The 288,358-nt window shown below is 35.0% G+C and overlaps 6 protein-coding genes across 16 annotated transcripts in view; 4 read left to right on the top strand and 2 right to left on the bottom strand.

Annotated features, from left to right (window-relative positions):
- Window positions 1-86,720, bottom strand: part of agap3 (ArfGAP with GTPase domain, ankyrin repeat and PH domain 3) — a 142,483-nt gene extending 55,763 nt beyond the window's left edge. Inside the window, exons 1-9 of one of the 4 annotated variants that reach the window (XM_026258327.1) lie at window positions 85,863-86,720; window positions 18,398-18,456; window positions 16,243-16,330; window positions 10,333-10,418; window positions 7,403-7,544; window positions 6,923-7,057; window positions 4,788-4,915; window positions 4,028-4,183; window positions 1-1,779 (exon numbers count right to left, since the gene is read on the bottom strand). The exon at window positions 1-1,779 is cut by the window's left edge and continues 431 nt beyond it. In XM_026258327.1, the coding sequence (XP_026114112.1) occupies window positions 1,717-1,779; window positions 4,028-4,183; window positions 4,788-4,915; window positions 6,923-7,057; window positions 7,403-7,544; window positions 10,333-10,418; window positions 16,243-16,330; window positions 18,398-18,456; window positions 85,863-86,229 (1,224 nt within the window). In that variant the 5' untranslated portion in view covers window positions 86,230-86,720 and the 3' untranslated portion in view covers window positions 1-1,716. Of the gene's footprint in view, window positions 1,780-4,027; window positions 4,184-4,787; window positions 4,916-6,922; window positions 7,058-7,402; window positions 7,545-10,332; window positions 10,419-16,242; window positions 16,331-18,397; window positions 18,457-22,691; window positions 24,930-26,752; window positions 27,504-85,862 lie in introns of those variants that run through there. The other 3 variants (XM_026258325.1, XM_026258326.1, XM_026258324.1) reach the window with 3 other exon arrangements.
- A 4,687-nt stretch (window positions 86,721-91,407) lies between these two features.
- On the top strand, window positions 91,408-110,445 carry rb1cc1 (RB1-inducible coiled-coil 1). Its single transcript, XM_026258584.1, has 23 exons — window positions 91,408-91,749; window positions 92,806-92,937; window positions 94,003-94,129; window positions 94,370-94,540; window positions 94,772-94,974; window positions 95,601-96,039; window positions 97,227-97,397; window positions 98,826-99,010; window positions 99,156-99,342; window positions 99,521-99,602; window positions 99,685-99,749; window positions 99,859-99,962; window positions 100,103-100,229; window positions 100,538-102,474; window positions 104,789-104,966; window positions 105,391-105,499; window positions 105,657-105,939; window positions 107,290-107,341; window positions 107,456-107,503; window positions 108,504-108,562; window positions 108,643-108,770; window positions 109,021-109,091; window positions 109,488-110,445. Exons 2-23 carry the CDS (start codon window positions 92,867-92,869, stop codon window positions 109,563-109,565), a joined length of 4,875 nt encoding a protein of 1,624 aa, XP_026114369.1. The 5' UTR covers window positions 91,408-91,749; window positions 92,806-92,866; the 3' UTR covers window positions 109,566-110,445.
- A 23,914-nt stretch (window positions 110,446-134,359) lies between these two features.
- LOC113092826 (suppression of tumorigenicity 18 protein-like) lies at window positions 134,360-182,955 on the top strand. 4 transcript variants are annotated; one of them, XM_026258585.1, is made up of 22 exons: window positions 134,360-134,818; window positions 148,157-148,260; window positions 150,589-150,631; window positions 153,796-153,826; window positions 156,474-156,655; window positions 161,973-162,641; window positions 165,294-165,428; window positions 166,610-166,700; window positions 167,984-168,076; window positions 168,518-168,717; window positions 169,428-169,624; window positions 172,777-173,022; window positions 174,479-174,591; window positions 174,749-174,811; window positions 174,952-175,020; window positions 175,726-175,788; window positions 176,174-176,254; window positions 179,161-179,382; window positions 180,308-180,396; window positions 180,549-180,652; window positions 180,736-180,879; window positions 181,894-182,955. In XM_026258585.1, exons 3-22 carry the CDS (start codon window positions 150,589-150,591, stop codon window positions 182,032-182,034), a joined length of 2,976 nt encoding a protein of 991 aa, XP_026114370.1. In that variant the 5' UTR covers window positions 134,360-134,818; window positions 148,157-148,260; the 3' UTR covers window positions 182,035-182,955. The 4 variants fall into 4 exon arrangements, with proteins under 4 accessions (XP_026114370.1, XP_026114372.1, XP_026114373.1 ...); XM_026258586.1 differs by lacking the exon at window positions 134,360-134,818 and adding an exon at window positions 139,112-139,201; XM_026258587.1 differs by lacking the exon at window positions 148,157-148,260.
- Window positions 182,956-186,860: 3,905 nt separating this feature from the next.
- On the top strand, window positions 186,861-201,739 carry LOC113092832 (protein-L-isoaspartate O-methyltransferase domain-containing protein 1-like). 2 transcript variants are annotated; one of them, XM_026258601.1, is made up of 7 exons: window positions 186,863-187,098; window positions 193,265-193,365; window positions 193,441-193,760; window positions 194,759-194,861; window positions 196,656-196,827; window positions 198,144-198,267; window positions 199,408-201,739. In XM_026258601.1, exons 3-7 carry the CDS (start codon window positions 193,454-193,456, stop codon window positions 199,773-199,775), a joined length of 1,074 nt encoding a protein of 357 aa, XP_026114386.1. In that variant the 5' UTR covers window positions 186,863-187,098; window positions 193,265-193,365; window positions 193,441-193,453; the 3' UTR covers window positions 199,776-201,739. The 2 variants fall into 2 exon arrangements, with proteins under 2 accessions (XP_026114385.1, XP_026114386.1); XM_026258600.1 differs by having other exon boundaries at window positions 186,861-187,098; window positions 193,265-193,760.
- A 1,315-nt stretch (window positions 201,740-203,054) lies between these two features.
- sntg1 (syntrophin, gamma 1) lies at window positions 203,055-249,674 on the bottom strand. 4 transcript variants are annotated; one of them, XM_026258596.1, is made up of 19 exons: window positions 249,338-249,674; window positions 235,342-235,498; window positions 228,296-228,345; window positions 224,523-224,657; window positions 219,899-219,955; window positions 219,754-219,811; window positions 219,620-219,663; window positions 218,741-218,782; window positions 218,383-218,518; window positions 218,194-218,276; window positions 217,131-217,261; window positions 216,571-216,700; window positions 213,877-213,915; window positions 213,337-213,453; window positions 210,031-210,102; window positions 209,053-209,205; window positions 206,812-206,904; window positions 204,514-204,624; window positions 203,055-204,198 (listed from the first exon to the last, which is right to left on the bottom strand). In XM_026258596.1, the coding sequence occupies exons 3-19, from the start codon at window positions 228,320-228,322 to the stop codon at window positions 204,016-204,018; spliced, it is 1,611 nt and encodes a 536-aa protein (XP_026114381.1). In that variant the 5' UTR covers window positions 228,323-228,345; window positions 235,342-235,498; window positions 249,338-249,674; the 3' UTR covers window positions 203,055-204,015. The 4 variants fall into 4 exon arrangements, with proteins under 4 accessions (XP_026114381.1, XP_026114384.1, XP_026114382.1 ...); XM_026258599.1 differs by having other exon boundaries at window positions 218,416-218,518; XM_026258597.1 differs by having other exon boundaries at window positions 235,342-235,495.
- Window positions 249,675-253,789: 4,115 nt separating this feature from the next.
- Window positions 253,790-256,341, top strand: LOC113092836 (zinc finger protein SNAI2-like). The gene is made up of 3 exons (XM_026258605.1): window positions 253,790-254,004; window positions 254,632-255,138; window positions 255,273-256,341. Exons 1-3 carry the CDS (start codon window positions 253,926-253,928, stop codon window positions 255,452-255,454), a joined length of 768 nt encoding a protein of 255 aa, XP_026114390.1. The 5' UTR covers window positions 253,790-253,925; the 3' UTR covers window positions 255,455-256,341.
- Window positions 256,342-288,358: the final 32,017 nt, after the last annotated feature.

The raw sequence follows: 288,358 nt of genomic DNA, 5'->3' as shown, positions 1-288,358 counted from the left end.
TAATGCAGCTTTATATACAAATGTGAGAAAGGTTAGCAGAGGGGAAACAAGAAGAATTAATACAGTGCATTTTTTCCGACAGCTTCCGCCTGTTGAATCATGGGATAAACATATCAGACGAAAAAAAAAAAAAAGATTCAGAATTAGGGTTAGATTCACAAACATTTGAAACAAAGCAAAGGTTAGGGAATTCATTTAGACATCATTTCAGCTCTGGGTTTCAAGACGTCCTTTGGTTTCCAGCGGCTGGAAATGGCATTAGGGAAAGAATAAACGTTAAACATTGAATTCTCTCATTCAAAACGACCCACAATGCAACATGAATGAGCATTCACACCCCACAGACAACATTATGGTCTCATACGAATCAACATGTGGCGCTCATTCGCAAATGGAGAGAAAGAGAGAAAGTTTCACGATCGACTCAAATAAACTAGGCTAATGTGTATTTTTCAACAGTTTTATTTTTTTTTTCGTTTGGATATATACAGACACCATACAAATCAAGTCACAGGTTTACGTGGAAATAGTCAACAGGCAGAGCCACACATTGCAGTTCCCACAAGAGAGAGTTTGACTAAAGAGGCGCTGTTTCATATATCTCATATATGTATAGAATATACTTTCTTTAGAATACCATTGGAAATCAAATTCAATACAAGATATACGGCAGTCTATATTTGTCCATTATTGAATGATATAAAAAAAAAATTAAACAGTGTACAACGCATGGAAAATTTCAGCTCGGCACATCGTCATGAACTTAAAAAAAAATGAAAAAGCAAAAACAATCAAACAAAATAATGGCTCTGGGTCACAAATAGATACTACATTCATACAAGTCGGTGCATTTCTGTCACGCTTCTCTACGTCTATGAAGGCCTTCATATTGTTCAGACTTCACACCGAGCGAAGAAACCGCATCCGGGCGTCACGGCGGCACCTGCATCAACTAAACGCACAGCTTTATAAATGCATCACAACGCAATGTGACGTCTCAGGGCGTCATGTGACATCATGTTAGTTTCACAGTTGAATGGTGGTCAGCATATCGGCCGGCACCAACAAGTAAGCTATGTCATCCGGAAACCGGATTCACATCTTTATATTGTTGAGGGATCCGTCGCTATGCCGACCGTGCAGCATCAGGACCTCGACTAGCATCACATTCCAGTATGACGTGGTTCACAAAGCCGTGGTCTTGTTAATAAAGATGACACGGGAGACGCCGGATGCGGTTTTGCGTCGTTCGGTGTGAAGTGTGACCAGCTAGACTAACCCATCAGACACAGAACTCAAAGGAAAGACAGGCAAAATAAATAGGAAAAACAATATCTTGGCAAAGTGGTCGGAATAACCGCAAAAAGTTCTGTCCGTTTGAGTTACAAAGCATCCTTTCGATTAAATTTTGGGGACGTTGTTGATGGCTATTGTCCGGGTTTGTTCAGTGCACGATGAACATTTAGCAATAAAAGGACTGATTATGATTCAGTTCAGTGAAACGCAAGTTCGAAATCTCTCTTTATTCTGTCCAACCAAATGTCCTTTAAACTCAACCATGGCTGCCAAGGGGCAAGTGTCCAAGAAAGCCATGGTGATACCCACGATGCAATGCGGGCTATTAGGGGGAATAAAGCAGCGATTGTTTTGCTCGTCCTCACTGAGGACCCCCTCCCATAATGCACTGCGGTCGTACCAACACCATCAAGGGCTCGTCTAATTGAGGAGAAGCTGGAAAGCCCTTTTAGTTGAAGAAAGGTTGGAAACAGAAGAACAAATCTGGAAATATCGACAAAAACAGTTTGGTCACGGGGAGCATGGACAGAAAGATTGTAGAGGGGGTTGGGGAAGCAATGGATCGCAAAAAATGCGTAGACATCTATATTGGAGATGATGGCGGATGGAGTATGATTATTGGCTTTTTACAGGGCAAAAAAGTGATGATGTGTCGAGAAAAAATTAAATAAAATAAACAGATGCCACATTAGACCAATGACAAAAATATCTGAATGGTCGTTTTAGGTATCATGGAAGCACTGTGCTTAGTTTCCTGTCCTCTGCTGACATCTAGTGGCAAAGACACACACTTATGAAATGATATTAATGTGAGAATGTTATGAGGTGACAGGAAATATTACTAAATCGGCAAACTGTTCTTTTATATTATTCAATAATAACATGAGCTTTAGTCTTTACATTTTTAAAAAGTAACTATTTTTTTTAAATAATATCTTTCACAAAATATTGAATTATGGCTTTCTTCAAAATGTAAATATGATTTTTTTTTATTTAGTATGGGACAAAATTATTTGTTATATCCTACATTTTTCATCCAGTCTTACTTTAATTTATTGAACTGGTATTTATATATCTGAATATATATATATGTGCGTGTGTGTGTGTGTGTGTGTGTGTGTGTGTGTGTGTGTGTGTGTGTGTGTGTATATATATATATATATATATATATATATATATATATATATATATATATATATATATATATATATATATATATATATATATATATATGAATATGTACACACACACACAAGCATATATATATATTTATATATATTTCTTTGTAGGTGACTGTCCAAATTATATTCTTCACTCTACTAGGTAACAAGTTTACTCTTTCACTATGACTAAAAAGTCTGATTATAAGGCCACTCTTGACTTGGAACCAAAAATATAATATCTAACATAAATTATATGTATATGACTTCGAAAAAAGCTGCCGAAAACTCTAGTGGTCAGCTAGCAAACACAAAATAAAGGCTTTCCTCATTTTTTGCATGCTATTTCTGAAAATTTAGCTCGGAGTGGCTGTCACGATCCAATTGCCAATGAGATGACTGGTTGGAGATGTCGTTTGTAAGGGGACATTTAGTAGCCGATCCGGATCTCCCGGCCATCTTCTGTACGTCGTTGAGAGGCTGCGTGGCCCCTCCTTCCTTGGACTGGCTCCTCCCACTCTCCCGCCCCGCCCTCACCCCTGTTCCCGCCCACACCGTGAGTCCGGCTCCTCAGAAGGTCATGAGTTGAAACTCCCGCTCGCTCTGCCACTCGGACACCCAGACGGGGTAGGTGGCGTGCTTCGGCTCCGTTATGCGCACCGGCAGAGCGTCGTGTCTCGCGTGGATGGGGTTAGACACGACCTAGCAGGGAGGGAGGGAGAAAGAGGACAGGGGAAGCTAGCACAAGAGCAGCCAATCACCGTGCGCGATCCTTCTGATTGGAGGAGAGATTGGGGGATGGGAATGGGGGCAAATTCAATTGGTTTGGGGGGAGGGGGGTTGGTGATTGGCTGAATGGACAATGGTGGATCTTGACTGGTTAGATTGCAGATGGTGGTGTTGCTAGTACAGTGTGTGTGTGGCTCTGCCTCTCTCTCTCTGTCTGGCTCCAGCGGAAAGACACGCTAGGTGAATGTCTGTTAAAGAAGAGAAGGGGGCGGGGCTTGCAAGGGAATTCTACTGATTGACACAGTGAAATTAGGAAGGGCACAGGGAAAACATCAGTATCGGGGAGGGCAGGTATTCAAATCCAGAGAAGATAAAAAGCTAAGTTCCCTTGGTGTAAAGCTTTTAGATTTACAGTGTATAAAGGACGAGGCAAATCAAAATAAGGGTAAATCCAAGTGTCTTTCCTTTTCCTAAACATCTGTCATTTTAATGCTTGCCTCTCTGCATACTGAAATATGTAGCTATAAAAAGCATGTGGTCATGCGCTTCAGTGGTAGCAGAGGCAGGAGGGATTCGGTTACACTCAGCTCCATACCTCCCTCTTGTGGTCAGAGATGGCATTACGCTCTCTGGCTTTGCCCTCCACTGCCCTGGGTTTGAGGGGAAGGGGGTGATGAGACCTAAGGGCAGACCCACTCACTGCAGACCTAGAAACAGCTTCTCTCTAGCTCACTGGCCATTAGAAAGCAACAGGGGCTGCTGGGAGATCTGCAGTCAGGGGAAGTCCAGCACTCTCAGTAGTGGGAGTGCGTGGTGCTCTGCATTAGCTGCCTCATACTTACTGTGAAGATGTTGGAGCGCCGTTTGGACTGCTTGCGGATGGGCGTGGGAGTGTTGGAGGCGGCCACCGTCTCGATGCGCATCTCCCTCTGGCTTATGCTGGGGGTGGAGGGAACAGAGGAGGAGTAATCGTTGAATGCACCTCCTCCATTAGCAGCCTGAAACAGACAGAGAGGGAATGGGGATGGATGGATGGATGGATAGATAGATAGACAGATGGATAGATAGATGAAAGCAATTAAGAAAAGGAAAGGAACAAAAGAGATATAGTAATATTATCAGCATGAATTTTGGGAATTTGATGGGCAGCACATTTTATACAGTTTATTATAGTTCATTAAGGCCTCTTCTTCCATCCCAATTCTCAAACTTGTACTATGCATAGAAATATGGTGATAGGAAAGCACTTTCGAGTCTTCAGTAAGACATCATAAAAATGCATTTTGATACCACGTTTGGCTTTGTTGCATACTTAGTACCCCGGGTAAACCATTTATTGCATTAAACATCATTGCTTCTAGAATTATTGTCACTGTTGTAAAACTATAATAAACATTTCTGTATTTAATTTATTTGTGATGGCAGATTTTTTCAAAGTTTTGGTGGGAAAAATTGTTACCATTTTACATGAAATGAAATATGTGCCTTCTGAATAACAACAAGCCAGTTCTTTTCTCTGTGATTCAGCTTGCAGTTGGCATGCTAGCTGCTTCAGGCCAGGTTTTGAATGAATGAGGCTGATCCTAGACGCCCCAGACTCACCTGATTGATGTGTACAGAGGGGATGGACGCGGCTGGGACGGACGAGTGGCTGGGAGAGTTGGGCAGAGATTTACACGGACCAATCGAAAGCTGCTGTTTTTTCCTCAGTGCCACCACTTTCTGAGCAACTGCAATCACACATCATAAATATCACAACTGTGCAATCCATGCATTAAAAAGATTAGCTGTAAATACATTCATAATGTTACAAAAGGTTTCAGTTTCAAACAAATACTCTACTTTTGAACTTTCTATTTTCTTAAAAGAACAGTGAATTGGTTTCAATATAATAATAAAAAAACTACATCACAAGAATAAAAATGACATTTTAAAATATATTCAAAGATAAGATTTCACAATTTTACTGTATTTGAAGACTCTTGACTTGAACAATAGTGTAAAGTATGCAAGTATGTGTATATTAGTTTGACATGAAAACATAACATTTAAGATATAATTTTTTTAATATATTTTAAAATACATATTTTGTCATAAAAAAGTAATGAAAGGTAAAAATAAATGCAATTTAACATGTTTTGCACAGCCTGTCTAGACACTAGCTGTTTTAGTCCTGCATATAACCAACTACAGTATGCATATGGGAACTTATTTATGACTACAAGCAGAAATACGACTACAAAGTCTCACCGTCTCCAGATAACAAGCGCATCTCTGTCTTTTAATTATTTCAAATGCAGCCAGAGGAGGCAACTACACGCAGGAGAAAACGGCAATCGTCAACACCCCGGCAATAAAGGCAGGGACGAGAGGAATCAGTCCTGACCACTACGATATTATTCAGTGCGGAGGAAACTGCAACACTGCGGAGCAATAAAGCTGCTGGAATTATCGCAGCCCCTGCATCCGCGGGAGGAGGTCTCACATGGATATATAGAGCAGCGATGCCAGATTACTGTACGGCTGCTGGATGAATTCTTATGTAATATGTATTTCTAGGTGCTGTGAAACCACTCTACCTCGGCTAGAGGGACACAAAAGAGATGTGTGGGCAGATTTCTGCAGCTTACGCTGGATACATTAATGCCACATGACGACAGTGGGCGGAAGAGAGCGCTATCAGTGAACTAAAGAGTGCCACTGATATTCCAGCTGGTTTTCAGGATTGTTCATAAATGCACTAACCACTACAGACGTAAAAACACGCTCTTTGTTAGACGAGGAGATAAAAGCAGGATCCAGAGCAAAGACAGAACAATGCATGATGATGCATTCAGCATGTCTCACAACCAATCCTTTAAATGTGCTGATATGATAAAAGTGATATTGACCACTACTGTTGATTTATGATGATGCCAACTATTTTGTCTGATAAACAGCATGAAATTAATGTTTTAGCTGATTTGTAATTATTGCTTTAACCTTTGCTTTTTGACATAATAAAACAATCATTAGACTACAACAATAAAACATAACATGCTAGTAGTTATTATAATAGTCACAGTAATAAAAATAATAATAATGCATTATATAATAACATTGATACTAATAATTCATTAAAAAAATGTAGTCTGTCTAAATAAAAATAATAACAATATTAAATATCTAATTTATACCAAAAATAATGATGAATAATAATTATTATTACTATTGTTGTTGTTTCTCATTATGTTTATACAGTTTAAATGAAAATTCATTTATTTAAAAAACAACTATTATTATTATTATTATTATTATGGTTGTTGTTGTTGTTGTTATGTTCTTACAGTGTGTAAATGGAAATTGTTATTTTTATTTATTGAAAAAAATATTCAAACTGGACTTCTGGATAATTGGTTAAAAGTATTTTTAGATAATTCCACTGGCTTGGATAAATGTTTTATTTTATTAACCCCCACGGAGCCATGTGGAGCACTTTTTATGATGGATGGATGCACTTTTTTGGGCTTCAAAATCTCGACCACCATTCACTGCCATTATAACGCTTTCAAGAGGCAGGACATTTTTTTATATAACTGACTGTATTCGTCTGAAAGAAGAAAGTCATATACACCTAGGATGGGGTAATGAACTATCCCTTTAACTGCAAACCAGGTTAGCAAACTCACACCTGAGGATAAATACTTGAACTCTTAATACAGCGTTTAGAGACATTGTTATCACATCAGGCATCTCACCATCTTGAAAGACTCTCTCCACGTTAAGACCATAGGTGGAGCAGGTTTCATAATACGTGGAGCGTTTCAGGTCATTGGACAGCTTCCTAGCCCGGGCGTCATCTATCACTCTTGGGTTGGCAGCGCTGATGGCATCTAGAAATCATATAATGGGATAAGACACGGCATATTCATTTTTGGGTGTACTGTTTCTTTAAACTAGCTCTTCGGCACACATAATGACAGTAAAGCATCTACATGTTCATAATTGTTAATTATGCAATTCATCAAAGAGCAATTTGCATACAAGTACTGGGTGAATGTGTAAGAAAGAGTCTTTTTATCCTTCCAAGACAAATGTACCATCCCGTCACCGTTAGAAGATGACTAAGTGTGAGACTTCCATGGCGGATTTAATGAAAACAAGTGCACATCGTGTTTTACGTGTCCTGTGTTCTACAGTAGAAGAATAATGGAGTCGGTGATGGTGTTGTGACTCACCCTGCGTCCCCACGAGCACCATGGGAACCTCTGCTGTGTTCCTGTAGCTGGAGAGACGCAGGAAGTAGTTATAAACTGTCTGGAAGCTGATCTCATCCTCCAAGCTGAAGACGAACACCACCGCGTCCACCCAGGCAGCAAACTGAAACACGTCAACAAAACCTTCTCAATCCAACCATCTCGAAATAACTTCTTTTGACTGAGCCATCAGATTTTGCTTATTCTTTCCACATGAAAATATATTATAATGCATTGCAGTGATATTTTGAATCAGCATTTTTTTACTCTCCATTTTCATATTTATAGTCATTTTGTTTTGCGTTTTGTGTATTTAGTAATATGTTAAGAAAATTTGTGATCAGTAGGTTTTATATTTTGACAGAAATTAATAATTGTATTCAACAGGCTTGAATAAAAAAAAAAAAAAATCACATTTCTTATTATAATTTAGAATTATATATATATATATATAATTATATTATACACACACATATATAAAAGAAACATCTTTCATAAAAAACGTGTGTGTGTATTTTATTTATTTAATGTAATTATGCATGTATTTATATACATTTTTGTTATTTTATAACATCAAATTAAACCAAACTAAAGAAATTCTCCATTGGAAATTAGTAGAAATATAAAACATATACATTTTATTTTATTTTCATGTTTAAGTAGCAAATGATTTTGCTTTTTTTCAGTTTTAGTTATCTAAAAGCCTCTATCCATCCATCCATCCATCCATCCATCCGAACAGCTACAGAGTAATTTAAAGCAAACTTAGTTGTTTACTGAAGCCCATGTGTGAGTTATTCCTCTATTTGTTTTTGATTATCTGTAGGAGAATAATTCTAATCATGGATAAATTACACGACCAGTAACTGGAATTGTTTCGAAGCCCTGAGACGCACTCATTGACGTCTGCTTTAAATTTGAAGGGCCACATTACAAATTCTTGTGGTAATTTGCATTCTAATCAATTACACATTACCATAAAACCAGCTAAACGGAACACAGACTAACAGAGAATAATTATCGCCACTATTCCACCAGGAGCTACACTGGCAGAAGAGTTTCACTTCAAATCCTCGTTCCCCGCTCGGCACAGCTGAAAGCTGCCATGAGAACCATCAGACTATAATTACACTGAGCCGCAGCAAAATGTGGAAACAGGGCCATCCTGAAATGGGCCCCACGGGGTAAGTACAGCGGCTCATCTCGACGCGGTCTCACGTCCCGCTCTCTGCTGGGGGAATGAGGACTGGGTGACACATTTGTGGAATATTTTAGTAGCTATTAGGACCGTTCTCTGCTTTTCTCAACTTTTGAAAAATCTTAGTTTCTCTGATATCATCAATTATTGTAACGCGGTGTCAGCATGCAGCCCCTGGAGCTGCAAATTGAACAAGATAATTAATGTGTTTGGTGTAATGCTAGTACTTAACATGGCAATATGTAAAAAAAAAAAAATATCCACAAAAGCAACAGTTAGATGTCCTTACATGACCAGAAAATGTCCTTAAAAAAAAAAAGTGCTTTCTTCAGGGGAGAACAACAGGAGATATTTTCAAAAATGTTCACGATGCTCTTTTCCATACAGTGAAAGCAAACAACGACCATTAAGTATGTTAATTTCCATATTTTTTAAATTAGTTTACCTGTGCAGTCATTTAAACACACTACGTTAATCTATAAAAACACTAATAATTGAATAACACTGCTACAAGTTATTTTTAGCAAATCAAAAAATATTTTGTCATGCATATATTAATTTTGAACATACGAAATGATTTATTTTTAAACTTACTTAACAAATATTGCAATTCAATGCGGATTTGCATATTTATTGGTTATCTGCCATAATGTGAACTGTTATCAGTTCATTGTATTTTATAAATCTTAATGACAATATTTATGATGCTTTTCCATCCTTTTCTGGACCTCAATAACCATTGGTCCATATATATCTTGTTGTACAGTTTTCTATGGAACAGAGCAGCATAAACATTCTTCATAACATCTCCTTTTGTGTTCCACATAAGAAATAAAGTCATTCCATTTTGAAAACACACGAGAAATGAGGACAGAATAATAATAATTGTTTCTATAACTTAGATTTTAATCACATTTTTCAATAAAGCTTCATAATTAAAGGAACAACTAGACGTTTCTTGAAGCATGGTTTACAAAATTTAAAACTGCTTAAACTGTTTTCGTTATTTGAAATAAAGCTTAAAAAAATAACAATACAAAAATTAATCTTGTCTTGGCAACTAGCCAAAATAAGTAAGATGAAGCTGAAGTACTAAAATTACTAAAACTGAAATAAAAATGGCTAAATTGAAGCTAAATAAAAACAGTTAAATAAAAATTACAATAGCGCACAATAAAATTATTAAAATAAGTGAATAAAAATAAAAATAAATGTCGCTATCAAAATATGAAAAAATACTATAATAGCATATAAATAATGCTAAAATAATTTTTTGTATAAATGAAATACTCTAATAGTTTTTATTCCGATTTTGGCACAGTAAAAAATTTTTATATACATTTTTTTGTTTTCATTTTAATATTAATTACATTTTAAAGTAATGTTGTGTGTTTTTGTGAGTTTCAGTAATTTTTTAATGACTATACAGTTTTTATTTCAGGTTTAGTTTGAGTTATTTTAGTACATCAAGTTAAACTAAATTAAAATGAGAAATATTGTCTTGGCATTTAGCTGAAATAAAAAAGTATATATGAATAATATATATATATGAATAATATATATATATATATATATATATATATATATATATATATATATATATATATATATATATATATATATATTTATTTCAATAATGTTTATTTCAAGTAAAAATAGTTTTTATGCTTTTAATTTTAGTTTTGGTTAACTACAATAACTAAATAAGGCTTACCTGCAGTTCTGGTGGGCCGCCTTCATCCCTGATCAGCAAGAGATAACTCTGTCCATCCACCACAATCTCCTTTTTAAACCTCCCTCCTGCAAGAACAAAAAAATTACATTACTTATACTGTTTCTACAGCATGGTCCTCTCTGAAGCTCATTTACCAGCAGGCAGTGTGCCGCTGACGTCAATGCCATCAATATTAAGGGACTGAAGATACACCCCTGAGGTACTCCCTCCAGCTCCATCAATCTGAACGCACAAACATTTCTAAATTTCAGCTTACGCATACCTTGTGGCAATTGTGGAGTGTTGGACAAGGGACAGAGAAAGAGAAGAAAGAGCCAATGAGTTAGTGTGCGTGTAAATGAGTGTTTGGGATGAATGTATTGAACATGACTAATGATTAAACCCATCAGAGTGCCGCCCATCGCTCCTGCTTCATTATACAGCACATGGAAACATGCGAATCTCTGTTAACACACAGTTGAGAAACTGATAAAAAAGAAATATCAGCCAACAAATGAAATTAGTTATTTCGACACCAGCAGTGAGGTGAGTGTCTGAGACTTTGATTTTTCACCCTTCATTTATTCCCTTCTCAACAGATGTTATTTTGTCTTTTTTCTCATTCCTCAAAGCCGCTGGCACTTGAAGCTGATGGAACTCTGATGCCACTGAGATTCCCTCAAATTAAATTGCACTTTTTTATAGTGAGAAAGTTTGTGGAGCCGAATGAAACTTGCCTTATGGTAATCTTTAGGAGAACAAAAGAGGAAGGATGAGATCTTCACAGATTATGACAGGTTAAAAAGACAAGGAAATAGAAAATATGAATAGCCTGGAGAGAAAAGGGCTCAATTTGGTTGAACTTCACCTGAGAGTGTTAGGAATTGAAATAAAAAGCCATTGAAAGGCACAGAATGTTACAGCGGCTTGGTACAGAAGATATTTAACAATGTTAGCTAACAGAATTATAATATCATTAAAAAAATTAAATTACACAAAATAGAAATATAAAAAAATTAACAATATTTAAATGAATAAATTATTTGTCAAAGAAATAAACCATTTTAAACAAAAATATGAGCATATAATAAATTACATGTTATATTGAAACAATCACAAATGACTAGAATTAGCTTAATTTCTATTTAAATAAATTAATTCAAAATTATTAATTCTTAGCTAATTAATTAAAAATATATATAATAAATGATTAATTAAATAATAAAAAAACTATTAATATGTTACATGAAAATTAAATACATAATTGTAATAATTTAAAAACAAGTTTTTTAATGTAAGAATAGTGATGAAAAATAGATTAATAAATAATATTAGCGTGTGTTTATATATGTATGAAGATGTATGTATGAATGAATATATATATATATATATATATATATATATATATATATATATATATATATATATATATATATATATATATATATATATTCCTAAATATATATTTATTTCAAATCTAAATAATTATTAATAACTATATTTTAATAATTAAACCATTATTAAAGCAATAAACCACAAAACAAATTGAATTGCTGTGATTATGTGAACAATGTTCATGAGGGAACTATATTATGCAAAATGTAATGAACCTTACTTGACTTTCAATTTCCAGTGTGATGAATAAACATGAAGTGATTCGACTGACTATTTTACAACATGTTTTGATCCATTATTTGATCTGACTGTCAAAAATTGAGGACAAAAGGTATTACACAAAATCGAAATTAAAAATGCAGAGCAATTAGAGCTGGACACCCTTGACATGCAACGTGATGAGAAAACGTGACAATGAAGCATAATGCATACTATTTCACTCTAAAGCAGTCAGCATTCAGTTCAGTTCATTAAGCACATGACCTTCTTTTACTTTAACGATTTTCTCCTGGGAAATGCATGATGGTGCTTGGTCACTCCTGAGCACCTTTTATTGGGAAACAATAATGATTGAATGCTTGTTGCACAGTGTATGACTGGAAGCCACATAACAAATCCTTCCTTCAAGTTCAGTGACCTCTGAGTAAACTGGCATTAAGAGGTTCACCGAGGGCTCTGAAGTACAGCCTGACGGAGTGCTGAGGGATGTTAATAATAGCAAAGCGAAACATAACATGACCCTGTAGAGATTTCAGCCAGCGACCTCATATCAAATGAGAGATGTTGTCTATAAAGCCATTACGCCAAGCACACTACACTTCTAATTACTCCACCTGCGTCCCGAGTTATTTTTACTCCATCAATGCTTCCCTTGAGACTAAAAGCAAAATAAAACGTGTAAAGATTCAGCACAGTTTTTGCTCTAACGTGACAAAGTGAACATAATGTTCATATTGGCCAATATGAATAGACCTGTAAGCACAATAAATATGCAAAATAGCTTTGTGTGATATTAACTTAAACAACAGTAAAAAAAAAACAAAGTTGGATCAGAACATTTGTGCATCTCAGAGAAACATTGTGACGTTTCATTCTCAAATGAATCTGTTTTCGAATGAATCATTTGAGCCAATGATTCAATAGTCCATTCATAAAGACTACTCATGAAGTCACTGGCTTTGTTTTTTAAATGAATCAACCATTTGAATAAATCATTTGAATGAATGATTCAATGATTCACTAATTAAGACAGGCACTCGGCAACACCTACTGGTGGTTTAAGTGTCATATTTATTCATTTATGACGGGCCTAAACCAGTCAAGGTACCAGAAAAAAAAATAAAACACATTAAGCAAAATAATGTTTAATTATCATTATCGGAAAAAAACATTCAACATCATTTTTTGTTAATATTGCACACTCTGAATGCAAAAATAAATTATTTAAAAAAATGCAAGGGATGCTTGTATGCAAAACAGACTGCAACTGTCTGAAAATCACTTTTACTTCTCCCCAAAGTCCACAATTTGAGAAATCAAACTCTATCAACTCTAAAATATGTGCAATAATTCTTGAATCAAGAAGCACCAGTGAAAAACAGTTGTTAATTGAAAAGAGCTGAGTATAACTGCGTTTCCCTAGCGCATTCACTGAAGCTTTTAAAGTAGGAGATAATTGCACTGGAGCCAGAAAGGCCATGTCTGAACATGTCAAGAGAGGACAGAACAAAAATCCCTCCAGCAAAGATTCCTGCTCATTCAGACTTTTGACAGAAAGAGGTGCAAAATAGATGCTTTTCATCTCTCAGCTTTTGCTGCAAAGGCTAAAAAGAAAATGACAAAAAGAAATCGAGCCTGACTGTCACCAGCAGAGGTGTGCGAGGCTTTTTTTTTTCCAACTTTGAAATTCAGTCCTGGTTTGGATCTTCAGGAATCTGTCGTTATGATCCTAATCTCTAATTTAGATTTCAGAGGGGCATAAACATTTCATCTCTCCGCCGTCACTCAAAAGTAAACGCTGAGGATTGATGACACGCTAGTCTAGGCTGCCTGACCCTCTGTTGCCATGGCAACACCGGAGCAATCGAAGAGGCGGTGCATCGGCATGGAAACTCAGAGCATCGTCTGTGCAGGAGCCAATGACAGAGAACAAATTAAGATGAAGAGAAATTACAGTCAATTTCAGTCAAGCTTTGCTTAATAAACCCGGGAACATCTACCATTTAAATGTCTTAAAGGTTTTAAAATAATAAAAATAGCTTTAATGTTCCTGTGGCTCAAGTGGTAGAGCACTATGTTTGCAGCGCAAGGTTGTGGGTTCGATTCCCAGGGAACACATAAGGTAAAAAATGTATAGCCTGAATGCACGATAAGAGCGTTTGCTAAATGCATTAATTTATTTATTTTAATTGAAAAGAAATGAATACTTTTATTTGCAAGGATGCATTAATTTCTATCAAAAGTAACAGGAAACGTATTTCAAAATATATATATTTTAAATATTATGCAAAATATTAATCAAAAACATCCCGAAAAAAAGAAAATAAAAATTCAAGCAACACAACTGTTTTTTCACTGATAATAACAATAATAAAAAATGTTTCTTGAGCAGCAAATCAAAATGATTTCTGAAGGATCATGTGACACTGAAGACTGGAGAGTTATGATGCTGAAAATTCAGCTTTGCATCACAGGAATAAATTACATTTTAAAAATAGAACAGTTGCAATTGTGAATATTGTAATACTATTGAAAAAATTTACTTTTTACTGTATTTTTGTTCCAATAAATGCTGCATTGCTGAGCACAAGTGACTTCTTTTAAAAATATTAACACATTTTAGCAACCCCAAGCTTTCAAACGGTGGTGTATCTTTTGTAAAACCATAGTTTTATCACCAGATACCACATCATTGTATTTTTTTAAAGACATGTTAGAGCACAAGCTTTATTAGAAAACATGATTGCCATTCATTTTTAATAATATATAAATAGTCAATAAAAATATCACATGGAAGAGCTTCTGTTCTGCCTTGGTGTGCTTCATAACAACATCAATGTACGGTTCCTGAATATCTATGATATTTTAGTTTAGCTTCTGAGGATCTCAAAGCGAATCCCTGATTTTCATTTTTCTCACTTCATTAGAAATGCATATTATTCCACACCGGTGCCACAGTCCGGTCAGAGAGAGTCAGCGAATCTGACTGAATGAGACTGAACTGTAAAAACAAGTCCTAACAGGCTCCTGAGCGTCTGCTTCCTTCAAGAGAAACTCAGTGTGCATACAGGCATCCAACCAAACCCACTGGGCCAGGATACTCAACATTTTACTTCATTTTATGGAATGTGCCTCTTCTTCACCACGCTCAATTTTCAACCCAAGTTTAAAAATAAAAAGCTTTTTTTACATTTACAGCAAACATCTCATTTACAATAGCATGGATGCTAAAAACTTTGGCTAAAGAACTCAATTCATTCTGCAATACAAAAATTTACATTATAAGAGCTAAAATAAAATCTAAATCATCCCTTTAGAAGTGGAACTACTCGTTATGCATTAATTCTTGCAAACTGTCTTCACATAAAATGAACACAAATTTGAGTTATCCTTTCAACACTTAAATGTACTGTCTTGATATGATGATTAAACTGGACATAAGTTACTCAGAAAAGGTTGTAAGTGATGTTATCATACTAGACACATGTTAAGACATTTTATGTTTGCTCTACGGTGATACTTTCAAAACAAGTTTTTTTACAACCGATTCGAAGATAATCTTGCCTCAGAGACTTATTGTGTATTACAACACAAAGTGAGGAACGCCTCACTAAATTATGTACAGAATACTTCTTTAAATAAACATGCTACGATTTAAAGGTCTGTGACATTTTTAAGTGTGTTTGAATTCAGTCCTTTATATGCTCACCAAAGGCTTATTTGATCCAAAATATAGTGAAGACAGCAATATTGTGAAATATTACAATTTCAAAGAACTGATTGTTTTATTAAATATATTCTCAAATGTAATTTATTCCTGTGATCATTCCTTCAGTGTCACACGACCCTTCAGAAATCATTCTTATATGCTGATTTGCTGCTTAAGAAACATTTCTTATTATGATCGATGTTGTTTTGCTGCTTCATATTTTTGGGAAACCCATTTTTTCAGGATTCTTTATATCAACAGGAAGTTCAAAAGTACAGCATTTATTTGAAACGGGAATTTTCTGAAACCTTATAAATATCTTTACTGTCACTTCTGATCAGTTTAATCCTTGCAGAATAAAAGCAGTATTTTATTTCAATAAATTAAAATAAAAAACTCACTGACCCAAAACTTTTAAACAGTAGACTATTAATGCAATTAAAAACTAAGGTCTAAAATGTTACTTTTAACCTCAGTGTCAACCTAAAACCATTGCAGGGCGCCATTGTTCATATAGAAATAAATAAAGCACACAAAAGACCATGTGAGAGTCTGCTCCGTGACAAACATGCTGCTCACTCACTCACCCTCGGGCGACTCCTCCTGGACATATGTTCCTGTCAGATACCTGTGAACTAATGCTGACTTCCCACTGGACAGGTTTCCCACGATGCCCTGCATGCAGAAACAGACATGTGTCAGGCCGGAACCGAGCAGACAGTGACAGTGTTTGGGTGCATAAAGCAAACAGAAGAGAAAACAAATGACTGGAAGACAATCAATGGGATTCATTTCAGGATATTAAAGAACTAATAAAACTTAAAGGTGCTCTAGCTGTTTTTGTGAACATTTGCCTCCAAGACAATAATCACTTTCATCCACTATTCACTACCAACAGATGGAGAACATCCGTTGTGCATCCAGGATTTCCTTCTGTCAAGCTTTCAGGAGTTTCCTCACACCTGACGCAACTGTTCTGTCTGTCAGTCCACGGGACGCCGGCTGTTCCCCAGACAGCTTTAGAAACATGATGAGCACAGATTCACCCGTCTTTCCTCAAACACTGGAGGAACGACTAGATGAGCGCCGATAAAGACAGATGAAGTTTCTTTTCTCTCTTTGAAGTAACAGTCACTTTCTCCTGCACTGTGAATGTTAGTTTATTTGTTATTATTATGTGTTATTATTATGCTTTCAGCTAACAAGACAAACGGCTCTGATGAACACATTTTCAATATTAAAATTCCTTTTCACAGAATTCCAAAAATGTCCCCAAAATTAATCATAGTAAATGTGAAATTAAAGTCATTCTAACCAACATTCAAAACTAACATTTAAATCATAAGGTATTATTAATAATAGCTAAAAGTCTCAATAGCAAAAAAATCTCTTATGCAACATATTTGTAAAGCATTTTATAATGATTGATGAATTAAAAATGGCTGTAATAATTTATTATATGTAATAAATAATATAATATAGAATAAAAAATAATATTATACGATTTAATTATTTTTATTATTATTATTATTATTATAATAATAGCAGATAAAAATATTTTAATATGCTAACAGAATGTTTACCCTAATATATTCTGATATACACAAGACCAATTAAATTAAATTAAATAAAAAAGTTAACATCCATTAAAAAAATGGCAACTTTGATATTTGATATTGATATTTGATAACAATATAATTCCAATAATTCAATCAATTTAATACACATATGTATACAATTAATAAACAATTATTACAAATATAATAATAATAAAAATGTAAAAAAAATATATAATTATTGAATAATTATATACTACTCATTATTATTGTAATAGCAAATAATAAGATTTTTTTATATTTAAATTACTTACAATTTTTACATTGATGGAAAAAAAAGTGAATAAAAAATCTAAATACAATATAAATACTATATATACACACACAAATATATACACAACCACACACACACACACACACATATATGAAATGGCAATAATTGAATCAAAATATAAATGCATTAAATAAATGCTAAAATCAGCCATTGACAATGTACATCGTGCATCACTAGGACCAGCTTGAGCTTCATAAGGGCACCGAATATTGCTTTCGTCATGGAAATGGAAAAACTCTGGCCTTTCTTTTCCCAAAACACCAAACATCCTCCTCCGTCATCATTTTAACAGCGTTCGGGTTCATCGGAGGGTGGTGTGTACTGTTAACAAGGTTCAAACAGTAACCATCTTCCTCAATAATAAAAGCCCAGACGAGCAGTTGGTTACTCAAGCGGCCGCCACAAAGAGGACGACAGACAATACTGGATGTGAAGGCTTCATGAGCATAGTTTCATCGCGTTGCCTCATAATAAGATGTGTTTTTTAAATTGGATAATTATGATTCTGGAGCTGGATTATTCTTCCATGAAGCTGATACTGATACTACTAAAACTATGATCTGCATAATTGTATGCATATTCTTGTACTACTAAATGATCCTTTTACAGTGTAAAAAAATGAATATAGCATAAATGGAGTTATTCTAGTCACATTTTGACAGTGATATTCTGTATGAAGCATCAGTGAACTTTGGTGGTTATTCTGAGGAAACGTCAGCAGAATAACTGAAAGAGTGACACGAGCAGACGTATCGTTACAGAGAGAGACTGACATCTCACTGCTTGCTGAACATATTCAGGCATAAAGTTAAGAGATAAAATGACAAGACAAAAGATGGGAAGATCACTCACCACTTTGAGCTCTGGTACTGATCGACTTAATGTCCATTCCTGACTGTTAACGAATGAATCTGAAACGAAACAGACAGAAAACTTAGTACGTGATGATGTCATTCACTGACACTACATGTTATTGCTTATACACATATGTGACCCTGGAGCACGAAACCAGTCTGACGTCTCCGGGGTATATTTGTAGCAATAGCCCCAAAAAAAAAACCATTGTATGCATCAAAATTATCCATTTTTCTTTTATGCCAAAAATCATTAGAATTCTTAGTAAAGATCATGTTCCATCAAGATATTTGGTACATTTCCATTGATATTTAAACTTTATTTTTGATTAGTAATATGCATTGCTAAGAAATTTCATTTGGACAATTTAAAGGTGATTTTCTCAATATTTTGATTTTTTTTTTGCTCTCTCAGATTCCAGACTTTCAAATAGTTGCATCTCAGCCAAATATTGTCAGATCCTAATAAAACATCCATTAATTCAGATGATGTCTAAATCACAATTTCAAAAGATTGACACTTAAGACTGGTTTTGTGATCCAGGGTCACGTATAACAATCTATACGGCCATCAACAAGGAATATAATTACAGAAATAATTAACAATAATCAAAAAATCATGAAAAAACAGATTCATGTAAAAAAAAAAAACATTTTTTCTTAAGAAAAATAAAATATTTTATATTTTAGTCCTCAAAGTTTTTATCACATTTTCTTGGTTAAGTAAACATTACTGTTACCAGAAAAAGAAATGGAAAAAATAATCTAATATTGTTTCATTAACAATGTAACTAATATTCTATTTTTAAAGCCAAGTATGAAACTCATCATATTAGTGTTTTTAATTCTTCTTTAAAAACAAATAAAAAAAGCAATTTGTAAAAATAAAACAATTTATTTTAAATGCTGCTATTAAACAAATATTAATTATTGAAATAAGCCTATTTATTTCTCAACCTTATATATATTTATATATATATATATATATATATATATATATATATATATATATATATATATATATATATATATATATATATATATATATATATATATTTCTTTTATAAGTTTCTTTTATAAGTGTCCCTCCTTATCTTCATAACAGACAGCCTTCAAAAACAGCACCAACTGTAAATGAAAATGATGTCTTCCCCTCATGCATAAGATCACAGGCTTAATTGTTACTAATAACCATGTTCGTCATGTTGGCTACATGGACTCACATGACAGTGAAAACACAAACCTCTCTGGCCCAGCTAAATCCTGCCCATGTCCATGCCACACACACTATCTGTCGTGCAGCGATTACTTCATCACAGCGGCACGTGGGCAGCCTTGTTTAAAGCACCATACACGTCTGTGGCACTGCATTGTTTGGTTAATTTTTCACTCCGCTGCTCTTGTCCAATCTAATCAGAATGACTATTCAAAGCGTCAGGGAAGAGAAGCTAAAACCCCTCTGTGGATTGAAGGAGATGAAAAACTAAACTGCAAGCAAATATTTCCATGCATAGCAAACTAGAGACTCATTCAGTTCTCGTGTGATGGTGAGAACATGGTGTGCTAAGTGTAAAGCACAGCAAGTCAAGAGGTGTTTTCTCCGTCCTTCATTTAAACTTGATGTCTCACCCTCTCTTCGCACTCAACAAAAAACTGCTGAAGTGACTCAGATGAGATTCTACCTGCTACGCTCAGCAACATGCCCTGATGAAACCAGGCGTTTTCAACCTCCATACTCACCCTCTCACACGGATCCATGGAAAAGTGGACGTTCGCCAACAGGCAAACACATCTGACAACCACACCTCGCAATCCCACCATATTGCCATTCTTTTCCCAAAGATGTTTCAAGTCAAAACAAATCAAAGTAATTCGACTTCAGATGTCGGCTAACAACTGGCTACACATGATCTAAACTCGACTCCGGTATCAAGTAAACACTGTGGTATTTTGGAGCGCCAGATGTAAATGTCACTGAAATGAAACCCTATTGCGGTAAAAAGCGCTGTTGCACTTCAGTTTGATGGGTTTTCTTGTGTAGGGTGATCTGCAAACAAAGCGCTTTTCGGGTCACATGGGAGCTGATGCAAACTTTATTGTTATCAAACTGAAGAAAATATGACTCAGAGTTTTAAGAGAGGGCAAGGCCGTCGCAGATCGCATGGGAGAGCGTTTAGAAATAGTGCTGAGTGCAAGTTCAGCTGGAGACTTTTAGAGATGCATGGAAATCAATAGGCATTTTAAAGCCTCCTTTGAAAAATGCAGAGCATTTTGGTTAAATTAATGGTTAGGATGCATGTCTCAAGGTGTTTATGTTCTTTTGCACTCTTAAACCAGAAAGGAAATCCTCTGTGCCTGTACAACAAGCTTTCAAGTTTTCTTTGATGTTTTTTTCTAGCTTTGCACCCTTTGATGTGCCCTCACACCATTTCATACCCTACCATTGAAACTCACCAAGGCCGGCAAGTCATCCGAATTCCATCTGAGCAGACCTGTAAGCAGAGCCTGGCACTTTGTACGCAGGTGAGGGAAGAAGGTAAAGCCTTCCGGGCTTAAAGTACAAAGAACTCACAGTTACAGAAAACAGTCAATATCCAGGAACGACCTGCTTGTCAAACTACCAGGGCATGTAGCGACAGGTACGTGCAATCCGCAGACATCAGCTTTGGTCCAAAATGCTCTCAAATTCAGCAAACACACCTACATTCAGGCTGTCAGTCAACTTTCGTCATCCGGGGAGCTTGGAGAGGATAGTTTCCTTAGTAACTAGTGAAAATAAACTCAAGCAGATGCCAAGGGTGTAAACCTCCCTTTATTTAAAATTTCCATTTGACGAATGACTAATTGTACTGCCTAAAACAAGCCCTGTAAGTCATTTGTGGGAGTTTGTTGTGCTAAAGCGAGCTTTCCGAGATATGCTTGAGTAGGTAATGTAAGTAGATTGTTACGATCAGCGCCAGTGATTGGGTGATGGACGATTTCTAGTTGGATCACTTTAAAGTGGCAGTGTCACTGCTTCCGCCCAAATACTGTTTATTAAAATAAAACATAACATGAAATATAGCACAGAAAAAATAATAATTAAGAAAAATCATTCATTTTAACATTCTGGTCAAACTTGTGCTGAAATGTGTTCTTCCACAACATAATAATTGCTCAAAACATCTCAAGGTGTGCTGCCAATAACATCATCTTGTACCCTGAAACATGTCCTCCTCACTCAAACATAAGGACAGCTCCATTTCAATAGCAGATGTGCTAGCGTCTCTCCGCTGACATTTCAGTCATCTTGTGTTTGCAGACGTTTCATTCAAATTACATATTGCAACCCGGCATCTTCAACAGCTAAAGATTTCGCAATGCGTTTGCAAGTGAGACTTCACTACTTAAAGACAAAACATCATAAAAACAAATTTGCATTAATCTTATGCAATGTGGTACACATACTTATTACAAATATTTACATCTAAAAAAAGGACCCAGGCAAAACTAATAAATTTTCTATCATCAAAATTAATGATTACAAGGCATTTGAGGTGATTTAAGGTTGAGCGCTATGTATACATCTTGTCTCACTCTACGTAACTTAATCCCTTTTTAAAATCACAGCGTAAAGCTCTGAAACTGCACTATTTGTCTTCACTACCTCTGAGACGACGCAGAAGCTGCAGGCAAAAGATTGAACAGACAAGGAACAAAAACATGTTTAAAATATCATGAGGTTGTTGTCTGCATGCCAGGTTATGATTTAATCTTTAGAGATGTGGAAGCGAAAACAAATCCCAACTCCAATCCCATGGGAACAGGATTGTTGCGTACAGTACGGTCCAAAAGGAAAAGAATTCCAAATTAGAAGCTTCTGACAGTAAAACAGAGTCATTCAATTATTCCCTCTCTTTATCTGTCTACCATCCATCCTTGACTCACTCCTGGAGTCTATTTGATTACCTTGAAAGCGTTAATGATTAAACAAGATTTGATGGATGCTTTTTTGATTCCTAATTCAATTGCAGTGCAGACTTACGCTAGAAGAAAACTCCTCTTGGAGCCAATTAACAGCTCAAGCACACACACACTCCAACAGAGCCAAAGCACTCAGAGTGAATAATGCATTTAACCTCTTATTATGCCTGTCGGTGCTGCCCAAGCCAGACCTTCAATATCATTTTAATATTTAATCAATTTGCCCTGCTCTCCAAGGCTACATCCTGGCACTCTTCAGACAAAAAGCAGCACCTTTTCCTCCGTCAGACTGGGATGTGGAATGAATTTATGCATTTTACACAACTTACCTTGACCTTTGCAGAAACCAATGCCAGCTAGAGTCTCTATAGCAACAGAATCTGGCTTTTTATTTCTTGCAGGGGGGTGGCTGCCAACTGCTTGGCTTTCAGTGCACAGCTCAGATTTGTTGCCGGACAATGGGTCTTTCCTCTTAAAACGACTAGTAATTAGCTGCCAAAAACTAGTCTCAGGTTGCAAATGTTTGGTGGGCTTTGTTAGTTTGGCAGGATTGAGAGGGACCTCCAAGATGGCCACTCTGCCCCGAGTTTGGTACTGAATGTACTGTGTGGCCCCTCGATCCTCATCTTTCTCATGAGCTGGCGCTAACATCTTGCCACTAAGATAGGAAAATGGGCGAGTGGTTTGCATAGATTGTTCTCCGATACTTGAAGTGCGTCTCCATTCAGTCCGATTCTCTTGCTCGGGATGATTACGATTCCGCCTCATCCTTAGACTCAAGCTCCTTCGGAGGGATCCGAATGTTGTCTTCGGTTCTTCTGTCTTCTTGGGTTCCTTTAGCCTTGTTGAAGTTTGTTTCGCCACCACTTCCTTAGCAGTTGCCTGTCGACCAAACCATCTCCATCGGAAGCCCGGACGAGGCAAACTACCAGTGAAAGTGGAAGCATCGTTTGCGAGCTTATCCCGGCATCCAATACGCTCTTTGTTAAGCTCCAGAACAGTCATGCTAACAGGCCGCGGTTTGTTCTTGCTTTTTAAAGTCCGACTTATTGGCGGTTCTTCTAGTGGAAGAGGAAACAAGCTGACAGAAGGTGGCATGTCTGGTTTTAGACCGTCTATCGCACGCAGCTCGGCACGTCTTGTCCTACACCGCTGGACCACATCTGGGCAACCTTGGTTATTTAGGATCGTGGTAGGCAGGAGATTGCTGTTTGAGTGGGTAACTGTCAACAAACAATCATTGAGAGGTTTTGTAGAGCTGTCTTGGTGGTTGATCGCGGTGTTTTGGTGTGTCCTGTTATCGTCTGGGAAGACGTACATGCTCACGGCTCTTCTGCTGCCCAGGAGGCGAAGCCCATGTGCAGGCCTTCGCAAGACCGCCACATGAGGTTCTGTTGCATTTTCCAGAAAAACAGCATTACAATTTAGTTCCTTAATGGGAATGTGGCAAACATCAGCACCGAGTTCTCTGGTCCATGATTTATCTTCCCTAGCCAAGTCAAAGTCTTCCGCAGACGTTTGTTTCAAACAGCTGTCCTGGAGTAAAGGAGGTAACTGGTCTGTCCTCATTCCTAGTACCTCCCCTTTCCTCCACCCCCCATTCCCCGTGCTGCTCAGGTAAAGCCACCTGTTGGGCTTTCCAACTGCACTCCTCCTCTGCCCCGGGCTTTCTCGACGTTCCTCCCTCTGATCCGCCTCTTGTCTTTCGTCACCCTCCTCCTCCTCCTCTCCCACGATGTTTTTTACAACTACTAGCTCAGCCTCTCCTCTTCTCTCAGCCCCTCCTGAAGGCGTCATAGTCTGTACCTCCTTCTGGAGTCCCATTCTGGAAAACTTTTTTCACCAACAGATTTTCACCAACTTTGTCTTGGTGAAGCAATGTGATTCTACCTTTAAAATTCACATTTAATATCATGGACACACTTCCACAAGCTTGGTCTCTGCAACTTCAGCACTCTCTCTCTCTCTAACACAGTCGCTCTCGTAATCTTTCACCTCCAGGCCACATTCCAAAAGCAAGCAAAATCCCTCACCTTTGACTTGTGAGAGATGGAGACCGAGTTGAGGAGAAAAAAAAACTTCAAACAAGCCCCAGCATGACCTCACTTTTACCTTGCAGGGGATTATGGGGGGAATTATGCACTCATTGGCATGATGAATGCACCCACAGATTAAGTCGTCTTTGGTCTTCTCCTACTGTCAAAAACAGGTCGGTGCAACCCTGCAGTCAGCAGTGTAGGAAAATTCCTTAATGTTCCGGTTCTTGGCATGAGAGAGAGGGGTCTGTTTGAACTTCAAGCTGTTCCCATATGTCCCAAGTATAGCAGCAAAACAAGGAGCAGAATCTTTTGTCTCCTTAAAGCGAAGCCATTGCCGAGGCACCTGTAGAGAAATCCTTGTGGGAGTTACTGCTGTGACTGAAGATTAAAACGGAGGGTGCCTGATGCTTGAAGCGGCGAGTATCTTCTGCACGGTTACCAACATTTGCACCATCCTAAAAAAGCATCCAAATTAAAGGGCATTTTGTAGAGCTTCCCTTTCCCAGAGCCTGCCTCGGTCATTCTCTCTTTGGCTCCCTTGTTCCTACCCTCCCATCCAAAACTGCCCTCCCTCGCAACTGCATTTCCTCATCCAAATGAACATGACAGAAATTGGCAAACAAAACTGGGAAGCTCATTTCATGAAGGCAGGATGAAATGCCAAACAATTCCCCAGTTTTCTCATGCAAGTTTTGCATATGCTAAAAGAACTGCATGTAAAATGTTTTCAGTTCACTTATGGAGCGGAGTCTTTAAGTGTTATAGGAAAGAAAGTTAATGTGCAATGAAAATGAAATGATTTCCCTAGAGTCAGTGGAACTAAATGTGCATGCAGAAGTTGTCTCCACTATGAAAATACATACAGAAGAATTCAAAGCCTCTACCCAATATCCAATAGTTTAGCTTTGCTATTAGGATGGCTTGCTAAGATTCAGTACAACATGAATATCTGTTCCAAATATGGAGAATCTGACTGACCTATAAGCCATCTGGATTCGGAAAACAAGGGAGCATATTTTGGGCTTGTAAAGAGCACCCACAAGTGGTTCCAATGAAAAATACCCCACCAGTCCAGTACTACTAGAGTGCCATAGAGAAAAACTATTAATCTTAGACTCACTTGACAGCGTTTAAACAAAGATTCCTGCAGTGTAACTGAATCTGTGAGAGGAAGTATGTCAGTTGGTCTTACAGCTGCCATCTGACAGACAAAAATACAAAATCAAAGGCAGCAATTTTGTCTGAGAACAGTTTATTTATTACTTAATTCATAAAACATCAGCCAAAACTTCAAATCAAACAGATTTGTAAAAAGATGCTAAACAATACAGCAGCACTCCTTCCATTTTCCTTCTTTTTTTGCTCTTTAGAGCTACTTCCCCACTTTTCTTTCCTTTTCTTACTGTCTTTCCTTTCGTCAGTTTCTTTCTTTTCCTCCATTCTTTCTATGTTTCTTTCTCTTGTTCTCTCCTTCTTTTCCTATTTTCAACTTTCCCCTTCATTTTATCATTTCTTTTTTATCTTTCTTTTCCATTTTTATCTTCCGGCGTACAGATGAAATGAGTTTGAGAAGACCAGTCAACAGATCAAGACGATCTGTGCTCTGATCTCCATCCTATGAATTAAAATTTTCTATTTATATTTCTATAAGAAGTCTTTTCGGAAAGAAGTTTCTTGGCCATAGACCACAGGCATCTTGAGCTTACACCCACTCAGATTAAGATCTTTGATCAATTTCCAATTTGTATAAACTAATAAATTCAATTACTTGGACATATTTGAGAACATAATGGCTAACGGTTTCACTTTAAATTCATATTCAGCCTACCAAACATATCCATTTCTAGATTTAGCTCCTAGAAGATCTTATTAAAACCTCATCCAAAATGATACCTCTTGCTATAATTATTTAAAACACAACGCAACAGCCGAAACATCACACGTATGTCCCTGACGACTCCCTATTCATTCACTACAAAAATAACTCATGTAAATAACTTTTTCATACCTGAAATGCCTTCACTTTTACAGCACTTCAAATACATCTAACATCAAAGCAACAAGTTCAAACGTCTACAAAGTTCAATATTAATACTATTTTCCCAAAAAGACTCCAGTAAACAGATGACACAAAGACATGGATATTTGGTATTTACAATTTTTCCTTAAAATAAAAAAAAAATCTGAACAGTTCAGGTTTTTAATGACCCAATGACAGCATTAGAGCAAACACTACAAAAGCCAAAAAAAAAAAAAAAATGGAGCATGAATCAGTACCTGTGTTGATCAGACAGCAACTAACACCTGTACACATGAAACGGATTACTTTCCTTTGAAGAAGGATTTATTACCTGTGTCTACCGCGTAAGAATTCGTCACCCCCATAACCTCCACTGAGATCAAACAGTCCTCTTCGTCCCACTGCTGATGGTCGGGTCTCGGCCGTCTTTTCCCTCCAAAACACATCATGATGACGACTTCCCCAAACTACAGGAATATCCACTGACATTATCAGGCCAAGACCAAACTAAAAACCCAAGTTCAGGGTCCGAATCATCTTCTATTTAAGCGTGCTCTTTAAGTGAGATGGCAAAATCCTAGCACTGCTTTTGACAGACTGACTAACGTCATGCTCAGTCCGGGTGAGGAGGAGGAGGTGGCAGACAGGAAACATGTCCACCCTCTGTAATCCCTCATGAGAAGGAGGAGGTAACCACGGCCTCCCTTGCTCACCTGAACCTGGAGTAGGATTAGTTTAATCCTTACCCAACAGGAAGTCATTGGTGCATTCTCCATCCCTCCATTCTGATGCGAACACACAAACAGAGAATTGTGATCATGTTCGACTCCGTTTTGGAGTAAAGCACGGCTCGCCCTTTCAAAACTAGCTGAACTCATCAAGGTATCTGTGCAATGCTCTGACGCAAGACGCGCCACTGATATTTCAAGTCCAACCACAACAAGGCCGTCTGTGATAAAACATTCCTTTTGTCTTAAAAGTCGGATTGAGCAAACATCATAAATGCAAAAATCTCGAGTGTGACAAAAACATCAGTCAAATCTCCACTTCATGAAAACATTACAGAGATGCACAGGGTTGCTCAAAAAAAAAAAACTATACAAACATAATTGGAATAATGGAATGCATTTAATTAACGAGGTCCCATAGAAATGAGAGCACATAAAGATCATATCGACTCAACATCTCATTACGTTTTCATTAAAAACCACCGCGCCATCGGCAGTACCGTCTGCGAGGCTAAATGGATACAAATACTGATGGATGACAGAAAACACACATTTTGCCCTTGCGAGGTGGTGAAGCGAACACAGAGCATTAGATATGCCTTTCATTTATACCGATTTAATTATGCAGACCATCAGAAAGTGGGTTTCCGAATGGTTTTTTTTCACCCTCGGGGTGCACCTTTATTACTGAGAACCCTTTGGAAATTGGCCTGCCAGTCTAATTAAAACAGAAAAACTGATTACGGTCACACAATTAGGCCCTCTTCCCTTTTTCCTTTTAACACTTTTAATGCTGCAAGAAAGTGACACAAGCTGCATGCCAATCTCTCTTGTCTTTCTTACGAAGACACTCCGGAAAAACAGTAATGTTGTGAAATATTATTACAATTTAAATACACTGTAAAATCTAATTTTATTCATGTGATCAAAGCTGATTTGAATTTTATTTTTTGGCACCACTGCACAATATTTTTCAGGATTCTTTGATGAATAGAAAGTTCAAAATAGCAGAATAGATTTAAGATGATACTAATTTCTTTCAACAAAAATAAATAAATAAATGCACGAATAAATACAAAAATGAAACCCTAAAACTTTAAATGATATGGTGTAAAAATTTGCAGTTAAATATTATGCATTATTAATATTTTGCTGGGAAAAGGAAAGACCAATTCAATCAATTTCAGAAAAAAATATTACCACCAAAAGTATGAAAAATATGTTTAGCTAAATCACCAGGCCTTAAAGCATGCCAGCATCTCTAATTAGCTTTTCAGTGTGCAACTACTAGTCCAAAAATAATGTGACTATTTGCTAATATGCTTTTCTTGCAACCTGCATATATTCTGTTGCGTATATTAAGCCAATATAAATCGCAAACAGATTCTAAATCATTAAGACTAATCATAAATGCAACATTACCTTCTAGCAACTTGTGTCCATAGACATACGCACCAGCAGGGGGCAGTCTGTCTTCTCTCACAGAGGAATGCTGAACCTATTAGTTCAGTTCATAAATCAAGTCTAGCATCATTAAATCTAGATTTTGTCCGTATAATATGTGCTTCCACATAGCTGCCAACATCTTTCACCCAATTATATGCTTCTAATATTGAATATTGACATTGCTCCTTGACACACAACAACAAATCGTTCTGTAATTATAAGGAATTAACATTTTTCAAGCTGCACTGCAGTCCAGGTCAAAAGCTGGGGGTCCCGGTGAGAACGTGATCATGTGGAGGGAACGCACGGGAGGTGCAGTACAGTGATGTTACGTAAGGTAAGACGCTCACCGAGTGGAGAATGAATCAAAGAAAGAGTGCAGGATCCGCCGGGATGCAGATAGACAATTGATGCTGACTGAAGTTTAATGAGGGTTCGTAATGAGTTGTGAACGCCTTTATACTCACATAAAGTGAAGAGCCAGAGATATACAGTATGTAGGGTTTATAATGCTTTTGTCTACACATAAACACCTCCTAAACACTTCAGTTTCTAACTACAGCTGCATTATGTTGTGCTTTGTTTTTGCCATGATGCATCAGTCAGTCATAGAAAAAGTTGCACTGATTTTCACTTGATCCTTATCTTACTGTAAATTATTTATCAAAGAACATTGTTAAAAATATTTTTAAAATAGTATAATAAAATGTCAAATCAATATTAATTTTCTCCTTTTTGATTATTTTAGTGTTGTTACTGTTAACTTAAGTTAAAATAAAGCTTAAATCTAAATATTAGATAAATCTTGGAATTGGAAATGTTAATACTTATACATTATATAACACTACATAAAATAAATTTAAATGGAATACCGACATCACTAAAAGTATGACAATGAATTAGCAAGTAATTGAAGTACTAAAATGACTGAAAAATTTGGTATATAAAAACTGAAAATAAAACAAAATAGATGGAACTTAAAAATGTTGCCTTAACAACTCATTGAAATAAAATAATTTAAGTTAGTATAGTAAATGACATGAAAATAAAATGAAATAAAATAACTGCTGCCTTGGGTTTATGTTGACTTTAAGTGTGTCATTTCTGTGCCAGATGAGCAAAACAACATTATCTTTCTAGATCAGTTCCCCAAGACCTCTCGCCCATTCTGCCTTTCATCATCCATTTGCCAGCCAAACAGGAAGTCCCGCCCACGAACCCACCTCATTGGCTGAGCCAGAAGTTAAGGCCACGCTGGACATCTCAAAACCAACAGAGCACAAATATAGCTTTAGGAAGTCCACTTTAAAATGGCTTACTTAAAGTTTTCTCTGCACTTAACTGGGATAAAAGCAAGGATTTTAACAAAGAATTACACACTTCACCTCTGACAGCAGCTTCCTGAAAAAGCCGGCAAATCTGCTTTCCCGGTCTCTTCCTGGTCTGGTGGGGGTAGGGGGGGTGGGCTGGGTTCAGACACCAGATTTAGCCCCACTACTGTCAGCCTGCTATTTGGGCCGCGCTGATGACTAGGTGTTAAACGGGTGACTAAAGCACTGGAAACGATCTTAATGGAATGGAATGACTCAGCGGAGGAATGAACTCGCACACACACAAACACGACCACGTCACGTCACGATAACCTTCCTCCTCTTCTGTATCAAGAGGCCACATTAAACCCTGTTTCACTGTGATCTCTATATTATGTCAAAGCTGAAGTGTCATCTTTACAGTCTTAAATATGTTCATAATATGCAGGGATGAGCAGAAGTAGGCTGATTTCCAGTGCCACACATCCATACCGGTTCAAGCACTGTTTGGAAATCCTGTTTGAACACAGTCATTATATTTGCAATTAACTTGGTGACGCTAATGCCACAGAAATTACAGCTTTATGTGGGTTTGTATTACATAACACATGCCTCCTCAAATCTATCCTGATCGTGTCCAATGTCAGAGAACAAAGAGCATAAAAACAGAGAAATAAACACATTAACACTTTTAATTTGTTTAAATATGTTTTTTTTATGTGCACCAGTTCACTAATGCATTCAAACAATTATAAAAATTATGAAATTGAATATATTTTAATAACTGCCTATCTGGTAATGATTTCTTGCTAATGTTTGTTAACTACTTAGAGCAATTAAAAACTAAAGTAATTAGAGTAATTAAAAACACTAACAAAAAATTGTGTATTCAGTTATGAATATGAAAATACATTAAGTTTTGTAACTATAAAGTGATTTGTTGCACATTATATAATCATGTTTAATATTAGAATCTGATAGTTGCAATACATTTTGTTATCTTAATCTTTTAATATTATATTATAGAATATAATTAGAGATTATTTAAATGATTTGTTATAAATATATCAAAATATACTACATGAATGCACTTATTACATGATAATTGCAATGTTTACGTTATCATGAGTATTATTTTTGAGATCATTACATTTGCAAAATATCATTCTAGTTCATTCGAAGTCATAAGACTTTCGTTATGTCGAGATAACGAGAAAATTAAGTCATTATAATGAGAAAACAACTGTTTATGTAAAGATAACGAGAAAATTAAGTCATTATAACGATAAAACGACTATGTTTATGTCAAAATAATGAGAAAATTAAGTCGTTATAACGAGAAAACGACTATGGTTATGTCGAGATAACGAGAAAATTAAGTTGTTATAACCAGAAAACGACTATGTTTATGTCGAGATAACGAGAAAATTAAGTCATTATAATGAGAAAACGAATGTTTATGTCGAGATAACGAGAAAATTAAGTCGTTATAACAAGAAACGACTATGTTTATGTCGAGATGAAGAGAAAATGAAGTCATTATAATGAGAAAATGACTGTTTATGTTGAGATAACGAGAAAATGAAGTCATTATAACGAGAAAATGACTATGTTTATGTTGAGAACGAGAAAATGAAGTCATTATAATGAGAAAACTACTGTTTATGTCGAGATAACGAGAAAATTAAGTCGTTATAACGAGAAAACGACTATGGTTATGTCGAGATAACGAGAAAATTAAGTCGTTATAACCAGAAAACGACTATGTTTATGTCGAGATAACGAGAAAATGAAGTCATTATAATGAGAAAACGAATGTTTATGTCGAGATAACGAGAAAATTAAGTCGTTATAACAAGAAAACGACTGTTTAAATTGAGATAACGAGAAAATGAAGTCATTATAACGAGAAAATGACTATGTTTATGTCGAGATAACGAGAAAATTAAGTCTTTATAACAAGAAAATGACTATGTTTATGTAGAGATAACAAGAAAATTTAGTCGTTATAACGAGAAAACAAGAAGGAAAAAAATTATAATGCATGGCCGCTTAGAACTTCCGTAAATCAGATCAGATGGTAATACCACTGTATTTTATATAAATCACAATAAAAAATTACATACATAGCATAAACCATGACAAAAAAAGAAAGGTGGATTCCACAATGATGGTAATATCATGTTATTTTCTGAAGTACCTCGGTACTATTCAAGTATCATGATATAATGATTATCACAGTCATATCATGGTACTTGAATGCTACTGTCAGGTACTTCAAAGAATGATGCAGCTGTATTATCATGATGTCATCATAGCAGTGGTATATGTTGATGATAATTCCACAGTACTTTTTCTAAGCCTATAGTTTGACCATTTTGTGCTCTTATAATTGTTAAAATGACACTACATTGTGCAAATCATACACACAGACACAAAAGCATCCCAGCTGAACTCTTCCTTCAAGCCATAACTGCTCCTCCCCGCCTCCATCACCATGACAACATGCATCAAAATGCCTAGCCGTTTCCATGGGACCAAAAAGAGAGTGCTCCGGAATTTTAAGGACCTTCAGTCATTTCCCTGAATGAATAAGAGCTAGTCAAATCTTTATACGTAACAAGGTTGACAATAACCTTCAGCATGAGAATGATGACATCACATTTAGTTAAGCCACTGACAAACTGGGTCAAAGTTAGTTAAAGAATGTTTCTCATCTCCTCAACTGAACACAAACTCATATATTACAGGAGAGATGAACGAATGATGAAAAGTGGACAGTACTTTGATTGACAGCTGCAACAACCAATCACAACGCCAGCTATTAGAAGGCTAGAAATGACAAACCTACACAAATACCAACAATATCAAAGAAGTAAAATGGTGCCTAAAAATTATAAAAATTATTATTAATGCTGCCTTAAAATGATTATTGTTATAAAACTGTAGGAATACCAATACTCCTACCAGTTATTATTTTTAACTAAAACACTATTGTTAATTAAAAACCTTATTTGTCAACTGAAATAAACCTGAAATAAAATGTAAATATCAGATAACTCAATTAAAATTAGAAACAAACTGAAATAAATGTAAGACAAACGGTAAAATATAACTACAAGTGACATAAAAAAGTTTTATTTAAAATTAAGAAAAACAACAAAAGCACACAGCATAATTACTAACACAAATTAAAATAAAACTTTTAGAAATGTTGAACAAAAAAATAAAACCATAAGGTGAAATAAAAATAAATGAAACCAAAATAGTTATATATAGTTATAAAGGTAACAACAAAAGAACATAGCATAATTACTATATTTAATACAAAGAAAAAGAAAAAGTTATAATTAAAAAAAAGAAAAGAAAAAAAAACAATTACTAGAAATTAAACAAAAACAAAATGTCAAATAAAAAAAGCACAATATAGTTACTAGAAATTAAACAATTTTAAGAATTTAAAACAAATAAGACAAAATCACAATATAATTACTAGAAATGAAAGAAAATGTAAAACAAAAGTTAATTAAATGTTTAGTAAAATGAAAAATTAATGTAGTATTTACTGATAAATACTATAAGTCTATTTTAACTCACAAAAATCAGCAAATTAGAATGATTTCTGAAGGATCATGTGACACTGAAGACTGGAGATACAATGATGAAAATTCAGCTGCGCATCACAGAAATAAATTACATTTGAAAGTATATTTAAATAGAAAATAGTTTTTTCAAATTGTAATAATTTTTCACAATATTGCTGTTTAACTGTATTTTTTATTAAATTAATGCAGCCTTTTTGAGCAGATGAAACTTCTTTAAAAATATTTTTCAATTATACTACACACGCACACACAGAGGCAGGCGTTCTCTGTACGTTCAGAGAGAGAGCCACAGAAGAAGACAGACTGTGATGTTGCAGTAGTAGAGAAGCACTCGAGAGCGCGTGGGTGTCGAGCTTTTTAAAATGCAGCTGCTCCATCCAACTTGCACACGTCACAATTCCTCTACTGCAGAGAAAATCATAGGTTTGAGCGTATCTGTGGGACGCAGGGTACAGAGAGAGAGAGATATATTACAGGCGCATCTCTCTCTCTCTCTCTGTCTCTCTCTCTCTCACTCATTTACTCTCCTAAAACCAGCTTGTGGATTCACCTCACGTTTGTGTAAAAAAAGAGACCGTATGAACACAGATTATTAAATGTCATTTTTCAGTAAGCGTAACGTGTCGGAACAAACCGTAACCTTCAACGGAGGACCACCAGGCACTCCAGCGAACAACAAAATCCCAAAAGAGGGTCAAAGCAGTTTGGAAAGATGTTTTCCTGACAGATCACTATCAGAGGAGGAGGAGTTCACCCCAATAACCAGGGGTGTACAGATCCATATGCTGTTATTTATATATTATAAATTTTATATACACAATAAAAATAATAATAAATCCAATATATATATATATATATATATATATATATATATATACATACATACATACATACACACACACACACACACACACACACACACTATTTATATAATATCTATTAATTCAAGTCAGATAAGTGTTAGCTAAATGACTAAATGTAATGTAAATGTAACTCATAATATTTATTATAAAAAACATTAATATTAGTTAATATTACTACGACATTAAGTATGTTATTATGATTAATATTTACTCTGAGAAAAATAAATATTAAGCAGCAGACATAATAATATTATTAATATTATTACAATGCAATAATACCACATTTTTAATTGATTATAAAATATTGTTAATTAATAATACTATTATTATCAAAACACTACAAATAGTAAAAATTATACAATTTATAAATAAGTCAAAAAAAATGGTAATCTTGTTTTTGAAACAATATGAGGATGAGTTAATGACAGAATTGTCTTTTTTTTTTCGTGAACTTTCCCTTTAGGTGGGTTGAGAGATACTCAGAGAGAGAGAGAGAGAGAGGAACTCTGGGAGTCCAGCCAGAGGCTCAGGGAGGAGAGGGTGAGATGAGGAGCATCAGCAGGCGAGCGTGGGCTCACAGATCACTCCTCGATGCTCTTCAGATGCTCCAGAACCAGCCCTCACAAACAAACACAGCCAGAAATCACTGCCCTACATCCACACATCACACGCCTCAAATCAAGAGCTCCCTCTTCAAATGACAAGTGCACAGCTTTTTGGAAATGTCATGAATGTCGCTCGCTGTACTCTGATGGCACTCCATGGTGTTGATTACGTGTCTCAGAAACATCCACCAGGCTCATATTTGTATTTAACACGACGTTTATTCCTTATTTTATTTTGAATGTAATAAAACACTTCATAGTCTTAAAAACTGTCTTATGTTCTTTCCTACAGAAAGCGACTATAGAGAAGCTCGCAAAAATAGCCCTGTAATCGGGAAGCAGCAAGAGTGTAATACTGCCTTTTCTCCCGAATCCTCTTCTTCCCACACACATTAACACACAATCAAAATGGGAAGCTCATTGTGGGCCTTAAGGCAGCTCTCGTGTGCAACAGTGTAGCTGGATTCGACCCGCAGCGCTAATTTTACCACTAGCTGCTGTGTAGCAGGCCTGGATGTTTCTGAATAAAGGTTTAGCAAGCCCCACTTTGGGTCATTGAGTGTTTTTACATATAAAGTGATGGTGATTACTCTGCATTTAAATCAAATATACACAGTGTCACTTCATACTTAACTTTGCATCAAAATGTCCTTTCAACAATTGAAAATTATGCATAAACATAACCACATCATGTTTAGCCCTGTGAATTGTGTCACAGTTAAACAAATCGACCTCTCGTGGTGAAATTATTCTGAAACGTGAAACAAGATAACAAAAAAAGGCCAGATTTTATGAAGCAAAGCGGCTTTGAGGTTGTGATTCAGAAGTTAACGCACATGCTACAGACTCATTTAGAAGAAACAAAAATTTAACCATTCCTGTAAAATAATAGAAATATAAAACGAATAAAAATAAAAAAATAAAATGCAAAAAAATAAAAAAATAAAAAAATAAACGTTTAAAATGTTTTTTTTTTAAATAAATAAATATTATATATATATATATATATATATATATATTTTTTTTTTTTTTTTTTTTTTTTTATTAAATCAAATAAAATAGGTCCATCAGGTAAACTGTACTTGCAATTCTTTCCGAAAACAAGGGGAACAGGGCTAGACAAATGTTTAGTTATCATCTCTGAGTTCACAGATGACCTCCGCAGGCATCACCGATCCATGAAAGAAAAACACCAGAGATGATCTCGCAGTGAATCACATTTCCCAAAGGAGCCAAGCACACCACTGCTAATGATATTATGAATCAGACTGACATTACAGAGTAAACCCCGCATCTGTCTGCGCTCAACAACTATTCTCTTACCCACCATTTCAAAGTTTCCAGAGACATTCAAAACTAATTGCATAATTCTTACAAAAGTTTTCTTGAAAGACAAAAACAGAAAGGAAAAAAAGGATTATCCTTCAATGATGTGTGATAAACTGCACAGCAAAGGTCAACACCAATAAAATCAAAGCCAATAATACAGCACAGTATATCCAGAAACAAGAACATTTTAGCAATAGACACATTTTATATCATTTATACTGGCCATGTTTAAAGAGCCACTTATGTTTGTTGAGGAATATTTCATATAAATAATACTTAAAGCTCTTAAGTTAACAACAAAACACACAACAGAAAGGCCTATGCATTATTCAAACATTTGCACCTTATTACTGTAACAGCTCAGAATGACGATGAGAGAGAATGAACAGGGAAAAATAAACTAAAATTGGAAAAAAGTATGGGGAAAAGACCTTTCCTTACAGCCTTATAACACTATAAGCCTTAAATCTCCTACAGAGATGGCTAATCGAGGCTTTCTATTAAATGGTATGACCTTAAATCAGTGAAAGAAGTTGAATTCTCTGGGCTTCGCTTAGGTCGGACTAGCGCAGACGTTCAGAGCAGATCAACAGGTCACATACAAAGGCAACAGATCATTTACCCTTTGCTGGGAGTTTGATTGACAAGCGATCTGACCAATCACGACGCAGAATCCGCTGTTTTGTCTGACAAACAAACCACACAGGAGAGTAGATTTATGTAGATCTGCACAATTAAAGCACCACAGTATTATCATCTGATACGCTCACAGTGCACGGCTCTCAAAAACATTCACACGTTTGATAGAATTGAAGAATTTGAGGCCAGTATTTGATTCTGCGGTGATGAAGCACCATCCAGGCTGGATCTGTGTAATCTGCAGGATGCTGCGGTGTCGTGATGCAGCTGACGAATACACACCGCTGCGTTTCTAATGTGTCATCGCTCAGCTGTATCCTTCCGTCTGATCCAAACATCTCTCACTGAGGACATGACTACCAATTCATTTCCTCTTCACCTCTACAGCCGTCACAGACGCAGGACGAGACCAAACAGCCAGGAACCTTAAAAACAGCCTCATTAAACTCAAATCTTAAGATGCGTCCAACCAGAGACACAGTTCAACTCTCAAAAGAGAGAGAAAGGAAGGAAGGAACGAAGAACAGAAGATTGACTGAATGAATGAAAGCAAAGAAGAACAAACAAACAAATAGGAATTTTTAAATTAAACCATCACAACATGGCTTACTGAAATTATCAAATCACAAAGTACTATAATTTTACACTTGATGCATACTTAATTTAATATTTTAGAGTATAATATTATAGATATATTATAATAATATATCTATAATAATAATAATGATCATCATCATCGTTAAAATTATTTATTCTTGTTGTATTACATAAGAATTAATATATTATAGCCTATATAATATTTGGCTAAATTGAGCAGCCCTAAAAATTTTAAGCTTTTTTAAGAAATATAATTAAACCCCCCCAAAAAAACCAAATAAATAATATATATATATATATATATATATATATATATATATATATATATATATATATATATAAACAATACATTTTTCCCCTATACATTGTGCGGCCCTACAAATGACTGGAAGGAAAGAAGGAATGATTAACCAAGAAATGAAAGCAAGAAACGACAAAATGCAAAGGAAGAACAAAGGAAGAAGAGAAAGGATGGAGAGAAGGCAAAAAAGAAAAACTGAAGAGAAGAAAGCAAATCAACGACTAAATTAAAGCTAGAACGTACAGAAAGAATAATGAAATACACAAATAAAGGAAGAAAGGAAATATGAAAGGTTAAAGGAAAAATGACCAAGAAAGAAATTCAACAAACTGAGGGAAGGAAGGAAGGAAGGATAGAAGGAGAGAGCTTTGGAAGGAAGGAAATCTGAAAGGATGAAGAAAAACTAAATCAAACAAGAAAGGAGAAACAAACTAAAGGAATGAGGAGCAAAATGAAAAACTGAAAAAAAGAGATAAACCAAACAAGCAAGAACAAACAAACTGATGGAAGGAAGATCCAAAGAAAAAAAGTGTGGAAAAAAGCAAGAGATAAAGCAAACATTGAAGAAACAACAAAAGAAAGCAAGATCAAAGAAACTGAAGAAAGAAAAGAAAGAAAGCTCCTCCTCTTTCTGCTGCATCACACATGTATTAATAAAGCACCGCGACTCAAACATCCGAACGAGCCTCTTGTGCTCGTTACATTACATCAAACTGCTCAGAATGAAGTTTGATCGCGCGTGTTTCCTCGCAGCACTTCACAGGAGGATTCCAGGGAACACACGAGTACTTCATGTCTTTCTAAAATCTCAAACTTTTTAATGTAAAAGATCAAATATCAAATATCCAGGGACGAACCACGTTCAGGGAGCGACTAGCTTCGGTGGCTCAGTTCCCAACACTCCCTCGACTACTTGTCAACAAAAAAACATCTGCTACGCTATTTAAACGGGCCAAAACGAGGACAAGGACAGAATCCAAACACAGAACGAGGCCAACAGCATGAAAACACGTCTATAGACATTCCCGAACATGTCAGAGCTATCCCATAGTGCTTTTCTCCACATGACCGGACTATATTTGGCCAACAGTGGCCAGTGGGAGAAAGACAGGTGTGACAGCAGACACATAGTGACTCACGGCCGTCTTCAGCCCGCTGCGGCTAATGTGCTGTGCTAATGGGAGCAAGACGACAAACACTCAGACGAGAGGCCAGACTTAATAAAACAGAACCTGGAGAGAGTCCTTGACAATTTAATTACAGGCAAAATACATTAAAAAAGCTGCATTAGGTGCTGCTTCTGTGCCACTTCTGCTATGCAAAAATTGATTTTGTTGAAACTAATTTCTTTTGGTTGGTAATTGTCTTGTTATTTGAATTTATCAATTAAATGCAAGAATTAGAAATAAACGATCATGCATATATGGAATAAGGGTAGAAAATGCCCTTAAAAAGTTTAAAATGCCTTTGTAAATCAATTTAAGGTGGCAAAAATCGGCCCATCACTGCTGCCAACCATTGGACAAAATATTAAGTTATTTGGATGTAAAAAGTATTGTAGTGTTTTCAAAGCCTCCACCTGTTGGGGACGAGCAGAAAGTGGCCGGTCTGATGGGTTAGCATGGGTTTAATTGATGCGCTGCTGCTGCAGAAGGAAGCAGGTGTTGTTTTAATGATGAGGGCATCTTCCGGCCAGCGCTCTGCTTTATTTCGCCCATCTGCATTCTCTGCTCATTCTCTTTTTCAGAGCTTCGTGAGACATACCAATGAGTCAAGCTCTGTGCAGCTGTCAAAGCTAACCCTCCAAGAGAGAGAAAGACAGAGAAAGATACAGAGAAAGAGAAACAAACAAAGAGAGAGGTGGGTGGAGTCACAAGAAATCACTGGAAAAAGAGGGCCAGCTGAACAGCCATAGGAGAAACGACAAGTCCATCCCTCCATCCATGTAAATCGGAGTTTTCCTTGTAAACAGTGATTGTGACAAGTGTTTAAGTGTTAAGTGCTGCAGCATGTAGCTCCGCCCACCATGAAATATCACTGGTCCAAAATTGGCCCTCCATGTAACTGTACATCAAATATCTTCTGATTGGCTGTGATTGTGTCATGCAAATGTGGACACACTAAGAATGCTGATTCCACACCTCTATTTAGATCCTGACAGTTTTATGGCGATTCAAAATTAGCACTACAGTTAATGCTACGCTAATGCAATCAACAGAACACAAAATAAACCTAAAACTCAATTTAGCGTGCAGCGTCAGCGTCAGCTCAGAGGGCTCTGCACTGTCTGTGACCAGGATGCACACGTATCCAGAGGTAGACTGCATCAGGGATCCACAAACGTCTTCATCATAAGCTAATAACATGTTGCAGTTTGAGTCTGAATGGGGGTAATCAAACTCTGCTTATCAGGGGGTATAATGGCAGCTAGAGCTGGTGTTTGTCAGCTAATGCACCGGTTGTCCAAAGCCTAAGACGCTCAGCAGATAATGGCAGGCCATGGTGCTTATAGATGTCAGTGGAAGACATTTCCCTCCTACACTCCACCGTCAGAGGTCATTCAGAAGAACTGAATAAAGCACTGACTCAGTAAAGGGATCGGAGGTGGTTCCTGTAAAAAGTTCAAATCAGGAAGAATCACTAATTCATATGATGCCAAGAGTAATGCTGTTAACTGCTAGGAAAAAAAAGCTAGATCAGCTAGATGGAGAATTATGGAGAAAACCTTTGGATTATTAATGCCTACATTCTGCATTTTTTTCACGTTTAAAAATATACTATTTTAATAAATGCAAAAAAAAAAACAAATTATGCAAAATACTTTTTGCTTTAATGCAACGTTTTTGGATTACTTTACATTAAAATGTATTCTTTCAATAAATGAAAAAAACAGTAAAAAGTAAACAAAAACTTTTTGCATTACACAAAACAATTTTTATTCGTGCATTATTTTACATTCAAAATGTATTTTATTAAGTTAAAAAGTACAGCAAAAACTGCATTATGCTTATGTTTTACATTTTTTTAAAATGTATATAAGTATTTTATCATTTGCAAAATACAGTAAATACAGTGTTGCATTATTCTGCATTTAAAATGTATTTGAAAAAGTGGGAAAATAGAATTAAATGGTGCAAAATATTTATTAAATTATGCTAAATGCTATTTTTTGCACGGTTTACATTTAAAATGTATTCTTAAAAAAAAAAAAAAATGTATTGTAAAAAAAAAAAGAAGTGAAATGTCTTGCAAAAGATGCAAGAGATGTTTCATGACCCAACAAGAAATATTATGGCAAGAACATTATTTGTTCTTATTTCACTTGACATGGGTGCTAAAAAAAGAAATGTTTGGGCCCGGTTAATAGCACAATATAGAATACTGACACTAGATGTAATAAATAAATAAATAAAAAATGAAGAAAAAAGCTTGAAAAGTTTTATACAGTGCACTGATTTTTTTATTTTTATTTTTTTTATACAGTGCACTGTAAAGTATAAAAGTTTTCAAACGTTCCTCTCCATTTTCCTATCTAATGAAATATTTTAAAAACATTGCTACATTTCCATACGCATTTGTTTCATTAAATTGTTAAATAAATTCCATAATGAAATTTGACTTTCAATATGTAACACTCTCTGCATATCTAAAACGGGTGTATTGTAAATCTGCTGTTGAGTGCACATGAAGTGAAATCAGGGCTGAATGACTTCAATCATAATGATGAAATGAGTTTGCTTGTAATTCATTCAACAATACCGTCACTGACACATATTAAATAAGAAAGGATTAAATTGGCAACTTGTTTTCACAGGTTCTTATTTGCATACTAATTTCGTAATGTAGAAACTGGGCTCAAATGGTGCCATAGATAATCTGATTATGTAAATTAAGTTTGGTATAAAGATAGAAAGTTTTTATTGAACAGCCCAGTTCTAATGATACCTGGAGTGAGACGCAGGCATATTAGTGTCATGATATGCTTACAAATCGATTTCCTGACCATGAGGTGTTCATGCCACTGTATTATGAAATAAAACTATTAAAAGCATGTACATTTACATTTGTATGGCATTCAGGCCATACAAATTTTTTTTCTTTCGTTTTTCTTTTTTTATCAGCATGTTTGGTTTGTTGTTCATCCATTTCCTTTACTTTCTGAGAGCTGAAGGGTGCACACACACACACACACACACACACACACACACAAACTCCTGTTTCAATCTCGGAAAACATGCACATTCAAAACAGCCCAATCCTCACATACAGGACATTAAAATAACTACAACATTTGCTATATTCCTTACAGGGGACACCGGTCTCAAAGCTCAGTGCCATGACTTCCCCACAACCTTTCCACTTGTTTGTGAGTACAGAATTAAAAAGAAATTAATTCATAAAATAAAATACAGACTAAATTCACTATTGAAATATTGAGATTCATTTGTGGATCGATTTGATTGATCCACTGAAAAGAATCAACTCAAATGAATAGGTTTTCTATTTGCTATGATGGTTTATTGGTCTTAGCTTGCCACTAAGGTACGTGGGCTATGTTAACATGACAGCGGTGTAGTCAAAAGTGGAAAAGTTTTTCCCTTGTGTTTTTAAAAAGTTTAATGTATACACAACAACGTTTTCAAACACATATCCACGAAAACGGCCAAAAACGCTGCATTACGTACGCCAGGCCAATAGTTGGCGCTGTCACCTTGTTAGTAAACAGTGCCTGTAGAGAAATGACGATTATATGTCATATATGAAGAGTCTGTTGTTGGTTGTAATATTGGTGAAGTAAATCCACACTTTGCTGAAGAAGCATCAGCAAACTCTTAAGCAGCAACAACAGTAACATACTCCGCCATTGTTGAGTACGTTTGTTCGCACTTGCCTTTAAAATGGACACATACTGCGCATGTCTACATACCTAACATGTGCTATGCATGCGCATGATGTCATCGTTTTCAAAGATTACCATTTTGGGTGTTTACACGGAAACGTTAATGGTAGCATTTTAAGAAACTTGCACTTTGAAACCCGTTTTCGAAAAAATAAGTGCTTTAAATCCCCAAAATGCCGTTTTAGTGTAAATGAACAGGCAAAACATGTAAAAAGTTTCCAGTTTTTGGTTTTCGGTCATTTAAAAGGCCCCTCATGCTGGTCTAGTTTGCACATTTTTGAGAGGTTTTAAATCAGATTAACGCCAGTTTTATCAGTTTAGGAGACCAAATAAACCAGGTATACACCAGCTTGACTATTCTGGGAAACCAACTAAACCATGTAAATCCACACTTGACCAAGTTTAAACCAGCTAAAACCACCTTAAGCTGGAATAAGATGTTCTTTTTCAGCAGGGATATGATTCGAGAAGGTTATGACAGTCCTATCGAGGTAATTATTATCCCTTTATATAATCTTTCCTCCCTATTATTAGGCTAAATCGCCTCGTCACCTTCACTTTTGTACCACATTACAACCTCAGCCTCCATCACGTTTCTCAGAAATTGGCTACGATCAGATAAGCCCCCCATCTCCTCCTCACACTGTCATACCTTATCGGTCTATAAATAGAGGCAGGTAAAGCAAGACCTCATTAATTCAATCACCAGGCGCTGGGACTACCCGCACACTTCTCTGAAGGCGGAAAGTCACGAGTCTGGCACAAGCACCATTCCTCACAACCAACCTCCACGATGCACCAGCTAAATTTAAACAATCACACACACCGGGAGTCTCCACGCCACCGAACCCGCGAGAAAGAAGTCAATGGCCATTGTTTAGCATCCAATAAGGTGCATGAAACATTTAAATACAATCCGTTTCAGTGCAAGCTGGTCTAAAAGGTCATTTGTTATTGACATTCATAGAGCTTTTTTATTTTACTGCTTGGGTCGTCAACATCAAAATGTATTTATTTGGAGTAAAAATGAACCCGCAAGTGATTCAAGATGCCGAGGTGATAAGTGAGAAACATGCCTGCACAACAAATTGCCCTTTGATGGCTGAGATGGAGAGATTTGAGAAATAAAACAATGATCCCACAGCCTCGCTAGATAAAATGAGAACATGATTGTATGAGCTTCGCATGTGTATGTTTAGTCTGTGTTTGAGCCGCACTTTGGCAGCGAATGCGGAGGATGCTGGGCTAAATCCTAACATAAGCTCTACCTACGTACAACACATCGGCCGCTCAACAGAAGAGATCCTCTATTTCAGCCACATTATACAGAGCTAATCTGTGTTAACACACCTGTATTGTCCAAAATAACTCACTAGTAATGTGTTAAAACTGACAAATGGAGATTTAAAACAACAAAAACAACAACAACTAGATAACTAAAATTTACAATGTGCCTTACCATGCAAATTCAACCACCAAAATATTAGGGTGTTAATATGGTTGCCAGGGTAGTTGAACACAGTTGCCAAGACGTTTGGAGTGGTACTATCTATGCTACAAGTGAATTTAAACAATTCAACACTCAATATAAACCAGTAAATATCCAATATAGCAAATGCAGATAAATAATAGAAAAATAATAATAAATAAAATTGATTATAAAACTAAAATAATTATATTAATATCAGTAACAACAATACAACAAATAATAATATTATATTTAATACGATACAGATTAAAAATAAAGTAATCAAATATAATTAAAATAAAGAAAATTTTATATAAACAATAAATAAATAAATACATTCAAACATGGCTCATTGCAATTAAAAATAATAAAAATAATGTTAAAAAGTTAAATAAAATTATATAATATAAAAATAATAGTATTTAAATTAAATTATTTAACATTTTAACTATTGATTTAACACTATAAATAAATCCAAAATTGGCAAGTGAGAAAAAAAAAAGAAATAATACAGTATTATTAAAGCTTTAAATAAAAAAATAAATCCACCAATACAAATTAAAAAATCATATGAATACAAAATACAAATGGAATTCAAGTAAACACATAAATAAGTAAATAATAATAGAATATAAAATATTTGCAGTAGTAATAGTGATGCATGCCTTAGTAACTTCAATCAATTGAATGGGGCTCTTATGGAATACATGGAGAAACTGAAGAGCTAACATTCACTGAGAATCAAGCATGCAGTCTAGAATTTTAATACTCCATCTTTAATTTTAAGTCCCCTGAGTAATGGTACATAATAATTGAGCAATAATGCATAATAATGGCATAATAATTATGCAAATAACGGTACAGATCTGAGGGTTTGAAGGCCAGAAAAACACAATGTACTACATTTTCACAGAAATTATCAGTATCTTGACTGGGTATTGTTAGGAGTAAACAGTAATAATGGATTCTGCCCGAAATTCTGACCCATAGGAGCTGATAGACCTCGGCAGCGCTGTACAAATTTCCCCTGGAACCTTTACAAATTAAGACAAACCTTAGAAAGACAGATGTTTCCCTGAGGAAAGACGGTAAGCGTGCCTCCGTTCCCGCAGGAGCCGTTGTTACTGTCGAGAGCTGGAACACATCCTCCCGCCGAGTCGAGGTTTAAAAATATGACTATGTAATATAGCATATCTCAAAATTATGATTTAGCCAAGGTGAAGAATTCTCCGGAATATAGAATCCGTAATCTTCAGTTTGCAGGAATTCAGTTTGAAGCCTCCAGACAGAAAAACACTTCAGCTGAAAATTGAGTCCTTAATAAAATTAAACCTCTCTAAAGTTCAGAAGGTGGTACAATAAAGCGGAATATGATGAATGTGCTCTTTTTTTGTGAACATGCATCTTCTGTTGGTTGCGGTTTTATAAAGCATGTGCATTTTCTTCACTGTAATATTGCACTTACTTTCATTTAAACCACCGAACATAAACCCAGCTAATTTTTGCATGTGCAAGCATCACATTTTCCTCTAAAACCTGGTTTGTATTGACAGCACATTAATTCATTTACAGTGGATTTCTGTATAAGGATGTGTTAGCTTATAATGACATGCATTTACATATTAAATTGCACAATGGCCTGACATATTTTGACTCAAATCCGCTAAAAGCTCCTTCTGCATGGTGCGTTTTCACTCACCGAGGAACAAGTTTTGTGTTTGCAATGAAAGCATTTTATCTTATTCTCTGGCATTAAATTAGCTGATTTTCTCTTGAATCCCTGTGCAGACATCACACGGTTTACAAAAGAAGATTAGATTTGACTGATCATGTGAACAAGCAGCAGATCCTCGTCACAACCCCAGCTTCAAACAACTTTTATTTTGAGATATTGATTCTGTTGTTTGCAGCCACTAACATATGGCAGTCTTCAAACTGCAAGGTTTGTTCTGCTCACGATTCGATGAAAATGACGTTTCTGTGAATTAAATTGTCCCCAAAATAAGATCTTGACGCACAAGCTCAAAGTTGTCACAAAAAATATAATTCATTTTAATAATACAGTGAACAAACTAAATGAATAAGCGCTTTCTTTATTTCTTTGGTCATTGATTTTTCACCAACAAGCACTGACCACAAACCGCAAACACCTCGTCAGAGTGCATTACTACAGCATCAGAGGTTTTTTGTTTTGCCTGTGGGTGTGTGCTTGTGTGTGTGTGTGTGTGTGTGTGGCATTGTGTTATGTAATCACAACAGCGTGGAGGATGCCCTGCCAACCTAAATGGCTCCTGATATTTAACAACTCATGCAGAAAGTTTGGGGAAGTTTAACTAGCGATTTTGTGATTCTTACTAGGGTAAGCATCACCATTATTGCTCATTCTTCAGATCTGGCACCAGCACTAAGTATTAAGCTTTAACTTTTGTACTACAGATGAGAAAGATACCTAAAAATTAGCTGCTTTGTTGCTGCTTCCAAGCAATCAGACTAGAATATGTTTGGCTAGCAGATGATACATTTACACTGAAGTTGGGATTTAGAGACTTGAATGTAATGAGCTGGTAAGCAACATGATCAAATTCTCTGCAAATTCCTTAGTAAACAGATTGATACCACAATGGTTATTGACTGATAGCTTTCTGTCTATTAAAAACATGCAAGTCGCAAATTGTATACTATTATTTACATGGATACATAAATTTGGATGGATGGATGGATGGATGGATGGATGGATGGATGGATGGATGGATGGATGGATGGATGGATGGATGGATGGATGGATGGATGGATGGATGGATGGATGGATGGATGGATGGATGGATGGATGGATGGATGGATGGATGGATGGATGGATGGATGGATGGATGGATGGATGGATGGATGGATGGATGGATGGATGGATGGATGGATGGATGGATGGATGGATGGATGGATGGATGGATGGATGGATGGATGGATGGATGGATGGATGGATGGATGGATGGATGGATGGATGGATGGATGGATGGATGGATGGATGGATGGATGGATGGATGGATGGATGGATGGATGGATGGATGGATGGATTTATCCATTAGATTACATTCCACTTCTTATCGCCCCTCATATTGGTACAGAAAACTAATCAGGTATTAACTAATCAGATTTTTCCTTTATTTCCACAGAGTGATTGGTCATCACACTCATCTAGTTCCTTGCACTTGAGACAAACATCCAACCCGTGCAGCTCTTGGACTATTAGTACAGTGATCGTAGAAGGGTGTCCTCAAAGACGCTTCTGTTGCTCACTCACACCGTAACAAAACACAAAGACCATGCAATGTGTCCTCACCACACAAAAACCTCCACTTTTCTCCAACTCCATTTGTTGCGTGACATCTCATACTTGACAGATGGGGAGGAGTTTAAGAGTTGCTCGTAAAACAAAGCGGACATTTGTTGACAACAGCAGCTCGAACGCCCAGACAAAGCTCGCTGGATTACTCTATGGCCCTTGGACTCAAGAAACACTGGAAAACGCGGCTTGAAAGGCTCAGTCAGGGTTTTTTAAAGGGGAAAATAGGACGACTTTGATTCAGAAGTGGATTAGATCCATTACTCTAATGGATATTCAAACCTCTATACTTTATAAAACAGCAAGGAAGCACATACCTGTATTTTACAGATATTAGAACCCAAAGCAGCTAAATTCAAAGTGAAGTAGTTTGTCTCGGTCTGTCACTCAGGCTAAGCTTGTGGCAAATAAATCTTAGGGTTGTTTCTGCGATTAAGAGGACTAGTGAACTTATTTTCACAGTCTGTCTTGATGCTCTGTCCAATATCTTTATAATCCGAGACTAGGCTTAATCCATCTCTGACAACCCGGCTCCTCAATCGCCCTAAATCATTACTGATGTGTGGAGGAGGAGTCCAGAACACCTTGTAGAATTTGAGTCCTAATGCAGTCCTGCATCCACCCAATCCAAAAACTAAACCTTAAAATAAGAGGTCAACCAACATTCCAATTATGCCCACTTTTACTCCATACAGCACAGAAGAAGATACTGAGCTCAGAGTTCAAGCTGCCCCTTCCTATAAAACAAAAAAGTAACAAATATAACCTATATATTCCAAATTAGGGCTGAGTAATATAGCTAAAAAATTTATCAACGACATAATGATTCATATTGTTCAATGTCAATAATTATTGAAATTTTTTATAGCCTTTATTAAAACAAAATGCAAAAATGTTTAACCACTGTGTTTTTAATTCAATTCATGTTTTTTTTTTCAATCAAACACAAATGTAAACAAATATCTCCTTTCTTATGTGTTATATGCAGATTTAATACGTATGTTTTACGGAAATTTTGGGCTTGTCTGCCGGGTCCACAGGAGGGCGCAATTAGCGAAACAATGCAGCGTATTCAATTGTCAATGCAATGAAATAACGTTCCATAAAAGAAAAAAAAAACATGCATAACTTCTAAATTTATAAATATATATAATATATATATATATAAAATATAATTTTGTAAATTGCATTAACAATTATGAAGAAAAACTGCATCCTGCATTTAATAAAACAAGAACCAAATCGCAGATCACACAGATTTCATTTGAAATCATATGAGACTCGGAAAAGGAATAAAACTCCACATAATCTTGACTTGTTTTCTAAACGCTTAAACTGTTTTAACTTTGCATGACTTTCTATACATCTCTTGTTTGAAACGAGAGCAGCAGTCGTATTTGACAGTCCAAAAAAAATGCACTGAATATACGTTTTGTGTGATCGGTTTCGGTTTTAACCTAATAAAGATCTTCTAAGCATTGAAATGCTATATCTCTTTAATATTTTGAAGAAATAACGCAGCAACAGAGCGTCTCGTGGGCTCGACAAACAAAATATTAAAATGCATCAACGTAACTTACATCACTGCATCTTGCACACTACTGATGATGCTCCCTGACGCACACCTTACATTCAACTGTATATATATTTTTGTAATTTTAAGTTCTACTAATATAATGTTTTTTACTTGCAATCTCTTCATCATAGTCAGGCACAGCTCTAATGTTTGTGTTAGTGTGTGCTGTCTGCGTCACCCATAGCACATGCCTATATCATTTTTTCTATCGTTATCAATGAAGGAGTACGGTCCATAAATATTGATACCATTTTATTGCCCAGGCCTATTCCAAATCTTCAAAAACAATAATAGAATATCTTTGTATGAAGAACGGGCTAAAACTTTTGTTATTATTCAATAAAAGCATGCCTTATGGTACACTCCTTTCCTTGATTTTTACTTTCATTGTATGGAAAACAGTAGAATGGATATCCTGGACAGTTTCCTTTTTTGGTTGGAAAAATAGAGGTAAGTTAATGACAATTTTAATTTTGAGTCCATTATTCATCTAAATTAAAAAAAATGTAAGGTTCTACTAACAAAATAGTCAATAACAAAAATTATTCATTCATTTAATAAGTATACTGATTATATGATAAAAAAAGTATGCTTTCAAGGTAGTTTGAAACATTAAGACTAGTGATAGCAGACGCTTATTGACCTTGTCATGGCCATGCTGGAAAAGAGGATAATCCTAATGACTTCACAGAATACGAGCTAGAATACCAAAGAGAGGCCATTTACATGGAGAAAATTCACAGGAATCACATCTGTTATGCATGAAAAATGCATCCACCTAGAAAAGTAGTCCCACTTCTATACAGAAGTCTTTTATACAGCTCAAATAACACATTTAAAAAAAGAAATAATACAAATGCTTTAAGAAACATATAAGCTGCATATTTCTGCTTTTAAACCCTTTTCAATTTCACTGTAAGTTAAAAAACTCCCTAAAAACCTAAAATATGAGTCTAAGGTAATTATTCCAGTGGAAAATCGACATTATGCCACAGATGCTGCCAAGTGGCAACCGAGTTTAACTCGTACTGAACCTGAAGCATTCATTTAAAGTAAGTGATGGCCGAGGATCTAAGCATTTGGTTTTAATCGAACAGCCTTGGCATGAGTTACAGAAGCAGAAATCTTTATGCATCAGGTGCTGTTTTTTTTCCAGTACACTTTGCCAGCGTCCTGCTCTTTTTTTTTGGAAGAACAAGCATGCAACAACTTGTCACTGGGATCCTACTGGACTTTGAACCCTGTCACAAGCTGTCGCTGCAGCGAGTGAATGTGTGCATGTGAGAGAGAGAGAGAGAGAGAGAGAGAGAGAGAGAGTTTAAATGCGGGCATGCTTCTATGCGCCTGCCTCCTGCCCACTCACTCCCTCTTCTCTTGTTCTGCAGCAGGCAGACTGTTGCCTTGGAAACACAACGTGCCCCTGTCTGTTGAAAGTGAAAAAAAATGCTGCTTAATTTATTTATTTGTCTAATTTATTTTCCTCTTTTCTTTCCGAGGGACGAGCGTACGCTCCTCTCTCATCAGGAGGGAGATGCTGAAATGACTTCAGATGTGACAAGATTAGAACACTACTGATTTGTTTGTTTTTCTCTTCGCATTTTGCAAATCCAACAACGGAAGCTCATTTTCAAGATCTGCACAGCATCATGGCTGACTGTATGAAAACAAAAATCTATAACGAACCTCATATAATAAAAGAGCAACAATGCCAAAAACATAAGAAATATGAAACGACGAAACAAATATGTGCAAACTGTAACGAAGCAGAGATCAGTTAGTTCCGCGCTGACGCTGAGATCGTTCGCCAGCTTTAGTGTTTTCGACTCGTACTGATGATCCTGATGTCACGTGTCTTTACGGGACCTTTACGGGTTGTGTGTGAACACGCATATATTCCAGGTAATAACTGGCAGTGTGAAAGTGCAAAATCCAGCGACCCGGGAACAATTCCCGGGACACTTTTCCCGTGTATCTTCTGGAATGGCACTGTGAAAGGGGCTTAAGTGGTTTTAAGGATGTTGCTACACTGCTACAAATGTGTAATTGATGATTGCTATGGTTCTGCTAGGCTGTAAGTTGTTCTAGGGTGTTATGCAATTCGTAGCCTCTAGGGTGTTGCTAGACTGTCAGTAGGGTGTTCTGGGGTTTTATGCAATCTTAGGTGGTCTCTAGGGTGTTGCTAGCATGATTCCTGATGTTTTAGGTGGACACTAGGTCATTGCAAGAGGCTGTTTGTTGCTGGGGCATTGTTAAACGTTTTCTAGGTTGTTTAAAGTGCAGTTGAGAGAGTGTCCCTTCTGGTTGCAAGGATGTTGCCCACTCTCTCTGTTTCTATGGTCGTGACTCGATCGATCATCTCCCTAGAGCACTGCACAGGAAGTCTGCTGTTCCCAGGAGAAACTATTTTAACATTGAAAATATTACACATGGTTTTAAAGCTGTCAGAAGTAAACTCACTCTACACTTTAAAAACACACATTTCTTGTTTTAAGCACAATAACAAAGAAAGATGGAACCCCATCGCTCATTCAAGTTGCATACTGGTTACATAAAACAGACGGTGTAGTATTCAACCTCACACACAGTGAAGCAACAGACACATGGATATATCACACATGCTCGTTTTGCATATGAGGGCCGTTTTCTCCCTTCTGTTAATTTGTCGTTGTCCCGTTCCAACGGTAACGCTCGCACAACAGGGAGAAACGCCTACAGACTCATTCATACTGTATAGCCAGAGAGAGAGAGAGAGGGAGCGAGTGAGTGAGTGAGTGAGTGAGGGAGAGAGGGAGAGAGTGAGTGAGTGAGTGAGGGAGAGAGGGAGAGAGGGAGCGAGTGAGTGAGTGAGGGAGAGAGGGAGAGAGGGAGAGAGTAAGTGAGTGAGTGAGGGAGAGAGGGAGAGAGTGAGGGAGAGAGGGAGTGAGTGAGTGAGTGAGTGAGTGAGGGAGAGAGTAAGTGAGTGAGTGAGGGAGAGAGTGAGTGAGTGAGTGAGGGAGAGAGTGAGTGAGTGAGTGAGTGAGGGAGAGAGGGAGAGAGTGAGTGAGTGAGTGAGTGAGGGAGAGAGGGAGTGAGTGAGGGAGAGAGGGAGTGAGTGAGTGAGGGAGAGAGGGAGAGAGTGAGTGAGTGAGTGAGGGAGAGAGTGAGTGAGTGAGTGAGGGAGAGAGGGAGAGAGTGAGTGAGTGAGTGAGGGAGAGAGTGAGTGAGTGAGGGAGAGAGGGAGTGAGTGAGTGAGTGAGTGAGTGAGGGAGAGAGTGAGTGAGTGAGGGAGAAAGGGAGTGAGTGAGTGAGTGAGTGAAGGAGAAAGGGAGAGAGGGAGAGAGAGAGAGAGAGAGAGAGAGGTGGAAACTGCACTGCAAAAGTCCCTTATGTAGCACAAACACCTAGCATTTACAAACTTCCAGTTTACAGACAGTCAACGAATGAAAACACAGATTTCACTTCTGGATCAGCTTCGGAAAGAGGGAAATTAATGAAGAACGTCATATAGATTGGATTTTTGAAAAATTTATATTTTTCACATCAATCCACTTCAAGGCAATCAGATTAATTGAGAGTCCTTATGTAAATGGACTAGCAGAAATTGAAAAGCCATTATGAATTATCTACAAGATATAATGGAAGGTAGAAGCTATACACTGATTAGGCAAGCTTAATAAAGTGACTTATTTATTATATAAAATATATTTTTTATATATACTGTATACAGAATTATTTTTATTTTTATAAATGTGTAATTTTATCTAATATAATAAACAAATTTAATAAGAAGAATATATCTAATAAATGTACATATAAATAATTTAATTTCATTAATTGATATATTTATATAATATATAATTTACTTTAATATACACAATCTTTTTATTTATATATATATATATATATATTTATTTCAATCTAATATAATATAGTAATTTAATAATACTATTTTTTTTCTTTTGGGTTGCACGCCTCAATAGCACTTAAAGGGATGGCTCACACAAAAATTTATTCAGTCATTAATTACTCTCCCTCTTGTCGTTCCAAACCCTTAACCCTTGTCGAAACCATACCTAATCTTTCAGAACACTATATTTTTGGTTGAACTGTTCCTTTAAGCATACAGGCATACATTCATCAGCTCCCACAAAGACTTTACACACACCTACATAGAGAAAAACAAATATAAGATACCCAGAATCCCAGCAAGCCTCTCACGGTGTGAATCCTAATAAAAGATCTTTCGAACGGGTTCAACACACAGATTATTGTAGATCATGATACTCAACATGTCAGCATGTGGTCGGAATAGAGTTACGAGTGTTTACATGACAGCTGAACATCTAAGGATGATCAAACCAGCGGTGAAGTGGGTCAGTGGGGAGCATTTGAACACACTCACAGATAATAAATATCAATACACACACACACACACACATTTCTCACCACAGGGATTTTATCTGATCCAATGTACACATACACCCGAAGATAACATTCCCTCTACACTCCAGGAGGTCTGAAACAGCACCTCCAGGTATTTTCAGACAAACACACACTCACGAACACATACACGTGCGCAAACATATGCATATAACTGACATTACAATCCTTCTTCGCACCACTAGAGCTGCAAATGCACCTTTAGCCGTTTCTTAACAAGCACATGCATGCATTAAAATGCACACACAAAAGGAGGAGTGTTTTGGGCTTCGTGCCGCTCATTAGAAAGAGAGGCAGCAGGTACATGACACGTTCCCATTAAATCTACCTCACTACCTCACTGAGCACATAAGACCGTGTAAATGTGCAAGCTTTACCAGCTAACCAGACACAAACAAAACAACCAAATTCACACCAAACCTGACATTTTTTGACAACGTGTTTTTGCAAACACTTTTAAACTTAAGGCTTGAGGCTAGCTCAATTTTCTAAGCTAAAAATGATGAAAACCTACTTGGTTTTTAGGCTTTTACACCATGTTGATTAACTTTAAGGTCATCCACACTACCATTCAAACGTCTGTGGTCAGTAAGACAAAAAAATAAAAATGTTTTAGAGGATTGTGTGACTCTGAAAACTGGAATAATGATGCTGAAAATTCATCTTTGCATCACAGGTATAAATCACAATTTACAAAATAGTCAAATAGAAAACAGTTTTTTCACATTATAATAATATTTCACATTTTTATAATTTTTACTGTATTTTACTGTAATATATCTGTCTTGGGGAACATAAGAGACTTCTTTCAAAAACATTAAAAAATCCGACCCAAAAGATTTGAAGAGTATTGATTCTGATCACCTCCTAAATGTTCATAAAATTTTTTTGCAAACTCGCATGTTCAATTTCCACCAGATAAAATCATATTGAAAATATTGAGGACTCATCCTACACTACAAAAATTTTCAACCAATCAAACGTTCTCTAAAATAAAATGTCCTTCCCCAATACCACCTGCAACCAATTACAAAATAATCCTATTTAAAAATAAATAAATACATACAATTAATGGATGATTCATTCTGACCAATAAAATGTACTTATTTCATCATTCCATTTTGCAAAAATTAAGGAATAATGTTAGAATAGGAAATATTTCATCATAGAACTGAAAACTACTTTCATGAGGTTTTTCAATTCTCCACCAATCTTTTACGGTTAATGTCTAAATCTGATAAAAAAATAAAATAAAAAAAACGTTAAAGAAACCCACCAGCATCAGTAATTTTCTCGGCTACGAAACACTATGTTAAGGGGAGGCGGGGGGAAGATTTGGCCCCGCCTACTGTGAATTCTCATTGGTCAGTTCTCCTGCTGTGAAAGTGTTATTTTTTATGTTTACAAATTACTGCACTGATTCAAAATAGAGGACATTAGAGTGAGCAGATTAAACTACTCGATTGATTCCATAGCACATGCCGTTAAAGCTCAGCTTGCTAAAAACATCCTGTTATGTGAGTCTTAATACACACTTAATACAGTGGTTTCTTTCCCATCACTCTTTTAAGCTTTAAAATGTTCTGAATGTCCAAGACTATGTCTCTCTCAATTAGTTTGACCCCCCATACTGACAAGCCAGGCTCCGAGTGCATCCCCTTGAACTGGCACGGCTCCCAGTTCACGCGTCTAAATTCAGCGACTGGTATCCTCTCCAGATGGCAGAGGAACGTGTGAAGAGGATTTTGTTGAAGGAAAGCAGGACAAGCCCCCTCTTTGCATCCGGCCAGCTCAATCCAACCTTCCCCTGTAAACAGGTAGGAGATCTGCACGCCGGCTGCCCGAGCAGGATGTGGGCGCGCGAGGCGACCGATGTCATGGCTTTACAGACCACTTGGGTCACATTCAAGAGACTCTGGCTCCTACCGTGTGAAAGCTGAATGAAAAGGCAAGAGAGAATGACATTTGGGATGAATATGAGTCGGAAACTGAAGCTGCAATCTGCCATTGACGCCGCTAGCAGGCTACAAGCAGAAAGGCGGCAAGAAAACACTTCAGCTTATTCCTTGAGGGACATTTCAGCAATTAAAGATTTTAAATGACCCGTCATATTTGCTCACTTGCTACTTGTGAAAATGTATATTTCTTCCATTTTATTGTTCTGTTATTTATTCTTATCATTTAACCAAGTTTTTTTTGGAAGATTTTGGGTTAGGAAATGCTTGGCATGTTACTAACAGTCAACTTGAATAACACCACCAATATCAATATTCTCAGTTTACCAAGAAGTGCTCACCAAGGCTGCTTTTATTTGATCAAAAATACAGTAAAAACAATTATATTGTAAAATATTTTTACAATTTTAAATAACTATTTTCTATATGAATATATTTTAAAATGTAATTTATTCCTGTGATCCAAAGCTGAATTTCCAGCATCATTACTCCAGTCTTCAGTTTCACATGATCCTTCAGAATTCATTCTAATATCTGCTGTTCAAGAAACGTTTCTTATTAACAATTTTCAAAGCATTGCTGCTTTGATGAATGGAAGGTTCAAAAGATCATAATTTATTTGAAATAGAAATTCATTACATTATAAAACACTTTTGATCAATTAAATGCATCCTTCCATTTCTTAAAGAAAAAAAATCTAAGATGTTTAGGATTGCACTCAAACAACTAGAGTAACAACTAGTAATACTTACATGTAGGCTACATACACGTGTCCCACAACATGTCTTTTTCACTCTATTCTGCTGAGAAAATCAGAGGTACAGAAATGTCGAATGTAACTCGCGTGGAAAGAGTTGCGTCAGCTCCAAGGTCTGGCGGACCTTCAAGAGATGCTCCAGCCAACCCATGCTACACGTCTCAGCCCTGCCAAGAGCTCGGAGAAACCACAGGCAACGGCTTCCTTCTGCCAGAGTTTGTCAAACAGGCTGCAGTCAACTCCTGGTTACAACAACTCGCTTTTAAATTCAACACTGAATCAAAATGGAAAATGTTAGCCGATAGCCAAATACATATTTAGGCATTATTTCAGCAAACTCATATTCATTTCTCGCTCGATTCTGGTATGCAATGCCAACTTTTCAATTTCATCCAACCAATTAAATAAATGTTGGGCAAAATAACACAGTCTTGATGAATATTCTGTTTTACTTAGAACTATGAAACGTTATGCAAGTAAAATGGGTTGAAAAGATTGCATCATGCTAACATTAATGCTATAAGTTAGGGTTAAATAGGACGACATGGACTTACAGCACTTGGATTAAAAAAAAATGCATGGAAACTGCCTGCTTCAAAGCAATTAAAAGGTAAGTTCGCCCAAAAATTTATATTAACCCATAAATTACTTACCCTCAAGTCATCCTGGGTGTATATGACTTTTATCTTTCAGACGAATCCAGTCGGAGTTATATTAAAAACTGTCTTTGATCTTTCAAACGGTTTAATGCCACTCAGTGGGTGTTGCATGCATCAGTCCAAAAGAAGTTAATGAAAAAGTCATCCATTAAAAAAAAGAAAAATATCCATATTCAAAACTTAATAATTACTTTTAATGTAGCTTGCACCAACAGTTGTAAATGGAAGAAGTTCCGGGGGAATGGCGTATGTGGTCAGCATGAGCTGGTGAATCTCATGAAAACCAATTTTTGTTAACAGGAGCAAAGGAAGCAACGTTTCCTTACTTTAGCAAAGGAAAACCAGTCTGCTCTTATATCGAAATCCTCTGACATTCTTCTTTACAAATCGTCGTTTGGTTTCGATCACTCCCCAATGCGCTTCCACGTTCATCACTTCGTAGCGGCGTATAGAGGGTGAGTAATTGAAGGCCTAATTTTTACCATTTAAGTTAAATATATAATTAAATGAAATTAATTCAATTTACATAGCACCGGAACGCACTGCAATCTAAAAATAATTCCTGCAGTCTTAAAAGTTAAAGGAACATTCTAGGTTCCAGTTAAGCTCTATCCAACAGGATTTGTGGAAAAATATAATTTGTATTTTATTGAAAATAAAATAAAATTTAATTAAATTAAAGAGGGAGATTTACTGTGATTGTACTGTGATGGTACTTAAATGGTATCAGATGGCAATACACACACACACACACACACAGTTTGTTTTTGAGAAAAGTGGGGACATCCCAAAGGCGTAATGGTTTTTATTCTGTACAAACTGTATATTCTACGGCCCTACACCAACCCTACATCTAACCCTAACCCTCACAGGAAACTTTCTGCATTTTTAATTTCTCAAAAAACCTCATTCTGTATGATTTATAAGCGTTTTGAAAAATGGGGACATGGGTTATGTCTTCATAAGTCACCCTCTCCTTGTAATACCCGTGTCATACCCATGTCATTATACAGAGTTGTGTCCTGATATATCACAAGAGCACACACACACACAGAGCCCTAAGGCAGAGCCATAAAGTAACAGACAGTTTGATATATTCTCATTGGCGTCTATGGTAATGTATGCTAATGTGACTTGCATGATTGGCCGCTGTGGTAACATATGCAGGTCTGAAGTAATTTACACCCTTCAGTCATACGTAACACATTACAACCGCAGTGAAGAGAGTACGAGCTGCTTTACAAAGACATGAAAAACGGATTCTGTCTGGGTATAGTAGATAACTCCGTTTTTCCAAACTAACAAGCTGAAATGGCTGAATCTGCAGACAGATGCAAACACCGAAAAAGGATGAAAGTCGGAAACTAGAGCCATTAGAGCCGAAATGGCTAACTACCTGAAATGATGTGCACACAGTCAGAACTGAAAAAGGAAAACTGGATTAAAGACAGCTCCTACGACAGATGACTGTAGGCTGAAATTACACTTAACCATTACAATGCTTTGATGGGTAAAAAAACATTCATTTCTTCTACCTGAACTGAACAGAAAATAGGACCTGAACATATCAGAAGGTATTTGAAGGGAAGATGAAAGGCTGTTTCAGAAAGGTTTACATCTTACAGTGAAACAGACAGTCTAGCTCTTGAGTGACACAGCAGAGTCTGGGTTCTAGAAGATTCAGCGTGGCATTATAAACGCTATGAAATATTCATACCTGTAATATCAATCATATTAACTGACAGCACTCTGGAAAGAAGAGCTGGCCAACAAATCATTTGTAAGGGAATTTTTAAACCTTAGCCTAAGATTGATGATCTACTAATCCTTTTCTAATAAATAAATAAATGTATGTGTGTATGTGTGTGTGTGTGTGTGTGTGTATGTGGTCTGAAACCAGCATGCTACTTTGTGCAAACACTTGTAAACTGCTTTAAGCATCTGTATCTTTCAACTTATTGCTTAAAAGCAGCATGAGTTCACCAAATATCAATGTAACACTTCCATTGTTTCATGTTCACAATAAGAATCTTGACAACAGCCTCACAGTAAACTATCAAATCTGAGCAGGTGTTGAACACACGTGAGCCTGATCTGGAGCAGATTGCATCGCACTCACCCGTGAGAATTCACAAACACACCAAACTCACAGATGTAAAGCCTGCAGGTGACACTCGGGGCGAGAGACCTCACACACACACACTCATATAGGTGGAAAATCACAGCATCTGAACCTCAGGTATGGCAATCCCACTTCAATTGTGTGCATAAAATGCATAATTGCATGTGAAATAATGCTATTTATAGTCACTGTGTGTGTATTTCTTAGTGTCTGTAAACAGCCATGACTGTGTTTGTGTACATGTATGTGTGTGTGTGTGTGTGTGTGTACGTGACCGAGATACCCAGAGTGTAATTGATGCACCAGCTCGAAGTGTCAGGTTAGATGACACCTCCTGTACCTCCCTCCTCTTTCCAGAAGCACACACACACACACACACACACTAACAAGCCAACATAATTACATGCCTGACTCCTAAAGATAAGGGAGAGAGTGATGCGACTGATTGCTGGGAAAGAGGGAGGGGAGAACGAGAAATAGAGAAATGAAAACATCTGGCTAGATGATGCACCAATCAGTTCAAGATCACAAAGACGACCCCTTCAGAATTCAAATCTTACTTTGATTGAATACTCATCCTGTTGCTTCATTAAATACTACTATTATATATGACACTGATGCACTCACACAGCTTACTGTATCATTATATATTATGCATACTACAGTGTGTATGGATTCTCATGAAAACCCATCAGGATCATGTCCGGGTCATATTACTGCCCAAAATCTGAAGAAATAAATGAGAAATTATATTTTTTATTAGAAAAAAAAAATTCTTTATTCTTTTATTTTTTTCATTTCAGTTCATTTTGTGAGCATAAAAAAAAAAAAAAAAGAATAATAATAATGTGCTCCAAAACTCTACTTAATATAATGCAGGAATTTGTCCATGTCAAATTAATCAGAAAAAAATCCCCAAAATCAGAAAAAAAAGAGAAATTCTATTTTGTATTGGGCAAATATATATATATTTTTTAATACATTCTTTTTTTTCTTGTTTTGTTTATTTAATGATATAACTTTTATGACAAATAAGAAAAATCTTTCCCAATATACTTCTTAATATAAAGCATTAAAATCAGGATCTTGTCAAGGTCATATTACTCAAACATATTAGGGCAAAACAATTATCTTTCTTTCTCTTTCTTTAATTTTGTCACATTATATTTTATGTCTATTAAGAACATTTGCCCCTAACTGAATTCTCCTTACTGAAATGGATTAAAATCTCATTATTACAACATTAAAAATTAAGAAAAATACATTATTTAAATATGTATTTGTTTTACTGGTTTTAAATCATGAGATTTTAATGAAAAAAATGCATGGAATTTTATTGTAATACTGTTTAAAAAATCCTTTATTAAAGTAATGAGAATGAGCTTGGAGAATGAGTCATGGTTTGATTCCCAGGGAATGTGTGAACAGATTAAATATGTGACTTCAGATAAAAACATCTAACAAATGCATAAATGTGAATGTAATACATCAATTTTTTCTTTTGATAGTGAGGTACAATGTGACCTGGGCATGTTTTCATGAAATTGTTATTTATGAAAACATGTCCATGTATTTGCAAATGAACGCTGCCCAATACACACACCTGAGGCACTCCGTTCTCCGAATTTTCCATTCGGAGAACCACTAACATAAATAATCCACTTCATAATTTAAATATGATTCATCTGCTGGCTGGGTTTCATTTTTAAATGTTTAAACAGCGCTGCGGCTTAAAATGAGCTTTGACTCTATTTTCTATGCAGTTTACAATAGGTAAAGCCAATATGAACATACATAAATATATAAATCCCATACACTTAAACTATTATTTTGTTATACTTCAAACAAGAGTTCCACCATTTATAATTATAAAGATACCACAGAGCTGTAATGACGCCGTTAAAAAAAGAAAAATCATTTCAGAAAGGAAAACATTTGTGAAGTATTTTTTAAATCTCATTTGTCACACCATTTGGATGGTGAATCTGTATTTCAATAAGGCTGTGACATGACAGCAGCGTAGTCACAAAATTACACTCAAGAGCTTTCAATAAATCAAAATGCCTTTTTATACCTTTAAAATGCATGGAGTGGTAAGTGCACGCCACATATCTTTTTGACTAAAATGCAATCATTTCCATCTCGTTCGGCTAAACGATGCCACTCTGAACCAGCAATATAAAGAAATTTGAAAAGTGGTGTTTAGTGATTTACACTGTATTTAAAACAGCAGTGGAAGTAAACAGTGTGCCTGTTAATCAAAGAGAAATGTCTTACCTGAAAATCAGTCATCAGGAGTTATTTCAACATGGAAGCACAGGACAAAAAAAGAAAAAAGAGATTTAGTCAAAATATGGCATCCGATTTCTTTAAACACTTCTTTATCTGTCGAACTTCTAAAGAGCAACAAAACAAGACAGCAAATGAAACAACTAAACTGAAAGGACAAATGTATTGTATATTTGAAATTTACTTACTTATTTTATTATTCCTTCCAATTTTATTTTTCTCATTTGCTCTCTATTATTGTCGGTCTTTAGAAGTTTGACCAAAAAAGTTTATGTCTACTGTAATCCACAAATATCTAATACACTTTTTTTTTTTTATTTGTGAAACATTATAAAGACCTATGATAATAGACAGCAAATGAGATATTAAAATACAATTTAAAATATCTAAATTAATTCATTTTACTAAATTAAATACTGTTCCACTTAATACATAAATATAATGTAAATACAGCTAGCTAAAGAAAGTGATATATAAAGTGTGTGCGCGTGCGTATGTATATATATATATATATGTGTGTGTGTGTGTGTGTGTGTGTGTGTGTGTGTGTGTGTGCGTGAAGAGACAACTGTGTGTGTCTGAACACACTGTGCTTCAACTAGCTGCTAATGCAGCATGGACAATCAGCCTTAAGTTCTGCACTGGACAAATCATATTCATGTCATTTTTCATATGTTATTATAATTACAAGGCTAATTTTCTCAATATCTCACACCTCAATGCATATTCAGAGGTTGTGTAACAACAGGCTGTGAGGCAGGTTCACCTCTGACGTCCACCTCTTATGTGGTTTATTCTAGTTTCATCCACATTTCTCACCAGAAAACAACCTTTCGAGCCTCAGACTTAATCATACACTAAAAACATGTCAAAACAGATTGTTGAAACAAGTCTCTTTAACACAACAGACACTGGAAAGCATTGATAAGTAGCTCAGTGTTGTGAAGTAAAGGTCACTGAGTTAAACACTACAATACTAACAAAAAAACTGAAAAAAAAAAAACAGATGTCTGGATGAAAACCTGGATCATAAAAGGCTTTACTACAAATATACAGCATTACAGATTTTACACCCAAACTGCCTCTATTAATACAGCAGAAGTCAAATAAGCAATCAGCTGAAAGATCATGTGACGCTGAAGACTGGAGTAAAGATGATGAAAATTCAGCTTTGACCCAGGAATAAATAGTTAAAAATAAATAAATAAATAGTTAAAAATAAATAAATAGTTAAAAATAAATAAATAAATAAATAAATAAATAAATAAATAATAAATAAATAAATATATATTACAGTTGAAAACCGTCATTTTAAATTGTAACATTTCACAATATTACAGTTTTACTATATTTTTTATCAAATAAATGCATTAAAAAACTTCATTTTACATATGTATGTGTGTGATTTATATTATTACCATCAGAAATTCTAAATTTATTATGAAAGTATTTGAATCTATTGTCAGCTAAGGTTATTTTATTATTTCTATTATTATTATTATTATACGGTTTTACACTTTTTACTCTAATAGTGGACAAAAAATATATATTTATAATAATAATAATAATAATAATAATAATAATAATAAGCAAAAATTATCACAATATTTTAATAATAATTTAATAATAATTTGACTTTAATTCACTGAGAACAATTATACAAAACAAATATTTTCCAGATATATATATGACTTTAAATTCACTGACAATATGCCGTGCTGCCATATTTTTCTTACATACAAACATAAAAATCTATCAGTCTATCTCTTGCATTAACTGTGATGACATCAAATCTCAGTAACCTCAAGGGGGGCGACAGAGCTCAAATGTGGTATTAAACCAGATGTGTTTGGCTATTCAGCTAGCTATCGAATAAACATATTCATATTATCTGCCATCCTCTGCTAAATGCGTTTCAAACATCATGACCTCAGAGAAAACGGACTAACTAGACTGGCCTTGCCATCATCCGTGGCAGGATATGATAAACAGCTCATTAAAGAGAGTCAGAAATATTTCTCATGGTTTACAAACTGCAGAGTTTGAGCCTCGTAGCTCACGTGCCTCGCAGCACATTTAGACAAGAAACACAACACGTACGAGGTCACGAAAGCACACACACACACACACAAACGCTCCCACACAGCGGTCTTCAGTGAAGGATGAGGTGTCACGCTTTGAGAAAAGCACTATTCTGATCTTCCTCATTCTCTCCAACTGAAGTTTATCCCATCAGTCCTTTTTCTCCGTTACATAACAGCACCTCTTCCGCCCACCTCTCCGCTGCAGCTCTCAATGGAAGGCACACCAACACAGATTCACATTATAACGTGCTGGAAGATATGGACACATGCACATGGCACACTAAACCCCATACACACGGAAACGCTCTGGAATCCTTCCCCTCTCTCTGTGATGCATCCTTCCTCTTCCTCTATCCATCCTTCATCGTTTCAATGAGATTCCTGACCTTTCAGCTGAGGTGTTGCACATGAGCCCAGGACAATAAAACACCATACGTCAAAACTGAATTATTGCAGGGCAGGAGCAAACAGATACGGTCGGACTAACCGGGCTTTCCATCTGCAACGGTCCACAACTGGATGACCAGGTGCGAAACACAGACACATCGAAATAAGATTTATTTTTAAAAGAAACACATTTAACCTTTATCTGTCACTACATTTTTATTGTTAGTAAAGGTTACGTGCAACAAAAGCAACCAAACAGGTTTTCACTTTTTTTGACATTTTTTACTATCTCTCTGACCTTTAGAGCCAAACTAACATTTGCTAACGTATCTTTATGATTTTTAGTATGTAAAAGACTTTTATTACCAAATAAAAGCATAGTGGAGAAAAAAAAAATGCGGACAGCTATACATTTACCTTTTAAAAGGATTTATTTACGGCAAAACAATTTCATTTTATAAATAAATGTTACTATTTTAAATAAACTTTTAATGCAAAATGTGTATAAAATATTAATATATTTTATTAAACTATAATTATATGAGCATATAATATTAATATAATAAAAATAAAGAAATGTTTTAGAATCATTGAGATTTTTTATTATTTTCATAAATATTTAATGTATATATTTTTTCATAAATTTTTCACAAAGAAAATAGAATATTTTTAACTTATTGTCATTATTTTAATAACAATTAAGCATATTTTTCTAATTATACAAAATATATATTCCACTTTTTTACTTTAAAGTAACAAGAGATTTGTGAATGAGAAAAATGTAACAAGCACATTTTCCTAAATTCGAATTATTTTGACAGTATTTTTAACATATTATAGCACAAAAATTAAACAAAGATTTATTAATATCAGCATAAAATAAATGCAACAAACAGTGCCATGATGTGCATTTAAATTATATATTTTTTTTAATTAATAAAGAGATTTTTGCATTATATAAAAAAAATTTAAATAAAGTTTAAAATTTCAAATAGTCGTAAAAACCCACTTTAATTTCCTTAAGCAAAATATTAAAAGTATCTATTTTTAATATTAAACAAACAATATTTTTTTAGCATATATTGTTATTATTTTGACAATTAAGCACATTTTCCTAAATTCAATTTATTTTTACTGTATTATAGTAAAATATATTACTGTGAAAAATGATTGAAATCAGTTTAAAATAACTCTTATCTAACATGAAAGTGATTTGTATTTTTAGATTTATGTTAATAAAAAATTAAGAAGTAAAAAGTAATAACATATTATAAATATATATTTTTCCCCTTTAATTGATGACGTACCACACAGCAAGCTTTTAATCAGAGTTAGGACGGTCCATTGGCTGTACTGTAAGCATACTGAATGCTCTCCTGAGCTCAATCTGACCCTCTGTTGCTCTGAAACACTGTCTCTCCCACAAGAGCTCTCTGGAGGAGTGTCTGAAGAGACAACGCCGACGTTAGCGCTGTCGATTCTTCTCGTTTCCACTCGCCCACATCCACCCACCCACGCATTCACTAACACACGCGTTCGCTCTCACTCTTTTGTGCCAGCAAGCTCTCCCCCATTTACAACTGGCCCACTTCCACATCACAGCATTGTGATAAAGAAGGTACGAGTAGCACCCGTGCTCTGTGGGACAAGCTATAGATATCACTGCTTCACCCTGACACCTAAATGAGAGCCCTGGGTCTTCAGCAGAATAAGTGTGATCTGGACAGTGTTTCCGGTGTGCAAAAATAGCCGAACTTCAGATATTCTAGTCATTTGATGATAACATTAAAAGACTCAAAGGAATCCTAGAGGCTGGTAAAACAATAATTGTTTTGCTTTTTATGCCTCATGAGCAGATGTAAATTAAAGACAAGCATTCAATGGAAGTAATGTTAATGCACTAAGTAACAGAATATGAATTCTTAAAATGTGCACATTTTATATAACCTCCATTAAAGCAAATATCTGGAGCTCTTATGAATGCATCAAATCTGCAGTCTTACCCTGAACTCTGCCATTTCCCTTGTTTTCAGTTGCATTTTAATCTACCACATTAAAAGTATTGTAATATAAGAGATTGAAAAACTCTTCATACATAACGTAAAATAAAAAGATTATGCTGGCTTACTACTACTACTACTACTACTACTAATAATAATAATAATAGTAAAAATAAAATAAATAAAATAAAATTAATCTGTAGTTGATTATCATTCACCTTTTTTACATTTTCTGGGGAAAAATGTGGGTGGTGGTTGTTTATAAACAATAAAACAAAAGATTATTTAAAAAAATAAACAAAACATTAAATGGTTTATACAAAATAAAACAATAAGTTAATAAAACAAAATAAAATGGTGGTTGTTTACAAACAAAACAAAAGATTATACAAATAAAATGAAATAGCTACGATTGTTTATACACAATAAAACAAAAGAAAATGCTAAAAATAAAATAAAAAAAACGAAATAAAACAAAATGGTTGTTTATACACAATAAAACAAAAGAAAATGCTAAAATAAAATAAAAAACTAAATAAATAAAATAAAACAAAATGGTTGTTTATACACAATAAAACAAAAGATTATGCAAATAAAATAAAATAAAATAGAATAACTTGTTGCTTACTAGTCCAGGCATTACAAAGGGCCCACATTCAAGTTTAAATCTAGAGTTCACCAGTTTTATCCTCGGCCAGGTGGAAATAGTAAGTGATTAAATGTTAAAAATAAGTTATAATGCACCTCTCCTCAACAAGCCAGAAGATTTTGAAGTTTAATGCTATGGTTTAAATGTCTGTTCAAATCATTATTAGCAGCCATCGGCCATTAAGCTTTAGAGGTGAAGGCAATGCCCTCCATTTTCACAGTCTTTCTTTTCTAACAGGTAAGTGCTTTTGAGTTTTTTTTTTTACAGTGAGCGGATGAGAAAAGGAAGTGCATAACGCGTTTGAAAAGCTCAAGGCTGGCGGTGCTGAATGTAGCATTTCTCCTGCCAGCTTCCCGCATTGCTGAAGCAGCGTCCATTCATTCCTACTGCTACTAGTGAAAAACATCACCGCAGACGCAGGAAGACTCATCAGAGAGAGAGACACACACAGAATGCTGACACAAGGGAAGCTGCATTTCATTTTCCCCTCTGTTTTGTGAAAGATGACAGACAGATATTCCAGTCCGCACATTTGAAAATATGAAACCGTTCGTTTATAAGCTTTAAATGCATTCGATGTACTGATTACAGAACGTCTTTTGACAAGGATACTTGATGACGGCTCTTGATTTTATATCACGGTTTCATTTGCCACAGTTTGAAGAGCCCATAAAATCCAAACTAGAGATTTGTGGTTTCAGCTTCATGTATTTTGAGGTAAATCGACAATCTGTGGTGGCCCAGAGAGCCCAAAGCAGCGACCCCCTGGATATTTTAACAGAACATTTGACCCACTGAGATACTCTTGACCCTTTACAATCTGCCTTTCCACAGAACATTGTCTCTGTTGTTAGCTTAAGGCGAGAGCTTTCTTTTTGTTTTGTTTTCAGCACCACACAACTCTTTTAATGTATTCTTTTACGTTCACAGAATTACATCTTTAATTAATCACCATAAAGAATGGAATATATTTCACTGCCTAGTATAAGATACTAATTATACAATATTTGCTGATTATAAAGTCCATTGTGATACCGTAATGAACACCAATTGGACAGCGACCAATATTTACAGTCCCTCCAACATAAATTATCACGGGACTCAAATAATCCATGCAACTACTGAATAATTTCTAAAGATGCTTCCATTCAAAATTATTGCATTGTGGGTGCCAAAAGTATCGCTAAATGATTGCTACTGGGTAAAAATAAAATTAACAAATTTCAAAAATGTAAATATTCATAAAATATTCATTAAAAAAAGTCCTAACTACCTTTCTAATCTTTTTGTATTCTATCCATTTTCTTTTTATTATACAATTATAAAAAAGACATCTTACATTAGCTTGCTCTATTCTTTTTCTATTCTATTTGTTTTCTTTTTGTGTATTATATTATTTTAAAGCCCTTGCTACGTGTACTGCATTTAAGCTAACCGAGACTTGATATAGCATTTATATATCATTGCTCTTTTATTGTTTTTGATTGCTTCTGTGGTCCTCAATTTGAATAAAGGTGTCTGCTAAATGACTAAATGTAAATGTAAATAAATAATATATAAATAAAATGGGTTGATGGGTAGTTAAGTATCAATAAATGGTTGCTGATACATGATATTGGTCTCTATCCATGCCATGGGTCACTCATTCAACATTATTCCCATGATTTCGCCATCATTCATGTCTGTTGCATGAATATCACATGATAAGAACACAATCATTAGCAATAAGACTAGAGATGCCTGCTTCTGCAAACACTGCTAATTGCAAACATTCCTCACGGAGAAAAAAAAAAATCTGCCTGACTGGCTAATGATTATATCATCCGGCTGGGAAAACCAACTCATCTAATTAGTCCACACTCAACTAGATCAAATGCTGATTGATAAAGCGCTCTAAAGCCGTAAATGATAGAAAAGCAGAGACGGATGACAGCCGCGTGCCTCGCTCTGCCTCCAAACGCCATGTACATCACCAATGCAGCTCTCTAATGACCTTCTTGTTACAATGTCTCCATAGTAACCGCTTCCTTAAACAGGGTACCATCAGAAACTTCATTCATATTTATGACCGCAAACATGCCACTTCGCTCATATTTCGCACGTAACCTCCAGGATACATTTTTTGCGAGTTTGAAAACTGCTCCCCCTTTTCTAGGAGTTGTTGATTTGTGTTTGCCTCTCAGTGTGTTTTTGTGTTTGCTGATGATGTTGTTGTTTTGCCAGCAGGTATTCTTATGTAACGTGTTATTCTGCATTTTCAGTGCTAGAGGAAAACCAAAAGCAACCAACCTCTCAGTTTTTCATTATGAGATTCTCAGAGACAATTTGTAACAGGTTTTCAAGGCAACATTAAATCTCTTGGCTTTTTTTATCAATGCGAAACATGAAGAACCAGCAAAAAAAAAAAAATTAAAACGCTCTGCTTTTTAATATAATGAGGCTGGTGGACTGTACTGGACTACTAAACGAATCTTTCAGTAATGACTGAACGTCCTGACAAACTGAAAAGAATACAAGTGATGGAGAGGCGGTGCTTTAATTCACAGGATCCTTACTGCAGTGTTCAGTGTTCGCTCCCTTCACACTCAACAGGGGTTACCACTCCACTTCACAACATTAGTTCATTCGGAAGACTTTGCAATGTCATAAAATGCAGAAAACACAGAAATAAAAATAATAATAATAGAAGTAATAACATAAATACTTTTGTATAATACATTTTTCATTTATATTAATGTATATAATGTGTATTAAATTGAGTTTATAAAATTAAATTCAAATATTACTTAAATATTAAATATTATTGATATTTCATTAGTTTATTAATTACATTTTAAAGGGTTTTAAAACAACTAAATATAAATATATATATATATATATATATATATATATATATATATATATATATATATATATATATATATATATATATATATATATATATATATATATATATATATATCAATTTAATATAATTTTACTAGCCTTCAAACCACTAAGTTTTACCCATTAGTTTTTAATCAATTAAAATATAACTTAAAACTTTTTCTTTAATATATTTTCATAAGCGTTTCATTTATACATAAAAATGCATTATGCTGAGTGACGACTGGACATTATTTCACCCGTATTTTTACATTTTAGTTTCATAAATGCATTTAATATGCTTTTTGTGTATATAAGATCACTTTTGTAAAGTTAGTTTGATGCACCAAACACAAAAATGGCACATCTTGTCTTTGAACCAAATACATATTTTCAGTTATATAAATGTATGTGTATTAAGCTCAAACAAAATACAAATAATTAAAATGTAATATAATTACTGTAAATATAATTAGGCATTCATTTTGCGTAAATAAATGCACACATAATTTAACAAAATAAAAACACAGAACCTTCTATCAGGCTATTCTTTACATACATACATACACACACTCACACACACACACACATATATATGCATACATACTTATTAACATATATTTTTACATATACATGCACACATACCAGCCCCTCTATCAACTGGAGCATGGCAGGTATTGAGAATTGTGGGGACACAGGAAATAGAGAGGCAAACAAGATCATCCAGCAATTCCCTCAAGAGCAGATCTGGTCCCCTGATCTCAGTCCAGCCTCCCAAAGCTAAATTCTAACAAAGACTAAGCATGAAATGACCTCAAATCAGCACTGATCTGCATTTGCTACTCTCAAAAGAGCGCTCACCCAAAGTGATGAGCAGAGCCGCTTTCCTGGAAAAGAGGATTGTAGAAACCTAAAAATACACATCAGCTGTGGGACAAGAAAGAGACCCCAGTCAGCTCTGTGACAACGCATGGGAAGGTCAGGAATTTCATATTCACAGGAAAGAGCAGATGTGTTGAATCATGGGATTACTGAGATATCTGCACCAGTTGTAGAGAACAACACATGGATGCTAGTGCAGAATTAATAAATTGACCAAAAACATCTCTGAATGCACAATTTATTGGGACTAGATAGATCAGAGCATTATGTCAATGAATGTTATGATTTTTATCATAACATTTAAAATTAAATAAGTGTGGATTTAAAGTTTGACTTATTTAGAAGGCATACAACTAGATTACAACAGATTTTTCTTGAAGAGCATTTTCCTAAAGGTGCCATAGAATGAAAACAATCACAAACAAGGTTTTTGAACACAGGTGCATGGCTGCAGTGTGTGAAAACAACCAGCATATAATGGTAAAAAAAATCCACCCGCTCATGTTTTTATAATCCCAATAAATTATAATCAGTCTCTGCAAATGAGCAGTTCAAGATTTCTCCTTATTATGACATCATACTCCGCCTATTTGTTACACTCTCTGCCCTATTAGCATATACACAGCACTGAGTGAGAAGCAGCAGTCAACCATTACTGTTTTCTTGCTGTAGCTGCTGGAGATACAATATCTGCGCCAAAGGAGCATTACAAAGTGTTGTGTTTCGGGATGCACCAACAAACATAGGAGACTCCATAGACTGCTGAGGACACGTGGTTAAATTTAATTTTCTGAGAACAAACCCCCCCAGAAAAGTAATATATGTTTGTGTTAATCATTTTACACGACATTGCCTCACAAACAAGAATCAGTGAAGCGCTGTAGTTGTGCAAAGGTTGATTCTAAAAGAGGGATCGATACCAGCGCTTCATGCACGAACGTCCAGGCTCCAGACAAAGTCAGCAACACGCGTCAAATTTTGAATTCCAAAACAGCTTCTTGGCACTCTGTAAGGCTAATGTTACTAAAGCTACCATCTTTCATATGCTATCAGAATGATCGCATAAAGGAATGTGGTAATTAAAAATTGCTTTTGGAAGCAATGTGAAGTCAGTAACACCAACTGTGGCCTAATGGTTAGAGACTTGGACTAGTTACCCAAAGGTCGCCGGTTTGAGTCTTGGTGCTGGCAGGAGTTGTAAGTGGAGGGAGTGAATGAACAATGCTCTCTTCCACCCTAAATACTCATGGCTGAAGTGCCCTTGAGCAAGGCACTGAACCCCCAGTTGCTCCCCGGGCACTGGATCTATAGCTGCCCACTGCTCCGGTTGTGTGTTCACGTAGTGTTCACTTCTCAATGCTGTGTGAACATGGATGGGTTAAATGCAGGGCACCAATTTTGAATATGGGTTACCATACTTTGCAAATGTCATGACTTTCACTTTTTTCTTTTCACTTAAACCGTAACACCGGAGCAGGAGCTGTTGAAGCTCCGCCCTCTTCTGAAAAGGGCACCAGCTCATTTGCATTTAAAAGTACAAATACTTTTAAATGGTTTATACCCTAAAAGTGGCAATTTCAACTAAATATAGAAAGATTATCTGTGGGGTATTTTGATCTAAAACTTCAAATACACACTCTTGGGACATCAGAAACTTATTTTACATCTTGTAAAAAAGAGCATAATCGGTCACCTCTAAAAAAATCCATACAGACTGATCAATTATTTATCTAAATATGAAAAAAAAAAACTTTTTGACTAGTTTTTCACTTTGATTTTAGTCTTACTTTTTTATTATTTTTTTATTGACGTATTAATAAAATAGCATATTTTAAATAAGTATATAATTTTAATAAATCATTATTTTTAATAAATAACGAAGACAAAAAATATATATATTGCATGATTTAATTTGTTACTAATCAGAAACATCATAAAATCAATATCGTTTAGAATTTTTATATTGTGCATCCATACTGAAAGATATGAAAAAATATAAGTCTGTAAAGTAATTATTTGCAAATGTAAAAAAGCTAATCCCACCATTAAATAATGTTTGTCAAGCTTTCTTACGTACAGAATGATTGGAACCGTTTATGTGACTATTTTCCACCCACTCACTATTATTCATTAAAACTGCAACTGTACCTTAAGAGTTCTGTATGTAAATAACCTGAATAACCTTCTAAAGAGAAAAAAAAATACTGTTTGCCATGATAGAATTTACCCAAGCAGCAATCTAACAAAAAACAAGCAAACTACCCAAAGTCACATTCGTAAAACAACTGAAAATCGCCTTTTCTAATTGTATTCTGCCGAAGAAACAAAACTGAAATGAACACCTCATTGAAACCAGGACAAAAAGAGAAGGAAGAACAACTGTGGACTTAAAATTCACGCAATCCACCATCACACACACACAAACAAAAGAGAAGAAGGGCAATGAGGGAATTCACAGTGAGGTGCCAAGCATTGTCCCCTCAGCTCCAGCTGGTTTTGCCAAAGGACACCCATTCTCCTGCTGCCGTCTGCAAGAATCAAGGGGAGAACCACCTCCAAATCACTTCACAAACACCGCCTCTGACCAAAGAAGACAGAGTGGTTGAAAAAAAAATTGCCTAGTGCAATATGGGGGGTTTACACATTAACACTAGGCCTGTCGCACAGTGGCTGATTTCCAAACCTTGGATTACGATGATAAAAATCTAAAAGCGAATTGCTGTCCGGGGCAGATTTTGGCTCGTGTGTGTTCGTGAAGAGGATCCATTCATGTAGGCTCAGTAGCGTGATAAACACATGAATCCTCTTTAATGCAATATCTTACAAAACGGTTGGTTTTGAAGCACGTTTCAGTTTAGTGCTGAAGGCGGACACCCACAGTCATCAGACAAAAGCTGTAAAGTAAAGAGCCAACACTCCACTCCTGAGGCCTCCGCTCCACCCCCATGTGACACCCACAAAACAGCTCTTGGAAAGTTCTTTACAACCCAGTGAAACTGGCCGCTAGTTCACACCAAATCGCATTAAGTGAAGATGGATTATTCTCACTCATCCCTTCCCCAAAATTTTGAGGGGAAGTATATTAGCTCAGGTGGGTTAAATGGATTTTCTTTCAATTGTATGAAAGAATCGTTGAGATTTGCAAACAGGATTTAGTTAATGGTCCTCCATTCACTTCTTCTGATCTCAAAGCTAGAAAGTAGTTCAAATGCAAGATTCCTCTTTGTGTACAAGGCTTGTCCTCTGTAAAACCTTGGTCTTTTCAAGGTTTGGACACTGACATATGTAGTTATGCAGGAACCAGGCTTGTGCTTAACATGATAACCCAATCAGAGATCGTGTGTACATACATATAGATAAAGAGGTCTTAAGTAAACAGTTGGTGTGAATGGAATATAGGCTAAACTAACATTGTTAAAGTTACAGTGAACAGAAACAAAAAGCTACTACTGTACATGTAGCATATCAATGTCAAGTAAGACACTTTTAAACTGTAGCTCATCAAGCTACAACATAATTCGTTAGCTAAAGTTATCTACTATTTGATAGTAGCATGTAGTGTAGCTAACTGCATTGAAGCCATTTTTAAATATATAACTATCCAATGCTATGAATTACAATTTAAACAGAGCATTTCTGACACAAAAGCAAGGGATCTGAATGAATAAATGAACATTTCAATATCACTTATCGAATTTACATCAAACAGAACTACAATATAATTTGTACTATAATAAAATGTATCATTACAATACAACACAAGACACATTATCCAATCCAACATATGAGAAAAAGATCCATTTAGGCTGAACCAATTCACTATGATGAATCAGACTTTCCAATGCTCAATATGAGAGAAAACAGTTTAGAATGAACCAAATCACTAAAATGATTCACTTTCCAATGCTTCATTTTTGAGATAGAACAGTTTAGAATGAACCAAATCACTAAAATGATTCACTTTCCAATGCTTCATTTGTGAGATAGAACAGTTTAGAATGAACCAAATCACTAAAATGATTCACTTTTCAATGCTTCATTTGTGAGATAGAACAGTTTAGAATGAACCAAATCACTAAAATGATTCACTTTCCAATGCTTCATTTGTGAGATAGAACAGTTTAGAATGAACCAAATCACTAAAATGATTCACTTTCCAATGCTTCATTTGTGAGATAGAACAGTTTAGAATGAACCAAATCACTAAAATGATTCACTTTCCAATGCTTCGTTTGTGAGATAGAACAGTTTAGAATGAACCAAATCACTAAAATGATTCACTTTCCAATGCTTCGTTTGTGAGATAGAACAGTTTAGAATGAACCAAATCACTAAAATGATTCACTTTCCAATGCTTCGTTTGTGAGATAGAACAGTTTAGAATGAACCAAATCACTAAAATGATTCACTTTCCAATGCTTCATTTGTGAGATAGAACAGTTTAGAATGAACCAATTCACTGTAGCGAATCAGACTTTCGATACTTCATATGAAAGATAGAACAATATAGGATGAACAGATTCACTAAAAGGAATCAGACTTCCTAATGCTTTACATGACAGAGAACCGTTCAGGCTGAAGTGATTCAGTATAATGAATCAAACTTTCCGATGCTCCATATGAGAGAGAAGAACAGTTTAGAATGAACTGATTCACTAAAGTGAGTCAGACTTTCCAACACTACGTATGATAGACAGAACCATTTAGAATGAACCAAATCTCTAAAATGAATCAGACTTTCCAACATTATACAAAAAGAGAACTGTTTAGAATGAACCGATCTGATTCACTCGGTTGAATCAGACTTTCTAGCAGTATGTGTGAGAGAGAGCTCAATTAACAGTTAACTGCTGGAAAGAGTAGCTTGTAAAAGGGATTTTGGAAAGAACTCTTTTCAACAGAAAACCCTATTAACTATGCATCATTACAAGTAGTTATTAATGAATCACCCTAAACAATTAATTCTTCTGCACACAAGAGTATCACTTTGCGCAAGTGCTTCTGATGGTCTATGGGCTTTTGCTTCAAAAACCAAGTGCTCATGGGAAAAACGTGTGTGTATGTGTGACAAGAGCCAAAAGCAACAGCCGAGTGCTCTGTACTCCAAACAGATCCATCAAACCATGAGGAAAACAAGCTGAGCGGAGTTTACTAACACAACCTTCACTCAACGCACACTTCCTGCTTCAAGCAGAGACAAGTAGGTAAAGAGCAGCTTCCAGAGCCAAAAAAGGATGTCCTTGAAAGCTGACTGACGTATGAGTGAAAAACTGTGACATGACCTTGTTTTAGAATTGCCATGAATAAATTCAATTTAACTTGTGCAGGTCTGAAATCCCTGCACGGGACGATATATGCTCTATGGCACATGCCGTGGAACTATTCTACTTCCTGCTCCCACTTATGGCGCGCTCCATTTCTCCAAGGCCGTACTAATGCTGGAGGACGGGGGTGAATTCGTGAAGAGGAGCCAGAACTGTACGGCAGTCATGCTCTTGTGGTTCAGCCTGCGTCACGGGGATCCGTATCCAACCAGGTGGCATCCACTGCTGGGCAAACCAGGGGAACTGTTGGGGTACGCCTGGATGATCCCAAATGAATGTAAAGCCTTTGTAAGCATGTGTAGATACAAATAAGATGGTCTCCACTGTGTTGTGTGTGTTTGTTTGAATGTGTCGATCCTAACAGCGAGGAGAACCGGGATCTTTGGCAGGATTCAGTCCCTGTTTTCCAAACCCTCCTCTCATGTCACAGACCATCTGCTACTCAGCAGCCACGCTGGCGCCGGAGATGAGGCGTACTGTTCTGGTCCAGATGCCTATTCGACTGTACTTACACAAAGTCAGATCCATCACCTCCATAACATGGTGAGAAGATCGCAGGTCAGCGTCATATCCTACGCTCAAAATAGCTTAGCAAATTTCCTGAGAAAAAACCTACAACAGTTGCAATCAAATCTAGCATCTATGGGGGTCATGTTTCAGCTTCAAGGTAAACCGACAGCATTTTATAGCATGTAGATTACCACAAAATTAATTTCCACTTGTCCCTCCTGGTTTACAGTAAGACACTTACATTGCAAGTAAATTGGGCTAATCTGTAAACGTTAAAAAGGTCACTGTTCCAACAGTACAGTCACAAGAAGTGTGTGATATGCATGATAGCATGATCTTAGTGCGAATAACTGCTTATTAACCATTTTTGTTAGTTAAATTCAACAGTCTACATTAATATCATAATTGTTGTATAAACTATATGCAATTTGACATTATCGAGTCATATCACAACAACTAGACGAATACACACCCAGAGAGTACACACATACACTATGAGATGTAGGTTAGACTACAGCACAAGCACATTTACAGTTTCTCTTTATGATTTAATCTATTAAAATACATTTAGAATTCCACCAAAATTCAAGATAAGAGGGGGCAAACATTCCCCTGTAAACCTTTATGTCTTTTCTATTTGGATCATCTGATATAGTTAATATATATCAAACAAACAAAAGTTTTTCCAAATATCGGTACATTTGCAAATATAATATTCTTTAAAAAAAAAAAACATATAATGTTAATACAAGATGTTACTATTAACTGACTTGCATTTTAGACAAATTCCTGTTTTTGCTCTATTTTGTCAATGAAAATAGTTTCAAACAGAAGAATATCAAAAGCTCTGAGAGTCTGAGAGTTGTCCATGGCAGTCCTAATCCTGCCAAAATACCAGCACAATTACATGCTACATATAGTTATCAACTAAATTCCCGAAAATATAGAGATATAATTTTGTCACTATCGCACAACCCTACTTGAAATTTTCACCACAAATGCTGTCGATTGATCTTAACTTGTATTGAACATGGAATATAAGTATACATTTGCCATAAAACTAACAAAATGTAAAAAAAACTGTACATTTAGTACCCTTAAAAGGTACACCTTTGTACCTTATCTATGCCTAAACGGTGTATTTTAATACTAATATGCACTCGTTAGAAGTATAGAAGGAACAAAGCCTCATAGTCATAGTCCTCATAGAGCAACTAAAATTTAGAAATAGAATTAACAGTCTTGCTCTAGGGTGCAATAGTGAAGTTCAGAAAAATAAAGTGTATATTCAATAGTTTGGACTACAGAGAGTGCCTCTTCCGCAGATGATCCCTTGACCACAACCAAAACACAGTCCCCAGGCTTTTTCTGTGAAGCAGAACATGTGTGTTCACTTAAGAGAAGCAAAAAAAAAAATAGATCTGCAAACAAGCGGAGAGAGCACCTTTGTGTAGTGGGAACAATGGCCTACATTATGTTCCAGAGATAGGCCGTGGCTTCAGAGTTTCCCTGCTATGAAAAGATCCTCTTCACGAGTAGCTTTTTGACCTGTGACCTCTCACATTTGCAACATCGGAGGCTCGGAGCATCCAGAGTGCACCAAGTCCAGAGTGGGACTGAACCACCGAATGAGAGACTCCAGAAGCATCAGAAGCTTTCTGACAGAGAGCTTTTGAGATTAAACCACGTGGATCTGAAAAAATCCAATTGAGTGAAGCATAACGCTCTTGTTTTGGATTTTCTATTGACGTCGCCAACGTGTCTTGTTCCAAAACAATCTCTTCGGTGAAGAGCTGAAACAGATGCACAGACTGAATGGTGATCACTCGCAATTAACAACAGCAAAGATGAAAACTGAAGACAGAGATATCCGTAAGACAGAGCAGAGGTAGATTTCTCATGGATGAATTTGTACATTTGATGGAGAACTTTAAAATTTCCTTAATAAGCAAATTTCCACCTTATTCTTCGAGTAGTCATACGCTCATAACTAAAACACTTTCTGCAAATTCTCATGAAAATTATTTTCAAAATATATAAAAAAAGGGACCTTGGTTGACAATAGAGCCTTTCGCACCACTTTAGTTCCAGAATTATATGTACAGTACTAAAATACTGGTACGATTTTGCACAAACGATTTCCCAGTACCATTTAAAGGGTTGCATTCACAACAACAGTGTGTACTAGGAAGTGACAAAAGCCTGGCGACAGCGACGTCATTTGTGCCCGGCATTCAACAATGAAAACAAATAAAAGAACAACGTTAATAACAGGTGGATGGAGGACATGGAATGTCGACGTATACGTAACGCGACTGAAAGAACGGAGAGGAGGACTAAGAATCTCCAAAAATAACTGGCAGTGCTACATTTGCTACTAGTTCCAGCACTTCTATCGCTGTTCTCCATACTTGCGAAATAAGTTGACACAGTGTTTAATGTATGTTTACTCAGCATTTTAAACCATGGCGGGTGATGGTGTTTTCGTACGCGTTTGGCCAATCAATGTCTACTTAAATCACGTGTAGTACCAGTTGTGTTCGTTAGACCCTGCTCCGCAGTAGAAGCCAAATTGGTTCTCGAAAGAGGCAGTATTAAAAATCACACCCAGTTCTTGCGGTCCGAAAACGCCAAAAAGTGGTTGGTTCCACAATTAGTTCTAGTACTACGGAAAGGTTCCTGTGGTGCGAAAGTCCCTAATCACTTATGCTTCTGAATACAAACTAAATTATTCTTAGTCTATTCCTTTTTTTATCCACTCTGCAATGCACGCAGGCTGCTCTTGAGTTTTAAAGTATAATAACAATGGCAAAGCCACAATACTAATATAACCGCAAATGCACCAAACAATACCAACACTTCCTTACACTCCACTTCCATAGAAAAACCATGTTTCAGCCGTAAAACCTTGCTTTTAGTCCCTTTAAGCTTTTAGTTTTCTTTTTAGGAGGCAAATAATCTGTCTTTAATGTCCTAAGCACAACCATGAATATAAAAAAGAAAGAAAGAAATAAACAAGATACTGAATAAGCCGCCTGCAAGTCTTTCTGAATTATTGATTGTGCGTTCACTTACAAAAACGGGAACAATCAGTGGTGAGCGAACTCATAAAACACTGTTCCTCAAGCTTTGAGAAGCAGAGCGAATATCAGAGGTGTTTTTTTAAACTCCTGTTCTGTTCCAATCTTCAGCAAAGCTATAAGGCTCCGGTTTCTAAGCAACAGGCGCGCTGCAATAACGTAGGACGGTCGCAGTAGTATCTGCAGTCCAGACACACAGGTGCATATTCACATGACAGTTTCTTCTGCAAGAGCGTCACAAGCCTCGCTGCAGTCAAAATGCCTGTGGAAACTCCCCCGTGATGCAACGCATGCAGTGAAGCGATAGCTTTAGTGCAACGTCACGCTCTGCATGCAACGCATCACAAGGAAATCACAGCCTGTATTCTGACTGGATCTCTTGCAGAAGAAACATTTTGGCCTTGTGCATGAGCTGACTCACAACAAGATATTTCTGGCAACACTTTCAATTATTTCGTAATGACAGTCAGCAGGGTGTCAATATAAAAATGTCAAGCTGCACATGCAAACGTCAAACAGCTTAATTTGATTCCGTTCCAAGAATTTCAGGAGGTTCTAGGAAGACAGACAGCACGAAATTAAGGAACAAGAATGTTGCGCATAGAGATTTATGCTGCTTATGACAAAACAGCGCATATGTAAATTTCTCAGGCATGCCTTCAGTAAAAGAAAATATTTTATTTTGTATTTTTATTTTTTACATAAAAGCACAAATAATGTGCAGTATTACAAATTCAAAAATCCTAGTCAAGGCTTATGAAGCGTAACGGTGATAGAAAAAAAAAAACATTTTAAAACAAACTGCTGGAACATAATTTGCATAACAGTTTGAGCAGCAAACCATCATAAAGCCTGTGAATGTGAAATACATTTTAATGAACACCAAGGTCGTCACGATACATTTCAGTAGTCAATATTAGTGGAATTTCTTGAATTCAATACCACAGCAAAACCAATATGCTACATATTAAATATTAATTCAATACATGAAAACTATGGCATGTAGCCTTCAAATATTTCTCAGTAGGTGAACACTGTACCCCCCCCCCATCCCAATTTTTGGAAATCGACCAATAATAAAACGCTTGATTTCCCCACATGCAACTATCAGAAAAGAAGGGAGTCTGAATTTCAAAGAGAAAGTTAACCAAAAAAGTCATTTTGTCATGATTTACTCACCCTCATGTTTCTCCAAACCTGTATGAGCTTCTTTCGTCTGTTAACACAAAAGAAGATATATATAAAATATTATTTTTGTAACCATACAGTTGCTGATAGCCATTAAAATCCATAGTATTTTTTTTTCTACTATGGAAGTCAATGGCTACCAGCAACTGTTTGGCTATCAACATTTTACTTTAAAATACGTTCTTTTATGTCAACTCATACAGGTTTAGGGTAAATAAAGGACAGTTTTTTTGATTCTGGATTTTAACTTCAGCTCCATTTTGCACTGTGGTTTCATTTAGACCCTGATGACATTGAATTCATAATTCTGTAAACACCAGTGAACATCCGCTGAAGGTCGTTCAGATAACGCTGACAAAAAGAATAAAAGCGAAAGAACGGCCACAGCATCGCTGCGGCAGAGATCCCAAGTCAGAAAATTTGCTGATATGGCATCAGTTATAGCAGCATAAAAACAACAGCAATTACATTTCCACTTTTTTCGGACGCTGTCCCAAGTGACAATGATGACTAGAAAGCACGTAGGGAAAAAAAAGACAAATTCTGAAATATATTTATAAATCAATAATAGCAACACTGTACCACTTACAAAATGATATGCTAAGAAACATACTCAAAGTCTTTTGTCACCATGAAGTTGCTAGGGTGTTGCTATGTGCTAGCTTTGCATTGTGTCATAGATTACCAATAACTGCAATTCATCCTGTTCGTGATGTGAGTGGCATGACATGATTTATATTTTCTAGGATACTGACATAAAATGTAGGAGGATTATGTAAATAAATACCATGTAAATAATATAACCAAAGGGGCATGACAGAGGTGAAAGAGAAGCAAAGAAAACAGATATCTTTCTGCCTAGAGGCATCTTGTGCTTGAGTGTGTAATTGCTTTGATGAGTTGCTGATAAGCTTTATCACAGCTAAAAAAAGAAATACACAATTGGACAGATTTGTGCTCTTTTACAAAACCTGTAATATCACATTAACTTTCTGTGTTCTCTAATAACTGAACATGCATGCATAAAAGATACAAGAGTATTTGACAGATGGAGGCGGATTTTTAATTCCCAAAGCACAATGCACTTCAAGCTGGACTTCACAGACAGTCTTAAAGTATAGCTATATTTCCTCCAGCTAAGATTAAATCAGATTGTTGACTAGTTTCCAAACCTTTTAGCATAGACCTGAACCAGTAAAGATAAAGGATGGTCACTATTCTAGCAGAGGACTGTTTGGAATAAAAAACTGTATACTATTTTTATAAAAATAAAATATATAATAAAAAATGCATTATGCAAGAAACAATCACATACTGTTATACACACAACATTTATTTCCCCCTCTACATTCCAATGATAATTCAGGGACTTTTTAATCACTTTTTTATTTCTTTATGCTCATAAACATTTTGAACCGTTTAATTAAAGAAGCCGGTTTCTAAATAAGAGTAAACTCAGAAACATCACCCAATTATGTGCTTGCTTTATTTAACTTGGAAATAAAATTTGTACAAATCAACACTTTTTTTTCTTCTTTTTTTTTTTTTTTTTTACAGCTAATCAAATAAAGTGGATGCACTGCAGATTATACTAATTCTGGCTCATTCGCCATGCTGGAAATGGAAAGTAAAGATTAGCAGTATTGCATGTGGTGCCTTTTGTTCCCTTCTGCACATTTTAGAATCTGTAGTATGTAAATGCATACAGACAAATTTGCATATAATATGCATACGTACTGCTGAAATAGTAAAGGAAGTATTCCATTCACTCGCATACAACAGAGGATTTGCATTGCACTGGATGAATCAACTAATGGCAAAATGACCAAATCAATATTTATCCTGTCATCAGCTGTTGATTGCCATCATTTGATTTCTTTTGTTCAATAAAACATCCAGTAGTCAAGGGCACAACAACTAATGCTAATAAACTAATAAATATGTTCCATCTGCTTTTAGATCCAAACCAATCCAAATCAATTATTAACATGCAAGGAGATATTCTCAACACTTACACCACAACTATTGGTCAGCAAGCTGGAGATCAATAGCATAAGCCGCCTCTGTCGTATAGGCTAGACGTTCTGTGATACATCAAGTGATACATCGCAATTATGATTTTCCATGGCAACAGTAAGACCTCACAGCTTTCTGAGGATTTCTTTACAGGCCGGTTGAGTCAGCATCAACCAGAGGTGATGGACACTGGTCGTTACAGGCATTTGCAGTAAAAAAGGGTAACTAGTGTTTGTCTGAGAGGGCAAGGTTATTTCAGGTCTGGAACAAAAACTGAAAAGTTTCTGGAAAATGGCAACATAAGTTTTCCATTTCTTTATCTCAATGAAATGACTTATGCAGCCAACAACTGATTGATCATAGGCCTCATGGATCTGAGCTAATGCACCTCCATTTTTGAGTAAGAAAGCATTATTTGTGGATAATTTTGGCGATGTTCATTTAATTATTTTACTTTAACTCAATGACTTGCACATGCACTTTTATTATACTTACAAATTATTGTGCAGTTCTGAAAATCCTTTACCTAATGTAGTTTTCCTGGTTGAGAATGACAGATCAATGAGAGCCACAACCAATCAGTTGCAAGAAGAAACACAACCTATGCAATTTTAAAGAAACAAATTGATATAAAGAATAAATCCAATATTTGGTAATAATACAACATGAAATGTAAGCAATGTCTTGAAGGACGGTCATTTTTGACCAGGAACACCGCAAAGCCCCTTTCACACTGCCATTCCGGCATATACAGGGGTAATGTGTTCCTGTAATTGTTCCCTGGTCGCTAGATTTGGCACTTTCACACTGCCAGTGATGACCCGGTATATGTGCGTGCTTTCACACACAACCCTTGAAGATCCCGTAACGACACGTGACATCAGCGCGTGACGTGTAATGTACGAGTCGACAACGCTTGGCACGTTATACTTTAACTGAAGCAAGCAAACGATCTCTGCATCAGCGCGGAAAGTGAGGAACTAACTGATCTCTGCTTCATTACAGTTTGCACATATGTTTTCGTCGCGAATGTTGATCTTCCTTCAAAACAGCCGGTAAAAGAGTCGCGCGATAACGCGCGTCATCACTTCGATACCGAATTAGATCTGGCTTTTGTTCACACAGCGCTCGTTCCGGATCGATTACCGCAATGTTACTATGTCCCCGACCCGGGTTCGATTCGGTAATCAATTCCGGGACGTGGTTGCTTTCACACAGAAGCGACCAGGCAATGTTACGGGAATATTGCGGGTCCGACGTGCAGTGTGAAAGGGGCTCAAGTGTAGGGTGGGTTGGGGGTTTACCAAACAAAGTAGAAATATTATACATTTTTTGCTAGGAATTAGTTCAACCCTGTGCGAAGAAACAAAGTCAAGAGGTTTTACACCAATGTGATACCATTAACTCGCATTTTAAGTAAAAGAAGATCCTCTCTTGGTCAAATGACAGGAGGGCTAAGCTGGATATTATTCACAGTGTAAATGACTCAATCATACTTAGTTAAAAATCACCGGTTTGCTGGTCCAGAGCCAGGCCTGCTCCTTAACCCTAGCGCAAGTAAAGAGGATTAGCTGGATAATACTATTATCACAGATTATTTACACCCTCCACAGTGAAAGATGAAGATCTACACTAATGTCCTGCAATATGCACAGAGCTACTGTCTGAATTACAATGCTTCTGGCCTACAATACAACTCACAATATTGTCAACCCCTCACTGAGATGCTATCTCCATCCTGGCTCCTCTATATGGAATACACAGCGATATTATTTTAGAAAAGCATCCAACGATTTGCTCTGTGCTGCTATTTCATATCAATATATCATCAGCTTTCACATAACCCAGGCTCTCACTCGCACCCACATACCAAAAAGGCAAACTCTAGCACTCAAAGTCACCCCCTCGAAAGGGTGTCCGCTCATCCAGAAATTTCTCCATTCCCATTTCTCAACGCTAAAATGAAAACGGAGTTACAAAAGAACGTCCCAGTTCACAGCCTCACCAAATCTGAGATTCACAATCATCTCATTTTATATGAAACCACTATTTATTATACAATACATCAATCATCTCCACATTAATCTTTGAACATAAATGTTCTTATTGACATTTATAGCGTTTCAGCACTGAAACATGGTCATATAACTGAGAAATACTAGACGGTATATAAATATAAACGGTATGATAAGACTGTATGAGAGGATTCTGTAATATCCTGCAATTCTAGAAGTGATGTGACTGTAACAGCCAGGGTTTTGCATTTAAATAACCTGTGACTAAAGCTCATCTAATCTGAACTCTCACCCTGACCGTTAATATAAGAGTCAAGAGGTCAGTCTGTAGTAAAAATTGGGAGTCAGAGTCAATGTATCCAACATAATCAAGTTTATGAGGCTAAAAGCCCATTTTATCGGAGACTGATGCTGACAAATTGAAGCGCTGCTCATCATGAAACGATCATATCTGAATTAAGATCTGCTGTTAAAATCACATCTGACTGGTGTGTCAATATTAATACAAATCTTTGATGTGCATGCACGTACTCAAATTGAGCAGTCGTTCTGGAAGCTCATGGTTACGTAAGATCTCTGCACTTCAGATAATCCGACTAAATGTAGTCTGTAATCCAATACTATTTTAACGCATATCAGACAACATAAAGACCATTTACATGAAACTAATACTCAATTCATATTAACAGCCAGTTTATCAGCATGCATTGCACTTCAGGATTTTTATTGCATATTTAGTGATCAGAATCTTCTTGGTGGTTCACGGCCATCAAGTGGCCCATTAATCATTAAAACTGTAGATCAATAATGGCCAGTCCTCACAATACACTCATTTGTGACGTCATAGATTGCCTTATTTGCATGCACCATCAGCTTTTATCTTCAAAGCCATTAATATGGTATTCAATAGGAAAGATATTGTAAAAAAAAAAAAAAAAAATGGTTAAATTTGAGATTCAGAGTAAATGTCTTTGACATAATCAAGTGAAAAACTCACTTTAGGCAATGAATGACTGATGCACAAATAGTAGGCGAGAGGAACCTTGGAAAGCATTTTCCAGGAGAGCTTCTAATGAAACAATCGAATCTGCATTAAGATCCAATGTGGAAATCAAATCTGACTGGCATGTCAACATTAGGAGCCACAAATCTTTGATATACAATTTAATTTACAATGACGTGTTTTGGATGCTCGTGGTTATGTAAGAACTGGGCTCTTCATTCCCAAACAATCCAACTAAAGAAAGTGTAAATCTCAGCTGTATTATTTATGCTTTTCAAAGCAAATCAAACCTATTTTGTGAAACTGGTATCACGACTCAAGTGAACAGCAAATTCCACATTAAAATATTGTAATGCATATTTAGTGATCACAAGTCATGGTAGTGGTTCCTGGATATCAGTAGCCCCTAATTATTATGATTAGGGATATACACTGATTTATGTCGCCTAGTTTTCACGCACCATCTGCTTCTGTCTTTACACTGACAGACAGACAATACAATGTTTCATCGTGGCATCTTTTAATACGCTTACCTTCAATGGAGATCACATGCTCGCGGATCTGGTTCTGGAGGGCCAGGTCATCGATGCGCTCGACCAGGTCGTATATTGCATAAATGTTCGGGTGGACGGACTCGAACCGATGGATCTCGGCTCTGATGGCTGCTGCGTTGGATAAAACGAACTGGGAGCCCGACGCACCGGACTGCGCTGCAGGGCCCGATACGGTTCCCGAGCCAAACTGACCCGCCCCGGAGCTCCCGGATGATCCAGATCCGAACTGAGCCGGGGGAACCGGCACCGGTGCCGGTCCCGAACCCGGGGTGGGCATGGCGGGCTGGGACTGCTGGGAGATCCCGGACACTGACACCGAGACCGGGACGCTCGACTGGTAATTCATCGTTGTGGATCTGTGAACCGCTCAAGGAATAATAGAAACGCCGCGTTTGGAATGCTTTGGAGAGCGCGCGAGGAATCCGTGCTGCACACTGTAATCTGGTGAAGAATGAGAAGAACAACTATATATGACGCATCAATGGGTTTCCAACAATCCACGCGCCTTGCTCATAATACCAAAACTTCAATCAGCATCATTGTTCCCAGCGACGAGCTCGCTCTTTTGCGCGTGTCCTGTCCTTTTCTGACAATGAATGTCTTTCAGATGGACACACCTTTGTTTTGGGGCGATCTTCTGGACCGAATCTCTCTCTGTTTTGCTTCCCAGCCTGAAGCGAACACAATGAGGCCGGTTATCGCAATGCGCCCGAGTCCATTGACTGACTGAATGCGACAGTTCTACACTAAACTCATAAACACGTTTGAATCCTCTTTTTGGTCCAAGAAGTCCCTCCCCGGCACCCACCTCCATCCACTCAGATGTGGAAAGTCCGAATCTTTTAGCGAATCGGTTGATTTAATGAACTTGTTCGAATCGAAACGATGTCCGATTCTTTTTAGTTTTCGCTCAAATGCGTTTCCAGAACCCATTCGCTGCAAGTTACATTAATTTCTACAATAATATCATTGTTAATAGCTACACCTTAAGGTACTGTCTATGCAGCGATATTTCGCACTCAGAAATGTCCATTGTCTTTTTTAAAGCACCTAGCAATATTTGAAACACCGTTCACACATTTTTTTATTTATTATTAAAACAAGCCTTTTTAAAAGGTTGTGGCCTACTGTTGTTTCTATATCAGACTCCCATTGTTGTTGTGATTCTCACAGCTTTCATTTAAAATGTTTTGTTCATTTTTAGCAACATTGTTCCCTATATTAATAGTAAATTAGCTTTAATTATGCAATATAGTATAGCCTACCGTATATTAATCTTCCTATCTCCCAGTGCTATTTAAGTCCTGTACAGTGATTTACAAACGCTTTGTGAGTCGTCTAACTCTAAACCAAATCATCACAAAGATTCGGTTCAGAAGAACGATTCGGACATCACTACTGCAACGTCACACATCACGTAACTGTTCTTGAAATGGGGGGTAGTGAAATTCGATTGGATGTTTAGGTGGTGTTGGTATACTGCGATTGATCCTTCAGTATTATGTAACCAGATATTTTTCTTGACAGTTTAATGCTTATAATTGTTCAGTCCTTCAAAGACACACACAACAAGTATGCTGCCGTGTCTGATCGAGGGTTACAGCCTTAACGATATTAAAAGACCATAATTTACAATAGCTATAACAGACATTACATCTCAGGCTTGACAAGGTTATTGTTGGGTTTGATTCAAATAAAGATGTGAGTCTCTGTCCACTGTAAAAACAGTATCAGGGCATCCTCTAGCATTTATCCTAACAAGTTTATTCCTTGCTTTGAAGTACTGTCATGTTACCATGCTATCAGATAAATACTATGGTATTGAATGTTTGCTATTCATTTATCATGGTAATTTAATTTTATATTAATGCTAGAATATATGGATCTGTCATAATATGTGTTCAAATAACATGGTGTAGTATAAACCATATTTTTAATAGGAAAATCCTATGGATAAAATTGTTTATCATTTGTGAAGTTAAAACTTTCACAGCATTAAATAACCATTGGATGGGTAAATAACCAAGATGTTGCAGTTTAACCTCCTAATACTGTCAGTATTGATTGTTTCTTCCTGGGCTTTGGGGAGATTGCTTTTCACACTGTTTTGTTGAATGGTCCGATTGAGTCACTTATTAGGGTTCATTTTGTAATGTGATTAAAATCGACACAATCTCTGCATCTCAGTTCCACAGGGTTTGTGATGTAATTCGCTTCATGTTGACGTTTTCTATCACTTATCAAGAACGAAATGCTATGTGACTTCAACAGCTGAAATCTGCACACATAACAATATGACAAATTTGCACAATTGATGACAATAAACACCCCCACCCCGAACCCCCCAGAATATGATGTTATTTTAACAACTGAGACTAATTTATTATTTTGTGTCTAATTTGCAATATTCAAAAACATCTCTGTAAGTAGTCTGAGACATCTGAACTTGAGATATTTTCTGTGGGCTTTATTCATATTCCATTTTACCACGTACCCTTCCTTTGATCTTATGAGAAATCTTGCATCATTAAAATATTCCCACTTGAAACTAGTGAGAATAAAATTCACCAAACTTTATTAATTATACGATAATGGAGATTCAGTGCAGATGAATCTAAGAACAGACCCACTTTAGATAAAAACTGCTTATGACTTTCAGCGTTCTAACATCCCCTGAAAAAATGCTGATATTGCACTGATCATGCAAGACGTTACACAACACTTATGAGATTCAGGCAATAAAGCACTGAACATTTTTCAGCCTTATTTGAACCCAAATCTCAGAGTCCTTTTTTGCATCATCTTTGAGCTTCATAAGCTCCAGAATGAAGATACTGACAGGAAGCAGTTCATCAAAAGAACTAAACTCCCAGCTGACTGTCATTAAAGGGACACCCAGGAAATAAGTTATAGCCAGTAGCCCTTATTAACAGTTACTGGGTTAATCCAGAGGGAAAGATTATGGTAATTTTCAAATGATTCTGTATTCAAATGTACCGGTTATGAAATATTTTTGGGATTAATCTTTTTAGATGCAACTGAGGGAGGGGGGACATGGGATTTGTCAAACTAGAATGGTGCAATCCAGTGGAGACATCTGTCCAGAGATTGATTGGCAAGCTTCACTAACAGCAAGCTACTAAATTCAGAGTGATTCAAAGTAGTGGGTCTCCATCTATTGGTCAAATGTGGAACTGTAAGATATGTTCTGCCCACTTTTATCACACATCGGTCCTGAGGAAAAACTACTAAAGATGTGCACTTGAACCATAACGTTACTGATGCTCTCTACTCCGCGTAGATCAATAAAATATAATATGTTTATCTTGAATAACTGACTGACCACATCCAAGCATCTGGTCAGATTTTTAATACTTTCATCTTTGGGTTCTAGTTGTGCGCCCCACATCTTTGTTAGTTTATGGACAGAACTTTGCCTTGTTTGTTGATATTACTAGAACATTTCCTGCATCTTTTGTTTATCAAGGTATATACGTGTATGTGTGTTCAGTATTATTTTTCAGGCTTGTGTTATTTGTTCGTAAAAAAAAAAAAAAAATCTAGCATCTTAATGCGACAGTATTGCTTTTGAAATCAGCTCAGCACTGTGTGTGTCAGTTTATTGCGGTTCACTATATCTATTTTGCAGAGAGAAATCAACCTCCAAATAACATTTAGATCTTGATAACACAATATAGAAGTTCTGTGCAAATATTTAATATACAAACTCTCATATGCATACCACACACTATAAGGAATTGATGGCTGATGATTAATTTTTCAAAGTTCAACTGCATAAAACACCTCATCTATCTATCTATCTATCTATCTATCTATCTATCTATCTATCTATCTATCTAGTGAAGTAACAGGAGCAGGTTGTTAGATGTGTTACGGTGCAGTACAGATGGCATTTTTATTGAAACAGTTGCTGATAACACTTTCATTTGCAGCACAATAAAGGTGTTTGCACTATGAGAGTAGTAAGCACATCAGCAAACACATTCCAGAAAATAGTTGACACTATTATGAATGTCTAGAATACAAAGCAATGGCTCACAGGTCCTCATCACTTTCAAAATGGATTCCATCCTGTTTTAGCCAAGAAGTCCCCTAAAGCACAAGGCAGACAGATTTGACATGAATATAATATAATGTAATCCCAAGCAGGGTTCAGTTTTAACGGAGTAAAAGATCTAAAGGCCAAAAAAAAAAAATGCTTATTAAATATTTGTTTATTTAATCATATTCAGCCTCTTGTCTTTCTGACAAGTTGAACAGTCAGTCTAAAATGAAAAAGAAGAGATTTAGTTTTTTTGTTTGTTTGTGTTTTTGTTGTGAAGATTTAAATGTAAAAAAAAAATACATCTGAAATAATATACTTTTTAAATATTTATATATTTAATAACATAGAAGTATATCTTAATTTCTAATATATATATATATATATATATATATATATATATATATATATATATATATATATATATATATATATATATATCACTGAAATTACAATAAATGAATTCATTTAAAAATATATTTTTTTAATTATTCGATTTTTTTCAATATTTTTTTTATTATAATTTAATACATTTCATTATAGTTTAGATTGAGATAGATTTTATACTGTATAAATACAAAATATATATATATTAAACTATTAATTCATTCAAAAGGACAATGCACAATAATATTGGTGTTATATAAAGGGAATAAAAAAGTTTAAGCAATGCCAATAGCATCCCTGAATTGGTTAATGTACAACTAAACCTATAACTGAACACTAAGCCAAATAATAACATTTTGTGCAGCATAATTCCAGTCAATAACCGACAGCAGGGGGGAAAAAGTACAGAGAGAGTGCATTGTAAGTCGATTTGGATAAAAGCATCTGACAAAGCCATAAATGAAAAATATTAATTTACTTATAAGATGATGGAGCAAAGTTGAGCTGACATCTGATTTTTACAGAATGTATTTGCTATTAGAAAAAATTATTTATGCAAAATATAAAGTTAAATATTCAATGAAATAATCAATAACATTTAAATCTGTATGTCTTAACAGTTTAGTTTACTCAGAACAAACTAAAATGCCAAAATTAAAAAAATACATGTAAGATAAATGTATTACTTATTTTAGGCCTAACAATATATAGATATCAAAATAGCAACAATGACTAAAAATTCAGACTGATTTGCTCAATTGTAGGTCATGGCAAAGATAAAGACTACTATCAAACAACAAAAATAAACTCTTTAGGATTTACCAATCTGTTATTTGTCATTCTTTAGACGTAAACAACATAATAAATAAAGTCTAAACTATTATACAAAAGTTAAAACCCAACATTTGTTCAAACTGCTCCCACACCTTGTCATTATATCCATAGCCCGAAGTGGCTGATTTCAGATCGGTTTCCTCGTAACTCCAGCATCACTCAGAATCAAAGCCACCCTTGTAAACTGATCCCAGACCAGCGGTTGACTGCTGACCGTTGCCCTTCCCAGAATGCACCTCGCTGCGCAGTGACGACAATAACAAAACACAGAGAAGCAACATTAGCGGATCCCTACGCGACCCTGCCAGAAAAAAAAGCTCGATGACAAAACTCCCATCTTATTACCGGCCCTCCTAACATCCATGTCTTGAGAGATGAAGCATTAATGAGTCTATCCCAGCTCGTCCTGGATGAATTTGGGCGTATTATGGGAATTAAAAATAAAGGCCCGCGTTCGGAGTGATGAGCTTTAGCCTGTTAGCCCGACAGCTTCAACCTCTAGCTGACAGAAACCTCCACATCTCAGCCGAAAACACCCTGTTAATCTGCTCTGATGTAGAGAATGGACTGAAGACAGCTCAGGTAAGACTGCTTGATACAGATTTATCTTCTTACACTGTGGATGTGGAAGTGCAAAATCAAATAACGGATAATTTGGGGCACTAATACGGAATTCTGCCTCAAACTGTAATTAGATAATGTAAATAAAAGCAGGCTGAGGTTGTTGAACGAGGTATTAGTGGGTTAGCTCTCATGTAATGTGTTATTGATGAGGTTTCGGCGTCCTGGTGATGCTTTGAGAGAGATTTGGACATAGCGTCACCCTCCCTAAATAATGACCAGGGCCTTTGGAACAAAGACTTGTAGCCTTCAGGAGCCCCTTATTTGCATATTAACAGATCAGTAATTTTAGAAAACAAGCTAGGTTAAAATCATATTTTAACCTAGAAGTTTGTTGCCAAGAGGAAAGATGTCAGTCAGTATTGACAAATTGTAAGTTGTGACAAACATACATAAAATGTGGTTCATTTTATGTTTGATTAAAACAGTATTTTATGCCATTTTACTCCTTTTATAAATGAATAACATTTATTAATTTGTTACCCATATGGGCCACAGGAACCTTGTGCTATTCCTGGTATTCACGCCTTATTCCTTGTATCCATAATAGCAGCTGTTACAATACGTCCTGTCAAAGTTCTACGCCCGTTCATGGGAAATTAGGATACAAAGGGACTTCTTTTTGCATGTGTTGATGCTGTTTCCCCACAGGGAACAACATGACTCAGCCAGAGTTGGGCCACATGGTCATGCTGGTCTGTGTGCTGTTTTAAAGATCTAACCACGTTATGGAGCACAAACAACCTCAGAGATTTATACAATGCTCATGTCATAATCTGAAATTGTTTCTGTTTTGTCAAGGCCTAAAATGATGTCCCTGATTACTGTGAGTAGCCTGTTATCTGTGGGGTTTTCCAGGCTTTTATGGTTTCCAGGTTATGTGTGCTTGTGCAGATGTCTCTAAAGGCCTTTGAAAGTGCAGCCATGTATTAATCAAAGTAGATATCTTCTATCATCAGTTTTAAGTTCTGGTGCAACTTGACTTGAAGTGTGTGCTTTTCATTTATTTTCGATCAGGCAGCCATAAGTGACTAGATGAACAAATCAAGCTGGAGGCAGGCTCAGCGGAGAATTCAGCATGAAGTTGTATGTGTTTCAAGTCAACAACGGAAGCACGTTGACATTTGACACTGAACTTGCTGTCCAAACGTAAGAGAATTTACTGTTTTTAAGAAAAAGTGAATCCGTAAATATTTAAGGTTTCATTTGTTTCCACCTTATGTGAAGACTGTTGTACTGTTTTATAGAACATTTAGTGAGAATAACTTCTTGACATTGCTTAACACTATAAGGTCATGTACAGTAAAACAGTTAATGCACAAGATATCATGAACTGACATTAAACTGTAATTTGTATCCAGCATTTATTAATATTTGTTAATGTTACTTTATATTTTCACAATGCATTAACTAATATAATCATTTCCAACCTTTAATTGTATAAATATTAATATTACACATTAACAAAGATGGCTAAATGCTGGGAAAGTACTGTTCATTGTTTGTTACGTATTGCATTGAAATAATATGAACACTTACTAGGGATGCACGATAATATCGGCACAATATCGGTATCGGCCGATAAAAGCTTAAAATGACCATTATCGGTATCGGCCGATATGAATATTTCTGCCGATGAGCCAAACTGATATTCTCCAAGTGAAATAATTGACCTGTTTTTCAGATGTGAATGTCTGTCTACATTTGTAAAATAATAAATTTATGGTAGAATCAGTACAGAAGAGATACATGGATTTCTCTTCAGTAAAATTAAAGTTTAAATATATCAGTATATATTTGTATATATATCGATATCGGTATCGGCATCGGCCAAAATTATTTTGAAAATATCGGCATATCGAATATCGGCCAAAATCCAATATCGTGCATCCCTAACACTTACAGTAATAATGTTTATTTTTGTCTTCAAACATCCTAAATTAGACGAATGTATTTATGAATTTGCGCACACGTATATTTACATATTCATTAGAAACCACATTATATTGGATAATGTATTATGTACATGGATTATACGTAGAGATGCAATGTAAAAATGTATTAATTACATAATTCCAGTGTAAATACCTGTATAATGCTATGATGGTTAAGTTAATGTAAATGAGTCCAAATGTTTTGTTTGAAAATTGAGTCCTGGTTTGTTTTACTAGGTAACTGAAATGTGTTCATGCTTCATGCTTTTTTTTTTTATAGTGTTTTGGACCTTAAACATGCCATTCAGGCCAAATATAAAATTGCAATCCAGCACCAGGTGCTGGTGGTCAATGGAGGGGAGTGTATGGTGGCAGAGAGGCGCGTGTGCAGCTACAGCGCCGGGACAGTGAGTAACAAGCAATTTACAAAATTTTTAGAGAGTAGTTATTATATATGAATTCTTTAGTCAAATGCTTGAGCATTGCTACAAAGTACACGGTTAAAATGTTTGACATGAAAATTGCTAAGAAGCACCATAAAAGCAGTGCATACAAGTCAGTCGATTTAAAAGGACCCTACAATATTGAGGATCGTAACATGGTTTCCAAATGCCCATTGATTTTTTTATTATTTCTGGCTGCTTCAGGACACCAACCCGATCTTCTTATTCAACAAAGAGATGATCCTGTCTGACCGAGCTCCAACCATCCCCAAAACAACCTTCTCAATAGAGAATGAGATGGAGCTGAAGGTGGAGGAGTCCCTCATGATGCCTGCTGTCTTTCACACCGTGGCCTCCCGCACTCAACTGGCTGTGGTAATGGCCAACTTTCTGTTCTGACCTAATGAACAACCTCTGTCCTCTTAGATTTTCTCAGATTTACACATCTGGGCTCATCCACACTATGTTATATCAATGCTTTTTATGTAAGGTTTGAGCATTACTTCTATTTGAGAGCATGAATGCAACTGACAAAGGCTCGGATGGAAGGGTTTCTTACATTTGTATGCAAATGACTCTCATTAGGTCTGTTGTGCCCTTTTTTAGGAAATGTTTGAGGTTGCCAAGAAGCTTTGCTTGTTCTGTGAGCGTCTGGTCCATGACGAACACCTTCAGCACCAGGGATGGGCGGCCATCATGGCTAACCTGGACGACTGCACTCTGTCCTATCAGAAACTCCTCATGAAATTTGACACTGCTTATACAAATTACCAACAGGATTTTGAAGACATCAAATTAAAACTCACAAAGTAAGGGAATCTTTGACTCTAACTTTCTTTCTTTCTTGAAATAATTGTTTTTTTTTTAAGTTATGTTGTTAAAACACCAGGTGTATGTTTTTTTTATATTTTGTATTTTACGTTTTCTAAGTTCTCTTAAATTCTAAGATAGATTCTATTGTAAACAGTTAAGAGAAAAATTATAAAATATTATTACTATTAGAATATATTTAAAAATTTAATTTATTCCTGTGATGCAAAGCTGTATTTTCAGCATCATTACTCCAGTCTTCAGTGTCACATGATCATCTAGAAATCATTCTAACATGCTGATTTGCTGCTCAAGAAACAGTCCTTACTATTATCTAAAAAAAAAAAATTAATATTGCTTTATATTTTTGTGGAAACCGTGGTAGAATTTATTTGTTTTTCATAGAAAGTTCAAAAGAACAGCGTTTATTTGAGAAAAATTTTGTATTTTGTAACACTATAAATGTCTTTACTAACACATTTTATCAATTTAATGTGTTTTTGCTGAATAATAAATGAATAAACTGACCTTAAACTTTTGAATGGGGGGTGTATTGGACTTTAATATATAAATACATAGATCAATATAGATATATAGATCACTAATTCTAATGTTTATTCATCAGGCTTGGCACTGCTGTCTCAGTCATGGCAAAGATTCCACTGCTAGAGTGTTTGACTCGGCAGAGCTATCGAGAAAGCCTGGAGAAGTCCAGCTCCCCTCACCCAAGAACCACAGATGAAGAAGACGAGAATGAGGATGAAGAAGTAGGAGAAACATCCACTCAGTCCGCAATCCTCTGTCCCGCTGACAGCCAGAAGAATCGGAAGTCACTCTCGCCTGTGTCTGCTTCTGGAGAAGCGTCGTCCCAGGCGTCCTCCTCCCCTCAGGACAGACTGAAGAGCAGCTGTAGTCTAAAAGAAGCTCTAGAGGAAGAGGAGGAGTCTCCAGAGAGGGGAGCCACACCCTCTTTCAATGTCACACTGTTGGATTGGATCAATGTTCAGGACAGACCTAACGATGTCGAGTCAGTAGTGAGGAAGTGTTTTGATTCAATCAACAGGGTGAGTGATATCAAGAGGGAATGTCTAGGTCAAATTATCAATCAGTCTGTAGACCTGTGGCAAACCTTTATTTATTTACATTATGATGATGTGTACCATGTGATTGTAGAGGTGTGTCACCCAGCAGAGATTTTGCTATAATATTTATATCTAATTACATGTATTTATGCAGCTGTTGTTAGTGAGGAAGAATGCTTTAATTTGCTTCTAAAACAACAAACGTCGAGCAATGCTATCAGTAAGTCATTAAAAAAAAAACTACATACTGTCATATTTCGCAAAGTCCTCAAATATCCAGTTAGGTTTAGAGTTTTAAGACTTGTGTTTTGTTTCCCCATCTCAAACATTACGTAATGTGACACTGTTTTTGGCCTCAAGTCAGACTTATCAGTCATTTGTTATGAATAATCTTCTTATGCATTGTTTGCCTCCATCAAGTTCCTAATAGAAAGTAAAAATAAAAAATAACAAAATGTAACCTATTGAATTCACTGGAATATCCAAATATACGCATTACCTAATGGGTTTTAAAATACAAACCATGTTTTGTTTCATTTAAAAAAATATGTAAAAAATATAATACTGAAAAAAAATATAACCATATACTGTGGCTGAAACATCCAGTTATACATCACATAGACATCATATTCACTAGTGTATAAATGTTTGTGGTCAATAGGGATTTAAAAAAATAAATTAACACTTAATACTTAAATTAATACACTAAGTAAATGCTCATTAAATAAATTGATAAAAATAACAGTTAATACATTATAAATGCATTTATTGTTAAAATATATATTTAAATATATGAGTATTTTCAGTATTTCTAACACTAGTTAGCAGCAAATTAGCATATTAGAGTGATTTCTGAAGGATCATGTAATGCTGAAGATGATGCTTTGCATAACAGGAATAAATTCCATTTTATAATATATTTAAATGTAAAACAGTAGTTTATAAATATTTCATAATATCGCTCTTATTACTGTATTTTTTATAATATAAATCCAGCTTTAATTAATGAGCATACAGACCTTTTCCCAAAACATTAACATTTTCTTACCAACCCTAAAATTTTGAAAAGTAGAGTACATCATCATCACATTTACAGGACACTAACAATGAACTGTTTTACTGTCCGTAAGAGCTCTTATTTGTTTCTGTCATTTTTTTTATGCTTCCAGCTCGACCCACGAATTATCCAACCCTTTCTAACTGAATGCCGTGAGACGATTACCAAATTGGATAATCAGAACATGAAGGCCATCAAAGGTCTTGAGGACAGATTGTATGCTCTTGACCAAATGATAGCCAGCTGTAAACGGTTGGTCAATGAACAGCAGGAACTTGCTCAGGTAAACAGCGCTCATTTTCATAGTCAGCATAAAACAGCCTGAAGGGGACATATTCTACTCATTATGGTATTTTATTTTTATGCCCATTTTCAAACCGTTGTTTTTTTTTTTTTGCTACTGTGACATTGAGATGTATATATGATTGGCTAACCTCTTAAAATATAGGTTACGACCATAGACTGTAAAAAAATATGGACGTAGTGTCCGTGACGTCACCCATAGACTCCTCAATAGCGGTTTTGAAGCCTAAAGTATGCAGAGCGGGCCGTCGCCATCTTGGCAGCACGTCATCGCGCGACTCTCACGGATAATCAAAAATGGGCAAAAAGGCGGGAGCTGATTGCTGAAGCCACGCCCACCTAGCGCGACGACATTGTCAGCAGCAGCAATCCACCTGTCACTCAAGTGGCCACGCCCTAAATTATGCAGAACTTTAAGGCTTAATATAATTTAAACGGATGAGTTATAAAAAAAATTCACCCCCCTCACAGTTGTCATGAAGGGCAAAATTAGCAATATAGACCATAATCATTTTTTGAACCAGGCTGTAAACATGTTTTTTTTTGCTTTAAAGTTGGACATTTTAACACGGGGAGTCTATGGGACTGACTGACCTTTTGCAGCCAGCCTCAAGCCGCCAGTCAATGAATTGCAGTTTTAGTCACTTCCTTTTTGGCTTCACGAGAGAGAGCGAGAGGTTGCCGCTCTGTTACGACACATACTTGTTTGTGGGTTTACTGCGAGGTCTGCCACAGTTGGCACTACCCCATCCTTCAATAACAGCCTCTTTATAAACCTGTATTACTTTGTGGCAGATTGACCAAACAAACTTTAGACACAAGGGCTGCACGATTAATCGAATGTGATTGTCATGCACATTTTGTCAGTTCTGTAATCAGCAGTAAATCATCATCACATGCTTTCAGATGTAGCAGCATTTACTACACAGAGCCGTAGTTCACCGACAATTTACGCAAAAAAAATTTATTTCGTGATTATCAAATAGATAGCGATAATGTCAGCTGTTTGCGTTGCTTCTCGGTGAACTGTGGCTCTGTGTAGTAAATGCTGCTCCATCTGTAAGCATGTGAAAATACCACATTTAATAACATATTTTTACTCCGAAACAAAAGTGTTTGAAATAAATCCTTCTGTGCGATGATGTGGCTTCTTAAACAGAATAAGCCATGCAACATATTTCATAGTATTCTAAGCAGTGATAAAGGCATTGCATTATAAATATACTTTATTTTAGCGAACATTACAATAATAATACGCATGATAATTGCAGCTTCTGTCGAATCATGATTTTGATTCCATTTCGATTTATCATGCAACCCTATTAGCCACGCTTCTAATGTTTGAATATATTGCAAATGTTTTCAGAAAGCTACTCTTCCTCATGTGATCTCCTTTGCCTTCTACTAGGGATTTCATGCCAATCAGAAGAGGGCTGAAAACCTGAAGGACACCTCGGTGCTGCCTGACCTGTGTCTGAGTCATGCCAATCAGCTGATGATCATGCTAACCAATCACAGGAAGCTACTAGACATCAAGCAGAAATGTACCACTGCCAAACAGGAGCTCGCCAACAACCTTCAAGTTCGACTCAAGTAAGTATTCTTCATGGGTAATGCTAAATAGTTTTTAATTTGGATAGAACATAACTAGTCTTTATGGACTATTTTCAGTTTTAGAGAGCTACAATACTTTGAAGTGAAGTGTTTCCTAACTGCACTGTGGTGTCTCCTCCATCAGATGGTGCTGCTACGTGATGCTTCACGCTGATCAGGATGGAGAGAAGCTGCAGGCTCTTCTGAGGCTGCTGACGGAGCTGCTGGAGCGCGTGCGGGTGGTGGAGGCACTCAGCACTGTGCCACAGATGTACTGTCTCGCCGTAGTGGAGGTGGTCAGGCGCAAAATGTTCATAGGACACTACAGACAAGTAAGAATCAGCTGCATTCATTCATATTCTATAGAGATGCAGATGTAATCGGAAGTGATTTGACCAGAGAGAGAGTGAATAATATGATATCTTTTTTGTACATTTATTTGTTTCTCAAAAAAATAAAAAAAATAAATCAGGACCGGCTGTTAATGTTTTATTTTTAATTTTATTCCAGTGGGCCAGTGCTCTTGTCAAAGATGGGAAAAACCTCTATGAGGCAGAAAAAGTACAAAGGGAATCCTTTGGGAAGCTCTTCAGTAAGTGTATTCTTCATATTTTCTTATGTGACTTCTTTCAGTTTTAAGAACAAACATGGACACCTGATTTTGTTTGTCTCAGGGAAATCGTTCCTCAGAAACCGGTTGTTTCGTGGACTGGACTCATGGCCACCCTCTTCATTTTGCGTGAGTCTTTGAACACGTGTTTTCATCTTTCAGGATCCCTTCATGGACTTTGAGGACATTTCAGCATTCAATTTTTGTGTGTTCGTTTGTTTGTTTGATTTGTGTTTAGACCCGAAAGCCTCGAAAGTTTGACTTTGAGCTTCCAGATATTTCCCTGAGTGACCTGCAGTATCTCAAGACCTGTTGTCCTTCCGAGGTTCAGCCTTACCTCAGGTAAATGCCTATTACTTGGTCATGATAGCACATTTCTACCGTTATTTCACCATGCAAAACTGCATTTCTTTGAGCCATTACCTTTCCAATCATGGCTAAACACTCCTAAATGATGATCTGTTGCCTCTTTTCTTCATTAGGGTCCCCACACTGTGTGACTTTGAGCCTCTTAACCAGCATGTTGAGGTTCTCCATCAGCTGGTTCAGGCTGTGCAGAGTGTGGACGAGATGTCAAAAACGATCACAGACCTACTAAATGAACAAAAGGTACTTTGTTCACAGTCATTTAAGTGTTTGAAATATTGGCTGTTATAAACCTGTAAAGATGGCATGAAATAGAAATTCACCCTGTCTGTTTTCTAAATGCATTTTGTTGATCTTAACGCGATCAATCCAAGCATTTGTTTCGTTATGTGCTCATAAGTTTTAATTAAAAAGTAATAAGTGGCAGTGATGAATGCAAGATCTGTCGCTACTTCCGATACGTTTCAACTTTTAAAATGCATTAAGTCTAATTTGACTATTCTGGGAAGGTCATTTCCCATATGATTTTGACATGTTGCATTGTCTTCTAGATTTCCTGTAGCCAGAGTGCTCAAAGATCCACCGCATTAACACCCAGATCTGAAAGCACAACTGAAATCATCTCTACCTCCACCAAAACTTTGTCCACTCTCAGTTTAAAAGCACCGGACTGCCAACCCCTGGTGCTTCCTGGTCCCTTGGAGGACCTGTCACCCGACAGCATAGATGCCCAGACCTTTGACTTTGAAACCATTGGGCACCCCAATATGGATCCTGTATTACAACAAGGCTCTTTGGACTTGGACTCATTGGGAGGAAGTCCTGAGTCGGATTTCATGTCAGCAGTTAATGAGTTTGTTATTGAGGAGAACTTGTTGTCACCTAATCCCATAAGTGATCCCACAAGCCCAGAGATGATGGTGGAGTCTCTTTACTCCTCTGTCATTAATGCAATCGATAGCAAACGCATAAAGGACACTACTACGCTGGAGAAGGAAAATTCAAAGATTGCAGCACTCAAGCTGTCAGCGGACAGGTACCGTTCTGCTGCGGAAGAGTCACATAACAGTTTAAGGAAAGTTAAGGAAGACCTTTACCACTTTCGAGGTCTGGTTCTGAACGAGCAACGAGACTTTGGATTTGCCCTGAAAACAATGACCACTGAGGTCCGAAATGCTCTTAACAGTGTCCGATACTGTCATGAGGAGAACCTAAGACAAACGCAACAAACCAGTCTCCAGAGTTTGAAGGACGATCATGAAAAGCAGATGCAAACCCTGCTGGAAGAGCTGGAGGGCAATCAGAAGATTGTTCGAGACATCCAAAGAGCAATGCTGGAATTGGAGGGGCTCGTGGAGCGTAAGGAGAAGGAAATATCTCAACTGGAGAGTGAGAGAGCACGCTCTATGCAAGAACTCAAAGATCTTCACAAGCAAACTCTGCTAGACCTTGAACAGAAGCTCTTAAAGCAAAGTGACGAACTGAAAGCTGCATTGCTCTCCAAGGACGAGGTCACTGTGCAGCTGGAGAACCTTCACTTTGAGATCGAGCACAGCCAACAGAAAGTCAGACAAGAGATGGAGAAGGCAGAGAAGGTGCACCTTCAGGACCTGGAGACACGGTTGAAACAACAACATGAAGCAGAGCTGGAGTCTCTCAGATTGGAAAAAGAAAGTGCACTTGACAAACTCGTCCAGGAGAACCTGGTGAAGCTCAGAGATCTCATGGATTGCCATTCTGCTGAACTCAAGGAACGCGAGGGACGCTTGAAAGACTTGGAGGCTCGCATTACTGAACTTGCAGACGCCCGCTGCAAACTGGAAGTGGAGATGGCTCTTAAAGAGGCCGAAATGGAGGACATGAGACTCCAGTATGAGGAGGCCAAAAGCACCCAAGAGGAGGTGTTGAGAGAGGAGCTCACTACCCAAACAGCCACCTTGCAGACGCAAATCGACATGTTGAACCAGCAGCTCCAGCAGAAAAATGAAGAGTATGAGGTGGGCCTGGCCGAGCTCCGAGCGCTCATGAGGTTGGAGAAGGACCACTGCATCTCTGAACTTGTGGATCGACATGAAGAGGAGAGCACCATGCTGCGCCATGAGTTTTCAGCACTCAAACAGAAATCGCAGGACGCAGAGAAAGACTGTGAGGAACGAGTCCAGAAGATCCAGCATGATCACCAGGACCAGATTGATGCCTTACAGAGGCAAAAGGAGGATGAGCAGAGGGCTTTCCAGGAGAAAGAGCGAGAGCTATCGACTGTTATCGGAGACCTGCAAGCAGAAAACACACTACTGTCAGGAAGACTGGAGCAGGAGAGGGTGGAGGCCCTGCAGAGAGTGGAGAAGGAGAAAGAGGACGCAGTCAAAGCTGCATTGCAAGAGGCCTCAAGAGACTTTCAACTCCAAAAAGAGGAGACCGAGACAAGACTGTTAGGACAAATTGAACTGCTTGAAAATCAGCTTAAAGAAAGACAGTCCACTGACATGTAAGTAAATGCAAGTTTTCTAATCAGACATTCCCACGAAAATAATTCTACGATTCTGATTTAAAGCAGATAGCTGTTAAATTAAAAATTGTACTTAAAGCTGCGGTAGGTAACTTTTGACACTCTAGCGGTTAATAAACAGAACTGCTTGCGTCTTGCGGAAGAACATCGTAGCTGGAACTACTTCTCTCTTTTTATGTCTATGAAGAATCGCAAAGGTACTGGGTTACTCCGCCGCGGTATCCCCGAAGCAATCTAAAATAGTCCGAATATAAACACTTATTATAGGTGCACCCTAGTGATTCAGGACAAGCCAAAAACACGGATTGGAAAATGGATTCATGGTGTACTCGCTTATTATATACATTTTTCTACATTTTGAACACAAACAAAGTTACGGACCGCAGCTCTGATTGGTTGTTTTTTACCGGGAGCGATGTTTTCCTGCAAATGGCAATAGGACACTGGGAGGAGCCAGAGGAGCTTGATTTTTTTCACAGATTATCTGTCTCATATTCTACTGTCAGGACATAATGACAGGTTTAACAAATATGAAAAAAATATATTTTTACAAAAGTTACCTACTGCAGCTTTAAAGGAACACAACATTTTCCAACTCCCCTGGAGTTGAACAGTTGAACTCTGGGTCTGGCGGTAGCACTTTTAGCTTAGCTTAGCACAGGTCATTGAATCTGATAAGACCGTTAGCATCTCGCTCAGAAATTACCAAATAGTTTCAATATTTTTCCTATTTAAAACTTGACTCTTCTGTAGTCATATAATGTACTAAGACCCACAGAAAATGAGAAGTTGCGATTTTTTTTTTTTTAGGCTGGTATGGCTAGTCGTGACAATCAAGAAACTTTGCCATACCATGAGTGCAGCAGGCGCAATGATATAACGCAGTGCCTGAAAATAGTCCCCAGCAACTCTGATATTGTTGCAACTAAACAAACTAGCTGGGGACTATTGATTCATTTGGACAACTTCAAAAGATTTTCTCAGTATTTTGAATTGTTTGCACCTTCAGATTCCACATTTTCAAATAGTTGTATCTCGGACAAATAATGTCAGATCCTAATAAACCATACATCAATGGAAAGTTTATTTATTCAGTTTTTATGTGAAAATTGACACACGACTGGTTTTGTGATCCAGGGTCACATTTGATTAATGGAAAGTTCAAAAGAACATCATTTACATGAAATATAATTATTTTGTAACGTTATAAATGTATTTAAGGTAACTTTTGATAAATTTAATGCATTTATTACTGAATAAAATTATCAATTTCTTTGAAAAAGAAAATCTTATTGACCAAAGTGGTGATTATTATAATTATATAATTTTTTATTTTTTATGGCATAAGGCTCTTCTGACTTGGGCAAGCACCCAGAATGCAGAACAAACACCCACACCATCTTAGCATTGTTTCAGAGTTTTTACAGAATCACATACTCCTCATTATTTTGTTTAAAAAATGTTTTGTTTTTATTTCTGTTGGTTTGTTTGATGATAACCTCAGTTTCTTGTTGATTTAGACATTAATAACTCAGTAATTCTTGCAATTTTGTGTGAGGGAAGCATCTGCCAAGGACACAAATGAAATGACTGAAACAGTGTTGCTCTAGTCCATTAAAATGAAAGCTTCTACCTCTAACTTCACTGTTAATTAAAAACAGAGAACACACAAGCTACATGCATTCACTTACTCTTTCTGATTTCACTCTAGTGAATAATTAGCACATCAAAAAGAACCAACCAAAACTGTGAACCGTTTCATTAAAACATTTCTTAAGTAGAAATTAGCAAAGAAATGTGATAACCCTGTTACATGTGCCTGTAAAACAGGGATTAATTAAAAACAGAAAACATATTTGTGTTCAAGTCTTAACACCAATCCCAGTAAATTGGAGGTTTTTGAATATTTATTTATTTATTCCGGTGACTAATGTTGTACAAACAAGAAACACTTTAGAAAAAGTGGGTGTTGCCAAGTGGTTATAGTTCTAAGCTAGCAATAAAAGGTTGTAGGTTCAAACCCTGCAAATAGTGAACACATTTAGAGCTCCAGAAAGCGACTGTTTACCTCATTTACACATGTTCTTGTCTTATCGTGAATAGTTTATAAGTTCACAAGATGCAAAGAAGGATCTTCAGAATGTAATAACTTCCTCAGCTTATGAATTTGCATGGTGTAATTTGTTTAAGAAGGAAGTGTCAGCTTAAATGTCTTCTTAAGAGTCATTAATGCAAATTCAGGTTGATTTACAGTATGGTGGAGTCAATTTTCACACCTGATTCTGTGTTGCAGAGTGGCACCTATTGTAGAAAAGACAGAGACTGGTGTGGAGACCAGCACTGCATTGTCACTGGACAGCGGTCAGTGGACCGAGGAAAGGGCATCGCTCCTGGCCCAACTTGAGCTCCTGGAACGAACAAAGAACGAGGAGATGCAGAACCTGAAGACCTCCCTCATTGCTGAGCAGCAGGTTAGCAATATAAAGGATCTCAACTGTAAGAATTGAATCAAGCTGAAGATTTGTTGTCACTGCAATTCAAAAATTGGCAAAAGCGATTAAACGTAGTTGTTGCAATTTTTCCAGCAAACGTGTGTATTTAATGTGTATTTAATATAGCCGTCCTGGACTTGCATGATTCAAATGAATTCAGTTGAACTTGCATAACAGCTGTGTATTTTCCAGGTATTATTAATTATTATGAATATTATGTTATTTTAGTGAAACATATTATGAAATATAATGAAAAATATTGTAATTTGTAGCTGAAAATAATTCCTTTTTTTGTCCGGACAAATAAAAATAAAAACTAAAAAAACAGAACTGAATAAAAATATAGTTATTGTTGATCTAAAACCCCTAAAATTGCTTGTTTTAACGTACTGATCATTTCTAGACAAACTTCAATACTGTTCTGACCCGGGAGAAACTAAAGAAAGAACACCTCATCAATGATCTCACTGAGAAGCTCAAAAACTTGACGCAGCAACAAGAGAAAGATAAAGGTATAACTCATTTTGTATCATATGATTTTAGTGCATTTCCACTTGTTTTTCAAACATCTCTTACCAAACTGCACAGAAATGGTCAGTGTGACCAATAAACGCAAAAAAAGGACGACATATGATCATTGTCCTCTTGTGTTTTGTTGTTTTAATGAAGGTTTGATCGAAACGCTCTCCGAAGACCGTGCCTCCATCCTTCAGGAGAAGAAGCAGATGGAGGAGGAACTGAACCGTTTGAGGAGCACCGTCCTCGTCTCGTCATCCTTCTTTCCTCCTAATCCCATCCCGGTCTTCACGGAAGCTCTGGGTGCCTGTGGCCCTGCCCACGCTGAAGTCCTCTCACCGTCCACCCCTGATCCAGAGAGATTGGCGTCCATGGCTGCACTGAAGGACGAGGAGAGGGTGGAGTCAGCCGTGGAGGCCAGCATGATGACAGTGCAGTAAGCATCTGCGCAGAAGTGCACTCATTTAAAAACGGAACTACCACGCTCAGTTTTTGTCTTTGACATTATACAGAAGATGGTTTGAAATGAGTCGTTTTTCTATAGCAGTGGAACAAACTGTTGTTGGCCTAGGTTCTCACTCGACAGCATTCATCAGTGTAAATCAGCAAACCTGCACAGCCAGCTTCAGCATATAATGAAGTGCTAAAAATACTGCACAACGTTATAGCTGAATGAGCTGCAACAATACACTTTGACTCCACATGCTCTTGTAGCAACAAAGTCAAAGTTTTAGAGGGATGTAGTTTGTTACAGTTGAAAACTATTTCCCAAAACACACACATGCAAAAAACATCTGTTAATTTTCCTCATTCAGTTTTTAATCTTGTCATGAGAGGAATAAAACAAAAATGCTAGATTTATTAATTTCAGAAGTTTCGTAATTGTTGAACAGAATTAATATGTTTTTGTAATAAAAAATCTGCACAGTTTTTATAGATTTATAAATGTATTTTTACTGACAGACTTGTTTGAAAAACAAATTCTATATTATAATATTAATATAATAAAAAAATGCTACTACTGCTAATAATAATAATAACAACAACAGAGTTTAAAGTTTTATAGTTGATAGTTTTGAACAGAAAAGTGATATGCTATTTATTTATGCATTATACATTTATGGATGTAAATCTACAGACAGACTTATTTGGAAAAAAAAATTATATATATATATATATATATATATATATATATATATATATATATATATATATATATATATATATATATATATATATATATATATATATATATATATAATAATAATAATAATAATAATAATAATAATAATAATAATAATAGTGGAGTTATTATAGTTTGTAGTTTTTAAACCGAATTAGTGATTAATATGCTTAATAATACACATTTATTATAGATTCACACACAAACACATGTATCATTTTATTATTCTTTTTTTTTATGTTTAGTAGAATATCAGCAGTAGTTAGAAAAAAAACTTGTGGTTTATAAGTATGCAGGGATCTATGTGTGGAGAGAGACAAGGCCATGTTTTTCTAGACCTTGTCTCTTTAGAGAAGCTGAATGAACGTGTTTGAGACAGGAAAGTTGGGTAGATCAGATAGAAGAGGAAAGATGTGAGTCGAGCGCTTGCTGTAGGTGAGGAGTCTTCAGCGCTTTCTTTTTAAAAGCCTGAAATGTGTTTTTTAGTCTTGACACGTTAATGAAATTTCCTGCTTTGAATTATTATTATCGCCTTTTAGAAAATAGTTCCATTCAAAGCTGAATTATTGAACTGTGTATTTTGTGACATTTATTTTGATGCAGTGACAACCCTATGCTGTCTGAAGAGAAACAGCGCATACTGATTTTGGAAAGGGTAATTCACTTTCACACACACACTTTGATGTTTTAGTATTTTGCTAAACCAAATGTAATCACTGCATTTCTCAAATATATATTTTAGATGCAATTATTTCTTATTGTGTTTCAGACCTTACACATGAAGGAGGAAGAGAACAAAAGACTTAGTCAAAGACTGGTGAATATATTTTAGTTTATTCGGACACGAATGTGTGTTTGGTTACAGTTTTGGCTCTCACATTTCATCTGAATGTGTTAATTGTAGGAGAACATCTTTTTAATTGATCATCTGTATTTGTGTCATTTGTGCTTGATCTCAGTTTATAATTGACCACTCGAACAGTCAATTAAAAGCAGTAATTAGTGATGGTAAATAGAACAATACACTCGATTAACACAGGTCAGCGATCATTAAAGGCATTCGCTTTTTTTATTTTTTTATCCATAAGTAAAATAATGGAAATATTCTGTCTTCACTGTATCATTCATAGACATTACATTGCTGTTGTTATGACAGTAACTACTTGCACATTATCAGCAGTCAATTAAAACATGAGACTCTTTGATATAATTTAATTATATTTCCCCTGGGAACATTTCTGTAAATAGGTTTAATCTCTTTGGCAAAATTACAATCAGCGTCTTATTGGCCGCGAGACGCATCTTATGAGACACGTAACCCACACTTTAGAGTCCTGACAGCTCGGGGCAGATTCACAAGATGAATTTAGTCTGAAAATCAGCTCTGAAATGTGCTTGGGTAATTCAGCTAGGGCTGAGTTTCAACTCATTTGCAAACGAGCCTGAAATGAAACTAATAAACATGTTTAAATCCCACATTTCATATTTATTATTTATTTATACATGTTATCTTGTCCCTACTGTGTGTAATATGCATGTACTACCAATGCATGCTATTTAACAGACCGTTCTACTCCTTCCCACTAGATGGCACACATACATTTGTTTTCGGTACAATCTCCATCCTATAAACAGTGACACACCAGGAGACATTTATGAGATTCATCAATGTTGCATTTAACCAAAACTGATTTTTTTTTGCTATACAGTGTATGCCGTTTTATTTTTATAACGGTTGCAGAGTGTGTACGCAGGAAACCTAACAAACATCTACTAGTGTGAATATCACTAGAACCGTCTAACTATTTGTTTTACAGATGTCACAGAGTATGTCGTCCGTCTCGTCACGGCACTCGGAGAAAATCGCCATTCGAGAGTAAGTATCGTTGGATATTAGCATTAATGATTTGAGCTGTTTAAGCCCTCCACCTCATTAGAAAACCCCTCTTCTTGTAGTTTTCAGGTGGGCGACTTGGTTCTCATAATCCTGGATGAGAGGCACGATAATTACGTTCTCTTCACTGTTGGTCCCACCCTTTATTTCCTGCACTCAGAGTCTCTCACTGCACTGGACCTCAAACCAGGTCAGTCACACACACTACAGGAAGACTTCTTAAAGAGACAGATTCATATTCAGATAACAATTCTGCTCTGACATGATGGTACATGTTTACTCAATGTAATTATTTATTAATTGTATATGTTAATGCATCAATGTATTTGTAAATTGAAATGATGACAAAGAAAGTGTGTTTTACTCCTGATAAAGTGTTTTCTAGTTTTATTTTACATATTTTTATTGTATATCAAATATACTTTTTTTTTTTTTTTTAGCGACAGGAGCAACCAGACGGCCATGGGTTCTAGGAAAAGTCATGGAGAAGGAATATTGCCAAGCCAAAAAGGTAACTGTTAATACTCTATTATTTATTCGAATGCTCTAAATGGAAGAGTTATGTTTCCGTAAATAAGCTTTTTGACTATTATTATTATTATTGAACTCTCATTTTATAACATCCTTGATGACTAAACACTACCCCGTTTTCAGTTTAACATTTGCAGATACTCAGTCCCTTTGCAAAACTTTCTAATTAAGCACATCGGGATGAGAACATTGATTTAGAATTGTGTATTTAATTCTGTTTTGCAACTTAACGTTAATTTGAGCAGAAAACTGTGTATTTTATAATCAGCTGTTAATCATTACTTCACGCACGTATATGAAATGATATCTTTGATTTATTTATTTTTATGTGATATTCTGTTTTGAACGTGTTTCTTTTGTCATTGTCTGTCTCCAGGCCCTAAACCGGTTCAAAGTTCCTCTCGGCACTAAATTCTACAGAGTAAAGGCCGTGCCATGGAACAAGAAAGTGTAATCGTGTACAAATTGATCATATTGTAATGAGCTCAGTATGTTTTTATTGCTTTTTTTAAAGCAGACTCGCTCTTCCTTAATTGTTTTGTCAGCTTTAGAAGACATAATCTTTTTTCGCTTTTTACCCCCTTTTCTTTTCTTTTTTTTTTACCTCTGTTGCAAACCATTTTATCTCATTTTTTTTATACACAGAGGATTTGTAAATGTGGACCAAATGATTCTAACTTTATCGGGGCATTGGCTCCAACTACGATGGCTCTGAAGCTGTCACAACAAGTCTGTAAAATGAACAAAAAGCAGTTGGATGTTACATATTAGTTCATCATTAATATTATAATCGGGTTTGGGGAGGTGGGGGGGGGGGGGGCTATCATGATCAGCTTACCTATTTCAGAAGGTTATGAAAATATAAATTTATTGTAAATGTTACCAGAGGAATGGTCATGGCATGCATATAGATAATATTTTCTTTAATTTAGTTGTCTGGATATGCGTTGTAGTCGGAGGTTTCGGTAAAAAGCTGCTGGTTGTTACTCTCAGCACAGTACGTCCCGCCTGTTTATTATGATGTACATTTGGACGGCCGCCGCAGAGGCCTCGCGATCCTTCAGATGCACTTTTGGAAAAAAGACGACGCTTTTGTTGATTCAAAAGGAAGGTTTGTGCTGTCGAAAACACGCGTCAGAAGAAAAGCAGCACATATCTTCCCTCTGTTGTAGGATGTTGAAATATAGAAAGTAATATTTCATGTTTGTGAATGTGTGTCTTTATTGAATTTAACCACGACATTGTATATTATTCATCACATCACACAGTAACAAAAAATGACTGTATTGTAAAAGAATTTAGAGTTTTCAAAACAATAAAGGTTTGATCCCAAACTCTTCGCAGTGGATTGCATTCCCCACAGCGTCCGTCCCGAGAACTTTATTTTGGCGAGAATATTGCAAATGTATCGGAATAGTTTTCTTTTTATTGTTTTCATTTATTTTATATTTCTATTTGCCATTCTTTTGGATAAGAGATGCATTTTCAATACATTTAAAAGCTTTTGTTTTGTTGAAACAAAGTACCATAAAGCTTTGGCCTTGATGCTTGAAGATGTTTCCCAGTACTGATATAGTTGTTGATATAGATTCCAGTTGCACGTCATTTTAAAGAGCTTTTTGATTGGAAAACATACTCTGAAAGAGTTTTCTGTTCAAAGATTTTAGATCTAAAAATATGCCCCTTATTCTGTTTCTCTCCCTATGCAAACATGCACGCACCGCTATGATTGGAAGTAATTGTTTACATAAGTTTTGCAATCATTCCATATTGATGCTCTTGAATCATTGGCAACACTTCCAACAGAGCAGAACGGAAGATTTTAAAAGAATTACGCCTCTATTGTGTCAACTAAACTAATGAATAGCATACAAGCCCATACATCTCAGGAATTAATGGGATCCATTTTATTGCTATTGTCTGTCACTTATGTAACATGTTCCGTCTAAAAATAAACCAGTGCTGAGGTACGGCAGTTGAGGGAATTATTCCCAACTCGGATGTTTTTTTCTTTTAGCTCGGTCCTTGTCGAATTTTTGCTTTTGTGGGTGCATTAGCTACTGTTCTGTGCTAATGTTGGCATGCTTTTGCACGCAACAGACTTAAAAAGGGCTTCGATGGGGGCCCGGGAACGGTATTACCCTCTTGGAGGAGCACGGCGCACCAACATCACTTTCCCAGTTCACAGCGGGGAGCATAGCAGCTCTCTGCCGAGCCTTCGGTACCATGTGGGCCTAGGGGTGTCTCGGCAATGTTTTGCTTTATTTGCTCCGTTTAGCATAAGTCGGCTGTCACATTTGGACGGCGTTTACATAAATTGATGGTGTGATTCGTAGTATCTCGGGACAGGCCTGAATGACTAAACGCGAGATGCTGAGGTTGCTGGTGAAGGAGAACCATGTGGAATGGACAGCCTCTCAGTGTAAATGTTTACAGCCCCCTACTGTGGAGCCGGGACTTACCCATGCTAGACACCACGGAGCTGGTGTGACATCGTTCCAAACGGTGTTTGCTTCACCAAAAAGCTGATAATATACTGAATTAACAGTCTGAGGACAGTGCACGTGGTTTCTAATATTTTATTTTTGCACACTTTTTTTCTCACTTTTATTGGTGCAGATAGTGAGCAGAGGTGGTTATTTTTAAACTGCACTCTTAAAAAAATAACGTTTCTTTTACACTTTTAAACATTCATGGAAACTTTCCATGCCACAAAAGGTTCTTACAGTGGAAAAAATCCTTTAGATTACTTAAATGTTTTTCGCAGTAAGAAAAAATAACTGTTCACTAAAATGTTCCAACAATGGGTTTTTTAAATGGCATTACTACAAATAAATACATTTAAAAAATCCCTTTTTGGAGCCATTATTTTTAAGAGTTTTTGTAATTACAAAAAAAAAAAGAGGAAGAATACAATTGTTTTGTAATTTAAGTATTTCTGTTAAGTTATACATTGGTCTTTCTGAAATATGCTTTGGCTCACACACTTAAGGTTGATTAATAACCAGGTTATTATTATTGTTTTATTAATACACAAAATGGAAATAAGAGTTCTCTGCTAGTTTACATTAGAACTTAAATATATTTTTTATATTTTCAACCCATGTTTTGGCAAGCTGATATTGTAAAACTTGATTTCTTTCATACAGTGTGTGTCAAAGTGAGTTTTGTTTAATAAGTACTTCTAAAAAACATTTAACCAATTCATTGCTGATATTTTTTTAGTGCTGTTATTTTCCCTCCCAAATGATGTCACGTCCTGTTGCATAATGACTAACTTTTGTAAGTTTAAGGGGTTTTATAAAAGACAAGTAGCATGGAAAGTGATATGGAGAACACATGACAAATGTAACATACATGTTTTAATTAAATCAATATTTTCAAGATGTTTTGTTTAAAAAAAAAAAAAAAGTATAGATACATTTAAAAATGTGACTGTAAAAAACGTAATATTCATTAATGAATTGCCAGTTTTTCATGTTATGAAAATTCAACCAAGACGGAAAAACGACAACAACCCAGCAAAGCAAAGGTAACTGTTAAAAGAAATGATCTGAAATCCACCACTTTTGCTTTCTATCCTTTAATATTGAGTTATTTATTTTAATTTTTTTATCATGTATATTAAGATGTGTGATTTGGAAATGGAAAGGAAAATGAAAGATCCAGAAACAGGACATCAGACGAGAAAAACTCAAACTTGTGTCCATGTGAGCACCACAACGTGAACCACAAAGCCAAGGCAAGTACATTATTGAACTGATGCAGTGACTTTTATGATTTATAAATGATTTTTGCCAGTTTTTGCAATTGCATATATTGAGATTGATGCGTCTTTGTAATCGTTTTTACAACAGATGTTCTGTAGTTATGAAATAACTAAATTTAATAGGTTGGCACCCATCAGGAAATGATTCAGTGGTGACAAAGTCTCTATAAAACGGATTGTTCTTCAGTAGCAAATAGGATCCGTTTTGATTGACTTTAAAACAGATTAGGTTATATTTCATCTTAATAATGAACTAGAAGCATAAAAATATCATCATTCACATTTTGCATTTTATAAATGCAAATGCAATTCTGCTGTCAGGGTAGATTTGAGGAGATGTTTGACTTCTGCAGTCTTGCCCTATTTAAAGCTTGATGTCTATAATCATGCCTATTACAAAACTACTTAAACCATCTGTCATCTAATATCCCGCCATTGCTGTCGATAATAGAGATGGAGCTTTTAGGGGTTTGAGTGGAAAATGATCTGGGCTCGGTGTGTCAACACGTCAAAATGAAGAAATTAAACAACATTTAGTCTGTTCATAAGAGATGAGACCTGGAAATAGCTCTAATTCCATCAGATTTCCTTCTTTGAGTGTGGAAATTGAGCAACAGATTTTGTCTCTGTAATATACAGCCTCTCAAAAGATTATTTTATTGCCGCGCACATTCAAAACGATCAGTAAACAGACATGTTTCATTCGCCTCGAGTGCCTCTACTCAAGATGGAGGATTGTACATTCCCGGTAAGAGATAAATGTTAAAGAGCACATGTCATGGCTTATTGAGAAAAGAGGCAGTGTTTGTTTGTTTGATCATACGGTATGTGATATAACGTTCTCTTAAATTGTGTATCAGAGCCATACAAACACCTTTTTCATCTTTTAAATTATGTTTGAATTTTAGTGCAATGCAAGAGCCTGCGATTAATCCAACCTCACACAGGGTTTCAGATCTAAATAAACTTAGACCTAATCCCCTTAGACAATTATAATAAACTTTATATAAATCTCACGCAAAATGAAATGTGATTTCTGTGCTGCCAGTTTTGTATTGTGAAATTAAATCATGAACCTGTTATCAAACAGGTTTCCTGAACACTTCCCACATCTGCCATTGGTCAGTCTACAGATAGTCCCGCCCCCAGACTCCCGTCATTGGTTGATCCAGTTTTGCTGCGCTGGCTAAACCAAACTGATACAAATGGTTAATAGACCTTGGTCAGAGTAGTGCCATATTTGACAGGAATTAAAAAAATGAGGCTATGAGGGACATACTACAGTATGTTAAAAGGATACTGTTGTTTAATAACATATGAATGTTATATAAAAAAAAATCCATAAAACACTTTTAAAACATTAATCATAGAAAAATCACATTATAAAATAAATCAACACGACTGCTCATGGAAATGTTACCAGTCAATTTGCTGATAAATCAAGAAAAATTAGACAAAATACATTTTGGCATTATATCGCGACCTTTAGCGATCCGCCACTTTCTGTAAAACGAGCTCATCCGCGTAACTGAAACCATTGCTACTTTCATTTCCCTCATATTTTGCGCATCCATCAACATTGCGTTTCAGTTATGGATTATAGTAAAAAGAAAAAGAAAAAATTACCTCAGAGGACTTCCGTATTAAAGGGTTAGTTCACCCAAAAAGGAAAATTATGTCATTAATAACTCATCCTCATGTCATTCCAAACCCGTAAGGCCTCCATTTATCCTCATATGACAAACTGCTTTGTTTTGAACTCCCTTACAACAGACAAGGAAGAGAAGACAATGCTGAATGAAGTCGTATTTTTTTTTTTTTTTTACTATTTTTGGACTAAAATTTATTTTCAATGCTTCAAAAAATTCTAACTGACCCTCTGATGTCAGATGGACTACTTTGATTATATTCTTTTTACCTTTCTGGACATGGACAGTAGACCGTACACACAGTTTCAATGGAGGGACTGAGAACTCTCGGACTAAATCTAAAATATCTTAAACTGTGTTCCGAAGATAAACGGAGGCCTTACAGGTTTGGAACGACATGAGGGTGAGTTATTAATGACATAATTTTAATATATGGGTGAACTAACCCTTTAATGACTTTAATATTGTTTTAGCCTTCCTCTCGTTACTTAGGCGAATATTTTCTACACTCTAACAAACTACATTTTTTCTCTCAGTGGCAGCTTGAAGATATTATGATCATAAAATGCAACCTGAACTCAAATCAGTACTTGATGTTGCAAAATTAACCCCTTCGGTATATTACATGACAAATTCGCTCTGCTTATGGATGTTTAGTTGTGGTTTATTTAACATATTAGTGTATTCATATAGTCTAGCATATATAGAATTTAAAGTCAAATGCAATTAAAAGTCATTGAGTGCGTCATTATTGTTTCACCGCAACAGGATGAACCTCTGCCGGTCACAGAAACACCACATTATTCTCACCTTTTGCATCTTGTGTGAACATGGCTTGTGTCCACATGATGACAGAAGGTGTAATGCCTCCGCTTGTAATAACATATCATTACAGTGTGCTCATCAAACGCTGCAATATGTGCCGCAAATGTTTATACATTTGCAAGTTAAACGTTCTATTTCAATCGCAGCATTAATAGAGTTTGTATTTAGATACTTTTCATGTCGTAGACAAAGATCATTGTGCGTGTGTGTCTGTGTGTGTCAGCCAGATTGACAGACCGTAGGATATAGCGTGATATTTGGTGCCATGGAAGAGAATAGAATATGTATTCACACCACACCAGATGATTCAGTTCATCAAACTCTGGGTAAAAAAAAAGCTCCTCTTTCTGATTGGCAGCCAAAGAGAGTTTCATTTTAGTACATTCTGTACATTTATAGCAATTTGCTTATGTGTATTCATGTTATGGCCAAGAAGCTAATGTGTAAACTTCAATATGGGGATTGCAGATGTTTTTAGCCATGAAGAAAATAAATATTTTCAAACTAAAAAGAGATTAGAGAGAACTTGGCAAAAAGATCTCGTGTTTCATCTGTAGTAATCAGTTACAGATAACTGGTCCGAACCTTCCCGGTGGTATCAGCAGATATCTGGCGAAGGAAAATGGAGGCTAGCTTTCAGCGTTTTTGCAGCCGCAGTGCCCGTGCAGAAGGAATGACACCAGCTTTGATGGACTTTATAGCTTTTTTGAGATGAGTCTCTTTATGCCGCTTGCAGTTCCATTATGGCTTTGTTGGAAAGCTTGTTTACCTGCTGATAACATACACTGGTGGATTGAGGAGCAGCGATCCAGAGCTCGCTGCCAGAGTCACTCAAGTCACATTGTATGGCGGGAAGAGAAGAATGCCGTGTTTACGCGAGGGGGGGGCCACACATGCTAAATGTGAAATCAAACTATAGGACCAATAAGAGATGTGCACAACTTTGCCAAGTTTTTATTTTTAGCCGCCGGGTTGCAGCGGAAGCTTACGGGCGATGAGGTGGATGCATACCTCCAGTCGCCCTCGTTTTACGGTCGTTTAATCTCTACATGTTGACAGATTTTCAGGCTTTTCAGTTCTCTAATTGAAAACGTGGAAAAATGGCAAATGTGATTAAAACGCATACTAGCAATCGTTGTTCTTGGTTGTGTTTTAATAAAAATTGCCGAGGCCGGGATGATTTCAAAGCACAGTCCTACGTGACATGTTTTGTCCTCGGTAACATGCAGTGTATCACCCTTGGCAGGAAACAGAATCCAGTAGTCGTGGATAAAATGTGCTCATGAGGATTTTAAATGCACAAAGTTGACACAATTTTGGATTACATTTATATATATATATATGTATTTAAATTACCACAAAAAACATGAAACAGGCCCACAACCGATTTCATTTTAAAGTGTAACTGGAAATTTTTGTGAAAAAAAAGGACAAGATTGGATTTTAGCTATTTGGAATGAATTGGATTGTGAACATGTGGTTGGGGGAGGAGTTTAAACTAAGAGGGCTTGGTGACATCATCAAAAATGGAAAGCCGTTTGATGAACGATTGTATTATTTATTGATTTTTTTTTCTCTCTCGCTCTGATAAATAGTTCCCAAAAACTATTAATTATAATAGTAATTTTGGGGACTTGGACAATATGTGCTTGATGGATATTATATGCACAAAGTCTTAAGCACAGTTTTGAAATACATAAAAATAAAAAGACAAAAAGCGTGAAATGGCACCGACAAGCAATTTAGTTTTTCTTATGTGACATATTTAACTTAAAAATCTAAATTTCAATGGAAATTATATAGGACAGGATTTGAACGTATTTACTTGGAGTGAATTGGATTCTTGAAAATGTAGTTGGGGGAGGAGTTAAAAATTAGAGTGTTTGGTGACATCATCTGAAAAGAATGTCATTTCTGAGGCGGCGCAAGCATGAAACAACACCCACAAGCAAATTAATTATTCTAATGTATGATACATTTGCATTAAATTGGAATTTCAATGAAAATAAATGTAGGGCGTGACTTGACTTTATCTACTTTACAGTACTTTTAACTACTGGGAATGAATTGTATTGTGAAGATGGTTGGGGGAGGAGTTAAAAATAAGAGGGCTTGGTGACATCACCTGAAAGGAAAGTCATTCCAAGTTACAATTTGATGTAAATTTTAATATTTTTTTTTTTTTTTACCAATGAATTGTTCACAGTAAGACCAGGAATATGTGTTAATACAGTAAATGAGGTAAATTGTGGGACAAAAAGTACAAAAGTACCAAAAATATTTTATATGCACAAACATAAGTCATAACCACAATTTGGAATTACATTTTTCAAACAATGTAACCCAAAAAAGTGTTTAAAGTCAACATGAAAAAAAATTTGCAACACAAATTACTTCTGTAAAATTACATGTTTTCAAGTGAAACGGATATAAATTGATCACAATAAGAGCACAAATGTCTATTAAGGAGGTAAAAAGGCCAATTTGGGATTTTAGGTGTAATCTCTAAATTTACAATTTTGGATTAAATTTTACAAAAATGTACCCAGAAAAATCTCTAACCACTCAATTTTGGATTAGCAGATCTTGTCAGCGAGAAAGCACATTGTTGTTCACTAAAGTGAGGCATAAACACAAAACATAATTTAAATGTAGTTTTTTTAAATGTAACTTGAATATGAAAAACCCTTAAAAAGTGGTGAAGGCCGACCTGTGGCTTTATCAGTCACATGAGAGCAGTGGAGGAAGCAAACATGTTTTAGGGGTGTGTGTGTGTGTGTGTGTGAGTGCGAGAGAGAGTGTGAGTGTGGGGCTGTTGATGGCAGCTGCTAGTGCTTTGGATGTAGAAGCGGACAGATTGTGCGTTGTGTTGGTACAGCCAGTTCGCCACCTGGCACACTGTTTCTTGTTAGAACTTCTTGCTGTTTCTGTTCTGCTCAGAGAAACGCGAATGCAAGCGATGACAACTTTCGTCACACACCATGTTCAAACCGCCACCACAGTTAAGGCCAAACGGATTGTGTACAAAAATGATTTGCATTGGAAAATTTCTACTTCCACTGCTGAGACAAATTAAAAGGCGATAATTTTGACATTAGATGCAATTATGGAACCGAATTGTCTCGTTAATCATTGAAATCATTCTTTAAACCTGTATATTCCAACAAGTGCATGCCCAGACAATAAGTCCTGCCAGTTGAATATATAAAGTCTATGGTTAGTTACTGTTTTTTGCTATAAGACTAAGGTATTAAATGTTTTTATAAAAAGGGTAAAGCTTCCAAAAGAGGGTTTATCAGTGATGCCATAAATGAACCATTTTGGATTTCCCAAAGAACCTTTCAGTGATCAGTTATTAAAAGAACCATTTTGTCTTAACCAATTTGGATAATCTAAAGAACCTTTTGTGGAATGGGAAAGTTCCATTGATGTTCAAGGTTCTTTATGGAAACATAGATGCCAATAAAGAACCATTGTATTTAAGAGCGTACTTTCCTACTTAGGGTTCTAAATTTGGACTGGAGTTTTACATTTTGGTGCATGGCTTTGTTCTGCTGACGTTAATAAAATAGGGATTCCAAAAATTCCAAAAGGGAGTATTTTCAACAATGCCATAGAAGAACCATTTTTGGTTCCTCAAAGAACCTTTTAGTGATCAGTTCCTAAATTAATACATTTTCTGGGTTTTTTTTAGGAGCATTTTAACAATTTAAATAACCCCTTTCCACTATAAAGAACCTTTCGTGCAATGGAACGGTTCCATGGTTGTTAAAAGTTCTTCATGGAACTATCAATACCAATAAAGAAGCTTTATGTTTCAGAGTGTACTAACTAAGGTTCTAGATTTGGACAAACCTTAAGTTGTAAACTTTGGTGCATAGCTTTGTCCTGTGGAAGTTCATAAAATAATGTGATTTGTTGAGGAAAAGTGGATTACTACTTTTCAAAGAAAACAAACTTATGATTTTTATCCAGGCAAAAAAAAAAAAAAAAGATTCCAAAGGGGTGTTTTCACAGTGATGCCACAGAAGAACCATTTTGAGTTCTTGGGTTCAACTTTTAACATCCATGTTCACGTTCTTTTAAGAAGTGCTCACTTAAAGGTTCTTCTGGGAACCCACAATGGTTCTTCCATGGCATCACTGAAAAAATCTTGTTTTAGTGCCTTCATTTTTTTTAAGAGTTCATACTTGTACAGAAGGAGGATCCTGAGCCACATATGGGCTCGAGAATATAACACAGACATATGGACAGGATCTATTGACTAGCAACGATCAGGCAACCACACTAGTATCAATTTTTAAGCATTCATGTTTTCTTAGTTCATAAAATATAATGGTTTTCTAATCATTCAGCTTGTTTGAGAGTGCCAAAATGAGTGTGATCTTGAAAATTCTGGTCTTTGTGCAAATGATAATTGTTTAGACACATGCCCCCTCCCCCCACCCCAGACCAGCCCAGCCTAACCCAGCCCCCGCATCCCACCATGTGATTGACAGCCAGGGTGCTAATACCTCTCTCCACTAACAGACCGATGCATCCTTCTTATTAGTTAGTCATTCCACACTATCACACCCAGAATCCCTATCTGTCATTTCACAATTTAGCCCCCTGGTGCATATGCACAGCGCCTAGACCAGCACTCTCATCTCCTACATTTATACAATAGCAGAAATTAACAAATGTATTCCTGTCTTCTCTCTCCCCCTTCGTTTATTAGTATTACTTCATCTCTTGTGTTATTTTGTCTTTTCCTGTGTGGTGTGTCATGATGCATTTGCATAGAGGATGCTTTGGGATTTAGGCTTGGAGGGAAAATATATTTACATGTTATGACCTGAATTCAGTTTATTTTTATTCTATATTGTGACTTTTTATGAGAAAGTATGATTTGAAATAACTGAGAATAAGTACAATAGGCAAATATATGATAATTAGGGCCTAAGACAGTATTGTATCATGTAACATTTAGTATTTTAATCATACACTACCATTCAAAAGTTTAAGGTTGTATTTATTATGTCTTTGAATGAAGTTTTTGTGCTCATTGTGGCTGCATTTATTTGATCAAAAATATAACAAATTGTATTGCAATTTAAAACAACTGTTTTCTATTTTAATATAGTTTAAAAAATAATTTATTCCTGTGATCAAAGCTGAATTTTCAGCTTCAGTGTCACATGATCCTTCAGAAATCATTTTAATATGCTGATTTACTGCTCAAGAAACATCTATTTATATTATATTATATGTAAATGTGCAAACCTAAGCTGAATGCTGAGACTCAGTATCAGTGTAACACAGATCATAGCAAAGGTCGAATTGAGTTACATTTTCAGTGTAAGTTTGAAAAGTACATTTTCACCACTAAACGTGAGTCTTTCAGTTGACAACAGGCCCTCTATATATTGGCAATAACCAAACGGAAGCAGAAGCTGAGCTTTTCAACTGTACAAGTTCGGAGGCGCTGAAGAAGAAAAAAAATAGTTGCAGAAGAAGACAAAGTTCTGGAGGATGACAACAGCACAAAAGTTGTACTGTTGGGCGTGAGTGGTGTGGTGTCGCCCAGTGCCAGTGCCCTGTGCCCTCAGAGCTGTAATCAGGGCACTGATGGTAGTCAGGCACACGGCCCCCTCTGTTCCCCTGCCCGATTTGAATGGACAGCGTTTTCCATTGTGTTCTCCATCAAAACAGAGGACAAAGTTAGTCAGCAAGTTACATAGCTTCCCTGCATTCAGATTCCTCAAGCCTCTTTTGTATGACGCTTGACAATGTGTTTTGCTGCCGCCAGACCTGCTCGGCCTGCCAGAGGTATGTAAGCCGCCGTGTTTTTATCCTAGCAGACGCTAATAATTTGATCATTAGCCACACGAGAACATGTAGTACACTTTCTCACTTCAGCGGGTAAATAATTGATACGGCTTTTATCTGATCTCTCTCTCTAAAGTGCTTCCTTGTGAATTCCTGGCACTTTCGTAAAATTACCTGAAGGCAAACGGTACAGATTTATACAAGTTATTTACAACAGGAGCCCAGCCGCCGCTCTGGAAACTAGGCTGCAGATCAAAGGATTGTTTTGATGTCTGCTTAGCATATTTGTTTAACCTAGCCAGTGATTCTGCAAAGTGCACAAGCTTTTCGGTGATATGCAGAGTACCCTTTATCCCTCTTTCTCTTGTGTTAGCTCCGGATTTAAGTACTTTCTGTATTTAGGAGACAACTGGATTTGCCAGCTTTTGAAATGTAGTTGCCCACTGCTTGCAGTCTTGGCACTCTGAAATAGATAACTAGGTATGTAGCAGAGCTAATCCTGATCGGCCTTGTAATAGTATTTGTGGACTACACGGCACCCAATTAGGGCATAATGTGTTATTTTTGTTTCTGCTAAGTTGGATTAAATATGAAAATGTGGTTGTTTTTCCCCTCTCTCTTGGAGAATGTTTACTTTTTAATCTGCATATTTATTTTTCCCGCTCAGCCCCCACCCCTTCCGTCCTCTTTTTCCGTTTGCGGCCAAATTCGGGGGAAGCTGCATTCAGCTAGCAGTTAGCCGAGTGTCAATCGAGATGGCATAAGAGGGAAAGCACTCTAAGACAAATAGCCACAGCGAAAAGAGGAAAAATGTTTGCGTACACAATAGCATAATTCTCTGTTACTGTAGGTTGGCGAGATGAGTGTAGGTTTAGTGGAAGCAGAAAGAGAAAAGGGGTAGATGGCTCATAAGAGGGATAAACCTGGAGAGTCATGCTGCAAATGTGTTTTACAGAAACACAATGAAAAGAGGGGACAAAGCCATTGTGCCAAACTCCTTTGGAAAATGGCAAAGCAGCTCTCCAAGGTCCAGGACCATGGAGAAGCCGGATGAGCCTTCGGAAGCAGCAGAGGAGACGAGTCTTTCCAACTACACCTGCCCAAGAAAGGCAAGGAGTGACCGCCGTAACCCACCGTCTCCTGCATCTACCTGCCATTATTGACCATGACATGTTTTTTGGATGCATTCGAAGGCCTGTTTCTCCTAGTAAACAGCATTGTTAGCGGCGAGAATTCCTTTTGAAAGAAAGTGTTTCCCTAATGATAGGGCCCTGCCAAAAAAAACAAAAAAAAAAACAGAGAGAGAGATACAAAGCCAAAAAAAATGTGAAAGCACAAAAACAGTCACAGGTGCTTGGGAAAAGAGAAAACATAGTGAATGGTCACTGAAGTCCCCCAGGAGGCCTTTCAGCGGAAGCCAGTGCGGTGGGTGGACTTTGTGACAAGGACGTTTGTCGCGAGCCAGGTGGAGCAGTTTAGCGCGCGTGCTTCTGTAAGCCGCATTCACATGTTAATGCAGCTGCGATGTAACTTTTATTTGTCTCAGCCTGGTGCCGAGAGCAATAATTATAGAGCACTTTTGCCAGCGTTAAGACTGACAACAGAGGATCAAGCGAATGTATCATTTCCAAATGGATGAATATGGATGTTATGAATATAAGAGCGTGCTTGCTGTTGATGATATATTTTAGAGCTGTTTATGAGGAAACATTTATTCAGCCAGCACCGCTGTTTACCTCTTTGCCTTCGTCTGAGTAGTATTGTATTAACGTCGGCTAGCAATGCGTTAACGTCAGCTCAAATGCCAGTTGGCAGGGGTGTCAAATAATTTAGCATTTGCTAAAGCTAACAATGAGAGTGTGCATGTGTACCGATCAAACCAGTGGATACGCCTTGCAAAAACACCTGGCAAAATGTGTGTTTTGTTATAATGGATGAATAGACATTTACTTGTAATGGTCCTGAAGTCATATAAGTGTATTGCACATGCAATTTTTTTGAAAGAATTTATTACCCTGGAACACAAAACTAGTCTTAAGTGACAATTATTTTTTTATTATGTATAAATTAAGACATGAAAACTGAATGAATAAGCTTTCCATTGATGCGTGGTTTATTAAGATCTGACTATATTTGGCCGAGATACAACTATTTGAAAATCTGGAATCTGAGGGTGCAAAAAAATATATGAATATTGAGAAAATCACCTTTGAAGTTGTCCAAATGTAGTTCTTAGCAATGCATGCTATGTTTTTTGGCTATTGCTACAAATATACCCCAGCGACTTAAGACACAGCTTTTGTGGTTCAGGGTCACATATAGATTTAATCATGGATAAATCAGGAATATTTGGTTGAGGTTTGGTTTCTCTTTAGACTAAATTAAGATTTAATGCACGCTGCTATAAGGATTACCGATAACACTTAGGGAACACTATTCACTATTAACAAGTTGCTTATTAGCATGCATATTACAAGCATATTGGCTATTTATTAGTATTGATAAAGCACATATTCATGCCTTATTCTGCATGACCATATTCTAGCTCCCTACACAATACCAAAACAACTACAACTGCCTTACTTACTATCAATATGCAGCAAATTTATTTTTAGTTTATTGAGGCAAAACTCTTAGTCTAATACTTTGCAGTATTAGAGATGGAATAGAACTATACACCCACTTTTTATATGTGGGGTTTTATATGTGATAGCTGATATGCGGAAAGGATTTAACATGTTTTATGTCAGAATGATATGCCATTGCTTCTGAGGAACAGTTTCAGAAAAACGCCTGAAGAAGGGAGTCTTAACCACCGTCCATGTCTTTTTTTTTTTTTTTTGTTGTCAGTTGTACTTTAAAGTCAAACTTTCTTTGTCTTTCGTTCTGAAGTGGCTGGATCCACCGCAGCATATGTCCCTCCTATCACCTGGTTTGTATGTTTCTCAGAGGTCTTTCTGGTGGCTCTGGGGAGGCCTGATTCAATGCCTGACTATCTGCTCTGCATAAATAGCAACAAAGCCATTGTCATCTGCACCTTTTGGATTGCCTTTCCGAGCCTATTGAAACTGGCTGTCCCCTGAGATAATGCTCCAGTCATTGCCATAACCCTGCATTACCAATTGTTCTGTGCTTTCAGGAGAGTTGCCTGGCTAAATCCAGGAATGGATGGCAAAAAAAGTGAACTGGGACCAAACAAACCTTGTTCTGTCAGGAAAAGATAATTCCTGAGGATTTAATAAACTGGACTATGTGTGGACTTTTTACAAGAAAATTTATTGTTTAAAAAACGTATCTCATTATTGCGACATAATTGAGCGGAAAAAAATAATGCTAAACAAATTTCAGGATTTTCTGATGATGTTTCTAAACACAGAGCTGAACACTCATCCCATCTACCATTGGTATGACAAACATATAGTCGCATCCCAAAGTCACGCCATTTGCTGAATCAGTGATTCTTAAGGTAGAGCCACAGTTTTTGGGGAAATATGAATTACTAAATTTGAAACTGAGATAGAACTTTCTGGAGAATTCTGAAAGATAGAATTTCCATAATCTAAGAAAATTTACTTATTTCATTTATTTATTTATTTTTAATAATTCTTCATATGATTGGGCCTTTGCAGTTTTTTTGTAATATTATGACCAATGCCAAATCTGGCTTGTGAAGCAAAACCAGTTTATAAGCATTGATTACAAATTGAAACAATCTTTAACCCAATTCTTGTTGGGTTTCTATTGGGCTTCTTGTCGGCTTGATCAGCTTCTCTGATTTGTTGACTGCTATATTGTTGTGATGTGCTCTACAAAGCGTGCAAAATCCATTTCGCCAACTCAAAAGTTACTTGCCTGACATCTTTTAGAATGGAATATTTACAAAACTGGGAAAAAAGTGATGCCCTATAGTGTTCCTCCAGTTTTAAGCCTGTTTGGGAGACGCGATTGAACCATCCAGCAGTGTGAAATCACATCCAGTCCTGGTTCTGTAATCATTCTCTTAGACTCTTGTTAAATGGTTTACTTGCCACTTTTGGCGGCATTTGCTGAAGATAGCAAAGGCATAAAGACTGGCCTTGATCGGATTAACCATGCAATAGCATGATGTAACTCTTTGTTTTTGTGCTATGTGTTCTATGTATGTAGCATACGCACTTAACCCATGTCGCTTTATGCCGCTTATGACAAGTGTGTGAAAAGCCAAAGAGTTGCTTATAGCATATACAGTGTTTTCATGGATCTCTGAGTTCTGGATTAGGGATATAGTCCCAATATATGACTAGTCATAGTCAAAGAGAAGGATGTTGATTAATGCATTTATATATATTATATTTTACTATAGAATTTTATTCAACCAATCTGGAACGTATGGCACACATGAAATAATATTATGTCAGTATGATTTATATATAATGACAGATTTTATTAATATTTTGAATTTGCTGTTTTCTTCTATTGTTACATATATATATATATATATATATATATATATATATATATATATATATATATATATATAAAATAGATAATTTATAAAATTATATATATAATATATATATTTTTTTCTTTCTTTCAATTTTTCAATTGTTTATAAATTTGTATTTTTTTTGTATAAATTATGTGCTTTTGTCATTTATAACATTTCTCATATTTATATTTTATTGGAAACCAATCACAAACAACAATAACCCTGATATGAACCACAAATGACTTCCTGCAATGCTCAAAAATGCTCAACATCCGGCACAGAAACTTTCCGGCTGAAGGTTGCGTGTGCATGCAGCACTTATCTGTGCAAGATGTTTCAGTGTACATTTCACGTTGTTGTGGGTTGACAGCTGTGACCATAGCAAGCCCTATTTCGCCTCTGTGTTCGAAAGAAGAAGAAATGTCTGCATTTTACTGGAGGTTTAGATGCTTGTTTATCACTTTTAAAAACCATCATCTTTGCCGAAATCCCCTCTCAAAAGAACCTTTCACTTGCTGGAATAAATTCAAATTAAAATTTAAATCCCTCTTTGCATTCCTTCAGCCTCTTTTAAAATAGCTGGCTCCTTTTAGAAAGCTGTTTATGTAGTGATCTCTTCATAATCCAGTTTGTTTCTCAACAGCAAAAAAAGAAAAAAAAAAAGAAACACTAAAATCGTATTATCAGTGTCTTGGAGAGATGATGCGAGAAAGTCAGAGAGACTCCATATCTGGTGGGGGTGAGTTTTCAAAGTACTAAATCTGAGAAACGTCACAAATGCTCTTTGATGGAGTACTTTGATGGAACACGTGCATTTGACTTGCAAATGCTAATAGTACATTGTATCGGCCCAACTCTGATATATCTAATGCCGCAAAAGAACGTGACAATGCCAAGCCTAAACAAATAGGTGAAATATATACCTGCACGCTGGGATCTGAACATTATGTCATTTATGATTCAAACATCTCGCCGTTCATCTTTTCAGTCTAGTTTTCCCGTATTAGGCTCCATTCTGTTTGGAAATACTGTCAAAGCGTATTTCAAACAAACAAATCAACACCGTCGGGAGCCCGACCTGTTTTTCCCCCGCTCTCTTCAGAGGTATTCAGTTGGCTGTTGAAAGGACAAATAACATGGAAGACCTTATTAAGGTTTTCTTTGAGCACGCTAGATTGGATTTATTGTTAGCGAACAAATTATAATTGTATCTCCTGAAAAGTTAGCAAAGATCTAAACAAAGGGAAATCAATGGCACAGGCCGATTAATCACACCAAGCGGGCTACTTGTGCCGAAGAAACTTACCTCATAATCAATGTCTTTGTTTTGCTCAAAGGGCATTTGCATGCTGATTCAGTGTGCCATATTGGATGCAATCAAAACATTGTCATCCACATTAATAAGAGGGTTATTTGGACTCTCAAGTATGCCACTGAATAGCACAGACACGTTGTAGCGCTCCAGTATTAAAGAGCAATCTAAATGTGACAGAGAGACACAGTTTGTTAGAAGAGTTTCAGGCTTTCAGTGTGTTCGTTTTAATATCAAGAATGTATTGGGCATGTGAAATGCTGTACAATACGTTTAAGACAGATTAACCTCTGCTATTCCAAAGTTGAGGAATCAGTAAAGAAAATCCCACAGTAAAGAAAATCTTATCCCATCCCACACAGCCAACATCAAAGTACACTCATTTACATGTGTTAATCCTTGACGTCCATGTGCTAACATACACTTGTGTTATTTATTTATTGTTTTAAATAGTTGTGGAAGGTACCGTTGCAATGAAGGCAGTTTCATAATGCATTGAAGGAAATTTGGTGAACAATTAACCCAATATGTCAGTGTGTATAGTGAAATTTGCTCTTGTGGCGTAGAGATTTGGTAACACCTTACTTGAAGCCTCTAAATATACTCTGGTGTTAATAATAATATGTTAATTCAAATCAGTACATTAGAATGATTTCTGAAGGACACGTGACACTGGAGACTGGAGGAATGATGCTGAAAACTTCTTTTTATCACATTTAATCAAATACATTTTAGGCTATATTCAAATAGAAAACAGATAATTTGCATTGTAAAAATATTTCACAATGTTACAGTATTCAGCCTTGGTGAGCAGAATGGGCTTCTTTAAAAAAACATAAAAAATCTTTAAAATAAAACAGAAGAGTCTTAATTATTGGGAACCCCAGTGTTATTCATTATTAAAGTATTTTTAGTTAAATAATTATGCCTTGTAATGCACTCTATAATGCATCTTATATACTTTTAGAAAGTATAATGCATTAAAGCCTAACAAACCAGTTTCGGATGTAACTAGGAATCTGCAAAAATTATAATGCATTTTAACTTTGGTCACGATTATGAATTTTTTTTTATGTATTATGTATTACAACATACATTATGACTATAGCTTCAAAATGTATTAGATTATATATGAACACTTTAAGTAAAGTGTTAATGAAATGTGTACTTGATCTGAACCTTTAAAATGACTTTTGCTGTATGGTTAGGGTCAGGGTTAGGTTTTTAGTTTTTTTTTTTTTTTTATCTTAACAAGTAGCATATTTTTTAGATAATTTTTTTTACACATAATATTATAATATCAGTTTACTATAATACTGTTTTAGCCAATATTTGTGTACACTTTAATAATTATTTTATTACTTTAATATTATTTAAGAATAAAAATAATAATATTTCTCTTTTTCTGCTTCACAATTTCACTTTAATTCATTATTACTTGCCATTTATTTGTAATTATTTGTGAAATTTAGTAGCAATTTCTGTGTGTTTCTACACCATTTTTTTTTCAGTGTATGTTGTGTATTTTTGGTCTATTTGAGTAGGGCTCTATTAAATAAGCAGCATACTGCCATTGAAAGTTAATTTTGGAATTAATTGAGATTTTGTAACAGAACTACATATCATGATCATGAAATTATGATTCATTTATTATCTGCATGACAAGTCTTAATGGATCAGGCAGTTTCCAAAAACGCATGCCAATTTTACATAACAGTTGTCCATATGAAATTGTTCTGATGCCTTACTCATAGTTCTGTGTGAGAAATAGACTGACATTGATGTTGTTATTCACTGATTATCTTTCCCGGCATATACAAAATATTAGTGTTATTAATAAAAATTATTCCTTTGTGTTCCATTCACAGAAGTCATCCGTGTTTGTAATGACATGAGGGTGAGTAAATAATGACAGTTTAAACTTTTAATTGAACTTATTTTTTACTCTTCTATGATATTGGTTATTTTCCAAGAGACAAACCTTGATTCCAAAACACATTTTTTTGGTGTCACTGACATTTTCAAACATATCTTCTAATCTGAGAATATTTTTAATCTGATCAAGCTGTTCTCTAGATATTGGCTGGCGTTATATAATTAGAAGCTCTTATTTAATTGAGAGAGCAGACATGGACAGGTGAGTCTCTCTCACAGGTCTTTTTAAACCATTTGACACTATCAGTGGACACAGATGGAGTCCATTCCACTTATTAAGTGCCTTGTTAAGACAATTTGATGCACCTGAACTAAGCAGAGTTTGTCATGAAAACAGAGCTAAGCTTGATACAGTTCTTTTTAGTTCACCAAAAAACAAAATTCTGGTATAATTTACTAACCCTCTTAATGTTTCAGAATTCAAATACAGAGTTCTGGCATGAAACTCTAGATGGCGCAGTCCGATAGGTCTATCTCAGTCTGACTGAATGACATCCTTACATGGCACAGCTGATTGGTTCTCTCCTATATTGATAGCCAATGAGCTCGCTACTCAGCATTCAAATATATGACTAGGGCTTACTGTAGCAGTTGAAGCTTGCTTCAGAAACCCTCCACCTTCCCCAGCTCCACCTGTGTAGATGTGCTAGGAAGTGATCCTTATATTGGGTTATTTCATGTATCTTACAAGTGCAGCAGCAATATTTCTTACGTGCTCACGTGTTGTGGATGTATTGGCAGCAGTCTCTGTACTTGTTCTGCTGTAGTAGCAGCGTAGCAGATCGGTTTTGCCAAGACAAAATACATAAACATTGTCATGTACATTACCATGCCAATTCCCTTGGAGAGTTGTCATAACAGAACTTTGTTTCTTGCGTAGAACTAAAAAGGACATATTTTGAAGAATGTACACGCTGCTCAAGCAATCCAAAAAATAAATAAATAAATGGACTGGAGATGTCGAAATACCAAAATGGCAAAAGAGCACCATAAAAAGAGCAAGGGGTCTCAAGAGTGTTTAAAAATATATATTTTTTATATATATGGCTGTAAAAAGTGTTTTTCCTCAGGTTTATACATCTAACATTATACAGTGGTGGCTAGAAAAAAAAGATTTACTGTTCAAAAGTCATTAAGATTATTTCAATGTTTTTAAAAGAAGTTACAATCACCAAGGTTGAATTAATTTGATGAAAAATATTATGAAATTTTATTACAATTAAAAATGATTTTATTTATTTCAGTATTTCTCAAAACTGTAATTTATTCCTCTGATGCGCAGCTGAATTTTCAGCATCATTTCTCCAGTCTTCAGTGTCACATGATCTTTCAGAAATCATAATAATATGCTGATTTAGTGCTCAAGAAACATTTCTGATTATTATCAATGTTGATAACAATGCTGCTTTTTCAGGATTCTTTAATAAAACAAAGTTCAACAGAACATCATTTACATTTATTCATTTAGCAGACGCTTTTATCCAAAGCGACTTACAGATGAAGACAGTGGAAGCAATCAAAAACAACAAAAGAGCAATGATATATAAGTGCTATAACAAGTCTCAGTTAGCTTAAACGCAGTACACGTTGCAAGGGCTTTTAAATAATAAAATAAATAAAAAGAAAAGAGATTTATGCAAAAAGAAATGTATCGTAACATTATAAATGTCTTTGCTGTCACTTTTGATCAATTTAATGCAGCCTAAATGAATAGAAGCACAATTTTCTTACTGATCCTAAACTTTTAAACTCAGATAATATTTTAATAAGTTGCTTGGGCTTCATTACAGCGACAAAAATAAAAGCAACAAATTTTAGTCTGCAAATAACATGTTGTCGTTATAATATCAAGCGTTTCTCACTCAATATAAATGGTCTTTATGAACAAGGAGGTGAAATATTTGAGGTTTTCAATGAGATCATTATTTGAGGATCCTTAGCATTAAAAAGTTTGATCTATATTCAAAATCTTTTGAAACTATACGTTAGCTGTTGTTTAGAACAGACTAAACTTGTGTATGTGAGTATTTGTTCATCAAATGTAGGTTAGACATAAATGAAGTCATTGGATCTTACGCGTCTTGTAGCCAATCGCAACTCACCAAATATAAATATGCTAAAGTTTGAATTAGATTGGCGACTATGGTGGAGGTAAATGTTTCCATTTTCAATTGTATCTCAAACCAAGCTATTATATGATTTGAAGTGATATGAAATTAAATTCTTTAGTCATAAATACTACTTTTATTGTGCAGCTGTGTTGTCATTTTTCTTGGACACTTGACAGCCTCTGGTCACTGTATGCTTAGGTTGCATGCAACAAAGCATATTGGACGTCATGCACAACACAAGAAAGTAAGTCACACTGATTTTGAACAACACAATGTTGCGTAAATAACAATTTTCAGTTTTTGTGAACTATTAGGTGCTAATAGCCTACAAGAAATATGTGCACATCATTGTCACATTGTGTGTGTGTTTTCCAGCACATTGGATTCAAGCACTGTAACTGAGCTCTTAAAATGTTTTGGACCGGTCTTACTGCAGTAAATGTGGCACACTGTAAGCATTTATGTTTAAAGTATAGAGTTATCCGTCATAGCTTGTGTAGGATTGACTAAGGCACATAAACAACACGGTCCAGATGCATTTAACTTTGCTTACATAATTGGCGGACTAATGCAAAAAGCTTTTAGACATTATGTGTGACCCAGTGTGATACTTTTATAAACGCAATCAAACATTTTCTCCAAACATGCCGTGTACTTTGAAAAACGCAGACCTTTGTGTGACATGTCATTTCATTTCGCCCACTTTAGCTTTAATTTTCCCTTTAATATACACCTATTGTTGCATGTTTATATATATATATATATATATATATATATATATATATATATATATATATAAATAACCCCAAATCAAGCATACAGAATGCACTTTGTTTCACTTCCTGATGCTCCGCACATCCTCGATGGAAGAGCATGTGTTTACATTTCATATTCTACTTTCAACAACACAATATTCAAGTGCAAGGATTTCCTTCGTTTCATTTCCACTGATTCATCAAAGACTGTTGTAACAAAGTTGATCCATTTGTAAAGTTATTTATGTGTCGTGTTCTTTTCTTCCACCAGCTGTCTCCGCAAATTATGAGAGATCAGCGACGACTTGACCGAATGCACTCGGAATCAGATTGTGCAGTCTTTGCATCTTCAAGACAGGTTTTCCATTAAATAAGACGCTTGTAGCGACAACTCCTCACTTGTGTCGCGGGAGATTACAGAAGAAAGAAACATGTAGTTTTATGTCGCAAGTGCATCCAATCTGTCCCCTCACACATATAGAAGTGACCAACCTCGGAATTAGACTTTCAAATGAAAGCTACAACAAGATCAACCGCCAAACCTTTTGTAATGACTTGCCCTTCTGTCTCTGTTCCTCAAAATTCACGCTCGGCTGATGAAAAAATCGCCGGTTATTGTGCTTGCACCTTATCCTCTGGAGAAAAGAACAAAACTGATATGAGCTTTCGCTGAACCCAAGCAAGAGAAGGGGGTGTTGAATGGGTCTTGGCAGACACACACACACACACACATATGCTAAGACACATCAGATGGGAGCATCTTGTGGGCCCCTCGTGCGTTTCCCCTCATTTTGAACACTTGGTCATGAGCGTCCCCCCCTCAAACCTTCTCCGCACCCTCCAGAAGTGTGGCGCTCTTTGTCATTGTAATCCCGACTCTATTTGTTAAAGACTCACTCACTGTTTGCTCTCGCTGATGGGTGTGCGTTTGCATGTGTGTGTGTTTGCAAAAGTCAGTGTGCAGAAGGAGTGCGGTGACATAATTGCCGCTGGGTTTTTTGTCACAGCCTGTAAACACGATATCGTCCAGACGGGCCCCCCACACCCAACATTTCCCAAAAGTGACAGTCTACAGGGAGGAATTACACCTCATCACTCCCGTAATTACTACTCCTGCTTCTCTAAGTCACCAAACAGCATCAAACCCACAGACAGGGTCATTCTTCAAAACGGCTGTCATTTGTGTCTCTCATGTACATGGTTTAGTGGATTTCAGGATAGCTGATGCCAAAAAAGTAAAGCTTTACAATATGTGTTAATAATATTGACGTTTTCCTAAACATATCAGCAAAAAATCTGTAATAATTAATATTTTTTTAAACAATATTTATTTATTTTTGGTCAGAAGTGGCCTGCCCCACGTCTTAATATACAAAATGTTTTGCTTTTTAATGAAAAAAGTTTTTAGATTTTAGATCATATATAACATACGTAATTTAGAACATATTATATTTTTAAGTGATACACTCCTGCAAATTGTTTTTTTTTATAGATTTTGAAGTTATAAATACTTGTGGAAATACCAAATTCTAATTAAACTACAAAACTGTCAACCACCTCTTTAAAGGCATAATTATGTACATTTTTAAAGAATATAATTAACATGAAAATAAGTTTGATTTTTTATTAAGAATTAATTTATTTTAATTTTAGTAAATTCCAAACTAAAAACAGCCATTTCATATAATATCTGTCAAATGATAATATAATTTCAACCATGCTAATATTTTTAATTCATAATTAATATGAAAAAAATGAAAGTGATTATTATTGATAATATAAAAAAAAAAAGTTTTTTTTTTTTTTTTTGCTAAATTCCAAACTGGAAAAGTGCACCTATTATATCATAAACTTCAGTATCTGATCTTAAAATGTCAATAATGTTCCTAATAACATTAGTTTGTATATTAATGTTTTTTTTTATTGTTTACAAACGTTAAGTCTTTATGGTTAGGTTAGGTTACGTTTAGATTTAGCTCAAATATTTTGCACAGATTAATTTGCATGATTTCTTACCAATTTGGCATCTTTTGTGAATCATTTTCATAAAGCTGATATTTCCACGGTTTAGATATTAATTGAAAACAAGAAGAACCTTGTTGCAAAAAGCATGTAAAGTCAAATTAAACTGTAAAGATGCTAAGTATGTTTCTATCAACCTTTCTGAAAGCATAATTATGCCAAAATATACATTACATTATTGTCTCAATGGCAGTTTATTAACACTAAAACACTTTTATCTGATTGAGTTAAAATCATCTCACGCTATAAATCATCTCATCAAACAGTATCCATTTGTGGAGCACTTGTGCAATACATGATAGCATAAAACCAGTAAAGACTCATTTCAAAAAGGGCACGGAGTGCAAATAATAAATAAATAAAAAACATTCACCAGGCCGACCTCTCATTACATATACTTCTGCTTGTTGTTTCCGTAGCAATAAAGTGGCAGACACTGGAACTGTTCTGTTGAGCCATTGTTATCATCTCTGACCATCTGCTACCGAAGGCTGACATTCCATCTCATTTGCATGGTAACTGATATGGGGGGAGGAGAGATTGTGGGTGGAGTGGGATGGGGTAAAGGGGTGTGTGGGGGGGGGGGTTTGGAAGGACATATGCCCAAACACCCATCACAACAATATATGAGTGAAAGTTGAGTTTTTTTAAGGATGCAATTCCACACACATCCATGCACATGTTGGAAAAAGCAGGATAAATCAGTATGTGCATGTGGAGAGTGATGGTGTGTTCCACCCCTCTGTGTGCTGGTTTTTATGTTTTGCGGATGTGGGAGTGGAAGTGAGTGAAGTGTGTGTGTGTGTGTGTGTGTGTGGTAGTGGAGGGGTAGCTGTTGATGTGCAAATGTGCATCATATTGAGAGCTTGTGAATAGGGAGGTGTGACGTAGAAAGAGAGCAGAACGCAGGTGCTTATCTCGGGGCTGTCACAGACATAGTGTGTCATATTCCTGGGGACTACCTTTCAAAAGCTACCAGCTCCAGCGCTAGAGCATCAGCCGAGCAGGGACCACAGAATCCGCAGCTAACTTTCAGCATCAGTCAAGAAGGTTGGTGTTCTGCTTGTTTTTTGATGTGACAGTAGCTGAAGCCGTCTGTGCTCAGTGTTTGAGTAGAAAATCGCGACGTTTGTGTTTGAACTGAGAGGATGCGATGCTGTGACAGTGCGAAAAAAGTTTGGAATGGGAATTAGAATTTAGAATGTTCATTGTAACAATTTACTTCCTGTTTAAAGAAATCATTTTAATATAGTACTTCATAAAAACAGAATTTTTGATTTCAGTTTTTTTTTTTTATTGTTCACCAAAAATGACTTTTGTTTAATTCCAAAATTATCTTGGATCCATAGAGTGCAATGTCAGATTAGACAGCTCAAGCTGTGTATTTAAAGAAGAATGACCTATTTTTTAATCACGCAGATAACTGTAGATGTTGTCTACCTAAATTAAAGTCCCTGTGCGTGTGCCGGAGGGTTTAAGCGAGTCTTAGACATGTTAGCATTGTGTGTTAGCACAAAGCTTGGGCTTTCGGTACAGCAGCTGAGCACACACAGCCCTTCCTGTCTTTCATCTCAAACTTTCAGGCTTCAGGCTGCATTAGCGCTGCCTTCAGTCTGCTGTCTTTAGGTCAGACGCTGTTTGGTTTCTGTTTAGTTGCGCAGTTGCAACCTGAAAAGCATGGAGTCATGGATAAAACAGACTTTAGTGTTGGGTTTTTGTCTGAGAGTTATATGTTAGATAAGCTGAAACTTTGATTTGACTGGATAAAACAGTGGAATCTGTACGTGTGCATGAGGATCTTCTTTCATGATTTAGAAATTAATAGCATAAAAGCAGATGACATTATTGCACAATCATTATTGAGATGTCATTGCAAACTGAACTGAATGGTGTTTTTAAAGCAGTTATTTTAGTACACATAAGTTTGCGTGTGAGCTGAATTTTTCAAAGTAGAATTTTGAGTCATTGCAATGTCAACAAATTATTTTTTATTGATATTTTAGGTTGTTGTTGATTCCAAATATTCAGTTCTAGTACTTAATTTTTTTTCCAGGCCCAAAATATATAAAAAAAAAAAACGAAAAAAAAAAAAACATTGATTAAATAGCGACATCCTTTTAGTTAGGTCAATGTTCTAAAATGTATTTTTAGAAAATTAATCATTATATTATCCCACTCTAGTTAGTAAATTGATTTATATGTTTTTTTTTTACATACTATTTAATAAAATATTTTATGAGTACATTTGTTGTGAAAATGCTATGTCAGTAATTTGTTAATTTAATTTTGTTAATTTAACTAGTGTGTTTTTTCAAAACGTAAAGTAGTTTTGTCTGCATCAAGCCAAAATCTCCATGTAGACACTTAAAACTATTAGCAATAAAAACAGTTAATATATTTCTTGGACAAAGTTACTTCTTATCAAGTCCAGATTATTTGTTTCACATCATTTTGTTTTGTCGTTTTGATGCTACTAGGTAAAAGTCAACAGAAATGCGAGTCGCTTAAGTAAACTGAAGGATGTTTTATACTCTTCTGTCCTGTTCCATTCAAATGTTAGGATTGGAGTTGCATTACAGGAGCGCAACAGTTTCAGCCTGTGGTGTGGTGAGAGTTTAGGGAACTGTCCATGGTGCTGCTTTGCAAAATGAGTGCTGAAAAGCCTCTCTTCCTCAAAAACACAGGCCTCAGCTTTGATGAAGGTTATCTGAGTTTGACTGTAACCTTCACGTCGTTTTGACCTGCTCATTTACACCCATTCAGCAGGGTAAAACTAGAAATACAAATTAACATTTAGATTCAACTTTGTAATGCTGAACAACATGCTTCTCAATAAATCAAGACACGAAACCAAAATGTTCATGTCGTAATTGGGTATCCGTGTAACATCTTGTTACCTGTTTTTTTTTTTCTCATCCCCCTTTCCACAAAGCCATCCATGCACAAACTTCACTTGGTTAATCCAGGCAAATGAATTTTGTGGGTTTAATTCAACAAGGTTTTAAAAATGTTCCATCTGCTGTGGAGCAGCTGGTGATAGACTGAATGTAATTAATTACTTAACTTTTGAACAGTAGTCCAGGAAAACAGAGCGCCGTGTGTGTGTGTGTGACTGTGTGTGTTGAAGAAATGCAAGTGAAATCAAGAGCATGGCAGGAAGATTACACACAATAGAGCCACGTTTGATTTTTAACGGCGAGCATTTGATGCAATGACTCCAGAATTATATTCGCAATTAACCGAAAACGTGTAAATGGAAACAAAAGGCACTGAATCATCTCCATCTGATTGGCTTTTCAGAGATTTAAGCGATGCATCAAATGTTTTTCCTGAGCAGATATCTTTCATATAACAGATCGAACGCGATTGTGTGAACTGAAAAAAAATCCAGCATGAAGATCAGGCAAAAATAGTAGTAAATAAAAAAAGAAGTAAGGCACGATGCCACGTTGTGTAATTAAAATTACATGGGCCTTTTTTGACACTTTTCCCCCCCTCTGAATATATTTCAGCATCTACCTTGATAGCAGTGTTACCTCATTGGCTGCGGGTGTGTTTGTTGGCCTAACTATAAAGGATCTGCCTGCACCCTTGTGGGCTGGGAAGAATTAGGATTTATGAATTTATTTCCTCTGTTGTATTGTTTAAACGGCTTTGGTTCAGTTTTGATCCTTTCCTGTGCCTTTGAGGCTGTTCCATGGTGTCAGCTGTTGACTGATAGTAAGAGAACTGCCGCACAGTATGAATGAAAGAGAAGTAGCGGTTGGTAAACACTGATAAGGGATAAATAGAAAGCGGTCAGGCAGAGATAGTTCAGTGGGAGCCCAGATTGTGTGCGGTCTGGTAAAATGAGATTCTAAGCCTGTCCTTTTTTATTCTTTCCACACCCCCACCCACCTCCCCTTTTTAACCACACCATACACCACCCCTTCACCACACACACACACCATCCAGCACCCCTCCGGATTGCATTTGTCTGGAAAATCTCCAGTGACCTCGCTCGGCAAGTCCTGGGCTTTTTTTTCTTTTTCTTTTTTATAATGGTGTGTGTGTGTGTGTGTGTGTCTATTTGTTTTGTCTACTGACATGGGTCAAGTTAGCCAATAGACATGTCCCAGCTGATAATGGACAGCTGCCACTGGTGTGAGTCCCACCTTAATGCATTTTACATGGAATTATGAGAAGAAAGACAATATGGGACAATATGTGTGACCTTACCAAACTCAGATTTTAAAACATTTCTATAACACTCTTTATATCACTTTATCATTTTTGACCCTCAAAACTCTGGAGTAAATGAAGTTGATTATAATAAAAAATGTTTTACATTTTTAGTTGCGGTCATGGTAAAAATATTAAGGAATTACAATTAAATAATTTAATAAATAGTTTGCTGTGTTTTATATTGACATTGCTTTGACTGTAAAACATGTTTAATAAAAAAATGAAGGAATAATAATAATAAATAGTTTAAATTTTTTACATTTATGGTCACACTAGAAAAATGAAGGGAAAATAATACTAATAATACTTTGTTTTGTTTTTGTTTTAGTAATGGTCACAGTAGAACAATTAAGGCAATAGTAAATTAAATAAAAATGTATTAATTTGAATGTTTAATTTTTCACTAATAGTTTGCTATTATATATATATATATATATATATATATATATATCTGTGTGTGTGTATATATATATATATATATATATATATATATATATATATATATATATATATATATATATATATATATATATATATTAACATTTTATATTTAATTAATAGTTTGATGTGCTTTATGTACTGCTTTTTTTTTTACAATTTTAACTATTTCTATTTCTATTTTAATAGCATTTTTATATATTACTTGTATTCATGTTAATTTTACACTTTACATATTTATTTTATGTTGCATCTTGTGGAACATTTCTGAAATTTCTATAGCATTACTTCCATGTACTATATTAATTTATTAGATTATGACTGAATATTTTAAGCCACAAAAAGTGAGGTTTTATTTAAGTTAGATAGTTTATATATAAAATAGTTTATATATATATATATATATATATATAAAATCATTCTCTTCTTTATTTATTTATTTAGTGACCTTTGCTTGAACACCCCTGAACCCTTTTATTTTATCCATCTTTTATGAGATTAGTCAGCCCTTCATAAGTTATACCTTGAGGGTCACCATGTGGTATGTCTATACTGAAAATAGTTCAGCCCATTGTGCATCGCTCCCTAATGAGATTGGTCGTTAAATGAATGACACTGAAGGGGGGCAAACGGGGGGATAGAGACCCAAAGCACTCGCTTAACCCTCTCGCCACGCGACAGCAGAAAGATACAGCATAACCCCGACCTCACCTCCTCTGCTCTCCACTAACAACACCTTTCATGTCGCTGTGGAAAGCTGGTGTGGACTTGGTAAGTCAGGTGGTCCTTCACTGCCCTGCTGATCGTGTTTTTGTCTGTCTGCGCGTCTGTGTTTGTAAAGAGACAGAGAGGGAGAAGCCGAGAGCTTGGTAGATGCATCAATGCATCAAGACAAGTGCAGTGCTTTTGTAAGCTGTCATTTCCAGGGTCGTGTTTGAGAGGGGTGGTGCTCCCGTACGCATGTTTCAGAGTTGGATAAAACTCTTTACTGTAATTAATGCATTGTTTGTCTTTCCGTATGTACACTTTACTTTTGTGTTCACCACGTAGTTCTTAAATTCCGCTGTGAGGCTTGTTCATTTGAGGACTTTGTTTAGTTATGCATTGGGAAGCATGGTGTTTGGATTATGGCATAGCAAGTTGACACATTTATTGCAGTGAAAACTTAAATATGTTCTTCAAAAGATGCAGCTCAAGAGCTAGTGTCTGCTTATTTAGTGGACTTTACACGGTTCACTAATTGTTTCAGGACTTTTGAATCAGAGGACATTAACTGATGTTTTGGGTTTTCTTCAAAGTTTGATACTACACAGTTGCTTGTAAATAAATATGGGGGAAAGAAGTAGAAAAGATATTTGCTTAAAACATTTAATTAATATTTCATGCCTAAAGATTTTGGATTTTTGTTTACTTATTTATTTTTAAATTGTCATTTGTTTTTTTTAAATTTATAGTTTTATTATAATATAAAATATAGATTTTGTTTTTGCGCAAATTTGGCATAACAATTTGCGATAACATAAATGCATAAATATTGTAAATGTTTTATGTTTTTATATATTTTATTACATGGCTAGTTATTTTATTATTTTTGTGGTTCAGATGTGATTTTGTGCTTTTTTTTTTTTTTTTTTGGTCATGTAGTTATTTTGAAGTTATATTGTTATTCTAATATAAAATATTGACTTTGTTTTCCCACAAACTTGGCATAAAATAGAAATAGCATAAATGCATACATTTTGGCATTTAATATTTCATGGATTGCAACATGTCCAGTTATTTTTTAGTTATTTGTGTGGTTCATATGTGATGCACACAGTTTTGAAATTTGAATGCAATTGATCCCAGATAGTTTGAAATCTGGAGACCTGAAAACATTTCAATTTATAAAGTACTACTTTATCAAACATTTGGTCCTTTGACAGATGTGCATATCTTTTTTTCCCCGGCTATGAGAATGTGGGTTAAGAGTGTTCAGAATCCATCCTCTTTATTAAATCCTGGGGTTAAGTCAAATTTACATTTCGTTAAAGATTATTCATTTTATTGATGGATATAATCATGTTCAAGTTCCATCTGCTAGTCTGGGCTCATTTTAAACTCGTCATGTGCCTTTTTTCAACATTATAAGTAGAAAATAGTATGACCTCACAGTAGGGTCACGTGTGTGTGTGTGTGTGTGTTTGTGTGTTTTGTGTGTGTGTTTTGCTTAGCTTGTCCATAATAGTGAGTGAATTTCCCTTTAAGGACTTTTTGGGATGTATTTATTTGATGAATTGAAATGTCATGCATAAAATATATAGAAAGAATATTTGTTATGCTAATTTCTTGGTTTATTTATTTATAATTAACTTTATATAGAAGTATTGTGTGTGTGTGTGTGTGTGTGTGTGTGTTTGCTTTCTGCCTGTTTTGTTTTATGTTTTTGCTTACACAAGTATTGTAGTTATTATTAGCATAAAATAAGGCAATTATGGATTTTTTTTTTTTTTTTTGGCAAGTTTATTTCTTACACTAGACATTATTTATTGTAAGCACCTTAAAAGCCAGTTGTAAAAACAAGTTTATGACGAAAGTGTGCATGCATCCATTCTATTTATTAGAAGATTACAGAATGAGACTTCATAAATCCGTGATCCTGATCCCTCCGCTCTTTTGGGCATTTTAGTTAAATCAGAATTCCCCACTAGTCCTCTTTTTAATGCATAAAATACTTAGGCGCAACTCTTTCCAAACAAAGCTTACTCGGACTGGGAATTCCTATGCCAGAGGTAAATCCGAGTTAACATGGATTTAGACTGGCATGAGTTAAAGGACTAGAGTTTGTAATCCAGGTGGCCGGGGGATTTGGCCACACACTGGCAGAAATCACTTAAAACTCCCCGAACAGCCTGAGCTGCAGTATCCGGCCTGCACCGCATCTTCCTCGAATGATGACAGCACAGCCGGAGATGTGCTGAAGCAGAGGTCTGTGCTGCTTGTGTTTGTTTAGATGCCAAAGAGGGCTTTCCACCGTGTTATAGACCGGCTCGTCTTGGTTTATTTAGGGATTTGATGCGTTTGAGTTGAATATGTCAGCTTGTGTAAAGTTTCATGTATTACAGTGTTTCCCAACCTTTTTTTGTCACATGTACCCCAATAACCCCATTAATTAAGCTCAAGTATCCCTCATATTCACTGCTCTTATGGTATTTATATTAACTTATGTTATTATACAGCTAATTTACGATCAATATTTCATTTTAATTTTGAATATTTAGCATTATTGATAATTGACTCTAATATTATTAAAGTTACTATTAAAAAAATATTGTGGGTGAATAATTATCTCAATAAGTAACACATATATTCTATACTTTGAGTGTAAAACTACAGATTACACGTGATTATATTTTTGTCTTTAGAAAGGAACTGAAATAATGACATTAATCGCAATTTGTTGTTGTTTTCATTCATATATATATATATATATAGTATTATTATTACTGTTATTTAAAATTTTATTCATTTTTCTAAATTATATTAATATTATTTTATTATTATTAATTATATGTAGGACATATATTCTATTTGAGGGTAACATTATAGATTACATTATACTTTATTTTTTTTATTTTTGTGCATTTAGAGGAACTGAAATAATGACATTTAGTTGAAGTTTTCGCCTTTTATATATTTTATATTATTATTATAAATATATTATAAAGAGCAAATATTCTACTTCAAATATAAAACTGATTAAACATTGTTCTCGTCCTTATAAAGGAACTGAAATAATGGCAATAATCACAATTTATTGGTTTTAATTGAAAAAAGTGCATATATTTTGAGTGTAAAACTTTACACATTAATAGTTATTTGTCATTATAAAGGAATGACATTAGTTGTTATTTATTTATTTTTTTTGTTATTTATTTATATATATATATATATAAGAATTTTTTAAAGTTCTTTCATACTGCAAGTTTCACAAAGCAAAATTGAAAGAGCATAATTTCTCAGGTTGGAAATCAATGGCATGTTGAGTAAAATTTAGTTTTTGAAGTAATATTTCCCTCAAATTGTTAATTTTGCAGAAAGTAATTTATGAGTGAATCTGAACTTCAGGTGTAATTTCCCCTCACTTGTGTTGCCAGGTTATTTTAGGGTTTGATTTCATAATCGGAGCTCTACACTGTCAGTGCCCTCCAGTTTCCAAACATATGCCATGAAGGGCAACCTTTCGCTTTTCTCTCTCTCCGTCTCACCCCACCCCAGCTGGAACAAGTGAGCAAACAGGAGGGACGGTGTTTGTGGAGGATGAAGAAGCCATGGTGAAGTGGAGTTGTTTAATGACAGGAACAGCTGACTCATTAGGCGAGTGCAGTGAAAGGTAATTAACCCTGGGAAAAGTACAGCTGCCATGCGAGCTGTTCATTTCAATCTTATTAGGAATCAGGAGTTTAAAGGGTCTTCTCCTTTCAAACCCTGCCCGTGATATACTTTCCTCCCCTCTTGCTTTCCATTTTATTTTATTTTTTGAACCCAGGGGCTTCAGAGCCTGGAGACCTGCCTTTTGTACTCTAGGATTTAGCTCAAATGGTAGTCACGGCTTCAGCAAATTGCCGAGCACCTGGTTGTACTCATACGTCCTCTGTATTGAGATACCTTCCCGTCCTGAAACAATGGACCGGATCAGTGTGTGCTGATAACAGAGAACGGGTGGAAGTTGTCCCTGCTTACACCTGGCCATTTCATTTTGGTGTCAGATGCCCTTTTACACCTCACCCAAACCACATAAGGGACACGATATGTCAGCCTTTGAATGGAAGGTTTAGAGACAGTGCAATGCAATAATATATATAGCATAAATAAACATATATATATATATATATTCTCATTACTGAGTAACTTGAAGCTGAGTAACTTATTCCAATGTATATCTGTGTTCTAAAATACTTTTAATATAGACCTTAATGACTAAAAGTATTGCTCTCTGTTTAAATGGGACTTTAAAGGAGCTTCAGTGGAAAGAGAAAACTTCCCATCTGACTTTAGCCAAATTTATAAAGTGCCTGATAATATTAATTAGCTTTGTGTGTGTGTGTGTGTGTGTCTCTGTGTGAGTGACATTGCTAAAAAATAACAATTTGGAGCCATTTTTGAAAATGGGGTTTTTAAAAAAATCTTTTTTTTCTTCTTCATAGAACTGACACAGTAATGATAAATATTTAATAATGTGTATGTTTATATATATATATATATATATATATATATATATTGATTAATTATGATGGCCTTTTGTTTATTTATTTATGAACTATAACTACACAAAATGTATTTTTTTTTTTTGTAGAATCTCCATTCCAAAGCTTACTATAAAAACTATTATAAAAACATATATATTTTATATATATATTATGATTTATTTTAATCATGAGATGAAGTTTCCTTTTATTTAAAAATTATTTTTTATTTCATAATTTAGCTGCTGTTTTCAAAAGTTTTCAAAATGTGCATGATAATGTATAATATCTTTTCTCTGTTTTTTTTATTTATTATAATGAGTCATCTAAACTCAAAATCTAAACTCGTCAAGATTAAAGTTGTGTTTAGTCATGGGATTGTTTATCTATTTTTGTGCTCCTCTAAAAGACTTTATTTTACTTGTGTATTTATTTCATTTGGTCACTCTTGCAGAATTGTTTATTTAAGCTTTAACTCTAGATGTCTGCATGCACCTGCTTCCATCAGACAAAAAAACTGTTTTTATCATCTGCTTTTGCTGGCAGATTTCTCCTAGAATAATTTATCAGATGAGAAATGCTTTAAACAGTTGGAAACAAGTGTATCTTTGAAGTTACTCCCACATTAGACCTAGGGACAGATGATGCACTTTAAGGTAATTATACTGAAACTAATTATGCTTGCCCTAGAAAGAAAACATAGCCTCATCTTCCAGGGGCTAACAGAAGTTAAAATAGCAGCTTTTGAGTTCTCAGATTTCACAGTTTTAAAGTCTCTGGCATGAACTACATGGAGACTGATATCTTGCGTTTACACACACCCGTCCCTTCTAATCTGGAGCGCCTCTTTTCTTCCCATCTTTCTGTCATTGTTTTCATGCAGAAGGCCTAAATAGTGAGCTTTTTTATCGTTGTGAATATCTATATGTGTTTTAGATTCGATCAGTCTTATTTTGACCGAATCTTTAATGTGCATTTAATTAATTTTCACAAATAAAACATTATCGCTCAACTCCACCCCGTGCAAACCTACATCAATTAGTTTGTTTCACACCTCCGCTCGCTTTTAATTTCAAAGAGCATGTAAACAAAACCCCCAACCGCCTTTTCCCATTTGCATTCAGTCACAATTATTTTCTTTCTTTCTTCTTCTTTCCCCCTTTTTTTGGGTTCAGTAAGACATTCAGCGCAGTGGAAAAATGAAAGTAAGACGCCACTATCTTTCACTTTGCGCTTTATTATGCCGCAACAGAAAAACGCTTAGCATGTAAAATGAATGTGGAAATTATTCCTGGGGTAAACTATAAACACACAAGTTACCCCTCCGGCCCCCCACCACCATCCTCCTAGATCAGAGTGTAATTGCCAGTAATCAGGTCTGTTTGCAGCTGATAAAACCTCTCTGAATGAGTCGAACCCTCATTGTATGATGACTCAATTACGCCCGAAGTGGCTCATCAAACCTGGACCATCAGCAGCTTTAATAAATAAGGAGGAACAAACTTGCTGCAGGTGCATTGTGATTCCATTCATTCCATAATTAAATCCATTCCTGGCTTAACCCTTCTCCAGCCGGACGCTTCAGACGAACAAAAAGCGCGAGAGAGAGAGAGATAGAAAGAGAGCGGGTGACCTTGCAGTGAGACCCTGTGTCTTCATAACTCTCTATGCGCGATACGAGCACAGACAGGTGATATGGAGAGAGAGATAGGAGAAGAAAACGCGGAAAGGTGATTGGAAGGAGAGAGGGAGGTGTCTGGGTGGAGATAGAGCTGGAGGTCTTTATTTATTCATTGTTTAGTGCCACATAGTGCTTATTTCGTAATTACACTGAAAGTACAATCTAATCATAACAGTCATTCAGGAAGGACAAGGGCACTGAGTGCGCTTCCAATGTTTGCTACGTTTATTCTTTCTGATTTTTGTTTACTCTCTATCAGAGTCTGGATACAAAGACAACTCTTAATGCAAGTAAAAGAGGACGTTTAATAAAAAAGAGAGAAAGAATGAAAGAAAAAGGCATGCATGTTTAATAAAAAATATTTATGCATTATTATGCAATTTAATAAATACACATTAAATACAAGAAAAAAGTCTATAGGGCAACTGTTAGAAGTCAGGATTTTTATACTCGGAAAAAAAAAGTTTTTAATTGAAATAAAAGAAATTATTTTAAACATTATATTAAAAACATTACATAAAAAAATGACTTATTTTATTTTAGCTACTTGCCAAGGAAACATTTCTCATTTTCGTTTAATTAAACTTGATACTAAAATAACTCAAAATGAAATAAATATTAATAAAAGCTTTATAGACATAATAAAACTAACTTAACATGAGAAAACTGAAAAAGTCAAATATTAATAAAAATATTATAGTACCTTAATGATACTAATATGAGACTTTTAACCAACAGTTTCTAACATTTCACCACAGAATTATTTTTTTACTAAAGAATTTGTTATTTATCTACAATTAGTTGATATATTCAAATAGTTTAAATGTAATTCTTGATAAAAATATAAGTTAAAACTCAATTTGTATTTGAGTTACACTTGCCCCATAGACTTCAATTGTAAGTGCTTGAAAGTCAATGCATGCATTGTTGTTTTTTCTCATCAACAGGATGCAACAAATATTGTCTCTAAACTTTAACCCATTTGTCTGCATGCCGTTATGAAGATAAAGATGATAAGAGGTTTGATTACTAGCAGTCGTCCCTTGAGCAGTTAAATCAGATGCTGATAACAAACATAATTACCGTATGCACTGTGCACTTGTCTGTTTGTTTGTCTTCTTGTCAGTGATGTTAGCATTCATGTGTTAAAGTGTAGAAATGCTCTGTCTTAATCATAGCGTGTGTGTGTTTGCATTGACCACAAAATGTCATTCTTTTTTTTTTTTACTAAGAAACTGTGCATGTTAACACTAATCTTCTTTGTCTGTGTGTTTTTAAGGGCGGCCGTGTCGTTTATTTGAAACGAATCCCGCCCATTGATGCTCAGAGGCTGTAAAGTGCAACTCTCTCGTTCGGCTCAGACAGGGCTTTGAGAAAAAGAGCAGATGGGTTAGGGCAAAGTGCACTGGCCGCTTACACACACGCACGCCAAATCAGGAAGCGCTATCTCCTTGGAGACCGCGAGGCCATGCACATTAGCGGCCCGGCCCTCAGTGGGATGCTGCCTGCATGCAGAAGGGGCCGAGAGAAACCCCCTTTTAATGATTCAGCAGATGACGGGCCACTCAAGGAGAGGGCCGTCTTTCTTCTTATGCTAATGAGTGGCCCCCTCCTCTTCCCGGGCCCCGTGTGGCGGTGGGGGGGAGGGTGGGATGTGCAAAAGATGCTGGGAGTTTTTAGCCATAATTAGCACAAAGCTCTCTCTTTCTCTCTCTCAAAGCCAACAGGCATGAATGGCTCACCAATAGCGGAGCTCAGGCGTTCTGTAGCGCAGCGTTTAAATTGTCCCGATGCGCGCAAACACACAAAACTCTTCCCGGATTAGCCATATTAATTACACGCAAGCTATTTGATTTGTGTCAAGCAATCAATTTGCATCTTGTTAAGAAAGCCACATGAGGTCTTGTCTGTTAATTCGCTCCCAGGTTTCTCAACGCCGCCGTTTGAAACGTTCACAGTTACTGTTTCTATCCCAACAACTCCTGCATGTAGTCATCCAAGCGGAAGTGAATTAAAAAATGAACTGTGTGTCTTTTAAACAGAGTGAACTATAACCTTAAAATACCGAAAGCAACTAAAGCAACCTGACTGTAGTTTTTTTTTGAGGGGGTTTTATTTTTATAGTGAGTCAAATCAGGCAGTAATAGCATTTTAGAGTAAAAACGGTAGGTTTTAATGTTTTACAGCATGTTATTAAACATATTATTTAATATAACTAAAGCAACCTGAGTGCAATAAGTTATAGTATTTTTTTTTTTACAGATAGAAATAAATGTTTTGCACATTTTCATGTTTTACAGTGTGTTGACTAAAGCAACCTGTGTGCATTGTTACAGTGATTTTTAACAACTTTTAGACTAAAACAGCATGCAGTCTTCCATCATATAATTTTATTAGAATAAATCAACCTGAGTGTTTTGTGCTAGTGATTTTAAACATGTAGAAATAACTTTTTATAGTAAAACATTGTGTTTTAATGTTTTACGGCGTGTTACTAATTTTAATTAATATGACTAAAGCAACTTGAATGCATTGAGTTATAGAGATTTTTACAGTGTATTATTAATCATATCATTTAAGATGACTAAAGCAACCTGACTGCATTGATTTGATACCTTTTTATAGTAAAAAATGCACATTTGAATGTTTAAAGTGTGTCAGTAATGTCCATTTAACATGTTTTTTGTGAACATGTTATGACTTAAGGGCACATTTGTGATGTAAAAATTGATTTCACACTAGCGATTCACAAATACTCTGTAAACACCTCAAGCGTAATTCAAGTTGTCACTGATATCTTTTGTCATTTTTTGTCCTCAGAGCATGAAAGTCACACTCACATCTTAGAACAGCTGAAGAAACGTGTGTGTAGTAACCGGAGCAGCCCGTGGGGATCTTAATCATTACAGACCAAACAGCCTGAGGTAAAATGAGTTATTGTTTCTGTAGAGTATAGATGTTGGCCATTGATTCGGTAAAGAGTATCTCACACATGCATGTGTAGTTTAAACATTCTTGTTTGTATGTTACATATCATTTTGAGGACTTATAAATTAAATCACCTATATTTTTCATGTTTTTGTGTATTTATATCCTGCATAATCATTTAATGAAAGTATAAAAGTATTGCACAAAACAGTTAAACATGTTGGGTGCAACATCTGTTGTTTTAAAACTGACAGTTTTTGAATGCATAAACACGTATAGTAAATTTGTCTGGTGATTTTATTTTATTTATTTATTTATTTTTTGGGGCAATTCGATTTCCATTTTGGTATAAAGTATAAAAGTACTTATATAAACTATATATAAAAATATATATTTTTGTTTTGCTAAAGTTTTAGTATAAAATATTTTTCAAGTATTTTTCATATTTAAATGATGCATAATCATTAAAAAATATGGGGTATATTTTTAGCAATAGCCCAAAAAAACATTGTATGGGTCAAAATTATTGATTTTTCTTTTATGCCAAAAATCATTAGGATATTAAATAAAGATCATGTTCCATGAAGATATTTTGTAAATATCCTACTGTAAATATATAAAAACGTAATTTTTGATTAGTAATATGCATTGCTAAGATTTCATTTGGAAAAATTTAAAGGCGATTTTCTCATTATTTAGATTTTTTTTGCACCCTCAGATTCCAGATTTTCATATAGTTGTATCTCGGCCAAATATTGTCCGATCCTAATAAACCACACATCAATGAAAAGATCATTTATTCAGCTTCAGATAAATCTCAATTTTAAAAAATTGACACTTAAGACTGGTTTTGTGCTCCATATGGTTTGGTTTTGTAAAGTGGCGATGGTGTAATTTAAGGGATTGTGGGTAGCCAGCTGTTGTCCTAAACGCTCTCTCCTCCTCATGTCAAAGTTACCACGTTCAGAATATCCGAAATATTAAATTACGCAAGCCTGGAAATCTGCGTACCCTTTATTAAAATAAACCCCAGTGCTTGTCAGGCGAATAAAAGATTTGTATTTTTTTTATTTTCTCTCTAACAACGAAACAATACCGAAAACACTAAACAAACCCGTCTCTCGCGGTTTTTAATAGTTTGGGCTTTCAAGAGGTGTTCAGAAAAGCCCGTCTGGAAGCGACGGGCCACTTCTGGTGTGGCGTGTGTTAGCGTGTACACGAGCGAGCGAGTGTAATGAACTAATCAGGTACATTAGTTTTTACAGAATGTAATCTATAGTGTTTGGGAGTTGTTTGTCTCAATAGGGGCCCCCAGTAATCAAAAGTAATGAAGCTATTACGCGTCGGGAGCCGGGAGAGGGCCGGCGTGGCATTAAGAGTGGGCCACATAAAAGGTTTATTAAAGGAAATTAAGGTCCATCAGTGCCACACCTGCTCCCCCTATTATAAATGTATGACAGGTCAGTGGCTTCAATCACAACAGCCAAGCCGAGAGAAGGGGAGATAGGAGTCATGTTTCCCATTATAAGCGAAGTAACAGCCCAGCCAGTGACTCACCGAGCTCACCAGACCCTCCGACCGCTATAGAGCGCCATCAGCCCAGAATAATTACATTTAATAGGTTTTATTTGGGATCAGCAAGGCACTGCTGGCAGAGAGAAACCGAGAGAGAGAGAGGGAGAGTGAGTAGGTGCTGCAGTATTAACAACTCTTTTTGTCTAAACACACACACACACACACATTACTACTTTTGTTTGTCACTGGTTTTTGCATTATTATATTTGCGCTCGCCCCGTCTCACCCTCTTAAAAGTGAAGGCCGGTTTGGCTGTTCTCTGTGTGCTGGCAGTCTGCTGCTGTAGTTTCTAAGTCAATTAAAAAATCAAGCCAAAATATGAAGAATGCCACGCAGTGCATGTAATGACCATGATCTACTGAAATTTCATTGTCATAAAGTTCACTTACATTTCATTTCTCGTGTTGACATGTCATCGCACGCTTCAGGAGTCATGGAATTGATTAGGTTTTTACCACTGTAATCCTATCTTTTGAAACGTTCTTGTTTTAAAATCTGAAGTTGTGACTCCTTGCCGGTGTGCTGTTTGTAAAATAGCATCGCAAATAAAATGCGTGCAATGCAATAAACTCTTTGCATGCCACTAATCTGGCTTACTTATTAATAGCCTAAACTGACAGGAACATAGCCATCAATCTAATGATGAGATCCTGTTGAGATGAATTATTAAACAGGATTATAAATCTCTGAAATTGGAAATTGCTATTTGTTATTAACTTTTTTTTTTCCATTCTTTTTTTTCTTTCCAGATGGAGTCTGACAGTGAAGAGAATCGCAGTGAAACATGTGATGGTAAGTGCTTTGACATGAGTACAAAAAATACACTAAACATATATTTAATATTATTTTTTTCTTTTTTTATATATAGTTTTTATTTTCTAATCTAAAATCTATTAAAATAAAAAAATATTTATTATGACATAATCTGTCGATATTAGGCAACATTGTGAAACTAGAATTATTATTTCTGCACTAGCTCAACTTTTTAGAACATTGTCAGAAAACGAGAATAATCAAGTTTATTCATATTAAATATATATTAGATTTGAATAAAACCAGTTCATTTAAAATGAAGCACATACGTTTCTGAACAAAACGTTTTTGGCTGTGTTGTACAAGTAAAAACTTTTTTTTAATGATTATGCATCATTTAAATATGAAAAATACTTGAAAAATATTTTATACTAAAACTTTAGCAAAAAAAATATATTTTGATAGTTAAGCCTAAATGGAAATCAAATTGGCCAAAAAAAAAAAAAAAAAACGAAATAATTTTTGATTAGGAATTTCTACATTTTACTTATGTAATTATCAAAAGATCAGTATATTCAATATTGAGTGTACATGTATACATTGTTTTTGTGTGTATGCGTTTCATATTCATATTTTAATGAACATTAACTACTGATCTGTCTAGCATTATATAAAGTTGTGTATAAAGTGAATAAGTGTTTCACATCATTGTAAAGTTGTATAACCCATTACCTCTGCAACACAATATTTATTTTATGCAGTTTTTACAAAACAAAAACTCATAACACTCTTTAGAGTGCATTATTAGTTTGTATGAACATGCAGGGATGCATTATATTTGCCCCGTACAAATTTCACATAAAAACATTTGAACACATTTCCCATAATGCCTCAGCGACGGCTTTCTGAATGGCTTAGTTCCTCACGTGTGTGCACACCCCCTTTTTCCTACGAACATTTGATCTGAAGTGTTAGTTTAACGGTCTCACATCAGATCTGTCAATTTTAATATTAATCCTCTTTAGCTTGGGAAAAACCGCGGCGTTGAATTATGCAGAGACAGTGACTTCATTATGAGGCAATATTCTTTCAAACGAGTTAAGGAGGGTATCCTGAATGGAAAGAGCGGCTAAAGCATGACAGGGGACATCATTATTCAAGTGTTTAGAGCCACGTACTGTACCTCTCACGAGCGCCTGGCCCTTTAATGTGCCGGTAAAAATTCATGATGGTGTTTTATTGAGTCTTCACCATGGGATTGAGGTGAAGCTGTGAATGAGACATGCTCTCCCACTGACACATATTCCTTCTCTCTCTGTTTGTCTGTACATCTAATGAGACTAGGTTCACAGTGAGGGTTTGAGGAAATATCTTGTTGTCAGAGCTGTGATTATTAAACACTTAAGCAAAGTGAACCAGCATTTTCACCATGCAAATCCAGATATGCGCGTTCTCTTACACTGTGTAATTGGTTGCTAATACTGCCCCAAGTATTGAGCATCCTAAACATGCTTTATGAAATACATAACAATTCGTTCCTGTCAGAGAGATTTCATTTTTACCTTACCTTTAATTGAGTCTGATAGGCTGAAGGGACATGGTGATGGGAGAAAAGATTACGTGTCAATGCTTTTGTGTTTGCTTGCAAAACTTTTGCTTTCTCTTGCAAATACATTGCATTGTTTTGAGAAACTTTGCATTCACTTGTCAAACTTTTGGGAAAACTTTTCGGGGGAACACACCGCTTTTGAGAGAGAATGCAAATGTTTTGCAAGAGAATGCAAAGTTTCTTTGGGGAGCGCAAACATTTGCTAATGTTGAACGCAAGAGCTAATGTTTCATGAGAGAACACAAATGTTTTGAGAGAGAATGTGAAGTTTCTTGGGAGAACGGAAAAATTTGGCTAGAAAAAACAATTGTTTTGTGAGAGAGCGCAGATGTTGCGCAAAAGGTGCATATGTTTCACAAGAGAACTCAAAGTTTCTTAGGGTCCACAAAAATTGGCTAGGAAATGTAAATGCTGTGTTAGTGAACGGAAATGTTTTGTGAAAGATCGTAAATGTCTCACAAGAGAATGCTAAGTTTCTTAGGGACCGCAAAAATTTGAATAGAAAAAAACAACTGTGTTAGAGAATGGAAATGTTTCGCGAAAGATCTCAAATGTTTTACGGAAGAATGGAAAGTTTCTTGGTGTAACGCAAACATTTTTGTGAGAAACACAAATGTTTCATAAGAGAATGTAAAGTTTCTTGGTGGAACGCAAAAAAATGTCTAGAAAGTGCAAATGTTTTGCGAAAGATCACAGATGTTTTACAAAAGAATGCAAATATTATACAAGAAAATGCTGTTTTGTGAGGAAATGCAAAATCATTGAAATATAAATCAATATGTCTATTTTCAATCCATCTCATGTTTTTTTTTCACCACATGCATGCAAATTTAACCTAGAAAAGGTCTTTATTCAAGTCAAAAATATATAAATTATAAATAAAAATTATATTTAATAAATAAATAGATACAGTGCATGCATACAATTACACAGAATTGCTTTGTGTTGCGCCAAGAAAAGTCATATAATAAAATATCTCCTTCAGGTAACTGGTGTGTACTACACATTTTTACGTCTTCGTCCTTTTTCAGTGTTTGACGTTAAGTCTTACTTCCTAAGAGAGACGTTACCCAGAATGCTTTAACCTTAAAGGGACAATTCACTCAAAAAGAAGATTTTGTCATTATTTTTGCCTTTGTGTTTGCAGATCGGCATGACTGCATGTATCTCTCATCTGAGTGATTTACTGAGTTTGTCGGGCTGTTTTTACCCATCAAAAGTACTCGAATCTTAGCTAAATTAGGTCTACTGATACTGCATAAGGCCAGATCCTTTCATGCAATTTAAAACTACCTGAAACCTCATTTGCATCTCTGTGTTTTGTATGGATTTGCATCTTTCTTACCACTATCCATAGCTTTCAGATCACAAGAAGGAGGTTTATTTATGATGTGTTGTGTGCCACACAAGCTATATCCTCAACATAAGCGTCTATCACCGATTCAGTAGGAGCCTTCATCATTGTGTCCGTCTGAGTGTGACATTAAAGTGAAAGGTGTGTGAAGAATCACAGGCAGGTGCTGGAGGGGCCGGTCTCGCTGGTGGAAATGTAAACACATGTGTTTACTCTTTCTCTCTCTTTTTCTGTTTGCAGTTCTGCCTGACTGCATTGCTGAGGTGCCCAGGTAAGCCAGAATTCACTACCTGCTTCCGAGTGTCAGTTTATGGCTTTTCTGACAGCTTTTACAGCAGACATGCAGTTTTTACAAAGTTGCATTTAAGAATCAGTATTTGGACACTTAAGTCACACTTAAAAAATAAATGAACTGCATTGGATGCAAACTATTAAAGTCGTGTTTGCATATAAATCAAGAGTTTTTCTCTTCTAATTTTTGCCCAGTGTCTTTTAATCTGGTGTCTTGGTGTTTTTTTGTTGTTGAATGAAGTCAATTAGTTAATCTCATTAACAATGAACATGATTAACTAACATATGAAACAGATTTTAAATCATGTGTGAACTATTTAGTTTGAAAAAGTGAACTTGTGTGTCTTTCTTTAAAATAAATGTTTTAAATAAATAAAAAATTCTACAATATAATAAATTCACACAAAGTGTTTGGTGTCTGTAAGATGTGTTTTTGAGTGAAGTCACTTATTTAAAAAATCTACAGTAAAATCAGTAATATTGTAGAATATTATCACAATTTAAAATAACTGTTTATATTTGAATATATTTTAAAATAGAATTTATTTCATGGATAAAAAGCATATATTCAGCATCATTACTCCAACCTTCAGTGTCACATGATCCTTCAGAAATCATTATAATTTGCTGATTTGCTATTATACATGTTAATATGCAATAGTGCCGCTTAAAAAAAATTGTGGAAACATTACAGACATAATATAATATAATATAATATAATATAATATAATATAATATAATATAATATAATATAATATAATATAATATAATATAATATAATATAATTAAAACTTACTTTTATTTAATATTTTATAGCTATGTTCTCATACATTAAGTGTGACTTAAGTATTCAAATACATTTTGGGGCAACGGTAGTTTTTGTAATTTTTTTGCATGCACCTTATTATTAAACGGTGTTAAAATGTATTTATTTTAATTCAGTGAAAGTTGTTTCATGCACTTCACTGTGCATTTTGTGTCAAACGCCACTCCAACCTTTTTCATGATATCAGCCTACAGCAAACATTTGATTCTCTGTATCATTGCTTATTATGCAGCGTGATAGCTGATAATAGCAACAGATTTCTCATTGAAAATAATGAGCCAGTTCATGCTTGAGTGTTTTGGACTCTGTATTCACACATAAGTTCACACATGAGGATCTGCGATTCTGATTTTCTTAGTCACATCTTGCAGGGAATTTCAGATGCCGCCCTGATGAGTTTTGAAACAAACTCGCTGCCCCAAAGAGTATGAAATGCATTTCACCACCCATTCTACTTCCTTGACATATTTTTTAGTGTGAAACATGATGTTCAGCGAGACAAAATCCTGGGCGAGGCTTGATTTGATCCATCGGGAATTGATTGGATGGTGAAAAGTGGTTTCTTATAAGTGGTTGGAGGACAGGGATTGAAAAATAAGAAGGCCAAAATGGAAAGTCGGTTCAGAGGTGGAATTATTAGTGATTACATTTTTGTCTTTAGTCTAATGTGTCCCAACTAATCATATGAAAATCAGACTAGAAATGTTACGAAAGGAAAATATATTTACCAATATATTTCTTAAAATATATTGTGATATATTGTAATATATTATTTTCCCTTTTTATTTTCTAATATATTATATATTTGAATACATTGAATAATATATTGATGATACATATATATCATATAATATAATGCAAAATATAAAAATGATTGTTGCTTTCAATATATTGCAATATATTGGAAAAAATTCATATTAAATCCCATATATAAGAATATATGCCTATTATATTACATGACATTTTCCAATATACTGCAATATATTTTTGTTTCATAAGGGAAGAAACATCATTAATCCACCATTAATTGTTCACCATTCAAAAGTTTGGGGTCTGTGATATTTTTTATGTTTTTGAAACAAGTCTATTATTTTAAATTCTTAAAAATGATAAAATACAGTAACTGTGAAAGTAATCAGAAATCAGTAATATTGTAGAATATTATCACAATTTAAAATAACTGATTTCTATTCAGTCTTCAGCGTCACATGATCCTCCAGAAATAATTTTAATATGCTGATTTGCTGCTCAAAAAAACAATTATTTATTTTTATTATTATTAATGTTGAAAACACTTGTGCAGCTTAATATTTTTGTGGAAACTATAATTTTTTTTTTTTTTCGGGATTCTTAGAATTATTTAGAATTCTTAGATCAATAGAACGTTCAAAAGAACAGCACTTACTTGAAATAGAATTTTGTAGCATAACTTTTCACTGTCACTTTTCGTCAATTTAATGCATAAAAGTACTATTAAAATATAATAATAATAAATATACTGATCCATAACTTTTTAACTCGTTTTTAATTAACGTTTTTTTTTTAACTCTTTAAAGCATCATAACTCAAGGACCTTATAACAAGAGTTTTCTTTGCTAAATCTTGTGCTAAATTTGGCACAACCTTCAAGACTTCTAAAGTGTCTAAACAAAGCTTTGACATCTGAAAGAACCAAAACCTGCAGTCCACCACCTCACGGGTCAGATTCATCACATCTGTACCTCCACCAATCACATATCAATCTCAGTTGATTTGTGACATGACACGCATCTATTAAATGACCCTTGTGTTCTGCTTTCAGCTTGCATCTCGGAGCGGGTAAAAGGCGGGCGTCTGCAGAAGGGGCCCGCGGGGCGCCAGTCAACAAGAGGAAATCACTCCTGATGAAGCCCCGACACTACAGTCCCAGTCCCTGTCCCAGCGAGGAAGACCTGGCAAGCGCTCAGGACAAAGACGAGCCCAGGAACACTGACACTCCAGCAGGTAGACAGATGTCCTGTTGTTTGGTCTGTTTTGATGAACAATTGACGCTGAATTTTAAACTACCATCTGTTGCATTCATATATTTGTTTCCCTCCTCCTCCTTCATCTCCTCTCCCCCTCCCTCACTGCATCCATCTATTCGTCCATCACGTTCGTCTATCACGCCGTCCCAGGGAAGTTATGTTTTTTCATGCATCCGTTGTCCAGATTAAGGCGATTTCCTCCGCTCGACATCTTTGAAACCCCGGATTAAAAACTCGGTGGCGTGGTTAAAGTAGCTGGGTTATTTATGCAGCCTGGAAAAGTGTTTTTTTTTTTTATATGCAAGTGTGGTTGCTTGCATAATTATGCAAATAGGGTAACTGAGAATAGAATGCACCAAATTATATTGTGCCTCGTTTGACAAAAGAGTGTGATCATACACTCCAACAACAAAACATATTTGGCAACGAAGGCACGGAAGCGTTAAAGTCGACATTACGTTTTAAAACAGTCTCCTTTCTAGAAACAAAATGCTGCCGTTTCCTAATGAATCAAATTATGAGCATGTTGGCAACAATACCCATGCTTTACATGTGTACCTTCCACACCCCTATAATCTGCACTTATTTGGTATATTTTTAACGATGTAACCAAGCAACAAACGTAATTGTCCCTTTCGAAAGCTTTTGTTAGACCATCGAACGCAGCCCAAATATACATAATTAGGCATAATGTGTGCGGCTCATTATTGGACACATGTGGGTTGTTAAATGGACAACAAAATAGCTCAATAAATTGAACGGCATCATTGGAAATGGAATTTATTTGTTTCTCTGATTTCATATTATCCACAACAATCATAACCTTGTTTTTTCCCTCCTCCTCCTTCGAATTTATAGTATGATTTTCATAAGTTGCAATAGGAAAATCTCATGTGTCGTATTTCCCTGCTGTCTTGCGACATGTTTGCTCTGCGTTTTGCCAAAGTGCACTAGTGAACAAGTGCTGGTGGAAAAGAAAATGATTCAAAGTCGTAATGCGCCGGGTGTGACTGGGAGTGGATGGCGACTGGGACCGGAGCGAAATTAATGGATCTGTATGGGGACGAGAGGGGTATGTGAATGTCATGAGGAAAAAAAGGGAAAAGGAAAGGCAGGGGAGAAATTAAAGGGGTGTATGGCTTCTATTTGGTGCTGTTGTGTGTGTGTGTGTGTGTGTGTGTGTGAGTGACTCCAGCCAAGCTTCTGGTCTCCATACACACAATGGTAATGGTTATTCTGGAGTATAAACCATTCACCTGTTCCAAAACACAAGCCACTCTCTGCATCCAAGCATTTTTCGCCCTTGTTCGCTCCAGTCTTTTTTTTTTTTTTTTTTTTGGTCAGGGCTGTATCTCCATCTGGATGGCACAGAACTCCTAATCATCTGCTCTGTTAATTGTGTCTTAGCATAACTGGCGAACTTTTCCTCTGCGCTGGACCGCTGTGGGTTTTCACACCTCAAACTGCAGACAAAAGCGGCAAAATCAGGAAAATCGGACGATTTTAAGTGCATTCGCTGCGGTATCCAATGGGTTTCGGCACCAGATGCTTTGTGCTCCTGCTTGATTCTTGAAATAAGAAATTAAAAATATTACATTTTAAAGTTAAATCTGTTCAATATGTTCCTGTTTTGGTGCCACCCTTTTACAAAAAAAAAAAAAAATTAATTTCCTTCCCTATCAGTTCAATACTATCAGATACATACAAAATAAATACTGTCATATATTGGATATTTTAAATAAATGGAGCATTCAACTATGATTAAGAGTATATTGAGACTAGGGCTGCAGCTATCGATTCTTTTTGTAATCGATTAATCTAGCACTTAATCGATCGATTAATCGAGTAATCGGATAAAACGATTTGTGTGTGTTTTTGAACAACCAAAACAAATAATGCATAACAAAAATGATGTGGCTGTAAAATGAACAAGCATTTGGCTTTTATTTCTCAACAGAGGTATTTATTTCCAAGTCCAAAAGTTTGGCTCCAAAAGTTAAGTGCCAAGTTGGCATTGCCAACAATTATAGAACAATGTACAGTTAAGTGAACTTACTGTAACATGTATAACATGTATTGTAAAACTAATATGAATATAAACTTAGTTTTTTGTCTTCTTAATACACAACATTACAAAAAAAGGATTGCACCTTCTGCAAATTTAGTTTAGTTAACCTGAGAACAAAAAATGAATATAAAATATCAAGCCAAACAGGTACACAATGTATAAAATGTATAAAAAAATTATGTAAATAAAACAATTATAAACAATTATAAATAATAAGCTGTAATCTCAAAACAAACATCAAAATGTACGTGTGTGTGTGCGTGCGTGCGTGCGTGCGTGAGTGCATGCGTTTGTGTGTGTGTGAAGGGGTTCTTTTTTTAGGCTATACTCTCTTGCAATTGAACGTGATAGTTACGTTTACTACTTTAAAACGTCGTCAAAGTTAAACATCATATCTAGTCAAACCGCATCACGACATCGCTACAAATGCAGTATGGGATTAAAATCAGCGAACATCAATAGGCTTAGACTACGTTAACTTGCCTTGTTTCAGCGATGCTTGGTGAAACAGCATAGAGTGGATGTCTTCTGTTCAGATGCTGAATCATGGAAGATGTGCTGTTGTGGTATGCCAGCTCTATTTTGCAGTGGAGACACTGCACCTTGTTCTCTTCTTTATTAAGTGTGTAATGATCCCACACTTTAGACAATTTCTGCCGTTTATTTATAGATCTATTCTCCGCCATCGCGCCAACTAAATTCAAAAGGTCCGTGTGAATAAACGGTCCGTGTGACACAATCAAATCCCTGCGCCGCGCGTATAGTGCGCGTCATAGGAATTTAACGAGGCTTGCCTCGAGGAATTTTTGTAATCGAGTAACTCGAGTAACTCGAGGAATCGTTTCAGCCCTAATTGAGACTACAGGATAGTTTAAAACTGATTTTCAGCTCCGGCTTTTGAAATATCAGCCGCATCTCATGGAAAATCTGATGGTGTTGATAAAATTATCACATTTAGTCAGATGTTTTGTAGCAGTTTTGTCTTTCTGGAGCTGCTATAATAGCATATGGAAAAATAAAACATTCAGGATGAAGACTAGCCTGATTTCATTCAGATTTTATAGCTGTGTGGTCAAGAAGTTGTATTTTAAGGTGTATAAAATATAAAAATCCTTTTTTTTGTGTGTTTTTCAGTACAAATATCTAAAAATACTTAAAGATAAATTGACTTGAGGAGGAAAATTACTTAAGATATTAAGTCTTCAGAAAAAACGATCAAGTTTATCAGTAGGGTAATAAAAAATAAACATAAGATTATTTTTGTTTTTATTTTTAGCAGATATTTTTTCTATTTTAAACAAACTCACTTAATGTTGATACATTTTTTCAGAAAACAATACTTAATATCCTTAGTCATTTTGCTTTTAAGTAAATATTTAAGTAAATATTTGCACTGAAAAACAAGAAAAAATGTTTTCAGTGTATGTGTAATTTTTAATGAACATACAAACGTTTTAAACATATTTACGTGTTGTTTATATGTTTTTTTAATGTATATGATAAGTACTGAGTGGTTTGTTGCCAAAACTAAGATGAAATGGATCATTTATGTAAAGAATATTATTGAACATTGATTAATATCAATCTTGACTTAAAAGTGTGGGACACGTTTCATCTCTCAAGAATCAGCGCTGTAACATTCGACACATACAATTGGATGCAATTCCAAAAATAAAAAACGAACGAGATTAACTACCCTTTCCTCAAGAAGCATGCATAAAACTATAATTATCTGCACAAACAGAATCAAAATTTAGGTTGTGCGTTAGCATTATGCCTCCACATTCGTGCAGCGCCAAAGTAGACCTCTGTGACATTATGCCGGAGTTTGGCATGGTATAAACAAATCGGCAAGCACACTCTTACCCCTCAAAGCCTGGTTTCCATTTTTGACAAAAGACGGGTGAGATTGTAAATGCCACTGAGCTCTCTATCCCCCATTTAGGGATGTTTTTTGGGGGGGATTAAAAGCAGGACTACTTTATATGCTCTTTAAGACTAGCAACTGTTTGTTAAGGCAGTATGATCCCATTAGAAGCCACTGAAACCGCTTGTGGCGGCAGCCAAAATGCTCTAATATCTAATCAACCCACTGATTGCATATGGTTTGGAGGGTGGCATAAGGCTCTCTAAGAGGATAGATGCATCTCATGCTTACACTGTATTTTAAACTTTAAGCCCTACAGTACCCAAAGAGCTTTAACCCCGGCGGGTGAGTTTCAGAGAGATCAGTAGTGGATTGTAAATCAGTCCAGCTGATAGATTCTTTTGTTAATCATTGACTCGATTATTTAATATAATCGGGTCCGTTGAGATTCCAAAGAGTCCTTTAAAGGTGATTTTAAGGGATAAAAGGACTGAGATTTGTCAAAATAGGACTTACTCACCCTATAAACCCTAGGCTTTATGGATTTATCAGAAGTGGTACAGTAGTATAGTAAATCATGCTTCTTTCTGATTAGCGTTTACAGCTTTATATCATGTAGACTTATCCTTTGCGGATGTGGAAACATTTTTTTTTTTTTTTCAGTACATGTATCCTGTTTTCGCAAGTTGCACTTTAATAAATACAGTTACGTAAATCGAACAAATGTAAGATTAAATTAGAAGGGGAAATGTTTATTTATTTATAATCATGTATACATTTTATGTTATTTGTTTTTTAAGGTTAAGTAATATATATATTTCAGTTAATATTCTGACGTTTGGATGGAAAATAGATGGCTTTTTAAACTAAAGTATTTCTTATGCACTTGGGACTCTCACAATGTTTTCTTAACAAAATGCACAAAGTTCTATTTTTTATTTTTATTTTCTAATTTTCCCATTTGTATGATTTTTAAAAATATCTTTCTCTTATTTATTACTTATTTATTATTCCCTTTACATTTTTTAAGTCGTAATGTTTTATTGACAATATTTTTCATTGTAAATTTTCACATTTCTATCATTTGTTCTATTAATTGAATAATTTTATTGAATTGGTTTTTCATTTGACCAAAGAGTCACAGTTGAAATGTGATAAAGCCCGTATTTGGTTAATTCTTAGGGTTTGTTATATTTAGTTCCCCTTCATGTTTTTCCAAGTTGTCGTGTTTTTCAAAACCTGTGATTTTGAAGGCTCTGAAAACCATCTTGTTAGTAGCTTTCCTCCAAACACAATCATGTAATGAGCTCTTGCTGAGGATCCATCAATTAAAACCAAGTCCGTTCTTCTGTGTCTCAGATGAGGACCTCAGCGGTGGTGATGTTCTAGAAGACACTATTTATCACAACACAAAGTCTCACCACTTGTTGTCATGGTCAGAACAAACGAGTAAATGTTCGCCAAACCTGGATGAGCGAGAGGAGGAGGAGGACTTTGAAGACAAAAGCCAGGAGGAGATCAGAGCCAGTTATCACCCGTCTCCAGACACAGAGGCAGATGAAGAAGAATGGAGCTCTCCTCCGTCTCTAACGAAGGTCAACGGGATCCATCACAGCCCCAGTCCACCTGCAGACGATACTCTTATGAAGAGACTCCGAATTGGACAGCAGCTGCACGAAGATGCCCTCTCTGCTTACATGAACAGAAACAGTGCAGGGATCTTGATGGAGGAGTATGGCTCTGCAAGAGAGTTCAGCGACAGTGAGGAGGAGCTCCAGACGCCCAGGACGGAGGAGCGAGGAGGTGTTTGGGGTCCGGGTCTGGTGGCCAGACGTCTGGAGCTGGACAGGGCCCGACTAAACCTCAGTCTTCTAGAGCAGGCCATGGTGCTTCAGTCTGAACATAGACAGGTCCTTCACAGTGCCTACAAAGACATGGACCGCTTCCTCCTGGAGCAGATGAACCATGAACGGAGACAGCAGAGGATGCTGGAGATAGACGCTCGAGCCATGTACCACAGCAGCAAAGGTGAGATTTTCATTGATTTTTAATAGTTTAAATTCTGTAAAAATTATGGTTCCTCAATCGTTTCATTTACAATTCTTTTAGTACTAAAGGAAAATTATATTTAGGATAAAGAAATGCAATTCCATTGCCAAATGAAGAGATGATTCCACTAATAAAATCTTTTAAAACTTAGAATTAGACTTTAGAGGCATAAATAAAGACTAATCCAAAAAACAATACAACAATGCAAAACAAAGACAAGTTTGGTAATGTATCTTGTTTATTAACTTAATTTAATTATCTTTAAAGGTGCTGTAGGGAACTTTTGTAAAAAAATATTTTTTTCATATTTGTTAAACCTGTCATTATGTCCTGACAGTAGAATATGAGACAGATAATCTGTGAAAAAATCAAGCTCCTCTGGCTCCTCCCAGTGCTCCTATTGCCATTTGCAGAAATACATCGCTCCCGTTAAGAAACAACCAATCAGAGCTGCGGTCCGTAACTTTGTTTGTGTTCAAAATGTCGAAAAATGTATATAATAAGCGAGTACACCATGAATCCATTTTCCAAACCGTGTTTTTAGCTTGTCCTGAATCACTAGGGTACACCTATAATAAGTGTTTATATTCGGACTATTTTAGATTGCTTTGGGGGTACTGCGGCGGAGTAACCCAGTACCTTTGTGATTCTTCATAGACATAAACAGAGAGAAGTAGTTCTGGCTACAATGTTCTTCCGCAAGACGCAAGCAGTTCTGTTTATTAACCACTGGTGCGTCAAAAGTTCCCTATACCGTGGCTTTAAATACATGATGTCAAATGAAAAAGCGATGAGTAACTCACAATTAGTTGCATGTGTTTGATTCACTAAAAGAACTAGCTTCTAAGAGTCATTTGTTTGAGAATCGGACTACTGTGGTTGCACTGTACGCTTTTGGTTCACTAAAATGACTCATAAGAGTCATTCAAAATGGATTCGCAGTTGAGCGCGCTGAACGTGTTTGATTCACTAAAATAGAACCGGCTCATTAGAGTCATTCATTCTGGAATTGGACTACACTGAACACATTGTTTTTTAGATTTGCTAAAAAGAACCGACTCAGAGTAATTCAGACAAGCTGTAGTAAACATGTAGCCTAAGCTGTAGCCTAAATGTTTATAAGAGTAAATTCATCAAGCGGCTGGACTTTACTATTTGCACGGTACATGTTTCTGATTCACCAAAAAGAACCGGCTCATTAGAGTCATTCATTTGGCAGTCAGACATTACTTGAACTGTATGTTATATGTTTTGGATTCTCTAAAGAACAGACTCATTTCAATTCATTCAGCAGTCAGGCTTCACTAGTCGCGCTGTATAATATATTTCTGATTCGCTAATTATTTGAGCTGTATTTTTTGTAGTAGTAGTCTTTTGTTCCCTTATAGTAGGACATATTGCAGGAAACTGTCAGTGTGTTGTAGTGGTTTTAGCTCGATATTTCGTCCACATTGGCAGTGCAGTGTTTTATTAATTCACTAAGAACAGCAAATATGGGGTTCTTAATGCTGATCAAAAATTGGTATTTACTTCAAAGGAAAGTAACGTTAGCCTATTCTGTCAACACCTTACCGTTCTTTCTTTGGTAACACTTTACAGTCAGGTTCCATTTGTTAATAAATGTTAACTAATGGGTTCTGACTGTAAAGTAGCCTATGCATAATTAAAGCTTTACTTGTAAATATTAAGATGCATTTGCTCTGACTCATTAAAAAAATAAATAAAAAAATTGTCAGTCCCTGTCTGAAATAGTTTATATTCATATTACCTGAGAGGTTGAAGAATAGGAATGAATCGAATGAGCCAATGATTCAGTGAGCCATTCATAAAGACTCCCTTGATTCTTTTCTGAATCAATCAGCCGTTTTAATGAATCGGTTGAATGAATGATTCAATGACTCACTCACAGCTTTTTCCATCACCTACTGGCGCTTTAAGTTTCATATTTTGAGTATAGTTTCTTTCTTCCTTTAAATCATTATTCAGTATTAGAAAATCTTATTTCAATATAAAAATTATTTTTTACATTGAATAAAACATTTCTTTGTAAAGCGTAAATGTAACACTGTTTAGATCTATATGTGTTGGTGGTACGCTTTATATTACATGCGTTTTTGCCATAATGTTACAGTATCAACACATAAAAAGAAAGATACATAGAGAGATTATAGCCCAGAGGGATAGATAAATAAAATCCTCTTAGGTGCTAAAAACAATTTGCCAACCAAATATTAAATAGTAAATAACCAATGTTTTATAGAAAAAGAAAAAAACACAAGTAGGCCTAAAAGAAGAAAAAAAACTCTGGATTTTTATCTGTATCAGACAGATATTTTACCATGAGCATAAATTAAGTCATAAATCCTAGTAAAGTATCTCTGATGTGAGCTTTAAGCACTTTGATTCTTGGGTTGACTGCTGTTTAATGGGTAATCTCTTAAAATAATCTCTCTATGGATCAGCGCTAAGAAACCACAGCCTTAACTAATGTCACGGATGAATACATACACACTCAACATGCTGTTACAGGACACGCTTCAGCTTACAAGAAGAGGAGCATGACAGGATGGGATCAACTATAACCATACGTTCTTGAAGAGCACTGTTTGTGTGTGTGCATGTGTGTTATAGATTCCCCTCGGACAGAAAAGAAAGACATCAAATGTCCGACCCCGGGCTGTGATGGGACGGGTCATGTGACAGGCCTCTACCCTCATCACCGGAGTCTATCAGGATGTCCCCACAAAGTCAGAGTGCCCCCAGAGAGTGAGTCTGTTCTCATGTTACGCATCACTTCCCGAGGACATTAGACACATTTCCTCCCTTCACAGCAGAACAATACAAACAGAACAAATACAATTAGTGATAACAGCACTGTGATCATTTTCAGCCCATAAATATTCATGTCATATTAATGATGGAGGTTTAGTTGTACAGATACTGTTGGACAAAAGATAACATGGCGATTGCTTAACTATCCAGCCTCTGTTATATTCAGTGAATATTAGAGACATTACATGACGTGTATTCAATTTAAATGCATGCTACAACAATATCAAACAGTTATTTCTGTGATAGAAAATGCAAGATTTTAAAACATTATATAGAAATAGTTTTGCTTTAATTTTTTTAATTTTTAAATAAATAAATAAAAGTTACCATTGTTTATAACAGCAGATGTGATAAAATGATGAAAATATTGATTAAATAATTAAATTGATTAAACATGATAGACATAGATTTCAATTAGTCAAAAATGTCTCTAATAAAAAATACACAAAATTTCACAAATATGTCATTTAGATGGATGCATTTCATGTATTTATTCCTTATCTTGAGCTTTCCAGTAGAAAAAATGCTTCCTCTTTTTTTCTCAAAGACATTTTTTAGTCATCAAAACAAGTGAGGTTTGATTTCCTGCGGTAGGGGAATTAAAAATGCATTCTGGAAACAACTTTCCACTTGCTGTTTTCTCCATTTGAGAGAAGCACAACAAACATTCGCCATTAAACAGTGATGTGACAAAAGGAACAGAAAATGTAATTAAGTTTTTTTCTCTTTTTTCCTCCAATATGAAAGCATGTACTCATAAACCAGAGGCAGCATTCTGCAAATCAAAGGACCTGCGCATGCAGCCTAGAAAGATGGGCACATCCTCCGAACTAATTATGAACAGACTAAAAACTTACTAAGGATAGTAGTTCAACAATATGTGTGTGTCTCTTAAATGGTAATCAAAATGCATTTGTAGTCATGATGTTTTTGCTCATATTTGAAGACAGAGACAATTTTTAAGTTGTAAAAAAATGGCATCAGAAAATTTATTTAGCATGAAAAGTTGGAAAAGCTGCAATAAAAGTGAATACCAAAAAAAGCAAATTAATGAAACGCCTTTTCTTATTTTACAGCTGTTCTTTTGATAAACATTATTCTCTTGTTTCTTACAGTCCTCGCCATGCATGAAAACGTCCTCAAGTGTCCGACCCCTGGCTGTACAGGAAGAGGTCATGTCAACAGTAACCGTAGCACGCACAGAAGGTCAGCACAATGACAGCAGCTGGTTATTTTAGTATCATTAAAATATTAGTTTTTTATAATATTGTGAATAATTTATATATATATATATATATATATATATATATATATATATATATATATATATATATATATATATATATATATATATATATATGTAGTGTTTAGATTTTTATTTAAAGTTTTAGTAATTTTGCTATGTGTATTTGTCATTTTTATTTGTATTTTATTTTTTTATTATTATAAGAACAATATATGATTTTATAGTTCTTTATGGATGCCCGTTTTTGACATGAAATAAAAAAAAAAAGTTAATTGCGACAATTCTGAAAAAATAAATAAATAAATAAATATATATTCGTGTTTATATCTCACAATTCTGACCTTTTTTTTTTTACCTCCAATTGAATAGCAAGAAGCAAAGTCTGAATTGTGAGACATATATATATATATATATATATATATATATATATATATATATATATATACACACACATATATATATATATATATACATATATATATATACATATATATATATATATATATATATATATATACATAAATATATATATATATATATATATACATAAATATATATATATATATATATATATATATATATACATAAATATATAAATATATATATATATATATATATATATATATATATATATATATATATATATATATATATATATATATATATATATATATATGTATGTGTGTGTGTGTGTGTGTGTGTGTGTATATATTTTTTATATTTTATATTTTATTTCAGTAAAAGTTCAAGTAACAAAAGCTTTTTTATGGATTTACTCAACAATAAATGAAATTACATTATTAATTTCTTTACAATCCTCCTTGCTCATTAGAAGCAGATTTGCATAGTTAGCAGTGGGGAGGTGAAATTTGGTAAAATGAAATGATGAGTGGTTTAAAATAACATTAGCAGTTGACAACATCTGCAATTTGACCCAAAGAAAATGCATTGTTACTATATTTTGCACTGATTTAAACCACCTTAAAGCACCAGACATGTTCATTTACCCAAAAAAGAGCTGCGCTTGCATTGAAACCTGCAATGATTTTTGCTTAAAAAGAGTCATGAAGTTTCTCTTTATCAGGAAAAATCCAATGACACTTAACAAGTCTATAAAACACTGCCATGTTTATTGCATAGGAACTATTGGATTCTTTTTAATTATACAATTACTTCAATGCACTCAAATTCAATTAAAGTTAACAACCCAGAGAAGCCTAACTTCTGATGTCTGTTTTCACAGTCTCTCAGGCTGCCCGATAGCTGCTGCAGAAAAGATCTCCAAACCGCAGGAGGATCCTGTAAAGTGCAGACAGATGGCAGAGAGGATGACGAGGTAAGAAACCTTCATCTAGACGCAGTCTTATGGAGCTCTTGATTCCTTTACAATCAAGCAGGTTGAAAGTAATTTCAAAGTATTCTTTCTGAAAGATAATAATAGACATCTGACATTTTAGAGCTTCAGATTATATAGATATATAATTTCATTTGGTTGGGAATGGTTTATTAAAGATGTAGTGTGTCTTTTCTTAAATTTAAAATAAAAAAAAATAATAATAATTTATGCATTTAGCAGACGCTTTTATCCAAAGCGACTCACAGTGGAATCAAGCTATCAGTTTTTACCTGTCATGTGTTTCCGGGGAATCAAACCCACAACCTTGCGCTTGATAGTGCAGTGCTCTACCAGTTGAGCCACAGGAACGCTGGTTTTGTAATGCTAAAAAATAAGAAGCTGAAGTCTGAAGTCTTGATGTTTTTCTTCTCTTCTATTCAGACCTTTAGGAAACATGAAGAAGTTTGACTTCACGTACAGATTTGCTCATCCTATGGCAGCGTTGCAGGCCAGCATGGCCAAAGACATGGACAGGTACACTAAAGGCCACTTCGACTACGCCAGTTTTGACGCTCAGGTCTTTGGCAAGCAGGCTCAGATGGCATCCGACCAGAGGCACGAACCTCCACGCTTTCCTGACAGTGAGTGTCAGTTTTGTCTCAAATCAAAGGTTATTTACCCAGCATGCACTGGCATTACTATTTTTAAAAAAGTGGCATCATGTGTGACTTCAGAGCTGTACATGTACATTCAGCACTCTGCTTCTTTCTATCTATCTATCTATCTATCTATCTATCTATCTATCTATCTATCTATCTATCTATCTATCTATCTATCTATCTATCTATCTATCTATCTATAATGTCTTAATTCATATTTATATTCATAATTCATAAGCATATTTATATGTTTACATTGTTATACATTAAATGAATAAATATATAATTAATATTAATAACATTCATCTAAATCATATTATGCATCAATTTTGTTTACATGTAATTTGTTTTTTGTAATTTATTACATTTATATAAATATATAATCAATAAAATATACAAATATAACTAATAATTATATGATATATTATTTTACATTTTCTTTATGATTTAAAAAGTTCAGTGTATAAGTTCAGTGTATATATCACTGATGGAATACAGTGAAGGTAGATTAAAAAAAAAAAAAATATATATATATATATATATATATATATATATATATATTTTTTTTTTTTTTTTTTTTTTTTTAATCTACCTTCACTGATGTGGGGTAGTAGTTCTTCAGTCTATCTATCCACAATCACTCTCCCTTGATTCCTCTTTTTCGGAGCATTAACTGTACCTACCCTTTCCAGCCGCTCAGTTCCCCTGTTTTCTGGGTCCCGGAGGTCATGTGATCATGGCCGGAGACAACAGCCCCAGTCGCCATAAAGCCCAAAGCAACGCCCTCCAGTCCAACATGGCATCCGCAGCCATCCTCAACCTTTCCACCCGCTGTCGAGGCAACAGCGAGGCCCCGCCCCCCAGCCGGCCCCTGGCATCAGCCACAAAGGTAATCAAATTAGAGCACTCAGAAAAAGGTATTTAATGTGGTCATTCTAAAAACAACTGTGATTTGTGTATGAAAAAGAGGAGTAACATCAAAAGACACTTTTTGGCACGGAGAACTGTGTTGCCTCTGGTGGCACAACAACAAGAGAGTGGGAGCTTTTTTTTTTTCTGGTTCCACACTGGCCCTAAAGCTTTAAAGGAGAATTTGTGTAATCACATCAAAAAGAGTTGGGAGGAATACAATCACAGCTTCTGTCTCTATGACAGTTATAAGGCTTTTTGTCAAACATGTGGCCGTGCATTTGATTTCTGCTTGTGCTGATGGTAATGTTGGGTCTTTCTCTTGTTTGCAGGAGAGAGAGAGAGAGAGAGAGGTTTTTTTTTTAGTTTTTTCAGTGCAGATGGTCGAAGACATTTTGCTAAGTAATATATTATCCTAGATAAGCTTGCACAGATCCTTTGGTGTTGATCTCTAACAGACGATCTATGAGAAGTTGGATTATATCAATTGGTTGTGGATTAATAGACATCACTCTTTATTTCAATTAAATAAGGAAAGTCTACACAGTCTGCCAGATTATGTATGTTGCAGTGTGAAAATGTTTTTTTGTTTCTTTTATCAAGCCTGGTTCTTAATAGAAAAACAACCAGTTGATACGCATATATAAATAAATAAAATGGAAAAATCATGGAAAGCATGTTTAAATCCAGTTTACGACATTTCCTGTATTCTTATTTTCTCTCAGACAAAAGTGGAATGATGCCAAAAACGTGAGCTTTTATAATCATAAATACACATTCCTGAAACTGTAAGAAAACATAGTTATAAGAAAACATTATAAAAAAAAAAAAAAACAATACAGGATCCTAATGCTGTGTATTTTAGTAATAATTAGAAACATAACATATTGTTTGATCAATCTGGTATGATACATTTGATGTGCTGTACATTATATATTTTTGAATATACAGCCCCCTTTTAATAGAAAAACAAACTGTTGATACACATATATTAATAAAAATGGTTAAAACAGTCAAAAGTATATTTAAAAAGCATGCTGGAGTCATGGCCTAGTGGTTTTGGGCAAAGCACGTTCGAATCTGGCCTGCAACATTTCCTGTATTCTTTCTTGTTTTCTCTCAGAAAAAAAAAGTTGAAAAAGTGCTATAAACTTGAGTTATAAATATTAAATATTACATAAAATGTAAAAGTCTTCTGGCTTTATCTCTTTGTAAAACTATACAAATCTTTATTTATTTATTTATTTATAAATGCTCATTCATAAATTATTATTTAAATAAAATATATCATATTTTCTAAAAAAAAAATACATAAACATTATTTATTAATAATAATTGAATATAGAAATTCTTATAAAAACTCTCATAAAAATGATTTTAATTAATGTGAAGAATGTAAACTCTTTTTATATGTTAACATAATAAAACAACTATATTTTAGTAATATTTAGGTATATATCACACAGTTTGATAACTTCAATCGTAGCAGGTCTTCCTCTTTGACATGGCGAGGTAAAACTGAGAGAATCTGGCAGAAGTATGGCATGAAACGCTTCACACACCTACACACACCACACAGATCGCTCGTAGTCCCAGCTCTCAGTGGGCAGAGAGCAGGTATACTGTACAAACTGAGCCAATGAATAAAACAGTGTTAGTCGATCTGTCATCTGCTGATGTCTGCGTCGAAATGTCTTTATGCATGTTAAGTATCTCGATTTCCCTGTTTGTGCCAAGTCGCTTGTTTTTTTCCCTAAGAATACGGCGTATCGTCTTGCAGTGTTTCATAGAAGTGTGGGAGAAAGATGTCACCTCACTGGTTTCTGAGGCTGGAGAGAATGTCATCAGATGAGAAAAACTCACATCGTGCGCAGGGATGAACTGGATAGGTGCGCTGTCGGTCGTTCGGTCGGTTCTAGCTGGTTCGAGAACGAGCATTATTTGGTTTGTAATCTGAATTATCGTGATTAGAGCACTCTTTTGTTTGCTGCTGTGCGAAATGTGTGTGGAATAATTGGTGCGTCACGTTTTTAAGCAGTTAACGAGTTCTATAAAACGTATCGCTGTAACACAAATTCATACACCAGCACATCTGTTGGAGATAAAAGTTATGATATTAAGCAACGCAGAGCTTTTAAACTCAGCATTAATGATTGTGTCCTAAAACCATTTTGGCTGACAGCTAGAAACCAGCTGGCACTGGGGAAAAAATGAAGGAAGATGAATGAATAAATAAATAACCATATGGATGTCCGTTAACTAGAAAACCTAAATATATTTAATAAAAATTGACATTATTAATCATCTGAAAATAAGAAAATAAGAACTTAATTTACTCATACACAGTAAAAAAAGAAAAACATGTTTGGGAAGATTTTTTTTTATGTTTTTAACATTAGTGCGTAATGCATGAAAATACACACACACAAAAAACTGTAATATTATTAAATAATATTATAAATGAAAATAACTTTTTTCTTTTTGAATACATTTAATTGTTTAATTTATTCCTGTGATCAAAGCTGTATTTTCAGCATCATTCCTCCAGTCTTCAGTGTCACATGATCTTCAGAAATAATTATAATATGATCTATCTATTCTTATTAATGTTGTGCTCCTTAAAACTTTAGTAGAAACCATGATTCATTTTTCTTTTCAGAATTCTTTGATGAATAAAATGTTCAAAAGAACAACATTTATTTGAAAATAGTCTTTTTTTTTTATCAATTTAATGCCCTTGCTGAATAATAGTATTAATTTCTTTAAAAAAAAAACAACAAATTTTTTAACTCCATCCAAGTCCCTTTGATATTGTCTTCTATTTGAGATTGGGTTTTTTTATCCATTTTATTGTCTGCAAAAAAAAAAAAAAAACTCTCCACGCTAACAATGTACACATTTTGAGGTATCATTTATGTGAGTAAAACATCAGGTTAGACACGTTATGCACATAATTCTGACACTCACAGTTAGGGATTCGTTCAAGTGTCTAACCCTGACTATAATATATCAGTGTAGATTCTCTAGGTTTTGACTCAGAAAACAAGTTCAAACCACTGTTTTCTATGGAAAAGTGCTCTGGTTATCAAAGGTTGGTTATCAACAAGGCTTTTATGTTCCTTTTCCATTCAGGATTCGCTGATAGAAGTAGACGAGAATGGAACGCTGGATTTAAGTATGAAGAAGAAGAGAGAGAAGGCGAGGGACTCTCCCGTGATGCCGACATTAGGAGATGCCCTTTTCACCCCACCTGAGCCTTCTCTAGCCAAAGCGGCGGGTCTCCAGATCTCCCCGGCCGTCTACCATGTCCTCTACGAACAGGACGCCTGGGACACGCCGCTGAACTACAGCAAAACACCTGTGCAACAAGACAAAGAGGTGAGAGAGAGGCACTTAATGCAGCTTCTGCAGAAGAATGGGTGGATGAGATTTATTAATGTTTTTGATAGACGTCTTTAATGTTCACCAAGGCTGCATTTATTTGTTCAAAAACACAGTAAAAACAGTGGTATTATAAAATATTATTACAATTTAAAATAACTGCTTTCTATTTTAATATATATATATTTCTGTGATCAAAGCTGAATTTCCAGCATCATTCCTCCAGTCTTCAGAGTCACATGATCCTTCAGAAATCATTCTAATATGCTGATTTGGTGCTCAAGAAACACTTATTATTATCGATGTTGAAGCAGTTGAAAAAAGCTGCTTAATGCTTTTGTGGAAACTGTCGTGTATTTTACAATTTTTAGGATTCTTTGATAAATAGATAATACATTTTGAAATATTATAAATGTTGTTTAATGCATCCTTGCTGTATTAAAGTCTTTAAATCTTGAGTGGTACTGTATGAAACGAATAGAATTGGGTGGAAAATTAATAACATCTAATTATAATAATGTCCTGAGAAAACCAAATTCAGTGTCTTAAATGCTCTTTGACTTTGTTGTATGCTACATTAAGAACATATGTGACCCTGGACCACAAAACCAGTCTTAAGTGTCAATTTTTCGAAATTGAGATTTATACATAATCTGAAAGATGAATAAATAATCGTTCCATTGATGCATGCTTTATTAGGATCAGACAATATTTGGCTGAGATGCAACTATTTGAAAATGTGGAATCTGAGGGTGCAAAAAAATCTGAGTCCTGAGAAAATCACCTTTAAGTTGTCTTTTCTTAGCAAAGCATATCATATTTTAAGTTTTGATTTATTTAAAGTAGGAAATTTACTTTAATATCTTCATGGAACATGATCTTTACTTATGATATCCTAATGATTTTTGTCATTTTTGACCCATACAATGTTTTTTGGGCTATTGCTACAAATAAACCCCAGCGACTTAAGACTGCTTTTGTGCTCCATGGGTCACATATTTAACTTAAAACCCTTAACTTTCTATGTATTCATGGCTTTAGGCACACTGTCTCTTCTGATGTGCTGCTATGACATGAAAGCAGAATTAAAAAGAAATTGCAGAAGAATGTTCCTGAAAAGCCGAGCATTTTTCATTCTGTTTGGCGTCAAAGAACAAACCCAGACAGCTGTATGTTTGTCTGATTCTCCATCTGACATCTGGTGCTCAAAGATACTTACCTTACTAAAAAAAAGAGTAAATCCAAAGGTTTTACATTCATCATAAATACTATGAGGGATTATACTGGAGTTTAAATGGATATATGTTTTACTAAGTATACTTGAGCAGCATCAAACCTCTCACAGACTGTTAGTCTGTGTGTGTTACAGAATGCCTTTTTTTTTTAATGTGACCATCGTGACATGTCTTAGAAAATTGCACAGTGATTTGACATTTTGTCCCGTGTCTTTTAGATGGATCAGTTGGATAAGGCATCCCTCGAGGAGAAAGCGTACAACGGAGATGCAAACATGGCAAGTGCAAAAAACAAGATGCTCATAAGAGACAACAAGAAAGAGCTGATGAGGTAAAACATTATATGGACGGCTGTTTTTATATCTTCATTCTCTTTCAGGGTTTCTGGGTCCCACATTAGCATGCAAAAGTCACTGTTACTAGTTAGAGCATGTATAGTAGATCAAGAAATCATAGGCTGCGTGCATCTGCTCTTTTTCTCTTTGCAGTTGTCCGACACCAGGTTGTGATGGTAGTGGTCACGTGACAGGAAATTATGCGTCACATAGAAGGTGAAAAGCCCAGCCCATATTTTGCACTCTCTTTATTTTTCAAGCAGCAAAATAATCTTAATAAAATATACATTAATATGAAAAATAATACACATTATGTCTACGGTATTTTTATTTTACATTTTTTTTCATTTTTGTAGTGTATCCGGTTGCCCATTGGCCGATAAGACCCTGAAATCACTAATGGCTGCTAATTCTCAAGAGCTCAAGTAAGAATTAGCTTGATTTAAAGTTTCAATTAAATACAAATAATAAATGCTTTTATAGTTACTGAGAATTATATATATATATATATATATATATATATATATATATATATTCATTTTATGAATTATTAGAACTAATAACTATTATATAATTGATAAATATATGTATCATTGTTGGAGTAATTATTTTTATTATTATTATTATTATTATTATTATTATATACATTTATTATGAATTGTATTGTGAAATATATATTTAATGAATTAGTATAACTATTATTAAAATTGTATTATAATTACAAATATTTATTATTATTGGTGTTGTTATTGTTATTATATTAATTTGTTATGAATAGTTATGTACACATACATATAACTAATATAATTAATATTTATAATATTAATCTAATATGCATTTTCTCAATATTTTGATTTTCTTGCACCCTCGGATTCCAGATTTATCAAATAGTTGTATCTCAGCCAAATATTGTCCGATCCTAACAAACCATACATTAATGGAAAGCTTATTTATTCAGATTTTATATGATGTATAATTGATTTTTTTTTTTTTTTTACATTTTTGACTGGTTTTGTGGTCCAGGGTCACACACACACACACACACACACACACACATATCAATTACTTATCCATATAATATTTATCATAGTGATTTGTATCATTGACATAAATCTCTATCTATTTTAAAGGTGCCCAACTCCTGGCTGTGATGGCTCAGGTCATGTGACCGGAAACTATGCATCTCATAGGAGGTAAGCTTCATTAAATAGGAAATCTCTACTAAATAATCTTAGACTTCAATGAAAGATAAAAATGTAGTGATTATTTTTGACGTTTCTGCATAAATGGTCATGCTTTTCATTCTAACACGATATCTGATTTTCAACATGTTATACTATGACAGATTTTAGACATCAGGCCACACAAAGGCACTCAGTGGGTTAAATCATTTGCTTTTAAAACCGGGTAATCGCCAAAGAGTAATACTTTGTGGCACTGTCGAGGTAATGATCCCTGTTCAATGGCAACACGGCAGGTGTCAAAGCTTGTAAACGCAGCGGCCGTATCTTTCCCACACACACGTCTGCACGCTTGAACTTCTGAAGGGGTCGTCACATATGTCATGTTCCTCCCCAGTCTGTCAGGATGCCCTCGTGCCAGGAAAGGAAGCTTGAAGCTCACGCCAAGCAAAGAGGACAAAGAAGAGCCAGAGATGAAGTAAGACACCACCAGAACAATGACAAGCAGATCTTTTTATTTAGATTGAACAAAAAGCTTTTACTTTACACTTAAATGCATCAACGCTTTACACAAAATCTCGTTTTTTAAAGTCAATAGAAATCTAGTATGCCCTTTCCATAAATAGGCCACACTTGGATTTTTTTTCTAAAGCATTACATGCACAAGTCACTTTTTTGTGATAACCATTAGATAACTGTTATAAAATAATTGAAATTCACTTAACCTAGCATGAAATATAGCTTGGTTTGAGCATATCAAATGTCTGTATCTTTACTATTAAATTGTGATTTGTTAAGATATCTAAAACTGTTATAATATTTTATACTATTTCAAATTAAAAACATTAATTCATTGTATCCCACAATTTTTTCTCTTGTACAATTAAGGGTAAAAATATGGATCTGGAATAAAATCTGGAATCTGAGGGTGCATAAAATCTAAATATTAGCTTTAAAGTTGTTCAAATGAATTCTTAGCCATGCATATTACTAATCAAAAATTACGTTTTGATATATTTACGGTAGGAAATTAACAAAATATCTTCATGGAACATTATCTTTACTGAATATCCTAATGATTATTTGCATAAAATAAAAATGCATAATTTTGATCGATACAATGTATTTTTGGCTATTGCTACAAATATACCCCAGCGACTTAAGACTGCTTTTGTGCTCCAGGATCACAAAAGTAATAGAAAGTGAATACGGTACATATTCATCAGCATTTTGTAATCAAAACAAAGTGTACACCTAGTCTTTAAATCAGTTATTTCCACAGTAAAACACATGTAAATGAGACACAAGTGTCGTTTTAGGAAATACTGTATGCCAGAAAGCTAGATTTAAAAATTATTTATATAAATCAATTTTGTTTTAATAAAAATAGAAGGGTAGTTCATGTTTGCAGAACTACATTTCCTAGAAAAATACCATTGCAAAATATCATCCATTTAATTAAGAGAGCTCAAAACTCTTTCCTCTTTCCCGTAAGATCTCATTTAATTACAATTAATGCAGCAGTTTGCTCTTTAAAAGCATAATACTATGGAGGGGGGAAAAATTAATTGAATTGATTCCAGCCTCAAATCCGAAGTCTAAACCCAGAGTGACGGGGCTTTCCTACTTCTGCATCTGGGCTAGTATTTCATTTTTAATTACTAATGCAAAGACGAAAGCTTAGGAATTAGTCCCTAGCGGCTCCACACACACTAAAGAAGAACCAGAGAGCCAGAGAAACTGAAAGTGCATCTGTAATATCACTAGATTATTGTAAATTGTCAGCCATATGCTCCATCTCTGTTGTCCGCTCGGTCAGAAACGCCGTTCCCGGAGCCGGACGTGACGGCCAGTGTTGGAGTCGTAATGTTGTCTTGTTTTAGTCAGTGTATTAGAGCCAAAACTGCCATAACAACCTTTCCAACACAGGCCTGCAGACAAGCTATTTGTACTATCCCAGATAACCTCTCACCTCTTTCAATATGGGCTATCACGGAAAGGGTCAGCCACCTCCAAATCATGTGCTTTTCCCCCCCTGTGGAGGACGCACAACAATTATGTGCAATTTATGTCATTCCATTACGGACCTAGGGGGAAAGTGAGCAGCAAAATAAATTGGCCTACTCCTCACCACTCTAGTCTTCAACTTGGTAGGGCTTATGTTTTCCATCGGTGGCACGTTAACCTCCCCGCCTGTAATTATTTACTGAAGTCCGCGTGTGCCGATAGAATTATTCCAGCCCTTTTTTCTGCTTTGAATACATTTTTAATCAGCATTTCACAGGATTAATCTTCTTAATGGTATTTGAAAAGTCTTCCATCTCAGCGAATTGGGGGTGGGGGGGTTTATGGACATGCCAAATCACAAACACGGCAAGGCGGCAGGTTTTGGGCCGTCGGATGTTTTTGTCATCAAATTATCGAGCGAATGTATACGGGCTGGTTTGTGTTTATACTGTAAGCTCTGAAACTAGTTCAGACTCAAATAAGGGATTATCTTTGACAATCCCTGTTACTCTGTTGAGTTTGGGACAACAGAAGAAGGCTGTGCATGGGGTTTAATTTAAGCATGCTGAGGGGTCGGGTCACATCTGTGTAGGTTTTGGCATGGTGACCCAGAAATCAATACCAAACAACCTTTGTGATTCAGATTATGACCTTGTGCCCCCCGACTAGTATTGTTTTAACATCGCTGATATACAATAATAAGGTGTTTATTATTATTGTAATTACAGTTTTTATGCAATTTTATATATACATAACCCACAATAAAATCACTAACATTATATAAAAAATTCAAATATAAAATTTGTAATATTTAATTGTAATAAATCATAATAGGTTTTAGTGATTTTGTTATATATATATATATATATATATATATATATATATATATATATATATATATATATATATATAAACAACTAAAATATTATAAAAACAGAAAATATAAAATCTAATTAATAATAATAATAATTATATCAATTTCTAATTAAAATCATATAAGGTTTTAGTGAATTTTCTGATTTTTTTTATCACTTTTAATAGTTCTTTCAGAATTCTGAGTCACTGCATAACTTCAGTCTAAAAAGTTCACTAGTGGCTGCTTTAACTGTTAACTAATATTTTACGTTTTTATCAGATTTTATAAAAGTCAAAAGTGCTAAAAGCCTAATTGCTTTATATTTATAAATTTATCTAAATTTAGCATAAAATGAATAAGAAAAAAAGGTCTTAATTGATGTACAATATTCATGGAAAGTAAAAATATCTTTTCCAGGTTGCACATAAATTGTTAGTGAAATCAGTGTACACTGTCCTGTTGTGAATGTTACAAATCATATATATAAAATAAAAAGATGTATTTCCTTTCTCGTGCACCAGGTGCCCAGTGGCAGGTTGTGACAGTCAGGGCCACGTTTCGGGTAAATACACGTCTCATCGCAGCGCAGGAAGTTGCCCCATGGCCACCAAGCGGCAGAAGGAGAGCTCGGTGAACGGATCGTCCTTCTCCTGGAAGCTGTGTAAACAGGAGCTCCCGCAGTGTCCTCTGCCCGGCTGCAACGGCCTGGGTCACGCCAACAACGTCTTTATCACACACAGGAGGTGAGGAAACTATACCATCACCTCAACTATAACACCTAGATACTGTATGATGTCAACACATTCATTCTCAACTTTCTGAGCCGTTATCAGGGTTGTTTAGTACTTAGTACATTATATTGAAATATATATTAAGTTAATTAATTATATTGTTATATATAATGTATATTAAATATAGTGTTCCTGTAGCTCAATTGGTAGAGCACTGCGTTAACAAGCGCAAGGTTGTGGGTTCGATTCCCCGGGAACACATGATATGTAAAAATTGATTGCCTGAATGTACTGTAAGTCGCTTTGGATAAAAGCGTCTGCTAAATGCAATGCATAAATAATATAATAATACTATATATAATAAAATATAAAGATGTTAACATAAATATACAGAACAAATATTAAATATACACATATATACAGGTTGACTTCAGATAAGACTTTAAGATAACAGTAGTTATGATCTAAAATATGAATTTTGTTCAATAATTATATATAAAAACACATAATATATATGTGTGTATATATATATATATATATATATAATGCATATTACAGAACTATGTTATTATTATAAATTTCCAAAACTATATTTTATTTCCAGTTGAGCTAGCATATCTGGATAATTATGTTGCTTATTATTTTGTGTATACAAAATAAAGATTTAAATGCACGAATATATACAGTTTGATTTCAGAGATAAGATTCATGTGATGTATGTATGTATATATATATGTATACACACTCTCACACACACACACACGCACACACACACACACACACAGATATATATATATATATATATATATGTATATCAATTGGTCATAAATATGGTCATATATTATACTCATGATTTCTGAAACTAGATTATAATTTGTGTAGTAAAACCAAAAATTGCTAGTACTGACTGTAGATTTTGTGTTTTGTCTCTTCGTAGTTTGTCAGGATGTCCACTAAACGCTCAGAGTATCAAGAAGAAACTCTCTGATGAAGACATGATGACCATCAAACTCCAAACTAGTAGCGGTGAGTATTTTAAGTGCTTAAATGCTTAATGTTTGACCCGCTTATATTATAATTGTAGTGTGCAATAAAAAAAAAGAGCCTCAGAAGCCGCTGCAGCTTCTCATGTAATGTCGTTGAGATTATCATCGTCTGGTTTGTCTTCTGTCCGTCAGGTATTGAAAACAATGAAGACATGCAGCACTTGGATCACGAAATAAAGGAGCTAAATGAATCCAATCTGAAGATAGAAGCAGATATGATGCAGCTCCAGACTCAGGTAAATGACTTTCTCGTGAGCTGAGCATTATGGGTAATGTAGTTTCAGAGCTAAAGAGCTTGTTTTGTCCTGTTTTCAAACAGATTTCATCTATGGAGTGCAACCTGAAGACTATTGAGGAGGAGAATAAAATAATCGAGCAGCACAACGACAGTCTGTTGAAGGAGTTAGCACGTCTCAGTCAAGCTCTTATCAGCAGTCTCACAGATATCCAGCTGCCGCAAATGGTGAGACGGATATCTACACATAAAACATAACCTGAACTCTGTCAACAAATATTATTACAGTTTTAATCCCTTACACAGTTTTATTATGGCAACAGACTACACTGTAAAAACTAAAGCAGGTTTTCAAGGAACATAATACTTCATAAATAGGGTAATAGTAATACTCTACTTTTAAGGTTTCGTTTTATGAAGGCCAATTTAAGACTTTTTAAAGATATTTTAAGACGAAGTAAAGAAAATGATAGTTTTCGTACCATATTGAGAGATATTTTGTATTGTTTAAAGCATACAATCACTTAAATGTGTTCAATTTCTCAGAAAACAAGACTTCAGCTGTCTTCACATTGCATTACAAGTAAACGTAGCACAACATTATGTATGTATTTTTTTATTATTATTATTTAGTGCAGTGCGTCGAACATATAATTGACTTCATAAGTCTTTAATTTGTGGTTGAAATGCAAAAACCCTGTGTTAATATCAGTTAACTACATAAATTACCATGAACTATCAATAAAAACAAATATTTCTAAAGCAGTTAATAATCTAATCTAATGTTAATTTAAAAATTCACAAAATTAAACAAAATTATGGCTTTAACAAAACTCGATGAATACTGTAACAAATGCTCATTGGTAACGTTAATGCATTAACTAAAATAATAATATTTAATATTAAAACGATTATTTAATACAACCAAATCAAACTGAAAAAAGTCATTTTTGTCATATATAAATATTTCCTTTAAGGAACCAACTGAACGGTTTATATTTTACAGTGTATTTTCTAAAGAAAAGTACCATATTAATACAGTTAATGGTAACTTGATATTAGCCACTAATGTCATTAAAACAAGATAATTTCTTGTTTGTAGGATAATTTAAGTTAATTTGATTCTACTGTAGCAATAGGGATTATGCTATGTGCATGTTTGTAAGGGTTAATGTATTTTGAAGACATTATGAAACATGCATTTCAGAGTTAATGAATGCCGTGTTCTTTCATGTGTTTCAGGGTCCGATAAATGAACAGAACTTCGAAACATATATGAGCACGTTGATGGATATGTACAATAATTCAGAGCATGAGTATTCACCAGAATGCAAAGCCTTACTGGACAGCATCAGACAGGCCATCAAGGGCATTCACGTATAAGGCCAAACTCTCCTTCACAAGCATTTGATTGTCCGCCGAGGGCTGGCTTTATCATCTGTGCAAGATATGTCTAGACAAAAAAAAAAAAAAAAGTATCATTCCGTGACAAATTCATTGCACTGAAAAATACCAGCCACATTTTTACAGCTCAATGTTCCTTTCAGTGAGATTTGACCTACATTTGCACTTATTTATTTCCTATGGTTTGCCTGACTTTATTTCATATTGTTATTTTGTGTGTTGTGCTACATATTATCTTTATTCATCGGTACTATTTATCTCACAGTAATCTTATTTATTTATTTATTGCTATCATTTTTGCTGCAACTCCAAAATGCAAGGCCAGTCTTACAAATTGTAAATTTAATTTTTGCATTTGTTGTACAATAACTGGGAGTTTTAGTCGTTTGTGATGACTTTTTCTTCATGACTGATGTCAAATGTAAGAATAGACCACTTGCGCCACCTGTTGGTGAGCAGCTGGTATTGGTCTCAGCTGGTATCAGAGCCATGTGCATCCCCAAGTTAATGCATTAAGGTTAATGTATGTCACTCAAATGACATCATTTATTTTCATGCATAAATTATAATAAGTGAGCAAATGGAAAGCATTTTATGTGAGTAACTCTCCAAACGGAGTGACTGTACAGTGAGCAAAAATCTAATCATCCAGACGCACACACGAAAAATGATTTCCGTCTCTGTTCATATGAACTGCCTTTGGTGTGCACATCTGTGTGTGCATATATGTGCCTAAATGTAAATGAGTACATGGATTATGATATGTTTTGTGGTAGAGCAGTATTACGTGAACGGTGATTCATTTTATTCTGCAGTATATTTATTTTTTTCCGAATGAAAACTCTGTTTACCTACTGTTTATACACCATTTGAAGTATGTAATGATATTCTTGTAAAAAACAAAACAAAAAAAAAACAGATCAGGCACAATACATTTTTTATTATTTTCTGTGAGACTGATCTCCTCAAACTTCGGCTTCTTCTGTATGACAAACAGTGGGCTCTCAAATAGGTTTATGGATGATGTTTTCTCAAAGCACTTCATGTCTTCGAGCCACTAAAATATAAAAATTGATGATTTGCAGCAAAATAACGGCAATAGAGAGTAATCTTTCCATTATGACTGGATCTGTACCAGTTGATTTAGTGTTGAAATGCACGGCCGAGGTCACCTCAGCGGATCTGAGTGCTGTTATTGCTGTGTTACCATCACAGACAGCCTCGTCACAGCACTTTTAAAGCTTTCTCTAACACTAAACCTACCCTTTTGCACTTTGATTCTGTTATTTAGTGTTTATTTTGAGCGGGTCACAAATGCGTGATCGGTGCAGGTTATTTAAAACATTAGTTTAAACTTAGTTTTACGTTGTCCATTGATGATGTCAAAATGTTTTATTTTTTGCAGGTCATTCAGAGGGAATAAAACACTATATTATCTGACCAAATGAGCATAATGAATTGTATTCTCAATAAAACAAATCATGTTTTTTAATCCTAAATCCTAGATTAATTCTGTTTAAATTATTTGTAATTCTTAATTTTTTTATTTATAAACCACAAATTGTTTGCTCAGGAAGTTTTTGTGAGGAATATTTATTTTTTCCTTTTTGTATTTGATGTTTTGTAATGTGATATGGATTTTTTTTTGTGTAAAAATAAAAAAAAATATTATAATACACAGTTCTGAAAATGATTTTTTTTTTTTTTTTTACTTTTTTTTCCTTACACTTTTAAAGTTTCATAAGCAGTACTGTGTTGTACAGTTTGTGTATGGTAGAAATAAACTATTGAAATGATCTGCATAGCACTTATTGTACAGTTGCTCATATTAAAGTCCTATAAAATAATATAATTTATATTAAAGCTCATTTAAAAATATTGACATATCTATATGCAGAGTTCATTTGGCATATATGTCTTTGAACATATTTTAATTACCATCCACATTTTAGGTTCAAATTGATATATATATAATTAATATATATATATATATATAATTTGTGTGTGTGTGTGTTTTACACAATTGGTGGTTTCACATGGTCACTACGTTTTTTTCTTCCTCAATTTTTATATTATTTTTCTTCACTATTTCATTTTAAATACTTGATGTAATTTGAAAATTATAAAATATATAAATATATAAAAAATATATAAATATATAAAATTATAAATATACTATAGCCTTCATATGTCATTCATAAAAGTGCAAAAAATATACTGTAGAAATTGGAAAAAGAATTCTGAAATCTTCATGAAATCATAAGGAAACACTTTTTATGTTTTTTTTTATTATTATTATTTGTTTTTTTTTTATTGCAAGACAACATAAATACAAAATAGCACTACATTGATACAATGGGGAAAAATGTATAATGTCAAAGATCCGAACCAAATCCAGAATCCTAAAAATGGCTTATTTTGCAAATCAAATTTAAACGCTTCTGACTACTCAACATTAGTTTAACACTCAACTTTTCACTTAGTTCATTTTAAGTGCTTAGAACAAAGATAGAAAAAAAACATTTTTAAAAGTAGCCCATATAAAGGCTATTCCAGATCATCTCGGTTTCAATTCATAAAAAAACACCGTCGAAACTAGAAAAAGAAATGTCTGAATCTCCATGAAATGATTACAAAAAAATCTAGCGAAGAATCTAAAACGTTGCTCTCGACACGTTCTAAAACGAACACAGCAATATATTCCAAAACAGTTCTCATGTTCACCAGCAGATGGCGCATGGATGCAACTTTGAAGGACGGACTGTGTCTGGCCTTTATTCCTGGACTCGAACCACTGCAAGTCAATGGTTTTCAGTCCTGGTCCTGGGGACACACTGTTCTGCAGATTTTGCTCGTCTCTCTTATCTGATACACATAATGAGCTGAAGATCTGAATCAGCTGTATTAAATAAAAGAGACACACTTTAAAATGTGCAGAGTGGTCGCTCCCAAGGAACAGGATTGAAAACCACTGCAGTAAGTATCAAAAAAGAGACACTGATTTCTGTTTAAGCGACTGCAAAACAAATAAACAGTAAGTTTTAACCATATTGACTGGTTAAATCACTAAACAATGAGGCTATTTAAGTGATTTTCCCAATACTTCCTCCTCAGACACCTCATGTGACCCTGCAGCACTGATATGAAATCTACGCTGTGTAAATACCGTGTTCGGTTTGTTACCCTTTGTAATTATCTTTTTATAATTAACAGAGTAATTTATCCTTGCTTTTGATGAGTTGATGCTGATGCAAATTACATCTAATTATCTCAAATGAGCCACAGCTTTCCTGTTACACGTCAGCTAGAAACAAATCCAACAATTATTAAACGGTCCATGACAGACATGCACAGCAGACAGTATATGTCTGATTTGTGCTGATTCACCTCAATCCCCAGGAAATGTCACAGTGGGAAATGCTAACATGCCACGCTTATGGCAATTCACAGAAATCACAGGAAAATCTGAAAAAAAAAAAACAATGCACAATATTTTGGTACATTTTATTTGACATAAAGTGGTGTTTTTATCTTAACTGAGTTTATCTTTAGGTCTATCTGATAGGAAACACTGATTTCTATACACGGGGACATACCTGAAACTTCACTTGATGATATATAAAACTAATTATTACTACAGTCTAACCATAAATCTTTAAAGCTTACCACGTAAAATAAAATAAAAAAACCTTACATTAAAAAATCATATTAAAATCAATTAAATAAACATAAAAGCTAGCTTTAGTTAATATATTAAACTATTATGTGTATATGTATACACACACACACACACACACACACACACAACCAGACATAATAGTTTATTATAGTAAATAAAACCATTTTAAAAATCTAACTAAATAAAAATGAGTTTGTGTGTTTATTTTTGTGTATGATTTTTACACACATTTTATTATTTTATATTCTATTTATTATATTATTTATTATATATATATATAACATTTAATGTAATAAATTATTAATAATAAAATTAATTATTATATTACATTGTATACACTTACATTATATACACACATAATAGTTTATTATTTAAATAACATTTATACATATATATATATACAATCATATATTTTTTATATCAAAAAATATTATTCAGTACAATAAATTATATTTATTAAAATAAAAATAAAAGTCATATTTTTCCCTTAAACTTTTTATTTTTATTTTAATTCACGTCCCACCTTCCTAATCGTTATTTGCTACGCTAGCTACGTTTAATATGACCGACTCCTAAACTGTCCAATAGGTGAGCGCCTTTGTAGCCTACTAGCCAATCCTGGCTCAGGAGGCGGGGCGTGTGTGATACAGGTAGGTAGAAACAACCGCTGTCCACAGCCGATTAAAACAGAAAAAACGGGCGAAATAGAATTTAGACGATGGTATGTGGCGTAGTGGCCTAAATATAATTAATACAATTAATATTTTACCTATTTAAGATTCTCTCAGATTTTTTATAGTGTCCAGACCGCTATTGGACATGCGCATGACCGGTTTGTCACGTGGCACGTGTTACTTTTATCAGCGCTGAATTAGCTGGACTAATCGAATTCTTTTGCGATTAATTGTTTGGTGAATGAAATTAAGTCATTTTTTATATAAATGCATTAAATGTATTTTTAAATCTTACTAAAAAACAAACCCTTAGTATGAATAGATTCAAAAGATTCTAGTTTTACATTTACAGATTCCTCTAATATAGCAGTAATCGAGTTTATATTTGAATGCAGCTCAATGGGAGTTTCGCTTTTTGGGCCTCGAGAAGCCTCCTTGAGAACTGTAATAGAACAAGTTATTTGCCAGCTCCATGTGCAGTCTGGTGTCCGCAGCCTCGTTTCTGTGAACCATGTGACGTGTGTTTACATCCTCTCAGCTGTTTCTCAAGAAAAACAGCGCTGGGTCTTCAACGCTACGGAAATCTATACATCTCACAACAACAACAGTGCGCTCAAAAACACAAGTCTGATGTGCATCCAGTGAATTTAGCTCATGCAAACCTCGAGAATGATTCATGGCTTTACTAAGGTCAGTGAACATTGTTATTCCGCAGAGATGATGCCGACATTTTTGTTTTGTTGCTTTGCGTTGATCTGAGCAAATCGAGGAAGATGTGCATGTGGTGGCAGACATTTAAATGCAAACCTACTAACTTGGTTTAAAGCACACGGAAAAGGCCTAATGGCTGTTTTGAAGCATGCACAATGTGTTATTGTCTATTAAGTGGTTTGTTGTGCCAGGTCAAACACAATGCCACCGACTTTCTGGTTTTCCTAGTCCTGCATTGCTTAAAATACATCTAACATCATGGGTTTCTTTAGAAACCGAACCACTAGAGTTTTTTATTTTATTTATTATTTCTGTCTCTCCCATCTTATTTTAATCAGAATTACAGAATGATTCAGAAATTTAAATATGTTTTTAACCAGATGCTGCAAGTTAACCAATACTTAGCATATGAGAAAAAATAATAACAATAGCAGTGTAACAATTGGCTCTGAAGATGTTTTGTTTAGATTTTTTAAATGACTTCCTTTTTATCGTTTATTACACAGCACTCATAATAGCAAAGACTAGATGCACGACTCATCGGGTATATTTGTTAATAAATATTTTAAATGTCAAACTTTATTGCATAACCCTATTAATTAGATATGTGGAGTTGTTGAATAAATGCATGCAAGTCCTTGCTTGAGAGATTATGCGGATATAAACACGCGAAACGCTTACATTTTCTCTCTCTCATTTAATTTTTATTTGACTACCACATCTTATTGTCTCGGATATAATATATGGATGTAATAAACACTGCACACCTCGCTTAACTCAGTTTTGTTTTCACGCAGAGCGGATATGTGCTTTATAAGTCCTTTAACTCGACTGCGTCGTAAACTGTAGATCTGTGTGTATTGAAACAAATGACAGAAAGCATCGCAAATACGGGTTTTCTGTTCTCTATCGACGAACACATCAGCCAGAATGAGAAATTGATTATTATATAGTGTTTTGTTGTCATGTTTGTTTAGGGATTAGTGCCGTTGTGATGTTATGGCAAGCTGTTTTAACATTTATTCCAATTTAAACTAGCTATGTTTTTGTTACTATCAACAAAAAAACAACAAATGTGTGTTTGCTCTCTTCAAGCTATACACACACAGGTTGCCCTTTATAATGCGAATCTTTCACACTAGAGTCTTGACTAGTAGTGTCTATTTGTTTGCCACTAGGAAAACTGGAATAAATATTAGTAACTATTTGAATAGTTATAATAATATAGTTTTAAATAAGTGTATATATAACAAGACTATATACTAGTAAATTTTAAGGAATACCTATTAATATTAGGGCTGGGGACGTATTAATTGATAACGCATTAATTGATTAACGCGACAATTATTTTATTGCGCATTGACGCAGTTTTTTTATTATTATGAAAGTCTCTTGTTAACTGGCTCTGAATAGACATACAGACAAACCATGTGTCACAGGAGGGGTGGGATGTTGATCAGTACTGTCTTGGGATGGGCGTCATCACACGTCTCAATCGACGAGAGCATTTGAGGTGGGCCTATTTTGAACCGTTTCGGACGCAGTAACACGCGGTGCTCTCACAATATATTGCTTTACAGATCTATCACTTTAGCCGCTCCGAAATGTTCATGCAATCATGCTGCACACGTGCTCTGCTCACACTAAATGGGTACCACGCTCTGACCCACTTCTTCCAACCGAGCCAGGGATGGCTAAACGAACGCACGAAGTGATCACACTAGTCAAACGAACCGTGCTTTGGTGGTCAAAACAACATTAATGTTATAAGTTGATGTTTAGTTGAGATTTACAATAAATATTTGAACTGCTACTATGTAAAAGGAATACTTCTGAAAAAAAAAACGTATTTGTTTAAAGTGTTTGCAAACCAAATGTTACCGTATTGCACTTTCGTTCAAATAGCAGTACTTTTAAATGAAAAATGTGCACAATGCACTTCTTTTGAATGCATTATTGAATTTTGTGCATAACAATGCGATTAATTGCAGACAATCATGGGATTAATCGCGAATTATATAAAAAAAAATGCTGCCCAGCACTAATAAATATATTTTATTAACATGTCTTGTTTATCCATAACAAACTATAAAATGTGTTCTGTTAAAACGTTAATGCCCTGGCAGTGGCAAATAGCTTGTTTTATATTTAATTTGATTACATTAATGTTATAAATTGAGATTTACAATAAATATTTGAACTGCTACTATGTAAAAGTAATACTGCTGTAAAAAAGCACCTTATTTGTTTAAAGTGTTTGCAAACCAAATGTTACAGTATTGCACTTTTGTTCATATAGCAGTACTTTTAAACAAAGTGCACAATACACTACTTTTGAATGCATTATTGAATTTTCTGCATAACAATGCGATTAATTGCAGACAATCGTGGGATTAATCGCAATTTAAAAAATGTTTTTGCTGCCCAGCAAAAATACATATATTTTATTAACATTTTTAAGATTTACAATAAATATTTGAACTGCTACTATGTAAAAGGAATACTGCTGTAAAAAAGCACCTTATTTGTTTAAAGTGTTTGCAAACCAAATGTTCATATAGCAGTACTTTTAAATGAAAAAAATACACAATACATTACTTTTGAATGCATTATTGAACTTTGTGCATAACAATGCAGTTTAATTGCTATTAATTGCAGACGATCATGTGATTATTCGCGATTAAAAGTTATAAAAGTTATTGTTGCTCAGCAATTAGTATGTAACTTGACTTTAATTTGCACTTAAAATTATGTTAGTTATTATCCTTCTCCTTATTATTATTATTATTCTTTGAATCTCACAATCATGTAGGTCATTTTTTCACCACAAAATGTGCCCTGCAGGTCGGGTCATGCTTTATTGGTGTGTTGGGTTTCTCTCTGTGATGGCACAGTTCTTCTTATCGAGGCCTGGAATAAATCCACTGAGAGTTTGTGGCTTCCGCTTTCACTGGGTCAGACAAACGGTGCAGGAGTCAACATGAGGCCATCAGCTCCCAATTAAAATATAGACTATTTACACACATTACATACTATTTATTCCCCAGATATTATTTGAACTGAACTGGATGATGATATCACGGACTTTAACTGTTTACTATTCTCCTCTTGCATTATCAACACTATTTTCCTGTTTAATACTTAATCTGTATTGTTTAAAAGCACTATATAAATAAAGATGACTTGACTTGAGATGAAACACAACAGCCTGAGGACAGCTTTATATTATAATGGTAGCTGACATGAAGTTTCAGTTTTTTTCAGAAATCGTGAAGACTATGTAAATCAGAAAAAGTAGGCCTACTTTAATTTAGGTTTTATATTCACTTGAAAAGTACAGAGGAATTGTAAACAGATTAGTTCTGGCAGAGCGTCAGGATTCGGTGATGATGATGCAATTCTGCAGCCAGCAAGTTTAAACATGTTAATGATGGATCAGCTCAGCTTTATAACCACTTCCAGTATTAACTCCATAACAATCCTGCAGTTACTCAACTTAGCTACAAAACCAGTTAGCAATGAAATAAAAACCAGCATCCTATTTTTATATCCAGAATCAATGGCTTTATTAGTTTGTAGTGTCTGTTCTAAACAATGAGTGCTCTTGTGATATTTGCTGTTCTCTTTTGTAAGTTGTATACTGATGTGCAGAGAGTCTCTGTAGGGTTGCAATCAGGTCTTGTACAAAACAGAGGAGGAGGTTTGACCCAGATCCCTCCCTGCAGTATTTTTAGTGCAGGCGACTGAAAGGGCAGCGTTACGGGAAACGGCTGAAAAGGAAGACAAATGAAGAACAAGGAAATAATATGGATGTAGACATAAATAAAGACATTTAAAACCATGTTTTGTGACTTTTGATTCATGTCTGTTAGTGTTTAGGTCATCAAAATAGGGACAAAATTAATTTGAATTAAAAATGTGCTTTTACAGCATACAGTCTTTCTGGAGACGAAATACTGATGACATCATGTTGCACTCATGGGCGTGTCCACATTTTTTGTCCAATCAAAATTGATTAGTTGGATCAGGTGTGTTTACTTAGGGTTGACACCCCTGCTCTAGAATGTATGGAAACTTTCATAAATGCTAGAAAAACTTGTACATCATAGGTACACTACTGGTCAAAAGTTTGGGATAATTAAGATATTTTAATGTTTTTGAAATAAGTCCCTTATATGCTCACCAAGACTGCATAAAAATAAAAATCAGTACAAACGGTAATATTGTAAGATCTTATTTAAATGTTTAAAATGATGATCTTCTATTTGATTATATTGGGCTGCTTAATATTTTTTTATGGAAAACATAGATCATTTGTTTTTATAGGATTCTTTGATGAACAGAAAGTGCAAAAAACAGCATTTATTTAAAACAAATTTTACAACATTATAAATGTCCTTACTGTCATTTTTTTATTAATTTAAGAAATCCTTGCTGAATAGCAGATTAAATAGTAATAATATATTTGTAACTTTATTTTTGATCAAATTAATCCAGCCTGTGAGAATAAAAGACATAAAAAATTATTAAAATGTGAAAAAAAATTAATTATTCAGATTTTTTGCATAGGCAGAGTACTTTTGAAAAATGATCTTGTTTGCATGTGAAAGTCTCTGGGTTTTCATGCAAATCTGCAAATTTGACGTGCAAATGTCACTTTGGGGGCTCTGGAAGAATGAGAACAGCTCCTCCTAATCCTAGCTGTTTCTGACTAGTTGCAAGTGGAACATCGTGATTTATTGGTCATATAAACCAAAGCCTGTTTGCTTTTAAAAACAATGTAAAATACATATTTAATAAAAGTGATGAGCTCTTTGATTTCAACAGGAAGTATGTCAACACAGAAAATGAAACCAATTTAATTGGTTCATTTTTAGATGGACGCTTCTTTGCAGAGCCGTCTGTAATTGGACTGGAGAATGGAGACATTTCGATGTACAGTAATTGGGCTTTTCTTGAACTCACTGAACCATTGTTAAGGAAATAAGCCTCATGTTTGTTTGTTTAAATCCATATCTAGTTCAGGTCCATGAAAATCCTTGAGGTTAAAGCACGTAGCTTAACTCAATTACCAAACCTGCAAATTCTGCCACATCCTAAATGTCCTGTCTGCAGCCCAAAGCCCACTACAGAAAAAAGCCTGTTCAGTTGTTAAGTGCATAGCATTTCTAGGAAGCAGACATTCAGATGTCCTGATTAAATACTGATATTTAGCTTTTTACATGTATTATATTATCTCTTGAGACATTTAGCAATACTTCAGGCTTAGACTTCTGCTGTTTTATGCACGATTAAAGCTGGTTACATCAGACAGGTAACATCAATAGTAATTGAGTCATATCAAAGTAATTTATCTTTTATTTACATTACTATTATTATTCTTGCTCATATTTATGTTTAGGGATTACAATAGTTTTAAGCCATAAACACACACACACATATATATAAAAAAAAAATTTGTAGGAACTAGTGCTGTCAAAAGATTAACCGCGATTAATCCAAAATAAGTTTTTATTTGTGTAATATATGTGTGTGTACTGTGTATTATTATTATGTATATATAAATACACACACATGCATGTATATATTTCAGAAAAATATTTATATATTAAATATATTTATATATAATATAAATGTTATGAATGTAAATAAATAAATTAAAATACATGTAAATATTTTAAAAGTATGCACTGTATGTGTCTATATAATACACATAATAAATATACACAGGACACACACATGTATCATGCAAACAACATTTTTTTTGTTTTGGATGTGATTAATCACGATTAATCATTTGAAAGCACTTATAGGAACATAAAACTGTTCAAAGAAATCTCACATACCGCATTACCATTTTATTTTTACTTTGCATCAGTGCTTTGTCGTATTGATTGTTTTGCCATTTAGTTTTAATAAGGCTTCAGACTTGTGCTTCAGTTGCTTTCTGCAATATTAAAGCCGCTTGCATCAGGCAGGTAACATCAGGTAGATGCAACACCTAGCTGAAGAATCAAAGCCGGCGGGTATCAGGTGGCACGGACGCTCTCGCGCAGCATGGCTCCTGTTGTCAGGAGAGAAGGGTAAACTGAAGTGTGTGAAAACCAGAGATCTAAACCCTCACCTTTTGTTTTTCAATCCTCAGATCTTGCTGTAGCTGAGAATGGTCTGAGGTGATTTGTGTGGGACACAGGCATCACGACTGGGCATACCTGCGGAGAATCGCTCCAGCACTTTCATCTGGATGTGAGGACCGGTCTAGTTATCCGTCTCTCACCTCCTCTGCATTTTTTTTTCTTGATTTGTTTCTTTTCTTGGTAGCTGTGAGGGGATCATGGGGGGAGCAGTCAGCGCTGGCGAGGACAACGATGATTTGATAGACAACCTGAAGGAAGCACAGTACATCCGCACAGACCGCGTGGAGCAGGCCTTTAGGGCCATAGACCGTGGAGATTATTACCTGGACCGCTACAGAGACAATGCCTACAAGGATCTGGCGTGGAAGCACGGGAATATACACCTGTCAGCGCCGTGTATCTACTCTGAGGTGATGGAAGCCCTGAAACTCCAGCAGGGTTTGTCTTTCCTGAACCTCGGCAGCGGCACGGGATACCTGAGCACCATGGTGGGCCTGATCATAGGTGAGAACCACTCTGATCACGTATAAACGAAACAGCAGATAGTGAAGATGCTATTTATTTATATTGTTTATTCTAATTATTGTTTAAAAAATGTATCAAAAGTAAAACAGAAAATTATTAGATGAAGAAATAAATTTGCACTCAAAAAATTCGGAGTATTTTCGGACCAATCGGAGGTTTGCATTTTAAATGCAATTTATTTCATTTAAGTTAAGCTTTTTGGCCATCCACCTCTTGTAAAGTAATTCCAGATGTATTGTTGTTTTACTTAGTTTTTTGTTTGAACATTGTACCTAATAGTAATTTATCATATTTAGGTAATAACTCATTATTTGCATTACTTTTATTATTATAATTGTTACATTTTAGGAATTGAAACAGACATGCATTTTAGCACTGCGTACATGAAGGACTGAAATCATGCAACCTATAGAGTAACGATGTGATATTACTCTTCTAAGTAATCAAAGTTATGATTTTTGGTTAGAGGAACATAAACATAATAGTTACAGAATCTCATATATTACATGAACATTTACAGTTTAGGGTCGGTAATGTTTTGAAAGAGGTCTCTCATGCTCACCAAGGCTGCATTTACTTTACTTGTAAATAATATAGTGAAATATTATTACAATTTAAAATAACTGTTTTCTGTTAACTGTTTTTAAGATGTAATTTATTCCTGTGACGCGGTGCTGCTTTATTTTTATTTTTTTGTGGAAACCATAATACATGTTTTCTATGATTCAATGAACATTGCATTACTTACTGTCACTTTTGACCAATTTAATGCATCCTTAGTTATTGAAAGTATTAATTTCTTTCAAAAACTATGTAAGAGACTGCAAAGTAACAGACTGGCAATTTTTGTACCCTTTTTCTCCAGAATCTTCAAGTTTTCAAGCAATTTCAGTGTAATATCTTAGCATTCGACTGATAATAGAAGTGTAGTATTATATCAGTGATTCTTTATTATTATTATTATTATTATTTTGCAGGTCCATTTGGAGTCAATCATGGTGTTGAGCTACACAAGGATGTGGTGGAATATGCAAAAGAAAGACTCGATGAATTCATTAAAAACAGCGACAGCTTTGACAGGCATGTTCAACTCTTTTACATTCTTTCTCTAGATTTAAGTGTGAATGTAAATAATCTATTTTAAAAAAGAGCTGTTCTTTTTTAAACATGTAGATATAGAAATTGCTTAAAAGCATTTGTTTTAATTGGCAGCCGCCTCCAGGAAGGCAAACTGAGTTTAGAAAGAGCAACACGAGTCCTAGCGCAGTTCTTAACTTCAGAGATGGCTTTGATTTGAACTTTGATTTGCTCAGCCCTGCCCATTAATCTGCCATGTGACACAGAGAATGCATTAGCTAACCCTAAACCACCGTCTCAGTGAATAAATACTCTCTGCGGTCTGCTGAGCGATTCGCACACCTGTGGGAACACCTGTCACAGCCAGAACCGCTAGCTCAACTGTCCACTTCAGCATTGAACACTTTCAAACATCTGTTTTCGTCATGCACCAGAGCGAGCAGTGTTATTGAGGTCAGGAGAGAGCTGTAATGATGTACCAGACAAAGCACTGACACTATTAAACAAGCCATAAAAGCGTGTTTCATAACAGAAGGCCATGTGCCATGAGGTTGCTTAATCAATGTAGTTGAGCTCTGGGAGCTCGATATCTGTTACACGTCTTGTCGAGTCTACGACTACTCAATAAAACTGCTGCTAAGCAAAGAAAAACACATATGGACTAATGCTAATAATATGCTCACTATCACATTTCTCTTGGCATTAAATCAGTTCTCTACCAGTTAAATTTCTGAAGGAAATGCGAATATACTTGCCCGTGCATAATGCTAGGCTGTTGTCAGCACATTGCTGTTTGGTTGCTCTGTGGTTCTTTCATTGTCACGTTAATGATAACTTAAAATTATATAGCTTGTTGAAAAGAGGTATGCTATTTCTTAGTGAAAAACCATGTTGGTTGCACTTTATTTTAGGGTCCAATTCTCATTATGAAATAACCATTAACTATGACTTTTGCCTCAATTAACACCTTATTTGCTGCTTATTAATAGTTTATAAGGTAGTTGTTAAGTTTAGGGTATTGGGTGTCATGCATTATATGTACTTTATAAGCACTAATAAACAGCTTATATGTTAATAATAGACATGCTTATAAGCAACTAGTTATTAGTGTGAATTGGACCCTATACTAAAGTGTTACCACCATTTTTTGCCTGGCTGACAATAAATCTTGCAAAACACCTGCATCTAGAGGCCAGAATATTGAAGAGATACAAGGTGGACTCTTTTATTAAAGTAATATTTTTTTATGTTAAAATTTTATTATATTATCATTTTTATTAAAATTATATTTTTTATTTAAAAAATTCACTTTTTAAATACAATAATGTTACCATAATCTATTTTTTCCATTCTATTTAAAAAGCTACTCTGTTAAAATTCAATAATTTTACACTTTTAATATTATTATTTTTTTAATTCAGAAAGTTACTATCATTTCATTGCATTCAAATGCATTTATTATGAACTTGTTTTAAATTAAAGAGAGTACAGTTCTTGAAATTTCTTGGAATCACAAGAATAATTGTGGCTAATTCAGTTAATATATTGAAACTCACTGATAAAAAAAAATGAAAACAAGCAGTTTTATTAAAATTACTGCAGAAATCTTGCACAATCGGCTTGTTTTCATTTTTTATTAACAAACTATAAATATTGTAAAATAGTGTGCTGTGACTTCAAGTCAAAGAAATCACATAGTAGCACTCTAACTGGAACATGATTTATGAAAGCAGACTGTAATATGTAGAAATTGTGATTTACTGTAATCAGTGTTATACAGTAAACGTGTCCTCTCAGGTTTGAGTTCTGCGAACCACACTTTGTGGTGGGGAATTGTCTGGAGATTTCCTCAGACAGTCACCAGTACGATCGCATCTACTGCGGCGCTGGAGTTCAGAAGGACCATGAGAACTACATGAAGATCCTGCTGAAAGTCGGAGGAATTTTGGTCATGCCGATAGAAGATCAGGTAAAACACAGGGTGATATAAATACAGGGGCTCTGAAATCACTTACTAATGTCAATAGATAACAAAATGAACCCTAATGTCTGCATGTTTCAAATGCTGCAGGGTCTTTTCTAATCACTCATTTACTTTTCTTAATCTTTTTTGCTTAATGTTTTTTAAATTCCCTGGCATTTGGTGAAAAAATTGTGGATGTATGATGTCAGTTCTTTATGGAAGCCCGTTTCTGCCACTAAATAAAAAAAAATAAAACAAGTTAATTGAGACTTTTTATCTCACAATTCTGACTTTTTTTTCTTCTCAGAGTTGTGTGATATAATCGCAGTTCTCTACTTATTTTTTTTCCAGTTCGGACTTTAGAACAATTGCGTGTTGAAGTCAGAATTGCAAAGTAAAAAGTCACAATTAATTTGTTTGATTTTTTTATTCTGTGACTGAAACAGGTTTCCATAGTTTTCTTCAGGTTCACACTAGTGTTGTTACGGTTAACTAAAACCATTAAAAATGTTTTTTGTTAACTGAAATAAAGATGAAATAAGATATACAAATTAGATGAAAACTCAAACTTAGAATACACAAATGAATATTTGAAATGTTCCCTTGGCAGCTGACGGAAATAAAATACGTTGAAGTACTAAAATTGTACAACTGAAGTAAAAAAAAAATCTAAACTAATAAAAAATGACAAAATAAAAATGTAAATGTAAAATATGAAATTTATTTATATGGTTATAATATTAATAAATATTATAACCGTATATTAATAATACTAAAATAACACCCGTTCACACGTGTACTAGTAGAGTAAGCACAGTTCATCATATAAAATATCAACATGTTCCACGAATGACAAACAGACACAACGTCACAGTAATTACTGTCTTCATTTTATAATTTATCATTTCAAGTCAAATGCCTTTTTTTGTTAAATATTCTGCTTGACAAGTGTCCTTAATAATAAATGCCACTTCGGTCATGTTTAAGTGTATCCGTTATATTCAAATCAATTTGGTGTAGTAGAAATTGGCATTTCAATACTACAAATGTCAGTCGAGTAGAATGATCTTTTGAAAGCCTTGACAAACCCATAGTAAATACAACTGCTTTTATTACTCAATTTTGGCATCTAAGAAGTTATAATGAAACAATTGTGAAAATCGGCATGAATGCAATATTTATTCTCCTATATAAATGCATGGTATTGTAGAACAGTATATCTGTAGCTTCATGAGCTTGTTGTGCCTCATGTCTTGCATCAAATGTTTGCGCTCGTTATTAGCGTGGCGTCTCTCTCATTGAGTGTTTGTGTGTTGTCGCAGCTGACTCAGATCACTAGAACCGGTCAGAGCTCCTGGGAGAGTAAGAATATCCTGGCCGTGTCATTTGCTCCTCTTGTTCAGCAGAGCAGGACAGAAGGCTGCAAGCCTGAAGCTGTGGTGCTCCGTGAGTCTCCGCCTCTTTTATGACCTCACACTGCTCTGGCCAATCAGCTAACACTAGCGTGGTTTGCAAATGGGCAATGTTACAGACTGATTCATAGCAGATTTCATTAGCTGATTCATTCAGAACAGTAAACAACACTACAGGCAAAACCTGTAACCGTTTTTTTCACTGGTCAGTCTTGAGATTTTGTACTATTTTGCTTCTATAATATGTTTTCTTTCATACTAATGGATAAAAAAACATCTGAAGTACACATTATAAAGTGTTTATCACACCATAGGTGTCTTTAAAGGCAGTCAAAATGCTTTTTTTTTCTCATGTAGTGAGTCAGAAATCTCTTGCATAAACAAACTTTACAATTTTGTATTCTGAAAAGGGATTTTTTCATGTCTCATTCATCTGGTTTAAATTTTATTCCCCAAAAACATAGTTTTTTTTCTTCCCTGGCTGTTGTTGAGAGTATTTTCTGATTTATGGAGTGATAACTGTTTTTACAGTGGGAATCTGGGAATTTATTTAAATAATTAAGTACCTTGTTAAAAAAAAATATGTTTTTTTAATTAAACAAAAATTATTAGATTAGGTTTCACAAGAAAATACTATTTCAGTCTTTTGTATTTCAAAATTTCACAATTAATTCAGCGTAACTTGTAATTATTTGTAAAAAAAAAAAAAAAAAAAGAAAAAAAAAAGAAGAAGAAAATAAAAAAATAGAAAAAAAAAAGAACATTTTGATTTGAATTTAGTTTTAAAGTAAATCCTAAAAGTCCAGTATTTTTCTCAGTCTATAAATCAAATGTTTTTAATTATTTTAACATATTAATTGTTAAACAAAAAACAGAAATCATATTTTTTTTTACAGTGTGACTTTATCCAATATTACGATTTCTGTTCTGGAAATACATCCAAATGAGTGCTTATTCTGTTAGATCCTATTAAAAAAACTCAACTCAATTCATCAAACTTGTAATACACAACAGTTGTCTAAATGTGCTTTGAATACTCAGCTGGTGTGGTCTAGTGATATCGATTAGTTTTTACCCATGTGCTCTGTAGTAGTGTCTTGCCTTCAGGTTTAAACTGATGAGATCTGAGGAAAAAGCTTTAGCCACTAACCTGTATAATGTGTCTGTTCCTCAGCGCTGCTGTCTGTGAGGACTCTTCAGGACCTGGCACGAATCTACATCCGCCGGACCCTCCGAAACCTGACCAACGAGGAGCACCCGGCCCACAACAACACACAGCGACCGCCGCAGAAACGCAAACGCAGGCGCTGCCGCCGCCGCATCAACACCTACGTGTTCGTGGGGAACCAGCTGATTCCTCAACCCATGGACAGCGAGGAAGACGAATGCATCGAGGAGGAGAGCAAAGAGGAGGAGCAGGAGAAAGACATTGAGCCCGTCAAACCCGAGGAGCCGCGGGTCAATCATCTGAGAGACAAAATCCTGAGTCTGCCGCTGCCCGAGTCGCTGAAGGCGTACCTGCTGTTCTACCGCGAGAAATAACACGCCGTGTTGAAGCATTATTCAACGGTGGTTGTTTCCTTCTCAGACTACTTCTGACCCTCAATTCCCTAGTTTTTGTTTTTTTTTTGTTTTTTTTGATAATGTAGCATAATTTCATGATTTAAAGCGGTGTTTGCGAGAGACGCTGGATTTGATTGTGCTTGCTGTGTTTGTTCTAATGACTCACAATGTTGTAATATTCACATTTTGAATGTGATTTTTCCCTTCAGAGGGGAGTTTAGAAAGCTTCGAGCTCACTTTGTATTGAGAAGAGTTCACTGAATGTGACGTCAGCTCTTTTTCACAGGCTTGTATTGTAAGACCAGCTGTTTGATGAAACCAGTAATGACACTTTTCTTTCTTTTTTTTAATTGTAGGGAGATTGAAAAACTCGAGTCATTATTTTTGAGATTGATTTTCGCCGCCTTTGAATCTCTGAAGCTTTCGGGAGTTTCTGCTGTTTGTGATGCTAATGTTTTCTATATCTCTTGGGACTGTTTTGGTGAAGTTCATCTAGAGATTAAATTGTTTTTTGGGCCTGTTTTTTGCATTTCTGTTTTTTTTCTAGTCATATTTGTAAGTACTGATATTGAGCTGTCTCTTAATAGATGATGTAATTTTTTCCTTGTTCCTTTTGTCTTTCGAGTCAACCTGGAGACCTAACGCTCCACTTTTCTGCTTGCGATCATAAAGAGCCGTCACTGTTTGTGTTGGTCTGTAATCGGTGATTTCTCACTGTTGTAACAACTTGTTTGCAATATAGTGTCCGCATAAGAAATCTGTGGCTTCATTTTAGTTCTTCAGTTGATTGTAGAGGATTTTGTTACACTGAAATTTACATCTGTCATGTTTCTCACATTTCCCAAAAAATACACAGAGACGGATTGAGATATTAAAAAGTATGTTTACCCAAAGTATGTTTACATAGCACTCAAAATCTGCAATACCTATCATAAAAAAAAAAAAGATCAGTACTGCCCTTGTGAAGCTATAAAGCATTACATATATTTGGATATAAACATTACCCCCTGCTGAAATGTTCTAGATAGTGTGTACTGTCTCAATAACTGTTCAAATTATTTTGGGATGGTTGTGCATCTCTGGTTTGTCCAAAAAAAGTCCTCCAGGTCCATTTGACCGTTTCATCCTCACAGTGGCTAAAGGATGTCGAAAACCTGTTTAACCACTCGGGACAGACAAAACCATCAGAAAAGACTTCAAACTGATGCTCAAGTTAACCACACATGATATAAAGAACCAAATATATATATTGTTCAGCAAATTTAAGTTACTTTGTGTTTAGAGATAATGTTTTTTTTTTTTTTTGTGTGACTAGCAAACATACTAAAAAGCCACACAGTTTCTTTGATTTTTCTCAAGTTAATTCCTATCCCGTTATTTATGAAATGATGGTGAGCGGGAAACTAGAATGTAAAGATAAAAACCAAAATGATTTTTCATATTTTGCCTTACAGGTTAAGGGACAGTATCTCTAATAGATCCACACCAGCATAGTCTAGAAACAATGTTTAGATCTTTTTAAACCGTATTGCACCAGTATTGACTTTAAAACTCATAAAAGAGAGAAATTCATGTTTTATTGAGAAAGTAGGATGACACATTTAAGTGTAAGATTTTATTAAACAAACCTTTATAGGTTACATATCCCTCCTGAAAATGAAGACAATTTATGACTATTTCCAGTCAACTGAAAATGCTCAAAGTGTTTGAGATATTGAGAGAAGTTTAATTTCTGAGAGCATTTAATAATTTTCTAATAACATTATTTTTATAATTGCTTATGGAATTTAAACCGGAATGTTTCTCAAGGTTTGTTGAGTTTCCTGAGATCTAATTCCACAGCGTGACGTCCTACAGATGCTCCGTCTTCTTAAGTGTATCACTGACTGTAATTTGATGCTTTGTTTCTCAGCCATCTTTTCATTAAATATATTTATAGCCAAGCTGGTGTTTGTCAAATGAGTTTTAGTTTTGTGTGTGTGTGTGTGTATGTATACACATAAAAAAATTATATATATATATATAAAACACTATTATTTGTGACTGACAATATGCATTATTTTATTTTGACAAAATTAAGTTTTTATGCTTGTTTCATATCTAAGTATTTTTACATTTCTGAAAGTACACATATATGTATGTATATATATATATATATATATATATATATATATATATATATGTTTGTATATATATATATATATATATATATATATATTGCATATTATATATTGCATAATATATATTTCATATTGTCAGTCACAAACAATAGTGTTTTATATATATATATATATATAAAGTGTAATGTTATTGGGTGACTGTGTAGAAACGAAAGTGTATAAAGCTATTAAAGTAAAAAAATAGCTTGGACAACAATACAAACACTAAGGTCACGTTATAAAATCTTTATTAACTATACATCTTTAATAAAACAAACCAGTTTGCTAAAAATAAAAGAATTATTTTCAGCCTCTGCTTTTCCAGTTTCACCTTTATCCAAAAATATCCCAGCCTGGGGTAAATCACAAATCTCTCTTTTGCATAGACTAAACGCTTCAAAAATTAGGACAGAAAGCGGGGTTATAACCAAAAAAATAAATACATTTTGATTTAATGGCACAAAAGTGATTCTCAGTAAAACCACTTTTACTATTCCATCCATAGGGTCCTACATTAACTTTGGGGTGGCAGCATGGTGGGCAATAAATGGTTAATATTCTCTAGAATACTACAAAATTTGGGGCGGTTGGCATGACACTAGCATGAGTTAAATGACAGCATCGTAACAGCAGCCAGAGAGAAATTTTAAAGTCAACATGAAAGCACAAAACCCACTTTACTTTCTACTGTATAGTTGTCTTTTGGCAATAACCTTCATATCATCAATCTTAACTTAAAATAAAATGTACTGTGTTAATAGCATAAACCTATAGGACAGCAAAAACAGTCTAGACGACAACAACAAAAAATAAAAGCAAAGTCGAGACTTTTGTTTTCTTTGCAGTAATGTGCACTGATGGATAATGCACAGGAACATTAGTTTTAATAGTAAGACTTTATAATAAGGTTCCATTAGTTTACATGAATTAACAATGAAAAATCATTCTAAAGCATTTATTACTCTTACTTAATGGTAATTTCAACATTTACTAATTTATTAAAATCGAAAGTTGCGTCTGTCAATGTTTTTTTATTATTTAACAAAGATTAATAAACACTGCTACAATAAATTGTTCATTGTTAGTTCATTTTCGTCAATGCATTAACTAATGTGACCTTATTGTAAAGTGTTACCACTTTCATAAAGTAATTACATTTTAAGTAAACAGGGTCGTGTTGACTTTATCAGGGTAAAAGGGTGGCATATTTTGTACTCTTCCAAAATGACTAAAGTTTATGCACTAATACATGTCTCTTATATATTGGCGAAAATAAACAAAAGACAAAATTAAGTCAATCACTCCATTGCTTAGCATGTACGTCGTTCCCTTGAGAAAGTTTCATCATACAGTCACTTATACAATTCCCGTTTATCTTCAGTTACATGACTCATTCTTTAATAAAGTATCAAAATAGGTCCGATATGAAAATAACACCCACATTCTCCAGTCTGTTCTCAGGGCAGTCAGACAGGGCACCATTTTAATAGAACTGAGTTTTCATACAGATTTAAAAATTGATGTTCAGTTTATGTGGATTTGCATTGAATTTAAAAACATTTGGACCTAAATAACAGGTTACACACTGGATCTCTAAAAGACCTTCAAAAGCCTTGTTTTACTGTAAATGTATATTTAAGATGGTTGGTTTTATTCTGGTGGACTATTGGAGAAAACGCATCAACAGAGGCTCAAGAACATGGCAGTTTCACAACAGTTCCATTCCAGTCAACAATCAGATTAACAAAGAAGTGTTAATATCATTTGAATGCAAACAGATAAATCGCAATTTCAAAGGGAAAGAGTCCATCTTTCTAGTAACCATTTCTAGAAGCATTTTCAGCTGAAAGCTTGATTCTTAAATGTTCGAATTCATCCAGTTTATTCGCATTATGGCGTACGTTTGAGTCTGTTTCCCGTCTGGAGGATATAGCGAGGTTTTCAATGTTACATACTTGAATGGTCCGTTTTGAAGTGGACATCCACTCGTTTGTCAGGGTTGGTTCCTCTCATCCTACGTGCTCAATGTCTGGAAGGAGAAGATACGACGCTGGAGTCTGTCAGCTCGTGTATTTCAGCTTGGATATCTGTGATGGGCCGGTTAAGGTGGAAGTGGCCGACACCACGGGGGCCATGGCAGCGTTTCGGCTGCTCACGAACATGGGATCCAGACAAGCCACTTTGGCGGCGAAGAAGGCATGGATGCAGTGGAGAACCGCAAAGAGGTTAGAGAACTCCAGCTCCTGGAAACATCAGAGAGAAAACACGATTTGCAGAAATCAAATCAAACTTGGCGCATGAAAGTGCTCACATTTACAGTCTACAGGGGGAAATAATCAAATAGGAAATTCATATCAGCATGCTTTATTTTTATCTGCTTCCTTAGGCTATTTCTTTTGCATTGGCAAGATTTTGTATGATGGTTACCAAAAAGTGTATGATGTGCTGATGATACCTGCTTCAGGTATATTAATATTCTAAAGAGTGAGAAACATTTTCTTCTTTCATAAACAGACTTTATGAAGCCAATATCAAAAACCGAAAGAGTATACACTTACCTTTGCTTCAATAAGTTTAGTGTCTGGATTCTGGAACAGGAACTTGATTTTGCTCTTGCCGTCATCTGATGATCCTTTCAGCTGAGAGAATTTATATCTCCACAGCACTGCCTATAATCAAGGTTTAAATTATGCATTTTATTAACTCTATAGACATGAAAAAGTATTTAAATTTACCGGAGAATTGTGGAAAATTATTTTTAATATTTCACAAAATATTTGCATTGATATTTCATATCCATTAAGCTGACTGACACAAAAGAATACAGTATGCTTTAAACAACTATAGCAAAACTCTATTATAATAGACACTTGTTTGTGACCCTGGACCACAAAAACTTTTTTTCTGAAAAAAAAAAAAAAAAGTTTCCATTGATGTATGGTTTATTAGGATCAGACAATATTTGTCTGAGATACAACTATTTGAAAATCTGGAATCTGAGGGTGCAAAAAAAAATTAAATAGTAAGAAAATCGCCTTTAAATTTGTCCAAATGAATTCTTAGCAATGCATATTATTAATCAAAAATTAAGTTTTAATATATTTACAATAGAAAATATACAAAATATCTTCATGGAACACGATATTTACTTAATATCCTACTGATTTTTGGCATAAAAGAAAAATGTATAAATTTGACCCATACAACTGGTTTTAACAAAACAATCCCCAGCAACTTAAAACTGGTTTTGTGGGACAGGGTCACATATGTGCTTACCTCACATACAGCTGACAGATGAAGAGTGTCATTAGCATGTTTCTATAAATGTTTGCTGTGATATAAATACATGCGCATAGCAATAGAGCAACTCTAACTAGTGAAAACTCAATAAGAATTGAATAACCTGTGTTCATACATTCTATGACACAGAAACAACAGGGAAATCGTGTGGCGGCGGGACATGCTTTTACATCAATCAACCAAAGGTGGTGTACAGATGTACCAGTGTTAAAGAAGATGTGCTGTTCAGATCTAGAAACACTCTTCATTAACTGCAAGCCGTCCTATTCAAGCCGTTTCACTCGTTCATTCTCGTGAATGTTTACATTCTTGCAAGTGCACGTGAGCTCAGCTTTACCTAAACGTGCTGATCAGATCACAGAGACAGAACAACAACACCCAGACTCTGTTTTAATCATTCTTGGGGACTTTAATAAAGCAAATCCCTCCAGTGAACTGCCACAAATACAGACAGCACATCACATGTCCCACCAGAGACAGTAATATACTGGATCACTGTTACACCACAATAAAGGATGCACATCACTCGGTTCCACGAGCAGCTTTGGGGCGCTCTGATCACTGTTTGGTTCATCATATACCGACCTGCAGGTAGAAACTAAAATCAGCTAAACCTGTATTAAGGACTAAAAAAAGATGGACTAATGAAGCAGAGCGGGATTTACAAGCTAGTTTTGACCTCACTGATTGGAGTGTTTTTGAAGCTGCTGCCACCGATCTGAATGAGCTCACATGTAACATCATATATCAGTTTTGTAAAGATATGTGCATTCCCACCAGGACTCATTTAACTTACAACAATCACAAACCATGGTTCACTGCAGAACTCTGTCAGGCCAAAAAGGTGCTTACAGGAAGGGGGACAATGTCAATGTCCATATAAACATACTAAATACACATTGGAAAAGGAGATCAGAGTGGCAAAGTGGAATTATTCTGACTCAGGAAAATAAGTTCAATTCCAGCGACTCAGCACCTGTGTGGAAAAGTCTGAAGGAGATCACCAACTACAAGACACCATCCCCAAGCACTGTGGAGAATCAACAACTGCCAAAAGGGCTGTCAAAATCACTCTGGACCCCTCACATCCAGCGCACTCTCTCTTTGAACTGGTCGACGCTACAGAGCTCTGAGCACCAGAACGACCAGACACAGGAACAGTTTCTCCCCTCAAGCAATCCATCTAATGAAGAACTGATAATAACTGTGGAACACACAATACTATTTATACACACATACACTTATTTATCTAACACACATACTTAGTCTACACTTCCAGTTTGCATATAGTTTACCTGTACATACAAAACTGTCTATTGTAATATACCTGCACTTACAATTGTCAATTTGTACATTATTATTCCCTACTTATTATATCTTTCTTATTTTATTATCTGTGTTTTCGTTCTGTCGCTGTCACTCCGTTGCACTGTGGAAGCTTCTGTTACTAGAACAAATTCCTTGTATGTGTAAACAAACCTGGCAATAAAGCTCAATCTGATTCTGATTCTTAGTTGTATTTAAATGAAATTAACGCTGAAGGTTGCTTGTCTCACCTTTGTGGCGGCATCGAAGCAGACGAAGCCCATGCTGAAATCGACGGTGAGTCCCATGAGATGACTGTCCACAATGCAAGCGTACGTTTTACACTGAAACGGGAGACACTTGCCATTGTTAATCAGACACAAACATCTCCTCCAGATCTTAAATGTTTAATTAGGAGGATAAGTGTGGTACATAATTATTTTGGGAGAAAAATAAACAGAAGCGATTTTTTGGCATGAGGCACGGTCAGGGTTTTGCTGCATTAGTTTGGTTTAGAGGGATCATTTGGCAGCGATTTTATTTGTGCCACCCTTGTTGTTCATGAATGTGAAACAGTTGCAGGAAATAGTCCTGCTATTGTCTTCCTAGAAGACAGATATCATATTGCATTGAAGACAGATTTGCTTTAGTCCGAGTCCACATGCTATACGTACTTGCATATCATTTGATGTTCTTCAAATACACATAATTGGATCCTATACATGAATCTACGGGTGTTTCTTCAACTACAGCCAGTTTTCATTCAGTAAAAATAAAATCGACACTTTTAATATTAATAATGTTTAATTTGTCTTCTCATAAAGTAAAAACTAAGTTTAATTTGTCTACTAATAATGTCTAAATGTGTGTTAATTTAGTATTACTGATACACTATTATAGTTTTTGTAAAAATTTTCAATTATATTTTATTTTAAGGATTTATCCATTTAAATTTTAGTTCAAGTTTCAGTAGGTTTGCTGCTTTTTTGTCATTTCTTTTTTTTTATGTCTATATAGTCTTGATAATTTTTTTTTTTATAAGTTAAACTAAATGCTTAACGGAACTAAATTAGGCAGAGACATCATGCAGTAAGGATGGCAGATGATGACAGCAGACAATTAGGAAGGATTCAACGAACAGGTAAGTAGCCAGCTAAACTGAAGTACACTAGTGAAAAAAAAACACACTGAGCTGGTGATGGGTAGGTGGCTTTATGCTGTGATTTGATGAGTACAGACAAGTGAAGTGCATCAGAATTCTGGGGATTGTGAACAAGTGGGTGGAGCTAAAGGATCATGCCCACAGACCGCTGGCTGAATGTCTGATGCATATGGCATACAAAATTGGAAACATTTTCAATCGTGTTCTTTAATGTTCCGCCCACGTCCAGTGTGTAGCCGCTGTTAACATTATTTAATGGACCTGAGCTTACATCAACTTATATCAGTTATGTTTTTTTTAATAAACTAATGAAAAATTTTTCAAATTAATTAACTGTTTATTATTAGTCCATTTTATTTAACTCATTGACTAATAGGACCGTAATGTAAAGTGTATTTAAATTTAAAAATACATTTTTTTTATTGGATCTGACACCTTTGTTATACTAAGACTAATTTAACAACTAGCATTTTATATTTTTAAACTCACATAATTAAATATTTTTACCCTTTTCTGCATTTTTATTTCTGCAGTTTCTGTTCACAGGTAATCATGTCTTTTATTTCATCTAAAACTCTTTACTGACACTTTTGCCCAGTTGGTAAAAAAAAAAATTCTGATCATTTTTATTAGGTGCTAAATTATTGGACAAATGAGGAGCAAAAACTGTCAATTTTGTGCACATAATTTTCATTATTTAAAAAATAGAATGACAGATGTACGTTTAACAATCTGAAATTATCATTTTAGATTTTTCTAAATGTTTTGTTCACATTTTTGTTATGGATTTTCATATTTACTTACAAAAGCTTGGGTCTTGGACAAGGGAAAAACATTAAAACATACCCATAAATAAAACCTGACAAGTAATGTAGCAAAAAATTTGCTTAAATACCACCTTCCTATAACAAAAATAAAAAAAAAATAGATATCTGTTTTGTTACAAAAACAACAGGTGGCACATGAAAGTGTCTATAGCTGAAGAAACACTCCTTCAGCAGATTCGATTATATAAATGTCTCAAAACAAAATGTGTTTTCATAGTGTGTTTGTGACCAATGTGTTTCCTTCAAGTATTGAAGAACAAATCACATTTAATCTTTTTTTGGCAGAGCCTCAATCGCTCAGAGTTTGTTGTTCAACATTGTCTGGCAGGTGCAGTTTTATTCGCCTGGATCTGATCTCAGCTCTGCTGGGTCTGTTTATCATGCCAAGACGACATAACATCACAGCTGATACTCCCTCATTTCATTTCACTCACAGAGCTTCATTTAGTCTGTCTGAGCAACTTCATTTGAGTTCGATTACACTACATTTGCAGGTTTAATACCTGTACTCGTTCCACTTCGAAGAAGGTGGCCATCTGAAAGGCTTTCTCCCACAGAAGCAGCTCACAATCCAGCTCCACGCTGAAGAAGATGTCCTCGCCGGAGTCCGTCTGAACGCTGAAGCAGTGCTTCCGCTTGTCCACCAACTCGCTGCCCTGATAAAATATTAAAACAAGATTTTATGGGATTGGGTCATTCTCAAATTGTGACAAATAAGTGTTTTTCATTTCACACATGAAAAAAAAAAAAAGATTTCAAATAGTGAAGAAACTCCATATCAAATTTTTAACTATATAACCTAACCATTTATTTAAAAATATAATGTGAAATATAGAAATATAAAATATACTTTTTAAATAATTTGAATGGTGCCTCAAAAAAATCTATCTATCTATCTATCTATCTATCTATCTATCTATCTATCTATCTATCTATCTATCTATCTATCTATCTATCTATCTATCTATCTATCTATCTATCTATCTTCTGTATTCTTTATCAAATAAATGCAGACTTCGTGAGCATGAGAGACTTTCTAATAATATTCTAATAAATAACTATATAGTATATAGCTATTTATTTATTCGTTTTAATAGCTATTTATTATTATTATTATTATGATTATTAAAAAATATATATATTTTCCTGAGTTAAGCATTAGTCCAAGATCTGTGCAATGTAAATGGTAATAGTTTATTTTAGCAATTATTTTCCTGAGATGAAGCGTATGCATATGTGAAGTAAAATGCAAATAACAATATCGTAGTACTATTTTTTGTACATTTTGTTTATTTTGAAAGATTACAATCATAAGAATCCCATTATTATATACTTCAGGGACAAAAGAAGTATAACATATATAATATCTGTAGCAAGAACCAGCAGGAGGACATATTTGATACCATCACAGCACATATTTGTGAAGCTTGACACAGGTGTCATATATAATGTGTGAAATCCCGAAGCACTTCAACTCATACCTTCAGTATCTTGAACATGATCTCGTAGACGGTGAAGCTTTTCTCGGCTCTGGTCCAGTCCCAGGTGGTGACCTAGAGGAGTTCACAGACAGTGCGTTATTCAGATTAGCTCTGGGTCACTCGCTCTCACGGCGGCCCTCGAGGGATGATTCAAATGCTACATGAAGTAAACAATGTCCCGCTCGCTGACAAAAGAGGGAAAAGCCCCTGAGATCTTGTGTATGAGGATGACTCACGCTGAGCATCTGCAGTAACCTCTGATACCCAAAGGCCAGTGAAGATGGATCATGACAGAACAGAGAACTCAGGAGTGTTTTCTTCAGACTGAACTGACTCAGAGCAGAGTTTTCAAATGTCAGAAAACCAGTCAAAAACACACTGCTTTAATAAACACACACACACACACACCGCATTGACATAGACTTTCGGTGATCATATAAAGACCTCCTTGATGGATTGAAAAAGTCATAATAAAAGTCATAATGATTAGCTATGCATTATTATCATATTACTATTAATATAATAATAATAATAATAATAATAATAATAATAATAATAATAATAATAAGACAATAAAACATTTGGATACATTTAATGAATGCAATATATAAATGTAAATCCACGAATAATACTATTATTATTATTATTATTATTATTATTATTATTATTAATAATAATAATAATATAAACAAATAACATTACTTAAAAAATTGAATGTATAAAAAATGAAAACATTTAATGATTTTAATTAATCAGTGTAATAAAAAAAAAAATAATAATTACTCTTTTGATGATCACATTTCTATTGTGTATGATTCATTGTTAAAGTTTTCCCAAAAATAATAATTTATATAAATATTATAAATAAATAATTTGAATAGATTTAATTAATTAAATAAATGTAATAATAATAATAATAATATAAACAAATAACATTACTTAAAAAATGTAATGTATAAAAAAAGAAAATATTTAATGAGTTCAATTAATCAGTGTAATAATAATAATAATAATAATAATAATAATAATAATTACTCTTTTGATGATCACATTTCTATTGTGTATAATTCATTGTTAAAGTTTTCCCCAAAATAATAATTTATATAAATATTATAAATAAATAATTTGAATATATTTAATGAATTTAATAATAATAACAATAATAATAATAATAATAATAATAATAATAATAATAACTTTTTAATATTTAATGTTTCTTGCCTTATTTCATGTTACTCCAAAGGAAAAAAAAAGTTTTGTAATAATTTCAGAACAATATACATTATAAAAATTACAAAAAATAATATGATTTTTAATGAATAATCATTTGCATAGATTTAAAGAAATTAATAAATAACTGTAATAAAACAATTTAATAATATAATAATAATAGTAACAATTTACAATTTTAATTTCTTAACACAATACTGGTCTAATTGTGTATGATTAATCACTGATGCTACAGATAAGGAAATAAAATAATGGATTCCATAATCGTTCATCAAAATGAAATCTGAAATGACTTTTATTTTTAAGCCTTTCCAACCTAGTGTCATACAGAGACACTTTTCCCAATCCACTTGATTCCTGCAGTTGAAAAAATTAAGTCATCAAACATTTTGTCTGCTTGAATGTCAATTGTTTCTCAGAAAGTGTCAGATTATGGAAGTCAAGTAATATGACCAAACCTTTGTGCGCCTGAACTGTTTTCATTTGAAAAATGCTTTGAAATCCAGTCCTTTCTGGAAGGGAACACATCAAGTGTTTATTGCCGCAAGCGGAGAACATCTGAACAAGCTAAAACAGCCAGAGAGAGAGAGCCTTTGGACAAACTGCTGAGTGTTGTGAGTTCTCTCCAATATAATTTTGCATCTGTGTATCCCATAATAGGTTTTCATGTCCAAACTTTTGATCTTCCTCCCACTCCACCATCAAATTACGATTAATGGCAGATTGGATGAAGCTCTTTGATGTCTCGATCTCTTCAGGATAAATTAATTAAGTGGCAACATCTACAAGCACTTAACTAGTAACAAGTCTGACCATAAAACAGACTTGACTTGACTACAGCAATTCCTCATTTCATCAGGAACGTACCATCTGACGTGAAACACGGGGGGAGACAAATAAATTAAAACCACTATTATTAATGCTATCAATCTCCACATTAGGAGAGGTTTAAATTTGATGAGTCACCTCTCAGATTATCACTCATGTTTCATTCTAAATCATTTCCCAGAATTATGATAAAGGTGTATAAATGAATTGCTGATTATGTAGCGAGATTAGGGTTTATTAAATGGAGGTGTTAGGTGATTTAGCCTGCGGACGGCTGAACGGATTAATGGATTTCAGAAAGTCGATAACAACTGGAGCAAATAATGTGGATGGCGATTGCTTGGGGGTGAAAACGGCAGCTCTTTAAAGAAATAATTCACCAAAAAAAAAAAAAGTTTTTTTATTTTTTATTTTTTTTATTTTTTAATGTTTTACTCATTGTCATTCCAAACTCATACTGTATGCAGCAGGTTTTTTTTGTATTATTTACATGCTATTAAAACATTTTCATGTTTTTTAAAATTAGATTTAATCTTTATAATTGCAGTTTTCACATCAATTGTAGTTTTTATAATTTTCTTTTCATATTTCTGTTTAGATTGAATGTATTTTTATTTCAGCTATAGTTTAAGTAATTTTAGCGCTTATTTATTTATTTTTTATTAATTTTATTTAATTTATTTAATAAAAAAATTTAAAGTCATCAAATGTTTACATTTGATTCATTCCTGCTTTATTTCAGGTTAAAAAAATGATGTTAAATAGTTTTAGATATTTTTACAATAATAACACTGATGCTGTTATATTTTCATGGAATATCAAATAAGCATTTTTAATTATTATTTTAATTTTAGATTTTTATTTGATAAATAATTTCAAGTTAACAGTGTCCACGTTTGCTCCAAATAGAACAAAAAGCTCCATAAAACAATCCATTTGACTCTTGTGCTATATTACAAGACATGCAATAGCTTTGTGTAGAAGAAAACACTGAAATTTAGGTCTAAATCTTTTGTTTTGCACTAACAATATGCATTTCTGGGTCAAGTATTCCTTCAACAATTCTTCAATGCAATGAACTCAAAAAAAGAGTTTGATGTGCTTTCATAATTGTCACAGTTTTTTCAGCCAAAGTTGCCCCAAGTAGAATAAATATTGCGTGTGTATGCTAAATATAAAATCATATAAAAGTCAGCTATTGAAACTGAAAGCTACTCGTGATGCAGTAAATCATGCAGAAGAACTCACTGGAGGTGCACAGAATTTGAAGAGAGACGAACCCCTCAAGGCAAGAAACTTTGGTGTGTACATTCGGTCCTGAACAGAATCTTGTTCCTTCTCATCCACCCAGCCCATAAATATAATCTAAACGCCAGAAAAAGACATGAAGAAAGTGTTAAATGCGTTACAGAAGATGTACCAAGTAATTAGCCTGCACAGAATTTGCATTCTCCATTCACCAATAATTAAGTCTCATTCAAAGTTAGACCATGTAAAATGCAACAGGCTAAAACCGGACACTGTGTCCACAGACATCTGTCAGTCTGTGTGTGTCAAATCGTTTTAGGAGAATCTCAATGCTCTGTGAACTTGACTCTTGGCTTTCTGCAGGGCACATGAAGAATAGTGGCTCTGAAGAAAACATCACTGTGGGGCTTCATTCAAGTGTGCTGCAGACCAAGCCACCCCTCGCTCTTTCAGGGCTTTATCTGGATCTCTGCAGGCTTTTTGTCACTCTTTCGAGGTCCAGTTCACAGCTTCTCAACGAGTCTGATTCTGTTTCCTTACCTGCTGGTTTACTGGGAAGTTTCTGTTGATCTTCTTCACCTGCAATAGAATTATTAACAGATTAGACTTTTGAAGGTGTGTTAATAATATAAAAATACATTTAAAAATATATCAAATAAATAAATAGATTAAAGAACTGTATAATACATATTTAAAGGTGACATGCACACTAAAATAATTAACAGATTAGATTCCAAAAATATACTTTCATATTATTAAAATATATACTGAAATATATTTAACAAATTACACATTTAAAATTAAATTTAACATGTTTAAATATATTTTATAAGGTTATAATAATATATATAATATAATAATATATATTTAAAATATTTTAAGATGATATGCGCACTATAATTAAATTTGTTTTGTATGTATATTTAAAAAATATATTGAATTATAAATAGATTTAAATATTTCGATATATTATTTTTGTAATATTTATATACTAATATATATATTCTAAATTTATGTAAAAAATATATATATATATATATATATATATATATATATATATATATATATATATATATATATATATATATATATATATGTGTGTGTGTGTGTGTGTGTGTGTGTGTGTGTGTGTGTGTGTGTAATGTGTGCCCTATAATATATATAATAATAATAATTTTAAGTATAGATTTTTATATATATATATATATATATATATATATGGAACTTAATTATTTATTTATTTGAATATTTCTATGTATTATATTGAATATTTATATAACTTTAAATATATTTTACATTTATAGTTAGTGTTAGGGTTTGCATTAATATTTATAATATATTTCAGTGTGATATGTACAGTACAATTCATTCATTTAGTAGATGCTTTTATCCAAAGTGACTCACAAATGAGAAACATCCAAAGCAATTTACTGTATTCTAAGAATATGCAGTGCAGGAAGCACTAACTAAAATTATAAATGCACTCTAGGGATGAAAATAATCCACAAAACTGTACGACGTGGCTCCTCTAATACACATGTTTCATGAATCCTATTCAATCGACACTCACACGTCATCCCCCCGAACAACCTCAGATTCTTTACAGCAAACAGATTTTAGACATCTCAATCAGAAATCCTAACAAAAGGCCAATCTGCTTCACAGATATAAAATAAAGCGCTCTGGTGATCACCGAATGACCTTTACCATGTCTCAGTCCAGTTATTCAAGCAGCAGATTAAAGAACGCCATACATCTTGTGTGTTCAGACTAACAGAGTTACTAGTGTTCATCCAGAGCCCAGGAGAATCACTCCTGCTGTGAAGCTTTATTCAAGATTAGCAGTCTCAATAGCTTCATTACCCATATAACCCCGGCCAGTCTCACAAATGACTCTAATAGATCCATTTGAATGTGGAATAAGGTCTATTTTTCGTGCAGGAAATGGACTGAAAGCTCATCCAGATGGTCTCGCTGCAGGATAATACAAAGCAAGCGCTACAGTAGCCTGCCTGCATTGTCGCGAGGAGCAAACTTATCTTCTTTGAGACGATTTTTATTTTTGGTAAAAGCTAAACACCCTCAAAACAAATGAACGCAAGATGGAGGATTTTTGTTGGGGTGCGCTCAAAAGCGAGTGATCTGGGCCAGGAGGCACACGCTTCACTCTATCGGTAATTAAGAGTGAAATCCTTCATTGTGTGGGAAATGCCATTTTAATGCCTTAATCTACTGCATTGAGGGGATTACAACACATGACCTGCCTGGCCAAAATGACAATTTATGACGAATAATTCACTGTCTTCCCGAATTATCTCCATTATTGAAAATAAATGTAGTTTATCATTGTCTGTTTGCACAAATTGGTACGGTACACTCTCTCCAGAGACAATGAAGCACTATAAATATGTTGCACAAAGATCATCCGGTCCAAACAAACCATAGTACCTTGTGTTTTAGGTGGTATTTATCAAATAACTTCTAGAGAAACAATAGTGGAAAGAGGAAATGAAATGAGCAAGAAATATCATAATTCATGCTGAATCACCGTATGAGCAGCATATGTCAGAGAATGAGTGCTAACCATTAAACAAGGGCTCCAACATCGATATGCTGTTAACGAAAATCTTTAAAATATTCTTATATTGTCCAAAAAAAAAGGAAACATACCAAATATAAGGATATTTAAATGCTATTTTTTCAATTAAATTTCGAACTTTAATAAATGTAATAAAAAAATGCTGCACACTGCATTTTCAGCATACTGAAATTATTTCTGAAAAATCATGAGACTCAAAAAACTGCTGAAAATTCAGCTTTGCATCACAGAAATAAATTATATTTAAAAATATACACAAATTAAAAAAAAAAACATTTTAAATTGTAATAATATTTCACAAAATTGCTGTTTACACTGTACTTTTTGCAAAATAAATTCAGCCTTGGTGACCATAAGAGAATGTCAAAAACATTTAAAAAATCGTACCAACCACACCTTGCTGAATGGCAACATTAAACATCATTTCTTTAAAAGCTCTTCTATATTATGAAACTTTTTTTTTCCAGGATGAACAAAAGACTTTTGGATTTCTTACATTGGTTAGTCTCATTTTAAGGCATAGAGGTTAAATTACATTAGTACTTACAATCTAAGTAATAACTGTTTGGACAAGAATAGACTTTGGTTGTTAAATTGCTGTGCTTCTTCCATGCTAAAACTGCAGTTGTACTCACGTTGTGCTTGGTGAGGGCAGAAATATTTGAAGCTATTGCTTGCAGCCAGTCAGTGCATTCGTCAACACTAGGGCACTGAATTACCCCGCTGCACACCCCATCCACAGCAATGATTTGAAAGGCATTTTGCCTGGAGAAATGAAAAATACGTGCACTCAAGAGACATTCCACAAAATGTAAAAATTAAAGTCTAATTCTCCTTTTTCAATTCACCTTAATTCAAAGCAATTTAAAAAAACAGATTGATTTAATTAAATCCAATTTAAGAGTTTTCAATTATGTTCCGCTTGATGTGCAAAAAGGCCTCATTTCAAATTGTTTAACCTCATCAAAGTTTGCATTTGGTATTAAAGATCTAATGTGTTTTATTTGGGATCCCCTAAAACACTAATCAAGGAAAATCCTTTGTGACTAGAATACAAACAGAATTACTAGATGAAAGCAAGAGCAAAATACATTACATTAGGCACTGCAACTCTACAAATAACTACTATCAAAGCCAGAGGCATAGTATGAGCAAACAAAACAGACATTTCTTGTGCGGCCCCTGCTCAGCTCACCTGCAAATGTCAGTACCTGGGACGTACTGGGACAGACGCGCATGTAAGAGGGGGATGAGTCGAAGATCCACCCATCTCTTCTCCCAGCGCAACCCTGGAGACATCGGCCAAGACGAGCAAGACAATGTGTCCTGCGGCAAAAACAGAGATTAATAGATAAAGACAGACATACAGACAAATAGCAGACATACAGACAAATAGCAGACATACAGATAACAGACAGATAACAGACAGACAGATAGACAGAAAACAAAAAAACAACAGACAGATAACAGACAGACAACTGACAGACAGACAAGAGAGAGACAGACAACCTACAGACAGACAGACAAGAGACAGACAGATAGACAGACAGAAAGATAACAGACAGATGACAGACAGACAGACAACAGGCAGACAGATGACAGACAGACGTCAGACAGACAGACAGACAGACAACAGGCAGACAGACGACAGACAGACGGACAGATGACAGACAAGACGACAGACAGACAGACAGACAGATGACAGACAGACGACAGACAGACAGACAGATGACAGACAGATGACAGACAGACGTCAGACAGACAGACAGATGACAGACAGACGACAGACAGACAGACAGACAGACAGACAGATGACAGACAGACGACAGACAGACAGACAACAGGCAGACAGACGACAGACAGACAGACAGATGACAGACAGACAGACAACATACCGACAGACAACAGACAGACAGATGACAGATAGACAGATGACAGATAGACAGACAACAGACAACAGACAGACAATAGACAGAGAGACAGACAACATACAGACAGATAGACAGATAGACAGATAACAAACAGAAAATAGACAGACAGACAGAAAACAGACAGTCAACTGACAGACAAGAGACAGACAGACAGACAGCAGACAGACAGATAGACAGACAGAAAACAGACAGACAGATAACAGACAGACGACAGACAGACAGATGACAGACAGACAGACAACAGACGAACAGACAGACAGACTGACAGACAACAGACAGACAGACAGGCAGACAACAGACAGATAGACAGACATTTTTGGTTTTTACCGTGTTGTTGGGATGGTAGTTCAGATGTAGGCCACTGTCACACAAAGGAGACGAAGTTCCACTGCTCTGGTCACTTGGTATACCTGAAAAAGTAAAACAAACAAGCAAAAAAAAAAACTGTTATTAATTGTAAATATTACTTTACACTTTGACACTGTCTATATTGATCTATATTAGATTTATATTAACCGGTGAATGTAGCGAGTCCAAACACAGACGTACATGAGCAGTCCTCACACAGCGGCAGTTTAAGAAATGCAGGTGTCCTCTTCAGGAAAGACACAGTCAGAATCACCTCCTCACCTGCGTTTCGCAGCACCTGCACCTGAGAGCAGAAAACATGCTTGCTTATTCATTAATTAGAACGGATGTGTCACTCATTACGTTATAATTAGTCAAGCTTTTAAAGGGTGTGTCAAACTTACTGACATGCTTCAGCTAAAAAATTTAACACAGTGCTGAAGATTTCAATTCCGTTCATTGCTTTGTAAAAACAGCACTGACTGAATAATTATATATATATATATCCCAAAAAGATGAAACATACCACTTCTTCATGGCGATAACTCCTCACGTTAATGCCGTTTATCTAATGACAACATTAGTAAAAGAGTAAACATTAGTAATAGAGTAATAAGAGGGAGTTAAAGAACTGAAAGAACTGACTGAAAGAAGTCTCTTATGTTCACCAAAGGTGCATTTGTTTGATCAAAAATACAGTAAAAACAGCAAAATTATGAAATATTATTACAATTTAAAATGACGGTTTTCTATTTGAATATATTTTAAAAAGTAATTTATTCCTGTGATGCAAAGCTGAATTTTCCGCATCATTTCTCTTTAAAGTTACATGACCTTTCAGAAATCATTTTAATATGCAGATTTTTTTTTTTCCAGGATTCTTTGATGAATAGAAAGTTTGAAAGAACAACACTTATCTTTTACTGTCACTTTTGATAAATGTAATGCATCCTTGCTGAATAAAAGTATTACATTTGTAAAAACATTTGAACAGCATGTAATCTATAAATCTTTTAATAATTAAAAATTGCTTGTTGCAATCAGATCAGATTTGAATCTTTAATAATATTCAGACTAAAAAAATAATTTTAAGGACACTCTATGTTACATAAAGCTGACAGTTGATACAAGCACATTTTGTAATTGTTATTTGAATACTACGGATGGACATTGTGAATAATTCCCACATCTCAAACATGAAATATACATAATTCAGATTGAATATATAATTGGATTAACACTGCTTCAGAATGTCAACTCAAATTTCCATCAAAAGAAAGATGCTCTCTAAACATCTGCGGGCTGAAATGGAGTGAATTACATTAAGACACTGTGGGAGTTTTAAAGTGTCCCTTACACTGAAATTATCTTAATCGTATGACCCCATTTATGTATTTGTGCATACCTGGAGAATTCCATCTCCAATAAACAGAAGTCCGGAAAGTTCAGCTGCAAACGAAAGAACAGACAAATGCATAAACCAATAAACAACTTGTTATTTCTGAGAAGGAGAGGAGAGAGAGTAAATAAACAGCCTACCCTTCTGTTCCTTTGATATTTTAGATATAACAACAGGGATCTTGTGTTCAGCACCACCCTATGAAAAAATAATAACACAAAGACGTTCAATGTCTTGCAAAAAATTTAAGAGCCGAGTGAAAGCTGTGAGAAACTGCGCAATCACCTTGATGCTCAACCCAAATCCTCCGATTGTCTGCCGACGGATCGTTACTGTTCTTTCCTGTAAGGAATCAAAGCAAACTCGTCACTTTCACGCCACACCATGTCTGTGTGTTAAAGACAGGTAGTTTACGTTTCATGAAACTGTGAAGGTAATTAATTAATTTGAATTGCCTCCTTTTCATGTACATTTCCCGAGGGAAAAACAGGACCATTCCAACAATGCCAGTAACTTAATTACAGGGCAGTGAATACAACATGATCTGCGTGTTTAAAGGGGGGGTGAAATGCTCGTTTTCACTCAATATCCTGTTAATCTTGAGTACCTATAGAGTAGTACTGCATCCTTCATAACTCCAAAAAGTCTTAGTTTTATTATATTCATAAGAGAAAGATAGTCTGTACCGATTTTTCCCGGAAAAACACGAGCCACTGGATGCATGACGTGTGGGCGGAGCTAAAGAATCACGAGCGCGAGTAGGCTTTTGCGTTGAGTGCGTCTGGAAGCTGTGACATTACCGTGAGGAAAAAAACATTATCCAAAACAAACCATTGGATACAGTCAGATTCAGCCGTTTATTTATGATCCAGAATCAGATCCCGAGGCTGAAACTGAACGAAAGCAGCAGCAGCAACCCACCACATGTGGTTCCAACACATGATCGTGACCCTTTTTCGTTGGGACTGCATTATCCTTAAGAAATAAACGATACGCAAACGTCACACAGAGCCATACTCGAAAAAAACTTTCCGAAACTTGTGGCATTTCACCCCCCCCCCCCCCCCCCCCTTTAACCAGTGCTAAAGCTGCTGACTGCTGTAGTGACCATGATAGATGCAACACAATGGTCAGTATATTCTCTCTCAAATGCCAGTGAAATACACACTTGGCAATTTCATTCTCTTTCAGACAAAGGGGCACAGGTTAACCGGATTAAATATGAAATCATTCAAAGCAAATTCCTACATGTGTGATGACACATTCCAGAGCGGAATAATGACCCTGTCGCAAAAAAAGGCAGAGCTGTCCTTTTCTTGCTGCACAAAAACATTTCAATGAAATAAACTCTGATACAACCCACAGCTGCAATTAGGAAAGACTTGATGATGTAACCAATAATGTTTCTATCACCATTATAATTCTACACAAAAAGACACAATCTAAAATAAATCGAATTGTTAACATATACATACACACACACACACACATATATATGTGTGTGTATATAAACAACTTGTTTATACACACACACACACACACACACACACACACACACACACACACATATATATATATATATATATATATATATATATATATATATATATATATAAACACACACACACACACATCAATATGACATGAATTTGCTTATTAAAATATCTATATTGCTTAATATCTATCTATCTATCTATCAAAATTCTACATTAAAAGCAATGAAACAAAATTATATTGTATCGTATAATGTATATCTATCTATCTATCTATATATATATATATATATATATATATATATATATATATATATATATATACATTCTTGATCATTTTCAATAAATAAATAATATTTATTTTTATATATATATATATATATATATTAGGGGTGTAACGATACGCCGTTCGGTACGACGCTTTCGGTTCGGTACGCGGTACGCATTATGTATACCGAACGGTTCGTTGGAGTATTTAATTATATTTGGAAAAAAAAAAAAAAAAAAAGAGAGAGAGAAATATAATGATATGCGTTCAACAAGGTAGCCCAATAACCCAAACAACGTAACAGGCAACGCCCCTGACACTCCCGAAGAAGAAAAAAACACCATCTTATATGTTTATGTTAGGCTACTCAGCAGGCGCTCGCTCACTCAGTACGCGCTGAAGGCTCGTTGCAAAATAGCCAATGCGTTTAACAGACTAGAAATGAGAAGATCCTCCAATAACCAACAGGTCTGGTGTTTGGGTGCACTTTGGATTCCCTTTAAGCTATAATGGTGATGGCAAGAGAGTGGTGGATAAAAAAACAACGGTATGTCGCATCTGCAACATGACAGGGTACACTTATATTTCTGGTCTGTTAAATGCATTCGACATTTTGCAACGAGCCTTCAGCGCGTGCTGAGTGAGCGAGCGCCTTAGGGGCCGTTCACATATCGTGCCTAAAAACGCATGGAAAACGCTAAGCGCGTCTTTCTCCTCCTTTGCAAAGCGCTCGGGCAGAAGCGCTCATGAGGCGTCTGTCTTTGCTAAGCAACAATGACGTGCTCTCTCCATGAGACGCGGAAATTTCAGCGAAGGATAAATGGATTTGCAGCTCTAAAAATCGCTTGCAGTAGCTCTGCTACTAAATTTATTTCAAAATTGCAATCCATATCAGGGGCGTGTCTAGAGCATTTTCAGTGGGGGGGCCATGCTGGGGCACTGCCTCCTAATGGGGTGGCCGCCACTGCCCCCCCCCCCCCCCCAAAAAAAAGCGAAATTCTGAAGTGTCTTACTTATATCCTATTGATTTTATTATTATTTTTAACTTGAATAAGTTACTTGTAAACAAATGCAGTAATAAAGCACATTTTGATTACTTTAGTTTTTGTCATCCCTGTATATATCCATTAAGTTAAATTTGAGAATACATATATATATATATTTTTTTTCATTGAAAGAAACTCCCTATATCTTTACTTCTTTTCATGGCTTGCCACTGCTCTCTTCCCTGCCTTCAAAAGAAACACTTATGTGTGTCTGTTTTTCTCAATCTCAAAAAAAAAAAATCAAATTGTAAATGAAATGCACAGAATGCATCCACAACATTTCATGTGTAAATGGCTAAGTTAGGCCTGACAATTTAACTGACTCTCTAACTGGCTTACTCTCATGCATTAACAAGTAAGGTGTCACCAGACAATTATTATTATGGAACATTCTGTGCATATTGTCATTTGGTGCAATCTTGCTATATGTGGTCACTGTCACAAAATAAACTGATACAAAATATGCAAATCAACATGACATGTTTATTTTTTTATAGCCCCCCATCGTATTTTACTTTTATTGTGTTTTATTAAACGTTGACTGAACGTTCGATTGAAATCAACCACGACCAACGCGAGCAGAGCCTGACGGGGTAAAAACATTGATCTGAGAAAACCATACAAACATTTTAAACCATACATAAAGGTTACCTACCAGCTCTTTGTTTGGTGTCTTGTGATGTGTCGTTCTTGAACGACGAATCTTTAATGTGACTAGGGAAGAACAAGTCGTCTCTATGACGGCGACATCACTTTGATTGTTTTTTTTTTTTTTTTTACAGTGGATTCTATCTTCAAAAATGACCGTGTTGTATGATTTATATCTTTTGAGTTCACCCTTCAGATTAGACTATAGAACTGTACTGTTACTTGTTTAGGATTCAAAATGTTGTTTGCTTTTAATTTATGTCATTATGTCCTTTTTGAGCAAGCATCTTATACATATATTATTAAAAATGGATTAAAAATTAAACTAGGCTATAAATACTTTATTAGATTATTAGATTATTATATAGCCTAGTGTTTATTTACTGATAGACAGTCAAAAAGACAAATTAATAAATATTTTATTTATTAAAAGGTTTTATTTATTTATAAAATAATAACACCACAGATCCTCAAGAAACAGTAACAAAAACACAGTGACAGAAATGTCAGAAATAGCGCATGGGTCTGTCACGTGATTAAGGAATGATTTGAACCCGAAGACTTGTCAGACACGAGGTGAGTTAATCACAGACTGAAGACCCAGGACAAGAATTAATTAATTAAGTCCAAGATCGCGACGAGCGTTGTTTCTCTGAAGACGCTGCACTTCTTTGAATCCCGAACTTCAGTAGAGTCTATAGACTGATTTGCCATAAAATGAACCAATCACAAGACATCTTATAGGGGGGGCACCTGGGGTGGCCAATCGAATTTCAGGGGGGGCCGGTGCCCCCCCTGGCCACCACGTAGACCCGCCCCTGATCCATATACAACTATGATCAGCTGATCCTTCATCTTGGCTGAGCTCTCAACGTTGTTACGGGAAAGGATGAAGCTGATTGGTTGGTTCTTGTCACATGACCCGCGGTGCGCTTGCGGCATTCTGAAAAGTTGAGATGTTTTTACATTTTGCTGTATCTAAAACGTATCGAACCGAACCGAACCGTGACATCAGTGTATCGTATCGAACCGAACCGTGAATTTTGTGAACCGTTACACCCCTAATATATATATATATACAATTGCTTTTAATAATATGCAGGAATCAATTTTGCACAATAACACCAAAAATGTTATTAGGATAAAATTGGCTTTCATGTTGATATGAATAATTATTGCTTAATAAAACATTTTTATAAAAAATATTGATGTCTTCATATTCACTTATGTTGCACTCAGATAATTTAGCTAGTGTTAATTATAGTTCTGACCTGATTAAAATCAGTTTATGTCATGTTATCACATCAAGAACATGCTGAAGGAAACAGACGTAGAAGATACAGTCCCTGACACGGAACCAATACCAGAATGTGACGGCCAGCTGTTTCACGTCATAACTTTGTATTTTCCAGGACCGGATCAATCTGGTATGTAATGTGGACTGTCGAACTCACGCTCGAGTAGAACGGTTCTCCAGACACACAGATGACGTCTTGCTCTTGAATGGTGAGAATATCTTTGGCCAGGTGCAGACGAATATTGAAAGGCTCCTCGCTACCATCTTGAAGCAAATAAATCCCAGTCTTTGTCTGAAACAGCCAAAGTCACACAAACATCTGTAATCCTCACTTGACAACATGAAGTTAATTAGCTGTGAAATTGATCGCATGATAAAAAGCAAGGGCTTGTGTTTGCCTGGCAGAGACACAACTGAACATTTAAAGTCATTGCAGAATATTCCAGCTGGACCATCTGGACTTGGTTATTCATTCGTGGAAGATGTCTTGCCTCTCCTCTCATCCAAGTGGCTTCATCAGTTATCTGATGGTGGATTAAACATCTTCACACCACACAGTGTCATAATGACTGATGAAGCTTTTTGAATATATGACAAAATGTCTCCAACGAATGGATAATGAAGTCCAGATGCTCATCTTGACACACTGCCTGTCATAGGCTTAAATGCGGCTTATTAGCTCCATATTTATTCAGTATTTACCACAATGCCTTTCCTTCTGTAGATAAATGTTTGAGAAAATTATATAAGTGTCATGTATATAAGGCACTGTGAGCACTTTAATTTCAAACTGCCTGGCAAGATGTAATTTTGAGCAATGAAACGTTCTTGCCCTACAGTAATCATTTAAAGTACAGCAGACAAACTTACTGTATATGGCAACGCTTTAACAGATTTTAAATAACACTTCATTAATGGGAGTTTCTTCAAGTATCCCCACTTTCCACTGCCATTGGGTTAGTTTCCAATATATTGTTTAATGTCTAACAGTACATATACACATGCAAGAGATAGGAATTCAATATCAGAAAAATATGTATATGTAATGTATTTTATACATTATATGTATTTTGTGTTTCATAAATTGTTTCAATAATTTAGGAATAATTAAATGGCCTATGTCTCATACAGAGTAATTAAACAAATAAAACTAAAACTGTAAAATTCAAATCATAAAAGAAAACATCAGCTACTTTCTTGTTATTTCATTTTCATTTATGTTAACTTGATGTACTAAAACATATATTTATATTTAAAAAAAATACAAAAAAGTTACTAAAAACTTTAACTAAAATTCAAATGAAAACGCAAAATCTGAAAATAAAAACAGATTGAAAATGCAAAAAAAATATAAAATATTAATACACAAAAGTAACAAATATTTTCACACTGTGTAACGGAATAAAAAATGCACAATAAAAAAAAAAAAAAAATTCTGCCAAGTGATATCTATATGTCAATTTTAATTTTTAATCAGCTTTCTCGACATTTCAAACTTGTTAATAATAAGAAAAAAATTTCACTTTTCTTATTAAGAGTTTATTATTTTTTTAAGTTTTTTTCTATTAGAGATATAAAAATTTAGCCTTCATAAAATTATCTAATCATAATAAATTCAGAAGGCATTTACAGTGAAAAAAGACTGTATCCATAGACAGTTTGTTTTTCGTCAATACATATTTCATAATTTTACACTGAAATCTTTACCAACGTCATGGTGCTTTCATTAAAGCTTTCTGCTTTGAAATGTTGCATAAAACTGACTGTCTGTATATTTTGGCCTTTCCACTTGACAGCACGCGGAAAAAAAATACAGTAACTTCCTCAGGGCCCGGTTGTGTTGTAAGACTCGCTCCTATGATGACCAAATTGGTTGGTAAGCAGTTATTCATAAAGCAAGGAGAGACCAGGATCTTCTGTTGAGTCTTGCATCTGCATCATTGCGCTTTGTTAAAAATAATGATTCTCATATCGATGCTTCAGCAAAAACACCCACAAGCTCTAAAAAATATTCCTTAACAAATGCAATCCAAAATTTTATGAAAAAAAATTCATAAAAAAAGCAATTCATTCTGACCACAACATGTTGAATCATGCTTAAAAAGCACAGCAGTGTTTGTAAATAGATAGGAATCCTTCTGTCTATACACACAAGACTTATCCTCCTCTGAGCGCTCATTAATCTTCCACACATAACCGCTCTACTGTGTCCCCGTTTCTGAGCCCAAAAGCTATTAAATTTGCACTCTCTGCATTCATAGTAGCTTTGTATCCCCTCCCAAACTGCATTACTATAATACAGGGCCCACTGAATGTCTTGAATTTTAACATATTGAGAAGAAACATCCAGATTAGTGGACGATCAATATTTCTCAGTAGCCAACAGACAATGATATATAGGATATAAAGTAGAGTCAGCCGGGCATTATTGCAAAATAAATCCTGATGGGGTAATCAAGACCACTGAATAAACAAATGCATGGACTTAAATATTGATTTGAGTTGATATTATTCTCCAATCTTGCCTTTATATGCTATTAAAAGCTTTCGCTAAGAAAAATGAAAGAACGAACATCGCCTCAGTAATATTAAGAAAAGTGATTTTAATAATGAAGTCTTCTGAGGTTAGTTTCACTGTAATCCTCAACTAAGAAGCAAGATCTCACCAGCTGTGTTTCTAGAAATGAGAGCTAATGTCTGCAGTTTTCAGTCTCCCCTGAAATCAGGAATAGTTCGCCCCAAAAATGAGAATTTGCTATAATAAATATACAAATCCATCATCATAACGTTTGTTAACTTCAAACCATCGCTTCCAGCTAACATCCTCTGTCCATAATATTGCTTTCTCCAGTGAAAAAAAGAAAAGAAAATCATCTTTTCTGAATCAGCAGAGAAATGTGCACAGATCAAGCACTGTTTACAAGCAAAAAAACTGTCCAAAACCAACGTGTGGGTGGATTTTGATGTGAGAGAGATAATAGGAGATAGACTTGTTCGCTGGAGGAAGTGTTATTATAGAATATGGGCTGGTATTTTGGCCAGAAGCAAGAGTTTAAAGTTAATTGCATCTTACAAAAATGCTAATTTTCACTTAACAAGATTTTAATTGATGAACTGGAGTGGTGTGGATTACTTTGTAATGTTTTTATCAGCTGTTTGGACTCTCATTCTGACGGCACCCATTCACTGCAGAGGATACATTGGTGAGCAAGAGATGCAATGCTACATTTCTCCAAATCTGATGAAGAAACCAACTCATCTACATCTCAGATGTCCTATTTTCAGCAAACTTTCATGTTTGGGTGAACTATTCTTCTAATAGTCACACTAATTAGTACACACAAATTAGTTTAAAATGTGTTTATAATTGCTTATTAAACAGTGCATAACAAAACTAATGAGATATAATTTTCTTTCACTAGATAAACTATTAACAATCACAATAATATTCACAAACAACTGAACATATTTACATAATTCCTCATTTCAATTTTTTTTTTTTTTGGCACAGGACATTCTCAAAATTGCCAAATATTGATTATTCAGACAAAAATGAATCCATATCTTCACAGAGTTTAATTATTCATAGCTAGATTAGTTTTGTGGCATATGGCTTTATACTTTCTATAACAGATTGTGATCCTCTTTATAATCATTACATTAAGTATTTCAGAGAATCAAACCGTAAATCTGTTTTCTGTTAAATAACTAGTCTGCACACGGGAATTAAAGCAATCAGTTTTGACCTAACATCTTTGTTCCCCAGTGGAAAGTCAAGAAATCCATTTATTTGATCGATGTGCTCCTGCCTCCCTCCACAACATCAGCGGGTATTTATTTGGATAGAGTTTTTGTTACAAGTTGTATGCGAACACCACTTTATCTACAATAACAAAGTGTTTCAACAACGGCATTTAAAGCAATACTTACCTCTTCATTTGAAGTCTTGAAATCCATGTGCTAAGGTCAGAGGAACAGCCCTTAGATAGCAAACATGAAAAAGAAAACCAATCATCATGTAATGAGAACAAGTCGCATTAGCTCAAGCTAAATGTTACTGACTTTCAAAGATAAATGGTGCATGCAATGAAAGTTGCAAATGTTGCAAAGCAAAGAAAAAATCATTATAGATAAATGAAAATGCATTTGAAATCAATCTTTGGTTAGTTCATGCAGCGCGAGAGAAATACACAACTTTGCCTTGCATGAAAGCGCACTTAGATGTGCAGAAATGTAATCAAAACTCTTCACAGCAAATTTGTTTTGACAGATAAAAACAGCATCTGGACGTGTAAAGCCAAAGAGGAGGACGCCATTTGATATTCGGTGTAAAAAGCTTTTCCGAAAACTCCTAAAAGTGATACATTTTTATTTTGACACTCTTTCGCTAACATGCGGGTGGCAGAAAAGATTAACCAACCAGAAAGCAATAACCATTTCTGAATAGGAATACAAATGTGGCATTTCAAGTGGCTTGGAGGCCTACTAAATAATTCAGTGAGAGTTATTGTCAAACAATATATCAGCCTGTTTGAGATGGTTTCTGAACATGTACAGCAATTTCTGGTTTGCTGTACACGGTCTGCTTGAACGCTTCATTGTGCAATAAAAATATGGCATTCAAACAAACCCTATGGTCAAGGCTGGCACTAATGTTATTAAACCAACAAGTGATAATAATATCTTTGTTATGAAGATGTAAGGTGGATGTCAAAACTAGGTGAATTGCATCTCTAAAGTTACGGATAATAATTGAATAATTATAATAACAATATAGTGTCGCCTTCTGAACAACATACTGTATATAAATACGACAGATTCTGTTGGACACCGAAGGCAAAAACATATCTAGATCACATTTTATCATAAAAAAAATATAAATATTTCCTTTGATTTTTGAATGAAACACGACTCAGACATGCAGTCTGTGAGATTCGCCCAGCAACACATTTCCTGGATGAATTAATCACTGCTTATTCCTGTGCTATATTTTATAAACGTCTTAATAATTCATATTACAAAAAGCATCACACAGCAGTAGCTGACCACAGTGCTGTTGTTGATTAGCATTAAAATGCTGCTTGTGTACTAGAAGCAGGGCCGTGCACAGACCTTTTGAGGGGCATGTGCTGAAACCAAAAAAGGGCACCCCCCTCCCTTTTTATTATATCAAGATTATTTAGTAAGCCAGCATAAAAGGAAGAAATGGTCACATCTTCATGACAAATTCAATAACACAAAATAATAGTCTCAAAAGCTTTAGATTTATTCAAGATAATAACAACCATAATAATAATATAAGATAATTAGATAATATATATTATCTATAGATAATATAGACTCCCTCTTTTTTTAAATTCCATTTATATAGAAAAAAATACTTGACTCATACATAAACATGTTAACCAAATAATACAAATTAGCTTATAAAACCAAACAGAAACCAAAATCTTTTTTTATTGAACTTTATCCACTTTTTTTATGAACTTTGCAAAGAAAAAAAATTATATATTCTCTTTTTTAGCTATTCTGTTTGGTTTTATAAGCTAATTTGTATTATTTGGTTAACATGATTATGAATGACATTGAGAAGAGGGGAAGGTGAGCAATGAATTAAGTATTTTTGACAAACTTTTTTGAAATATAATTTAAGTAATTATGTCCAACTCAATTCCAGATTACAAGAAACTATAGCCATATCGTTACTATAACATATCCAATATGGATCCGCCTAACTGGCAAAAATTTGATACTGTGGTGGACCAGGGATGTTGGTCTCTTGAAGGTCTCTTATCCACTACACTTTCCCTAAAATAAGCCAGCAATGAAAAAATAAATAAAAACAGCGTGAAAAGTACAGTTGCAGTGAAAAGCATTTCTGAAGGATCACGTGACACTGAAGAGAACTGATGTATTGATGCTGAAAATTCAGCTTTGATCAAAAAAATAAATGACATTTTGAAATATATTCAAATAGAAAAAAGTTATTTAAAATTTTTTAAATATTAAACAATATAAGTGTTTTTGCTGTATTTTGGATCAAATAAATGAAGCCTTGGAATGAATCATGAATTACATTCTGCATGATAAACTATAAAGATTTCTTTTTTTTTTAGTTACTACTACATTACTGTAGTAAAACCATGTTTTACTACATTTTATACATGTGAGGACGAGCGGAGAGTATACCATAACATGATTAGCCTAAATGTTAATAAATTAAGTGTATCAGCAATCACAAATCAAAGAAGAAATTTCTTAGAAATATGTTATCTAGGTGACGAGGATCACTCGTCGCTTTGTGTAAGTTCCAGTTCGAAACAGCGCAGGGGCGCACCTGTTATGATTTTCCGATGGTAAAAACAAATGATATGTTGTTGTATCACTTACCAATATATTTAGTTTTTGACCAGCAAATGTGTGCAAATGTGAAATTTTTTTTTTCGTCATTAAAACGGCGACGGCACCTGCCGCTGCCGGTGTCCTGACATTTTATCCTGCCCTGTCAGATTTTCCTACCCTGGTTTACTGCGCACGCGCACATCAATATCGCGTCCTTTGTCACATCACATTTTCATCTACATGTTACAAACTAGTTTTTGTAGCTATATAGACGGAGCGCTCGGTTTTTCCTGTGGTAAAATGCATTTGGCCAAAATCGCATTTTTTAAAAGATGAAATGCTACTGTATGCACAGGCTACTTAAGTGTTGGCTATGTATTGGCTATGACTAGATGGCAAATGTTAGCCCTCTCTCTCAGGCGATGTCCCACATGTCTCAGTCAGTCAGACAGACATCCAATAAATAAAATATGAGCCTTTATAGACAAGTATTTAGTAGTACTTATTCAAACAAGAAGATATTTATTTACCCTTCGCAAAACTTTTTTCAGCTCAGCTGTTGTCTACTGTGCGGCTGCTGTGGAACCTCAGTTGATTCAATGAATATAGAGGGGGCGGAGTTATCAGCTTACTGACAGCTTGAGGATCGAATAAGATTTACACAAGCTCGTTTTAAGAACTTTCATTTGCGAAATATTTGTAAAACAGAAAGACAGACGTAAAAGGTTACCAAAAGCATTGATTTAAAAAAAAAAATAAAAAAAAAAAAATTTAAAATAAAGGGCACTTCGGAGTGTAAGGGCAAAAAGGGCATGTGCTCTGCACAGGTTGAGCCCTACCTGTGCACGTGCCTGACTAGAAGTATTAGTGAACGCTCGGATCAAAACAGTCCTGAAGATTGCTTCACAGAGAAATCACTTCTGCTATTCCATCTTCCAGGGCTCAAATTAAAATCATAACCAGCGGAGCACATTTAATCAGAACAATCGCATAATTTGCACAGTCTGAAACGACTCAGCAGGCAAATATGGAGGGATTACAGTTCTATCCGCCAGTTTTCTGTGGAAGCTTGTTTCTGCATTGGGATAAAAAAATGTTAATGTAATTGCGACGTTTTACCTCATAATCTTATCTCAAAATTCTTTTTTTTTTTCTTCTGCCACATTAAAAAAAATATAAAAGGTAATTGGCTTTTTATCTCAAAATTCTGGCTTTTTTCTCGCAATTGCAAGTTGACCTTTCTTCTCAGAATTGCGAGTTTATATAAAAGATTTGTGACTTATTTTCTCAGAATTCTGAGTTTATATCTGACACGGAATAAAAAATACAAAAAGGTTACTGACTTTTAATCTCACAATTCCAGCTTTTTTTTTTTTTGCAATTGCAATTGCAATTTATATCTCACAGTTCAATTTAAATTAATGCATTTTATTCTAAGCGACTTACAGTGCATTCAGGCTATCAATCTCGCAATTGCATTTTTTTGTTCCGCCATATAATAACAAATAAAAAAGGTAACTGCGACCTTTTATCTCCCAATTATGACTTATTCTTATTCTCGCTATTGCAAGTATATATCTTGCAATTCCGACGCTTTTCACAGAATTGTGAGTTTGTATCCAAAATGTTACATTTATATTTCACAATTCTGATTTTAAATCTCGCACTTCTGATTTATTTTCTCAGAATTTTCAGTTTATACTTAGCAACTGCTTTTTTATGTTTCCACCACAAAATACAAAATTAAATATTTTACTCCGACTTATCTTACAATTATGACTTTCATTCTCGTAATTGCAAGTTTATATTTTGCAATACCGACTCTTCTTCTCAGAATTGTGAGTTTGTATCCAAAATTCTAAATTTATTTTTCACAATTCTGATTTTAAATCTTGCTCTTCTGATTAAATTTTCTCAGAATTTGGAGATTATATCTAGCAACTGCATTTTGTTTTCCATCACAAAATGAAAAATAAAAAAGGTAACTGTGACTTCATTGTGATCTCACAATTCCAACTTTTTTCTCGCAATTAAAATTTTATATCTCACAATTCTGACTTATTTTTTCAGAACTTTATACGAATTCAGTTTAAAATACATTTTCTTGACCTACAGAATAAAAAAAGGCAATTCAGATTTTTTCCCAGAATTACACTTTTATATCTCAGAAATGCAAATAAAAGGGTCAGAATTGTAAGATAAAATGTTGCAATGTTCCATGGTTTTCGCTATATTTTGTCGGTATTCCGAACGCAAGGACAGCCTGGCTATTTTCCCCCACTTTAATCAGCGTGTTTTTCCTCTAAGAGTGCTTGAATGGCAAAATGTTGGAACATTTCTCCATAAGTAACATGTGGCATAAATACCTTCATAAACTAGATATACTGGCAAGCCCTTGGATTCCAAATTTTTTAAGAGGAAATAGCAATGTGAGGCTCATAACGGAGAGGATATGTGTCTCCAAAGCAGCAATGGTGAGTACCTCTTGAGTGCCATCTGTCAAAATGAGCTACATGCCCCTTAAAACCTCTGAGCTGGAGAAGACATCGCGGAGGGCTCCGAATTTCCACCACGGATCGATCCCAGCTAAGAAAGTCCTGGTAGAATACACAAGGCCTTCAGACAGCGGCTTTATGAATAATTCATAGGCGTGGCAAGAACGAGTGTTCCCTAATAAACATCTCTGTGAGGTCTACAGGTCTCTCCACCCGCGTGCCATTCAGCTGCAGCTTCCTTCATACAGACCGAGAAAAGCCAATAAGTTTAACATGTGGCTCATTGTCATCTATCAAAGACCCGGTAGAGGAATGCGCTGAAGGACGCTCAATAGTTTATTATAATCTAGAACATTTAAAAAATATTCAATTATGTTTTTATTGATTCGATGCAGCTCAAATCTGCTTTCATAGTGGCCTAAGGCAGTCACTAAAGCACTTTTTGGCAATAGAATCTAATAAACCAACATAACATGTCACAAACAATGACAAAAGACACAGAATGAACTAAAACATTATGCTAGCTGATGAAATTAGTTTCTTCATGAATACGAATCTTTGAGCACTCTAATAAAGCCATATTAATGTCGCAAAAAATGTTTAAGTAATTTTTCACCGTAAAAAAAAATTGTAGGATATTTTGCTTTGTGACATTATGAAGCACATTTCTCCTATTACCATAATGTATTCATACATTTTAATTTGTAATGGTAATGGTTTAAATTTGGTAATTATTAGATTATAAAAGTAATCATTTTTAATCATTTAATTTGTAAAGAATAGTTTATAAGAATGTAGGTTGTTTAAAAAAACATTCTATTGCATTTTTAATAATTCAATGAAGCTTGATTCTGCGTTCTAAGTCTCCGAGGCACTTTTTGGCAATAGAAACTAATAAATAAAAAATGTATTCACAAAGAACCATAAAATAAACATTATAACTGAAAACAGAAAGTTTGTTTTAAAAATTACCCAAATAAAAATTTTTAGCACCCTAATAAAGTCATATTCACCCCAAACAAATAGGAAATTTTGCATTGTGACATTATGAAGCACATAATTTCTCATTACTGTAACGCATTCATATATTTAAATTAATTTATTTTGGAATTCTTATGATTTTTAAGGGTGATTCTCATTATATTCTTATTACGCTAAGTAAATTATTTGAATTTTGTTTTTATTTAAATAAGCACATTTTCTCAAATAACAATCATAAGAATTATTACCTATGCTGAACTGTGATGAAAATAAAGTCACAAAACTTGTACAAATAAAGTATAGTTTTGTTAATGCAAAATATAACACAAAAAAGTATATAACCCAGCATCATGAGATACTATTTTAAACATTCAGAGCTCATTAAATTGCATTTGCAGTGGCTTGTGACCAAAAATAGAAATGTTGTTGCGTGTCCTTAAACCGTGACTACATCATTTACTATATGTTGTTTCTATGCTTTGCTTTCTCTCAGTAACATGCCTCGAATTCAGCTCATGTACAGTTTCACACTGACTCACTCGCTTTGCCGGTCTGTGAAAATGAGATGTGATTTGCATGCTAACAGGCCAGTGCAGTATGGTGGGTTTTATTTTTTTTCATCCGCAACATTATTTTAATACAGGCACCTCATCGGTTTGCTGTCTCGCAACAATTCTAAACGCCTTCTGCGAGATGTCGCTAACAATTCCCGATGTTTCCTGCATTGCAATGTCCATAGTGAAACAAAGGGTTCCTCTCGTTAGTACAAGAAATAGAGCTTAATATGTTGTCTAACAGCATGACAGCAAATTTAATTTGGTTAAGATGTTCTTAAAGGAACAGTACACTCAAAATTAAAATTCCAAATCATTCCACGAGTTTGTCAGTGAAACACCAAAGGAGATGCTGACACTGCTCTTTTCCACCCAACAAACAGTTATAGTGACTGTCAGGCTTCAATAAAGACAAAAAAGCGACATAAAAATCCCATAAAGCAGCAACTGTAGCACTCAGAACTCGGAAGAACGAAAGTCATGCCGGTTTGGAATGACACAAGGGTGAGTAAATGATGACAGAACTATTCCTTTAAGGTCTCCTACTCAGCAAAGGAATCGATTTGTCAAACTCCAGCTAGAGGTCTGGGTATTTTCAGCTTACCTCCAGGGAAAGATCTTCAGCACAGCACAGCATGGAGGTCAAGCCATGGGGAAGGAGGCAGGGGAGTCTTTGCAGGCGCTGGTTAAAGGCTGATGTTTTTCTTTTCTTCCTTTCTTTATTACAAGGATTTGGCCCTCAGGCCAGTGTCCTACAGCTGCTGGAGTAAAACAAGGAATTAATAAGGTCCAACCAATCAATTAGCAAGGTTGATTTGGTTATCTAGATTTTTTCTTTAATCTATTTTGGCTCTTTTTTGCATTCAATCTTGATTAAGCATGCTGTGCTTTCACTCTTAAGACAGTTTGCACGGTAAAAGCTTCTCTAAAAAAGATGTTTCTTTAATTTCATCTCCTGCTGCTACAGAGTGTCAGAGTATCCACCATGAAAATTGTGTCAAGATAAAAACAGAAATATCAAGACCCGGGCATTCTGTTTCATTCAAAGTTATCTGTCAAGCTGTGTTTTTTAACATTTTTTAATTTAGTTGCGTTGGTCTGATTTCAGATGGAGCTCTGTTAGTTGCAAATAAATACAACTAACCATATAATCTTGCAGTTAATATAATAAAATTAAAATAATGTTGTATCTTATAAGTGCTTTAAAGCCAAGTACTACCTTTGCCTTTGTGAAATGTAAGTTATTCACTGAAAATATTGAAGGAATAACCATTTATTGATAGCTGTGGTAACTATTCACTTTCATTGCATAGTAAAGAGCGACTCGGAAATTCATATGAATAACTCCTTTTGTGCTACATGGAAGAAAGCTATTGAAACAGTTTTCAAAAGACATGAGGGGGAATCAATGATGGTGAAAGTTTCCTTTTTATTTGTCGAACTATTTCACTTAAATGGAGAAGAAAATGCTTTTTGAAGGCTTTGCATTCAATCAAATAATTTGGCACAAACTCATCCGGCTATCATGGACTTATTACAATCATATTTACATTATTAATATGAATTAAATGCATTTATAAATCACTCAAATAATATGAATATACATATAATATCAATATATTAATATAAACACTGCTCACATCAAAATGTATACTTTTATATTATAATTTTGTGATATAAATTAATACTGTTTAATACTAATACTTCAAAATAAAAGAAAACTGTTTAAACCTGCTGCTCTATGAGATATTTTGGCCTCTTTATGTGAAAACGAACAAATCCGAAAACACTTTGTTGGTTATCCATTGCTGCTGTCTAGAGAACACATCAATCCCCCAGTTGCAATGGTTTTAGTGTTTCTTCAAGACTTTGAAAAGAAATATTGAATTCTGATAATTGCATTTTGCGACCAACATTGAGAGCAAAACAATCTGAAGCAATTTACATCTCCTCCATTGTGAGTCTCGTCTTTTTCTCCCTCGTTCCCTGAGAGAGAGAGTTTCCGAACACAAAAAGCACACAGTCAATACGGTTAAATTAAAACAGCGGGCTTCCAACAACATGTCCAGCCTTTAGATTCATATGTTGTAGTGTATGATCGCTTCCAAACTATTCAGCTCTGAGACAGTTTGCAAGTTTAAGAGCATTGTCTGCAGGAATAGCACAAGCATTTAACTATTACATCTGAAAGAATTCGGTTAAGAAGCCATGGATAAGCTCCAAAACAAGTAACAAGACGTATGTCTAGGAGTTTGCAGAGGTTTATTTCAACAGAACATAATGCAATCAGATCTCCCATCCTGAGACTAATTCATCCATGCTCGTTCTGTGCACGTTTCTACATGCTGTGCTCTACTTCACCATTTAATATCACAACCCCGTGATTCCCCCTCTGAAATGTCTAAAATAAAATCATTATTTGTCATTTTTAAAACTGCATTATGCATGGCCGACTCATAGTATTTTGCTTCATACATGTGTCTGTCATTACAAAGACCATTTATTAATGTGGGCAACAGAACATCTCGGCATGTCTTCATCCATTAGTGAACTCTCCTGGACCACTAAACTTCTGCGTTTTTCGCTGGCTGACATCTTTAAACTTTTCTTTGATAAAATGCCGCAGTTGTAATTATATATCTTGGCTGATGCTGTAAAACAGTTTATTGTGGTCTCCACCGGGAGCTCATGCACTTATCACCATCATAATGGCCAGACCGTTGGACCGCCACAAAAGCTATTCATTTCTGCAAGAAATGATGCAACAGCAACTCAAAGTGTTTCAGTTTTTTACTGAGCAGATCTAGACGCAAATTACAGAAAAACGTTCTGGCAGTATCCATGGAACTGTATTCAGGGCACAACGGTGCAAGCGTTTCACTCACATTTGCGACTTTAAATAGAAGAGTATTGTAAAACGTATTGAGAAGCATGTGCGAGAGTCCTTAAAGGGATAGGTCACCTAAAATGAAAATTCTGTCATCATTTACTCACCCGTATGTTGTTGAATGCACAGGAAGATATTTTGAAGAATGTTGGGAACCAAACAGTTAGAGGTAGCCATTGACTTCCATCATATTTTTCCCAATACTATTGAAGTCAATGGGTACAATCAACTATTTGGTTACTAACATTCTTCAGAATGTCTTCTTTTGTGTTTGGATGACGGAAGAAACTCATACAGGTTTGGAACAACCTGACGGTGAGTAAATGATGCAAGAACTTTCATTTTTGGGTGAACTATCCCTTTAAAGAGACTTTGAAGTCCAAAATAAGTGCCTCAATCCATCATAAAAAGTGCTCCACATGGCTCTGCAGGGTTAATAAAGGCTTTCTGAAACAAAGCGATGTGATTTGTAAGAAAAATTACCATATTTAAAACTTTATAAACCATAATCTCTAGCTTCCCTTAATTGTATTTCAGCTTAAAAAATGCAGGTTTAATACATTTTAGGTCATAAATATCTTAAATAGTATGAATAATGTCTTATAATATCAGGAGGTCTTAAATTCAAATCATGAATCCCAATACAACCTAATGTGATTATTAAACTTCAAAACGCTATGATTTACATGTTTCAGAGTAAAAACATTGCACTGTTGCACATTTTATAGTATTGAAAACAATGTATACTGTGAATTTATGCCAATACATTATTTATGATTAATGAATAATATGAAAATGTTTACTTTTGGTGTTTATATTGCTATAACAAGCATTAGCTAAGGACGTACATTTCAAAATAAGAGTCCCTGTGTATTTGTGGCTTGTTTATAATTAAAAGACCTGCATTATGCATTAAATTTCCTCCTAATTATTAAACTGTATTGGGCATTTAATTCAACATAAACTCTTCTGTCTGGGCTGTTAGTATCATAATTGTGCCAATACTTTTACAAGTAACAGGACAATAATTTGTTTATTACAGTATATATAGTTGAGACAGTTTAAGGCATAACTATAAATAATTCATTATTATTAAATACAGTTTGAAGCATATATATATATATATATATATATATATATTTGTTTATTAAAAAATGCATTTTTGATTTGAAATGTCTCCTTGCATTTTTTTTTTATCAATTTTCATTGCAGTTTTTAATGCGCTCCTAAAATTAAACATATTTCAACACAAGTGCTCCTAGGGAAAATTATAAGCATCAAGCGCTGGTATTTGATAAATGCAACTGCACATAAAAACACACTCTGATATAAACCTTGCTGGCATGAGGAGCTGACTAACCATATATGCAGTTAATGTTTCCTTTAGGAATGAATCTAATCTTCCCACGAACACCCGCATACACTCAGAAACAAGAAGTCAAACGGCTGGCTCACCACGCTGCTGTCTGTGACGCTGATGCCCTATCAAGGTTGATGTTTTTCGCAGGGTTTCTCTCAAGCAGGTGAGTGAACATGCTCCCATGAGATGTCAGCCAGAAAACCACATTTTATCTGTGTATTTCACAGACAAGACACAGAGAGAGCAAACACACTCACACTGCTCTGTGCACTGGGCATTTCCACTGCCTGGAAACCAGACAAAACCACCACTGCAGTGCCACGCTTCAAAGTGATTTTCAACCGTAGTGTTTGTTGAAATAACACGGTTGTTTTCTATTTGATATTACACATCAAATGAGCTTATATTTGCTAAATTATATTGCAAGATGTAATCACATTGCTTTATTTCAGCAAGCAACCAAAACAATAAATTATCCGAAGCCTATATTTACTATTAGAAGACCATATCACAGCAACAAAAGTAATGCAAAAAACATTTTCAGCCTGCACTTATAAACAACAAAAGCATCACAACTCTGTACCTATTGCAAGGGTACCATTGCTGTACCTCGGGGGTACCACCCCAGCGACGAGCTAAAAGGCACAAACTGCAGGGGTACTTCTTTGTACCCTTAAATATGGTACAAGTTTGTTCCCCTTGGTGGTACTGCCCCAGCGACGAGCATTTGTACCTTTTTTTGTCTTTTCTGTACCTTTATTTCTGAGAGTGTATAGCAAAATTACTTCCATGTTTTTGGAGCATGATCCATGTTATTCTCTGAACTATTATGTAAATGCATGGGGTAATCATAAGGTAATCAGTTGGATGGCATATATCATTACCAGAAAATCACAAGTTTGATTCCATTAATGTTCCAATTTCTTCTAGATGGAAATTAGATTAATTGGATAGCAAAAAGAGACTTTTATGAGCAAATTTCATGCTTGCCCAACAATGCCTCAAAATGTGCCAGATTAAAGTGCCCATACTATGGGTTATGAAAGGTTCATATTTTGGTTTTGGGAGTCCCCGACAACAGGTTGACATACATGCAAGCTCAAAAAACACTTTCATTGTCTTAAAATATGCATTTATTTTTACCTTACTTGATCAACGACTCCCAAAGAATTCACTCAACGATTCATTTTTTCAAAACCCTCCTTTGCATGATGCTAATCTGCAGTAATTGGTCCGATTGTTCTCATTTTAATGTCATTGTTACATTACATTACATTAAAGGGGGGGGTGAAATGCTATTTCATGCATACTGAGTTTTTTACACTGTTAAAGAGTTGGATTCCCATGTAAACATGGACAAAGTTTCAAAAATTAAGTTGTACGTTTGAAGGAGTATTTCTGTTCCAAAAATACTCCTTCCGGTTTGTCACAAGTTTCGGAAAGTTTTTTTCGAGTATGGCTCTGTGTGACGTTAGATGGAGTGGAATTTCCTTATATGGGTGCTAAGGGCGCGTCTGCCGGAAGAGCGCGCTCCCGTATAGCAGAGCAGAGAGAGGCTGTGCACAGACAATCCCTGATCAGACCGAGAGCGTCGCGAAATGTCACAAAAGGAGTGTGTTTTTGGTTGCCAGGGCAAGACAACCCTGCACAGATTACCAAAAGAGAAACAGCATTAAGGGACCAGTGGATGGAGTTTATTTTTACAGAGCATCAACGGAGTTGTGCAAGTGTTTTTTTTTTGTTCCCCTGCATTTCGAAGATGCTTGTTTTACAAACAAGGCCCAGGTTGACGCTGGATTTGCACATCGTTTATTTCTTAAGGATAATGCAGTCCCAACGAAAAAGGGTCACGATAGTGTGTTGGAACCGCAGGCGGTGAGTAAAACTGCTTCAAATATCTCTGTGTTGTTAACTTAGCTGTCGGCGTGTAAGCACATCAAGTAAACAACATGCGATGTTGTCATCAAACTGCACTTTCCACATGTACAGCTTAAAAAAAAAAAAAAAAAAAAAAAGACGACAAAGTGGAACTTAGTCATTTTCCAAAACCGCTAAGCAAATATATACAGTTTCAGTACAAACCACATAGAGAAGCCTTTGCTGATGCTGTTCTTGTTAAATTTCAGCCTCTGGATCTGTGTCACAGCTTCCAGACTCGCTCAACACAAAATAATACTGGCGCTCGTGATTCTTTAGCTCCGCCCACACGTCACGCCTCTAGGCGCTCGTGTTTTTCCGGGAAAAATCGGTACAGACTATCTTTCTCTTATGAATATAATAAAACTAAAGACTTTTTGGAGTTATGAAGGATGCAGTACTACTCTATAGGTACTCAAGATTAACAGGATATTGAGTGAAAACGAGCATTTCACCCCCCCTTTAATGCTTTTATCCAAAGCAAGTTACAATTGCTATATATGAAAGAGGTTGCACGCCTCTTGTGCAACTTGGTGTCTCACAGTGGATTCAAACCCAGGTCTCTCAAACCAAAGGCATGTGTCTTATCCACTACGCCAACACCACAACATTGTGCCTGCAATGTCTGATAAAGCAGCGTTTGTGAGTGCAGTGCTGCTTTGTGTACAGCATTAAAACTGCTATTTTACTGCTCCAAAAGCGGCACCTAATGGCAAAAAATGTATTTACATTTTTATTTCAGACCAACAAGTGGGCGGGCAATATTCTAATGTTGCATGATGAAGTCAATATGAAACGTGACGGATTCGTTTAAAAAACGACTCATTTCAATGATTCAGAGTCTACATTTTCTTTTGAGAGACAATAACTTTATACACGGTGCACTTTCAGATTTAAAACTTTGCAGAGCTGTGTTGCACACTGCATGAAAGGTAATTTAAAAAAAATTCATAATAGGGGCACTTTAAAATTAAAAAAATACAAATAAATTAAAGGTCAACATCTCAACATTTGTCTAATATATTACCATCTATAAAGTAATATTTAATTTGTAATTTCTCAGCCAATTATCTCTATAAGTCTAAATTATTCATGATATCCACACTATACTCTCACTGTATCAATGATTGTCTCATTTATTTAATTAATAAATACATGTTCATATTTTATTATTACCATAATTGTTTTTAATTACAAATATGATTACTTTAATATCTAAATTTTTTTCTGAAATTATTACTTTTATTAAAATATAGAATATAATAAATTGTAAATATAAAAATAATATGTATTAATATAATATAAATACATCCCAGTTCTACCTTAAGAAGATAACTCAGAATTTATAAAAGAACAACTAAAGTCTGAAAGCTACAAAAATCAAGTAATGATTTGGTCATAAACTTTCAAGCCTGAAGTAATGATAGAAATGTCTTACTGACTCAGATCTGTTAGACCTGATCAAGTGTTTCTCAGCTTTTGCTTTTTTGACCCTGTTGCTCTGTTGAACAGGCTTAGGGCGAGCAATGCAAAGGTCACTACAGAGAGCCTGGACACGGCGTTACGCTTGATTAAAGTTTCATCTCTGCTTCATCCCTTCACATTATCCCGCTCTGACATCTCATTGCTAAAATCAACCCTTTCCTGCTTAGCCCTCATTAGTTAATACACTGGCGAGACCCGCCGGCATTGATCACCAAACCACATCGACATAGAGGCAACAATGGGAATGAGGCTCGGTAAATTAGCAAATGGCAGATTTATAGACTCAAGTCCTGACCTCTCTTTCCATGACGGATGACTTTTGGTGAGGCAGTGCTTGAAAGCACAGAGGAGGTGCCAGAAGAAACCTAATGGACACATGAGACTCATCACAGCAACAAAGATGGGTAATTACTGCCGCTGTCAGAGCCAGCCATACCGTGCATTCAAGAACAAGACAAAGTTTGGTGTGTTTATGAGTTAGCAGCCTTTCTCTTCAATTGTCAGCGAGACCAGCCCATTAAAAACACAATAAATTAGCTGTGTTGACAGGAGACTAACTGGCACACATTAGTAAACATAATGAGTGCCGCTGAGGGGGATATCTTGCGTTTCTGATAACAATCAAGATGAATATTAATAAGCATGGACCTAATTTTGTTAGAAATGCAACAACTGACAGAATTTAGAATATGAAATCTTATAGAAACACTAACAAAATGCTTTTTTAAGCATGCATAGCATAGTAACGTGATATTTCGATGTGTGATCATAGAGCTGCACGAGTAATCTTGATGTAAACAAACATGAAGTGACGTGACCTAAGCTAAGTATTGTGTCCCATACTCAGAATCTGTGCTCTGCACTTAAAGGGATAGTTCATCCAAAAATGAAAATTAGCCCATGATTTACTCACCTTCGGGGCATCCTAGGCGTATCTGACATTCCTCTTTCAGATGAACACATTTGCAGTTATAAATGTCCTGGCTGTTCCAAGCTGTATAATTGCAGTGAATGGTTCCCGATTTTGAAGCCGAAAAAAGTGCATCCATCCATCATAAAACTACTCCACACGATTCATCTGAAAGACGAATGTCAGATACGCCTAAAATGCCCTGAGGGTGTGTAAATCATAGGTTAATTTTCATCATTTTTGGGTGAACACACACACTCAGCAGTGAGTAGTGAACACACACCAAGAGAGCAGTCGCACCCAGGATTCAGTGCCTTGTTTATATCTAATATGTATATTTTACTTTATTTTAGCATTACATTACATTTAGATTACATTTACATTACATACATACAGTACATTTAAAAAAAAAATTACTTTACTTTTTTAAGAAATATATATATATATACAGTACAGACCAAAAGTTTGGAAACATTACTATTTTTAATGTTTTTGAAAGAAGTTTCTTCTGCTCATCAAGCCTGCATTTATTTGATCAAAAATACAGAAAAAAATGTAATATTGTGATATATTATAACAATTTAAAATAATTGTTTTTACATTTATTATACTTTAAATTATCATTTATTTCTGTGATGCAAAGCTGAATTTTTCGGATCATTATCACATGATCCATTAGAAATCATTCTAATATGATGATTCATTATCAAAGTTGGAAACAGTTCTGCTGCTTAATATTTTTTCAGAACATGGGATACTTTTGTAGGATACTTAAGAATAAAAAGTAAAAAAAAAAAAAAGCTATGTTTTTAAAATATAAATATTTTGTAATAACAATATACACTACTGGTCAGAAAATTAAAGAAAATATATTATTAGAATATATATTATTAGAATTGTTTTATTATTTTGAATAAATGCAGTTCTTTTTAACCTTTTATTCATCAAATATATTAGACCGCAGAACTGTTTCAACACTCATAATAAATCAGAATATTAGAATGATTTCTAAATGATCGTGTGATCGACTGATGTTACATGTGACACTGAAGCTGGAGTAATGATGCTGAAAATTCAGCTTTGCATCACAGGAATAAATTATTTTTTTAAAGTATATTCAAATATAAAACTATTATTTTAAGTTGTAATAATATTTTACAATATTACAGTTGTTTCTGTATTTTTGATCAAATAAATGCAGACTTGATGAGCAGAAGAAACTTCTTTCAAAAACATTAAAAATAGTCATGTTTCCAAACTTTTGGTCTGTACTGTATATAAAATAAATATACTGTAAATATATTGTAAATATATTTATATATGAATATGCTATAAAATACAACATGCAGTCATTATGAATATGATAGGTTCCATGGAACTAAAGAAATTAAAGAACACAGAGATAGAAATAAGCAGTTCACATCTCAGATCTAGAGTTTACAGAGGCTGAAAAAACTCAATGAGGCTTGGTGCTAAAAACTGCCGTGCTGTCCTTGAATGCTGTACTTAACCCTCAGCTGCTCGAAAGATGCTGGAACTTAGCATCAGTGCAAGTGTGAAAGAGAAAGCAAAGAGAGTTTATTATTCATGACCTATTACTTTACATTCTCACCACCTGGCCGCTCAGTCCCAATGCACTGAAAACCCACGGATGACGCTGAGCTTAATGATGATGGAAACAGCGAGCGCTCCTCATTCCCAAACAAATCACGTCTCTAAAGGTGCTGCATCATTTTGAGGCATTCCAAGGGGCGGTTCTGTGTTTGTGGAAACACCCATTTTCAAGCCAATAAAATGCAAGGGTCAGGAATCAACTAAACAGCCCCACAGCATGACAAAATGGGGTCTGTTTTGGAAAACAAGCAGTCTAACCTCCAAAACATGAAGTATCAGCCAAGAAGCAAGGATCATCTGGCAACAAAAGGCTGAGTTTATTATTGTGTGTGCTTGACAAGAATGAATGAGCATGACTGCTTGAAGCTGTTGTTCACTTTTGACTTTGACCATCCTTGCATGAATTGCAAACAAACTGCACGCTCTGAAACAACCATATGCTCCATGACAATCTGCATCCAAATAAAGAAACACACATCCTTGCACACTTTACGGCTCAGTGACCGTGCAGACACAAACAGTGTATGTAGAATATTTCAGAAAAAAATATTTCTGCATGTTGTGTTTTTCTCCAGCATATTCCAACATTGCTACAGAGGAGAACGGGGTAAGCTGTGTCACTTTTGACTTGGGCTCTAGTCCAGCAGAAATTAGATTAAATGAATACACCTAAATATATTGCAGGATGTATGCTATCAGAAGAAATATAGATATTAAAATATATATTTAAAAATATAAATGCTTAAAACGGTATGGGAAAATTGACATTTATATTGAAAATATAATCTTTACCATTTAATTTATTTATTTCTTTAAATGCAATCCAATGCATATTCTAATATGAATGTATTATTGGTAACACTTTACAGTAAGTTTTGGTTTTGTTAGTTATTATGAACTAGCAATGAGCAGTACTTATAAAGCATTTATTAATCTTAGATTATGTTCATTTCAACATTTACTAATACATTATTAAAACAATTGGACCTGAACTAAGATGACTTAAAAACAACAAACAATTGTATTTTATTAACTAACGTTAACAAAGATGAATAAATACTGTAACAAATGTATTGATTATAGTTCGTTTATATGCATTAACTAATGTTAACTAATACGACCTTATTGTAAAATGTTACCATCATGCACATTATTCACATTTACGTTTACGTTTATGTTAATATTCAAAATATATGAATGTAATGAATCAATGGTCAATATTTTGCATTAGTATTTGTATTAGTATTGGTCAAAAACTGTGCATATTTTAAACATATAATTATATTTCAATCTTTAGAAGTTTATTTTAAATAAAATGCAATTTACCTGCAATGTTGAAAATTTACTGAGATTTTCTAAAAAATATAAATAAAAATATGGTCAGGTGACAAAGAATTATGCACAGTTTGTCTGATTAATGGGGTGAAACAGACACTTTTTACCCCACTCTTCCCTACACCACATGGCTTAAAGTTTGTGTGCATCCAAACTCCACACTCATATGTGCTTATTTAAAATTTGCGTTCAAAACCATGCACATTAATAGTGAAAAAGTCCTGTTTATGCTGATGTAACAGCTTCCACTCTTCTGAGAAGTCTTTTTATTAGATGCACAGCTGCTGTTCAGGAAATGGTCAGGAATCAGTAACCCATGTTATTATGGATGCACTTATTCAGAATAATGTTCATGCAAGACATTTTTGACTGACATAGCAAGTGTTATATTCTATGCACTGAAGATTTTAATGGCAGTGTTGCATTAGAGCACACACACTATTTATAATTTAGCCCAGAGAGCACCAGCACCAAAGCGCACCATTATCATCATATACCGCTCTTATACACACCCCTATCGTTTTCATTGCTTTCTTTTAGCTTGTTCCACAGAAATCACTGCTGTTACAGAAGCCTCGCCATCTGTCTCATCACATTTTACGAGAAAGGTCTGCTGGATGCTTCCGCTGCCTAATGGATCACTTAGAGCACTTGTCTGTTACTATTCAGGGTGCGCTGGGTAACCTTGAATGCTGCCACTGCTGTGACTGCAAGTGAGACAAAATGATCAACCGTGCACTGCAGGCGTGAGCAAAGATTTGACTGATCTCCGGGTGGTTCTCTAGTGGGTCTGAAACAAAGTGACAAAGTGACAAAGTATGGTAACCCATACTCAGAATTCAAGCTCTGCATTTAACCCATCCAAAGTGAACACACACACACACCGTGAACACACACTCGGAGCAGTGTGCAGCTGCATGAATGAAGAAGAGAGCATGAAAGTATACTCTTAAAGGAATAATTCACCCAAAACTGAGAACTTGCTGAAATACTACTCACCCACAGACCATATAAGATGTAGATGAGATAGTTTCTTCATCAGAAAAGATTTGGGAAAATGTAGCATTACATCACTTGCTCACCAATGGATCCTCAGCAGTGAATGGGTGCCATCCAAAAGCAATTCACATGACTCCAGTCCATCAATTAATGTCTTGTGAAGTGAAAAGTTGCACATTTGTAAGAAACAAATCCATCATTAAAGGGATAGTTCACCCAAAGATGAAAATTAACCCATTATAATCACCCTCCAAGGCATCCAAGGTGTATATGACTTTCTTCTTTTTGGTTGAACTATCCCTTTAAGATATATCCCCTTTGTTTCAAACCATTGCTTCTAGCTAAACATGAGTCTCCTGTCCGTAATGTTGCTTTCTCCAGTGAAAAATGTGTCTCGTCTTAATTAAGCAGAGAAATATGCACCAATCAACACCATTTACAAGCAAAAACAGTCCGAAACTATTCTAAACAAATTGGTATTTTGGCCATGAGCAATTTCATACAAACACAAAACCTTTCTCTTCACCAGATGTTAACTGATGGACTGGAGTGGTGTGGATTACTTGTGGATCATTGTGATGTTTTTATCAGCTGTTTGGACTCTCATTCTGACGGCACCCATTCACTGCAGAAGACCCAGTGGCAAGAGATCATAATGCTAAATTTCTCCAAATCTGTTATGTGCATCTTGGACTACCTGAGAGTGCATAAATATTCAGCAAATGTTTATTTCTGGATGAACTATTCCTTAAAAAAAACTAAAGGTATAAAAACCTTTATGTTTGTCTGTATAAGACAGATCAAGCATTAAATATTCATTAAATGCATATGAATATTTATAGTATGTCTCTCATTAGAATTGAACCTTTATAACCTCAGAAATCATGTCTATGAATGTTTATAACAACATAAACTCTATTTCCAACTCGAAATATTCCTACAGTCTTGACAAAATAGCTCAAGACAATGACTCAACTCCCTATTTACCTGTCTTCATATAATTTTCTGGGTGGGTTGAGGACTATATCTGAGAGTTTTCCTTTTGTTTGCTCTATATCAAACCATGAAACACAAGACAGGCTTAAGAAAGAAAGACATCTTTTTAGGTATGGAAAGCCACAAGACATTCGCCAGCTGTCTGCAGGTCGCATTCGGGTTGAGTCAACGATGCACACAACACAGTCACTCCTCCCTCGACACGACAAACCATTATCACTCTATTTAAACAGTGTTTCGTGTAAATGAGGCACTATAGGGTGTATGTGCATGAGAACAATCTGTCGTAGATGATGATGGCAAAACATTATGGTAATGCTGGCCTGTTTATGTTAAAGAATGCAGGCGGTTCTGTCCTCCTTCTAGTTATCTGCTTAGTAAAGCAAATGAAATATGTAATTGATATAATGGATATCAATGTGAACACATGCAACACACAGATGAATCCCAACGAAAAAGATGTCAGCTGACCGAGTAACACTTGGACACTTGTGGTGCTAAGTCAGCTTTAAAGCAGCTTTGCCATGTCAGATATTAACAAGCTATGTCATATTTACATGTTTATTTAAATGAATTATTCAATCACATTAAACTGAAGACAAATTGGGTGCTTGAGGGCATGCAAACCCTTAATTAAAAATGATGGGCGTCCCTAAACACTCATCTTTGAAGGGCTGCCAGCCCAAGAACAATTTGATAGACAATGTTTGGATGAGAACAAGGATGCATGTGTTTTATTGCACCTGATGTGAAAAGAAGATCTGACACAGCAAAACGTGCATAAGCAGGCTGTTCTGTGCTCCAGCATCTCTAATGCAGCATCAAAGGCTTCACACACTCATCTGTGTTCTTAAGTTTAGGCAACAAAGCTTCGTTTTTAGATCATTTGGATTGGTGTTCACGTGAGATACTAAATCTCACTCCTTCATTTGTCCTCTCTCCATAATTAGATCTGTCTGAATGGTGGTGACTAATCTTGTTAGAAACACTTATCAGAAAAGCTTACCAAATAGACAAATGACTGGTCAGTTAAAATATGTGCATCTATTGTATTGCATTAGATGGAAATCCCAGTACTGCTAGTTATAAAAGCTTACCTGATATTCAACTAACAGGTGGTAAATTGCAATTGGTTCCACTCATTCAAGTTCACAGTTCTTCCATCCCTCTTGCATTTGTCATCACTGTCTATATGAAAACGACTGATCAGCCTCCGGATCATAACGACCACTAATGCACAGTCTCCATCCGCAACCGCTTGGCGAAATATTCCAAAGCGAGTCCTTTAAACTTGCTCTTAGTATATATTCCCAAAGCAGGCGAGACACATCTGTCGGCTTGTTCTCCAGCATCCTCTGCAATCCGAGCCATGCAGGTTTCCATCTACATATCTTCCGCTGTCGCTACGCATCCTGAGCAATAATAATGACCGGCTGAAAACCACAAGTAGCGATGACCGATTCGCGAGCGAACGGTTCTTTGAACCGATTCTTCTAAATGATTCTCTCGAGCCGATTCGCAAAGCGCGTGAAAGCGAAATAACTCGGATGTAGGAGAACTTTGACATTTTTTTCGAAATGAAACGGCACTCACTGCATCTGCGCAATATATACTGTACACTGTCTTTTATTTTTACTATTTAAAAGAACATAATCTCATGATTTAGTAACCAATGTGATTTCAGTGGAAATAAATATGGTTCAGGATTTTTCAGTTTTGATTAAAAAAAAAATGTCATTGCTTTCTGGTCAAACAATGACAGACTGAAAAAAAGAAAACACTGATATTACAGTTTATTCGTCACACTAAAAATCAATAGACAAACTGAGTGCACCAGTCTAGGACACATGCAGTGCACACGCACCCTAAAATTGAGTCACTTTGTATCATTCATGCACATCTTGGCAGATGTAAAAGCCATCTGCATATTGGAAATGTGCAAAACATAATGCATCATACTTAATAAGAAAAGTAGAGAAGTATGCTATTTTTTCCAAACAGGCTAATACCATTCTTCGTAATTTTGCATTACTATGTAGAATGCAGTGAATGTAGCAATAGTATAGCCTACATTATATATAAGAATTCAGCTAGCAGTATTCTTCCAATGTTTTGAATTAGAACAACATACGAAACAAAGCGATATAGGCTTACCTATACAAAATCTATAAATTAAAAATTTAAATAAAACCCCAAGCAGGGACATCCGCAAACATTTGCAAGCGAGGACTCAATCAATCAATTTGTGGTTTTGTGTTTTGAACCGGTTCATTTGAAACAAACAGCCCGAAAGAATCGACTCTCTAAAAGAACCGAACGTCCGAATCACAGGCGCTTTTCACGTCTCTCTCTCTGTCTCTCTTTCTCTCTCTCTCTCTCTCTCTCTCTCTCTCTCTCATCTGCCTTTTCGTTCCGTCAGTGTTGACTGACGCTAAGCATCCGTTCGTTTTAGTCTGAATATATTAGCCGAATATTTAGAGCTTAGGGGGTAATGCGGTGCACAAACGCACGAGATGGGGGCACAAGCTCCATCATGTGCGTGCTTCTCAATGCGGTATTATTTGGCGAAGGAAGCAGAGGAACCCACAGACTCTACGAGAACATTCCCCACAAAGCTTTACATAACCAATGATGTTTCTACACAACATTACAAATTACCATTGATATTTCAGTTTTAGCAATGCCTCTGCATACTGTTTTAGTAAGTATGCAGTCGGTAATAGCCTGTGCAGTCAGCATCTTCTCTATATGCTGTTTTTTTTTTACTTTTTTTATCCATCACTGACATGCAAATTATCATTTTAAAAAGGATAATTAACTTTGCCTCATAAGTAATAGCACCCGTTCTTTCTTTCTACTGGATTCTCCATTGATTTTCAGTATGCAGGATATAGGTGTTGAACATCTGGGCTGATAGTGAAAAGGTTACAGTTGTGACTACCACAATAGGTTATCTGTGAGCAACCTCCATTGTGCGTTTGAGTAAAGCACTTAACCTCAGGTTGCTCCGGAGGGACTGTCTCTGTAATAACTACTGTACGTCGCTTTAGATAAAAGCATCTGCTACAATGACCTGCTTACACAGTCTCCACAGCAGAATAACATTAACAAGAAACATACATTAGGTCATCAAACATACTACTGGATATCTATTCCCATTGCATTTGATCTAGAAAGGCTGTTATAGGAAATCTCTTGAACCAGAGGTTGTGAAGCAGCCCGATTGTGCCGTGCTCACATTTATTTCCCCTGTCTCCGCAAACACAATCCAGTCTCTGTTCGTCCATACATTTATCAGGCCCTGTGTGATTGGAGTCAACAATGCATGTACAAACAATTGTCAAGACTGGTTGACATAATAGCAAATTACAGCAATCATTAAAAATGCAATACTGTATTATTATTTCATAGAAATTATGCAATAATTGCAATATATATGCAATATTTATTCAGTATAGGTTTTACTGCAACAAAACAAAGAAAATAGTGCAAAACTATATTTTTTAATGTGCTTATTCTGTCAAACACACAGAGAAATACAGACAAATGTATTTGTGTCATTGAGAAAAGAGAAATGAATGCCCTTGCTTTCACTGCGCTGTGAACAAAGGATACTACCTCATTTCTGTAATTAGTTTTGGCAGATAAGAAATCTGTCTTACAATTAAAAATTCCCCCAGAAGAGGAAGAAATCTGCTTAGCATGCCTGTTTTAATTACTCAAGACAAGAGGCCTATTGAGAGGTGCTAACTTTATATTCACATGACGATGGTTATCTTTTAATCTTCATTTGATGGTTATTGATTTTACCTGTTATTCACTTTTCTAACTCATGCTTCTAACCAGAACAGGGTTTTTTTTCTGAAAAGAATATGCATCCAAATAAGAAAAAAAAAAGGCCTACAGTTTTCAATCACTCTGTGCCAAATATATATTGTAATCTTTCAGTCTAAGTGTGACTAAAAAGTACACCTTAATCGGGTTATTAAAAGACATTGAATTTATGAAAACAAGACTGTGAGGGAGCGACAATCTTTACGATGTTGCAAAGGGTCTAAATCATGCAATTTTCACAGCTCAACTTTCAAAACTAGTTTATGAACTTTTTTATTAAACAACAGTGGGCTACAATCCATTGAGCACACTGTATTTTTCTCCCTCACAGCCTCACAGTTTTCATTACCCATCAAAAATTAAATATGGCGCTTCTCTGATTAAGGTCTATACTGAGCAATTATAACCTATCACCATTAACTCTGAAAACACTCTTTGTCCTGTTTTCACTGAAATACCCATCTAAAAGCAGCTCTCCAATTATGAATCGCTTCTAGAATAGCTACAAGTCTAAATGGAACGAGGTGCTAATGGTTTCTATCAGCATAAAAATGTAGTGATTTTACAACACAATGAATATATTGTGATTCCAAAAAGAAGTTGGACACTCAAGGCACACTTAAAAATGCATTGCATTAGACAACAAAATATAAAACACAGTGGCATATATATATATATATATATATATATATATATATATATATATATATATATATATATATATATATATATATATATATATATATATATATATATATATATAAACACAAACAAATTGAGAAATTGAGTTTAACACTCAAGAAATAATAATTAAAAACAGCGCTTTTTTGGAGTTATGATTGCTCTAATCAACTGGTTTATTGATTATATGGTCCATCACATAAAATGTATTTAAAGTATTAGGCCTACATTTAATTAACTCTAGGTGGATTTTTATGAAGGCCAACACATTTAAAATATTTTGTTTTAACCTTAATTTAGGCTACTTGTCAAACCCTTTTCATTGTTTATACATAGGAAAAAATATTACACAAGACCTAATTAACCTTATTTAGAGGCAACTAAATCATGCTCTACTAGAGTTAGTCGCGTGAACACAAGAGGGCGCTAGCAAACTGCGATTAAAATAGACGTGCTTCATCTTGAAGGTTTACATTGGATTTCAGTAAATGTTTCAATGAAACTCGTAATCCATAATTAAATGTATACACAATTTATATATTTTAAAACATCTTTAAAAACGGTTGGATATGAAAACTGACATAACATAGGCTATATTTAAACGTTAGTGAGAGTTGCCAGAATGAACACTTAAGGGGAACAACTAGTAAAATTAAATGCCAGCATAAATACTAATTTTTGTTGTTTTTGTTTTGAATACTCACAAATCAATCAGGACAAAGAGTTAACAAGATCTAAATTCCCTTTTAAGAATCAGCATTATTCTTTAAATGAGCTATCCTGCTTTAAACATTCAGGAAAAATTGCATTCCTGTGTGCTTTGACCATCTGTGACAAGTCTGAACATTATTTCATCTCCATACATATCCCTTGCGTGAACACCTGTCTTCCTTTCCATGGCCACCTCAGCCACGCCCCCTATAAGCCACGCCTCTATTTCGATTGGGCCGGAGCTCATGAATATGCACGTATCGAACGCGCTGCTCCTCCCTTTGCACCTGATTGGAAGTATTTACTTGTTTTTTTCACCGAGGTTCTGGAGTTTAAAGCAGATCTGCGCAAGAAGATGAAGCTCTGTCGGACCGAGCAGTAAGGATTTCAGTGATTTGACTTTATACAAGAGAAGAGAGGACATATATATCTGCCAGTCAGCTTTAAACGTATTCCAGGATGCCTCGTTCATTCCTAGTAAAGAAGCATTTCAATGCAACCAAGAAACCGAATTATAGAGAACTGGACAGTCCAACAGGTAATACATTTGACGTTTCTAACACCTAACCATGATAAGTTGAAGTTAGTTAAACTTTTTAAGTGTTTTGCAAGTCTTCGTTAAAGTTAAGACACTTTGAGTTGCAACACATTAAAAAGTAACTTTTACTGAATTGATCCATTAAAAAAAAAAATTATCGATGTCTTTTTACATGAAGACTGAATGTGGATTAAACCGGAATATTTGGCAACCAAACCAAATTATCCTAATGGAAACAGTTTCTGCCGAATTAACTTACCAGAAAAAACCAGAGCACATGCGTTAAGATTGTTTTTTGGTGAATGATAACCTGGTATCAGTTTTGTAGAAGTATCATCTGAATGTAACTCCATGCAAAGTTAATTAAATGGGTGTTTGGTGCATAACATAGAGTTTATTATCAAAAGTATATAACTGCTCTAGGGAAAGCATATTAAAATAAAAATAAAACTTTTTATAAGTATAAAAAAATACATTTTCTCAATAAATATGGCCATAAAAAGAAAATGCATTTAAAATAATTTCAAATGTAAGAATATTGCATGTAACTTCTTAAGTATTTTATGTCAAGTACCCAAATACTGATCCCAGTGAACTAATACGCTTGCATTTCCCTTTTTATTGCAGTGTTTATTTCTCCATATGTCTTAAAAACCCTCCCGGTGCCTGTTATACCTGAAGTGTTAAGCCCGGTGTCGTACAACCCCATTACAGTTTGGACTACCAGCAACCTGCCCCTGTCACCCCTGCCCAGTGACCTGTCCCCCATCTCCGGATACCCCTCGTCCTTCTCCGATACATCCTCTAATAAAGACCACAGCGGTTCGGAGAGCCCCAGAAGCGATGAAGATGAGCGGATACAGTCGACTAAACTGTCAGACGCTGAGAAGTTTCAGTGCAGTTTGTGCAACAAGTCCTACAGCACGTATTCCGGACTCATGAAACACAAGCAGCTGCACTGCGACGCACAGACCAGGAAATCATTCAGCTGCAAGTACTGCGAGAAGGAATATGTGAGTCTAGGGGCCCTAAAGATGCACATAAGGACACACACGCTGCCGTGCGTTTGCAAAATGTGCGGGAAAGCTTTCTCCAGACCTTGGTTGCTGCAAGGACACATTAGAACGCACACAGGTGAGAATGCAATTTCTTGTTGCATGCTATGCATTGAATGCTTTTTTTGCACATTTTGTAGTCTTTAATAGTGCTAGACATTGCATTGCATGATGCACTTCAATTTGAGCTGACATGACTCTTGTGTTCATTAGGTGAGAAACCCTTTTCATGCCCCCACTGCAGTCGTGCATTCGCAGACCGGTCCAACCTCCGAGCTCACCTGCAAACTCACTCAGACGTGAAGAAATACCAGTGCAAGAACTGCTCCAAAACGTTCTCCCGCATGTCGCTGCTGCACAAACATGAGGAATCTGGCTGTTGCATTGCACACTGAGACACACACAAACACGTTCACTAAAGTGCCTCCGATCGTGAACACTGATCTTGGATCTGCTCTTCCTGTCAGTTTACTCGTGGTAAACTGGATACGAAGTGCAAAATGCATCCCAAAAGCAAATAAAAAATGCACCGCCCCAGGATCTGAATGAATAAAGCGTTTGTGGAGTCAGATTCCAACCAAGTAAAACTGACCCAAAACAGCCTTTCTGCTTTAAGTTTGGTTCCTGGAGAACATTCGACACCCTCAGAAAGGAAACGGCACAAAAACTGGCGATCTTAATTCATTAACTAAGAAGCCTTTTCATGTCAGTGTGAATGCAGATTCATGTGCCCGTCATGTGCCTTCCATTTCAACAGTATTCGCCCTGTCTGGGTCGGGTTGATGTGTACTGTACATTTGTTTACGGATACGTACTATTTGGGAGGTTTTAAATGCGAAGCCTCTCTCATAAGCAATAATTTATAGCGGTTTATGCCTGTGACTGAATGTTAAATGGGTAACAGTCACTTTTTGTTTCTTTTTTTCTTTTCTGAGAGGTAATCGGTCAGACATTTCACACCATAGATGGTGACACACCAATGAGCTTGAGACCAAAGGAATAATTAATGCCATGTTTTTAAACGGGGAACAAGTGCAAAATGATGTTTTCTTGCATTAAAAGTATTTGAACTGTTGTGCAATCATAACGCAACCACAGATAACCAGCACTCAGACATGCAATACTTTGCCATGTGCCTTTTTTTATCAGGAACTTCAGAGATTTTGCCATGTAATTGTTTAGTTGAATGTATATGACACTGATTTGATTGTACTTTGTATTGCAAAGTGTAAATGAATGGTATGATTTTGTACAAAAAATAAAATTTACACTTTTTGAATAACTCCGCGATGGTGCATATCTATTTGGCATCCAAACTCTTTGGATAGTTCATGCATTACTTTCTTTATCTGTGGAAAGAAGCTATTTAGAAGAATGTTTCTAGGAAAGAAACAATTAAATTAAAAATGAATGGGGTCCAAAACAACACTACTGTTAACAGTATTTCGGGTGAACTATCCTTTAGGCATCCAATAACAATTAGCCTAATGTTTACATGCGCATAGTCTCTGTAATGACCTGCAAATGAAAAGGCCCTTAACGCCACATTAACAGGAACGTTCTTACCAAAATCTCATGAAAAGTCCTGTGCTCTTGAATCTGTCGATAAAGCATACTGGTTACTTTTTTTAGGCTGAATTAAAAGTTAAAGTTTAGAAATTACAGTTAAACATGGTCACGGGTGATGGAAAGAGCTGGTTTTAATATGGTTTGACTCATTCCCACAGTTAACATGCATTGTGGAAGCTCATCAAAGTACAGTTTTAAGTATTTCATGCTGCAAATGTGTTTGCAGTTACTGTGACAGAAAAAGGAAAGAGCAAGTTGCACGAGCTATCATGCTGGTGGAGATACCATTTTTATTCAGGATTCTACGTTTGTCAGAACCAACTTGAAAAGTCATGGAAATGAAGCGGGCAAAAGATGTGGGACGATCACAAGCTGTAGAAGTTTTGTTGTGCATCTCAATGAAATGTCCTCATTTTAAAGTCAGTGGTTTTGTGGCCACATGAACCTGTTCGGCTCCCAAACGAATCCCAAATGCGATACCTCCTCCCTATGTGGATCTTACTTTGCTGCCAATTTCTCTGAAAACTCGGGGTCTCTGAAGGGGCCACTATGGCAAAGCCAGACTGGATCTTGCACATCTGAAAGTCCTTTACTGCATTATTACTCAGGAGCCTCATAGAACACAGTGGGAACTCACAGGACAAACATTCAACTACTGAATCTAAATTTGAACTGAAGTAAACGCCTCTTAATTCCTTTGCAAAAGCCACCTAAAAACACATTAAAGCAAAACTGATACTATTTGCCTATTACAAACATAAAAATGACAAATGCACTCTACATTTCTTTATGTGTACGAATAAGGAAAAATGAGTGAGTACATGTAGAGGCCTGGTGTGACCACTCACCCTGTAGAAAGGTTTTGGGAAAACACTTGTCTCTTTCATGCTCTGTGGTTTTATCATTCCATGATCTGACTCATGGAAGCACTTTTCCAGGTGTTCACCATGACACACCTCACAATCAGACCTCAGGACCCCCTGTGATGCCATAAAGGTGTTCACATATTCTTGTGGCTTTCTGGAAGTTCAAATAAATACTATGACGTTTTGTGCATAACATTGCCAGATGATCATCATAACAAAACTTGGCACATTATGTAGCTAATAAGTTTCATAGACAACATGAAATCAAATAATCAGCTTTGAGGTCATCTGTAAACCGTTCTTGTCCGATTTCTTTCAGTCGTCGGGAAAACATGTGACAGAAGCTGCTTCTAATGCAGTTTTCAAGAACATGTAATTCAAATCGTTCTAACTCTCTGCTTTTTGTCACATGCTCATTGAACTTTTGACGCCCCACGTCATGTCAGGCCTCTCTCTCACAAGACTAGCATCACCATGGCTCGAGGACAGATCCGACAAGGTTACAAGTACATTATCTTTGTTAGTCTTTCGCTCTCTCTCTCTCTGCAACCTGCTGACTTCACACTAATGCAGCAGCTACTGTAAATGGAACAGATTCAATTAGAAAGCTGGTTGAAGGCCTGTTTGTTCTGGTTAGCGTGTGATAGAAGAAGCCTGACCTGAAGAAAAAGATTCTTCTCTTAGTAGCCTGAAAGGTCCATTCTATTACTGTTAAAGGAACAGTTCACTCAAAAATGAACTTTCTGTCTTCAAAAGAATAAAAAGCATTCTAATAACTTTTTTTTTTTTGCACAAATGCACTTTATCGCAAGTCATCTAAAGTCATATTATAGCTATGTGTGAAGAAATAAAAGAAATTAATTCACTGAAAATAGGTCACTATTAACTCTTAACTGGAAATAGAAGTTAGTAGATCTCCAAACTCCAAAGACAAAAGTGAGTCACATCTGAAATCCAAAATGAGAGGGATAGCTCTCCCAAAAATAAGTATTCAGTCATTAGGTGCGAAATGACTGTCCAAAACCTGTATGATTTATTTATTGTAAACCCAAACACACACACACACACATTAATTTATAAAAAAAATAAATTAAATTAAATTAAATAACACACACACACACACACACACACACACACACATACATATATATATATATATACATATATATATATATATATATATACATATATATATATATATATATATACATATATACATATATATATATATATATATATATATATATATATATATATATATATATATATATATATATATATATATATATATATATATATATATATATATTTTTTATATTTTATATTTTATTTATTTATTTATTTTTGGACGAACTGTCCCTTTAAGATGGTAGCTGGATTGCAAGCAGCTGGTAATACCAGTTTAAGGTGGTCGATGTTGGTATTTGGAACATAGTATGCATTTTTACTAACCAGCCTGAACCAAACTATGCTCCAAAACACAGAACATTTTCCAATTAGCTGGATTTTCCAGGAGCAAAGGACACTTTTATACCACTGTTTTTATAGCAACATGCATGCTAAATCTGCACATCACTGAAATGCAAGAGAATAACTGATCAGTATAGTATGTTAGAACAGTGACTGGTCCAAAAAAAATAAAAAAGATAAACAATAATAATTAAATAATGAAGAGCAATTATACCTAAAATGTTCCTGAAGCCAATAGCTGAATGATTCTAATTAGCTTTCAGTGTGTGAGAAGCCACATTACTCGCCAAAAACAACACATCATATCATGTCAAATCTTATATTTGCACATCAGGAAAAGGGAAAGGAAAGAATCCGAACAGCTAGACATGTTTGTGCTTGCTTCTCAGGCAAATATCATTACAGTCTTCTGCTAACCTAAGATGTCTGATCTATCATGTGATGAGAAAAGGACGCTCACATGCTTCTAAATCAATTACAGTTAATATCAACACAATCATATGCCAGATCCTGAATATTTGCCTCTGTTGATGTAATTTGGTTTGATGACCTACAAGATATCTATCATCCATGTGAGAGTCTCATATCTCCAGGACATCCATACAAAGTACAAATCTATATAGAAATGATGTTTTAATTATGTTTCAAGAGAAGAATATGCCCTTTGTGAACGCTATCTATGGATTTTATGCTAAAATGTTTTTCCAATCAATCCACCTAGCTTGGGTTTGAAAGCACCAGCTTCCACGTTCAGCTACACAACATCAACATGCTGGTGTTTATTTCTAACATGCTATTTCATAAGGGACTTAATTTAACCTGATCAAAGCCTTATAGTACACTACATCTTTCCATTTACAATTGAAGCCAATCAGTTTGTTAGAAAGTGATTGTTTTTCTCACACCAGGCAAGTGGCTGAGTGTTGTTATTAAGTCTAATGAAACACAATCAAAGGAAAGAGATTTATTTTTAACCTATTAATGAAGTTGGTTCTCCAGGATGAATGACTTTAATTTCCCACCTTCTAGCAAGTTGATGACTGTTATGATGTGTTCACTGCTATTGCTTTATATTGCTGCTTACAAGGATGATTATCTCCCAACACACATCACTAGTGCTCGACTAGCCTCAGTTAACGTACCTCGAGCGTATCAATGCCAGACACAAACTCTCTATAAAATCTAGCTCTATAAAACCATACATTTTTAATGCACAGCTAGCTTTTATAGATTTGCTGGTTTGAAAAAAACAATATCATGGATGCACATAAGAAAAGCTTTATTCTTTGGTTGAGTCGTATGCAGTGTTGGGGTAAGTTTTAAAACTAATTCATTAAAGTATTGCATTACTAAAAAGTAACTAATTGCATTACTTTGTTACTTTTTATGGAAAGAATCGCATTATGTTACTTTTGTGTTTCTTTTTGTAATCTGGGCTGGGTTTGCTTATTTGTTTTTTTAATAACAAAAAGACGAAAAATTAAATTTTTGGCAACTATAAAGGCCCTTTTGCACCAAAAGTGAAAATAATAAGCCTGATATTTAGATAAATGTTAATGAATTATTATACTATTTACTTGAAAAAATCTGTTTATATAACTTACGTTACTTGCAATGCATTAGAAGTAACTAATGTTACTTATTTGAATTTTTTTGGGGGATAGTCAGTTGTAAATTTAATAGTAATACATTACCTAGTTACTTGACAAAACTCACATTGCATGTAATGTGTTCACATGAACAAGCCTCTCCAAACGTAATGGGTTTACCTGTTTCTGCAAAATCTATTCACATTAAAATGTTATGTTTTGTATAACATGCAAGCTGGATATACAACATATACTGTCATCCGAATATCCACAGTACATTCATGTAATAGCAATGTATATTATACAATAAGCAACATATTATATATATATATATATATATATATATATATATATATATATATATATATATATATATATATATATATATATATATATATATATATATATATATATATATATATATATATATATATATATATATATATATATATATATATATATAATATATATATATATATATATATATATATATATACATATATATATATATATATATACATATATATATGTATATATACATATATATATATACATATATATATATATATATATATATATATATATATATATATATATATATATATATATATATATATATATATATATATATATATATATATAATATGTTGCTTATTGTATAATATACATTGCTATTACATGAATGTACTGTGGATATTCGGATGACAGTATATGTTGTATATCCAGCTTGCATGTTATACAAAACATAACATTTTATATATATATATATAATATTTATTTTGTGACAAAAAGTAGCTATATTATTGCTCTTTATTTACAGTTGGATATATAAGTATGTTCAACTCAATCTGCATACATAAAGTATACTCGTGTATGGCAAAATATTGATGTATTGTCACAAAATGTAAACTCTATTATTGGTCAGCTTTAATCTTTTAAATCAAACTTATAAGGCATGAAAATATTGAGATATTATAAATATTATCATGATTTTCAGTATCAGCTGCTTTGAAACAATGTGTATTGTGAAAAGTGCTTTATAAATAAGGATTACAACAAAGACCTTTTTATTGTTATTGTCAAATTGATTTTTTAAAATGACCAAAAGTTTATTTATTCATTCATTTTTATTCCATCACTTAACCTGAATAGTTTAAGTGCAAAAACCATTAACCATTAACCGCTTCAACACTCAACACACAAGATTCAAAACCAAGCAAACTGATTGGACCCGTCAACTGCAGATCAAATAGGCTCAAGTAAATGCTTCAAATCCCCCTCAGAATGACTCGTGTCTGTTGCCAAATCTATCCTGATATCAAGGCCTGTTCCAAAACAAAACAGAAATGGGAAGTGATCGATTTACATTTCACAATCAAGCCAGTACCTGCATTTAGCTGCATAGCCTTTAACCATGGAGACAAAAGAATCTGGAACAAACAAGCCTTAGAAAATATCCACCGCATGATGGTATTGTAGTCAAAAAACATGCCTGAACAGCACCGACCCACCAGCACATGAGGCTCAAATAAACACGGCTGGATATCAGATGTGCCCTTTCCGAGGACCATTTATATAAGCTCTTAAAATGCATTCATGCATTCTGATTTCCAACGCGATGCCGGTAAATGTAAAATCCACATTTGGCCCAGTCAACCGAAGCTCAGTGAAAGACAAAATATCACTTGTCACTAAAGCAGGTCGATGTCGGCTTTTGTCATTTTACTTTCACAAGTGAATGTGGCTCTGAATCAGATGTGCATCAATATAAACTGAGGGTCAGAAGGTCACATCTTAAACTGTAGTCTGTTTTTAAGATCTTATACACCATGTCGTATCCAGACTCGATGTGATAAAGAGATAAGCGATGAAGCTCTCTTTTCCATGAAAGTCAGACCTCTGTCTAACAGCATGTAGCACCGAGCAACGAGATGTTTTGTTAGTTGAGCCTGGATCAGCTAGCTTCGCCCAAAATGAAATCACATTCATCTGAAATCCACAAAAATTAAATAAACAATGAATATGTCCTGACTGGTTTTGTGTTGTGTTGCATCACACTTACCTTTACTGTCACTTTTCATAAATTTAATGCATCTTTCCTATTTACAATTGTCCTGATCACACACTTTATTTTAAAAAACAATTGTACTTACAAATCAACAATTCTATTTTGTTGCAGGAATTCCAATCTTGCAAATGTATGCTAATAAGCTCTAATGTTCAGGTGGATTACTTGAGTAAACCATGACTGATATTACTGACTGAATCAATAACTCTATTTATAGTCATTCTAGCAGCTGGCAAACCTAAAAATACACAGTTCAGATGTGCTCCAGATTGTGTGTTTGTGTGTGATGTAATGTTTGGAGGTGTTGTGTGTTTGTAGCGTTGTGTCTGCTGAGTAACAAGGGCCTGTCGGGTCCAGCTGTAAGATCTCTGACTCAGGAGGATGTGGAGCAGACGCTCCTGATTGTGTGCCTTGAGGAAACACCACCCGCGTCAGATCAGTCCTGAGCATTGTCTAAGTCAACAATCAAAAGGGAGAAGCCTGGAGATGACTTGGGATTTATTGGCTTCTCTAGGGAGCAACTTGACCAAATTCCTACAAAGTATTACAGGACTGCAAGTTAATGAAAGATTTTATTTGGAAGACGTACATCATTGTGATTAATGAATCACAGTTGTTGATATAAAATTAATTTTATTGCCCTATAATTAAATAAAAACCTGTAACTGGCATATAATCCACAGTAATTCATTCAGACAGATATAATTAAGAATTGTTATTAATAAATATTAATATTTGTAACTTTAATTTCAGTAACTATTTAAATGTAATTCTATATTTTGCAGTTATTAATGATGTGAATTACTACTAAAAATATTAAAACTATTTTTCATTTCAATAATATATATATATATATATATATATATATATATATATATATATATATATATATATATATATATATATATATATATATATATATATATAGTACAGACCAAAAGTTTGGAAACATTACTATTTTTAATGTTTTTGAAAGAAGTTTCTTCTGCTCATCAAGCCTGCATTTATTTGATCAAAAATACAGAAAAAACAGTAATATTGTGAAATATTATTACAACTTAAAATAATAGTTTTCTATTTGAATACACTTAAAAAAAAATTATTCCTGTGATGCAAAGCTGAATTTTCAGCATCATTACTCCAGCTTCTGTGTCACATGTAACATCAGTCTATCACACGATCATTTAGAAATCATTCTAATATTCTGATTTATTATGAGTGTTGAAACAGTTCTGCGGTCTAATATATTTGATCAATAAAAGATTAAAAAGTAGTGCATTTATTCAACAACAAAAAAAATTCTAATAATATATATTCTAATAATATATTTTCTTTACTATCACTTTTTATCAACTTAACACATCCTTGCGGAATAAAAGTATTGCTTTTATTTAAAAAAAAAGAAAGAAAAAATATTACTGACCCCAAATTACTTACCAGTAGTGTATATTGTTATTACAAAATATTTATATTTTAAAAACATAGCTTCTTTTTTTTCTTTTTTAGTTTTTTACTTTTTAATCATCAAAGTATCCTACAAAAGTATCACATGTTCTGAAAAATATTAAGCAGCAGAACTGTTTCCAACTTTGATAATGAATCATCATATTAGAATGATTTCTAATGGATCATGTGATAATGATCCTAAAAATTCAGCTTTGCATCACAGAAATAAATGATCATTTAAAGTATAATAATTTTAAAAACAGTTATTTTAAATTGTAATAATATATCACAATATAAAAAAAAAAATCTGAATTTTTGATCAAATAAATGCAGGCTTGATGAGCAGAAGAAACTTCTTTCAAAAACATAGAAATAGTAATGTTTCCAAACGTTTGGTCTGTACTGTATATATATATATATATATATATATATATATATATATATATATATATATATATATATATATATATATATATATATATATATATATATATATTAACTGTTCATATTAAAGAATCATGGTTAAACTTTCAGTTAAATATATTGTAAAATATCTCAAATATATTATAACATACAGTCTACAGAGTCTTCACATGAGTTTTCACATAAATGCAAAATGTCTAAGATGGTTTTCTTCCCAAATTCATCACAACCAATTTGTCTCAATATTACAGTGCTTTACTTTCCCTTTACTTTCAGTAGAAATTTAAATCATTCTTTTACATTTAAATTTTACGAGGAAAAATAAAACTGTATGAATTTTCCATCTGTGCAAGTGTTGCTTGTAGCATACAGTCATATGTTAAATGGAAATTGCATTGTGAGTCACTGCACAAGTTTTGGGAGTGTTTCAACAGCCCCGAGACAGGAATGATATCTGGAGGAAGGTGATGATAATAGTAACATTATAGTGCACTTCGGGGACTTTTGAACACTCAGAATGAATGAGCCAAGCATTTCATTCTTCTTCAGCTCTGTTTTTTCCATCTGAGTCACTTTTTTCATCTCTCTCTTCTCGTCTGCGGGGGTCATTTCTGATCTTGCATCACTTGGCAAGCATCCGCTTTGGATGATTTTTCCTTAATATGGGAAAACGCTTTACACAACACCTGATTCCCTTGAAGGAGTTCTTTGCGCAATTAGTTCGAATTAAATCTACAGAATTGTGTAATCAATAATGTATTCCATGTGTATAGTCAGCGATGGGCGCTTGAATGGTAAATGACTGAATTTGTTGCCTGAAAGCGTTTCTGGGATGTGAGATTTCGTCCGTTATGGGGCGGATAAGAGACCAGACACACTTACAGACAGATAACATTAACCTGCACTCCACTAGTCTCTGATACGGGTGAGTTATCTGCTCTGGATTAGTTCAGAGGTCTGGTGAACTGCAGAGGCTTAGTGCAGCTCGCGGACAAAACTACAGACAGACTTCAGACTGATGTTAAGATGCTGAGCACACTATCGAAAAAAAGTTACTGGTACTAGTATGTATACTTCAGGCACTCATATGTACACATTGTGCATTAGTATATACTTTCAAGGTACTAATCTGCACTCTTTAAGGTTAAAATTACAAAGAAAAATAAGAAGAAATAAGAAAACAAAGCTGTATATTTTTCAAAAAGTACAACACCAGTGAAAGCTTATGAACCTTTGCACATTCAAAATAGGGTGTCATGTCAAAAACTTGTTTTTCAAATTGTAATTCATCTTTTTAAACAAGAAAGTAGCCATATTCAAGATTTGGGGGACAATTTTTTTTACTGCATAGTTCACTCAGAACACTCTATCAACCACCAACAGCAACCCAAACCTAGTTCATCAACCTCACATAATCTGGTTAAAGAAGAATTTATTAGAAATACTTGCGTTTACATTGAGACCTCTGATTTTGGCAAATCTAAGATGAGTTTAAGACATTGCCGGGATGTTTTCTGAAACTAAAGGTGACAAATGTCAGATCACACTTATCCGAGAATTTGGCAAAGGACTCAATTTAAAATCTTTGGTGTCCCCGAGAATATTTCCATCAGTTATGATTCTCCATTCCTCTGGTATGGAAGTAGATCAGTTTGTGTATGAATGTATTAATGTATTAATGAATTTCTTATCTCCATTACATCCCAATCTAAGGAGGGGTTTGTTAGAGGCATCCACATCGGCCAGATGATGTGAATCAAGACTTCAATGAAAAGATAAATTGGCTTGTTTTGGCTCTAAAAAAAAAAGATTACTCAAATTCTTCCTGTTTAAACATTCTGCAGTTGAGCTGAGCATCATGAAAGCTCAGCGGGGCTAGCACATGACCACAGACGGACAGATGGGAGAGTTACGGTGTCTCACGAGGACGCTGAACATCAAAGTCTCGCGCCACGAACCTGTGCCGCTCTCATCTGATAACAAGCCCTCTGTGTCTTTCTCTTAATCTCTTACACTGATGCTCTTCAATCTCTTTTATGATGTCTGGCCACGGCTGGAATCCAGACCTGATAATCCTGACCGAACCCTAGGAATGTGTGTGCAGAGAAAAAAAGAAAACAGGCATGGATGCACACAAGTTGAGCTTAACAAGTGCTTAGCTCCAATTCTGCATCCTGTTTGTTAGCTTCATTCAAGTTCAGGAGGACAAATTCAGATTGGCGCACAACCCTGATACCATGGTATTCAAATAGCACCGTGAATTACTTCAAAGAATAACATGATATGGTTATGTCCAAAAATAATAGCATCATACTTCTTTGTAAAATCTGACAGACAGGTGTGTATAATAACCGATTGATTGAAACTGTCCGTTGCAACCACTTGCAAGTGCAACATGAGTGCTTGGATAGTTAAAAGCAGCATTTAACCATCCACCATCAAAACACACACACACTTATATGCGTCTGCCAAGGGCTGCAACTCGTCTGCAGTAATGCGCCTCTCATGTTGGAGAGCAAAAGCTGACCTTGTCCTCTTTGCTGTGGGTCTGTGGGTTTTGGACTTGGGAACAGGAACTCCCAGTACAGACAGAGAGTCTGCGAGCCCCAGCGCCCGCTCCACAGAGGAACACTTTGTTCACCGCCACCAAGGAAAACTTAAGACAACAAAAACACACACATTCTGGAAAAATGAAAACTTGAGAAGGGACCCCTCAACCTTTTCTTTTCCTCCTTCTCTTTTTCTGAAATCATCTGCTTGGCATTCAATGATAAATACTATCTCCCTCGCCTCCAAAGGGTAACTCAACGATGATATCCACTTGGTGTTGAGATCAGAAAGCATTGGTTAGGGAAATTAAAGCACTAAGACTTTCTATGGCTTGTCACAGTAACTCATAAGTGGTGCATGTCCTGTTGACAAGAGGGGGTGTACAGAATAAAACGTCTGTTTGCAATATGCCATTATGCATCTGATTATAGTTTATTTGGAGTTTGACTGCTTTGGTTACATTATAGCAGAGGCATATGGAGTGATGACTGAATGTACAACTGTAATTATAACAGTCGCAGATGCTGGGTAGGTGTTAGCAAAGCATGAGAAAGCGTCATGGTATAGGGGTTACACAGCATCTGTGTGCAACACACTGAGCAAGTTAAAATCCAAATGAGATACAATTTCACAATTCCTCTTTCTCTATTAATTTCTAGTAAAAATGCTTTAGCAAAAGTTTGTGACATTCATATCTTTGGTAACTGAGTAATCTATTAATTTTAAGGACATTTCTGCTAATTTTAAAATATGCAAACAAGGAAAACTCAAAATACAGGTAGAATCTGTAAAAATAAAACAATACAGAAAAATCCTTATTATACAAATGTAGATTTTATTATATTTTTTAAACATTATTGAATTAAGTCTACAGTTACTATATATATATATATATATATATATATATATATATATATATTATATATATATATATATATATATATATATATATATATATATATATATATATAATTAAAATTGTAAAATTATAAACTATTTATTTATATATTCATATTTATACATACTTATAAAATAAACTTACATTTAATTTAATTCTTTTATAAATTATCAATCATATTATTAATTTTAATATAATATTTTATTTTGTTTATTATTATTAACCATTATTATTTATTAATACGAAAAAAATATTTAAGATTTATTACAATTGTAAATATTTAAATAAATTACAAATTGAAATATATATATTTTTAAAATACATATTTATACATTTTATGTATATTTATTTGTACATCTTTAAATATTCATTCACATACAATAAATGTGTATTTTATAAATTATTAAATTAAAAGTTATATAAAATTATGTGAGTTTATCAATATATTCATCACAAATATACTGTATTCATTTATGAATTAGAAATACAAAATAACTCAATGTTTTTACATCTTCAAAAGGCAACATTTGTCACAGTGCTGCTATGCATTTGCTAAAGGTGTTTGAATGGTTTCATAGCAACCACAATGGAAAACAAAAAACAACCACAAGCACATAGTAATTACTTTACTAAAGTTACTTTATCGTCTGTCAGCAGTTGTGGCCTAATGGTTCGCGAGTCAGACTTGTAACTCAAAGGTTATGGGTTCGAGTTTCAGTACCTACAGAGATTGTAGGTGGGTGGAGTGAATGTACAGCGCTCTCTTCTGACCTCAATACCTCGACTGAGGTGACTACACTCCAGGTGTTTGTTCACTATTTACTCCTCTGTGTGTGTGTGTGTGTGTGTGCACTTTGATGACTTAAATGCAGAGCCCAAATTCCAAGAGTGGCACACCATACAAAACTCAACTCACAATAATTAAACAATTAAAATGAAAAGAAGCATAACATGTTCACCTCATACACCCTTTTACCATAAAAGGGTGGAGTGAAGGAGGTAAGAGAAAGCGAGAAGGGCAGATTTTCATCACCCCAGGCTACAGTTATCAACCTCCACCCAGTTCGACTCTGACTCAAGCACTGCGCTCAGGCTAAAGCAATGCATGCTTTGTTTTCCTCTGAAAATCAGTGCTTTTGACTCCATCATGAAGCAACATCCTTCCTGGTTCATGACAGTCCATTCGTCAGTATTTGTTTCAGATCAAACTCAAGGAACTTTGGCAATCGGTTGCGTACGGTCGTGGTGGAGCAGGTTATCTGTTCGTAGCATGCTGCCACGTGCCCTGCTGCACCTGATAGTCTTAGCGCAGCATTCCTCACCTGAGAGACAGAAAGAACGGACAGGTTTGAACACGAGGGCCCAGACACTCATACACTTGTTCGGTGGCTGCAGGTGTAGCTCAGATCACATGTAATACTGCAGCTCCAGGCTTGTATAGGTGAGCCGCATCAAGGAGGAGGTGAGGGTAATTTGATGTTTGGAGCCACAAAACGTGGGACGAAGAGTCCCAGACTGTTTATCTGAAAGAATGAAGCTTTTCGCTCTCTGTGTGAAGTTGATCGCTTTGTGGATTTTCCCTCAAGCACGGTTCAAGACACATGAACGCATTGAAGTCCGGTCGAGTATGTAACAGCACACCGACTTCCAGTCGCTCCAAAAATGAAAATATACAAACCAAAGTACTTCTCTGTCTGTTGCATATTTGAGATGGAGGCCTCACGGTAACTGTCAAAGACAAGCACCGTGTGATGTTGGATAATACTGCAGTGTTTTACTGAATGGAAAGATTATGTTAAAGTGCTCTGTGATCGACTGTGATTACTACTAGCTCTAACTGTCAAACAGCATTTTAGACTCCATGTCAAATTAAACTAGGGTTATTAATGGGGAATCACCATGTGACGGATGTAGTGCAGGAGTAGCAGCTAACACTTTACTTTTAGGGACCGGTTATCAATATTAACTATTTGCTTATTAGTAAGCATATTACTAACGTATTAGCTGTTTATTGGCACTTATAAAGCACATATTACTGCCTTATTCTGCACGACCATATTTTAGATCTTTATATCCTGCCACATACAGTATCTAAACTTAACAGAATTTAATATTCTTTGAACTGTGACATCACTTTCATGATAATGGAGCCATTTCTACCCAAATTCGTATTGCTTTTAACTTTTTCTGTAATTCTCATTATTCTCAATTTAAGGTATATAATTATAGTGTATAATTACAGTAATTTTGGATACTGTTACAGTGAAAATAAAATTAATCGTTTTTAACTTTGGATTTAAATGTATATTTTTAAATTTGTGTTGTTATTGTTAAATACTGTTAAAAGAAAATCTGAAATTGTAACTGATTTTTTTTGTGATTGAAAGCTGGAATTAAATTAAAATAAAATAAAATTAATTATAATAATATAATAATTAAAAAAAAAAACTTAAAAAACTCAAGCAAATGAATATTTGAACTGTTGCCATGGCAACTTGAAATACTCAGATTTAAACTTAAGTTGAAATTCTAAAAATAAATAGTCAATATTTAAAAAAATAAAGCTAATTCAAAATATGATTAAATACAATTAAAGTATATAATTAACACTAAAATAACACTGTGAAAAAGAACTATTTACATTTACATTTAATGTTTATTTGTATTTATATCAGAATTAAATCTATATTTACATCTATATTGCAAAATATTACTATTGTTTTTTTTTCATTATAATAATAACAAAAATGTCAAAATGTCATGAATATAATGTCATCATACATTAAAAATAAAAATACTCTTTTCTTTATTTCTTTCCTTTTGATTTTGTGGTAAAATATGAGCTTAACATGTTGCTAACAGGTTTTGTGAGAGTCACCTGTGTTACAGAAGCCATACTGCAGTGTTGTCCAGAGCTTGTGGACAGTGAGACACTTCAGACGAAATTCCTCTTAGCTTCACATACCTGTATCCACCACATTCACATCCAAGAATGAACCCACAACTTCATTTTAGAAGCACACAGATGGTTTTACATCACAAAAATCGATTGTCAAAAAGGTCAACACAGGTTAAAGCAGTCTGGTTTTAATGAGAAGAGATTGCTGATGGTGACATGTTGAGGCCTGTGTGTGTGTGTGTGTGTGCGGCCTGTGGCAGGTGCACAGAAGATGCAGATAAAGGGATTTCAAACCTGCTGAAATCTGTGAGGGCAAGTCAACACACACACACACAACCTCTTATACACACAAAAACCTAAGCTAATGTTTTATCTCAAGTTAAATAGGAAAAAGTCATTAGGACTTCATGAATAGAGTGTTATTGTTTCTCAGCTGTCTGCAATTCTCAATGGTCAATTGCATTCACATTATAACATTATTTACAACTTTATTATCTGTAGTCCTGAACTGGTTCTTTCGGACAGTTTGTTTCAAGGATCTGGTTCAGTTCACTAGTTTGTTTACATAACCACGCAATGATGTAATGTAAATGCAATTATATTATGACAGCACCCAATAAAGATGTGAAATGCAGATGTTTTACATATCTAATGCATAGAAAGTGAATAAACATGTCTTCATCAGCTCACCTTTTTACATAAACAATGAGAAACCATAAAAACTTTCATTTCGGCCCTTCATTCAAGTGAATTGGCATGCTCATAAGTAAAAGAATTAAATTAAATTAAATAAATTAATGCTTAAGAATCCCATCAAAGCAAAGTTTTATGACAAATTATGTTTGATGGAATGAAGGCTGTGTGTGAGCGCTGACACAAATCCCTAAACCTCACAGCTATGTAAATAAGCAAGTCTTGTCGTGTCCAGACAGACCCCTGTAATTACACCTTCATCAGAATCACCTGTATGAAGGACTATCAGTGCCTTCATCACAAGAGGGCTGCGTTCAGAAGAAAAACACAGTGTGGAAATAAAGCGGGAGCCTCACCAGTCGCCAGTTTACACAGACACATTATATATACAGCACGACAGAAATACAGACCTTTGCACAAGCTATATGTAAGATTCATTCAAATATCAGCGGGGTTCTTTAAAGTAGCTCAATCGGTTGATATTTGGCAATGAATTTCAGATTTACCCGCTATCCTCTCGGTGTCAAGACAAATGAGACATGGTCTATCACCTGGTCTTTCAAAAACAGAAACATGCTGAAAGAAATGGACATCAGACAGTGAATCCGGAGGACATGTACCTGCACAGGAAAGCTGTCACCTGGAAACAGCTTGTGCAAACAAAAGAAGATAGCTTAAAGAAAGGAAACTTAAAAAAAAAAAAAAAAAAACTTTTCTGATAGAATCAGTGGAAGGGTCTTACTGAGACCTTAAAAGCTAATCAAAAACACAGTAAAATCAGTAATAATAATTATTATTATACTATAAAATTTAACGGAACTGAAAAAAAAAACGTAATTTTCAGCATCATTACTCCATTGGTTTGCTGCTCAAGAAACATTTGTTATTATCAATGTTGAAAACGGATGTGTTGCTTAATATTTTTGAGGAAAACCTGATGCACTACAAAAGCAAGAAATGAATACTTTTAATCAGCAAGGATGCAGTGAATTGATGAAAAGTGACAGTAGATACATGCATAATATAATTAATATTATTATATAAAAAGATTAGCAGCAATGCAAGGTCTATTTATTTATTCTTCTGTGAAGAGCAGTTAGTGAATACGTCTAATAAAATAAAAAAACACAAGTAAACAGTGTTTTTTTTTAAATGAGGCTTACAGTAAGTAAATATCTGACTGCATGTTTTTCCCTTTCTTTAAATGAATTCACCATTCACTAATGTTTAATCACCTCCCACCAGTAAAAATAAGGAAACTCACATTCACATTATTGCAAGGCCATACTGATCATCATTTACTCCCTTCAGTGTCTATGATGGTTACAGACCCTTTTAAAAATAATTAACTATACAGTTATGATGCATGACCATAAACTACTTCCCAAAATAATGGCAGAAATAAATAATTGTTTAAGAATGGCATCAAGAATCAAAAGCTTAAAGAATGTGTTCACATAAAATTGATTCAGTCACTCAGTCTAATTGTAAAATGAAAATCTGGAAATGAAACGGAAGTGACACTAGTCATAACTGACCGGTAACTGACCGGTAACTTAACCGGTTCTGGTTTGGTCAGTTCAGTGTGAGTGATAGAGGAGACTATACTTATCTCTCCAGCATCAGCAGATCACCTGGAGCCATCAGAGAAAATGTCACTCGTTGGGAGTGAAAGAGGTGACCTGATTTGTGCAGAATCACTTAAGTCTCTTAACCTGAAAACTAGGGATCGTGGGGATAATTCAACTCCACAGCGAACTGAGATACGAACACCAGACACGGCCTCCAAACAAAATTCCTGCTGCTTTTACTGTACAACATACATCATTAAAATGACTTCACGAGTGTAATGCATAACGCTGTATAAACATGGATTTATGTACGGTATATGCAGAAAATGGACATGTTGCATGAGTATTTCAATTATGCATGCTCACATTCTTGTAATTTTACAGCGAAAAATGAAATGACCTAAGTGCACCTCAGTAAACTGTAAAAAGAAAAGGATAAAAAAATTAATAAATTATGTGTAGATTATCATAAATCACCCCACCCCCAAACAATGTTTTAAATAACATAACTATAAATAGAATATAAAATAAAAGTTGCTCTCCTTTTCTCTCTACATATTAAACTGATCTTACTGCACTAAGTTGACTTTGTAAAAAAACATATGTGCAGAATATCATACATCACCCCCCCCAAAACAAATTACAGAAAAACTAATAAAAATAGAATACAATAATAATATATACAAATACATACATTAAACTGTACTACTATAAATATTAATAATAATAATGATAATACAATTAAATAATAATATAAATATATAAAAAGCTGCTCTATCTTAGTCTGCATATATACACATGCATATATATATGTTTGTGTGTGTGTGTGTGTGTGTGTGTGTATGAATGCACTGTTAATTAAAAAAGTTACAAATAAATAAAACGAAAAAGAAAACATTAAAAACACCATAAAATAATAAATACATAATTCATTAACTAATTATACTCTCTCTCTCTCTCGACAAATATAGATATATATTATTTTGGAGTTTTTCTCACTGGAAAGTTTAGCTGTAGGTTGACCACACTTGGATTTAAACAAACTTGATGTACATTGATAAGTGTATCTTCTGGATCTCTGGCTCTCTCTCTCTTGACAATGTAGTGACTGCAGCAGAAAACACTTCCTGTGCTCTGACCTCAGCACCTCCAATCCCTGAGGCTGTGACCTCACATCCACGGCACACACACACACAACACACACACACACTCAATATGAGTCTAATGCATGCTGACATGACTGTGCACTACCCACTGCAGACTTACTCCAGCCCTGATGAAGAGAGCGAAACTAAGTTTTCATGAAATATTCACAATTCCTCTAAGCCTCACAGTGTTCCTGTCGCTCAGGCTAAAAAAAAAAAAAAACATAAAAAATGTTCATCAATATAGACTGCAGGGGATAAAATTTTTTACTTAGAAATTGCTAGTAAATTTCATAATTACTAAGAAATGGCACATTGAACACATTGAATATTGAAGTAGAAAAACTTAAATGGTATGTAAAATGTACTCTAATAATGTAATAATTTCAATTGATTTCAGGAATTAATGCCATACAAAACCTTGTGCAACCACCATTTTCGAAACCTTTGTATTTTTAAAGGAGGGGTGAAATGCTATTTCTTGCATACTGAGTTTTTTACACTGTTAAAGAGTTGGATTCCCATGCTAAACATGGACAAAGTTTCAAAAATTAAGTTGTACGTTTGAAGGAGTATTTTTGTTCCCAAAATACTCCTTCCGGTTTGTCACAAGTTTTGGAAAGTTTTTTCAAGTATGGCTCTGTGTGACGTTAGATGGAGCGGAATTTCCTGATATGGGTCCTGAGGCACTTCTGCCAGAAGAGCGCGCGCTCCCGTATAGCAGAGCAGAGAGAGCACAACAGACTTCACTGATCAGAGCGAGAGCGTCGCGAAGTGTGTTTTTGGTTGCCAGGGCAAGACAACCCTGCACAGATTACCAAAAAAAAAACAGCATTAAGGGACCAGTGGATGGAGTTTATTTTTACAGAGCATCAACTGAGTTGTGCAAGTGTTTGTGTTTGTTCCCTGCATTTCGAAGATGCTTGTTTTACAAACAAGGCCCAGTTTGACGATGGATTTGCGTATCGTTTATTTCTTAAGGATAATGCAGTCCCAACGAAAAAGGGTCACGATCGTGTGTTGGAACCGCAGGCGGTGAGTAAAACTGCTTCAAATATCTCTGCCTCCTTGTTAGTGCGTTCCCTCCCATGCCGGAGACCAGGGTTCGAGCCCTGCTCGGAGCGAGTCGTTGCTGCTGCTGCTCTCGTTCAGTTTCAGCCTCTGGATCTGATTCTGGATCATAAATAAACGGCTGAATCTGACTGTAAGCCATGGTTTGTTTTGGATGATGGTTTTTTCCTCAAGGTAATGTCACAGCTTCCACATGCTCTCAACGCAAAAGCCTACTGGCGCTTGTGATTCTTTAGCTCCGCCCACACGTCACGCCTCCAGCCGGTCGTGTTTTCTGGGAAAAGGTATTATTTACTTTTAAATTATACAGTAATTGTATTTATTTATTTATTTTAATTTTGGATCTTTATAGACAATATATAGACTGTAGAAACTGAAAACCAAAAATCTGCATATTAGAGTGATTTCTAAAGGATCATGAAGACTGGAGCACTGATGCTGAAAGTACAGAAATAATGTACATTTTACAATATAGTATACAGTTATGTTAAATTGTAATAATATTTCACAATATTACTGTTTTTGCTGTATAAATGCAGCCATAGTGAGTATAAGAGACGTCTTTCAAAAACATAAAAAAATCTTGATTCTTCCAGACTTGTAACTATGTACATTTTGTGTTGCACAAAAACTAACAGCCTTCTTGTTTGAAACAACTTGGGTGAACTGTTCCTTTAATGCAAACCAAAACCCCAGTGCTATATGGGAACAGAAGTCTCTTATATCCCCCTAAAACCTGTCTTAAGTCCCTCTCCTACGCAGTAATAATAAGATCAGGTGAATTGTTGAGTAAGCGCGTGAATAATAGTGCCAGCAGAATTTCCCATTGAAAGAGAGCATGATGCCACAAGCGTGCAATGAATCACTGCTCTACAGTAATGCTCCGGCGTCTCTTCTGAAGGATCTGAGCACAGGGTGTGTATCAAACTTTCTTTAATGGAGTCATAACATGTATGGCCAAAACTGAAACCACAAAAGCTTTGTTTATCCGATTCATCCTCCATATAGGAGACACAGGAATTATGGCTTAAGGTTTAACTTGCGGTGGCAGGAAATGCTTGTTTACTGTTTTCTAACATTTCAAATCTGCTAAATATATGCTGACACGCTCCGTTTTAAAACCAAGGGAGCAGCATTGAGGCATACTTGAGGCAACAGCATCGACCACACTTTCACATTATTTTTGCTCATTATTGATAACAATAATTAACATACACAAAAATACATAGCATATACAGCTATTGTGTAAAATAGTCAATTTAAAATAAAATTTAGTTATTTTTTACCTTAGGTTGCAATATGTTTACTTAATCTTTTAATCTGATTAATTAACATTTGATAAATTTTTCCACAGAAGTTTCAGTGTTATTTTAGTATCACCCTATTATAGTTTTTGTTAATATGTCTAATTGAATTTTTTTTTAGCAGTAGTTGTTTTTGTTTTTATTATTTAGGTCTATATAGTTTTTATTTTTATTTTTTACTTTATTTACTTTCGATACTTAAACTAAACATAAATGAGAAATGTATAAATGAGAAATACATTTTTATTTCATTTAAAGTAATGATTTTTTATGCTTTTATGTTATCTGGAAAATAGTTAATGTTAATAGAAATTTTATTTTTGTTTTTCATTTGCCTGCAAGGTAAAACCTTTTTTTTATTATTGGAGTGCATTTCTGAAATTTACTTGCTATTTCTGTTAAAAATGTTCTACACCAAATTAATTTCAGTGAATGATTTTCTTTTTTACACTTAAAAAGTGCTAATAAATATGTAGTAAATAATAGAAATGGAAAGTAAAACCTTGACTAAAATAGTAGAATAATCTTAACTAGAAAAAAAAGTTTGTTAAGACAAACTTTAGGTTGGCTTGAGAAAGCCTAGCTTGAAAGTTTTAAGCAGTTGTTGCCTGACTAGAGAGTTTGAAAGAGTTTGAAAAGTTTTAAGTTTGATGGCAAGTTACAAGCATGTCACTAGCATGTTTCAAGCATGATTAGCGTGTTACTAGCATTTTCCTAGCATGATTAACAAGTGACTAGCATTTCGCCAGCATGATTAGCAAGTGACTAGCATGTCGCTAGCATGTTTCTAGCATGATTAGCATTTTTCTAACATGATTAGCATGTTTCTAGCATTTATGAAGCATGATTAGCAAGTGACTAACATGTCACTAGCATGATTAATAAGTGACTAGCATGTTCCTAATATGATTAGCAAGTGACTAGCATGTTGCTAGCATGATTACCAAGTTACTAACATGTTCCTAGCATTATTAGCATGTTACTAGCATGATCAGCAAGTGACTAGCATGTTCCGAGCATGATTAGCAAGTGGCTAGCATGTCGCTAACATGATTACCAAGTGACTAGCATGTTGCTAGCATGTTTCAAGCATGATTAGCATGTTTCTAGCATGTTCTTAGCATGATTAGCAAGTGACTAGCATATCGCTAGCATTTTTCTAGCATGATTAGCAGGTTACTATCATGATCCGAGCATGATTAACTTGTTGCTAGCATGCGCTTAATAATAAATCTTAATAAAATAACAATCAAAGTGTGTAATGTAATTCACACTTCTGAATTTACGTGAATATGTACTTTTACAAATAGTTGCATTAAATAGTCTGGTTTGCACTGATTTAAAGTATTAGTTTTAAACTAAATAACATTTCAAATTTAGATGCATGTGTTTTTCTGCATCCATATAGCATCATACAGATGACAAACAAACAGACTTCTGCCGTGTCTAACACAAATGTATAAATCAGTTAAGATCTTTATGAGTTTAAAGCAGTGTTAATTTCGTTGACTAAATATTTTCGTCATTATTTTCGTCACGAATATATTTTTGCTGACGAAAACGAAACGAAAACTAAAATAGAAGGCACTGATGGAGACTAAAACTATGACTAAATTGATTGACATTATCGTCAACGAATAAAGGACGAGACGAAAATAGACTGTGACGAAAATCAAATCAGCAGACGGGAGAGATGCGAGGAATGAGCAAAAGAACCGGCAAAACAGAACAGACTGCATGAGAGAAGAGAACCAATCAGAGCCTGACTTATTGAGACGTGAAGCGAAGGTTTTCAGTTTTTATGAGCTCCCGGGAAGTCGGCATTCGAAGAGGTGATAGGGACATTCTGGCGTTGTATTGCGCCTGCGCGAATTTAACTGCTACTTTGTGACGTTCTAATTTAACGGTCTACTACGGGAGAACAGCTGATTTGCCAGAGTCGCTACAACGTGAGAGGTTAGGTAAATAAATGTTATGTTTTTATACTTATTTACATCATACAATATTAAAAACTCCTCTTCTGACAAAAGATTGAAAAGATTGTCATTTAACGCCAAAAGCAATCCTTCTCTTGCTTTTTTAAATTATATTTTTTTTGGATCTCAATAAATGAATTAATGCTGCGTTGCGCTGTTCTGTTTTACCGTTGCTTAGTGACTTTTACGTTCTTGGCTACAGCGGTGTGACGGCAAACTTCCGGTCGCTGTAGCCGTTCCATTCGCAGCTGTTGCTTAAAGTCCCTACTGTCTAAAAGAGCGACAAAATGTCCACAGCTCACTTCACGTTTGACGACGAACAAAACAAAACAAAGTGTAAAGCACGCAGAGCGCTCATTCGTGGCAAGAACACAACCAATTTGAAAAGACATTTACAGACGAGCCACCCGGACATTTTCTCAAATGTAATTTTACAACGATGTTCTTTTGTTTATTGAGCTAAGCAAAATTGGAATAGTGCAGTGCGTAGATGTTGTAGCATTAAATATTACGAACTGAAAAGTACTGTAAAATAGCCCCTTCTTCAAATTAGATGCGAGCACAATACTAATACGTAATATCATGATAAATACATTTGATTAATACTAATGTTTAGTATATTTTATAATGTTCTACTTGTTGACAATATCACAAATATTTCTATATTAGTCATGTGAAACATGAATGTTCACATCCTATCATTATACATACAAATCTAGCAATATTGTAGTATTTAAAACATACAATATTGCTAGACAAATGAATACCTTATAAAATCTTGTTACTTTTTTTATCCACCTAGCTGCCAACTTATTAAATATTTACTTTAAATGTATGCACTTATTGTTCAGCTCAGCTGTAAGCTTTAAGGTCCTGGACCTAACGTTATTTTTCTTTTATTGATGGTCAATTGGCAGCTAGTTATTGTTTACATTATCATGACAGTGTTTGTTGCTGCATAAAAGCTTTTGAATTGAAATAAAGACACAGTTGTGTTGAAATAAAGTTGAATTTGTGTTTTATATATTTTGGTTAAGTTTGTTTCCTATACCAGCTGTAAAAAATTGTCTAGTAAATCTGTTATTGATTTTAGTCTTATTTTAGTCGACTAAAATACCAAGCAATTTTAGTCGACTAAAATACCAAGCAATTTTAGTCGACTAAAATAAGACTAAAATTAAAACAAATCAGATGACTAAAACTTGACTAAAACTAAAAAGAATTATAGTCAAAAGACTAAGACTAAAACTAAATAAAAATTTCGTGTCAAAATTAACACTGGTTTAAAGGGCATTCATTCTCATTTGTATTTGTATTTTGTATTTTTTATTATTTTTTATTCTTTTATTATGTGTTTTATGTTCTGTCGCTGTCATTCTGTTGTACTGCGGAGCTTCTGTCACGAAAACAAATTCCTCGTATGTGTAAACATACCTGGCAATAAAGCTCATTCTGATTCTGATTCTGATTCTGATTCTCCTGCTAACACCTGAATAAAATATATTGCATGTTTCAATCAAATGTGGAAGAACACATGACATTTCATCTATTGTATTTTGCCTGAGCTAGACATTTGTGTCAATAGGTCAAGCTAAACACACCGTAGGCTTTTCCTTACCATTGTTCCCACAAATGAGGCATTTTACCTTGAGGGACCGTCCTTGTCAGTCACAATTATCTTTAGGAACCTTTACCTTTAAGCTGTACAAACTGCCAGAGAGCCCTTGGTGTGAAACCCTGCTGACTAAGACATTATCAGCATCAGTCTGTGAGAAGAAGCCATCATGAGTCTGACAGATAAACATTGTGAACTAATCACGTATCAATAGAAAATGTAAAAGCACAGGTGTAGACCAAAATTAATCAAGACCCCCAACTCTTCAAAACAATTAAAAGCCCTTGTATGAATGGACTTGGTAAAGCCTTTTATAAAGAGTACAGAGGCCCCACAAGATTATCAGTGTTGTAAAAAATTATTATTATATATTTTTTTGAGAATAGTCATAATTTAAGTCAAAAATTAAAGTCAAAATTATGAGAACAAAGTCATGTCATTATGAGATCAAATTCATAATATATTTCTCGCACATTTTTGATCATAAACACAATCTACTGTGAAAGAAAAAATGACATCATAAACTAAGGGAAGGAAAGAAAATATACCGTTTTCTGCATTTTCTCTCTCATTGAAACCCTTTATAAAAATATCAAAGCTTTGGTCTCATTAATTTAAATTAATAAAAAAAAATACTGATTTAAATACACACACACACACACATATATGTAGTAGGTCATGAAGTATGACATAGTTAAGTATTTAATGTACAACTAAAATACTTTTTGTTTCATTTTGAACACTACACCTACTGCATCATAATTTAAAATACTTTTTATTATAAAATATTGATTTGTTATTATAATATTTATTTATAATGCTATAATGTATGTATGTACGTATGGGTACACACAATAAGTGCAGTTAACAGTTAATGTTTCACAAGTGTCAAAATAGTTTTTGTTTTATTTTGAACACTACATCTATTGCTTCATAATTTAAAGAGCATTGTGAAATACTTTGCTTGAAAAGTGTGCTGTAGTCATATAAATGTCACTTGGTTCACTGTTTTGTTATCTGATGAGGAGACAGTCATGCATTTTGAAATGTGTTTTAAAAGATTGTTTGGAAGCACTGGATAAAGTAGTTGTTAGGTTTAGGTATTGGTAAGGATTAGAGATGTAGAATATGGTCATACAGAATATGTGCTTTATAAATACTAACAAACAGCCAATATGTTAATAATAGACAAGGTAATAAACAACTAGTTAATAGTGAGAATTGGTCCCTATACTAAAGAGTTCCCTGAGTAATAATTAGCAACAGTTAGAAACGCTGCAGCTACATATTAAAGCCACACCCTTGCAGCAAATCTGGGGTGTTGAAAGGCGATTGGCTGCAGCCCAAGTGTCTCTTTAAACTATCTGCCATGTGTTTCTCTCACACCTCAGCGTTAGAGCTCATCTCTAATGACAGAGCAAGGCGAGGCCGGGATAAGAGTCAGGACACACACACACAAGCCCCTGCATTCTTCAGTGCAGAGCACCATGCCCACCGCAAGTTAAAACACGCTCATCAGAGTCATATCTGTCTCTTCTGGCCAAAAAACACTCCTATAAGGCTGGGACACAGCGAATGGGCTGTTCAGGCCTGCAGGCTACAAAACACTTCTCTGTTCCAGGCAGGGATTCATGACACATGAAGACATGCACCTGTTAGATAGCTGAGAGTGTGTGTGTTTGTGTGTGTTTATGTGTGTGTTTGAGAGAAGGAGTGAATGAATGAGAGGGTGATAGGAAGGAGAATGTCAAACAGTGTGTGCATGCATGTCAAGGCCGTCGTCTAACACTGATAAAAGCCACTTATTTACTTTGTAAAAAAATTATTATCATACGTGTGACCAAAAACTTACTGTTTTGTTTATTTCTTGACTATAAGAAGATATTAAAGAACCTATATCCAAACCTTATCAGCTACAATCAGGAAATTAGAATATATCAGTGTTGTTATCGTTTATTAAAACTAAAATTAAAACCGGCTTGAAAAAGTAGATAATGTAATATAATATAAGATCATATTAGATTAGAACCTAAAGAAGTAGAAAAAATAAATTAAAAAATAAATAAAAATATAAAATTAAAAACTTTGCCAAGTAACTGAAATAAAGTAAGTTGGGTTTTAGGTATTAAAATAACTAAAAGTAAAACGAAATGAAATAAAATGAATAAAAGTTCAATAGAAACCGATTTTTTTAAATCAGAAAAAATGACAAAAGCATTATTATACAATATTAATATATGTATAATATACAATATACAATAAATTACAAAAATAAAAAAGTTAATTCAAAATATGAATAAATACAATGTTAGTAAATTAATAATACCAAAATAACACATTTTTTATTATATTTATTAGTGATAACATTCAATTATAATAATGATATTCTTAAATATTATTCATTAATTTTCTGTATAAATATAAATATCACATTTATAAATGTAATTGTAATAAATACAAATTGTATGCATATTTTTAAAAATAATAATAATATAAAATGTAATAATAATATAAAAATGATAATGTTTACATATTTCGGAGAAATCAAAATACATTTTTTTTTCATTTCGTTATGAAGTGTCTTATTTATAGTTGATATATTAAGCTAGGACTTTATTTTTATCATGTTCATCTAAATGGTTATTCACATTAAATGTGTCTATGCTCTCTGTACTGTAACTATGGGTCGACTGCTGACTCAGATAATTCATTCGTCCTCGGCTCATGGCATTACAGACAGGAGATAACACCTGTCCAGCAATACAAACCACCTGCTCTTTCAAGCGCTCCAGAAACACTCCCTTACACAACACACGACCTGAGAAAGATGTAAAAGAGTGCAGAGACAGAGCGCTGGAGAGCGGGAAACACCCAGCTAATCACCTTACACCTGAATGTAAGAAGCCGTGTGCATTCCTCAGCTCCGTGAGATGTTCCTCGTAGCCTCAGGTAGAGATTCTATCTGTGAGCATCTACTGAGAAATGACTGAGCCGATTCCAGCCGCGTGAAATCACTGTGGTTTGCTTATCTTTACAAAAACATTCCTGCTCTTAATATCTAAGCGACACCTGAAACCAACGATTTTGATAGACTTTGGCAGCTGCACATTTTGTTAAAATATATTACCGAAGAGGTCAGTTCAGCTAATAATTGCTTTAGTTGTAAGATTTGTTACAGCCAAATTTAAGACTTTACATAAATGCATGAAAGTTTGAAATGATGTTGTATTTAAAACTCTCTGTGACAGCCAATAAATCTGCTTATTAAATACAGATCTCTGGTTATAAAACAAGAACATATGTTTATATTTCCTAACCAGCTGAATTTGTTATGACACTGTTATGCTTACAATGTCAAACATTTCAAATCAGATTCACACCTGTATATGTATGTGTGTGTGTGTGTGTGTTTCTGGCTGTGAACTGGAGAATGCATGTGTTAAATTGTGTGATCTGTGTGTGTGTGTGTGTGTGTGTGTGTGTGTGTGTGTGTGTGATGTGCACAGGTGTGTGAGATGCTGTGTCTTGTTGCCACCACCTGGTGTAGTGATGTGGTGCACCTGTGAGAGAATAAACCATATATATATTAGTAGATAGAATAGTAGTTAGATTAATGTTCAGCCTTAAGAATATAATATGTACAATATACATATATGTTCAAATATACCAAAAAATAATAATATATGATATAACATAAACATAAAATTCTAATCTGAATATATATTAAGTGTATTAAATTAAAATGAAAAACCAAACTAGGCAGTAATGAAAGTGATGCTCCTACATCATCTAGGGCACAGTGGGACAGGACTGATAAATGGAGCCGCTCGGAGAGGACACGGTGTCTCAAAAAGACGAGAGGAAGAGAGAAATCTACGATCAATAGCTTTCCAGACAATAGTACGACCTGACATCATTTGAGTTTTAGTGGAAGACTCCAAATGACATTCCATCAGGGCTGCTGGGAGGAAGCAGGAACGGACACGGCCGTCACACTTCCTCTGCCATTTCACACACACATTAACCTCCGGCGCAGGATTCGGCCTATCACCACTGAAACACACACACACACACATGCCGGACCGACATTTGCTCTAAAACACACTTCACTATCTACACAATGAAGAAAATGAAACACGATCATCAGTATTTTAGATTTTCCTATTTTTCCTGAAGTCACTCAGAATCCTATCACAATGATACTGGCTCCTTAATCACATGTATTTAGACAATGGGTGAATATTTAAAGTATAACCTTTTTTTTTTTTTTTTACAAATATTTTTTGGGAAAACTAAATAGAAAAGCCATAAAATAAACTAAACCATAATCTAACCTTGAATGCAAAAGGCCTTTGAAAAACCAGGGGTGTGGAGCTATAGCTCTTAGATATCATTTGTTTATTAAATTATAAAGATATTTTGTCAATTAACAGGGTATTTATTTTATCATTATATTTTTAGGTATTTTATATACAACACATTGAAATACAATTTTTCAACTATAATAAATATATAGATATGTGAAACTGAAGACTGGAGTAATGATGCTGAAAATTCAGCTTTGCATTACAGGAATAAATTACATTTTTAACAATATTAACATAGAAGACTTCACATTATTTTAGTTTTTACTGTATTTTTGATCAAATGAAGCCTTTGGGAGAACAAAAGAGACTTCTTTAAAAGAAATGACTTCAAATTTTAGCACAGCATTGTTTGTAAGCTTTTTAATCGAAGAAGCAGACTGTTTGAACAACTTGACAGAAGTGAATCAAACTTATGGAACCACTGACAATGATTTGCAGTGACAATGCACCACAAAGAGACACATTTCTAACGAGAGCAGCTGATTTCTGGCAACATCAGCATTGAATTAGCAAAGAAGAACCTTATGCAAATGAGTCCAGAGACTGTTCACCATGACTCCAGCAACTGAATCATTGTCAGTGCTCATCTCAGACCATTATGCTTGTTGCATTTAAATAAGAGACATTGCTTCTAAAAGGGGATCTAATTGTGTTTTACATGCAAGTTGCAAGGCAAGGAGGGATTGCAAATCCAGTGTAATCACGCAGAGTTTAGGAAACTTAATGGTCTAATAAAAGACACATTGAAATCTCTGCAAATGCATTTGAGAATACCCCGCCCCAGTCTGATCCTAAACCCTATTTTTAAAAAGTTATATTTCTTTGCCCTATTTTGGGCCGAATGCTTTTTCTTTTTTCTTTTCACAAGCGATTACGAGATGGTAGATTCCCACACAAGTGAAAGATGCGGCCCACGGGAGCAGTTCGCCAGGAAGACTGATGGGGTTTTCTGAATGGTGTGTCTGTGCACTTCCTGTTTGGCATGATATCAGAAAGTGGGAAGTTACTGAGTCTGCAATCGAGCCTGCCAATACTGGAACAATCCAGCTGTGAGAGCGTACGAGACTGAGAGAGATACACATCTTGAGATACACAGCGGCCTTAGAAACATTCGAACACTTAAAGTAATAGTTCACCCAAAAAGGAACATTTGATCAAAATAAACTTAACCTCAGGCCATCCAAGATATAGATGCGTTTGTTTCCTCATCAGAACAGATTTGGAGAAATGTAGCATTACATCAGTTGCTCACCTATGGATGATCTGCAGTGAATGGGTGCCGTCAGAATGAAAGTCCAAACAACTGATAAAAACATCACAATAATCCAGACGATTCCAGTCCATCATTAGGATGTTTTTAACTTCAATCCGTTGCTTAATGTAGAATGTTTCTTTCAAACATGCAGCTTTTTGCGAAACGAGATGCTCACTGATGGACTGGAGTGGTGTGGATTACTTGTAGATTATTGTGATGTTTTTATCAGCTGTTTGAACTCTCATTCTGACGGCACCCATTCACTGCAGAGGATCCATTGGTGATAAAGAGATCTATTGCTAAATTTCTCAAAATATGTTCCTATGAAGAAAAAATTGAATCTTGGATAGCCTCAGTGTGAGTACATTTTCAGTTCCAAATGTTTATTTTCGGGTGAACTATTCCTTTATGTCACGCTTAAAAATTCCTACATTTCATTAAATGCAAAATATCACACTTTTTAACATTTGTTCTTATTGACTTAAAACAGCTGGTCATTTGGTGATTTTTAGTGGATGCATAAAGTCAGTTCTCCAAACTATTAACATGTTGCACTAACATTTAACAAAGTGCATTTCTCTTTATTTGAAAAGTATTTATTGTGTTTCATATTTTGAAAGGTCCATTAAATTGCTTTAAAATAAATGCCACTTGGTTTGACATTTGTTATATAATTCAAAAACACTCGCAAATAGTTTGCAAATACTTTTTAGGCCAATTTATGTCCTGTTAGAATAAATTCCTTCTCTAGTTAATGCTGAACATAATTAGATATAAGATGGCATTTGTATACATATACATTTCTGGCTTTGTGTAAGTCTGTGATTTCTTTAACAAGGCACTAATGTCCCCCCGCAGTCAGTGAGATGTATTCTCGGCTCCATTCGCAGCAATCGGTCGCTCTGTCTTGCTCTAATTGTTTCCAGATTTGTGTGGGAGGTCAAGCCCCACAGTGCGCGGCCCTGCCAAGTTTATAAACACAGCAACGTTTCCAGATGGCCAGCGGCTCCAGCCTGGCTAGCAGGTTGATTGGGTCTAGAATAATAGCAGGTGGAGAGCAGACAATGAATTCCTTGACACTTTAGACCTTTTGCTTACACACTCACCAGCAGTTTTTAGAAGTCATTTTAGAAATAACCATTAGAAGGCTCCGGGCTTCTCAGCATGCCTTTTTTTGTGCATGGAGATTTCCTTTAACGACTCGAGTTACTTCATAGATTGCGAATGCATCAATACATTATTCATGTATTATTAACCACTACAAATTTCATAGCTGGTGTGCATTATTAAAAACGAGCATTCATCAAATTCCAACTTAGCAAAGAATCATTCAAGTTCTCAAAACGATGTTTCATTAGGCTTTTTATATTGGCGTATTGGATTTCATGTCCTTAAAGCATGGACAATAGAATAAAAAGTTGTTGACACATAAAAAAAGAACAGAAAAGAAAAGTATATTTTTTGTTCACACTGCAACCTTTATTTTTAAATGTGCACTTCTGCTGGAGGAAGATTATCACGGAAGAAAATTAAACCTTCATTACCAGATTCAAGCCTGCAGGCAATTAAAGTTGCCAATTTCCCCACCACTTTTTTCCATTCCATGCTTTTTGGGTGACTGTAAAATGCTTTAAAACATCTAGCGTACAATTTCGCAACTTTAGATCAGGTCGAGTCATTTTTATTTGTACAGCGTTTATAAAAAAACATTGTTTCAAAAAAAAAATTATTTAATGTCTTCAAGCCCCAAAGGAGACTCAAAAAATAGATTTTGACATCTAAAATGTCACGTTTAATTCATGCTGCCATTTCTGGGCGTTTCCTCAGAAATGCACCTGGCAGCTTGAGTGACCTGTGAGCAAAAAACCCTTATTATCTTAATCTTTACATAGGGTTCTATAGGGGTTTCTCTACATAGATACATGCACAAGTTGTTTTATTTAAACTATATTAGCATGAAAAATATATGTAACAAATTGCATAATATGCAATAAATAAATAAATTACAAAAATAACATATCTTGGATAAAACTCAATGCATTAATGGGTTAAAGAAGTGCAACTTTTTAAAAAGCTACATAAACTACAATATGCATATGCATGCATTTGCTTTGCCTGATCAATAAACAGCTTTCTCAAATCACTATAAAAGAACTAATCAAAATGAATCAGCAAAAACAAAAATTTAATTAAAATAATATTAATTAAATAATTAGTACGACTTCAGTCATGTCAATGTAAAACAGTGTCACAATTTAATTCATGCAGTTTACATAATTACTAAATGTATGTAGGCCTGTATGTGTGTGTGTGTGTGTGTTTATATATGATGGATGGATAGACAGTTGGGTGGCTGGAAAGAAAGAAGAAATAAGGCTGAATGTGTCTGAAAGTGTGATCTAACATCTTTTTTAAAGTAATGATTCATTGCTAAGCTCATATATTCCATAAGGTATCGTATGGCTTGAGAGTCACATCATAACATTGTGCTGTCACCAGTTCATCCAGTCATGACAGAGGCTTT

Source organism: Carassius auratus, unplaced genomic scaffold (assembly GCF_003368295.1).
Source record: "Carassius auratus strain Wakin unplaced genomic scaffold, ASM336829v1 scaf_tig00214714_1_2670353, whole genome shotgun sequence".
NCBI classification, from domain to species: domain Eukaryota; kingdom Metazoa; phylum Chordata; class Actinopteri; order Cypriniformes; family Cyprinidae; genus Carassius; species Carassius auratus.
The sequence above is the reverse complement of the archived record's forward strand: the minus strand, read 5'-3'. Positions and strand labels throughout refer to the sequence as shown.

Excerpts from the sequence above, each read along its gene's own strand:
- rb1cc1 (XM_026258584.1), top strand. The coding sequence starts at position 92,867 with ATGAAGTTGTATGTGTTTCAAGTCAACAACGGAAGCACGTTGACATTT. Across the intron at positions 102,475-104,788 it reads GAAAGACAGTCCACTGACAT|AGTGGCACCTATTGTAGAAA; the intron begins GTAAGTAAATGC and ends TCTGTGTTGCAG. Across the intron at positions 108,563-108,642 it reads GAGAAAATCGCCATTCGAGA|TTTTCAGGTGGGCGACTTGG; the intron begins GTAAGTATCGTT and ends CTCTTCTTGTAG.
- LOC113092826 (XM_026258587.1), top strand. The coding sequence starts at position 150,589 with ATGGAGTCTGACAGTGAAGAGAATCGCAGTGAAACATGTGATG. Across the intron at positions 156,656-161,972 it reads GAACACTGACACTCCAGCAG|ATGAGGACCTCAGCGGTGGT; the intron begins GTAGACAGATGT and ends TCTGTGTCTCAG. Across the intron at positions 175,021-175,725 it reads GCTAATTCTCAAGAGCTCAA|GTGCCCAACTCCTGGCTGTG; the intron begins GTAAGAATTAGC and ends TCTATTTTAAAG.
- LOC113092832 (XM_026258600.1), top strand. The coding sequence starts at position 193,454 with ATGGGGGGAGCAGTCAGCGCTGGCGAGGACAACGATGATTTGATAGAC. Across the intron at positions 193,761-194,758 it reads CATGGTGGGCCTGATCATAG|GTCCATTTGGAGTCAATCAT; the intron begins GTGAGAACCACT and ends ATTATTTTGCAG. Across the intron at positions 198,268-199,407 it reads GCCTGAAGCTGTGGTGCTCC|CGCTGCTGTCTGTGAGGACT; the intron begins GTGAGTCTCCGC and ends TCTGTTCCTCAG.
- sntg1 (XM_026258596.1), bottom strand. The coding sequence starts at position 228,322 with ATGGATTTCAAGACTTCAAATGAAGAG. Across the intron at positions 219,664-219,753 it reads AATATCAAAGGAACAGAAGG|CTGAACTTTCCGGACTTCTG; the intron begins GTAGGCTGTTTA and ends TTTCGTTTGCAG. Across the intron at positions 213,454-213,876 it reads ACTTCCCAGTAAACCAGCAG|ATTATATTTATGGGCTGGGT; the intron begins GTAAGGAAACAG and ends TCTGGCGTTTAG.
- LOC113092836 (XM_026258605.1), top strand. The coding sequence starts at position 253,926 with ATGCCTCGTTCATTCCTAGTAAAGAAGCATTTCAATGCAACCAAGAAA. Across the intron at positions 254,005-254,631 it reads AGAACTGGACAGTCCAACAG|TGTTTATTTCTCCATATGTC; the intron begins GTAATACATTTG and ends TTTTTATTGCAG. Across the intron at positions 255,139-255,272 it reads ACACATTAGAACGCACACAG|GTGAGAAACCCTTTTCATGC; the intron begins GTGAGAATGCAA and ends TGTGTTCATTAG.